Raw genomic sequence first — 254665 nt, 5'->3', positions numbered from 1 at the left:
ACAATTGTACAAATGCTAATATGTGTCGTTTCCAAGCAAAAAGTCCGATTTTGTCGCTTGCCATAAGGAATTATGGACGCTTGGACAGGTACATCAGGCGGAACGTATGCTTGTTTGCAACCGATGTGGTATAAAAAAAAGGTTATTCGTATAAAGATACCAAGCAAATCTCGTTTTTATGGTAAGCGACAAAGTGGGACCAACACAAATTTTGATGAAAAACAATAGTGATTTAAAATGTTTTTTGATGCTAATGTGTCAGTTTCGTTTCATAGGTTCCGACCACGCTAAGTCGCCTTCCAAGTGTATCCTGAGAAAACGGCGCGGCCACACATTGTCACTGCCAAGAGTTAACAGTGCCCAGTCGGTACAAATTTAGCGTGGTCGGCCGAACTCTACAACAATCGCCTCGCGACGTTCTAAACAGCATGACAACAGACTCACGTTAAAATTTTGTTATGAATAGGTATGTAACAAGAAATAATCCAAATAAATAATTCGTAAAAATATCGATGTTACTGCCATTGTCAGAAGATCACAAGTTTAAACATTAACTTTTTTGTAGATCATGTTACACCATACATACAGCCTTCGAGAAAGACATGTTACTTTACTGTTCAGCTCAAAACTTAATATTAATAATATTGGAAGTCCTATTATACATACTTAGCAACATAACGCATTAATAAATTCAATAATTGATTATATTATAATATATTTTAATAACTAAAACCAACTAAGTCCTGTAATGTTGTATATGTTTAAAGCAACAACAGCTTTTCACATTTCACTCCTTAAAATAAATCTTAGGTATACATTTTGTGTTAATCCTCGCTAGTTTAATGTATGTACTATCTAATTCAAACACGACACATTATTGACTTCAACTAAGTAATTCGAGTAATTCTCTGGGATAACATATTTATTTATCCATAAAAGCGATCATATTCAAGATAGATATACACCCTACATTATACATTTTTGTCAACCAAATCATTATAAACAAAGCAGTCTGCAATAGCAGTATTTAGCGGTTACATATTTGGGGCATTTTCTATGAAAAGGGACCTTATTGTCGATGGCGCTTACGCCGCACAGCGTCGCGCGGCATTGTATTTATATCGGAGCATCGTTTATAATGGCGTAAGCGCCATCGACAATAAGGTCTGTTTTTATAGAAAATTGGTATATTCATTTAATTTATTTAATACATTACGTATATGTATTGCAAGTGAAGCCCTGCGAGTTTTTTTAAAAATAATAATGTTAAACACCAATAAATTGTTTATATATTTTAATTTGTAATAACAATAACAGCACAACTAACATCGACATGTCAGCTAGGCAATAAAAAGAGCTAAGGTCGAGCCAAATCTCAAGCAGAAAAGGGGTAATAATATCACATAATTTTCTTTTTAATACAGTTGCTCAAACAGTGCTACTTTTCGTGGCTGTTTAGCCCGCGGAAAGTTGGTTTTCGCGAACTAGTGCTTTTTACTTTTCCAATTTTTTTAAATTTTTACAATCATGACTACTTATTGATGAGTGTTAATATTAGTTTCCTTTAAACGTCGTAATCAACATAAAAACCTACTGTTAATGTAAGAATACGAAAAATATGCATATTTCACATTTTATTACTTACCTCTTCATCATTATAAGTATTATAACACGTTTATTTTTTAATGTTGAAAAACCGTTCTTAATAAGTTGTCTCAATGGAACGGAACGCCTGTCAAAGAAGAGGCGTATTTTCTTACTGCAAGAATGTTTTAAGTTTCCAAAGGCAACATTCGATATTGTTTTTATAAATATACGATACACAAATAATCATAAATAACGATATTTAGGTAATAATAGTACAATGTTTTAATATTTACAATTGTTTCTGTCTTATAGAACATGCATTTGAAAAAAAAAAACTTTCATTGAAGTGGGTTCAATAATAATAACAAAATCTATTCTAGTCGAATAAAAGCTAGAAAAACACTTCTTCATAATGTCAATGATGTCACAGAATTAATAATATAAAAGTTTCGAATTCCATTCCTTACTTGTTGCTTTTCTTATTTTTTCGCAACTGTATTAAAAAACGTCGTTCGATACACGTGCGGAAATGTCATTCTTCACTCGTCCCTAGTCTTGCCACGAGCCGTATGAAGTAATGACATACTTTCCGCACTAGCATCGAAATGTACTATTTCTGCAAGAAACAGTGGTATCGAAAAATCTGGGACGTAAATAACGGACGATCCTAGTTGCTAAAAGTGAGGGCGCAATATTTCAATCACCCACCGTTTATAATGGCCACATTCTATTTCAGAATACTATAAATGCATAAGCAATACGTGCCTTAATTTCTATAACATACGAGGGACGACTGAAAAGTTTTAAGCCTAAGGTACTTCGAGGTTGCATATGCACTGACCAATAAAAAGAAAATTATTAAAGAAAACAAATGACATATTTATTTTATTATGTCTCGAGATATTCAACGATATAGTTTATCATGTGTGTTTTAAACGCATATTACAAAAGTTGAGCACCGGGCTTTAATTAAGTTTTTTTGAGGAAATGGCTATTATTTACGGTGCATCTGGACCTTCTTATGCCTCTGTTAAAAAGTGGAGTTGACTTTTTAAACTTGGACGGGAGTCGCTCGAAGATTACCCTCGCTCAGGGCGACCAATATCGGCTGTGACTGAAGAAAACATTGAAAGAGTCAAGAAATTAGTATTAGAGGATCGGAGAATTAAGGTTTAGCAAACAGCTGAAACCTTAGGTATTAGGAAGGAAAGAGTTGGAGAAATTTTGGATCAACATTTGCACATGACGATAGTTAGTGCTCATTGGGTGCCGAAAATGCTGACAGCTTTCGATAAAGAACGTATGATCCGGACTCCAGAGTCTAATTCTGAATTTATGCAGTGGATCGAAAAGGGTGAAAGGCCATCGAAGAAATTTAAAGTGCGCAAAACGGCGTCTAAACTAATGGCCACGGTGTTTTGGGACTGCGATGGCTTTCTTTCTGTTAAAAGGCTCTACAATAAATGCAGTTTACGTTTAGTTTATAACTTTACTTTTTGAGAGGTCTATCAGGGAGGGGTGTGTACCATCATTGTGGAAACAGGCATTACTTACACCAGTACCAAAAGGTTAAGTTAGCTCGGACATAGAGAAGTATCGCCCTATATCGAAATTGTGTCAGTTTGGCAAAATTTTAGAGAAGATTGTTAGTGATCAGCTTTCTACTGCTATGCGGCGTCATATCATTTCTAACCAACATGGTTTTCTCAGCGGTCGTAGTGTCGAATCTAATCTTCTATCATATACAGAAGCCATATTAACTGCATTAGATAACAACTGTCAAGTGGACGCTGTGTATACCGATTTTGCCAAGGCTTTCGACAAGATCTGTCATGAGCGCTTACTTCTGAAGCTGTGGCATTTTGGTATACACGAGGATCTTTACCGTTGGATAAAATCTTATGTAGAAAATCGCTCGCAGGCTGTAGCTGTGAGAGGGCATATTTCTCATTACAGGTCTTTCAGTTCTGGTGTACCGCAGGGTTCCCATTTGGGGCCTTTACTATTTGTCCTGTACCTTAATGATATCACTGAATGTATTAAGACCTCAAACATGCTCTTATACGCCGACGACACGAAATTTTTTAGAATCATACGAAATCCAGACGATTGTAAGTTACTGCAAAATGATCTACATAATTTCCAGCCTTTTTGTAACGCAAATAATTTTTTCTTAAATCCAGCAAAATGTTTTGTTATTAGCTTTAGTAGAAAAAGGAAAACTATTAATTTCAAGTATGATCTTTGCGATAAAGAGTTAACCCGTGTGAACCAGATCCGTGACCTCGGCGTAATCATGGACTCAAAGCTTACCTTTGTGCCCCACATTGACAATATCTTAAAAAATCTTTTAAGCAGTTGGGATTCATATTGCGCGTAGGTAAGGGTTTCAGGAGACCTTCGACGTATAAGATATTATTTAATAGCTATGTCCGTAGTCGATTAGAATTTGCTAGCGCAGTGTGGAACCCGCTATATAAAATTCATAGCGATAGAATAGAGAAAGTGCAAAAAAAGTTTGTAAAAGCAATTGATTACCGCACTGGTAATAAATACATAGATTACACTACCGCTATGAAAAGACATGAGCTTGAGCTTGCGTCGCGAACGCACTGATGTTATAATTCTGTATAAGGTAATTAACAACATTATCGACGCCCCTGAGTTATTAAAATCTATTTCCTTTAGAGTACCCCGTCGTTGTGAGCGAGCATGTAGAAAGAAGAACCCTTTTATATTCCTCGTAGTCGAACTTCATACGCGAGAAACGGTTTCATTAGAAGAGCATGCAGGATGTATGATGATAAATTTCAAAATTTAGATATTTTCAATAACAAGTTTTGTACCTTCAAACGCCTGACCTTGAAGTGTATTAATATGCTTTAACAGGCTTTAATTAGAAAATTAACTTTAATTGCACTTTTGTTTGTTTACAATTTATGAATTTTTGTTTTTATTTTTGTTAAAATGAAAGAGTATTTTTGTAACATTGTTTTGACAACATTGTTTTGACAACTTGGAATTTCTATTTCTAGTTTAATTTAGTATTTATATTAGTCACATGGTTTTCATACTATTTTTTAGGAAACTGTAGGTCTATAAATCTATTACCCTATGGCCTATATTGTAACAACTTATTAATATAAGAGACTGTTTGTTTCTAAATAAATAAAAAATATAAAAAATACGCTATTAAAAAAGGTGCGCCAAGCCATAGTCGAGCCAAACTAAGCAGACATTTTGTTTTTGCAAGACAACGCACCCGTTCATCACCGCTCGTGTTGCCAAGCTTGCTCTGAAGGAAACCGGCTTCGAAGAAATTTACCACCCACCCTACAGTTCAGATCTGGCCCCTAGCGATTATTTTCTATCAAGTAATTTAAAGAAAAACTTAAGAGGAAAACGATTTGGAAGTGATCAAGAAATGAAGGCGCCTGTACAGGAACATTCTGACAGCCAAAATTAAAATTATTTTCTGAACGGTCTAAAAGCATTGTATAAAAACCGGCCAAGTGCGAGTCGGACTCGCGCACGAAGGGTTCCGTACCATTACGCAAAAAACGGCAAAAAAATCACGTTTGTTGTATGGGAACCCTACTTAAATAAATTTTATTCTGTTTTTAGTATTTGTTGATATAGCGGCAACAGAAATACATCATCTGTGAAAATTTCAACTGTCTAGCTATCACGGTTCATAAGATACAGCCTGGTGAGAGACGGTCAGACAGACAGCGGAGTCTTTGTAATAGGGTCCCGTTTTTAGCCTTTGGGTACGGAACCCTAAAAATGCAATACGTAAATGCATTGAATTAGAGGGAAATTATATTGAAAAATTAAAATAGTCAAATTTCTCTCAATCGTTTTTTTTTTGGCTTAGAAATTTTCAGTTGCCCCTCATATTTTTGGAGAATCAGGTAATATTTTTTTATAAGTAGTATGCGAATTATTAAATCTGTATATACTTAATTTATTAAAATTAACATATACCTCCTTAGCAGGTTGATGTTTATAGGTACGATTTTGTGCCTCACAATGTCATCGTTTCGTGCCTGGGAGACTGAAGCAATTTATTGCTCTACGAGCATCATCAGAGCGCGTTTCCACAGTTCGTTATTTTTGATGCCACCGATGGCAGATGGGACCCGGTTAGGACAAGCGACGGGTCAGCTGCGTTTTTTCCTACTACTCACTCGCTCGAAACGTAGACAAAGGACGAACGTCGGCGACCGAGCAGAGTGAACGGTTTGGGCTACGCGTCGAACTCACCCCTTTAGTATCACGCGTATCTGTAAGGACAGCGCCGTCGGTGCGGGGTGTTCGTCAGAGCAACGCGGCGCCGGCCTCGGCGCGCTGGTGCGGCAGCGGCGGCGCGGGGCGCCAGCGGTCGTCGCGCGGCTCGTACAGCTCCGCGCTGGCCAGCATGGTGCGCGCGCGGTAGAAGGCGCGCTGCCCCGCGCTCGGTGTCCGGCCACCCTAGACCGGAGTGTATCTGTAAGGACAGCGCCGTCGGTGCGGGGTGTTCGTCAGAGCAACGCGGCGCCGGCCTCGGCGCGCTGGTGCGGCAGCGGCGGCGCGGGGCGCCAGCGGTCGTCGCGCGGCTCGTACAGCTCCGCGCTGGCCAGCATGGTGCGCGCGCGGTAGAAGGCGCGCTGCCCCGCGCTCGGTGTCCGGCCACCCTAGACCGGAGTGTATCTGTAAGGACAGCGCCGTCGGTGCGGGGTGTTCGTCAGAGCAACGCGGCGCCGGCCTCGGCGCGCTGGTGCGGCAGCGGCGGCGCGGGGCGCCAGCGGTCGTCGCGCGGCTCGTACAGCTCCGCGCTGGCCAGCATGGTGCGCGCGCGGTAGAAGGCGCGCTGCCCCGCGCTCTCGCTGTCGCCGCCCGCCACCACCAGCACGCCCTCGGCCGCGCCCGCCGCGCACCCTGCGCGAGCTTCCTTCAGACTGCACACTTCCTCCCACGAGTCCTGAAATAATCAATCGTTTGCGTCGCTTTGTAGTTCCGGCTTATTGGAAGATAATTGTAATTTCAATGGCCGCGTTTTGTCCCTCACGTTATAGACTATGAACTATCTTAGATATCGCCAATCTTGACAGCGGACAGTTATGGGTTCATATTTCGAATGCACGTTTGGTTCTCTGGTTTTCAGACAACGACAAGGAAGGTTCGTGGATATTCCTAACGAACATCGGTTTTGCTAAACACGAAATACAAGGAAATTCCTTAAAATTACGATCACTTTTCTTCCAGAGATTTATCGTCTTCCGAGAGACCCTTATCTACTAAGTTCTTGTCATAAACGCCCTGTATCCGAAATACGCAGTCGCACTCACGTCATCGAAGCTGTATCGCTCCACCGAGGCGAGCACCTGGCGGCGGGGCGCGTTGCCGCCGATGACGTAGAGGTGGTGTCCGAGCACGACGGCGGCGGCCTGCGAGCGCTCGCGGCGCATGGGCGCCAGCGCGCGCCACGAGCGCGTCGCCGGGTGGTAGCATAGCAGGTCGCGCGTGTGCCGCCAGCTGTGCGTGCACCCGCCCACTACGTAGATCAGACCTGCGTAACACCGAACACTTATGTTACTATGGTCGAATCGTGTGGTGTGATTTGTAAAAAGTTGGTAATGGTAGAAAAGGTAACGTATAGTCTAAGAAAAAAAAACGTGCCTCATATTTGATAGCGGAAGTTAGATGTAGCTGTACGGCCGTATATTATGTATTTATGTGGCTGTCAAAGTCGGCGTTTGATAGTTCAGTTGCCATCTAAAATATGGCGCCGCATAGCGCCATCTACATCAGCTGCCAACATCGGGGACACGATTTTGTTTTAAATTTTATTCTTCTACATGGTTTGTACTTATACAATAAATATTTACCCTGTACCTACGCTACGTGGGCTTTGACCGTTAATCCCGCGGTAAACAGTTTTCAGAAAGACAACGCTGGCTGGCTCATTTCTCTAAGCTTATTTACGATTCACATCAAACGGCTGTCGTTAAGGCGCATATTACGATACTCAAAGTAACTTAAACCTTCTATACGAGAAATAGGGTTAGGGTTCTCGGCCATCATCACACTTCTCAATAATAGTACGCAATTTGACATGTAATTATTAAGTATTTGCGAAATGTTGTAATTTGTAATTTAGTATAATTTTGAGTAGTTTTACGATACTTTTTTTATAATTTTAGGATAGTTTTTGGTCCTTATATTTCTTTCTTGCTGTGCATGCTTGCTTTGGATGGCATTCTTATGCAATACCTACCACTCATGTACTCTTTGTAACTATGTTGAATGTTGTCTGTTTAGTGTGCCTTTTAAATAAAATAAAAAAATAAAAAATTCATTCCATATTTAAATGACAGATGGTTCTGAGGAACGTTAACGGCGGGCCATTTATGTATTTGCTTTATAACAGGTGTAATTTCCTTTACTTCTAGAACACCTTGAGTCTAAACGCTCGATGTGAATTCATTGAACATGAAACGATTGAATGAATTACGTTAATTATGTACATTAAAGTCCCGTCGAATACCTTCATGGTGCACAACGCCCATCCCTAACCTGGGCTCAGGCATGCGGCTGGTGCCGGTCCACTCTGCCCGTGCCCGCCGAACACACGTATAGATACTATAGATGTTTCGCTACTTTATAAAACGTTCAAGATACGCCTGTCACCTGACTTCAGGTGCTCGATGTGAATAGGGTAGTTGACACATGTTGAATTTTATAACTAGATTTAGTTAAATAGATAGAAAAAGAGCAATTTATCACAATAAACTGGAAACTTAAAAAATATATGGTAATAATAAAAAATACAGACCAACTTTTTTTTTACTTTCAGATAGGAAAAAAAATAACGGTACTATTCGATTCCTTACATTTTATTTAATAAAATATTGTATCAACAATATACATAAACGCAACATTTCACCGACAAAATCGCAATTTCCTTGTTTTCCAGACATTTGATCCTCAAAACAAACCTGATCGCCTAATACCATTAAAAAAACCGACCAAGTGCGAGACGGACTCGCGTTCCAAGGGTTCCGTACATTACACAATTTAAACAATGTATTTTTTATGTGAAATGTGAGGGTCTTTAAAAAAACCCGTAGGGGTCGGATCAAAAACTAAGTAATTAAGTCCGACTCACGCTTGACTGCAATTTCTAATAGGTTTTCCTGTAATCTATAGGTAAAGATCTATTTTGTAATTTTTTTTTAAATTTTTTTAGACCCAGTAGTTTCGGAGATAAAGGGGGGGGGGGGTCATTTTTAACCGACTTCAATTTCATTTATGTTTTACTTTTATGTATGTTCACTGATTACTCCGAGACCCGTGGTCCGATTTGAGTAATTCTTTTTTTGTTCGATAGGAGCTACTTCCAAGTTGGTCCCATATTAATCTGGTTCTGATCTGATGATGGGATCCCTGAGGAATTGAGGGAACTCCTCAATTTTTAAAGGCACATGTATGGTGATTTGGGTGTTTTCTTAAGCAACTCGAGAATTTTCTCTCGAAAACCACCAATTTGATGAAGTGGAGCTGATGATGATGATTGTTTTGATGATGATAATGATTTCAGCGATTACTCCGGCACCCATGATCCGATTTGAGTTATTCATTTTCTGTTTGAAAGAAGTTACCTCCAAGGTGTTCTCGTTATATTTTTGGTTTTGATCTGATGATGGAATCCGTGAGGAATTGAGGGAACTCTTCAATTTTTAAAGGCACGTGTATGGTGATTTCGGTGTTTTCTAAACTAACTCAAGTAACTCTAAAGTAACTGAATATTTGCAATATTTGTAAGCAAACTTAAGAAAATGCTAAACAATAGCTTGTTACACAATAAACGAATTTATATTCAGAACTGCTGATGTCCCAAACTGATGTAATTTCAAAAATAAATTAAAACAATGTAAAATAACTGAATAATTTAATATTGTGATAATCTACTCTATTATGTATTATTGTGATAATATAATGATGTGTATGCTGTGTGACGTGTAAAATTATTCATAATTTTATCAATAAATTTCTCATTCTCTCTCATTCTCAAGCATTTCCTTCCAAAAACCACCAATTTGATGTAGTGCAACTGTAGCCTAACTACGAGTTTGACACTAAATATTCGCTAGCGTCTTCGTAACTTTACACTAATATGCCAGTACGAGCGAGATGTATAAACATAGTTACACACACGATAGCGAATATATCAATGTCAAACTTGTGGTAAGGCTACTGATGATGAAGACCACGGATGAAATGTGGAACTTCCCTCGTATGTGTATTATGATTTTGGATGTAGGTAGTGTTGGAAACAACCAAAGAGACTAAGGTGAGAGGTAGGTGTGAGTGGTGAAGGTAGAGAGTATTAGTGTTTGGGGGGTTTGAGGTTGGGGGTTCAGGGGAGATGGGTTGATGGGTCGGGGACTGAGGGGTTGGGAGTTAAGGGATTGGGGGTTAGGGTTAGGAGTTAAGAGGTCTGGGGTTAGGGGTCGGGTAATGGCGGTTGAAGGGTTGGTGGTTTAGGGTCGAGAGGTTCAGTGATCAGGGGTTGATGTGCTGTGAGGTTGAGTGATCGGGGGGTTTGAGGGATTGGGTCAGTGGCGGGGCGGAGAATGGATTTAGTGACAGGAATGATTTCCCAGACGGACTCGAGGAAATTCTGATTATTTAATAAAGTTTACGAATTTAGAGTTAAACATAATTATGTTTTTCATTCATGCGTCACGCTCTTAACAATGTCTTAAAACTAAAAATGGAAAAATAAAAACTTTTATAAAAAAAAGATAAACCGATTTCAAAAAGGATGAAATAAAATATTATCCCTTTTAGGGTTCCGTGTTTAAGTATATGCGTTACCAACTGATATGTTTGAAGTCGGTGCCAAGCCAAGTAGAAACAATACCAGTCAAAAATATTCAGCTTTATGTCTATAAATAACATTACAACTGTACAAATAATATAAACGTGAAAGTAATTCTGCCTGCCTCTTTGTTACCTTTTCATGGCTTAACAACTGAACCGCTTTAGCTGAAATTTGGCATGAAGGTTCCTTGAATTGTTTTATATTTTGAAATGTAGTCCTCTGGATAAGCGACAGAAAATAACTCGGTCCCAATCCCACACTTGCGTGCTATGGACTGTTTAAGAATTAAATCACATTTACAAACGGGTCTATCGCGAATTTATTTTGTTACCTTTATTTACCGACGTTTCGACACAGGTTTGTAAATGTGATTTAATATGTGTTCAAAACGCGAAAGTTTTAAATGTTTAAGAATTAGTAAGAAATGCTCTTCCTAAAAGATAGAAAAAGGAAACAAGGACCACCAAAAATGAGGTGGGAGGACGAAATCGTAAAATTCGCAGGGAGACACTGGACCAGACTGGCGAGAGATAAGAGACAATTGGAAAGGGATGGAAGAGGCCTTTGCCAAACGGCACACAGACCAAACCGATGTTGTCTGAAACGATAAATTATATGTAAAACTATGTTTAGATAAGATATGTACAATATAAACTTTAAAATGTAAAATTTGTAAAAACAAAATATGTCTGAATAAAAGGCTTATATTATTATTATATTATTAAGAAATGCTCTTTAAAAAATACGACGACAAATAAACGCATTAGATTTACACTAATGTGCCGACAAGCATGGTACGAACTGCGCCAAGAAGGTTCAACCGTGTGTTCTGTTCTATGTGTTCTTAAATACCTACAGAGAGTTCGTTTATTGTCGTCGTGTAACGCTGCGTCTTACATAGGCGAACACTCGCGAACGCGAAGCGGAGCGACGCGGCGCGGCGCGGCCGGCCCAAGGCGTTCGCGTTCGCAACGAGATCGCCCACATAGGACACTTCTATAGGTACTAAAGGATTAATTAAGGCGTCGTGCCGCGCCGCTTCGTGTTGTTCGCCTACGTAGTACGCTGCGTTAGGCAATTCAACGTACATACTTATATAGCCGCATCCTTATCGAATTGCACCAAATCACTATGAATATATGGTTCAAAATTTGGCTTGGCACCGACTTCAAACATATCAGTTGGTAACGCATATACTTAAACACGGAACCCTAAAAAGGATAATATTTTGTTTCATCCTTTTTGAAGTCGGTTTATCATTTTTTTTATAAAAGTTTTTTTTTGCCTATTTTCTTGAATAACCTAAATTGTTTATCGTAAAATTATAAAAAAATATATATTTGAGATTCTCACAATGAGCTCTTTCGTTTGATATGTAACACCCCCCAAAAGTGGCCCCCATGTTTAAAATTCATTTCTTTACTTACATATCCGTCTTTGGGTCACAAACTTACATATGTATACCAAATTTCAACTTAATTGGTCCTGTAGTTTCGGAGAAAATAGGCTGTGACAGACGGACAGACAGACGCACGAGTGATCCTATAAGGGTTCCGTTTTTTCCTTTTGAGGTACGGAACCCTAAAAATTGTCAACTACCCAATTGTGCACATGAACACTTTGACCGCCAAAGACGTGAACTGAAGTGCGCGGCTACAGCCCGAATCGTGAATCCTTATCCTTCGCCCATTGCGACAGGGTTTACGATGACGCGCCGCACAACACAAGACAGGCGTGGCGTTGAAAGGGTTGAGGTACCTATAAAATATGAAATACCTTCATAATGCACGACGCCCATCCCGAACCTAGGCTCGGGCATGCGGCCGGCGCTGGTCCACTCGTCCGCAGCGGGGTCGTACACCTCCACGGACGCGCCCATGTCCGACCCCACCCAGCCGCCGAACGCGTACAGGTGCCCGTTCATGCCCGTCAGACCGAACTCGCTGCGGGCCTCTTTCATAGGGGCTATGTTGGACCATTTGTTTGTCTGAAAAATTAAATAACTATCGCTGTAGCAGAGATTATTAACGCGCGCAGCTACAGTACAGCCCAATGTCCTCCAAGTCCATGCAAATGAAAAACCCAAAATTTGCCACTTAAATTTGAACTTATAGTGTAGGAAATAAGAGTTGATTTTGCGTTGTTGGAAAATTGAACGAAAAAAAGCAAGAGCAATTCTGTTCCAATTGAATAGGGTTAAAATTTCATCGAACTGAAGAGCTATATGAAGGACCTATAGTAGCTACAGTATAGTAGGAGGATAAGGATATCAACCTCCGTGCATTCGTTTCGGACAAGGTTAACGATGAGGCGCCGCGCGCGATAGGCGTGGCGTTCAAAGGGTTAATTGTAAAATGCAGAAGAGATGTAAAATCTAAGAAAAAACACCGGCCAAGTGCGAGTCGGACTCGCGCACGAAGGGTTCTGTACCATTACGCAAAAAACGGCAAAAACATTACGTTAGTTGTATGGAAGCCCCACTTTAATATTTATTTTATTCTGTTTTTAGTATTAGTTTAGTAGTTGTTGTTGTGAAAGTTTCAATTGTCTATTAGCTATCACGGTTCATGTGATACAGCCTGGTGACAGACGGACGGACAGCGGAGTCTTAATAATAGGGTCCTGTCTTTACGCTTTGGGTACGGAACCCTAAAAATCACGCACGCCCTCGAGTTTGAAATCTGAACTAAATGGCACATAATGTTTTGTGGTAACGGAATTGTCATTAATCTTCATTAACTGTCGAATTCGAAGCACGAATGTGACTGACTACACACCTTATACAGTCAATGACTCTCACAGAGAGAGTATTCCATCTGTGATGAGGTTAAGCGTGCAGAGTTCAACGCACGTGGCACTGTGAAACAGTTCAAAGTGACAGGTGAAATTTCCTAATCTCTAGAAACATTTTTTTTATGGAGTTGACCTAAGCTCACAACAAAAACTGAATAAAAAATATATTCTTCATATTTTAACACTTTTTTTATACCACGTCGATGGCAAACAAGCCTACGGCCCGCCTGATGGTAAGTAGTCACCGTAGCCTATGGACGCCTGTAACACCAGAGATATTACATGCGAATTGCCGACCCTTTAAAAACCTGTTAACTCCTTTTTTGAAGAACCCCATACTGTAGCCCCTCGGGAAAACCTCGGCAGGGAGCTCATTCCACAGCCGAAGCGTCCGCGGGAGGATATTCCCCTTAAACCGCACAGTACGCGACCATTTAGGTGTTAGGGTGTGAGGACGAACACCCTGCCGACGGCGAGCGGTACGGTGATAGAAAGCGGCCGTTGGCATCATGTCAAACAATTCTTCAGAGCACAGCCCATTGTACAAGCGGTAGAACACATAAGTGGGCAAAGTCTGTCCTTAGACTCATGCTGTGTACAATTTGTATCGTGCAGCGTGGCAAACTCTGCTAAATGTATCTGGTCTGGTATCGGTACGGTCTTACCGTGGGGTCGTAGACCTCGCCGTTGGCCAGTATCTGGCTGCCCTGCTCGCCGCCGACCGCGTACACGCGGCCGCCCAGCGTGGCCACACCCGGCTGAATGCGGGCGATGCCCATTGGCGCTTGCTCTTCCCATTCTCTGTAACAGACACGTTCATTTAAGCGTTCCTCTACACGGTTAAAAGCTTACATGATCATTTTTACCACACCGGCTCGTAAAGGCTCTCTTGATTGTTCAAAAATTAATGAAAAAGTTGCATTTTATCTACATGTGGGACAAAGTAATCTGATGCAAATTTTGAGTTGTTTCCTTATGTTGGCTGGTGGAATTGACTTTTAAATGATGATTTTGAATGAAAAATCCTTCATAACGTTCACATAGATTTGATTTGGTTTGATGTTGTATGATATATTACAGTTAGGATTTTCCTCGCGTTTGTGTGGTGAAAAATGTTGTGCTCCACTCGGTGGCACAATTTGTTTAACCTTCGTGCCTTAAAACCCTTGCAACGCTCAAGATTCCACTTTTCGAACCACTCGCTATTATCGTGGTTCAATTATGGAATCTTTGGCTTGCTCGGGTGTCAATATTAGCACGAGCGGTTAAACAACAACTTTGCCCCCTTGTAAAACAAATAACTACTACATCATCGCTTGGAGTTCCCGTCCACATCATCTCAACCCAATAGCCCAGGGTCTTTGTTTCTTTTTCTTGCAATTTCCTACACTAACCGGGGCTTGTCCTTGGGTGCACTACTATAGTGCATTGTAGGGATATTCGTCGGTTGGTGTCACATCACACTTAAGTAAATTGTCTTGTTACAAGGGGCCTCTACGTGTTGGCTTCGGCCCCACGCACGCCTTCCAAATGTCCGGTACCCCATGGTCCCGAGAATTTGTAAGAGACAAACAAATTATAATAAAAAATACGTGGGTTAAACCGTAAAAATTTGCTTAATGATAACATATATAACGTAGACTTATATTGACCGGGATATAGACCGTGATTACCTTTTGTATTATTTGTGAGCTCCCGATATTTCGACGCAGTTACATGCATCATGTTCACGGGTGGGTGGTCAATATAAGTCTAGTGAAACTAACCGTGAATCATTCAAAACTCTAATATATAACGTACTGTACAAATCTTTTTTTGTCCAGAACTACAAGAAAGTTTATACAGGAAGAACGTTACTTTGTTAATGCCAATTCATCTCACAGATTTCTATTCTAATACCAGATCATAAAATTTATAGATCTTGAGATGGCGTTAAACTAGAAACTAAATTTTGCAACGCATTTTGGGAAGCCACGTCCGCAGTGGAACTTATCATTTATGCAGGTCGAACTTGAGCACGGACGACAGGATGTTGTCGGTGGAGAGCGACGGGTGCGCGCTGGAGTAGTGGCAGGAGCCGCCCGCCACCAGCAGGTAGCGCCGCGACCTGTATTCTGTACACAACATGCAGTTCACCTCTTGTGCAGGTCGAACTTGAGCACGGACGACAGGATGTCGTCGGTGGAGAGCGGCGGGTGCGCGCTGGAGTCGTGGCAGGAGCCGCCCGCCACCAGCAGGTAGCGCCGCGACCTGTATTCTGTACACAACATGCAGTTCACCTCTTGTGCAGGTCGAACTTGAGCACGGACGACAGGATGTTGTCGGTGGAGAGCGGCGGGTGCGCGCTGGAGTCGTGGCAGGAGCCGCCCGCCACCAGCAGGTAGCGCCGCGACCTGTATTCTGTACACAACATGCAGTTCACCTCTTGTGCAGGTCGAACTTGAGCACGGACGACAGGATGTTGTCGGTGGAGAGCGGCGGGTGCGCGCTGGAGTCGTGGCAGGAGCCGCCCGCCACCAGCAGGTAGCGCCGCGACCTGTATTCTGTACACAACATGCAGTTCACCTCTTGTGCAGGTCGAACTTGAGCACGGACGACAGGATGTTGTCGGTGGAGAGCGGCGGGTGCGCGCTGGAGTCGTGGCAGGAGCCGCCCGCCACCAGCAGGTAGCGCCGCGCGCGCGCCCGAGGCTCCGCCGCTAGCGCTACTAGCGCGCCGCGACCCGTTTTCTGTCAAAAATTTCGTGTGTTCAACATACAATCTCTACTGTTGTTACTATTCATTGAAGTTTAGAACCTGAGCTATAAGCGCCAACCTCTAACGTTCGTTCGGTCGTCTATTTGCCTCTCTATCGCTCGAATAAATGCAAGCATGGGGAGGCAAGCGGATGGACGAAAAATCAAAGAGGTTGGCGGTACGCCCTCTATTAACATTATTAACAAAGTAATTGTTCGATTTTGAATTCAGTTTAAAATCAAATAACATTATCCTTCCCTGTGTTTTGTAATTCTTCTGTATTTTATTATGCCATTCATATGCAAAAAAAAGTATGAATAATCATTTCCTTTTAAAAACGTTAACCTATATTTTCGTCAATACAATACACATGAGTCATTAACAAAATACGTCACAAACCATTGTATGCAAACTCACCATGTCCACTCTAACCGTCTTCAATGCCACAGCGATTGACGGGTCTTGTACATTTTTAATGGCTTCGTCGAGAGTTTGGGGAGCTATAAGCGGAAGGCGGATGCGGCTGAGGACTTCGAAACAATGGCGGCGGCGGCAGGCGGGGTCGTGTTCTAGCCACCTTAATGCTGGATATAGTACCTGTAAAGTTAAATTAGTTGACTAATACAGCATAGAGCATAGCTAATCCCTACTATAATATTATAAATGAAAAAGTAACCCTGTCTGTCTGTCTGTTACCTCTTCACGCTGAAACAGATGAACCAAGCTAGATGAAATATGGTATTGAGATAGTTAGAACCCCAAGGAAGAACATATGGTGAATGGTAGTTTTTGTCAATCATCATCATCATTCCACGCAGACAAGTGGCGGGCAGAAGCTAGTAGGTAATAAAACTAATAAAGCTATTCATTTAAGCCTTAGGCCTCAAAATAACACTTACGACAGATACACACATTTAAAGTTAAAGTTGTAACTAAAACCTGGGGCCGATTGCATAACATTTTGCATAACGATTCTCATTACAGACCTATAACTTCCGGTGTACCGCAGGGATCACATTTGGGACCTTTGTTATATTTTGTGCTCTATATCAATGATATCACAGATTGTATAAAAAACTCAAACATGCTATTATACGCCGATGATACAAAAATATTCAGAGTTATCAAATATGTGGACGATTGTAGTCTTGCAGAATGACCTAAATAATTTTCAGGCTTTATGTACCACAAAAAAATTAGTTTTAAATCCAGATTAATGCTTTATTATCAGTTTAGGAAGCGAACATCTATAAACTAAGTACACACTTTGCGATAAAGAGTTGACTCGTGTTAACCAGATCCGTGACCTCGGCGTAATTATGGACTCAAAACTTACCTTCGTACCACACATAGATAACATTAGTAGCTAAATCTTTTAAGCAATTGGGATTTATATTACGAGTAGGAAAGGCTTTTAGTAGATTGTCAACTTATAAAGTATTATTTAACAGTTATGTCCGTAGTATGTTAGAATTAGCTAGCGCCGTTTGGAATCCACTTTACAAAGTTCACCTTCACAGTGATACGAGGGTTGATCCGTATGCACCACCCCTGACCTCTTTGCTGTCACTTGGTTATTAAAACCTTTTTGCTGTAGGTTTATAGACATTTAGAGGTTATAAAAAAAAAATTAAATGTCGAACTATTATTGAGCTACAGCTTACTGTAATTGTTGAGTCGTGGTTTTTTTGTATGAAAATGGATTTTGTTGAGCAGAGGGCGGTAATAAAATATCTACAAAAAAAATATTTTACACCAACTCAAATCCATCAAGATATTGTGGCAACTGTAGGGGAGTGTGCAGTATCCTATTACATAGTGAAACGTTGGTGTCGAGAGTTTAAGAGGCCTTATTCCTACAAACGAGCGTATTTTGCAAAATGCTTCCTTTTCCATTCAACATTACGACGTAACTATTAGTATTTATTCAAAAACTGTTAACGTTCTCAAATGATCATTTCCTAAACTAGCGGCTGAAAGGGAAAGCATTTTCATTTTATCTTTTTAAACCTAAAATAAATGAGTTTTCTTGGGAGTATTTTCCAGAATTAGCTGTGAGAAGTGTCGTTTCGGTTGTCGATTTTGCAGTAAACAAGAATCATTTGGTACATGAATGATTACAATTCAATTCACCATATCTTGTACGAGGGGCTAAAATGTATGAAAATCAAAGATTCATTTAAAAAAATTGATAAAATACCTTCCGAGATTTCTTCATTTTTTCGGTAAAAACAGGGTCGCATTATATTTTTTTTATCGCGAATTGGACTTATATTTTGCCCTCAAAATATTATATTAGCAAACTCTAACTTTATGTAAACCCATAAAAAAAAAACATAACTATAGGACTTATGTTGCCGTAAATTTAAATATTTTTAAAAGACGTATAAATCACGCTGCACCGACGCTGCGCGATCAGTCGCCGCCGGGCGCGCTTAGAGGACGGACCTGTGCTCGATCGTCAGGCGTTCTTTGCGATCGTAACCAGCGAGCGAATTCCGAGAAGTGCTGTATACAGCGATAAAAAAAACTTGATCCAAGTAAGTACATTGTTTACACCATATTTAATTTTAACAACTGACTCACGCTTATGTGATATATTTTCAGTGTCACTTGAATTCTGGTTAGGGTTTGCATTATTATTATACCCAGACGACCTGGATGATGCCCAGGGTCACATGATGGCGTCAGGAGTTAGTTACCAGAACTCCTAATCTACTCATTATCACCCCATCGTGTTTGGGCTCATTCGATTTACGCTGACGAGCACCATCGATCTAGATGAGGTCCAGGGTCTCATGATGGAGTCAGGAGTTGGTCACCAGAACTGCTAATCTACTCATCATAACTCCATCGTGTTTGGGCTTAATAGATTTGCCTTGACGAGCACCATCGATCTAGATGAGGTCCAGGGTCTCATGATAGAGTCAGGAGTTGGTCACCAGAACTCCTAATCTACTCATCATAACTCCATCGTGTTTGGGCTCAATAGATTTGCCTTGACGATCACCATCGATCTAGATGAGGTCCAGGGTCTCATGATGGAGTCAGAAGTTGGTCACCAGAACTGCTAATCTACTCATCATAGCTCCATCGTGTTTGGGCTCAATAGATTTCCCTTGACGAGCACCATCGATCTAGATGAGGTCCAGGGTCTCATGATGGAGTCAGGAGTTGGTCACCAGAACTGCTAATCTACTCATCATAACTCCATCGTGTTTGTGCTCAATAGATTTGCCTTGACGAGCACCATCGATCTAGATGAGGTCCAGAGTCTCATGATGGAGTCAGGAGTTGGTCACCAGAACTCCTAATCTACTCATCATAACTCCATCGTGTTTTGGCTCAATAGAGTTGCCTTGACGAGCACCATCGATCTAGATAAGGTCCAGGGTCTCATGATGGAGTCAGGAGTTGGTCACCAGAACTCCTAATCTACTCATCATAACTTCATCAATTCCCTATGTCCTATCCCATAAATAAATAAGGCTACTGTCATTTCCCTAGATAAATATGTATATTCCCTAGATAAATGAGTATAATTTTATAATGCTGAACCTTTTGTTTTATTTCCTAAATACTGTCCTAAAAACCGTCTATACTGATACAAAATCTAGTGTAATGTAGTATTTTTTTATACCATGTCGATGGCAAACAAGCATACGGCCCGCCTGATGGTAAGCAGTCACTGTAGCCTATGGACGCCTGCAAAACCAGAGATATTACCTGCGCGTTGCCGAACCCTTAAAAAACCTGTACACTCCTTTTTTGAATGTGTAATGTAATGTAATATGGATGCAGTGTTATGTTCCTAGTGTAAGTAAGGTTCTTAGAGCTTTCATAGATGCACTGTAATGCATGTGAGAACGTTTTATTCCTTTAAATTGTTAGTAAATTCTTATTAGCTTAGACTATCAGCAAAGCGCTTGTGACACTAATAAAGTTACAAGCGTTCATAGGCTGCGGTGATCACTTACCATTAGGTAGGTCGTATGTTTGCCGTTTGTCATGGTTTATAAAAAATTACAACACTACTACAAACGGAGATACTTACTTCTGTTTCGAACAAATCGAAATTCAGAGGGTTCAGTGGTTAAGGTGTACGAAAGGGTAACCAATTTGGATTTCGTATACATATTTGTGAGCACCTTGTCTGTATACACGTTTTTGACCACTTTGCCCGTACCGCACTACCGCACCGTACCTACTACGTAAATTTTGTTTTTACTTAGGAATGGTGTCAATGTTGATACCATAAATGAATTCAGCACCCCCGATTTATACGAAAACGATCCCAAACCCGGCCTAGCAGCTTCACTGATGTAGATAATCAAGATAAAAATGAGAGCCCTAAATAAACCTTCAAGAGCGGATATCTCAAAAACTATACAAGATAACGAAAAATTTGACTGAATAAAACTTGTAACAAATTAAATCTCTTTTCATTTTGTGTAAGTGGTCAAGTCGCTCAGACGCACAGTTTCCGTGATATAATCGAAAAACCGAAAAATGGAACCTCCAAATACCCCTCTCCCCCCCAGCACCAGGGTTATGGCCGGGGGCTTTTGATATGTTCACCTCCTAACTAGTCCAAACAAAGCTACGAAGTCAAAAATTGTGTTCCAAGCAAATCCCTCTACACCTTTTTTTGGGCATTTATTTCCTGGCCTATAAATCATCTCGAAGTTATTTCCGAATCCTTTTTGATCCTTTTTGATAGCGAGTCGGGTGTGTTGTGGATGCAAGATACCTAAAACTGTGTCACCTTTGAGGTCGAATATCTCGGCCATTTTTGATTTTAGAGAAAAGTTTTTCCTACAAAACATGCTGATTTTAGCGTATTCTCTACGATAAAACAATAATAAATATGTGTTGACACCAACATCCTTCGAAATTTTTGTCCTAAAATTATGTCAACTGAAGTCGAATATCTCGGCTATTTTTGATTTCAGTGAAAAAAAAATCCAACAAAACATGCTTATTTTAGCGTATTCTCTACGATTAAATAATAATAAATAGGTGTCATAATGACACCAACATCCATCGAAATTTTTCCAAGTCCTGGTTACCCTTTCCAAAGAGGATATAATAGGATAGAGCGGTACTGTCATAGTAAATTTTGTAGCCACAGTAAATTCACTGCCATCTATCGACACACGATTTAAACTTAAAATAAAAACATCAAAAATGTATTTATGTATGGATAAATGATTTTTTTTATTTGCAATATTTGCATTGATTATTTTTATATTATTTTGACCCATTTCCTCTACTGATATGCGTTAAAATTGTTAAATAACAAACGAAACCGTCAACGCCATCTATACGAGAGTAGGCCAAAGGTAGTGGCGCCATCTGATCGAGAATCAAAATTTCTTGATTTTCGAGGCACGTTTTTTCCTTAGACTGTATCCATCTATTACGGAGTTATATCTATCTTTGCCCTTTCGTACACCACAACCGGTTCGGTTGTTGTTAGTACTCTCAAATTAACTTTTATTACACATATAGGTACTATTATTTAAAATAACCTGATCTTTAAAACATTTAATTATTCAACTTCCTTGATGAATTATCCTTAAAATGTATTCAGCAGCCATAATATCGTTTTTACATATTGTTCTACATATTGTTTTAACATAACTGCAAGTTTTTTGGTACTATTTATTAACACACCGTTAATGTTATTAACGATTCAAATTGATAATTCATATAAAAACTTTCAAATTTAATGTTTTAATGTTTAGGTTTACAGAAATTTAATTAAGGAAACTGTAAGTTTACAATATTAGTAACTACAATTGTACCGTTTGTACCTAATGTTACATATACAAGACTGTTTGACTCTTAATAAATAAAATAAAAAATAACATGTTATAATATTAGCGGAAGTCTCTTTCCAATGCCTTTGATTAGAAAGAGACTTTCGCTAATATTATTAGTTACAAGTTGTTATGCAATCAACCCCTGAAAGTAATAATTTAACACAACAACAAAAAAAAACAAAAAGCTAATGTTTAGCCCCTATCTATCTTCAAAAATTTTTAGTACTTCCTAAGATGATTTTTTAATTCCTACTTAGCAACAACCAATAAATACAGCATTTATACTTGGTTGAAAATTCAACAGTTTACCATTATTTGGTTATGTAAGTGCGAGTGAGAATTTCCTCTGAGAATAGACTGGTTGAATTGAAAACTAGACACTAAAGTTGACAGCTAATGTGGTTTTTAGTAGGTTATCATGAGTCATAACTATCAATGTTTTTCTGTGAATTCTGATACATTAAAATTATTACAATACCATTTAACTAGCGCCGCGGGAATAATGGACCTTTGATTCTGGGATGATGCAGGATGGGTTATTTTAGATTTATCTTTAATATTTTGTTAAATTGATCAATTATTTGACAGGTGTATTTTGTTTTATTTCAATTGCATTGTTTATACATATTATGATAGATTATAGTTGAGGCTTATTATGTGAACAAATGGATTATTTAATGTGGAGTAGTTTTAGGGTATTTATTAATTATTATATTTTTGATTTAGTATTTACCTGTGCCTCACCTTCAACCTTTAGCTGTTCCGAGGACAGTAAGGTGACTAACTGAGGTAACGGTAAGTCTAGTAATTCATCTCCGCTGGCCACAACATTCCAGTTCGCTTGTGCATGTTCCAGTGCTTCCTCAGCCAGTTCCATGCAGTTATGTGCTTCAGCAAATCTGAAATGTGATTATAGAGTTATAAATCATACTTAAAAGGGAAATATTCAAACAAATCAATTGATTTATTCTACCATACTCTTATGCCTAGGCCAGTATCTGACAAAATCCTTTGGATTTTAATTTAGAATTTGGATGTCACTGGATCAATAGCAAATTTTGACAATTAATGATTGATATTTAGTGGGAACGAAAATGAGTTAATACATGCATATCATCTTAACAATGTTTCATGTAAGTGAATACCTAAAAATCCCTAAAGCATTTGAAGGGTGCAGTTCTCTCCTTAAATATTCACCACAGCCTGTGACCAGTTCTCTCAGTTGCAGCATGTCTGCAGCTATCAATAAATGCTGCACTGTTGCTTTGTCTATTACTACTTCACCTGTGCAAAACCAATATATTATTATCCACAGCTTTTTCAGGACCTGCTAACCATAACCAATTTTTACAGATTGATTGATAAAGGCTGGCACAACATTTCTATACAAATATTGAAATCCCAAATCTTGTGCCAACTATTATGAATCCTGTAACTGTAAAATGACATTACTTGTTTACCTGTATAAATAAAGTCAATAATAATTGGAAGAATCTCTGGAGGCACACTAGGCAGAGCTACATGTCTTTTTTGACTCTCCTCCAAGCCAACATTAAACATAGCATCAAAGTATGCACAGCTGGCTGCAAGTACCACCCGGTGGGCCTACAAAGAAATAAAAACTAAATATTTGTTTAAATCATACCTACTTATAAAATTAAATGGTACATAGAATATACTATTTTATTAATTTAAGAAAGTTCGATAAGCATTCGATGCAGTTAATGGCAACCAGCTGTAATAATTAAACAGTTAATAAGCAATTAATTAATTCTAATTATTAAATGTATACTATGAAAATACTTCAGTGTACTGTATACCTTAACCCTGGTTTTTCCTGATATTAAATCTATGTCACAAAATCTGCCGTCTCTTTGGAAATTGCTCAAATTTAATGAAATTTTATTAGCGTAATCGCGACATTTGTACGGACGAGATCCTTCTTTGTTTGAACATTTCTCAAAAATGTTCGTCGACATTTTGTTGTATATATAATTACTACTACTTGTACTCACATTAAATGCATGAATATAAAAACTTTTACTAATTTTTCTATCTCAAGATTTCATTATAAATAAATTTAATAAACTTAAAAACTCGCTTCATTGACAGTTCTATTTATGGCCACATATCAAAGAGCATATAATCACTACCTCAGAATAATGACTAAAGCATAGAAGTAGGGCAAAAATGCTTCGCAAATATGTATACCCGTACTTTACTTCCTTACGAATTAGATAATGTGCCGAAAAGAGATGCATATATGCTTGTTATTTCTCATTTACGTACGGTGTCATAAGTTTGACAATTTGTTAGGGATGTAACTGTGTCGACTTTTTATATCGATAAATTATGCATAAGTTTATGTGCCGTGTAAAAGAATAATCACGAAATTGGCAAATTGATAATAGTCTGGCTAATGAAAGTTGAACCTGAAAAAACGCGGCAATTTCAAGAAATCTGTAGCAGGCGGCTCGTTGAAATGAAATGAAATGCGTGGAATACAAGGATTGCATAACTTTTATACTTTTTATAATTTTCATATTCTAAAAATCATTAAAAAGTATAAAAATTATGCAATCCTTGGAATCAAAGAGCCGCCTGATATGAGGATTAATGCATGTACCTAATATAGCTTTTATCTCATTTGCAGTCTACCACTCAGAACCGTCTAACTATACCTCTCGTTTTTTTATCATTAGAAAGAAGGCGAGCGATCTTAACGTGTCGTTTTATCGAAAAACACTTTGAAAATAAGTCACAACAAATATAATATACGATAATTTACATACTTTTGCTTTCATAAGTAAACTATTGCTATATTTATAAAAAAACTTGTCAATAAAAAGACACGTGGAAATGGTTTACCGTTTTTTCTAATGCTAAAAGACTAAGTATAGTTTCTAGTCATGTACAGTCAGCTGCAGAGAAAAGGCACCCCCCCTGCATACAAAGTTCTGTAAATTAGTATGGACGTGGGGTACCTTTTCTCTGCAGCTGACTGTACCAAATAGGTAATGAAAAAAAAAAACGTTCGTGTAATATATTTTTTTTATTTAATAATAGGGAATATTACGCGAAACTCGGCGTAGGTGGCGCCACTATCACAATCTGAGGGTCTATCGCGAAACAAGAAAATCGAACTTTCGTTATCTAACATCTCTGTCACTCTTGTGTATTCGAGCGATAAAGAGGCAGCTAGATAACGACATTTCGGATTCGAGTTTACCGGTAGGTCCCCTGAAAACTTGTCAAAAACCTGTTAAAGGTACAGTATAAATAAGTTACTCTACGGTGCACTAAAAAAGCTAGTGCTGCACTCTGGTGGCAGAACATTGCAGTAATATCCCCTATTCCTCGTCCTTTGGAAATCTTAAATAAAAAGTTGAGTTTTGTGACCAACAATATTAATAAAAGGAACATTCATCAATGATCATTAATGTCTTTTTTATTAGGTTTCCGTACCCAAAGGGTAAAAACGGAACCCTATTACTAATACTTCGCTGTCCGTCTGTCTGTCACCAGGCTGTATCTCGTGAACCGTGATAGCTAGACAGTTGAAATTTTCACAGATGATGTATTTCTGTTGCCGCTATAACAACAAATACTAAAAAGTACGGTCCCCTTGGTGCGCGCGTCCGACCCGCACTTGACCGGTTTTTAGTATTAAATTAAACTATAGTCTGGCAAACACAATCTGTCAGTAAGTAAGAACAAAGAAAACTATAGGTACAGTCGAAGGCAAAAATATCGATCCAGACAAATGGCTTAAAAATATGTGAACACGATTTTATTGTCTGAGCGTACACATATTTTTGAGACTTTGAGAATGTATATATATTTATGCCCTTGACTGTACTCATCAATTAAAATGAGACAGTCCGGGGCCAAACTATAAGAAAGCTGTAAATGTCGATAGGTTATTGATCTGAGGTCGATACATCACTATGCCAAAAATATAACCTTTCATACTTAGCAGAAAAGTTAGAAAATATATGCAAAAATCTATATAGACTTGAATGCAAGTAATAATTACATAAACAACATATCGATTTCTATGTTTAGGGTCAGGTCCTATAAATTAATTTCTTCAAAATTGAACAAAACTCACCGATTAAAGGTTATCGGTTCGTGCGTATTTTCTTTTCTTCCTGTATGCGATTTACAGCCCTCGATCACACAAGACATTATCACAAAGGGAACTTCAAACCATTACAAATAAAAACTCAGCACGTTTTCCAACAATCTTTCAGGAATAGCAACAATATAATTAAAATAAACCAAGATGACCGCTGAAAAATCCCGAAATATTTCAACTAAAATAATACGACTATGTCAAGTTGTTACAGTTGACACCTACCTGTGAAATAACGAACATATATTTTATTTGGCTGGATTATATTATAGAACCACATAGGACCATTTGACATTTCCCTCAGTTCATCTCAGGGACCGGCCCGCTATCCCTTATCGGGGTTTTATAAGGGTATTGCATAAGGCTTAACTCACCATACCCTTTGCCAGACGAAACCCTTTGTTTTGCTTTTAAAAACCCTTATATAAAGCTACCACATTTGAGTAATCGGTAGCCCAAATACCCTTACAAAACCCTTATCATCCGCTCACCAACACCTTGCATATTGCTTATAAGGGTTAGCCTTATAAAGGGCTTCCCTTTTAGCATATAAGCGTGCTAATTTAAGTCATCTACCTTGTTCATAAAGCACACATTACTTCGAATCCGAGCGATCGTCGGCGGCGACGGCGGCGTTCTTTGACTAGGCACGTATTTTCTTTCCTTTTCATACACTACCGTAGATATATACTAATCCTGTCTCTTTCACGCAAAGGGAAACCTTTATAAAAAGCGCTTAAAGATAAGGGTAACCCTTATTAAGAGCTAGCCTTATTTTTGGTTAGCTTTGCGGTAAGGATTAGTCAAAGGTAAGGGTATGAATGGGCTTGCAGTTCAAAAGGGAAAGTCTTTCAATGTGTTAGCCGTGTTTAAGTGTCGCCCATTGAAATGAAAGGGTTTTATCGCGGAAAGGGTTGTCCGGTCCCTGGTTCATCTTATGACAATACTGAAAAAAAAACGAAAGAACTTGCGGATTGTTGTCTCACTCACTCATAGACAAAAAGTAATAACGTGTTGTAAATATGATATCTTTTACCAAGCTTTTATTTTTGCCCGGCTTCTTTGCTTTAGTCATTATTCTGAGATCACTACGTTCTACCACATATGGGCCACATATAGTAGGTAGTACAGTACAGATTAAGAATCGTGCGACGATGGTGCAAGGTGCTAAAGGATCTGTAGGTTGGCGCACCTGTTAAATTATCCAGTTACATATGAAATATTACATAATCTGTGAAAACTCCTGAAAAAATAAACAATATGAAAAAAGGGCGGGAAACTTCGGGCGCGGCGGACGCGGTTTTTGTAATTAAACTTTTGAGATTGTATTTCAAAAGGGTTGGAGTCTGTATTTAGTGTATATATTTGTAGATTTAGTTTTAGTTTTTAATATTATTTAGTAGTTAGGTGTATATATTGATCGGTAAGTGCTAGTTATATGTAAATTTTTATGGGGGATGGTCAGCCCCCTGACCCTGGGGGAACGATTCCCTCAGGGTCAAAAACATCAATGGATATTCTCATTTCTGCGATAGAATCTTCGATGGATACTGATGCGTCAGTATCAAATTCTGCGGACGTAACTTTAAAAAGAAAAATTCTTTCACGAATGTGTACCAACTGTAATAAAAGAAAACGCAAATCTGGGTTAAGCAAGAATAAAAATACCGATTGTGTTTGCGTTGCTGAAGCAAAATTAAAAGAGAATTCCATTCAACCACAGCTAACAGAAAAACCAAATCCCATTGTAAACTCGAATTATGAAAATACAATTACTCATAATATCTCGACCCCACCTACTTATGTGCCCGTTGGTCGTGACCGCTACCAACAGTCTGACATTGCACCTTTTGTTGTACATGTTCAAAGAGAAGCCAGCAGTGATGGCACAACTCTCCATCCCATAACGTTTGGTCGTTTTATGCGACAAAATAACATCCAAGGTGTTGTGAACGGCAGTCTAAAGAGAATAGGCAGAAATAGAGTCAGCATTGCATTTGCTACATTCACTGATGCTAACAATTTTTTAAGTAATGACAGCTTAGGAAAAAACAAATACAATGCTTTCATCCCAACATTCAATGTCACACGCATGGGAGTGATTAAAGGTGTACCACTTGACTTGACTGATGATGAAGTACAGACTTCTATTAACTTGCCAATTGGCTGTGGGCCAATTATAAAAATAAGAAGAATTAAAAGGAAAATTGTTGTCAATAACACTAATCAATTTGTGAATACTGGTACTGTTATACTAACTTTTGATGGGCAAGTATTACCAACCCGGGTGTACATGTGCTACATGGCCTTGCCAGTAGAACTATATATATATCCAACGGTTCAGTGTTTCCTATGTTGCCGTTATGGACATGTAAAAAATCAGTGCCGCTCAACACCAAGGTGTTTCAAGTGTGGACAAGGTCACTCTGGTGAATCTTGTGATGTAGAGGAGGATGACTATCAGTGTTGCTTGTGTAAAGGTTCACATCAAGCCACTAGCAAAAAATGTTTAGAATTTAACCGACAAAGAGCTATTAAAGAAACTATGAGCAAAAGTTGCATCTCTTACATGGAAGCTTCCAAAATTCACCCGCCTGTGTCTAGGGTCTCATATGCGGAGGCCTTGCTTGCAACACCATTGTCATCTTCCTCACAAACACAGCATGATTCACAAAGTAATCAGGATATAATACCAGTGTTGAAAAACCAATCTTATAAAAAAACTGTTTTCCTTAAACCTAGGGCTCCTGTAAAGTTAGGCAAAGGGTATGATAGGAATGCTCATTCAGAAATAGTAAGACAACCAGTTATTCATAGGGAAAAACCTGTTTTTAATAGTAACCAAGAAGAAACACCTAGTATTGATGCTATAGTAAAAGCTCTTATGAATTTAATGTCCCAATCTAACGCAGTATCACCGTCCAACGTTGCAGCAGTTATTAATGCTTTATACCAACTAAATAACAACAATAATGGATCAGAGAGCCTTAGTGGTTCAGTGGAACGTTCGCAGTCTAATCAATAGAAAACAAGATTTAATACATATTATTAATAAACATGATCCCTTTTTAATCTGTCTTCAAGAGACATGGTTGAGAAGGGATTCAGTGTTTAAAATACCAGGATATGTCTGTCTGAGAGAAGACAGACCTGATGGGTATGGTGGAGTGGCCATACTTGTCAAAAACTCATTAACATATGATTTTATCACTCTACCTGTACATAGTGACGAATTATCTGTTATAGCAGTGGTTGTAAATAGTATTTGTTTTGTATCATTATATTATAATAAACCTAATAATAATATTTTTAAAGAAATTGAACGACTTTTTAAGGTCCTGCCTAAACCATTTGTATGCTTAGGGGATTTTAATGCTCACCATGAGTTCTGGGGCTCTGCTCAAACTTTATATTATGGAGAAAAGTTGTTGGAACTAATTAGCTCACGTAATTTATGCATATTAAATACTGGATCTCCAACTAGACTTGCTCGAAATCCAAGTGCAATAGACCTGTCCATTTGTACTCCAGATCTTGCTTCATCTCTATCTTGGTCAACTGCAGTTTCCACTTATGGTAGCGACCATTTTCCTATTCTCATTGCCTTTCCTTTGTTTAAGAAACCTCAAAGGAATGTCAGAATGCCCCGTATAAAACACAAGCTGATTGATGATAGATGGCATCAGTACAGAGAGGCTGTAGAACAAAAAATCAATAATTTGCCAGAAATAAGTCATTTGAATATATTAGACAGTTCACAAGCATTTGCCACAGCTTTGCTTGACGCTGCAAATGAAACCTTTCCTTTGAAAAGTAGTAGTCCAGAATTCATTCCATCTCCACCTTGGTGGGATTCAGATTGCACTCTTGCAGTTAAACAAAGAAAGGAGGCAGAGAAAAGGTATTGTCAAGAAATGACTGATAATAACTTTGATAACTACTTAGAAGTTGCTAAATCCACTAAAGAATTACTTAGAAAAAAAAAGTTTGAAGGGTGGCATAGGTTTTGTAAATCATTAAGTCCTAATGTTTCACCATCTATAGTTTGGCAAAACATTAGACGGTTTAGATCGGCATTTAAAGACACACAGAGTAAAATACCTCCACTTTTAGCAGAACAAGTCATGGATCGTTTGGGTCCACCTTACGTCCCAGAGCATCCTATGATTCTCAGACCACTCATGTTATCTAATAATAATGCTGAAGATGTTTTAAATTCCCCCTTTTCACTTTTTGAACTAAAAGGAGTACTTTCGTCAACTAAAGACTCTGCACCCGGTGAAGACGGGATTCCTTACTCTTTCTTGTCAAAACTTGACGATAACAGTCTTTGTTACTTCCTTTCATTGATTAACAATGTTATGATAACAGGCTCTGTTCCTAAAGAATGGAGGACTCAAACATTAATTTTAATACAGAAGCCGAATAAACCCAATTCAGATCCCACATCGTATAGACCGATAGCTTTATCAACTGTACTGTCTAAAATTGCCGAACACTTAGTAAAAATCCGATTGGAATGGTTTATAGAACATAATAAACTGTTATCTTGTAATCAATTTGGTTTTAGGAAAGGTAAATGTACTCTTGACAGTTTAAGCATTTTTACCACAGATATCCGAATAAGTTTCTCTAGAAATGACTTCTTAGTTGCTGCTTTTCTAGATATAAATGCTGCGTACGACAACGTCAACATTTCAATCTTAAAAAATAAATTAATTCAACTAGATGTTCCTAACTTTTTGATTAATTTTATAATAAATATGTTGCATGAAAGGTACATAAAGTATCCACTAGACCAGTCTGGAAATGAAGTCATTCAAAGAACAGTTTGGAAGGGCCTGCCACAAGGATCTGTCTTGAGTCCTTTACTATATAACATTTATACTTATGATTTGGAACTTTCTGTTAAAGGGCAGGTAAATGTTCTTCAATATGCCGATGATTTGCTCTTATATGTTTCTGGGCGATCTTTAGAAAACATTAGTAATGTATTATCATCATCTTTGAGTGCCTTAAATAATTGGTTGAATAATAATGGATTAGATCTTTCGCCGTCTAAAAGTTCGGTTGTAGTTTTTTCACGAAAGCAAAATATTCCACCTGTTAACATAAATTATAATGGTAGTCCATTAGTAATTAAAGATAATGTAAAATTTTTGGGAGTTATATTGGACCGTAAACTTACTGGACTTCCTCATTTTGAAAATATTGAATTAAGATGTGAACGGAATCTGAACATTTTAAGATGTCTGACAGGAGTCTGGTGGGGGGCTCACCCTTTTACTATGAGATTGCTATACAACGCTTTGATTAGAAGTGTTTTAGATTATGGTACTTTCCTCTTACACCCTGGAAATGTTAAAGCGATCAAAAAAATTGATTCTATTCAGTCCAAGGCTTTAAGATTGGTTACAGGTGCAATGAAATCGAGTCCAATAAGTTGCTTACAAGTAGAATGCTGTGATCCACCCCTTGCGTTTAGAAGACAGTTTCTCTGTGATAAATTCTTTTTCCGTACCCTGCAACTAGATTCTCATCCACTGATTTCAAAAGTAAAGCAATTGGCTGAACTGATCGGATCCTGTAATTATTGGGCTCATAAGGATTCCCCTTGTCTTGTTAAAAGTTATAAAAAATATCAAAGTTTAGAAGCACCCACTTACAGAAGTGCGATTCTTCCTTTATATCAACACGACTACAACAGTCTCATTACAGAGCCAGATATTAAATTTAACATAGGGTTATCTAAAAACGATATTAATCCAAAATTGGAATTTATTAACCTTCTTAATATTGAATGGGCTAATTGGCACTGTTTATACACAGATGCCTCCAAACATGGCGATAGGAGTTGCGTTGGTGTTGGTATTTTCCATTCACAATACAAAGGATTACAACTTATCAAACTGCCACCTGAAACATCCGTCTACACTGGTGAATGTTATGGTTTACTTAAAGCTATAGAATATATACTTATGTTGAAGATACCCAAAACCATAGTTTTTTCAGACTCTCGCAGTGCTTTAGAAGCCATAACGAGGTTCCCATTTAAGTCTCATAAACAGTCTCCAGTTATCTTTAATATTAGGAATCTTTTGTATAAATGTTCACAGAAGAGTTGTGCTGTCGTGCTGGCTTGGGTACCAAGCCACGTGGGCATTCCTGGGAATGAAAGAGCTGACCAATTGGCGAATGAGGCTATTCACGTGGGAGACATTGTGCCATACCAGAATTATTGTCTTGACTTAATAAATTTGTCAAAAGTTTATTTGTATGAGGATTGGAATGGGATTTGGAATAAGGAAACCTCAAAAGGTGAACATTATAGGCGTATTCAGCCGTCAATTCCAAGGAAACCATGGTTTAGCAAAATATCTTTTTCGAAAACTTTAACTTCTATTTTGTGTAGAATGCGCCTGGGGCATGTTTGTTCCCCGGAGCATTTACACGTAATAAATAAAAAGCCGGATCCTCATTGTTCTTGTGGAGACTATGGGGATCTGAACCATATTTTCTTTGCATGCCCTCTTTATGATCGGTCTGATTTCCTTTCCAGCCTTGAATCATTACGCATCCCATTTCCTACATCCATAATTTGCTTGTTATTTAGTAACTCCTATGATATTTATAAAATTATATCAGTATTTTTAGAAAAGAATGATATAAAAATATAGTATAGAATATAATTATATATATTACACTAAATCCAATCCTTTCCTTTCCAAATTTTCGTCTTATCCGTATTTCCTAATTCCTAGTTTCCCTAACTTTTAATTCCTCCACAACCTGACATTGGCTAACCTAACAAAAGCCATAACAAGAAGAAAAAAAAAAAAAAAATAAACAATGATTTGACAGAACCACACAATTAGTTCAAGAGAAAAATAGTTTTTGGCTTTCTGAAATACAAAATTGCGTAAAAAATTCATTCTATGTTGGCGAATATTAAAAAAGCTTTTAAATGGGGATCCCTCGTAAAAAAATCAGAAAATAAGAATTGGCAATCGTCACTGTTATTGGCAGCTTTTGTTGGGGTTCTTGAAGATGTTTTATTTTGGAAGAATATGTGGTTATCTCTTATATTTATTTTCATTTTCAACATTATCTATTTGTAAGTATACATGAAGATAATATAATAAAATTTAGTTTAGGTGTATAATTGCGACAACACGAAAGTAAGCAGACTTGTGTTTCATGCTTGTTTTAAAATAAAACAATTTGTTTTGTAATAAAATAAAATGCGCAGTTCAGTAATTATAACTTTATTGTGACGTCACACTGTTAGGGTTTGCTGTTTTGAAAAAAGGTAACGAACTTGAATGAAAAATTACTGTATTGGTATTTAAATGTTGTTAGTCGAAATAAGTTTAAGTGAGGAATACATATATGCATATGCAAGGAAAAACTGTTATTTTATTAATTATTTTTTGTTTCAGCATATGCCTTCATTTAGAAGTAAATTTCATGGAGTTCATATTCTATCTAACCACTGTAATAGTTGCCCTGGATGGTTTCGAATCTTGGTTGAAATACAAGCACAGAACAACTTGTTTAAAGAAGCTTGCTAGCCACAATGGAACTAAGCTTAGCTCTGCTGCATCTTATTTAAAGCAGTGGATGAAGATGCATTGGTGTGAATATGTCTATTTAAGAGAAACTAATCATACTAAGGTAAACTATTAGAAACATAACTTTGCCGAATATGATTCGTCATTTCTGAGGGCCTACCGCAAACAGCAAATACCAAAGTTCGCAAATTGCGGGCATATTTCTCTGAAGTGTAGATATAGAATATTAGGTAAGGATTCAAATAACATGTAATCTATATATATAAACATAAAAGTCCTGACTAACTGACTGACTGACTGACTGACTCACTTAAATCAACGCCCAGCCCAAACCGTTGGACCTAGAGAGCTGAATTTTTCACAATAGATAGCTTTTATGACGTTAGTATCCACTAAAAAGGGATTTTTCAAAATTCTTCCCCTAAGGGGATGAAATGAGGGTCCAAAATTTTTTAATTGCCGGACTTGAAACTTTGTATATGGACATATTATTAGAATACAGGAAAAGCCATTTCAGCGTTTTCAAAAATTCATCCCCTAACAGGGTTAAAAAGGGGTAGAAAATTTGAATCCATTACAAATGCTCTGAGACTTCTTAGAAAGCCATAATAGCCGATTACAAAAAAAAATCGACGTTTTTGAAAATTCAACTCCTAAGGGGGTTAAAAAGGGGTTAAAAGTTTGTTGGTTGTTGTGGGGTTAAAGGGGTCCTAATTTTATTTTAAGCTAGGTACTTTTTGAAACTTTGTGGAAAGATATTTAATTAAAAGAGATTAAAACTAATTTCTGCATTTTTGAAAATTCATCCTCCAAGGTGGTAAATAAGGGGTCGAAAATTTGTAGACTATATGGAGATCAGACTTCAATCTTTGTACAAAGGCATGGGTATTATTAGAATTTAAGAAATTAAAATTTAAGCGTTTTTAAATGTTCACCCCTAAAAGGGTTAAAAAGGTGTTGAAAGTATGAGCCCATTATAAATGCTTTGAAACTTCTTAGATAGGCATTATATAAGGTTACAAAAAAATTATTTTAACGTTCTTTAAAAATTCAACCCCTAAGGGGGTTAAAAAGGGGATGTAATTTTATATGTGGTACAAGTTTTCTTTTAAGCTAGGAAATTTAAACTTGGTAAAAGGGCATTATATTAAAATACCTAGACAAAAACTGATTACACCGTTTTTAAAATCTTCTAAGGGGGTTGAGGGGGATTATATCGAGAACACTTTTTTTTTCAGTTAGAGGCTTGCAACTTCGTAGTTTGTCAAAGTAAACTTCATGCTTTGTATAATTATTAACAACCTAGCGACCCGCCCCGGCTTCGCACCGGTGCAATGCTACAATAATATATAAACCTTCGCCTTGAATCACTATCTATTTAAAAAACCCGCATCAAAATCCGTTGCGTAGTTATAAAGATCTAAGCATACATAGAGACAGACAGACAGTAGGAAGCGACTTTGTTTTATACTATGTAGTGATGATGATTAACTGTCGCTACTGATATCTTTTGCTGCATAATATTCTATGCTCATGTAAAATATATAACCACCAACATACAAATCCACGCGTATGAAGTCGCGGGCAACAGCTAGTTAGATCATAAGGCTTAGCAGTACCATATACGGAAAGTCATATTGCAAGACTCTCCATATATGGTAGCGATGAAGTGTAGGTATAGACCTACTCCAATGAAGGCATAATTGACAGAAAAAGATGCCCGTAATTTGCAAACTTCGGTGTTCACAGTAGGCCCACTGATCAGGGTGTTATTTAATTTTACATTTGTTCTTTCAGGCTTTCTTGATGATGAACATAATCTTGGGTATGATTTTCCTTGTAGGGAAATACTTTAGTGGATACAAGTTAATGTATATTGTGCTTATGGTGACATGTCTTTTTTACAAGATAGCTAAACCAGTTGTTACACTTGCTCATAAAATACAACAAAATGCAGGTAAATTAATATTTACTTAAGTTACTTATTTGTGTTAACCATGTGTTAACCCATTAGCGTTTTGCAAGAAAAAATAATGACCTAAAAAAAGACCTTAAGAACAACATACTTACCTGCTTTATTCCAGTTCCGAGACAAAAAAAACTGGTGCTAATGGGTAGGTATAAAATAAAAATATAAAAGCTAAGCTAAATGTATTTAGGTCTACAAATACGGATGTAATCTGAAGTGAATATAACATGGTTCACAACTACATACCTGTTTATGAGTAAAGTAATCATTAATAGTTTATTTTTTACTTCATGTTCCTAAATATTTCTTGTTGCAGAATCAGATGGTGAATTAGAAGGTCTTATTCCTGAAATCACCGAGGGAGACATCAAGATACTGTCTCTAGAGCCTGAGACCAAACATGTTGTTGATGAAAGGCAAAGCCTAGGTTGTTATCCTGCCCTAATATTAATAAGATAGCTAAAATAACATGTTTAAGTTTTGTCATAAAATTAAATTTCAGACTATTGGAAGCCAGTAGATGTCCCTATGGAAGACAGTGACAGTTCTGACCATAGCAGTTCTCTTGTTACCAATATGTCAGTAGAAAAAATGCAAGCATTTGAAAAAGAAGTGGATATAACAGATTCCAGTGAAGATGAGTATATACCACTAGGTAAGGAACAATACAATCCATAATGATACCTATGATAAATTAAATTAAAAAGGCTGATCTCATATTAGCTGTTTCTATTTTACAGTACCACAAATAAATATTGCCTATTATTGGCTTGAAAGAACTTTCCTCTTTAATGATATGTTTACTTACAGTTCAGCAGAAGCAACTTCCTTCTACATTAGAGGAAGTTCAACCATCCGGGACCTGGGGTGGTACAGCTTACAATGCTTTCTTCAACTTCGCAGGAGCTGTCTCCAATATGGTGTATGCATCTCAGGAAGAAAATAAGAGGAAGCGCATGTCTAGTATAGACTCTTCAGATGGCTTTGAAATTATTGATAAGAGTGACTTAAATTAAGGACATATCAAGTTAAACAATACCAGTGACTTAAATTAAACTATTACTAATCATATTAGTAGTATTTATTTATGTCTTTAGTAATTATACATTGCATGACATGTTCTCCAATCTGGACATAAGTTCTTGATGCTGTTTTTTCAGAGCTTTTAATCTCACACCATTAAGAGCATTCCGGGAAACCAGGGCCTCTAGCATTGGCCGAGACATCTGAAACAAGATGTGAAATATTTACCTCAGACCACCAATTCAGTGCCATGGCCATGGCCTAGCCATTTGCATCCATAAAGAAAACACCATAAGATCGATATTTATAATGAAGTATATCCAATATAAAATTAATATAATAAGCTCAAGGAACATTCAGATGCATAGAGATGTAGGCAACTCATTGTGTTGTGCTAGAGATTTTAAACATATAATCATAACAATCACCTTTTCTACAATATGTCCTATAGCTATTGTCCTCACAGCTGCATTATGTTGTTTGATAATAATATCATCTGTTTCACTAGCGCCAACTTCATTCTGGTAGGCCTCATCCTCTTCTTCTTTAAGAATTGCTGGTAGTTGGGTTAATATCTGAAATGGATTACATATAAAAGTTATGAGATTACATATACAATTTTTACAAATACTGAAAAAACTTAGAAGAATATTTTAGCCAGGAAATGAATGCTCAAGAAAAGTTATAGAGGAAATGCTTGGAACCCAATTTTTGACTTAGTAGCTTTGTTTGGACTAGTCAGGAGGTGAACATAACAAAAGTCCCCGCCCGTAACCCTGGTGCCGGGAGGGGGGGGGGGGGGGGGGGGGTTGAGGGTTCCATTTTTCGATTATATCTCGGAAACTATGCGTCTGAGCGACATGGCCACTTTTTTTATTATTATTATCATGTGTATCTTATCTTATCTCCGTTTTGAAACTCTCGGGTCTTTCGAGCCTGGTTATTTATGGCGTGCGTGGGGATATAGATCCAACACGTAGAGGCCGTTTGGAGAGATTTGATGTCATGTAGAAAGCCTGCTGGAACCCATTCACGGGTACATCAATAGATACCCGTGAACCGGTTTTAGCAGGCATTGGAAGCTATTGTAGAGAATATGGACAGAGTACTGGTCTATGGTTTAAGTTTGGGTGGAAAAAAAGACTGGGCTATTGCAAAGAAGTCCGGACACCTGTCATAACATTGCTTGCACAAGTTATCGAGGCAGGTGGTGACTCGCCACTCGTTAGATGGGCACCTGATGCGCCATCGTAAAGACGGCCAGGCGCAACACCGGCGTGAGCGGCTCAGGGGTGTCGAGAGGTGTGCTGCGCTTTCTCCGAAGTTACTCGCGGCGTTATGCCCTTTAACACTTCCACCCCTGGAGCATATAGCTCTTACGACTCCCCTCTGGACGGCCAATGAAGGCAAGGGTCCACTCCGACCGACGAAGACACGCCGGATACGGAGACCCTGACCGACTCTCTGGAGCACTCGGGTCCGTGGGGTCGTCACTCCCCAACAGCTCGCCACAAGCTGCCCTGCGGGCTTATTATTATTATTAAGCCGTTTCATTTCCCATCTCAGGTTATTTGCTTTACTATTTATTTGTTTCATCATCATTTTTTTGGATAGGAACCCCTGTCTGGGTATAGGCCTCCTCCAGTTTTCTCTGTCTTTTGCTTGGTTTATCCACTCTTTTCCAGCTGTAGCTATGATGTCATCGCTCCATCGCTTAGTAGGTCGTGCTTGTCATCTTTTTCCACTGGGACCTTTCCATCTAGTTATTTCTGCTGTCCATCGCTTATCGTTGTAGCGTGCTACATGGCCAGTCCATCGCCATTTTAAACGTAGACAGTAGTTTTAATAACAAAACTTCCGTGAGACACAGTAGTGTAGGGCGTCAATTAATTTTGTCTTTTTCCGTATGGATTCGCTACTTATTTTGTGAATTTTCCTTATTTTTAATAGATTTAACAGACATGGCCACTTATACAAAATTAAAAGTGATTTAATTTGTTACAAGTTTTATTCAGTCAAGTTTTTCGATATCTTATAGTCTTTGGGATATCGGCTCTTGAAGGTTTATTTAGGGCTCTCGTTTTTATCTTGATTATCTACATCAGTGAAGCTGCTAGACCGGGTTTGGTATCGTTTTCGTATAAATCGGGGGTGCTGAATTCATTTATGGTATCAACATTGACACCATTCCTAAGTAAAAACAAAACTAAAAAAAAATGCTTTATTTAACTCCTCTTCACGCTTAAAACGCTGAACGGATTTCGTTGAAATTTGGTATAGAGATAGTTTGAGTCCCGGGACAGTACATATGATAGTTTTTATAACCAAAATCAACTTTTGAGGGTGTGGAAAGTGGGGTGGAAGTTTGTATGGGGAATTAATAACCGCTGAACCGATTTAAATAATATTTGGGATGGTCTACATGTTTGATTTAGTTGAAAATGATACCAAATATGACTTCAAACCTAAACTTAAACAGTATTAACCTCAGGAATTCAACTTCAGCGAAGAAGCTGAATTCCCCTCACACCTTCAAAGTATGATTTTTGAGATAAAAACTATCTTATGTCCAGTCTCGGGACTTCAAACATCTCTGTACCAAATTTCAACTAAATCGGTTCAGCGGTTTAAGTGTAAAGAGGAGTTAAAAAAAAGGTATTTGTTTAAAGTTTATATGTTTTTACTTCGGAACGGTGTCAATGTGATACCATAAATTAATTTGGCACTCCCGATTTATGCGAAAACGATACCAAACATGGCATAGTAGCTTTATTGATGTAGATATCAAGATACAATTTAGAGCCTCAAATAAACTTTCAATAGAGAATATCTCGAAATTAGACTTAGACTGAATTAAACTTGTAGCAAATTTAATCAGCTTTCGTTTTGTTTAAGTAGTCATGTCGCTAAGACGCAAAGTTTCCAAGATATGTGAATAATCGAAAAATTAAACCTTCATACCCCCCTCCCCCCCGGCACCAGGGTTACGGCCGGGGACTTGATATGTTCATCCCCTAACTAGTCCAAACAAAGTTACGTAGTAAAAAATTGTGCTCCTAGCATTTCCCTCTATACCTTCTTATTGCTTGGCCTAATTGAAGTATCATCATCATTTACCTCAAAATTGTTTGTCATGAGAGAGTCATTGTTGTTCACAACTTCCATTTCAATTTCTCTTCTGCTTTGGGTTGAGCCATCAGTGACAGATTGAAAGCAAGTAATTTGTATCTGCAATAGAAAAAGAACAGTTAAATCAGATTAGTATATATTCAAATACAGTACAATCTCACTAATCCGGCACTAATGCTGACACGAGAGAGCCGGATTATTGGAAAATTCTGATTACTGGAAGTCAGAGCAAATCTGCATATTATTTTGATGTGTTTTTAGTATGTCTTAGACACGTTACTAAAATACTAATTTCAAAGAACTGCTTCTACTGTTATCTGGAACTTAGCAATTTATAAAGAGATTGAAGTGTGTTAATGTAAGCGCACATAGTAAATTCAAATACAGTACAATCATAGTGATCATTTGTACCCCAATTTTAGTGCCAGATTACTGGGTACACAGGACTATCGAAGTGCTGGATTAATGAGATTTCACTGTAAATTAAATAATCATGGTATACTAACAGATGGAGCTTTGGTGCTTTGATCTGTAAGGAATGCAGCAAATATTATCCCAACAAAACTGGCGTCCATCCTTTGGTACATGGATTGTGTTGCAAGATCTGTAAACATAGAAAGCTCTGACATAATTTCATTACTTAAAGTAAATAATTTGTAATATCAGATTATCACTTAAAATTTTTTTTTTGTCTAATTTTAGATATGTATGTATTTAAAAAAATTTAAACACACAAACCCATGTTACTTAATTGTACAGCAAATAACATTGCATGTAGCATACATTTTATGGTTACTAAGCTTGGTTGAATTAGTGGTTTGTAATTTGTATCTATAGTAAATCTACAATCAAATGGTTTTTTTACATTAGAATAAGAATTGTTTATTGCCACATTATCAAGTACAAAAGAAAATGAAATAAAAGTACAAAAGAAAATAAAATAAAATTACATAAAACAAGAATAAGAAAAAACAATTATTAATTTATAAGTAAGTACAATCAATTGGGCAGGGTTTCCAGTCTCAGTGTGTGCCGGGCCGAGATGCCCGGCGCTGGTTTTCAGACCGGTCCCAGACTAGGACAGCCGGAGGGTAGCATAATTATTAACTATATCAATTACAATGATAACATCTGTGCTCGTAATTAAGTACAATTGACGCTGTGGTCATTAAAATAGGAACAATTGAAGATAATAATAACAAGTTAAATTACAAAATGGAAACTTATAACATAAAGACATTGTAATAAAAATAATAACTAGACATGAGTGCCTGTGTGTACGTGTGTGTGTGTGTTTTTGAAATGCCAGAAGAAATAGAATATCAATTAGCAATTGTTTGCATGCAACAAGACCTCTGACTACAAAGGATTCAGATATTTTTAATGAATTTCATACCAACATGAGAAGGCCACACAGTAATATGGGGATGGGAGTGGTACCAGCCTACCACCCTTAGCGGCCGGCCTACTTCCGCTGCGAGCTCTTCCGCTCTTAATGTAGCCTGCACTAGCTGCTCCTCCGAGATCTCGACACGGTCAGGCTTCTTATCCAACCGCCGTAAAATAACCGATGATACTATTGAAACCAGCGAACCATTGTCGTGAACCTGAAATATGGATTTTGATTTATTAGTGGTTTAATATAAGAACCCCAAGACTTAGAAAATCTCCAATTAATCTGGTCCGTGTACCTCTCCAATTAATAGTCCCATTATTTCTTCTTTTTCTGTAGATAGTGCATGTTGAACGCAAACCAAGGTGACATCAGTAGATAGTAGTACTTTATTTAGCATTTTACAGCTTATTAAGTAGAAAAAAGTAAATAAATTCTGTGTACGTGTGACAGTGTTGTTTATCGACTGACAGTACCTCGACAGACTCATGGACTCCATAGACTCGACAGTACAGATTCAACCAGATGACAGATTCACTTTTTTATGCTTTTTTTGTAGAGATCAATACCATTTATACATTTCAGTTTAATCCAATAAGCATGTTCAAAATATCTTTCAGGATTTTTAAGCTTTACTGGTAAACCCAAGTAAACCTCAAAATAAATTAACAAAATCTGAAGACTATAGTCTAGCAAACACAACTTGTCAGTCAGTAAGAATCAGGAAAACTCATGGGAAAACTATACTCATCTCTTTCTTTTGGGTGCTAGTACTAGCGTAAGACAAAGACAGTATGATTATCTGTGTCTATGTTTGAAATGAGGCAGTCATAAGCCAAACTATACAAATACCAAGTTATGTTAGGTTAGCCAACATAATGAAATTCACAATGAATGTGTAATCTGTGGTTTAATATTGACAAATTTAAAATTTTATAATTTTATAATTTATTTGACATTTGGGCTTAAGCTTGTCTAACTTGTCTTGGGTTTGAACAATTGACTTGTTCCTGTAATTATAAGGTATTTTTATATTTCGATTCGTTAAAAATAGTTGAGACAAATTAGGTATAAAAGGAATAAACATGTTCCGTTTAGTAAAGGGTACCGAGATTTCGTTATTACCTGCTATAAAATGTAAGTATACTGACTGCCGTACTCTGTTATTATATTACCTCTAAAAATTTATTACCTCTAATTGGCTTGTAATTTATTAATTTAATGATTAACAAGTTTAGTTCAGTCCTTTCCGTTCGTCTATATGTCAGGAGGTTGTATTTTATTAACTGTAGGTAATCATTATATCGACAATTACAAAGTGTGTTTTTCTATTGGCCCTTTAAAAACTGTAACTGAGTATTTAATATACAGTGGAACTTCGATAAGGCGAAATCCTCGTTAACACGAAATAAAGTGCCATTCCCTTCTTTGTTCCCTTCCCTTCAAAGCCCAAAATCTCCATAATTCGAAATATTTAATCATTCTTGATTAAGGCGAAGTAACCATCAACGATTCCCTTCACGACTATCCAGTACAATTTTTACCTCTATCTCGAAAAATGAAAATCGACCTCTACAACTAGAAAAAATAGACGTATTGTGTTATCCCCTCTATTATCTTGAAGTTAAATATTGACTAATAAACCTACGTAACTTGAAGAAGATAATAAAACTGTACTTTACGCGTTTGTATATAATATAATTTACCTCTAATATGAATTATTCATGGGTTTTCTGTAACTCGAAACCCCTTTAAGACAAACAAAAAACCATTAGAACCTCCCGAAGTTGATGCCCTCTATGAGACGAAACCGCGTTAACCCTTAAATGCATAATGATGTATATATGCATCGTATATTTGATGGTCCGTGGCTCAATATGCAGCTATCCAAAATATTATTCCCTCAATCTATACAACATGACACATCTATTTCAATTTATTAAAAAGTTATACAAAAAATCATGCATTTAAGGGTTAACACAAAGTTTTTAGCGTTTTCCTTGAGATTCGTGTTATCGAGGTTTCACTGTATGTTTTTTCCTATTTGTTATTACTCTAGAAATGTTATACATATGAACATCACTAGGAATATGGTACTTTCAGGGCCTTCCTAGAAAGAAAAAATTGAGATTACGGTTTCATATTTGTTATGAATTAGTATGTCCAATTTGTAAAGATTTACATAAGTTTCATGTGTAATCCATACTTAATACTATAAATGCGAAAGTCTGTCTGTCTGTCTGTGTGTTACCTCTTCACGCTTAAACCTCTGAACCGATTTAGTTAAAATTTGGCATGGAGATAGTTTGAGTCCCAGGGAAGGACATAGGATAGTTTTCGAGTCGGAAATCATCCCTAAAGAGAGAGAAAAGGGGGGTGAAATTTAGAGATTTAGTGAATTGCCTGATAATTAATGTCAAGCAATTAAGCTTAAGCTCAAATTGAATGATTGCTATTACACTTTATCCAGATGCTAAACTATTAATAAATAACAAATATTATGATTATTTTTAGTATCCACAGGATTTAATGTAATATAACAACTGAAATATAATAAAAAATAGCATTCATATTCTTTGGATATCCTGCCACGGATATTTAGTATAGTCACAGAGCTGATTGTTGGTCCACATTATAGACACCAGGGGTATGTCTGTGACAACCCATAAAGAACCTAAGAAGCCATCAATCAAGACAGCGGTTCCTGGGCCCAAGACTCAGCAGTTGTTGGGTGAACTGAACAATCTACAGGTATGCCTTCTTTTATTACTAGTTTTTTTTTTTTTAACTACAAGTATGGATACTATAGGAAATAGTATTTTTTAAACTATCCAGTACTGCTCATAGGAAATAGTTTGGAACCCTAATTTGACTCTTGCTTAGGAAATGTTGCTGGTTTGATATAAAAAAAAAACAGAGTAAAATAGGGTTCATCCATTAATTACGTCACACGAATTTCGAGGTCCTTGTCACACTTGGTCACATTTGGCAAACCCCTCCCCCCTGGTGTGACGTCACATTTTTTCAATAAAATCGGCAAATCGAATTAAGTATTATTAATATTTTATCAAAATATTTTTGACAAGAAAATAAATATTAGTAATTTTATAACCCAAAACAGAGTAGGAAAGAAAATTCAACGATTAAAAACGATTATCGTTCCAAAAACTTGTTATTTAACTGTACAGCGAATATAATAATTTAAATAAGTTAAAGTGACGTCACCAAGTTTGTGACCCACCCCCCTCCCCCTTGTCACAACATGTCACATTTTATAGACAACTAAACGTGTGATGTAATTAATGTATGACCCCTTATGTTAGTAAAAAATAGACTATGATTACAACGGATTTGATTATGGTTGCATAAAGTTTAGCCAGTTAGTTTACTTGTTATGGAAATTTATTTCTGAATGTCTTTGATTTTAAAATATTGAGCATAAACTTTGTGCCAAGTATGGCCAAGCACTCAAACAGTCAGGTAATTTTTTATGTAAATTTCTAACTTACCTAATTAGGTACCCCAATTCATTGTTCTTAAGTGTATTTATTTACCTATAATAAAATAGTACCTATTCAAGATATTGTATGTTGACATAGTCTATTTGTGTAAAATTTGGGTAAACACCTAAAAGCTAGCTGTATGACAGACTTCATGTCTACTATACTGTAGGTGTAACTCTCGGATAATAGAAATCTTATTGCATAATACAGGGGTCGACAAACCAAGGCTTGCGGGTGGCATACAGTTCTTTGGACCTAGGATTGTGGCTTTTAAAAGGCAGAAAAATGTAGACCAAATTTCAAATAAAATTTATGGCTCTGAGATACCTAAAACGGATGATTTCTATTGTGCTTTGCTCTTCGTTTCAAAAGTTTGCCGAGCCCGGACCTTACCATCCTCGATCTAAACCTTGTTCCCTTGTCAATTACTCTTAATAAACAATACATATTGAATGTCAAGATAACTCTTCCGGTAAAAACAACGTAATAATTTGTTCTTGTATGTACGTAATATAGTACGCATTTACATATGTGAATAAGGGGCCGGTGCTTTATTCATTCCGCTCAATTTATTTTCAATTGAATAAACGGCTATAAATTGAAGGTGATCTTTATGTATTTTAATGGTACAGTCTCAGAATGTTTTATTTACTAGGTTGGTACAGTATTTTTAATAATATAAGTAAGTACTTAGTAGTAAGATAAACTGTTATTGTATTAAATATTCCGTTTAGTACTCGGCGGATTGTCGGTGTTCGGGATTATAAAATGAGACTAAAACTATTTTGCAGTGTTTGCATAGGTATGCTATTAAGGTAAAGTCAGTCAGGACAAGTGCGCTCATGGGCTAACTGCGTCTATAGGAAGGATGATTACAAGTATGACGTACAGCGAGCTGCAAAATTGCATGGACACGTTATGAATGGAATTTATTAAAGAGAAAATGAATTTTTTTTTTCTTCCCGGTTAAAGAGTAGCCCCAAGTGCGCACTTGTTCCGACCCCCGACTAACCCTTATCATTCATATTATTTTAACAAATGTTTATTGTAACAATTTGTCTTTGTCTATCTTCTTCTTCCTAGCGTTTGCTGCGTCCGCTTGTCAACGTCAACGTCGCTCTACGTCTAATATCAATGCATACATTTGGTTCGAACAAAGAGGATATAATAGGATAGAGCGGTACTGTCATAGTAAATTTTGTAGCCACTGTATAGTCACTGCCATCTATCGACACACGATTAAAACTAAAAACAAAAATATGAAAAAATGTATTTATATATGGATAAATGTTTTTTTTGGATTTGCAATATTTGCGTTAATTATTTTTATATTATTTTGACCCATGTTCTTTCACTGATATGCATTAAAATTGTTAAATAACAAACGAAACCGTAACGTCATCTATACGAGAGTAGGCCAAAGGTAGTGGCGCCATCTGATCGAGAATCAAATTTTCTTGATTTTCGAGGCACGTTTTTTCCTTAGACTGTATCCATCTATTACGGAGTTATATCTATCTTTGGTTCAAATGAGATGAGATAAATCATAATAACTGATCGTATTCATCAGATTTGCTGCCCGTGACACTAGGCAACAATATCACGATCTATCTCGAGTAGTTTGATGATAAAATCACCTTGGCGATAACAATGCCTGTTGTTATATGTATAATACACATAACTACATACACTAACTATATACTGTTGTTATATGATAAACATGATATTGATTACTATCACCTTTTAACAAGTAGTAATAGGTAGGCACTATAGTCAGTTACGTAATAAAACCAAATATAGTTCGACATGTATCGAGTCATTTCGAAATTTGAGTGTGGAAGCTTTCGCGATCGCTGATCGACGAAGTGTAAACTCGTTCAGTTTGAGTGGGTGGGTACTGGGTACTAGGCGCGAAAGCTGGAAACGGAAGGAGAAACTACCGTCTTCGGCATTAAAGTCAAATGTAGGATTGCACACAACACACACTTCTAGGGTTTCGTTCGTCTGCACTAACCCGACCATACCTACCCATGATAAAAAAATTGTTGTCCACTAATTTTAGCCGGTCAAAAAGTTGTTCAGTACGACTTACACCCTACACATTCACCTCGTAGAGTATGGCTAAGGGTTGAAAAGATACCGACCCAGTGGCGTAGCCCACGTCGCCCACGGCCTCGCACTTAGGGGGGCCTCGCAAAGCCAACCTTTTTATTAAGGAAAAACTCATTGAACAGGGCCTCGCAGATATGGTTTTTAGATTGGTTCACACTACGCCACTGTACCGACCTACACCTTGTTAAATTCAAGATACTACTGTAGTGTTGCTTTCTTTTTGTTTTTTCCACAATCAAAATGATTCCATCATCTTTGTTCCAGCAAGCTCAATCTGTGCAGCTGTTTGGCGACTACGACAAATGCGTCGGCAATTATTTCGTGGACGTGGACGGGAACGAGTTTCTAGATGCTTTTACCCAAATATCGTCGGTTCCGATAGGATACAACCACCCTGCGTTGCTGGGAGCTTTTGAAGATAAACATGCCCTTGTAAGTATTTCCAATGTTAATCTCGCTTGCATTAAAAATGTAAACCGACAAAATGTTTAACCTGCTTTTCTTAAAATGAAATATGAACCTGAAACCTTTGTTAACATTATAAAATGTAAAATAGTAAATGTTGGTGTTAACATTGCAAAAAATACAATGACTTATAAATCGCATAATTATTTAAAAGTTATTGACAAACTTCTTACTCGTAATTAGCTCTATGTTATTCAAGGACTTTTTGTGGTGCTGCCACACCACTGTTAACATGGTGTATAATTGTTGTATGATACGGTAACTAGAATAACATGTATTTATTTATTTAATCTTTATTTTACAAATAAAAAGTCAGTCTGCCAGTGCCAGTTAACCTTGGGCAAAGCAAATATTGCTATGATTATTATAGGTATAGAAAAACATTTGCTGTTATATAACATTTCATAACTACATTGTGGGATCGCCTTAGCCCAGGGTTGATACGATTTAAATCCCTTGATTAAAATCACGATTTAAATAGTCGTGATTTTAATCAAGGGATTTTTTCAAAAAACCATTGATTTAAATCATTAAATTTTTACTACAACCAAATCGGCCCAAAATTGTTTAGGGAATTCCCCGGACCACTACGGCACGCACACATGTGTAACCGTGTCATAGCGTAACAGTTTCGGGGAAACCCCGAAACTATAATACGAGACGCATGGTACCGAAACAGTTCCAGGATTCCCCGAAACTAAAACACGAGACGCATTTCGCTTCGTAATTGACTAGTGAAAGAGTGAATACAAAAAAAAGATGTCTGGAAGAAAAAAAGATGCTATGTGGGTTTATTTCGATGAAAAAAAGTCCGCTTCCGGCAATATATTTATTATATAACTGAACTGGCTATTTAATTAATAAAAAAAGACAAGAAAATGAAAAAATCAAAAAGATCTGATTTTATTAAATAAATCCGATTTAAATCAAATTAATCGGATGATTATGGTTTTTTTTATAAAAATCATGATTTTTATCAACCCTGCCTTAGCCAATATTCTCTTATTTCTCTTCTATAGAAATCCCTCATCAACCGGCCAGCGCTTGGAGTATTTCCATCCGCCGACTGGCCCTCGAAGCTCAAGAGCGTGTTGCTGCCTGTGGCCCCGCGCGGCCTGGACCACGTGTCCACGATGATGTGCGGCTCGTGCTCCAACGAGAACGCCTACAAGGCCGTGTTCTTCTGGTATCGCACCAAGCAGCGCGGGGGCAAGGTGGACTTTGCGCCGGAGGACGCGCACTCCTGCATGGTGAACCAACCGCCGGGATCCCCGGACTTGGCTATCATGTCATTTGAGGTAGAATTGCTTGTTTCATTATGTTGTATCTGATTATAGGCTTGCCGCATAACTCGGTCGTCTCCCTAGCAATGGGGCTCGGATGAAGAAGAGTCGTGTCATACGCCCCGCTTCCCCTGTCATACCAAGGGACACGTCTCAGTTAAACGGTAGGCCTGCCTATAGATAGGTTACTGAAAGTTGTAGATCATGTTTCTTAAACATTTCTAGGTAACCCATAGTACAGAGACAATTGTTAATCAATAGACCTTATCTCAGTTCAGTTCAGTTTCTTAAGGACAGTACAGATATTATAGTTAGTATGCAGGATTCAATCCACCTGTGACCAGTTGCTTTGCATGTTACTTAATTAATTACCCTCATTAGTTCGCATCCTTTTATCATGCATACTGTTAATAATTTGAAGTAATTGACAACAGTAAATTTTCAGCTGATGCTAATTGAATTTTTTTAATATATATTGTTCAGTCTTTAATTACTTTTATTAGGTACTATAGTATTTTTTTGTTTTGTACAAGCTCTCTGAATCGGTAACTAAAAGTAATAGTAAAAATTCTTCAAGACTATTACGGGTGCTTAAAACGTGTTCAATCAACTTTCAGGGAAGTTTCCATGGTCGTACCTTCGGAGCTTTGACCACCACAAGGTCGAAGCCGATACATAAAATAGATTGCCCGGCCTTCGATTGGCCCGTGGCCCCGTTCCCGAGATACAAGTACCCACTCCACGAGAATGAAGCCTACAACAATCAGGAAGATAAAAGGTAATGCTTTCCCACATACTTACCCGTACATACGTATATGCTGCATGCCACTCATAGATAAGATAGCATATTTATGATTTGGTATCCATGCAAATAGATTATGTAGATAGGTATATTTCAATGTTAGCAAGATTTACTTTGACATTATAACCAAGGTTATTCCTACCTAGTTAATTGCTTATTTCAGTGTGTTTCACGACGCGATCTCTTTGAAAAGAGATATTTTTTCGCGAACCCATGTAAAATTGCCTATTTTTTTAATAATTAAAAAAAAAAGAAAAAAAAATTACATCACACATTGCATCATTGGTACATTCAAACATAAAATCTTAAAAAACTACTTAACAATTAACATGGTAAACTATAGTCAAAAAATAATTCCAGAGCGGTTTTTTTTCTTTTATTCCTATCGCAATTTATCACAGTCCTAGTGAGTATGTTTCTCATTTCTTTCTTTTGTCATTCTTTTCAGGCTTCTCTTAGATGATTTTCCGTATAATTTTACTCGCCGCTTCGGAAACCGTCGTTGTCTTGTTTTACCTACAATTGAAGCATGATGCCAACATTTCGGTGCAGTAACATTTTAATAGCTTTACTTTTTAATAATTAAGTAGCTAGTTCCTTATTAAGCTTTTTTTTTATGCAGCGTCATACAATGCTAATAAAATAAGTATGTAACTTGATTTAGAACAAGTCATGCATGTCATTGGATTAATAACAAACGCATTGTTTTCACATGTTGACGCATATCAAAATTGACCAAGTCTTAAAAAAATCGTTTTTAAATTCAGGTACCACAAAACAAATGACGTATAGCGCAATCTACTTCAGTTGCCAAACTAGGGTGCACGATTTTTTCTTAGACATTCCAACTTCTACAATCAATAATCATAATCATAATAATCATAATCATTTATTTATTTCTTGAATGCGGTACAATAAAGGTGTATTAAAACAATTTTTGATCAGCACATCCTGCCTGAATAGGCATAGAAATAATAAGTATTACCTATAACTATGACTAGATTCTTAAGAACTATCATGCAGCATGCAAAAATTATAAAGTTCCGACCTTATACTACATTATACTAAATTTAATAAATATGCGGCATATAATCTAAAAATTATTTCAAAGAGTAAAAAGCATTTTGTACCAAAAAGTCCAACAAATATTTCCTAAATAGAGGCATATCGGATTCTCTTATTAAATTGGGTAGCTTGTTATACAATTTGGGTGCCATGCCATAAACACTTTTTGCACGCAAGGCTAACTAAGGCTAAGGTTAAAAACTCTTTAAATACAACACAGATAGTTCTTTTACTAATAAAAACGTGAATACGTCGATACTTATACGCAAAAATTAGTTGCAGTAATTTTGTCCCGATGAACCACCAAGATGCTTAACCAACAACGAGCTACGATATCTGAAAAGAATCTGATATATTAAAAGAATAAAGGTATCTAATAGTCTTACGGTTTTGACACCCCCTGGTACTGACTACTGACTAAAATAACCGACTTGGTTTTACATTACATCTCAAAACTTTTTTGTAGTAGAAGAACTGCGTTGAGAGACTTGCATCTTTTTACATGTAATGTTTTTGATGGGATTGTAATGTCAAGAATCAAGATCCATGTCGTCAAAGAAGTCATACGTTTTAATACTCTTAAATACTTTTTTGGTCTTGTTACATGCCCTTTCTACACAGTTTGGCTAAAAAATAAGTGCATTCCCGTTGCCAGGGAAGTTTTGGGATTATACTGAGCAACTTTTACGATGGGACCAACCACGAAATAGCGAAAAAAAAATTTACCCTCCCATAGAAAATGGACCAGCCAAAATGTATGAAAAGGCCAAATTTTTTTTCGTGATTTCGGGAATGCACTTATATTTTAGCCACCGTGTATAAGTTTGATATGCGTTAACGTACTTGTCTCGATTGAAAGCATGTGTGATGAAGTTGTCCCACCTTTTTATAATTTTATAATCGTAGCAATATGTAATTTAAAATTATGTTTCCCCGAAACCCGCGATTGAAAGGTCTTAAAATTTATAGGTGTTGCCTGTTCATAGGTGTTTTTATTGCCTGCATTTATTTGGTTGGCTTTTATCGCCAAATAATTTCAAAACAAACGCCTGAGCTTGTGCATGATTAATTGATTAGATTTGCGACGAGGTGATTTTGCTAGAGAAAAAAATCTGGGTATCATTCAGGAAATCAACGTTATCCATTATTGTTATATTGTCTATACTACATAGATGCCTGGAACAAATAGCGCGCATCATAGAAGAGCGTGAAAAATCCAGCAAGCCGGTGGCGGGCATAGTTGTGGAGCCGATACAGTCTGAGGGAGGAGACCACGAGGCGTCCCCGGCGTTCTTCCAGAGCCTTCAGCAGATCTGCCAGCGTGTAAGTTAAATTCTTCAAACAACTATATTTTTTGAACACCTTATGTAATACTGATATTTCCGATAAACCTACTGTGGCTATTGACAGGTTGTGACTAGCAGCTTAAAAAAAACTTAGTGTAAAATGACTTAGGTACCTACTATATTTTAACTTCGTGCTCCTTACCATACAAACATACAGCTATAGGGATTATGAACCTAGTTATATTCTTGGGTACGGTTGAATATCATTTGTTCGAATGTTTTAAGAGTCAAAAGAAATGCCATTTTGTTTTTATGAAGGTTGAAATTTCATTGAAACTGAGTCAAAAGCAACGGATTTGACTTCTCGTCAAAAGTGTCTACCGTTCTCTAATATCTTAATAAAAAGAGATAATAAAATTAATAAATGAAATGAAATGAAATATTTTTCTGTATGTAAAAAAAAATTACTGAATTTTGAAGGAACTTTTGAAGGTGAACTGTAGAGATATATCTCTATTTGGAAAAGTTTTCCGGGGTGTCTACTCCTCACGATTTCTGTATATCTGTAAATTAGGCAGCAGAAAGTTTTAAATGATGTACAAATCATTTAAAATAAGTTTTGGTTGTCAGACGGGAGTAGCTCTCATCGTAGACGAGGTTCAGACGGGGTGCGGGCCGACGGGCAAGATGTGGGCGCACGAGCACTTCGACCTGCCCTCGCCGCCGGACCTAGTCACGTTCAGTAAGAAAATGCTCACGGGCGGCTATTACACCTCGGCTGCGTTCAGGTAAGTGCTCCTATTTTAAATATATTTTAGAATTTGGGACCCTTGGTTGTTCTTCGACCCAGTGGAATATTTACCCCGCTCCTTGCTTGATGGCTTGTAACGAGATGTTTAGCTGCCGAATGAATTTGAATTTTTTGGATAAATCACAGCTAAAGTTATTCAGTCTTTGCCAGTCTTATAGTAGAAAATATAAGGCTAAAAGGTGTTATGCTGAAAGGAGGTCCTGTCCATGAAATATCTCAAGCAGTTTTGTGTAGGATCGTAACCACAGATTAGTATATGTTTGATCGTAACCAAACCATGTGTCGATTGAAGAGTTCGCTAAATTCTATAAACTATTTTATGGGGAGTTTCATAGATCACTGCTGAATCAAGTTGATCAGTCCACTAATTCTGATTGTTATTCACGCGTGAAGCAAATACTTCAATAGTAAAATAAGACGGCGCTTGTGTTCAATATATGAGAGTTTTTTAAATTCAAAATTACCTGACAACCCTGGCATTCAACATTAATTACTGTCGATTGGAATCGTTTCACTGCAGCGCCATCTGCGTTTAGTTAAGTGCGTTATACCTCATTGTATTGGTTGGTACGAAAATATTGTATACTTATAATATACACAATTACACAAAAGTACTTATTGCGTTATTCATATGCGCGTTACTGGCCTGAATTAGCTATGAATGGTTTGTCTTTATCTGTCATTTTGAAGTCAAAATGTATTTGTAAGAAACTGATAAAACATAATTTGTGTCGTTCTCAAGTAAAAGGTACCACATTGTCGCTTACCATAAGGGTGAAATTGCTTGCATCTCTATACGACTAACCTGTCAGAGCGTATGTGTGTGTGGTAAGCGACAATGTGGTACCTTTTACTTGAGAACGACACATTTAACTAAATCATACCCGTAAAGTTTTATGAAAAAAGGGGTTAGAGTTTCAATTAGAATATATTTCATTGAAATTTGGTATGCGAACCTATAAATAGGAAAGCATATTTTTGGATTATTTCAGGCCTGCACAGGCGTACAGGATTTTCAACACCTGGATGGGAGACCCAGGCAAGCTCATCCTCCTGGAGCAAGTACTTCGCGTCATTCAGCAAGAGAATCTATTAAGCAACGTTCAGAAAACTGGAAAAGTTTTGAAAGATGGTTTACATGAACTCGAGAAAGAATTCTCCAACACGTTAAACAGTGTGCGCGGTCGGGGCACGTTCTTGGCGTTCAACGCGCCTAATGCTAGCTTGAGGGACAAGATCAATAATGACTTGAAGAAAAATGGTAAGTTTTGGCGTTATTTGTTTTATAAGGCGTTTCCTGTTTTCCATACAGTTTGAAAGATTTGCTGTTCAAGTCAAATTCAATGTGTTTTATAAAAAAAAATGTTATCCGCTTTAATGCATGGGCTTCAGGGTAACTATGTTTTGCTACCTGTTTGAAAACGTATTAATATGTTAAGAATTTCTGACGTTTCCGTGCAAAAGGTGCATGGTTAGTTGTAGATAAGGGGCTAGTATCTTTTTTTTTTTTTTTAGGGTTCCGTACCTCAAAGGAAAAAACGGAACCCTTATAGGATCACTTTGTTGTCCGTCCGTTCGTCTGTCTCTCTGTCAAGACCCTTTATCTCGGGAACGCGTGGAGGTATCAAGTTGAAATTTAAACCATATAGTCTTATTAGTCTCAGTCCCTTGAAGCTGTGAAAAAATCAAACTTCTAAGTTAACGTAAACGAAGAAGGGCCGTTTATTTGTACGGAACCCTCGGTGGGCGAGTCCGACTCGCACTTGTCCGGTTTTTTTTTTCTGGTATGTTTTTAGCTATAATTCGAGTCTATAAAACCTGGTATTTTCTTTGGTGCAGGCGTGCTAGGCGGCACCTGTGGCGAGACGGCCATCCGCCTGCGGCCCGCGCTCACGTTCCAGGAGAAACACGCGCACATCTACCTCGACACCCTCAGGAAAACACTCAAGCAACTCTAAACGTACCTCGTCTCGACCTAACCCCATATAATACGGTTTTCATTTTATGCTGATGTATTTTGTGATATTAATTTTATACAACTACACATTTATATACGAGTATTAATACATATATTTGATTGACGACGTTTCATATTTTTATCGCAATGGAGCTTTATGTATGAAATGTCTAGGTATCAGAGAACGTCACAGGCTATGTTGCATTAAGTATGCAAAGCAAAAAGGCCGCTAACATCAATCATTTGTATTTTTTGTTTAATTTTGAATTTGCATTTTTTTCTTGAAATAGTTCTAAATTTATGGCTGTCTTAAAATATTACATTGTAATAAATTCTACGTAGGTATAGTTGAGGTAAGGATATGGTCAGTATTTTAAATGTCAAGACATTAGTGTGAATAGATTTTAATACAACCAGTATTATTTTTAAGAGCCAACGGGAGTGGTCATTTCTCCATACAAACGTACTCGACTGTTTCCTCCGTGGTTTTTGAAGCTAGAGGAATGATTTTTTCAACACAGATTAATATTGTCAATATCTGTGTCGGTGTGTTTTGCTTTTTTTGATATTTTTGTTTTTTAAGGCGATAGAGCCCTTCAAACATGGCCAAAAATGGCCTCACTGACTATGCCGCAATGAGAGGCGTGGTATTCAAAACTGATATCAATTAGCCAAAAAATCAAAACAGTCCGACACAGACAATTTCATAATCATTTAGATTTCCAAATTTGGTTACGATTGGTTAAGTTTTGGAGGAAGAAACAGTCGAGTACAAAACCTCGATTTTTGAGATTTTTACGCAGGATTTTTCGCCTAAGCTGCAGTTGTCCTTATCGTACTAATTTTAGGGGCGGGGTCAAGTTTCTAAATACGTACACAGACAGAAAAGTGATGGGCAATAGTCGACATTGAATGTCGATAATCTAGTGATGTGATAAGATCGATAAACCATAACAAAGTCGCGATTTGCCTCTTAGTAGGCGAAGTAAGTAAAGTGAGTATGCACTTTGGCCTCAGGGGATATACTATTTATTATTCCTTGGTTCATACAAAGCTGAGCTGACGCACTAGCTACGAGATTAAGTCCTGGCTACCCCCCAAAAAGGAAGGGGAAAAGTCGGCTTCTGCGGTCCAGTTTGCCTCTATTTCTACCTATCTGTTGATCATGATCTATGAGATCAAATTTGGTATAAATTTTGTGTAAATTAGGGACGGATAATTTATTTTAGAAATAATAGTTTCACATTTTCATACCCAAATCTGAATATATGAACGAAACATTAAAATAAAATAAATATTTAAATGTCGCTCCCAAACAACAAACGTGATTTTTTTGCCGTTTTTTGCGTAATGGTACGAAACCCTTCGTGCGCGAGTCCGACTCGCACTTGGCCGTTTTTTGTTAATAGCTTTTGAACTTTTTTTATGTGGGAATAAATTAACGCTTCGAATACATTTTTCTAAACATCATTCCGAATCCAATAAGATATCATACGTATTTTTAGGAATTAGTATCTCTATTAGTGGCAGCCGTACAAGCCCAATTTCAATGAAAAACCGCAAATCGATGTACAGGTTAGCCGTTTGGCACACGCATACTAAGAGGTCAAAACAAAAATTTTGACCCGCAGTTCCTAAAAAAATCCCTTTTTTTTGTAAATTAAAACAAAAAGAATTAAACAAGTTAAAGGGTTAAAGAGGTATTTCCCGTTGGATATATGGATATTACGTATCATTGTATGATTAATATGTACCGTATCTGCAGTACAGTTCCATAAGTCTCGTAAAATCGGCATTGAAGTAGATTGTGTCACTTTGTATTGAAAAAAAAACTAAATAAAATTATTTTTAAAATTGCTTTTTTGGGGATCGATATGAGGATATCACGTATCATTTGTGGTATATCGTACCAAAAAAATCAGCCATATCGTAACTGGAGGAGCCCAAACTTGGTATGATTTGAAAATTCTTTTTGTTTCAATTTAAGAAAAACCGGCCAAGTGCGAGTCGGACTCGCGTTCCAAGGGTTCTGTACATTACAAAATTTAAACAATGTATTTTTTATATGAAACGTGAGTGAAATGTCTTTAAAAAACCCGTAGGGGTCGGATCAAAAACTAAGTAATTAAGTCCGACTCACGCTTGACTGCAATTTCCAATAGGTTTTCCTGTAATCTTTTGGTAAAGATCTATTTTGCGTATTTTTTTTTTAAATTTTAGACCCAGTAGTTTCGGAGATAAAGGGGGGGAATGGTCATTTTTTGCCTATTTTCTTGAATAACTTCTAAATTGCTTATCCTAAATTATAAAAAAAATGTATTACAGATTCTCACAATGAGCTCTTTCATTTGATATATAACACGATATAGTTTGAAATACTTTATTTTTAATTTTCTCATTTACCCCCCAAAAGTGGCCTCCATGTTTAAAATTCATTTGTTTACGTTACATGTCCGTCTTTGGGTCACAAACTTACATATGTATACCAAATTTCACCTTAATTGGTCCAGTAGTTTCGGAGAAAATAGGCTGTGACAGACGGACACACAGACAGACAGACGCACGATCCTAGGGTTCCGTTTTTCCTTTTGAGGTACGGAACCCTAAAACTGGCTGAAATGTAATGTGGTATATTTTCAGAATCGCTTCAAAAAGCCCTTTCGTATGATAGATAAGAGGAGAATACGATAGGTTTGAAAAAATAAAATTATATAAAAAAAAGGTTTCAGCACTCCCTCCTAAGGGAATTTTTTTAGGAACTGCGGGTCAAAAATTTTGTTTTGACCTCTAGTATACGTGTACCAAACGGGTAACCTGTACATCGATTTGCGGTTTTTTTATGCGAACAGCTTACACTATATTTTTCACCACCTTGAACGTTTTGTAGACTATTGTCCCAAATTGGGGTTTCATATTTATTCTGACCAGAATTAGCTCTTCAAACATTTTTATCAAAATCGGACTCATAAATAAAAAACGGACAATTAATAAAACTGTATAATTACATCAAAGTAAGAAATATCACATGTCACATGTTTCTTTGTTATGATATTTTATCTAACCTGAGGCTATTTTTATCTATTCCACGTAGCCGGAGAGCGGCAAATTTGTTTTTAATCACACTTGCTCGAAAAGATCTTATTCTATGCAGGTGCACTGAAGGGAAAAGGCCTTATTGTTCCCGCGGGAGTTATAGCGCTCTTTTTAAATTAGGTATGTCACTAATTCATACGAACCAAGTAAGTTATAAGTAAAATACTTTGTTGAAAGTCAAGGTATAAGGGAGTTTTACTTTTAAAATACTCACGACTATAATTTAATATTATTGTTTATATTTAAAAACATTTAATTGGATTAATTTAACAGCCGTTATCTTGTATGTTTTTATACAACAATGTTTTCTTGTATGTCCATGTTATGTTATGTTTTTTTACTCTTCTGTACCTCGAAATGTTAATTAGATTGTAGGTTGCAGAAGGATATTGAATTCAGTTACTTAAAATCAAGGAGTTAACCACAATAACAGGGAATAAGCAAACGCTTAGTGGTGGTAGCGAGCGAACGAGTTATAAACGAAGAATAAAGTAAGAAAAGAACTGGGTGGTGTGTGGCGTGGTATGTTGTATGCATAGCTATAGCGTAGCGGGCCGGCCAGCAGAGGCCGGCGAGGAGCGCAAAATGCGTGCGCGTCTATGTGCGTGCACCACACACACTGGGATAGTCCCTCGCTACGCGGTACCGCCCCCGTCAGAGCGACGGCGATATTCAACTTGAAATCTCAAAATTGAACCCGGGCTCACCTCCTGTTGGCTCTTAAGTGATTGTTTTAAATAAACAATTTTTTTCTATTATTATATGCCATAATTTTTAAAGGTTACAATGCTAATTAATTATAGGGTAGGTCCGTTTATGTAACTGTTTTGTGAATTCACTGATACTCATTATTTGACAAATTTATAACTATGCAATGTAACTATATATGTACTCAAAAAAGTCTTCCAAAATAAAAATAATTGATGTTGAGTTGTTATTTTTTTCAATAAAGTATTCGTCATTACGTGAAGTCTACAAAAGCGACGTCTAAAAAATTTCCGAATTGAATTGATGTTTGCATCGTTGACCAATCGTTGACACTAGAAAAAAGTTAGACCAAGACAAGTCTGCAACGATTTTGATAGCACACGCAGTGCAAATATAGTGCAAGTGTTATATTAAACGTCAAACTTCTATGAAATTATGACGTGTAAATAACACTTGCACTGCGTATGCTATCAAAATCGTTGCAGACTTTTCTTGGTCTAACCTAATTGGTTTTTTTTTCATCATGTTTATCAGTATTTTAATCTGTGTATTATATTGACAATGTATTAACATGATATTGACAATTGTGACATTTGGGCTTCTGCCATGTGCCATGTATTTGAATTTAATGCTAATGAACTTGTAAAGATCTTTGGTTTCTAATTAGTATTTTTACTTAGGTAGATACTTTAGGTTAAGGGAACATGTTCCGTATAATTAAGGTTCCCGAGAATGCGTTAAAATGTAAGTATAAGTATAAGTTAGCCAAATTGGAGCAGGAGTTCAAGTTAGTCTGAGAAAAAAATACATTATAGATACACATATCGTGTTTTGCTTATGTATATCTTGCACTGCGTCCGGCCAATGTTGTCGGAGCTTGTAGTCAACTCTTGCAATATTCGAATGGCAAGCAGATTTCGTTTTCGTGGTAGCCCCCTGGTTTGAACAGTTGCAGCAACACCGTTTAGGTTTTTTTTTATATCTGTCGCGATAAAGCAGGAAGTAAACGTACGAGATTGTATGCTCACAGATTCCAGGGGCTTGTCTGTGACACTCCAAGAACCAGAGAAGCCGTCAGTCAAAACATCGGTGCCGGGGCCCAAATCTCAGTTGTTGTTTACTGAACTGAACAGTATACAGGTATTGCCCTCATCTATTACCCATTCAAATATTTGTCAGCTAATGAAAATGAAATGAAAATGAAATGAAAAAATTTAATTAGTGTATTTTTTTAATACCACGTCGGTTGCAAACAAGCATACGGTCCGCCTTATGGTAAGCAGTCACCGTAGCCTATGAACGCCAGCAACTCCAGAGATGTTACATGCGCGTTGCCGACCCTTTAAGAACCTGTACACTCCTTTTCTATACTGTAGCCTCTCGGGAAAACCTCAGCAGGGAGCTCATGCCACAGCCGGAGCGTTCGCAGTATAGCGGGGTATGTCGCGATTTAATACAAGTTTCCTTCTAATAAATATTTTCTAATATTAAATAAATACCTATTTTTGCTGTAAGGAATAAATCCCATCAGGATTCGATCCCAAACTCATCTCTACCGACTAGGTTAGGGGTCACCAAATGGCGGATCGCGGTCCGGATCCGGACCGGCAACCTATACATTACATTTGCTTACCTATTTAATAAACTCTAGAAACGGACCGCGATGGTCATTTTATTTTCAAAAATTGGACCGCTGTAGAAACTAATTGGTGATCCCTATTCCCTGGACTAGGGCGTTAAGTGAAATTGTACTTTTCAACTACCTATGCAATATACATTTGTAAATTACTAAAAAGTTGAAATTTTTAAATTATTCCATATTTCAGCAAGCTCAATCTGTGCAGCTGTTTGGCGACTACGATAAATGCGCTGGCAATTACTTCGTGGACGTGGACGGGAACGAGTTTCTAGACGTCTTTACCCAAATATCGTCGGTTCCGATAGGATACAACCACCCTGCGTTGCTGGGAGCTTTTGAAGATAAACATGCCCTTGTAAGTACTCGTATTTCGAATGAGTGTCAATTTTATTGGTTGATGCGGAGCGAGACATCGATAGGTGCATAGTGCTGCCTCACTCACACACCACACCGGAGCGACGTACGGATCCGTATCAGTATGACAACCATGTTAACCCTCGTGTGTATTGGAAACATATAGGTAAAATTTTCTAATATTTACTTATACAATTTCGGTCAGGGACTAGCACTCTAAAAGTGACTTTTTATTTGCAAATCGCGAGAACATTGTTCGGGATGAACTAGTAACTTGATACCTACTTAGTCTGGCAAACACAACTTGCCAGTCAGTAAGAACCAGGAAAATTATACTCATTCCTTTCTTTTAGGTGGTATTACTAGCGTAAGACAAATAGACAGTATGATTCTCTCTGTCTATGTTTGAAATGAGATAGTCTGGGCCAAACTATAGCTTACGTTTATTAATCTTTACAGAAATCCCTTATCAATCGGCCAGCGCTCTTAGTGTTTCCACCCGCCGACTGGCCATCGAAGCTCAAGCGTGTGTTGCTAGCTTTTGCGCCGCGCTGCATGAACCACGTGTACACGATGATGTGCGGTGCCTGCTCCCTCGAGAACGCGTACAAGTGCGCCTTCTTCTCGTACCGCACCAAGCAACGCGGGGGGCAGGTGGACTTCTCGCCTGTGGAAACGGTGTCCTGCATGTTAAACCAACCCCCGGGGTCGCCGGACTTGGCCATCATGTCTTTTTGGGTAGATTTAATTATTCAATAGTGGGTGTCCAGAGTAGTTCAGACGGGATTTTTTTTTGCCAATCTGCTTAAGTTGATAATTTAATCAGGTGGTGTGAACGCAAAATGAAATTGTCTCACTTGATTCATTGACCGATAAATCAGGAGGCTCAGACGCAAAAATGCCAATTTTCGACGCAGGTATTTATGCGCGTTTGGAGGCACCATAAATCTAAAATTGATGCAAAAAAAAAATCTGATCAAATTGTCAACTTGATAATCCTGCATTGACGGCCCTCTACCTCCCATTACATTTAGGTAGCATCATATATCATTCGTCATTGCGCCTCATTGCATACATGTAGGTACCTAATAGTCGAGTTTAATCAAATATATCTAGCTGTAACATTTCTACATTTCCCGGCTAGTTTTAAACTTTCAGGGATGTTTCCATGGTCGCGCCTTCGGAGCCTTGTCCACCACGAGATCGAAACCTATACATAAAGTAGATTGCCCGGCCTTCGATTGGCCCGTGGCCCCGTTCCCGAGATACAAATACCCACTTCATGAGAATGAATCCTACAACTGTCAGGAAGACCAAAGGTAATGCTTTCATAGCATTCATAATTAAGATAATAGTTATTTGTGTAACGAGAACAAAGTTAGTTTTTGCTTTGAGTGCTGATTCTAATTCAAAATTTTGAGCATATATAGCGAGTGACTATAACACGAGGTGCAAAAAAACTTTGGCCTCGTGTGGCACATACAACTTTTCACTTTAGCAGTGAGATTAGACTACATTAGAGAGTAAAATAAAATATGAAAGGAAGTTCCCCTAAATACCTACATATAATTTCACAAAAAAACAGTTACAGTCCCGCTTTTCCTGGATAAGTATGTACACAAATAAGATAAGGAACAAATTTCTATGATAAGTACAAAAATAAAATGCCCGTACCAGGATCCGAACGTGCGACCTCCTGCTTCGTAGGCAGGGTCACTACCGACTAGGCTAGGAGACCGTTAAATTAGCTCTGTCAAAGATCCTTGGTAAAATCACGTAAAAATTTATTACTTAGGTATTTTAAATATTAGGGGCACCTAATTCGTATTCATTTTAGTAGGTAAGTATAATTTAAAAAACATGCCAGTTACAAATGTTCAATCCATTTAAATGTTAATTTTAGTTGTTTATGTTACATAGATGCCTTGCCCAAGTAGCGTGCATCATAGAAGAGCGCCTAAAATGCTGTAGGCCGGTGGCGGGCGTAGTTGTGGAGCCGATACAGTCTGAAGGAGGAGACAACGAAGCGTCCCCGGAGTTCTTCCAGAGGCTTCAGCAGATCTGCAAGCAAGTAAGTTATAGTCACAGTTAATGATTCAGTGAGCCAGGTGAGCCACTTCTTTTTTCAATTTTATCTTATTGCGCCTGTAATGCGACTCGTGAGAATATACTCAGTGAATGTGCAAATAATATTCTGTGTATACATATACACAGAATATGTTTTGCACATTGTCTCAATCTACTCATAGTATAATCAGTTCCTCTTTGTTTTAATTACTTTACAAAACGATTAAAAATGCTTGTGGTTGTCAGACGGAAGTAGCTCTCATCGTAGACGAGGTTCAAACCGGGTGCGGGCCGACGGGCAAGATGTGGGGGCACGAGCACTTCGACCTGCCCTCACCCCCGGACTTAGTCACGTTCAGTAAGAAAATGCTCACAGGCGGGTTTTTTACGTCTTCGGAGTTCAAGTAAGTGGTCTTACTTTATAATTAACACCCGACAGCCCAGATAATGTTTTATGTAATTTTTCTGCTTTTTGCACCAGCCGTGCATATAGTTAGTGTGCGAAGTTCATTCTTTGTCTGATAAATATATAGGATACCTACCAGGATATAAATTATATAATTATGCGCTGAGCGAGGGTATGTATCTGCAGTGATTCTATTGGTTCTTAACAAACCCATTCCTCACTACGCATCCTCTAGTCTCGCACATTTCGCATCTCTGTTGGAAACACAAACTAAATTGGTGTGAAGTGTGAATATCGAGAACTTATTCTCGATTTAGGCGATAAGTTGACAGATTCTCTAATCCTATAGTAAAATAATTCAATGCCAATACTTGAGTGACGCCCTTATAGATATTAGAATGAGAACAATGTCAACTGATAACATAGTAAACCTACTAGAATGTAATTAGCATAGTTTCGGTGAGAGAACAATATGGCCAAAGTCAAAGATCGAAAATGTTAACAAAAAAACAATGAATTTGGCATTTTAAAAGTATAAATATAATGTTCTAATGCTAGTTCCATGCGTTTTTGTCCTTATTAGGTACAAGTTTATTGTTTAAAAAAAAATCATACAAAATTTAACCCCCCCATTTCACGCTCTTAAGGGTTGATTTTCTAAAATTTTATTTAATTATAAACTTAAAGCTAGGAATTATTATCGAATTATATTGAATTTAATTCAATAATAATTGAATTTAATCGATGTTGAAAATTTCAGCGCTATATCTTCAGTGGTGTGGTGGTGTATGATAATATGTCGGAAAGTAAGTTGAATAATATAGTTTTATTAGGTGAATGTGCGAGATATTATGAAATAATTGTCTTTAATTCAAACTCATGTAAATTCCTTAACTACTGAAAAATTGAAAATATAAATCTGTTTTTTTTAAACATCTATTAAATACAATAGGTTTAAGTTTATAACAAAATAAAATGTTATAAAAATCAACCGTTAAGGGGGTAAAATGGAAGGGTTAGATTTTGTATGAAAAAAAACGAAAACAACAAATTGGTCGCAAAAAAGGGCAAAAACGCATAGAGCAAGAAATAGCACACTATGTCCATGCTTTAAAATGGCAAATTCAGTGTATTTTTTAAACATTTTTAATCTTTGTCTTTGGCCATTAATTCAATTTCTATGGAAATCGTCACCGCCACGCGCTACAAATATATTTTTTTGACAAAAAAAAATGTATGAGTGCCTATTTTATTGTGATACTTTCCAGAATAAATAATAAATGGGCTAAATTGTCAAATTTTTTATAAAATGAAAATCACCACACTGTCTGTAAAGGCCAAAATTGTCACATAAAAATAAATGTTATATTAATTTTTTGTCCAAAAATATATTTTTTTTGTATGAAAAGGTAAAACGATTAATTCAAAAATGAATTCCTCGTCCCTAAATTATACGAAAATGATGTATAACTTGCCCTAGTTGCTAAGAGCAGATAGAAATTTAGCACAGATTGGACCTGGGGAGTCGACCCTTTCCCCCCTTTTGTGGGGGGCTTGCACGGTACGATCTCGTGGCTACTGGGCCAAATCAGCTTTTAATGACCTAAGGAACAATCGTGCCAAGCGGCATCGCCTGAGCAAAAAAGTGCATAGATACCTCTTCATACATTTTTGCAGTTACTTACCCCAGTAAGTTAAGTACTGTATTAATAGTAGATTGTTAACCAAGGGATGAAAGGCACTCATTTCTGCCGAGGTAGTTTGTCGCTCGAACGCAGTGAGAGCGCCAATAGTCCGAGGCTGAAATGATGCCTTTCACCCGAGTTAAAACACTCTACTTTTAATTTCGAATACGAGAAAAGTAAACGGCATGTGGTTTTTTAAAAAACGTAACTAAGTATAAATGTTTTTAGTATGTATTGAGTTCAATTAACAATTTAGGCAAAAGTATCGTTATTTATGGAATGGGGAGTTAAATATCAGAAAGGAAATTGTATAACAAATTTTAATTGCTTATCTTAAATAATCAAAAAAAACGTACTTGGAACGTTGGAATGCTCCCGTGCTGAAACGTATCATTTTCTGCACACCTTTTAGAACAACAATGACCCTCTTTCAGAGCATGAGAAATAAAAATATTATAATGCTTTAATTAAAGTTGTGGTCTATTTTAGGCCTGCGCAGGGTTACAGAATTTTCAATACCTGGAGCGGAGACCCTGGAAAGTTGATCCTTCTGGACCAAGTACTTCGCGTCATTGAGCAAGAGCAGCTATTAAACAACGTTCAGAAAACTGGAAAAATTTTGAAAGATGGTTTACATGAACTCGAGAAAGAATTTTCCAACACGATAGGGAGAGTACGCGGCCGAGGCACGTTCTTAGCATTCTGTTCCCCTAGTGCTACAGTGAGGGACAAAATTAATAACAATTTAAAGAGAAATGGTAAGCTTTTTCGCTATATATATTTCACTTCGGGCGCGCTCGGCTGATGACTGGCTGACTGCTCCGAGCATAGGTACGAGGGTTGATCCGTATGCACCACCCCTAACCCTCTTACAATGAAACTACATTCAAGATTTATATTTTATATTTCTACATAGTCTCCCTCAACACTAATACACTTATTCCATCGGTTCTCCAGCATTTCAATAGCCTCCTGAAAAAAAATTGTCCGAGCTCTGAAAACCACTCCTCCACAACAGATATCACCTCTTGATTGTCCAAAAAAAATTTTCTACTTAAAAATTCCTTTAATTTTGGGAATAGCCTGTAGTCGCTGGGGGCCAAGTCAGGCGAATACGGTGGGTGCTCCACCAATTCGAAGCCTGCTTGGTGTATGGCAGCCTTAGCAACACAGGACGTATGGACGGGAGCATTGTCTTGGTGGAAGAGTACGCCACTTGTCAACTTGCCCCGGCGTTTCTCTTTAATAGCCTCTCGCAATTTTAGAATTAAGTTTGCATAATAGGCCCCTGTAATAGTCTCTCCCTTTTTCAAATAGTCAGTCAGGATTATTCCTTGAGCATCCCAAAATACAGACAGCATAACCTTTCCTGCAGACGATGCCACTTTAAATTTACGTGGTGGCGGAGAACCACTGTGTTTCCACTGTTTACTTTGAACTTTAGTTTCGGGATCATAGTGATGTACCCAAGACTCGTTCATGGTTACGTATCTATGGAGAAAATTATCTTTATTCTCTAAAACGCATTGTCTCCATATGAAATTCGTGGGTTAGGTCATTCAATAACGCCTATTTTCCTTAGTACTCATTTAGATAAAACTTACAAAATTGTTTGACGAACTCTTTATCTGAAGGCTCGAGTTATTTTAAGTTGCGATTAAAAGACTCAATAAAGAAGTCGACACTGGACTCTTGGGACTCGGCTTAAAACTGTTTTTAAAAAACAAGCGCAGTCGCGTAAAAAGAGGTCGATTCTTTTAAATGTAGACTCAAAAGACTACCAACACAACCCTCTACTCTCTAAGTCTAGTCTATAGTAGGTACATAGTTGGCAGGTTTTAACCCCATTGAACATTCAGTGCAGCTGTTGTTTTGTTTCATACTATTCCTTGCTGCAGGTGTTCTGAGCGGCATATGCGGAGAAAAGTCGATCCGCCTGCGCCCCGCGCTCATCTTTCAGGAGAAACACGCTCACATCTACTTGGATATCCTAAGAAAAACATTGAAGGAACTTTAAACGTGCCTATATAGATCTTTTCTAGCGATCTTAATGTAATAAGTACTGTTTTTTTATGCTGACGTATTTTATGATATTATTTTTATTAAGTACTAGCTTTTGCCCGCGACTTCGTCTGCGTGTAGTTAGTAATTTGGGTAGCTTATTTTTATACAATCTCCTTTTTATGGATTCCCCATACAAACTTCCACCCTCCCATTTCACCTCTTAAAGGATGACTTCTGGGATAAAAACTATTACCCTATGTCCTTCCCCGGGACTCAAAACTATCTCTATACCACATACCAAATTTCAACTAAATCGGTTCAGCGCTTTAAGCGTGAAGAGGTAACAGACAGACAAAGACACACTTTCGCATGTATAATATTAGTATGGATTTATTGATTTAAAGATCAATTAACTTGACAACTATTCATATTTTTCACCGTTAGTTTTTAATATACGAGTAAGAAAAGCATTGGTAACAATCTTCTAGGTTTCAAGATTGTGTCGCCAATCTTAAAATACCGGCCAGTCAACAAAGTTTTCAGAGGTAGGACTACAACTTCCGGTTTTGTTATAATTTTCGCAAACATAAAGAAGTCCAAAATTCTGTAGGTATATTTGAAATACACTATACATATAGGTAATCTATCTATCTATATAAGCATATGGTCAGTTTTAAACATGTCAGTAGATTAGTGTATAAAGATGTAATTCATTAAATATTATTTTAAATAAAGCTTGATTAATTTTACAATAGTTGTATGTATTATATTATAATATAGGTAAGCATAGTACTAAAACAGCAATCTTCTCTAATAAAGGGCCTCTGTGTGTTGAATCTATATCTCCACGCACGCTTATGAAATGACCGGGATGAATATACCCGTGAGTTTTTAAACGGAGAGACAACTAATAATAATAAGGTTAAAACAGTAATTGTAGGGTATTAGTTTCGTTTATTTTCATGGTTTATGTCTATCATAGTACCTAAATTAAGCGTATCTGTCCAAAGTAATCCTAATCCATAACATAAATAACACTTTCATAACTTAATTTAATTGACATAACAGTGAAATACAAGCATGATGTGAACATCAAACACCGGCCAAGTGCAAGTCAGACTCGCGCACGAAGGGTTCCATACCATTACGGAAAAAAACAGCAAAAAAATCACGTTTGTTGTATGGGAGCCCCATTTAAATATTTATATTATTCTCGGCAACAGAAATACATCATCTGTGAAAATTTCAACTGTCTAGCTATCACGGTTCATGAGATACAGCCTGGTGACAGACAGACAGACGGACGGACAGACGGACAGCGGAGTCTTAGTAATAGGGTCCCGTTTTTACCCTTTGGGTACGGAACCCTAAAAATACATAATAATTATAAATAAACTCCACCGCTACAAATATAACGACTGACTGCCAAAGTATACTGAGACTGAGTAGCATACAATATTATGACACCTGTATAATACAGCAATACCTCGCAATACCGGCGGTATTGCTCATTCCGGTCGTGGCTATTCCCACAGAACGGACCGGTTACGTTATCACTATACTTAATGCTAATGAAAAAAAATACTAATACATAAAAAGCTATAAAACGTGTTCATTACGAGGCAGTTATTATAAGTCAATGACAAATCCAAATGAGGAACCTAAAAGACAATCACGCGGCGGTGACTCAGACAACACGTCAATGCTCCGGCGCAAGGGCCGGCGCGGGCGCATGCGTGGTCGGACATGCAACCTGCTCACATGGCGCATTTGGTAGTTTTCAAAGGCTCGTAAAAATGATTTCTTAATTATTACGATCCAGATATAAATTTATACGTCGAGTACCTATTATTTTCGGGCATTTCTTTGTAAAGCATTTATAAACGATAAGGTGATTAGTTGTTTTTTTTTCGCGTTAGGACCTCTCTTGGTGCGAAATAGTTAAGTATTTGCAAGAAAGACGCAAACTTTGTTTTTACTGCGGTTGCTGTTTTTGTGACCCGAGCTACGAACTAGCTAAAGAGTCCATACTAAATAGAACCACGATAGTAGCGAGTGGTTAACGCGAAAGGATTTTTTCTTAGTTAGTTTTTTGTTAGAACTGCTTATGCGTTTCTAATCTGCTAATAGTTTTTTTATCTTGTTGAATCGATAAACGGTTATAAGTCATGGTTCATGGTACGTATTAGTACGAAACAAAGAGGATTATAGAGCGATCTGCGGTACTGTCATAGTAAATTTTGTAGCCACAGTAAATTCACTGCCATCTATCGACAGTATCGACACACGATTAAAACTAAAAATAAAAATACATACTTATCAAAAAATGTATTTATATATTGATAAATGATTTTTTTTGTCAGTAATTTTCATTCTTTTTCATGTTCTTCTAGTCGATCATCTCACTATAGTCAATATTCGGGATATTATCTTAGTTAGTGACTACGGAAACCTACACGGCTACACTGAACGAACGTGGCCTGACTTACGCTGCGTCTTACGGAAGCGAACAACTCGCGAACGCGAAGGATGCGGCGCGGCGCGGCTCGGTGGGCCCACGGCGTTCGCGTTTCCAATGAGATCGCCCATCGCCCACGTAGGACACTTCTATAGGTATCATGAATCTAGTATAAAACTGGATTAGGCATGAGTGGCGGGGGGGGGGGACCTATCAGAACGGGATAGTCTTGTGTATCTTTCTGTAGGAGTAGCAGAGAAAGATTGTTACAGTGTCACATTTTTTTAAATTCCCCACCGTAAATTTGTATGGTTTATGGTGGGCTACAAATCGACTCCACCAATCATATTGTCGCATTGCGTATGTTCTGTCCCTCACGGGCGCAAGCGGTAGGCCACTTCTATAGGATCCTACCTTCTATGATAGAGGTTCTTTTACTCTATGGATTGAGTCACCCCGCGCCGCATCGCTACGCTTCGCGTTCGCGTGTTGTTCGCCTATGTAGTACGCTGCGTTATTCCTTGCCCATTTTTAGGGTTCCGTAGTCATAGATAGTCTCGTCATGTTCGTCTGTCTGTCTGCCCGCCCAAGGCTTTGCTTCGTGATCGTTCGTTGGTACTAGACATCTTTATTTTAGCATGGATGTGTCTAATATAAATCAACCATGCCGACCATGACTTTGACTTGACTTTGACTTTGAAAGTGGTAAGGTCAACCCTCCGGTTCGGTAATGGGGTCACCGTTTTTTTATTTTTTATTTTATACTCTCCTTTAACCATAAGTAATGAAATATTTAATTAGTGTAGGTATAGAAATATTCTTTTACTGTGTGCTTTCTATAACTCTTTGCCAAGATAATTAGTGAAGTAACTTGAATGGTGAAGTAAATATGTTTAAAAAAACGGAAAGCTTGACGGCCTAGTTGGGCAAATTGCGTCTTTTTAAAATAACTTATAAACAATTATGATAAGACTTTTCAAACCTCATGAAACGTGTTCATAATACAATCGTTTAGAAGGTATAATAACGATTAATAGGATGGGCCAAAACAGCAATTAACAACATCAAGTAGAAAATAATATAATTTGGGTAAATGCGTCACTTATTTGTGACGCATTTATCCAAACCTAATTTCCAGATGTTGTAAACCTAGAACTTAGTGGCCGAGTGGTCTAGTGGTCAGGACGTTAGCCGCGTAAGCTGAAGACGCGGGTTATATTCCCGCCTTGGCCACCGGTGGGCTTGGTCACTTTTTTCTTTAGTGTATGTTATCTATTTCAGCTTACAAGAAAAAGGTCGTTACCCACTGACATTGGGGCAAATGCTTTACATAGATGCAATTACCTCAACATTATTGACGCATTTTGCCAACTTAAGAACATATCCTCCAGGAATTTGACATGGATTTTTTTCCAAAACAGAAGTACCTATTATTAATACAAATTGTGATTGGCATGTCTCAGTTAATTAATATTGAGCACATTTATTACTAAATATTACCAAATATCTAAAGAAAAACAAGGATGTAAACGGATTTTGTTGACTTAACTCGTACATCATACACCGTGTAGGTCTGGGGTGAAACTTAGTCTCATAACTTTTAAGAAAAAAAACCCGACTTCAATGGGGGATGTCGCTGAAAGTTTACTTATTGTTGATGGTGCACTCTTAGATTCCAGACAATGAAATGAAATAGACAGCATATTTTGCGTAATTATCCTAATCCATCTTTTGACTAATTTTGCCTAATTGCCTAATTATTATAATATTGCCTAATAATGTAGAAAAGGAGGTAAAACCACCCACTTTTCTAGTAGCATTTCGTTTTTGTAAGGGTCGCAGTTCTAACCTAACCTACTTTTCTGATAGCATTTCTTTTCTGTAAGGGTCACAGTTCTAACCTAACCTAACCCACTTTTCTAGTAGCATTTCCGGGTCCGGGTCTGGGTCCGGATCCGAGTCCGGGTCCGTGTCCGGCTGTCCGGGTCCAAGTTTGGGTCAGAGTTCGGTCCGGGTCCGAGTTGGGGTCCATGTTCAGAACCGGGTCCGGGTCAGAGTCCGGGTCCAAGTTTAGGTCTGGGTCCATAAGGAAGAAAACAAATCGCCAAACGTGAACTATGTGTCATTGAAGAGTTCCATTCTGATCATCATCAGCAGTTCGACTTCATCAAATGTCACTTTTTAAAATGGAAGTGCTGGATTTGTTTATAAAAATACAAAAATCACTATATGTATGCCTTTCACATTTGAGGAGTTCCGTCGATTCCTCATGGATCCCATCATCAGAACTCGAGCTTGACAAAAATGTTTCTTGAAAACCTAACTTGCTTAACAAACATAACGAAGAGGCCAAATCGCCAAACGTGAACTATGCGTCATTGAAGAGTTCCGTTCTGATCATCATCAGCAGTTCCACTTCATCAAATGTCACTTTTTAAAATGGAAATGCTGGATTTGTTGATAAAAATACAAAAATCACTATATGTATGCCTTTCACATTTGAGGAGTTCCCTCGATTCCTCATGGATCCCATCATCAGAACTCGAGCTTGACAAAAATGTTTCTTGAAAACCTAACTTGCTTAACAAACATAACGAAGAGGACAAATCGCCAAACGTGAACTATGCGTCATTGAAGAGTTCCGTTCTGATCATCATCAGCAGTTCCACTTCATCAAATGTCACTTTTTTAAATGTAAGTGCTTGATTTGTTGATGAAAATACTAAAATCACTATATGTAAGCCTTTAACATTTGAGGAGTTCCCTCGATTCCTCATGGATCCCATCATCAGAACTACGTTTTGACAAAAACGGGACCAATCTGTATGTATATACTTACAATCAAAAAACGAATTTTCAAAATCGGTCCAGAAATGACGGAGTTATGGAGTAACAAACATAAAAAAAAAAAAAAAAAAAAAAAAAAAACAACCGAATTGATAACCTCCTCCTTTTGAAATCTTGAAGTCGGTTAATAATAGCCAACTATTTGAATACGATTTGGTAAAACGCCCTCTATGTTACATGTTGCCCTCCAAGTAGTTTACTTACCTTTATATCACCAAAGATAGATATAACTCCGTAATAGATGGATACAGTCTAAGCAAAAAACGTGCCTCGAAAAAAAAAAAATTGATTCTCGTTCAGAGGGCGCTACTAGCTTTGGCCTACTGTCGTATAGATGGCGTTGACGGTTTCGTTTGTTATTTAACAATTTTAACGCATATCAGTGAAAGGACATGGGTCAAAATCATAAAAATAATTAATGCAAATAAAAAAATCATTTATCCATATTTAAATAAATTTTATCGTATTTTTATAAATATTTATTTTTAGTTTTAAAGTGTGTCGACAGATGGCAGTGAATTTACTGGGGTTACAAAATTTACTATGACAGTACCGCTCTATGATATCACATATTTAAATACATTTTATCGTATTTTTATAAATATTTATTTTTAGTTTTAAAGTGTGTCGACAGATGGCAGTGAATTTACTGGGGTTACAAAATTTACTATGACAGTACCGCTCTATGATATCACTAAATGGCAGGAGCTGTAGTAACTAACGTTGTTTAAAAATTAACTTAAAAGGACGCAATAACCCCAAAGTGGCAATAAACCCGGTTGATCTTAAAATAAAAATAAGAAAAATCATTTTTTTATAGTACCTCCCGTAAACGTTTTTTTTTTTGCTTCAACCCTAATAGCAATGAGGATATAATCTAATAGGTAGATTAATAATATAGCGAATAATGATCAGTTAAACCGTTTTTAAGTTATCGCAAAAAGTCTTCTCTTTTGTGATGTACGGGTATAACTAACAGAACCCTACACTGACCATGGCCCGACATGTTCTATAATAAAATGACTTTAGTCAAATAAATAAACCATATCCAATTTCTACAACTCGTTTAAACTGATTTTATTTCATTCAAACGTTGGCAATAAAAAGTGTCTAACGTAATTGAAAGTAGTAGCTATTTTTGAATTGAATGTAAAATGTTAGAGAGGCAGTGGCGATTCTTGTATAATTTTTATAACCTTAAGCGAGGTTTGGACTAGCAAGAACTTGCATGCAATTTACGTTACATTCAGATACTGCAATATAATGAAAATTGCATGCAAATTCTTGCTAGTCTAAACCTCGCTTTAGTGTAGGTATCTAATGTTAAACAAATTAACTTAATGGCTTCAGAAAGTAGTATGATGAGAGCGAGTACGATTTCGTGCAAACAACAAGTTCCACTGCGGAAGTCTACTTAGTGACTCATAGAACATAGAATAATTTGCGGCTGCGCCATTGCAGGTATGATTTGTGGGTATGAGACACCTGGATTGATATTTACAATACTTATTACGTCTTTCCTAAACAACCAGTATAAATTTTATCTCCAGTTATATGTACCATACAAAGGCACATAACAATACGTAGAAACGAAACGTTTTGGTTGTATATGGCAACCCCGCAGCTGCTAACCCGGCTCGGGCCTCTTTCTTGTTTAACATGTAACCTATAAGTACATTGTATTTGAAAGTGCATAGAAATAAAGTATATTCATGTTATTGAACCCATAGTTTCAATCAAACATATATTAGTGGCTACTATACTGGGGCCTGGGGGTCAAGTACTTAATGGGCACGCGCTCTTCAGTCGAATCCAAATGGTTCGTGAATGCATATGTTGGTCAAGTTTCCGCGAGTCCATCGCTTGGGAGGTACACTTTCTCTAATATACTCGTTAGAGGGATCAAAGAGCAACGCAATTTTCGACTTTATCTGTATAAATAAACGGTAGTGACGCCGCGCGTGTATGGGATGTGCACAGCGTGCAATCGCTTATTTCATCTGTCGGAATCGTTTATAGTTTCACTGGCCTTGATCATGCGCCGGATGTGTTGATGCCAATTTGGACAAATTCAATTACCAATTTCTCTTTCACAGTCTACATTTCCTTTTTTGTTAGAAAATTTCATGTTAAGTGTTTTGCGCATGCGAAACGAACTGAGTAAATGTACTACATTATCATTATGATGAAAAGAAAATGAAAGTTTCTCGGAGACACATTCAAAAAGACGTTAACTAATAGAGTGATGGTTGCTAATGCTGCCTGTGGACTTTGAGATATAAGTACGAGTAGGTAAATAAGACAACAGGGAAACTACTTTTCACTAGACAAGCGACTACAATAGGAACATACTTACATAAAGTCTCCTTTTTAATTAATCGATTGTTTATGTGTCTAATAAGTAGGTTTGGAATGGAAAGGTTTATAGATAATAATTACTTATATAACGTCTGCAATATATTCAAATGGATTAGGTCACGAAAGTTCAATTCTAGATTGCATTTCTATATATCATATGGCAGTAGTTCAGATATTAGGTAGGTAGGTATAATTTTACTTACATTCTAAGTGAAGTATTCTCTTGTTTAAGGGTCCCATAATCTTACTCCAGCTTGTCCATGGCATAGTTTGACTTCAATGAGATGCTATTCTTATTCTAGAGTTCTAAACTGTATATAAACCGCGAACCTAGTTTGTCCCTACCCTACACCGACTGTGACAGAGCAAAGTGTGGAAGTAATATAATAAACGTAATTATTTTCATAGGAACTCAACGTTTATGGTGGCACTCCGCACTTTGTCATTTCAAAGTCTGTGCAGAGTTAATTCTAGGTACTAACACAACTCCATCAGGCTTAGAAAAAAAACATAGTACCTAATGCGTTAGTTCATTAAACACTTAATTGAAATCATACAAAACATGAGACACCACCACCACGTCACATACTGCTATTTTAAGACACAGCGTAGGTAGGTATCTACCTAAAAGCACGTCTACTATTCCAATTATAACTTCTAACAGAGCGCAAAAATAGATCCAATAACTCGCCATGCGATCCAGCAGAAAACTGAAATCCTGTAATGTCTACCAAAGAACGATACATTTAGGTAGCCTTTCGTGGCGCTAATAAAATTTAAACACATTATTAATTACTTATAATTCCGTGCATGCGGCGCTTTACTATCGTGTGCCTAAGTGTGGCCTAAGTGGATAGAACTACATAATTACGAGGGCGGTTTGACAAGTACCCGCTTTCAGGTTTTTTTTTTCAAGGTAGAAAAATAAATACACTATGTGCTTTCTACTCCATAATTTTTTAGCGCTATATATTTTTGCAAACGGTATTCTGGTTTCAGCAAGCCGCCCAAAAAATGCGATTTCTGAAAATCCTGAAAATGGACCTCTGTGGCAGCAATGACCTCTATAAAATAAATATACTCTACGTTAAATGCATACTTTTTCCGCCATGCCACTTTTTCAGATTTGGAAGTTTAAAATAATCGTTTAGAGCTAGATTTGTAGAATAGAGTCCGTGCGGCATCAATTCGTAACGTAATATTTTAATTTTTAACCGACTTCAAGATTTCAGAAGGAGGTTATTAATTCGGCAGATTGGTCCCGTTTTTGCCAAAACGCAGTTCTGATGATGGGATCCATGAGGAATCGAGGGAACTCCTCAAATGTTAAAGGCATACATATAGTGATTTTAGTGTTTTCATCAACAAATCAAGCACTTACATTGAAAAAAGTGACATTTGATGAAGTGGAACTGCTGATGATGATCAGAACGGAACTCTTCAATGACGCATAGTTCACGTTTGGCGATTTGTCCTCTTCGTTATGTTTGTTAAGCAAGTTAGGTTTTCAAGAAACATTTTTGTCAAGCTCGAGTTTTGATGATGGGATCCATGAGGAATCGAGGGAACTCCTCAAATGTGAAAGTCATACATATAGTGATTTTTGTATTTTTATCAACAAATCCAGCATTTCCATTTTAAAATGTGACATTTGATGAAGTGGAACTGCTGATGATGATCAGAATGAAACTCTTTAATGACGCATAGTTTACGTTTGGCGATTTGTCCTCTTATTTATGTTTCTTAAGCAACTTAAGTTTTTAAGACATATTTTTGTCAAGCTCGAGTTCTGATGATGGGATCCATGAGGAATCGACGGAACTCCTCAAATGTGAAAGGCATACATATAGTGATTTTTGTATTTTTATAAACAAATCCAGCACTTCCATTTTAAAAAGTGACATTTGATGAAGTCGAACTGCTGATGATGATCAGAATGGAACTCTTCAATGACACATAGTTCACGTTTGGCGATTTGTTCTCTTCCTTATGGACCCAGACCCAAACATGGACCCGGACTCGGACTCGGACCCGGGTCTGGACATGGACCCCAACTCGGATCAGGACCCGGACCGAACTCTGACCCAAACTTGGACCCGGACAGCCGGACCCGGACTCGGATCCGGACCCAGACCCGGAAATGCTACTAGAAAAGTGGGTTAGGTTAGGTTAGAACTGTGACCCTTACAGAAACGAAATGCTATAAGAAAAGTAGGTTAGGTTAGGTTAGAACTGCGACCCTTACAAAAACGAAATGCTACTTGAAAAGTGGGTGGTTTTACCTCCTTTTCTACATTATTAGGCAATATTATAATAATTAGGCAAAATTAGGCAAAAGATGGATTAGGATAATTAGGCAAAATATGCTGTCTTTTTTATTTCATTGTCTGGAATCTAAGATTGCACCATCAACAATAAGTAAACTTTCAGCGGCATCCCCCATTAAAGTCGGTTTTTTTTTCTTAAAAATTATGCTGTTACAAGTCGAGAGCAATGAGCTAGTTTGGCTGTTCCTGGGGAGTAAACGCGGCAGCCGTCTTGCTGATACTTTTTTCATACCTTATTTTTGTTCTAAAATGTTTTGTACCTCCTTGATAACAACCTTGACAATTTCAACGATTCGATTTCCCGAAATTTTATTTGGCAGTCGGTTAGTACAATATTTTGAATTTTTTAACCATTTCCTCTGAAGTCACCCCAATAAGCCGACAAGGTTGGTCCTCATCTAAAACAGATGTACTGCCACGCTTTAATTTTTTAATTTGTTATGGAAGAAGAACATTCGGTATGAACAATCCGCAAACTTACCTCTATACTCTTATATCGTCATACGTTTTTCTTTCTAAAAACAAGAACCGAACTACGGACTGATACTGTTCTTTCTTCATACTTGCAAATATAGTCGACCCCTTACCTTTGATAGCGTTCGAAGTAAGAAAAAACAAAAGAGCGCCAATTTTTAGGGTTCCCTACCGAAAGGGTAAAAACGGGACCCTATTATGAAGGGCGTTCAAATATTACGTAACGCAATTGGGGGGGGGGGGGGTCTTGTAAAACGTTACGATGCGTTACAGGGGTGGGAGGGGCGTTACGTAACATGTTTTTTTAAATAAATAATCACGCCTATTTCCCGGAGAGTCTGGCTATTTTGGCTGAGAGTCTGAGACCACGGATTTCCACTTGCTACGATCCTGACATACCTCGTTCGCTTCCTTTACTTTCATGCTATAACATTCCTCATCTGTTTGGTCGCTCATTTCTTCAATTTTATGATTATACTTCCCTAAACATAATTGTGACTTTTAGGTAAAAATGGTCACTTTGGTGTTACGTAACTTTTAGGTAGGGGGAGGGGGGGTCAAAAATCTTCGAAAATTGCGTTACGTAATATTTGAACGATATTACTAAGACTTCGCTCTGTCTGTCTGTCCGTCTGTCACCAAGCTGTATCTCATAAATCGTGATAGCTAATAGAATAGAGAGTTGAAGTTTTGACAGACATACAACAAACGTGATTTTTTTTGCCGTTTTTTGCGTAATGGTACGGAACCCTTCGTGACTCGAACTTGCCCGGTTTTTTTTATGACGGTGTCTTCTCTTCTTCTTCCTAGCCTTATCCCTTCATTTGGGGTCGGCTCTCCTCGTCCTTAGGTGCCAGGATCGCCTGTCCTGGGTTGTTTGCGTTTCAAGCTGAGCCCGTTCCAGGTCTTTGGATACGGTTGTCCACCACGTAGCTAGGGGGCGCCCTCCACCTTTTCTCTTTTCCGGGATTGCTAAAGCCTTTTTAACTGGGTACTCTTCATCCCTTCTCATCACGTGCCCGAACCAGCGCATTCGCCTCTCTACCATCTTATCACCTATGGGTGCGACTTTGAAGGAGCCCTGATGTATTCGTTGCGAATCCGATCCAGCCTCGTTACACCCGCCGACCATCGCACCATCTTCATTTCGTTCACGTGCAGTTTGTTCTCGTGGGTCTTCTTTGCCGCCCAACACTCAGTGCCGTACAGCATAGCGGGTCTGATAGCCGTTTTGTAGACTTTACCCTTAACTTTAACTTTACCCGTTCGGACCAATGACTGGTTTATTACTGAAGCATGCAGGTACAGCGTCAACAGTCAATACATATCACTCTTATTGGCACACTGTTGTCGCAGAGCACTCCTGAACGGGTGCTCCATCTTAACCATGCTGCCTTTACTCTGTGAGCTACATCTAAGTCAATGTTGCCGTTATCGGACAGTATAGATCCTAGATACTTGAACTGTTTCACTTTGGGCAAGGGCTGACCATCAATGAAGATATTATTGGTGTCGGGTCGGGTGTAATCTGATTACTGAAGCTGCACCTCATGTATTCGGTTTTGCTGCGACTAATACGGAGACCGTGGTTTTCGAGCGCGTCTTTCCATTGTTGGAGAGTGGTCTGTAGCTGGTTTGCACACTTATCCACCAGAACAACATCATCAGCGTACAGCAAGCACCAAGGTAGTGGGGATTGGATGTCCCTTGTAAGATATTCCATTGTCAGGTTAAACAAGAACGGGCTAAGTGCCGATCCCTGGTGCACACCAACTCTAACCTCAAATGGTTTGCTTAGTCCCGCTAGTCCTCTCACCTGTGTGCTAATATCTCTGTACATATCCTGCACTAGTCCGATATAGTGTTCTAGGATTCCTTGCGGTCTCATGGCCTGCCAGACGAATTTCCGCGGTACTCTGTCAAACGCTTTTTCTAGATCGATAAACACAAGGTGAAGGTCCTCTTTATTGGTCCGGTGTTTTTCCATTAATATCGTCAAGGTTTGGATTGCGTCGGTTGTGGATTTTCCCGGCACGAAGCCACACTGATTACTTGATATGGTTGTAAGTTCACCTAGCCGGTTACTAAGTACACGCTCCCAGATCTTCAGAGTATGGGAGGTAAGCTTGACACCCCTGTAATTACCGCAGCTATTTCATCTCCCTTATGTTTGTAAAAAGGTACTAAATAGCTATGGCGCCATGCTTTAGGTATTTCGTTGGATTTGAGTATAGCATTAAAGATCTTCGTTAGCCATTCCACCGCTATCGGTCCCAGACGCTTCCACAGATCAGCGGGTATGTTATCAGGTCTCACAGCTTTTTGGTTTTTTATTTTCTTAAGTGCATCTGCAACCTCCTTACTTCCGATGCTATCCAGCGGTCCAGCTACTCCTGGGATAGCAGATAAAGATTGACTCGGGAATTCTTTATTAAGAAGATGTCGATAGTACTGGTGCCACCTATGATTGATTTGCTTGTCATCGGTTAACAGGTGTCCTTTGTCGTCTTTGATATATTTGTTTATCTTAATATCCAAGCTGGTCATGTGGCGTTGTTTTGCCAATTTAAATATTTCCCGATCGTTTGTAGCGCTTTCCAGTCTTTGATAGAAGTTTTCCCTTGAATCTTGTCTCTGCTTAGCTACTGTACACTTGGTAAACTTCTTAGCGGTTTTAAACAGCATACGATCTTCCTCTGTTCCTAAGCTCTGCCATTGTCTAAAGCACTCCTTTTTTTTCACGGTGTGTATAAGTCATACCACGGGGGTGTCACTACGCAGTTTCTGTACATTTGGCCGGCGCGCCTCCCGGGCAGGCGTATGGCAGTGGGCTGCCGCTCGGCTCGCACGTTAGTCGTGTGACGTTGGCGCTCGCGCAAAATTGTATCGGAACAAACCCGAAATCACGAAAAAATCATTGGCTGTTGCATACATTTTGACAGGTCTGATCTGATGTTGATTTGAGAGTCAATTTTTTCTCGCGATTTCGGGGTTGGTCTCATAGTAAAATTGTATATCTTAATAGCGGTGCTCAAATAAATATATCTTAAATCTAACGCCTTAAATGTCATATCATAGACCTATGTAGTATACGTTATTCAAAATAAAAAAATGTCGCGGAAAAACTTTTTTCTAAGGTTTCAGTGCCCGCCAATTACCACAGTGCCTACTCGTAATTCAATAATTGTCCCGTAGTAGTAGTACCTATATAGGTATAATGGAGCAGTACCTATCAATACGCTGGGTCCGAGCCGAGCGTGACCTCCCGCGTCGCCCACGGCGGTACCACGCGGGGCACGCGGCACCGACTCCCGCGCTATTTACGCATTCAACTGATATTAATAGATTTTCACGAAATCATATTTTTAAAACCGAACTTCTGAAGTGCCAAACGAATTTGTATGACTTCGCGAAAAATATTTCGCAGGTAAGCAAGACAAAATATCTTTCATCTAAGAAAAATTCAAGCTTTACAGTTGACAGCTGATATAGATGGCGTTGTACTGATCTGTACCTTACATGGAGACTATATAACCTAAATATTACGGTAAAGGCGGTAAAGTCCATCACAGACGGAGCGATAATATATCGGCAGCGGCAGATACCGACAGATACGGCATCTGCCGATATCTTTTACGTACTATTTGGAGTATTTGGCAGAGCCCAAACCCGAAGCTGTAATATGTATATATTTTGGTATCTGCGGATATCTTATCGCAAGGCATCTGCAGATGCCTTAAGATGCCTTGCGATGTATCGGTCGGTATATTTCGTCTCTCTCACAACGTAGGTGCTAGACAGAGAGCGATATATATTTTGGTATCGTTCCGTGTGTGGTGCTTAGCGATACGCGCAGATATCTGTCGGTATCTGCCGATATATTATCGCTCTGCCTATGACGAGCTGACGAGCTTAACTCTCATTGTCAAAAGTTGACGTTTGACAATCCGGTGATCACACATGTTATAACTGCGCCATCTACATATTTCAGTTGTTACCTAATTTAACCCTAATTTAAACTACCTATATTAAATGTATTTTTATTAAATTAAAATCGTGCAGATACGAAGTATATAGTCGCCATCAGATATATCGGAGCGGCCAGGGTGCTCAAAAATATCTGAACACGCACTCCAATGCCTTGACAATAGAGGCGTGTTCAGATACCTACTTACATATTTGTGAGCACCCTGGCCGCTCCGATATATCTGATGGCGACTGTACCAAACCAAATAGCACAATAATATGTCCTACATGTCCTAAATAATAGTGAATATCAATAAGGTAAATAGGTACATTATAAATATGGCCTACACGCAAAATCACAAATAAAGCGGAAATAACAAATAATAATTTTTTATGTAAAACCATGCAAAAAGCAACAGAAAACACATGGTAGACAGGTACTTAATAAGTATACATTTAACTGACTTAACTAAAACATAAAACTAAATTAAACACTACCTACCTTAACCTAGCCAACAGACAAGCTATCATCGTAACGTAAGATGACTTTGTGGGCTTTATTACGGACCATAACCTGCTCATTATCAAAAAACGATTACCTTTGTACTTGATGGACACTAAAATTCTGCAGAACATTGTAAGTAAATAACTAGATGACTGTAATACATACCCGAACACTAAACAGATACAGTGGTAGTTAAAGCTGATTTAAGGTTGAACTACTTTGCTAACCACCGGCTCCTACTGACCCATTTGTATTCATAACAAGTTTGTTGACCTCGTTGACCAGCGACCCTGCTCGCGGTTAAGTACGCCGAACAAAGCCGCTAATGTTACTGCCGAGTTTCTGACTTTCGGAACGATCTGGCACAGCGAAGTAACTATGTAAAAAGGCAGGTATAAAGTATGATAACGTATAAAATGAACTGTCGCCTGCGGTATTTCCGGACCGATACGACCTTTAAATCTTCAAGAAAAGAGCGTACTCCCATCTTAAAGGCAGGCAACGCACTTACAACCCCTCTGATGTTGCGGGTGTCCATGGGCGGCGGTAATCGCTTACCATCAGGCGATCCGTCTGCTCGTTTGCCTCCTATGTCAATAAAAAAAAGATACCTATAGTGCAATCAACGTCCGAGATAAACAAGCGCTTTATTTATTGGCACTATTTCGTTATCAATTGGGTTAGGGGACTGCGAAGGGACGCAGAGAGATAATTAGATAGTCTGACTAACGAAAGGCTAGAGTTAGACCAAGCTAAGTTGGCAGCGATTTTGATAGCACAGACTGTGCAAGTGTTATTTTAAACGTCATTATTTTTTTAGAAGTTTGACGTTTCAAATAACACATAGTCTGTGCTATCAAACACGCTCTGCAGACAGCTTGGCCTGACTATGCAATTTTTACATTACACGGCGGCACAAATTGATAGAAATGTATCTACTTATGTACGTGGCGTCGTATGTGGTAATAAATAATAATAGTGTACCTAACGAGTTATTACATTTATAAGATTCAGCTGTCCAGCCTGACTATGATTATGATAGCGAGCTCATATGAGAAAGTAGGCTATTGTTATTCTATTTTCTATCAAGCGGGTATAAGCGCTTAAATCTGGATTCAGCTATTATTTTCTATAACAAGATGTATTTTTTCCGCAAAGATATCTAGGACTTTTTTGTGTAGAATTTAATAAGCTTTAATGTTGCCTTACACCATATTTTCATAGAGAACGTATATTTAGAGTAAAACGCAAATTTCTCTAGAATGGTACACATTTTCCAAAATGGCTGCGATTCCTCGAGGTCCCAAATGTCAAATAGTGTGGACATGAAAAAGAGACCTTTAATTAACATACATACCAAATTTCATAACTTTGGAAGGATTTCGAGGTTAGACCTAATCCGATTGTACTACAATGCGAATAATAGTAATTAGATTAAGTTTGTTTGTTAGTTATTTATTAGCCAACAAAATAATTGTAGTTATTAATAGTTATACACTATTGTACCTACCTCGACATGTAACAATTGTTATTAATAAATATATTTCATTTCGGAGATAAAGGGGCCCCGGGGACTGTTTATCCCAAAATTATACAGAAAAAATATTTGAAATTCTAAAGAGACTCCAGACTATGTGCGCGAATCGCGACGTTGACGTATGACTCCGCACTCGCAAACTTCACGGCTATTTCGCAGTTTAGTTGGCGTCAAGTGGAGGAACAGCATCAGCTGATCAAGTTTAACTGCTAGTTATCTAGGGCATCATACGTGATTTAGCTATTTTTCCATTTTGTTTTTTTGTAAAACCGTAAAATATAGCCGCTTTATATAATATAATTATTATTTGTCTTGCCACATACGAGTCAAAATAGTGTGTAATGTGGAGTCTTGCCAGTTCGCGCTTCGCGCCTCCTTTGACGCGTGCTAATGTACCGACAAAAAACGGGGAACTAGGCGCGAAGGCGTGAACAATCTGCGAAATCGACGCCACACTTACGTTCGCGGCTTCACGCCGTGATTCGCGCATGAGTGTGGAGGGTCCTTAACAATGAGCTCTTTCATTTTATATGTAACACGCATGTAACACGATATAGTTTGAAAAACTTTATCTTTTAATTTTCTCATTTACGCCCCAAAAGTAGCCCCCGTGTTTGAAATTCATTTGTTTACGTTACATGTCCGTCTTTGTGTCACAAACTTAACTATGTATATCAAATTTCAACTTAATTGGTCCCATAGTTTCGGAGAAAATAGGCTGTGACAGACGGACAGACAGACGCACGAGTGATCCTATAAGGCTTCCGTTTTTTTTTTCCTTTTGAGGTACGGAACCCTAAAAAGGATTATAATAAAGAAACTGTAGAAACCAAGAATGTCATACGATAGCCAACTAAATTGTTTAAATATCTTCATACGTAACATCACATTCATAACTTTAAAAACACGTGAAAAACACCAGATAGGAAGGTTTGAACTTTTGGTGTCATTGATCAACAACTTATATATATACCTCTTAAATGATTGTTGGAATTACATTTTAAATATTAGGTAAAGAAAAAAGTTAAAAACTTTGTTATCGTAAATCTATCATTTTGAACCACTCACTATGGGTCGAATAGGTACCTACTTTACTTACAAAGATAGATATGACTCCGTCTATTATATCCTCTTTGCTACTTAACAACAACACAACAATAACATTAGTGGAAAATGCGGAATGGATTTACCCGGAACTCGAAAGAGTCTAGTCACTGTTGTTGGGAAGACTTCAAGGATACCTATAAACAGTCCTAATCCGGACTCGGCGCGGTGAGAGCGTAATGGTGGAAATAGTTCCCCAGTAGCATTTATACGTCATTTTGCTACCTAGGTTATAGGTATAGAAGATTCCTGAATAGGTAGATTAGAAATACCTAAACCTTTTTGTATTTTCATAGAGTAACTTATACTAGAGCGGTACTGTCATAGTAAATTTTGTAACCCCAGTAAATTCACTGCCATCTGTCGACACACTTTAAAACTAAAAATGAAGATTTATAAAAACGCGATAAAATGTATTTGAATATGGATAAATGATTTTTTTTATTTGCATTAATTATTTTTATGATTTTGACCCATGTTCTTTCACTGATAGTGATATGCGTTAAAATTGTTAAATAACAAACGAAACCGTCAACGCCATCTATACGACAGTATGCCAAAGCTAGTAGCGCCCTCTAAACGAGAATCAAATTTTCTTGATTTTCGAGGCACGTTTTTTCCTTAGACTGTATCCATCTATTACGGAGTTATATCTATCTTTGGTATTTCTTACATAGGTAAGCCTCTACCTACAACGCTGATTTAATACGGGGTATTTCGTTGAGATCGGACTATCCCGAATTCCCGACTATCTGAACATCTGTAACTGGTGGGTATAAGTAGGAATAATAGTTCTATAGTGAATCAACAGGATATATTCTGCTAATTTTTTAGCGAAAGCGACTAACTGGCCAATTCGAACGTACACTACTACGTACACGTGTATCATTATTAGTTTAGTACCTATCTACTATACCTACCACACATGTTATAAGTACCTCAATCCGATGACAATGCCACTTATACACTCTTGATTTATAAATCTTAGTGGGAATTGTCTCAGGATGTAGGTTGCACCTATTAATGTAAAAACCATTCTCTTCGTTTTATATTATCTTCCTATATCTGTTTTTTTCCCCAATAAAGAAAAATAAAATAAAATACACGTATATAGTGGCTGCAGTATAATATAAAATGCCAATTAGATCCACACTTGCTATCGGGCCCGATGTCGGGCCCCGAGCAAGACTTATTTTTCCGTTTCACCAAATATCATTGAAATGTAAAGAAATGGTCCATATGCATACGTATCAAACATTCAACATTTTTGGCAATTAGAGACAGTATCTCTCTCTCACTCTCTTTTCCAAGCTATATATCCCACATGGTGATGGGGTCAGCTTTCTGAATCTTTCGCTTCCACTTCGCCCTATCCTCGACGTCGTCCTCGAACACTGCACCCAATCATATCTTAGCAGTCTTATGGCCGTACCACACCATCTCACCGCACCAAGGTCATAGTGCGACGCACCCATAAGTAAGAGCGTGAAAGAGATATCGCTTTATAAACTGAAAAAATGTCATATACGGAGGAAAAAACGGTAAACGGGTGACGCTGGTTCGATTCCAGCTCTGGACACTGGAGGCTTTGGTCATTTTTTCCTTCGCATATGACATTTATTTCAGTTTATAGTTTAAATAGTAGTGTGTCTACTGGAAAAAACACAAATTAAAATATTTTCATAGAATAAATTTAATTTGTTCTTAGAGTACCTATATATATTTTTTTATCTTGCTAATTATTTTTAAATGGTAAATATAAAAACAATAACATAAATGTGTAAGCCGAGCACTTTCATTTGATACCAAACTCGACCACACTTTCTTGCAAATAAGATGACCAGAATAGCAAGACCCCTCACAACTAGCATTTTAGCCTTCTAAACTCTTCTAGCTCAGTAACCCCTTGATCGAACCTGCTAATAATTTAATGACTAAAATATAATGCCCTCAACTACACGTTTACCCAATTTCATTTAAATTAGAACAAATTTACTTAAGTTATTAGCCATCAAACTATCCTCTGATAGTTCAACTTAAAAACATCGAAATGCCGATACGTGCCCCTAGCCAGCCGCGTGTTCCAAGTTGAATGTAAGAACTTCGCTTTCGCTTCGCTCGCTCGTTCGATAACATGATTCAAATATCATTCTGATGTCAGTGTAGGTAGGTACATTCGAATTGGCCTTTTAGTGTTACAACCTAAAAAACCTACAACATATTTTTTTTTAGGTATTTATCAATAAAAGGCTAGCTTTATATACATAATACCTAAACGGAGGAACTATATGTATTTTCGCTACCTTCAGACAGCATCAAGAAGACTTGGATTAGAGATTTAATGTCTGCCTGACTCTAGCACAACAATAGGCACTAACAAAAAATCTGTTGAGCACGCACATCTCTTCCGTATATGGGTTGCAATAGAAACAAGCCACGAGCGCGGCGCTTCCGCACTAACAAATTAATACATCAGTTTCAAGTGGATCAATATAGAGCCACTTATGCAAATTCTATTAGAAAGTCAGCACATGGGTAGACAGGCAATAAATAATATCTATCGTGTGAATATTCCAAAGGTAAGTGTGAATTTATGAGTTATTGAGATAAGTTTAGCTCCTGGCGAAGATTAGACAAAACCGGCCAAGTGCGAGTCGGACTCGCGCACAGAGGGTTCCGTACTTTTTAGTATTTGTTGTTATAGCAGCAACAGAAATACATCATTTGTGAAAATTTCAACTGTCTAGCTATCACGGTGCATGAGATTACAGCCTGGTGACAGACAGACGGACAGCGGAGTCTTAGTAATAGGTGATAGGGTCCCATTTTTACCCTTTGGGTACGGAACCCTAAAAACAATACCGCCAGTTAATTTAATTGGTATGGTATGGAATGATGATAATTAAAAGTCCTGAGCTCTAAGGGAAGGGAATTTTTTATACTAGCGGGCCAGATATTCCACGTTTGAGGGCCTAACACTACGTACCAAATAATATTAACCTGCCTTAAAAACTGAAAGAGATATCATACCAAAGAATATAATACTCACATCATACACTAAAGAGAAGTGACCATGTCCACCGGTGGCCGAGGCGGGAATTGAACCTGCGTATTCAGCTTACGCGGCTAACGTCCTGACCACTAAACCACCCGGCCTGGCGGCAGGGACCGGCCCGCTATCCCTTATCGGGGTTTTATAAGGGTATTGCATAAGGCTTAACTCACCATACCCTTTGCTAGACGAAACCCTTTGTTTTGCTTTTAAAAACCCTTATATAAAGCTACCACATTTGAGTAATCAGTAGCCCAAATACCCTTACAAAACCCTTATCATCCGCTCACCAACACCTTGCATATTGCTTATAAGGGTTAGCCTTATAAAGGGCTTCCGTTTTAGCATATAAGCGTGCTAATTTAAGTCGTCTACGTTGTTCATAAAGCACACATTACTTCGAATCCGAGCGATCGTCGGCGGCGACGGCGGCGTTCTTTGACTAGCCACGTATTTTCTTTCCTTTTCATACACTACCGTAGATATATACTAATCCTGTCTCTTTCACGCAAAGGGAAACCTTTATAAAAAGCGCTTAAAGATAATGGTAACCCTTATTAAGGGCTAGCCTTATTTTTGGTTAGCTTTTCGGTAAGGGTTAGTCAAAGGTAGGGGTATGAATGGGCTTGCAGTTCAAAAGGGAAAGTCTTTCAATGTGTGAGCCGTGTTTAAGTGTCGCCCATTGAAAGGGTTTTATCGCGGAAAGGGTTGTCCGGTCCCTGCCTGGCGGCCACCCCCGCCGGCCGGTGGCGTGGCCAGGTAGTGTCACAGAATAAGTAATAGTACTACCCAAAAAGTATATAACCACAACGTTTTAGTACTACCGTACAGAAAGCACACTTCCTACAAACCCGAAGTTTGACAGCAATTCAGAGTCGAATCATGCTGTCCCTTTCTAATGTATGGCACTATCCCTTTCGGCTATCAAAGATAAATATAACTCCGTAATAGATGTTTACAGTCTAAGGAAAAAACGTGCCTCGAAAATCACCAAAATTTGATTCTCGATCAGATGGCGCCACTACCTTTGGCCTACTCTCGTATAGAGGGCGTTGACTGTTTCGTTTGTTATTTAACAATTTTTAAGCATATCAGTGAAAGAAGAAGGGTTAAAATTATTAAAGTCAGAGACGCGTTATTATATTTTGGAAGCAATTGAGACTACCAGTATGGAAATTAATACGTATTATAAATTAAACGAATGCTCTAAAGAAAATGTACAACATATATATTGAAACGAAATAGTTAGGTAATCTGACACAACTGTTAGAAAAACATTGTTGCTTAGCAACCATCATTCTGTGTGAAGAATGAGGTTTTAATACTTTCCCTCAACAATGTGTGTAAGGCCGATCCTTTTTCTCAGCAGAACAAGCCTTGGTCTTGGCATTGGTTTTGTAAACATTTCTGCCAGTTGGTCCGTTGTGGATATCCTTTCCACAGTTAATTGTCCATCGAGAACCTTTTCTCTTACGAAGAGGTGTCTAATCCGTATGTGTTTGGTTCTTTTGTGGAACTCGGGATTATAGGCAAGGCGAACAGCAGCCTCGTTATCAACGAAGAGAGTCGGAATCTCCTTGACCTGTGTTAGTTGGCTGAATATTCTCTGGAGCCAAATTAATTCTTTTGTAGCTTCACTGGCTGCAAAAATCTCAGCTTCAGTTGTAGAGATTGAGACTGATGGTTGTCTTTGACTCAACCACGAAACAGCGCCTCTCGCGTATAAACAAGTCACACCAGTAGTCGATCGTCCTGTTGTCTGATCTCCTCCATGGTCAGCATCACTGTACCCAACAATAAAGTCTTCGGGATGGTTTCATTTGTACTTTATACCGAAACCGCTTGTTCCCTTTAAGTATCTAAAAATCTTTTTGACCATGAGCCAATCCGACTCGTCAGGGTTCTCAAGTTTTCTAGATGCGATCCCAACCGCATATGCTATATCTGGACGAGTTCCTACCATCAGGTACGTCAGAGCACCTACTGCTTCTCGATATGGAAAGTCCTTTTTCCGTTCTACTACTTTCCCTGTTTCAGTAGTCAGTGTCACTGATTCCTTTTGAATGGGAGTTGATAGGGGATTACAGTCAGCCATATGAAACCTCTCTAGAATTTTCTTAGTGTAAAATTCCTGTTTTATGCTGATAGATCCATCGTCATCTTGTATAATTTATAAACCTAAGTAGTAGGATGCAGGTTTTGTAGTAATCTTCAACCTTTTTTGCAAGTCTTTTAGAAATTCGTTAGTAACTTCTGCATCTGTAGCAGCAACTAGCCCATCATCCACATACAAAGTTATAAGAAGCTTCTTTCCATTAATCTTCTTAACAAATAGGCAACTGTCTGAATCACTCTGTGTGAAGCCTAAATCTAAAAGAATTTCAGCGAAGCATGAGTTCCAACAGCGTGGTGCTTGTTTCAGACCATATAAACTTCGTTTTAGCTTCCAGACTTTCTTTGAGCTATCATTGAAGCCATCTGGCTGATCCATGTATATGTCTTCTTGAAGTTTTCCATACAGGAATGCTGTTGAGACGTCGAATTGCGTGAGTACCAGTCTTTCCTTAGCCGCAACGCTTATGAGCGCTCTTATTGTTGCCATCCTTGCGACAGGACTGAAAGTTTGGTCATAATCAACACCTTTTCGCTGCTTAAAACCTTTTACCACAAGGCGCGCTTTAAATTTATCTACAGAGCCATCAGGGTTTCTCTTGATTCTATACACCCATTTTGAAGAGAGCGCCTTTCTATTTGATGGTAGTTCACTGAGCGTCCACACATCGTTTTCTTTTAAAGATGCTAACTCCTTTTTCATGGCATCCTCCCATTTTTCTCTCAGAGGGCTCTTTATAGCCTCTCTGTAGGACTGAGGATCTGTAAAAGTGTCAATATTACATACATAGTCGTCAAATTTCTCTGGAGGTCGAAGGGTCGATCTTCGTCTTAAGTCGTATCTGGGCTGTACCGTATCAGAGTTTACGGAGTCAAAGAATGCTTCTCCCTCTGGTTCTTCTTCAACAGGAACAGACGCAGACGCGATTGGATTCATCTCCTCAGCTGATGCTTCGTCGTCAGCTGTCATGGATCCTTTTGGTCTTTCCTCATAAAGCTCTCGATGTTCACCAGCGCTTAGCGAATCTTCGACTTCTTGTCTTTCATCGTTTAGACATGGAATTTCACCGACTTTTATCGAATCTTCGACTTCATTCTCCTCCCTAAATTCGAACGGCGATATATTTTCTTGGTGATATATTGGTAAGTCGTTTGGTACTGGTACACCAAAGTTTAATGTTGGACGGTGTTCTGGTGATACTATCTTTATCTCCAGTTCATTGGATTTCAAATCTCTAGATTTCTGTTGAACTTTAATCTCAGAGTTTTCTCTGTTGAGCGGTTTTTCCTCAAATATGACATCGCGAGATCGTATAAGCCTATATTTGTTGTTTTCTATTGCTGCCCATATACGATAACCGTCATCATTATCGTATCCGACGAGTCTTCCTTTAAGTGCTTTCTTCGAAAGTTTCTGTCTCTTTTGTTTTGGAATGTGAGCATAACACATGCTGCCAATTATCTTTAAGTGGGATATTTTTGGCTTCTTACCATTCCATATTTCAAACGACGACTTATTTTCGACTTTGGAGGGGCCTGTTCTATTAATGACGTATGTCACCGTGTTCACGATCTCTGCCCAAAGCGCTTGAGGGAAACCTTCGCCGCTGTACATGATCGTTCTTGCTGCTTCGACTAAAGTACGATTGTCGCGTTCACAGCAAGCGTTTTGCTCCGGCGTGTATGGCATTGTCAGCCTCTGTTTGATTCCATTCTTAGCAAGAATCTCTCTGACATCTTTATTGTCATATTCACCGCCATTGTCACTTAAAAGCATCTTTATTGCGTGACCAGCATTGCGTGCTTCTAAAATCATTTGTTCAAGTTTCTGTTTTACTTCAGACTTGGCTTTCATAAAGTATATCAGACGATATCCAGAGTAATCGTCACGAAACAGAACGAAATAACGTAAATTTGTGATAGAGTTGGGAAATGGTCCGCACACGTCGCTATGAATTAGCTCACCTGGCTGTGATGCTCTAGTTCTCGTACCAAATTTCTGTCTGTGCGATTTACCAAATATGCAGCTTTCACATAAAGTATCATCTATGGGAAGCTCTATCCCTAATTCTCGTTTCACAAACGTTCTAATATGCCGCTTATTCTGGTGGGCAAATCTCTCATGGTAAAGTTGAGTCTCTGTTGTTAGATAGGCCACCATCTTCTTTGGTATGATATTTTTGACATCTAAATTATAGAGACCACCACATTTTTGTCGTCTTCCGATAGCCTTGACATTTCCATTGATAGATATACTGCAATTTTGAGTTGTAGATGTAAACTTGCTATCGGGATTCTTATCGTGAGCCGCTAGGACCGAGAATAGATTTTTCTGGATACCTGGAACATACCATACATCTTGTAATGTGACAGTAGAGACTTTATCATTGACATTTGCTTCTAAGACTACCGATCCTTTTCCTTTGGCTTGTAAAACATGACCATTGGCTGTTGTAACGGTATGCGTGTCATCAAAGTTATGAAAAGTTATGAAATAAAACTATGAAAACGGATTATATCGCGTATATTGAATTTATAATACATCCCGACGTTTCGAACTCTTTACAGCGTTCGTGGTCAACGGGTGACTGAGGAAAAATTACAAAATGCAAAAATACCCACATACTAAAATAATGAACAATCATAGACTACAAACTTTAAGGCTGGTTGTACATGCAAAATCGGTTCATAAGGCTAGTTATACACTATAATTATTTTTCAAGTAAAGATATATATATATACGCGATAAAAATAAACTATGCCGGCTCCAACCCTACACCACGGACCCGAGAAGATTTAATTCCCTCCTAAATTGTAAGAGGGTATCCCAATATGGGACCGGCAACAAACTCGGCGGGACACATCTTTTCAAAACATCAGAATGTCCAGCATCATCCAACACTACGGTCTCACAGTCTATGTCTCGCTTGCTCCTTTATCAGGTGGACTACAGGATCCCAAGCTGGTGGTAGAGAAAAGCCATCTTCCCTATTAAAGTTTGGATATTTCTTAATCTCAATGGCCTCGCGCAGCATTCTGGTTATGTAACGCTTCTCCTTGGCAAGAACCAGAGGCTTATCAAACTTGATTGAGTGATTGGCTTTATCCATGACATGCTCACAGACAGCAGACCTAGGTCGACGGTGCTTGACATCAGCTATGTGTTCCTTCACCCGAGTGGAAATGCTCCGTTTCGTCTGCCCGACATATGATAGGCCACACTCACAGTCCAGCCTGTACACTCCTGCAGTCTGTAGAGGGGTATTGCATTTTACAGGCCTCAGGAATTGTGACATCTTCTTCATTGGCTTGAAATATGTTTTTATAGAAGCACGCTTCAAGATGTGGCTGATCCTGTCCGTGACCCCCCTGACAAAAGGCAGAACTGGCAGAAGACTGCATTGAAATTGTCAAGAAGAGGTTATGTGAGCAGAACATGTCAGAGGAATATGCTAAGCTGTTGGAACATTGCCTTATATCTGGCTACTTGCTATGGAATGGTGAATTCTATCTTCAAGTCGACGGCGTGGCCATGGGGTCTCCGGTGTCTCCAGTAGTCGCTGACATCTTTATGGAGGACTTCGAGGAGAGGGCACTCTCATTGGCTCCTGTGCGACCGAAGATATTTAAAAGATACGTAGATGACACTTTTACTATACTTCCAAAAAGTAGTGTTTCAACTTTCTTGGATCACCTAAATTCCATCCATAGCAAAATAAAATTTACTATGGAGTTGGAAAAAGACTGTTCTCTCCCCTTCTTAGATGTATTGGTAAAAAGAAATCCTGATAACACCCTAGGTCGCACTGTGTATAGGAAACCTACTCATACTGATAGGTACTTAAATGGCAAATCGCATCACCATCCCAGTCAACTTGTTACAGTAGGCAAATCTTTGTTTCAGAGAGCCCAGAGGATATGTGATGACCAGCATCTGGCCGCGGAGCTCCAGCATGCCAGGCGCGCGCTCCAGGCAAACGAGCTCAGGATACCGCGGATCAACCAGAGGTCCCACATTAAGATCCCCACAGTCGAGCGCAGGCCTGCCATTCTGCCTTTTGTCAGGGGGGTCACGGACAGGATCAGCCACATCTTGAAGCGTGCTTCTATAAAAACATATTTCAAGCCAATGAAGAAGATGTCACAATTCCTGAGGCCTGTAAAATGCAATACCCCTCTACAGACTGCAGGAGTGTACAGGCTGGACTGTGAGTGTGGCCTATCATATGTCGGGCAGACGAAACGGAGCATTTCCACTCGGGTGAAGGAACACATAGCTGATGTCAAGCACCGTCGACCTAGGTCTGCTGTCTGTGAGCATGTCATGGATAAAGCCAATCACTCAATCAAGTTTGATAAGCCTCTGGTTCTTGCCAAGGAGAAGCGTTACATACCCAGAATGCTGCGCGAGGCCATTGAGATTAAGAAATATCCAAACTTTAATAGGGAAGATGGCTTTTCTCTACCACCAGCTTGGGATCCTGTAGTCCACCTGATAAAGGAGCAAGCGAGACATAGACTGTGAGACCGTAGTGTTGGATGATGCTGGACATTCTGATGTTTTGAAAAGATGTGTCCCGCCGAGTTTGTTGCCGGTCCCATATTGGGATACCCTCTTACAATTTAGGAGGGAATTAAATCTTCTCGGGTCCGTGGTGTAGGGTTGGAGCCGGCATAGTTTATTTTTATCGCGTATATATATATATCTTTACTTGAAAAATAATTATAGTGTATAACTAGCCTTATGAACCGATTTTGCATGTACAACCAGCCTTAAAGTTTGTAGTCTATGATTGTTCATTATTTTAGTATGTGGGTATTTTTGCATTTTGTAATTTTTCCTCAGTCACCCGTTGACCACGAACGCTGTAAAGAGTTCGAAACGTCGGGATGTATTATAAATTCAATATACGCGATATAATCCGTTTTCATAGTTTTATTTCATGAGTAACTATCGCGGTAACCGAAGACAATATTATGAAAAGTTGTGAACAAGTCACCTCTATTAGTAATATGGCTGGTGGCACCATTATCTACGCACCAATTGTCCTTGTCGTGCTCAACGGCTGATACTACTTCCTGCACCAGCATAACTGTCATATCTACTACTGACGCTTGGGAAGTAGATGGCGTACTTTCGCCCTTCTGTGCATTGCTGTTCTTCGGAGGTTTGCCATCTCGTATCCATTTTTGACAGTTCTTGACGCGATGACCGATTTTTGAACAGTAATTGCACTTAATCTTCTTATCTTTGTTCTTCTTATCAATTACTCGTACATTATTTGAGTGAGCAACTAATGCTTCTTGTTCAGGTACGGAATTACCTTTGATTGATCTTTCGTAAGCACAAAGATGATTTGTTAAACTCTCTATTGTTCTATCTGCTTTCGGAACCAAGAGCCAGCTACTTTTAAATGATGAATATTCCTCGCTTAGTGTGTCAAGAATTTTACAGATCAAGAGGAGTTCGGGTAACTCATTTTCATCTTTTTTCAAATCTTGATTAAGTTCGGACCAAATATTCTTTAATTTACTCATATGCGTCGCTATGTCATCTTCTGAGTTCCGTTTGAATCCGAAGAAGCTCATGCATAAATTATAGCTTTTATCTTCACTAGTCCCTTCAAACAATCTGTGGAGTTCTAACCAGACTTCTCGAGCAGTGTTGTACCGCATGACTTTTTGAAGAGTATCATCAGTCATGTTGCTTGTTAAGAGGAGCAAAGCACTACAGTCAGCCTTCGTATAGGTAGCAAGCTGGTCTCCTGCCCCCGCTGCCGCTGCTGCTTCCTCTACATGAGCGGGCTTCGTTAATTTACCTTCGACAACATCCAACGCATTTGGAATGCTCCTTAAGGCGATACATATTTTATATTTCCAAGTTGACCAATTACTTTTGCCTTCGAGATTTCCGATCAACAATTTTGTAGTCGTTAAATTATGATCCATTATGCTTGGCACATCACCTTTTAAAGTCAGAGACGCGTTATTATATTTTGGAAGCAATGGAGACTACCAGTATGGAAATTAATACGTATTATAAATTAAACGAATGCTCTAAAGAAAATGTACAACATATATATTGAAACGAAATAGTTAGGTAATCTGACACAACTTTTAGAAAAACATTGTTGCTTAGCAACCATCATTCTGTGTGAAGAATGAGGTTTTAATAAAAATCATATAAAAATAATTAATGCAAATAAAGAAAATAATTTATCCATATTTAAAAACATTTTATCGTAATTTTATAAATCTTCATTTTTAGTTTTAAAGTGTGTCGATAGATGGCAGTGAATTTACTGTGGTTACAAAATTTACTATGACAGTACCACTCTATCCTATTATATCCTCTTTGCGGCTATTTAGGGTTGTCAAAATTCAAGTCATAGATTCATGATTAAAGTAATTTTCTTATCTGTGGTCGTACACGCAAAATACGATAAGGGCCCTCCACACTCATGCGGGAATCACGGCGCGAAGCCGCGAACGCGAGTGTGGAGGGCCCTATAGGTACTTACCTCTTTATCTATCGGATGAAATATTTGAGTGTTCTATACAATTTCTTTTACAATATTTGGGGCCCGTAAATAAAATATGAAAATTCGTTGATATTCAGTTTTATTATTCTAAGACAAGATTGACAAGGCGCGCAGACTTTTTTAAAAACCGCGCAGACAATCCTGCGCGGAGATGTGCGCAGCAGCTACAGGGCTCCCCCTCAAGCGAAGCGTACTGGTAACCTGATGGATCGACCTGATCGAGTACATTTTGCCGGAGGTTCATTGACAGGTTCATGAAGATCTAATGTGTAGGCGGGCTTTAAGCGGTCAATGGATACTGCGACAGCCCGCCCTGGCAATTGAATTGTGAAAACTTTATCACTACGCTTCAATACTGGATAGGGCCCTTTATATGGAGCTTGTAGCGGTTTGCGCACTGCATCTTCTCGCAGGAAAACATTTTCGCAATTTTTCAAATCAGGATGCACAAATATCGTTCTACTGCTGGAGTGCACCTTTTGCGTAGGCTTGAAATCGTTTATGATTTGCCGAAGTTGTTCGACGTAATTAAAATTTATGACAGGATTTACAGAAATGGATAATGAAATAAAATCTCCTGGCAAGCGGAGTGAACAGCCATATGTAAGTTGGGCCGCACTGACACCAGAGTCACTGCGCAGTGCTGAGCGTAGTCCAAGCAGGACAGTGGGGAGTTCTTCGACCCATTTATCTCGATCGCTCAGCCGCGCCATAAGAGCTGCCTTTAGGCATCTATGCCATCGTTCGATTTTGCCATTGCTTTCTGGATGATATGCTGTAGTGCGCACTCTTTCAATTAATTTAGTCAAAGATGAAAAAAGCTCACTTTCAAATTGACGGCCTTGATCAGTTGTTATAGTTAACGGGCACCCAAAACGTGCAATCCATGCTTCGTATATAGTTTTAGCCACGGTTTCAGCAGTTATGTCTCGAATGGGTATTGCTTCCGGCCAATGCGTTGTCCTGTCTATAATTGTGAGTAAATACCGGTGTCCAGCCGATGAAGTACTGAGAGGACCAACGAGGTCAGTATGTACCTATATGTTGGAAACGAGCGCTCGGTGTGAAACATCCGACGTTGCTGTAGGTATGACGCTGAACCTTCGATTGTTGACATTTAATACAGGTTTTTGCCCAAATGCCGACATCCTTGTTCATAGAAGGCCAAAAATACCTCTCTTCATCTTCCTACTAGTCCTGATACCTGGGTGACTTATATTGTGCACGAGTTCAAAAGCTATTCGGCGTAAATCTTCAGGTATGTAAGGTCTAATTGCTGATGTAGAAACTTCACAATAAATTGGTTCTGCTGAGTTTGGCAGGATGATTTTCTTTAATTCAATATTCTTTTTTAATAATAAATGCTTAATAGCCTTGTCATTTTGCTGTAATTCTACAAGTTTGTCATAATCCAACAAAGATGGCGTGGCGATAGACTCGATGCGTGATAATGCATCCGCAACCACGTTATCTTGGCCACTTACATGCCTGATATCGCTGGTAAATTCGCTAATGAATGACAGCTGTCTGGAACGGCGATGAGTTACTGACTCAGATGATGTTTTCATAAGCGCGTATGTCAGCGGCTTATGATCTGTAAAAATGATTAACTCACGGCCTTCGAACATTTTTCGAAAATGTTTTACAGACATATATATTGACAATAATTCTCTGTCGAATGTACTATATTTTTGCTGGGCGCTTGAAAATCTTTTTGAAAAACATCCCAAAGGCTGCCATTTATTGTTTACGTGTTGTTGGAGTACACTTCCCGCGCTCTGGTCACTAGCGTCGCAAAAAAGAGCTATAGGCGCGCTATGAGAAGGGTGGGCGAGCATCACTGCATTGTTTATAGCTTTCTTACATGCCTCAAATGCCTCATCCGCTTCAGGGTTCAACTGTATGACAGTTTTATCGCGTTTCTTGCAGTTGTGTAAAAATACGTTTAATGGCGTTTGAATTTGTGCTGCGTTGGGAAGGCTGTCATGATAAAAATTGACCATTCCAAGAAATCTTCGTAATTGTTCAATATTTTCAGGTTTTGGGTAACTGTTAATAATTTGAATTTTGTCATCTGGTGGTTTAATTCCTTGAGGTGTTACTGTATAGCCGAGGAACTTGACAGATTCTTGACCCAGCACGCATTTAGAGGGATTGATTGTGACACCGTATTCGTTCAGCCGTTGTAAGACTGTCCGGAGGTGATTTTCGTGCGTTTTTGCGTCCTTTGATGCAATAATAATATCGTCGATGAATGGGAAAACATAATCTAGACCGGCAAGAACTTGGTGAATAAATCTTTGAAATGTCTGCCCAGCGTTTTTTAAACCTTCTCTCATCATGGGAAACTCAAAAAGACCGAATGGCGTAATTATAGCGGTTTTGTCGATATGATTGTTGTGCATAGGTATCTGTTGATACGCCCGGTTCAAGTCGATTGTAGTGAAAATATTCATACCATGAAGTTGATAGGTAAAATCTCTTAGTCGAGGAACGGGGTAACGATCGGGTTTTGTGACAGAGTTTAAGCGCCTGTAATCTCCACAGACTCGTATGTCGCCATTTTTCTTAGGAACAACGTGGAGTGGACTTGCCCAGGGACTCTTGCTAGGTCGACACAATTGTTGCTCTATCATATGATCAAATTCCTTTTTTACCGCGAGGTATCGGTGTGGCGGTAGCGGTCGTGGGCGTGCATGTACCGGAGCTCCAGTGGTCTCGATGTAGTGCTCGACGTTGTGTTTGGGAGCGCTTTTGATTGAGGATGGCCTTATAATATCGGGAAATTCACTGAGAATGTGATGATATTTTTGTTCAAGATCAATGCTGCAGATCGTCGGCTGCGCGGTCTTACAAATTGGAGTTCTGACAGCAAGGTTGGTTTTCTTGTCAATCAGACATCGTCCGTGAAGATCGACAAGCAATTGGTGGTACTTTAAGAAATCAGCACCGATGATTGGTTTACTGACTGCTGCGATAATGAACTTCCACTTGAATGAACGTTTTAAATTAAAATCTAGATCCAATATCTTCTCACCGAAAGTGGGTATTACGCTTCTGTTCGCTGCATAAAGATTGAAGGAGGTTGCTTGGCCACGGAATCCTCTAGGCTTTGGAATGACAGATATATTTGCGCCAGTGTCAATAAGGAATTTAATTTTCGTGTCTTGATCCGTAACGAACAGGCGGTGTGAATTATCCCATGCGCTAGTTTCCGCCTCAGCTAACGCAGGTACTAGTTTTCCTTGTTATTGTTTTTCTTGAAATTGCAAGGGATGGTGCACTTATACGCCGAGTCACCAAAACGTCGGTGGTAAAAACAAATGTCGCTCGAGGAAAGTTGGAGGTTTTGAAAATTGGTGCGCGTGCGAAAATACGGACGATTAAATCGCGAAGCGTTGAATTGCGGAGATGAATATGTATTTCGGCGGTACTGTTTCTGTTGAATCTTGATCTCGGCTACTTCACGAACGAGATGGTCCAGCTTGTCTTCTAGCGTTTTCTGCGGCGGAGGAGCATCGCTGGTAGACGTAGAAGTAGACGGCTGTGACGAAATTGCTGATATTTCTTTACGTGTTTGTTCTAAAATTTTATCTGCCATCAGTGCTATGTCGTTTAAATTTATATCTTTCATAATAGTATCGCTCGAGGCGATGATGGATCGAACGGACAGAGGCAGATGATTGGACCACAGGATACGGAGAGCTGTTTCGGAGATGTTACTACCGGCGAGTGTTTTCATCCGACGCAGTAACTGGGATGGCTTTAAATCACCGAGCTCCATTTCGGATAAAAGACGTTGCAGACTACGTTCTTTCGACTCCTCGTAGACGGTAATCAATCGGGTTTTCAAAGTTTCGTACTTTTTAGTTTCAGGTGGTTTTAGTAAAATATCGCTTACTTCGTCCAAATCCTGACGTTCTAGTTTTGCTATTGCGAGTTCGTACATTGCCTGGTCGCCTTTCTTGAGGGTTGCGATGATTGATTCAAATTGCAAAACCAAAGTCTTATTTGGTCGCGCCATATGGGTGGAATACGAATGTTGGTCGCGATACCTGAGAGCTCTAAAATTGGGCTCGAAACTGCAGGTTCGAACTTATCGGTCGTTTCGCTTTCATTAGTCATGTTTTTAGAAGGCTGGGTGCTGCTCTGAATGCGGGGTCACCACTTTGGGGCCCGTAAATAAAGTATGAAAATTCGTTGATATTCAGTTTTATTATTCTAAGACAAGATTGACAAGGCGCGCAGACTTATTTAAAAACCGCGCAGACAATCCTGCGCGGAGATGTGCGCAGCAGCTACAAATACATATTATGGTGCTACTTTACCGCACTAGTGCCATAATTAGCACATTACGTCACTACGTCGAAGATTTAAAGGGTCAGTCATATGTACCTACTGTAAACGTCTCTCCAGACTATGTGCGTGAATCGCGGCGCGACTTCGCGGAGAGAACATGTCGCGACGTTGACGTATGGCTCCACACTCGCATACTTCACAGCGATTTCGCAGTGTGGTTCTCGCCAAGATGGCGGAAAAGCATCAGCTGATCGAGCTTAACTGCTAGTTATCTATGTCATCATACGTCATTTAGCTATTTTTCCATTTTGTTTTGTTGTAAAACCGTAAAATATAGCCGCTTTATATAATATAATTGTTATTTATCTTGCCACATACGAGTCCAAATAGTGTGTAATGTGGAGTCTTGCCAGTTCGTGCTTCGCGCCTCCTTTGACGACGCGGGCTAATAAACCGACAAAAAACGGGGAACTAGGCGCGACGGCGTGAACAATCTGCGAAATCGACGCCACACTTACGTTCGCGGCTTCGCGCCGTGATTCGCGCATGAGTGTGGAGGGCCCTTAAAACGTATGATACACGCGCGATTAGGTAATTCGCAAGTCGTGTCGATTTATTAACACTCCCTTCGGTCGTGTTTTAATTTATCGTCACTCATTGTCAATTTCCTACTTTTCGCACTTGTATCGTAATGTACTATAGGGTATTTGACAACATTAAAAATATATAACGAATTGCTGTCATCCTGAAAGATAATAAACTAATAAAGTATAATTCACTATATTTGAATGTAAATAATGTTTATTTTTGGAAAAATAAACGAAAGAAAATTTAATATTTTTTGAAATTTCATCAGGGACGTGAACATTCTTGATTGTCTTGAGTGTTTTAACTGTTTTATTTGTATTTAGTTAATTTTAGTTATTGTTCCACTGTTTTTTGATATATTCCGATTTATCCATATATCTAGTGGCACAATATTCATAAGAATCTTAAAATAGAGCCGAAATATGTGAAAGCTGATGGCGGCAACCTACCAGACATAGACGCATTAATGGTTGCACTTTTCTTTAAAGATAATCCGGATTACTATGCTGCAGAACTTAGAAATGTAAAAACAGCTGTGTCAGTATACGTAGAAATTGTTTATTTACGAACATTTCGCTTTCGATGATACGAATACGACGACGATATATATGTATATATAATACGATGACGAGAATAGTATCTCCATACTGCACTTTAGTTTGAAAGAAAAAGTATGTTACTAATTTAATTACCATATTTATTTACAGTTAAATATTACTTACATCGAAGTGGTCTTCACACATAAAAACATTTGTATGGGCTAAAATGCTCTTTGGGTCTCTTCGCGCTAGTTTTAACCACATTTTTCCCTTTTTTTGGGATTCGTTGGAATGGAAACAAACGATTTGTCTGGTTTTTTTATAGTCGTACTTGAACATTGCGGCACTATACACCATTTATATACTATTTTACAGTGAAACAATGAATTCAATGCACATAAACCATAAGATCAACTAAGGTCATTGACTGAGTTTACTTGCGCGTGACGTCACACGTGTCACGTGATTAGCCCCTTTGCAAAAACAGCGTTTAAGGCGCGTTCAAAATAAATAAACTTTAACATTGTTTTTTTAATATTTAATACAGGAAATTTCACGGAAATATCAATGTAGTGTAATTATTAAGTCATAAACAATACGTTAAAACCATTTTCAAAAATTAGTCAAATCAACCAATCGCATGCGATTCTCGATACATTGCCGACTAAGTAGGCGGAATGAATTTAAGCGATCGACCAAATGTCGCAATGTATCAGTCAAGAAGCGCATGTGATTTGTTGCAACTGTTGCAAGGTTTTATATTGACGCTGACAAGGGCGCGAAATGTAAAATTATATTGTTTTTTTTATTATTAGTTATACATAGGATACATACAATATATGAGATCTTGATATAAATTAATCTGATGTAATGTATCTAATTCATTCCGGCTTTAGTCTATTAAAGTCAGCTGATTTGGTAGTACAGAATGATACGCTGAGCGACAATGATTTGAATTGTTCGTTTTTATTATCCGCGCCGTGCGGGGCAGTCGCCCATCGCGTGCCATCGCCCAGTCGCTAGTCGGTAACGAGCCGAGCGACGAGTGAGCGTTGTTGTTCGTGTTCGCTCCGGTCGGGTCCCCCTTCCAGAAAGGCGGCTAGGCGGTAGGCGCAGACGAGACGAACCGCCACCGTCGTTGTTTGTGTCCCGTCAGTCGAAGTCATTTGAGTGAAAGATAACGCGCGTTTGGATTGTGTTATGTCTTTTAAACATTAGCTAGGCGCGGCGCGGCTACAAAAACGACTTCAATTACTAATGCTTTGTCTTATCGTTTGATTACTTGTTCCGAAACACGTCTATTTTGTATCGAGTTTGTGAGCGATCAATTTCGTACCGTCGATATTGTAATAGATCCAATGCAGCAAAGTTATTGAAATGTAGTGTTATTGTTATTTGATCGAGCACAAGGTGTCATTGGAAATAATCGGTCATCCGTTTCATTCTGTTGTGTGTAGGGCGCAACGAGAGTGTCATCCCGTGTGCGTAGCTCCAAAGGACTGTTAACCTCTATGTAACGTGTTAAGTGATAATAAGGGTGAAAATTCTAGACCGTTCAGTGAGGTGGAAAACATCGTGCAGTATCCGTGGTTGGCACCCATTTACTCACCGGAACAGCCAATGTTATTTTAAGGTTTGTACCTATTTCTATTACACCTAAGAAACTGGGATAATTCAACGTTCACCCAGGTATATTTTTTTTATCTCATTACGAAACAGGTGTGTGTGGGAAAAGTCATTTCAATGTGTCATATTAGCGTTACAACGTAATATTAGCACCATGTGTAGGTAAGGCGAAGTTGCATTGCACTCATGAGGTAAGCGAAATGTAATCACACGATTCGACAAGATCGAATAATAAGCTATATTTTTTCTTCGCTTATTTATTAAAATAATGAAATATTTGCCTAAATTTATTGCGTTAATAAATAATAACAAATCTAGGGTTGGTAATTTCTCATTATGCATTTGTTTTTTCATTTTACTACTTGCCAAGGTCATGCAAACAAAGCTACAGCTGTCTGTCTTGGTTAACACTTGCAATTGCAGTGTTACCATTAACATCTTCCATTAAATTTTAAAATATTCCTTAATTTTGTTGTTTTAATGAGTAGTGCTGTACTTAAATTATTCCATATCTGAATTATGCATTGATAATTATTAAGTGTGTAATAGAAAGACTGAAATGTAGATAAGTGCAAATAGACTATCAACATAACAAGTTGCAATGAACACTACACTTGAAGCATTCCACCAGACTGTTGCCTACCAAATATTCTTCTATAATTATTTTGAAAATATTAAGAAGCTGATTTCTGATCTGATGATATTGAAATTGAATTCCATTGTGTGGCTTAAACATAACAAACATAAACATAATTTATTCAACAAACATGTGGCATGCTTACATTCATACAAAACAAAGACTGACAAAATAGTGATGTTTTACACATGTAAAACATGTAGTTCAGGCACATGCCTGAACTGCCTGACTGAGTGTTGCAGGCGAGATTTACGAGGCGAGAGGCAAGTTAAATACAGAGTCAAACCAAAAATTGTATCTTCTCTAATCAACAAAATACAAAAAGTAAAGTAGATTTCAGGAGGAATACTTAATCTTGTAGCAATGTTTCCTTCTATTCCATATTATTGACTTTCTGGAATCACAAACACTAGACTCTGACCATGCTAACATTGCTAACTGCATAAACTTGGCAGTAAAAATGAATGACCTTTTATTAATAATAGACATGTGACGTTCATAGTTGACAAAACTAAAATGCAGGCAATATTTAGTATATGGATGGTATAGAAAGGATGCCAATCTCTTATGGCAGAATTGTTACAAAAGTGACCGCTTTCAGCTTTAAATAATAGTTCCTAATCTCTCCGGTGGCGCTACTTAGGCTCTGGGACTATGAGTATAATATGAACCATATAAGGCAACAAATAACCCGACCAAATTACGTAGGTTGTTTTTGGTAGTATTTCGGTGTATGGTGGCGCCGCCTAATTACTGTTTTTTGATGGACACTTTTCATACATAGAGATTTGGCTCCTTTATACAGTCTCCATGATTAAGTAGATGATTTTGTCAATCTTGACACATTGGCGTCAGTAGTACAACTTAATATAGGTTCCGGAACCTGTATTTGATGGCTCACGATCGAGGGCCTGGTGCCATATCTACCTCCCTTTACTAACATCCATGGTAAAAATACTAGTATACTCAATTTATGACTTGTCATTTGTATACATTTTCTGTCAAAAAATTATGTTTAAATTATAGTTATCACAGAATCAGAATGTAATGTCAGGGCTCACAATGGGATAACTATGGATGGTATAGAATGGATAACAATGGGGTTGGCAACTGTCAAAGGTTTGCAGAGATGGTGCCATCGTAGCTTGCCCCTTTTTCTATGAGATTTGGCTTGAAGGGCTGGCATCCAGGGCTGAGGGCATTAAAAAAACAAAAATTTGACACAATTCTAAGGATTGACAGGGCAAGCCATATACTTCATGGAGACTATATAAAGGAGCCAAATCTCAATGTATGAAAAGTGTCCATCAAAAAACAGTAATTAGGCGGCGCCACCATACACCGAAATACTACCAAAAACAACCTACGTAATTTGGTCGGGTTATTTGTTGCCTTATATGGTTCATGTTATACTCATGTCCCAGAGCCTAACTAGCGCCACCGGAGAGATTAGGAACTATTATTTAAATTGATTGGCATCCTTTCTATACCATCCATAATATACTTACTTTATTCTTTGGGGCAAGCTATGCTGGCGCCCTCTGCTAATTATTTCGACCGGACAACCCCATTAATTTGCAAGCGGACTGCAATAAAAATATCACTACAAGATGTGGTTTTAAAGTTATAGATACATTAAAAATATGTACCTATTGCTGGACTGCTTCTCGGAACAAAAATCAATTTGTATTGAAGCACATAAGTATGGATGGTATAGAAAGGATGCCAATCTCTTATAGCAGAATTGTTGCAAAAGTGACCGCTTTCAGCATGGAGACTGTATAAAGGAGCCAAATCTCTATGTATGAAAAGTGTCCATCAAAAAACAGTAATTAGGCGGCGCCACCATACACCGAAATACTACCAAAAACAACCTACGTAATTTGGTCGGGTTATTTGTTACCTTATATGGTTCATGTTATACTCATGTCCCAGAGCCTAACTAGCGCCACCGGAGAGATTAGGAACTATTATTTAAAGCTTAACGCGGTCACTTTTACAACAATTCTGCCATAAGAGATTGCGATCCTTTCTATACCATCCATAGCTTTCAGCTTTAAATAATAGTTCCTAATCTCTCCGGTGGCGCTAGTTAGGCTCTGGGACATGAGTATAACGAACCATATAAGGCAACAAATAACCCGACCAAATTACGTAGGTTGTTTTTGGTAGTATTTCGGTGTATGGTGGCGCCGCCTAATTACTGTTTTTTGATGGACATTGGACACTTTTCGTACATAGAGATTTGGCTCCTTTATATAGTCTCCATGCACATAAGATTTCAAACAAAAAAACAAAATATGTCATTGTTGTAAACTCGACTTATACTCTTGTAGGTTTTAAGCAACAGGCACAGTTGTGCAACCATAAACAATAGAAAATTAAATGTTTGTCATTTTAGCTCTCCATCAAAGTGACAGTATTGTTTGATAGCTGCTTTTGAAGACATCAAAAACTAAACAAAAAATTTATGCCATTTTTTAAATCTTCATACTATTTTTATTGAAAGGTACCAACATATTGTAAATTAATTATTTTTGAGTGACTCTTCTGTTTAACATTTTTGCTACAATGTTTTAAAGCTAATTGGGAAAGAAGAGTATAGCGGTATAGAACACAATAATCATAATCATGATTATGATGTTACATGAATACTATGTTGCATTTGTAAATAAACCCACCTAAGTGTCTGCAGGAGAGGTGAGGTGGATGTTTACACACACATTTATATAGATTACTAATTGCAGCAAAGATAGTTGTAATTTTTTTGCAACTGTCTTGTAAAAGCAGATGCCTGTGTGTTTGGGGCATTCAGTACCGGTCCCGGACTGTATGTTCACTGCAGTTTAATGCCTCTTTCATAATGCCTTTATTTTACTAAGATTAGCTAAAAATACAACTTTGTCTAAATTACCATTTTATTTTTATTATCATGTTCATTTTTCTCAGGTTAGGGTTATTAGTCTTTGTTTTGTATGAATGTAAGCATGCCACGTGTTTTTTGAATTAATTATGTTTATGTACCTAATAATTAATATGCATATAAAAGTAAAATATAAAAACACGTACAAAATAACACAAAAAATATATAAACATACTATAAATCCAGAACTAAAGTTGTAGATGTAGGTGTCCAGACCGCTAAGCTTAAGTGGGACTGGGCTGGGCATGTCTGCCGCATGCACCCTGAAAGGTGGGCCAAAATGGTTACCGAGTGGGACCCACGGAACACCATAGATGGTGCTGGCCGGGGTGCAGGCAGGCCGAAAAGGAGATGGCGGGACGACTTAGACGCATTTTATCCGGATTGGCGGTACACTACAAACGACAGGGTCGAGTGGAGGAAACGAGGGGAGGCCTTTGCCCAGCAGTGGGACACTAAATTAGGCTAGTAAAAAAAAAAAAAAACCTAACCTAGGGTGCCGCCAGCAGCGGGGCAGGGTCAGGGCCACAGAGAGAGGAAATCCTGCTTCTGACTCTTGATCCAACCACCTAGCGAAAGTCTCTTAAGATGTTGGTTGAGACTCTTCGCTATCAGACTGTCAGCTGAAACGACTATCAGGACAATGATCGTCGAATCAACATCCCACATGGCGGTTCTCATGAGCCAAGTCTAGGTACTTACTGGCACGGCCCGACGTTGCGGTCGATCTATTATCACGATGTCAGGCTTGTTGGCTACAATAGTCCTGTCAGTGATGATAGATGGATCCCAATAGAGCGTGGCACGACCATTTTCGAGAACTAGCGCAGGTGAGTACTCAGTAGTAAGTACGGTACTTCGCGGTCCACAATGCTGTATAGTAGAGCAAGTTGCTGGTGAATAATTCTGGCTACGAGATTATGTCTGTGCTCGCCACAACAACAACAAGTACTCGCCATTAGCTAGATGAGAACAACCGGAGATGTATTGTATTGTAGTTCGGGCGATTCTCCGCAACTCAACGACGGGCGCCTATTTTGCGTGAAAAACCGGAGATGATATGCCTGAGTGACTGAGGGATGGCCGACAAATGTCGCCCGTACTGTCCTTCAGGATATATTTCCGATAGTTATTTGTCATCATAACTTCTTCAGCAATTGCACAGACAAAACCCTCGGTTTCTCCAAAGAGGCCCCCGAATCGGGTCCCGTGAGGGCCTTGTAGAACCGCCTGTGTAGCTTCTTGCTCTTCCATATCGTCTTGCGTTTCGCAGTGTTCTTTACCACAGGTTTGCGCCAGTTCTCGTTTGCCAAGGAGAGTGGCCTGAGGTTCCTGTCCACTGCCACCACATAATATTATTATTTTCAACTAAGATAATAACCTAGGTAACTTGGCAAAAAATGCTTGACTTATATTTTCTTTTTTTTTTCAAAATTAAATTAATCATAGAATCTTTAACTACTATGATCATGGTTTGTGTTTGTATATTAGTGTAAATAAAAACATAACAAAAACACCAAAACATGAAAATCAGCTGGAACACTTGGTTAAAGATTGTCTGTTATTTGGCCCCCCCAATTTTTTATTAAATGGGAATGAAACTCATAATGATAACTGGGCAAAACGGAATGGAATCTTCAGTACTGGTTCTTTTGTTACTAATTTAAAATTCCTGGGAGTTTCAGAACTAGGATTTCCCAGGAGCATCCCCTACCTGTGTGTAGGTCATGAACTTAGAGCTGGCAAATATACAATGTAGCCCCTACCTACATACTACATTACTATGACAAAACATAATGTAGCTAAGTTTTACTTCTAATCAAATTTGTCCTAGTTTTCTTATTACCCAAGTTAAGATCTGTACATTTAAAGTTAATTAACTAAACAAATAAATACAAAATATTTAGGCATTCTAATCCAATGATGTATTATTTAAGATTGTTTTCATTAACTGAAACATCGAGTACTGTATTGTATTAAGTCCATGTTTGGTTCTGTTCGTTGGTTCATATTTATCCAGGTAACACTGGTGGGAAATATTTTACAGAGGAGGTATTTAATTAATAAATTACTTTTCTAAAGGCATTTTGCAATTATCCTAAGACACTGCATTGAGCACTTAGATTAAGCAATATATGTGGTATTTTCTATAAAAAGGGACCTTATTGTCGATGGCGCTTACGCCATTACTAACGATGCTCCGATATACGGACATAAATACAATGCCGCGCGACGCTGTGCGGCGTAAACGCCATCGACAATAAGGTCCCTTTTCATAGAAAATGCCCCATATTTTTTTGCCTTCCCTGGGTATATTAAAAATTCGTGTTATTCTAGGTGCTCCCGTGGCCCTTTAAGGGAATCCAGCAATGGTGGACTACTACAGGGTTTTGGGCGTTACTAAGGTTGCCACAGAGACTGAAATTAAGAAAGCGTAAGTATTCCACAAATTTGTTTATTACTGCTTTAACCACCTTTAATGAAAATCAAGGCATTAATCGAAAATTTCGAAGCAATTAAAAAAAAACGTAAAAAAACGCATCGGAATCGGTCCATCCGTTGGACAGCTACGATGCCAGTTGCCACAGACAGACATTAGCGTCAAACACCAATTGTGTGCAGTATAAGTAATAGCAGTCAATAGGAAAATGAAAATTAGGGTACTATAACCAGACATAGAAGTTTTTGTGGCGAAATAAAGTGATTGACAAAATGAAATATCGACATGTCTGTTATCGATGTTACCTTAACGTTATAGATATTTGTGCCATTTTCAACCAAAAGGGTACTTATTGTCGCTTGTCAGTAAGGCGCTATTTCCATATAGCTTCAATTATAAATCAACCTTATCAACAAGCGACAATGTGGTACCTTTTGGTTGAAAACGTCACATTTATTACATGTTATGAGAAACTAGTTATCGCGATACACAACACGTTCGATATCTTCTTCTCTTTTGATATATTGGTAGTTTTTTTATTCTTTATTCGCTATAACAACAAATACTAAAAACATTACACTCTTTTTTTTGGGCAGTCGTGTAAAAAGTACGAACCCTCGGTGCGCGAGTCCGACTCGCACTTGGCCGTTTTTTATAATTCTGCATTACTTGACATTGTTTCAAAATTAACTGTAACCTTTACTTAAATAATATTGGAAGTAAAAAAAAAAATACTACCTAGTTATTACTACCTAGCGGAAATTCTTACAAAAACGTAACTACCTACGAAAAAATTCAATTGTGTACTATAGTTGTAATTTAGTATCTTGCCTTACTTGCCTATTACATAATTCCAATTTCCAATCAAAGCTTTACCACAGAATAACTAATAGTACTACCGTACAGAAAATTCACTCCTTCACAAAAGTCTGATTTAGGTATAAAATTATACCTATACTCGCCGCCTGCAAGCAAAATTGAAACTTATAACCGCGCACGAACTGTGAATCTTCTTTGCGCGCCGCAGTTTTATGACCGAGCTGCGAGTGTTGGCACGGGGTTATCACTTGACAAGTTTTTGTACCTATACCTACTGATTTATTATTTTTAAGATAAATATGTAGGAATTACAAACGTTGATTCTGTAAGCATAATTTTTTTATCCGGAGATAGTATGTCTGATTCTCACGGAAGTAGGTGCCACAGAAGTACTTATTCCTTTGAAAATATGTCGGTCAATATAGTCCGGAATTAAAAAAAAAAAATTATTTCTGCTTCCTTGTTTTTCCGTTTATTCAGACATCCGTAAACAGAACAATATCTATAGATTTAGGTTTCGAAGGCATTATGTATTATCAATTTTGCGCGAGTCGAGCGGCAGCGCATTGCCATACGCCTGCCCGGGAGGCGCGCTGGCCAAATGTACCTAAACTGCGAAGTGACACCCCCCTGGCTCTACCACAAGTTTTACAGGGTGACTTTAAATTGGTGATACAAAATCAATGTTTTACATACATCTTCCCTAAACTAAGCCCCTCAATTAAGTCTGATGCTTTAAAAATAATCAAAAGTAATTTGTTTAATTTGTATAATAGTTCTTACGAACAGATACTTAACTCTCAAAGAAAACGCAAATATATCCCTACCGTTTTGATACCTACGCAATAATACAATGGAGTGACCTTCAGCGCGCCGCTCCCCTCACCGCGTGCACCGGCACAACGCTAGGGTTGCCGACGCTTCTTTCAGATACTTAGGTATCATAGGTAGTATAAATGTGTCATAAAAAAACAATACCTACATCTTTAAATAGTAGTTTATGTGACTGCTACATAATGAAAGGCATTAAAGTACGAGTGCGGGTTTATAAAACAAATGAAAAGAGTTTCATTAAAGGATCACACGAGTATTTCAATGCCTAATTATGTACAGTTACATACACTGCTTTATCTACATCAATATCATAAGCTTCAACAAAACAAAGTAATTTTATACTTACAAACTAATTAAACCTCAAATGGCGGTAATGAAAACTTTTTCGCGCATTTCACGCATCCGTTGTTTTTTTAATTGAGAGACAAACTAGAGTCGGGGGCCGACTGCCATATCTAATATCGTTCGACATCAAGTAACATGCGAAATTTGACAAAATTGTTTGCAACTGACACTTCATTTCGAATAAAACGTCATCTCGACTGATATTAGAATAGAGGCCAAATCACTTTGTTACTCAGAGATGTTCTAAACTTGAATGTAATTAAGATGTCGGTTATCGATAACGTAAAGTCTTATCTTATCTGCCCACGGCACAATACAACTGCATTTCGTGGTAGTTTTAGATATTCTGCCACGAAATGCTGAAACAACATACCGCCGCACAATAAGAAACACACATTCCATTTTGCCTTTAAAGTAGAATACAAAAAGTATATTCTGAATTTGCAGAAATCTGCTCAAAGAGTGGATCACTTGTAAGTGCCAACCTTTACTTTAAGTTTTGTCTAAGTAATTTTCAGTCAACTCTAATAAGTCTTACAAATATGTTATTAAATAAGCCATATATTAATATATACTTAATAAGTCAAATTGAAATAGGTACCTAATATTTATTTGTAATATCTGTTCTAATCTCAATTTAGTTTAACCAATGTTAGTTAGTTAGTTAGTAGTAACCAAAGTCCGATAAGTTTACGTGCTGACGCGATCGCTTGGACAGGTCTCCGCGGAAGACCAGCGTCAAGATACCTGAAAGGTAACTTGACATCAAGCTGAGGGGAGACCTTTCCAGTGACGTTTATGTTTTATATTAATAAAAGTGTATTACATTTAAGCAATACTGTAAGCGTCCTGAAAAAAATTATTTTCTTTCTTCTTTCTTTCTTTCTAAAGTAAAAATTACGATGCAGCCACAGATACAGGTTTATTAATATAGGCCGTTAGCTTATCGTTTCTGAATATATTATAGGGAGGTTATGATATTGATGTAAATAATACTTCATTGTGCACCATGGGGCGTAAGTTAAACATTGCAAACGAGAGTATAGTTAAATCGCGATGGATTGCCGGAGTGATTTATATACTCGAGTTTGCAATATTATTACGCCCCGAGTTACACACGTTTTTCATCACACTTGCGATACAAAAATGAAGTATAAAGACAAATTATAATACTAGAAACTTCATAACTCCCTATATTCTGTTTTTTTATTCCGTAGACTAAAATGACATTTCATGTCGTACTAAGAAATGTCATGTCTTACACATGAAACGTCATTTTAGTCTACGGAATAAAAAAACAGACATTAGGGAAGACTCTTTTTCTATAGTTCCCGCTAAGCCTGCGTGCATTTTCACATTTACTGAGCGAGTGTGATGACAACAATTTATTATTACTTACCTACGCAGCTTATAACTATCATAAAAAAAATAAAAAAGGTGTAATATGTCTACTTACTTTTCCTCATTTGTCGGAATAGTAAAAAAACATAATTTATTATTTGTTTTGGAATTCCTGCATCCACTCACACTACAAGCTGACCTATTTTTTAATTGCGAAGACATTTCTTTTGTATGATCTCTGGCGTAATCGAGCGCGCGGTAAAGTGCGTGGGTTAGCGCGTGTGGCAGGCAACCAACTGGCTTGATACCGTGAAGGGGACGCGATTCGCAGGTATAAATCCGAGCTCGAGCGGAGAGTTCCAAAGGCCTGGCTTTACATCTAAAACAGAATAATCGAAAACACAATAACGTTTATATAAGACGATCTTCGTCTCAGAGTGTACTAGTAGTCCATCATTCGGACTTTGTTGTTGATTTTTGACCGACTACTTGATTTGTCATGGGCGGCTGCCTATCATTTAGAGCCTCAAGCAAACAAACAAAACGAAGTATTTGGTCAAAAATCAACAAAAAAGTCCGAATTATGGATTACTAGTATACCTACACTCTGACACGAAAATCGTGTTATAGAAAAGTTTATTTTTTCTGGATGACATGGGTTTAGATGTAAAGCTTTAATTGGAAATAATAGGCAAGATACTAAATTACTTATTATAGTACACTATTGTATTTTTTCGTAGGTTGTTACGTTATACGTTTTTATAAGAATTTCCGCCGAAAGCCGCGAAAAGCCGATTTTCATATTTTTTTTTACTTCCAATATTATTTAAGTAACGATTACAGTTAAGGCGGTTCCCTGAGCCAGAAGGCGAAAAATCTCCTTATATGATCATGTTTTTCTAAGAGGCGTTGATATTCGTAGACGTGGAAAAAATTTATGTAGTTTTTAACTATTATTCAAATTCAAAATGTTTATTCTGTAAATAGGCTTAAGCTAGCTCTTTTACATGTCAACTTATAACTATATATACATAATTATTCTATTTTAACATAAATGCATTCTTATCTTCTACGAATTCCTTAACCGTATAATAAGCTTTTTGTAAAAGCTGTCGTTTTACAATTGACTTGAATTTATTCATTGACAATTTCGTTAAATTAGATGGTAACTTATTATAAAAGTGCACACTGTTCCCCATAAATGACATATTATTTACTCTATTTAAACGGAATTTGAGAATCGCCAATTTATTTTTATTTTGTAGTGTTAAAATTGTGTATGTCACTATTCAATTTATATATGTCGATATTTTTTCTTACATACATTATATTTTCGTAAATATATTGACAAGCAACAGTGAGAATATTGATTTCTTTAAATTTATCTTTAAGAGACATTCGCGTTCCTAAATTATATATGTTACGAACAGCACGCTTCTGTAAAACAAAAATTGAATTGTCATGTCAGCGGCTTTGCCCCACAATAAAATGCCGTAAGACATGACGCTGTGGAAATATCCAAAATACACCAGCCGTGCTGTCTCAACATCTGCAAGTTGACGGATTCTTTTAACTGCGTATGCTGCTGAACTTAGTCTACCGGCCAGTGTAGAAATGTGCGTACCCCACTGTAATTTTGGATCTAAGGTTAGGCCTAGAAAAACATCTAAAATTTCGTCTTTTAAAACAACCTGAGCGTCACTCGCATGCTGTACATTAGGCAAAGAGAATCTTACACATTTAGTTTTCTTGGCATTGAGGAGTAAATTATTAGTAGTAAACCAATGAACTACAGAGGACAATATCTTTAATAACATAGCTTCCGATACACGAATTATGGCACTTCGCTCGATACAATTAATTCCCAAAGTAACCTCTAACTCAGACTTTTAAACAAACTTTACTCGGTTATTTATTATGTGATACTATAAACAAAAAAATAAGAAAAAACAATCTTATTTAACTTTAATAGTAATTTCATAGCTTTCGAATTTCGATATTGTAAGGTAACGTTTTTAAAATAAATAAAAATCGACAAAATTTGATCAAAATTGACACTTTGCGCGAATGATCTTTCCAGTTCTTTCTTGCGAAATGTCAGTGACAGCGGCAAACCAATGGAACGCCCTTAATTTTAAAACAAATGTCAAGTAATGCAGAAGTATTATAAAAGAAGATCCAATATAATTGATCTGAAGTTATAACTTTTCTCCTAATTTTAATTTTCCTATTGACTGCTATTATATTGCACACAGCTAGATTTAGACCAAGACAAGTCTGCAACGATTTTGATAGCACACGCAGTGCAAGTGTTATTTTAAACGTCAAACTTCTATGAAATTATGACGTTATAAATAACACATGCACTGCGTATGCTATCAAAATCGTTGCGGACTTCTTGGTCTAACTCTATATAACACCCCTCTTTTTGCTTCGGGGGTTAAAAATGAATAAGAAAAGGGGTTCACTTAAGCTAAATAAAATATGTTCTTATCCTGACTGGGTATCTATTTGCACTTTAATGTTATGCCGAGTACGGGTGTTGGGCCAAAGTTCTACTTAAATGGGCGGGCTTATTAAAAGGGATCGTCTTTATTTAGATGATGCCAATGTTGGATGTAAATAATAAACTCTTTGTATTTTAATAACTCAATTTTTCATACAGGTACAGGAAACTAGCCTTGAAATGGCATCCCGACAAAAACCCAGACAATGCGGACGAGGCAAATCGAAAATTCAAAGAGATTTCCGAAGCCTATGAAGTTTTATCAGATGGTAAGGATAGTTGATATTCCTTACTTTGGATATTGTTGTACACAATATTTTTTTCAGGCTAGAAGCACCTTTGGGTATCAAGTTGATGGTATAACTAGATTGTAACTTTTAAGTATTTTTTTCTTTCACAATGCACTCTCTAATGTATAAAGCTGACTTGGTAAGTAAGGCAAGTTTTGATTATTATATTTATTATGTAGAAAAATAATGTCCTGTGCATGAAGAACCGGCCAAGTGCGAGTCGGACTCGCGCACGAAGGGTTCCGTACCATTACGGAAAAAAAAACAGCAAAAAAATCACGTTTGTTGTATGGGAGCCCCATTTAAATATTTATATTATTCTGTTTTTAGTATTTGTTGTTATAGCGGCATCCGAAATACATCATCTGTGAAAATTTCAACTGTCTAGCTATCACGGTTCATGAGATACAGCCTGGTGACAGGCAGACAGACGGACGGACAGACGGACAGCGGAGTCTTAGTACCTAATAGGGTCCCGCTTTTACCCTTTGGGTACGGAACCCTAAAAAGCAATACATAATAACTACCTACTAAGCGCTTGGCAATCTTACTTTCCTTTTATTTTACGGTGAGATTATTTCTATTCTTAGAGAGACATAAGGCTGGAACCCACTGCGGCGCGCAACAGCACTAAGTACATATAGTCAGACCAAGAAAAGTCTGCAACGATTTTGATAGCACACGCAGTGCAAGTGTTATTTTAAACGTCAAACTTCTATGAAATTATGACGTGTAAATAACACTTGCACTGCGTATGCTATCAAAATAGTTGCAGACTTTTCTTGGTCTAACTCTATTTGTGGTCAAACCACAGCAAGTGCTAATGCGAATGCACTCTACAATCCGCATGCCGTATGTAATGTCTAGTTTTACATGTGAGGCGGCACATTGCTCGCGTTGCGTGCGTGCATGCTTGATGTGCGTCACAGTGGGTTGCCATATTTACTGTTCCATCTTTATGACATGTTAAATAAATGATAGCACATGACACAAGGTCCCTCATGCACCATGTATGAAAATGATATGATTCGCAAATTGGTAATATTAAGTTCACTTTACACCTAGTTTTCGAAAATAACGGATAGTGTAGAGTTATTTAATAAGCAACAAAAACATACTCGACACATAAAATGAAGATAATATAAGTAATGGGTACTTATATCTCAACTGCTCATACCAAAGTACAAGGAAAGCGCATGGTTATGATATTGTAAAAAAAAATGTTTTGTTGTTGGGTAGAAAACAAGCGGAAATTGTATGACGCCCGCGGATCCAGTCACCACAGTCACAGATATACGAGCAAGAACGGAGTCAATGGCCATCGGCACTATAGCTTCAAAGGGTTTTTCGGAGATACGCCTTTTCATCGATTTTTTGGTAGTTTCTCCTGTATTATAGGATTGGTTTTGTGATAATTGTAGACCATAAAGTTGGGTTATGAATATTATCATAGGGACTTACACTGTAGATACTGCTTATTCTAAGTAAATACCTGTTTAAAACACGCCTCTAACAAATTATTGAAACGACTCTGATAAAGATAACTTGTCCAAATATTTACAAAGGCTTTTTTTCATTGGTAGTTGGTACCCATGTAACGCCACTCATGCTGTATTCTTTTTAAATAATCTAGAAAAGAGGACAGCATGAACTGATCTGGTGGGCATTATCAGCTCATGGAAATAAGCTTTAAGAGGAAAGGGGACGGCCGTTTCTCTATACAAACGTAGTCCCCATTTTCCTCTCTAAATATTGACATTATAGAAAATAGTATTACATAATTGGATGTATATTAACCATAGCTATGCCCCTACCGACTGACTTTTTTAGATTTTTAGAAGCGAGAAACAGATTTCATACAAATTTTTAAATGCTTCTAACTTATAATAATTAAAAATTCGAAAAAAATCAAACGTAGGGGCATAGCTTTGGTTGATAATGATATACAACAAATTGTGTCAAAATATTTTCAATAATGTTAGTACCCAGAGAGGAAAATGAGGACTACGTTTGTATGAAAAGGCGATTTCACACGGGTCCTCCACTTTCGTGTTAATATGTGATAATATTCATAACATAATGTACATTGACCTAATTTTGTAACAAATAACGTTCTACCGTTTGTACTAAACAAAAACTTTTTTTTTACAAACAATAACAATTAAGATTTTGAGTGATCGTTATTTTTAAATGCTAAACTAATATTAACCCGATGTGTGGTGTGATTGTGTGAGTTTTATGATGATTTATTTGTTTACATTATGACGTTATTTTACTAGCGATTGTGGATTGGCTCACTATGGATCATGCGCTTGTTCCGTATCACTTTCCTGGACACATTTTGTAGCTACCTAATTATCGGGTTTCGATCATGATCCTTATGCCGCTTCTGGATTTTACGCGTCAAGGTAAAAACCAGAATCGGCACAGCAGCAGATTTAGATAATGGGATAGGATTTTTTCGTAATATTCATAACACATAAAAGTCTACTGAACAGTCAGTTTATAGTTTATGCAGACAACAGACATTTTTATTGAATGCAGTAGCATTTTGTGTACATATTTACATAGTTTTCTATTAAACTACACGAAGCATCCCATTTCTCTATAGGTATTCACCGTAAAAAAGAAAATTCTTTTCAGTCATCGGCGTCATCGCCTCCCGTTTGATACTTTGTCAGATGATAGTTTAGATGCTATTGTTAATAAAACAAACCGTCAGCCGGTTGTATCGCGGTGGAAAGACCGTGTTACGCGTTTCGTTGGCTGCCATTCCTCAACCCACCAACGGAGCGGCAGCTGACGTTCACGAGGGTTCATCATACATAGCCGTTATCCGCTATACGAGTTTTCGCCCGGGAGGCGATGACTGATGAAATTTGCGCCTGGCTCGCGGTCTATTAGGTTACTTAGCGCCACATGCACCATTCACTAACCCGGGGTTAACCGAATAAACCTGGAGTTACCATGGTTACCAATACAATTTGACACTGGGTTAACGGTTTAACCGGTTCACCCCGAGTTAGTGGGATGGTGCAATTGGCGCTTAGGTTACTTAATAAGAGACTAGCATCGCCAGCCACAGTAGCGTAGTAACTTTATAGTTTCATTACTCATTACCCACAATAATTATAGTAGACCTAACATCAATTGATAACATAACATAGATAATATGGATAATAATGCTTTTAAGTCTTAAAATGTAACATTATTAATTAAAATTGATGTCAATTTTATAAATGGGAAACTAAAATGCTTAATGCTCTTTTTACTTTATCAAGCTTCGTTTAATGATAAAAACTGGCGTGTACAAACAAGTTCTAAGATCGCATAAAAAAAAAGTTAGGCAGCTAACTGGACTAAGATTAACTAGTTAGTCCAAAGCGAGAATACTTTTCTACAGTTAAAATATAGTTTTCTAAACTGGTTTAACTTGTATTTGCAGAAAGGAAGAGGCGAGTGTATGACCAGTACGGCAAAGAGGGTTTGAACAACTCCCGCGGGCGGCGCTCGGCTGCGGACGATGACTACGACTTCGGCTATTCGTCTTTCCCCTTCACATTCCGAGACCCAGAGGATGTCTTCAGAGAGTTCTTTGGTGGTTCACCGTTCGGCGACCTGTTTGCTGGTATGTACTTTTGCCTTTTGTCCTAAATGTCATAACATTATGAATAAAAACCGGCCAAGTGCGAGTCGGAATCGCGCACGTAGGGTTCCGTACCATTACACAAAAAACAGCAAAAAAATCACGTTTGTTGTATAAGAGCCCCACTTAAATATTTATTTTATTCTGTTTTTAGTATTCGTTGTTATATAGCGGCAACAGAAATACATTCTGTGAAAATTTCAACTGTCTAGCTATCACGGTTCATGAGATACAGTCTGGTGACAGACGGACAGACAAACGGCCGGACAGCGGTCTTAGTAATAGGGTCCCGTTTTTACCTTTTGGGTACGGAACCTTAAAAATGATATAAACGACCTATACTTTTTATGCAGTCTTTTTTATTACTTAAAACTCCTTGTGTGGGCCAGGAAATAAATGCCCAAAAAAAGGTATAGAGGGAAATGCTTGGAACACAATTTTTGAATTCGTAGCTTTGTTTGGACTAGTTAGGAGGTGAACATATCAAAAGTATAGGCCATAACCCTGGTGCTAGGGGGGGAGAGGGGGGTTTGAAGGTTCCATTTTTCGGTTTTTCGATTATATTTCGGAAACTATGCGTCTGAGCGACTTGGCTACTTATACAAAATGAAAAGAGATTTAATTTGTTACAAGTTTCATTCAGTCAAGTTTTTCGATATCTTGTATAGTTTTTGAGATATCCGCTCTTGAAGGTTTATTTAGGGCTCCCATTTTTATCTTGATTATCTACATCAGTGAAGCTGCTAGGCCGGGTTTGGGATCGTTTTCGTAAAAATGGGGGGTGCTGAATTCATTTATGGTATCAACATTGACACCATTCCTAAGTAAAAACAAATATAAAAATAAAATATTTTTTATAAAACTCCTCTTTACGCTTAAACCGCCGAACCGATTTCGTTGAAATTTGGTATAGAGATGGTTTGAGTCCCGGGACAGTACATAGGATAGTTTTTGTAACCAAAATCATCTTTTAAGGGTGTGAAAAGTGGGGTGGAAATTTGTATGGGGAATCAATAACCGCTGAACCTATTAAAATAATATTTGGGATGGTCTACATGTTTGATTTAGTTGATAATGATACCAAACATGACTTCAAACCGAAATTTAATCAGTGTTAACCTCAGGAATTTAACTTCGGCGAAGAAGCTGAATTCCCCTCACACCAAATTTCACACCTTCAAAGTATGATTTTTGAGATAAAAACTATATTATATCCTGTCTCGGTACTTAAAACACCTATTTACCAAATTTCAACTAAATCGGTTCAGCGGTTTAAGAGTGAAGAGGAGTTAAAAAAAAGTTATTTGTTTAAAGTTTATATGTTTTTACTTCGGAAAGGTGTCAATGTTGATACCATAAATTAATTCAGCACCCCCGATTTATACGAAAACGTTACCAAACCCGGCCTAGCAGCTTTACTAATGTAGATAATCAAGATAAAAATGAGAGCCCTAAATAAACCTGGAGCGGATATCTCAAAAACTATACAAGATATCGAAAAACTTGACTGAATAAAACTTGTAACAAATTAAATCTCTTTTCATTTCGTATAAATGGCCAAGTCGCTCAGACGCATAGTTTCCGAGATATAATCGAAAAACCAAAAATGGAACCTTCAAACCCCCCTCTCCCCCCAGCACCAAGGTTACGGCCGGGGACTTTTGATATGTTCATCTCCTAACTAGTCCAAACAAAGCTACGAAGTTAAAAATTGTGTTACTTGCATTTCCCTCTATACCTTCTTATTGCTTGGCCTAGTGGTCGGGAAATAAGTTTGAGTAACGAAAACAAGTTATACACGGTGGCCATAAAATAAGTGCATTCCCGTTGCCAGGGAGGTTTTGGGATTATACTGAGCAACTTTTACCCATTATGAGACCAATCCCTAAATCACGAAAAAATATTTGGCTCTCAAATAAATTTTTTTTATAGTAAAAGTTGTAAGATTTTATATTTTATGTTGGCTATTCTAAACTGTGTTCGTATACTCCAAAACATTTTACAGTACGTTAGCTACTCGGGCAGATTTATTTTGTGGCTGACTGTACGTCTGTAATGAACAGCTGCCAAAGTGGTCCATTCACTGCATAAGTAGGTGCTCACGTAATAATCTGTCATTTCCTGGCACATCCCCAATTTGTATGGGAAATATTCCCGGTAACTACGTCATGATGTATTTGTAAACAAAAATGTAGAATTTGCTATTTATTAATAATGCGTCCCTTTAGCTTAGCTTTTCAAGTTTTCGTGTAAACTTGTAAAGGAATATGTACCTACTGTTGTTACATTTCGGTTTTAGACTTCCAAATTGAAAGAGTTAAATCATTGAATTATTGATGAATCTTATTTGATAATACATAAGTTCAAAATAGGTTCTCATAAGTCCTAAAACAGATTTGTTATTTGAAAATTATTATTTTTTGTTATTACCTACTACTATAGTTATTATAAATTATTTATTTTTCTCTGCATTTCTCACTTGACTTTTCTCAAGTGGCTAAGAGGGTCTTTATCTGTCGCTCGAAAATGAGTGTGATAGAGAGGCAGATAACGATTTTCGATTTTTCGATGTTGACGGTAGGCCCTCAGGACTTGGGACAACTTTGTTTTATAAACTTTTCGCCGCTATTGTCTTCAAATAAAGTCAGTAGATTTTGTGCTCCACACCCCACGATTGATATGTTATACGGGTTGTTTACGTGCAATTTATGGCTTGGCGTTGATGACACTTATTACTTCATTACCGTGGCGGTGAAATAGTATTTTATACAATCGTGATATAATGGAGAGCTTTTCAGTCGAGTACCATGTTAAGGCTACGAAGCTTGCTGAGTGGCCTATTATATATTGACGACCGGTCTGGCCTAGTGGGTAGTGACCCTGCCTGTGAAGCCGATGGTCGTAGGTTCGAATCCCGGTAAGGGCATTTATTTGTGTGATGAGCACAGATATTTGTTCCTGAGTCATGGGTGTTTTCTATGTATTTAAGTATTTATATATTATATATAGGTATATCGTTGTCTGAGTTATACCCATAACACAAGCCTTCTTGGGCTTACCGTGGGACTTTAGTCAATCTGTGTAAGAATGTCCTATAATATAATATCTCTATTGTATACAATACTTTTTCTACGAGACAAAAAAATAATACTTTCAACTAGTAGAACCATATACTTAAGTAAACAAGCCAAAAGTATACAGCTAAGATACGCGAGCTGCCGCGGCCCGCGATACCTTCATACTCGTAGGTGCAATGCCCCGGCGGGTTGGTCAACGACACCTTCTAACTCATGAGGCCCTGGTACCTGCTCCTTGCTAAATTCAATTTTTAGACTGTTTTTTTTTTTTATTTTGGCCACCGTAGCCTATGGAGACTAACAAGCAACGCTAAGCGGTTTTCGTAGTCTATGTATGTTGCTATATTAAGGGTGTCACATGCGTGTTTCTGACTTATGAAGCAATTGTTTCTACTATACAACCTAAAATAAGTTATTAATTTGAGCTATCGTTTTGTTTCATCCTCTTGAGCGCGGCGAGCCGTGATTGGTCAATTTCATTATAGTCGACTAAACCGTTTTTAAATGAGTATTATAGTTGAGTTGGGAATCCATACACTAAAACTACCTAATTAAGGTTTGGTATACGAAATCTTAATTCAACAATTACAGTCGACGAATAGAAAAAGGTTTATTTAAATAAAAATAAAAAAATAAAATTCATTTATTTCAAGCTGCAAGGCTCATAATCAGTTTATTTACTTCGTTAATTTCCTTAGGTGTCGTATCCATCAGAGCGTACATCGCACTTTCTATATATAAACGAAAATTGGTCAATAAGATGTATTTGATTACAGAAATAAACGGGCACGGACACCGACACGGGCACGTGCGTCGCGGGCACGGGGTGCACGGGGGGCAGCACGCGAGCACGTCGCTGACGTCGTCGCTGTTCAGCCCGTTCGGGTTCGGCGTGGGGCTGGACGACCTGTTCGCGCGCGCCTCCAACGGCAACTCCTTTACCTCCTTCTCCACGTTCAACAGCTCGCTGGCGGGCCAGGGCGGCGGCAACATGCGCAGCACCACCACCACCACGAGGGTCGTCAATGGCAAGAAGATTACTACTAAAAAGTGAGTCTAACTTACCCAACTCCCTAAACAATTACAAAACATAAGTTGAAAGTCTGAAATTTCATTTAATTTCCATTTATACCGTTACTATATCTGTATACTATATCAATATAATTGTAGTCTTAAATACTGGCAGTTAGTGATATAGCCGAGAAATTTGACAAGCAAATTTTTAAACATAAGTATACTTTCAGACTTATTGAGGCAAAACGTTAAAACCCGCGCGATCGTTAAATCTTTCGTCGCAAGTTTCGCGCGGGTAATGTTAGGATACATTTTAATCTGTTTTCTATTGTCCCTACAGGGTAACAGAGAACGGTCGGGAGACGGTGATGTCCTACGAAAACGGGATTTTGAAATCAAAGACTGTCAATGGTGTACCTCAATCTCTAACCTACAGTTAAACGTTAATTATAGTTCATTGTAACCAAACTTGATCCAAATGACAACTCTTTACTCAAGATGATAAGCTAATGTTCCATCTTATAATTCTGCTTTAATTTTTTTGGTCAAATTGTAAATTTGCTGTGGTAAAACCTAAAATTTACTTATACTAGTTGTGATAGTTAATATTTGGGCATAATGCATAACAAATTATAATTTACAGTACAATTAAAGGACTCGCTTCAACTCCTTTTTCTAAAAAGAAACTTGTACTTGTATGACAAGGTACAGGTAGGCGAATAATGATAATATATGACAATCATTACATTATGACTTTCAATAATTATGTCAAACAAAGGGACCCCATTTTTATAGTATTTCTTGAGGTTACTTTCAATTAATAATTCAGGCAAAAGTATCGTTATTTATGGAATAGAGAGTCAAATATCAGAATGGAAATTGTATAACAAATCCATTTAAACTCAAATTTGAATTGTTTATCGTAAAAAAATTAAAAAAATCTTACTTCGAACGTAAAATGCTCTAGTGCAGACACGTATCATTTTCTGCACACCTTTTAGAACAACAATGACTCTCTTTCAGAGCATGAGAAATGAAAACTTTGTTATGCAATAGGACCCAATATAACATTTATGAATATTGGTTATCAATTATTATACTATGTGAACTTCCTTAATATTCTTTCGCTCAGGCCTGCCTGACCTGCTAAATACATTTTTTAAAGGGGCGGTATCAGTTATGTTCACAATTAATTGAGTTTAAACTTAGCTTTTAAATGTCACGAGTACTGAGGTATCATGTTCGCTCATGTCACGTTTGTGTTCTGTGAAACGACGCACGCGCGCTTTTGCTGATCTCGACGTGATTTTTAATCTAAATGTACTGATTAGGTGTCTCTGCTCTCGGGACACCATAACTGCTGCCAATTCTTTACTTATTTTAATAGTTATGTAGTTAGTATTTAATCATTTATTTTTGCGACTTTATATCATGATGGTAAAGAAGCATAATTGTAACTACATATGTAACTTCTTTAATGTTTTTAAAATAATCTAAATGTACGCAATCATCTAGAATGTGAGTCGCCTATGACTGCCGTCGACCATACTCGTAAACACTCGAAGCTTTAAGAGGACTGTCTCGGGTATCAGGCCAGCGTCGAACGACGCACCCGACCGTACTAACTATTAGGTAGCTATAATTCTTAGAAAAGTCCCGTAATCGTAGTAATACAAACGAACTATTAATCGATATCGACATTTCTGCATTTAACGGGCAATCATAAAAAGATTGAAGGCACTTTACGAAATTACCGAAACGCGGCCTCATTTTGAAATTATCATTCCTGGTGTTTCTTTATTTCACTTGTTACTATTAATATGTTGAAGCCAAAAAAATCGCTTTTAAGTACGTATTGTTAAAGTTTTAACGGCACCCTTATGCCTCTCTGACCTAAAGGCTCCAGAAGGGCTTGTAATTGTATCACCCCTATTTAAAATCTTAACTAGTCAGACCATTCAGAAATTGCCTTAATTATTAGTTTTATTTTAATTATTTTACCACACAATTTTAAGAATTAGGATTTAACATCAAATGAGACGATCAGCAAAAGCCCTTCGTAGTATGTGAACCACAATAAATCATAAAATTTTAGAATAGCTCTGTACTTAAAATAACTGCTTTTAATTTCTGGATTAGAAATATTAGTCGAGTCCCCTGCAAGATCGGTTCTCCATACAAACGTACTTACGCTCTAATTTGAAAACGACTAGCTAGATTGCTCTGAAACTTTGTACTAACAATAGGATAAGGTATATCTATAGGTCTGCAATTAGTTCATGTTAGAGATGGTTCATGTAGCTTCAGATATTATAGTAAAAAAAATACAGCGAATTTAAGTTTTTCATACTAGAGCACAATAGTTATTAATATTCATGTTAACGGCTCTTACTTGGTCCAGCAAATACCGCTGGCCGTGCAACGCGGCAATGCCGCTAACATTTTTGGCACGTTTGGACCAGGTGACAGTCGGAACGGGACATAGGCCTTTTGTTTACCTACCTATACATTACTAGAGATATATAAACTAATTACAGGCCTAGATATACCTCATGTCACTGTGTGCAAAGTTTCATTACAATCCAACACGTAGTTTTAAAATGAGAACGAAACTCCGTTTGTATGGGAAGGTTTTTCGGCCGAGCTTACCGGGGACTTGAATACCTTACAAAGTCGTAAGGGTAGTCCGTATAAATATATCAGCGCTTTGCATCGGAAGTCGGCCTTCTCTAGTAGTGCCATTGTAATCCTTTCCAAATCGAGATTCAACAACTAGGATAATGTATATATGTTTAAAGTCTCACTAGTATAACGAAGACTTTGAAATGATCTCGTTTTTCATAAATTTGTCAACAACTGTTTGAGCACTGCGAGGGATATGGATAAATAAAAATACTTTAATACTAGTTGTGTTTTATTGATTATTTCGCTGTAGTGACAACAATTTAATAAAAGGTCTATGTGAAGTGATGCGCTATAAATTCCTATACATAAAGAAATGAAACTGGGACAATTCTAGTATCTTCTATAACAGTAACAACAAATATGCCAAGTTAAGCCCATCACAGACAGAGCGATATGATATCCGCAGATACCGTAAGATACGGCATCCGCCGATATCTTTTACGTACTATTTGACAGAGCCCACACACGAAGCTGTAATATAATTATATTTTGGTATCTTACGATATCTTGTGGCACATGCCTTGCGATTTATCGCTCGGTATATTTCGTCTCTCTCACAATGTAGGACTGTATAGTTTGTCAAAGGACTGTCTCATTTCAAACATAGACAGAGAGAATCATACTATCTTTGTCTTACACAGTACTAACACCCAAAAGAAAAGGATGAGTATAGTTTTTTTTGTTCTTATTTACTGACAATTTGGTTTGACCAACTATAGGTGCTAGACAGAGGGCGTGAATATTTTGGTATCGATGGCGTGTGTGGTGCTTAGCGATACTCTTAAGATATGTCGGTATCTGCCGGTATATTATCGCTCCGTCTCTGACGAGCTTTAAACAGCGTAATGACAACCTATAGAACGTGGAAACATATACTATGTCTATGGTGGAAACAGCTAGTGCATACTGAAAATAGTCTTGATGACATATTAAATATATTAATAACGGGTCACTCACGTGTTTTAAGTCGAAAACGCTCGACATGTTTCACTCCGTACCGAGGAGCGTCATCAGGAGCTTGCGTCGACGGTGACGGACCGGCGCACTGCGCAGACTGCGGGCCGCAGCCCTCCGCGCCCGATGACTCGTGAGTGACCCGTTATTAATATATTTAATATGTCTGTCTCACTGAAGTTTTGTTATTAGTCTTGATGACAATTTTTTATTAATGGTATCAATCGATCAGGTTTGTTTTTGGGATCAAATGTCTATGTCGAGGAATCGGCGGTCAAACCCGATGTCGTGCAAATGGGTTTTTGAAATTAGAACTATATGTGACGTGCGTAGAGTTCTTATTTAAGTGACAAAATATCTCGACTTATCGGGTTTGACCGCCCATCCCTCGATACCCCAGTAGCATTTATACGTCATTATGACGTCAGCGACGTCATTATAACGTAATAATGCCGTCATTAAGACGTCGCTGACGTAATTTTGCTACCTGGGTATGGGACCCATTGCATTAAAGCAATACAAAAGTCAGAAATGATAGTCAAAGTCCGACAGTCGTACTCGCGAAACGTTCCTAACAAAACGATAAGTGAACGTGACGTCAAGGTCACTGAGAGCCCATCTTGAATGTATGGAAAATAAGTAAAATTGCGATTTTGTCGGTAAAATATTGCATTTATGCATATAGTTGCTATACAATCCTTTTTTGGATATAATGCAAGGAATCGAATGGTATCTACGTTATTCCTTTTAAGAAGTTAAAATAAAAACTTTAAATTTTGAAACTTTTAGATCCTGTATTTTTTTGTCATTTCCATATATTATTTTAATATCCATAATTCCACATTACGAGTATTGTGATAAATTGCTTATATTGATATCATCACTATCATATATACATATACAGGTAAGCTCTTGAGTAAGGCTTCAGTTGTGGGTTAGTCATTATTCTGAGGTTGTGGGTGGGTATGGGTACTACACAAGACGACAATATAACATTTGAAATGTTCAAATACACAGAAAACATCCTTAACTCAGGAACAATTACGTAATAAACACAAATTATTCTCTTACCGGGATTGAAGCCCAGAGGGCCTACCGCGAACCACGTTCGACGTGTTGCCACCCTTTCACACTTACGTAGAAATAATCTGTGCTTACGTATGAATTTACAAGTGCGATAGAGAGGCAACACGTCGAACGTGGTTCGCGGTACGCCCTCACGACCTCCAGCTACGTAGTACTTGGTAGCACGATCCCGACTAGCCAAGGTCGATAGTTTTGTGTATATCCTTGTTGACCTTAGAGGATATAACCAAATGGACGCCTTGTCTGTAAATTTCTGTACAAAACAGTCTGCCTATCTTTGCGGGGGAGGGGCACGTCAAATGTATACGTAACGTAAAAATAGCCATGTCAGATAAACGTCAGTCCATACAATGTGTATGACCATTGGTCATAGTTTCGACAGAGGGGAACGTCTGTTAATGGCTACTCCGTTTGGTTATATCCTCCAAGTTGTTGACGGTTGTTGATAGGGAAAGGTAAATATTGTTTTGTTTATACCAGTGGTTGCTAACCTTTACAGTACTGTTACCCCTTTGACTAACTAGGGAACTCGATTTTACCCCTCCTTCATACTCATTAATATTCTTTCTATAAATAGGTCTTTGTTATCTTTGATTTTGAACCCCGTAAAATGCCAGTTTTATCCCCACGGGGGTAATTACACTAATTACCCCCAGGTTAGGAACCGCTGGTGGAAACCTTTTTAGGTTTCCGTACCCAAGGGGTAAAAACGGGACCCTATTACTAAGACTCCGCTGTCCGTCTGTCTGTCTGTCACCAGGCTGTATCTCATGAACCGTGATAGCTAGACAGTTGAAATTTTCACAGATGATGTATTTCTGTTGCCGCTATAACAACAAATACTAAAAAGTACGGAACCCTCGGTGCGCGAGTCCGACTCGCACTTGGCCGGTTTTATTTCTGTTGACTGTCGATATTAATGACCGGTTCCACTCACATTTACCTCCACCTTTTATAATAGAAAACCTAAACCACCACTTAAGTATCTAATAATTACCTATATGTACAGAATTTCTCAACATGTGCAAGGGCTAGGGATCTCTCGCGGTACTGAATTTGTACGGCGAGTATCGGGAAATCTGATTCTGTATTGGTATAAATAAAGTACGGGGAACACACCCTAACAAGTAAACGGCATATTAGAGTTTTGAATGATTCACGGTTAGTGTCACTAGACTTATACCCATGCATCATGTTCACCCGTGAACATGATGCATGTAACTGCGTCGAAATATCGGGAGCTCACAAATAATACAAAAGGTAATCACGGTCTATATCCCGGTCAATATAAGTCTAGTGAAACGGCATATTAATATATACCATGCCGTAATTAAATAAATTCCATACCATGATGATTTCAACCATTCCCAATCGATTAAACCTTCATGACTGTTTGGTCTTATTGATTTACAATAGCTCTCAATAGGAGCCTTGACACATGCACATAACACATGTATACCTTTTCAACGTTATTTATTGATACCTATCAAAAAGAATTGATTGTAAGGAAATGTCTAAGAAAAAAACGTGCCCCTTAGTTTGACATACAAAACACATGGCGCTGTACTGCGCCATGTGTATTTTGTACTTTCCTTTCCTTTCCTACTAGTCAAATCAGCTTCTTTTTTAGAACCTGTCAAAACGATTTGCTAATATGGAATTTATATGAAAACGAGTAAAGTGACGTCACGGTCAACTCATCTACAGGGTTCCGTACCCAAAGGGTAAAAACGGGACCCGATTACTAAGGCTCCGCTCCGCTGTCCGTCTATCTGTCACCACTGTCACCAGGCTGTATCTCTTGAACCGTGATAGCTAGACAGTTGACATTTTCACAGATGATGTATTTCTGTTGCCGCTACAACAACAAATACTAAAAAGTACGGAACCCTCGGCGGGCGAGTCCGACTCGCACTTGTCCGGTTTTTATTTCATTTTAAACTCTCGCGTTTCGAACTTTAACGGGTTGCAATTTCCGTGTCTACTGTCTACCCAAACATTTTTATAAACTAATTTCAGGTAGTTTAGTGTTGTTTACTTAGATCTCCGTTGACATTTTGCTGCGACGTCAGTCTTTCCGTCACCACAGCTGAAGCAACTTGGCTGAAACGTCGGAATTTAAGGTAAAAACAATGAAATTAAATCGCGGTAGACCCGTTCGTATAATTAAAAATGTTTTTTTTTTTCAATTCAATTTATTAAATAGAAATCGTGTTTAAAAATAACTGCTATCTATTTTTTTCTAGTAATTATCTGGTGTTTTATTTCGTGCACGGTATGAAACGTCAACTTTTGAGAATCAGAGTTACCGCGAAATGGATGAAGTTCATGAATCTAGTATTAGTATGGATTGGGCATGAGTGGGGGGGGGGGGGAACTGACAGAACGGGATAGTCCTGTATTTTTCAGCAGGAGTAGCAGAGAAAGCGCTATTATATTGTTTGTCCTTGTAACCGTAAATTTCGTATGATTTATGGTGGGCAACAAATAACCCGACCAATCATTTTGTCGCATATCTTCATAGACATAGTAGTTATAGACATGTAACCGAGCGACCAGGGGTAAGAGAAAGACATATTCATGTATTGACAGGTTAATGTATGGCAGCATAATCCTTTTTCTCTTTCACTCTTATAAATTTCGGTATTTCGCCATCGCCTCCTACCTATGCTGCCATAACCCGACCATGAAAAAAAAACCCGGTCGGTGATAAGGACAAAACATGGCACTATTTTCTCTTTCCTATTATAGGAATCGCAATAAGACTATCTTTCTCTATCAAAGAGTGTCATGCCCTTGCATATCTTTATCATCTCGTTTAGTTGTCAAATTTGAAGCACGAAATTGTTTTAGATTTTACACATCTTAGCGCCACTTGCACCATCCCACTAACCCCAGTGTCAAATTGTACTGGTCACCATGGTAACTCTAGGTTTAACCGGTTAACCCCGGGTTAGTGCAAGTGGCCCTTAATCAATGTATCTTTGTACCTACTAATAAAAATACAGCGTAACGCGTAACGTTATGTTTATTAAACTATATACATCATTCGTATAAACTTCAGTTGCATCACATTCGCTTTCACGCATTTTTATTAAATCACAGTCGACATTGAGCACAATTCCTTCATGTTCTCAATAAAGTTCATCATATTTTATTCTAATATACACGCGGAACAATAAAAATACAATTCAAAAATAAAAGATACTTAAAAATAAAAGATACATAAAAATATAGACATAACATAACGAGTCGGGTGCCCCTCTCACATGCCCTCTTACATAAGTCTGTCTGGAACTATTCTCTTACTTGCGACAGTGGGGTGACACTCATCCTTTCAGGCAACCTCGGCGACGTTCGGCTCAGCATTGCTCCGAGCAATTAAGGGTTGGCACAAAATGACTTGAATTTTGACAACCATAAATAGCCGAAAGGGATAGTGCCATACATTAGAAAGGGACAACATGATTCGACCTTGAATTGCTGTCAAACTTCGGGTTGGTAGGAAGTGTCCTTTCTGCACGGTAGTACTATTACTTATTCTGTGCTTGCGAGAATAGCTGTTCCATGTTGCTTGAATAGCTTGCGGTTTGGAAACCAAAACCAGCCCCGTTTAGTGATCTAATTCAGCCATTAAATCAATAGTAAAGTAAGCAGGATTCTTTTGTGTGAGCGGTCGGTCATTGTGTCTGAGCGCGTGGCATGCGTTCAGACACAATGACCGACCGCTCGCAAAAAAGAAACAATGGCTTTTGTTTAACTGATTAGGGTCTTAGGCGTAAAAATCATACTTTACTTTTTGTGGGACACGTATAGACTGCTTCTATGTAGGCATGTTTTCAATAATTATAGTTAAAACTTTTTAAGCTGACCGTTTAGCACGAGATATTATCTTGTAAACAATTATTGGTATCTAATGTTTAAGGCTACCGCTTATTAAAAATAATAGCAACTAACAAAAAATGCATACAAATAGCGACCATCTTCTCTAAGTCGGGAGAGGAGGTTTAAATTGCAATAGCGTTGCACATTCTATAATGACACTTGGACATTGAAAGGTAAGCCGTCGGCGTTGTAGGTACCTAAGGTACCGCTTTCAATGGCAACATGGCGCCCTTAATGAGTTATACCATTATAATTATTAGTGAACAATGTCACAAGATAATCGCTCAAGTGCTACCCGCTCTTATGTGTTCTAGACCATTTGTGCTAACGTCAAAAACAGCTAACCAGATTTTTTTAGCTATACTTAAATGCTTCATTAAATGATTTTAAAGCTTCTTTCTAAAATATTTCTTTTATATTTTGAATTTTATATAAAGTATTATAAACCATAAAGGTTATATGTATAACGTAACAATCAATTTTTTTTTATTTAAATTAGCAAACACTAGGCGAAACACTACGATTAGCATAGACAGACACTAAAGATAATAGACAACATTTACTATAACGTATCATACAATACTCACGTGAATCGCGACTCGCGAGGGTCGGAAATGATACAGCCCTGTTAGTACAATCGGATTAGGTCTAACCTCGAAATCCTTCCAAAGTTATGAAATTTGGTATGTATGTTAATTAAAGGTCTCTTTTTCATGTCCATACTATTTGACATTTGGGGACCTCGAGGAATCGCAGCTATCTTGGAAAATGTGTACCATCCTGAAGAAATTTGCGTTTTACTCTAAATATACGTTCTCTATGAAAATATGGTGTAAGGCATCATTAAAGCTTATTAAATTCTACACAAAACAGTCCTAGATATCTTTGCGGAAAAAATACATCTTGTTACAGAAAATAATAGCTGAATCCAGATTTAGCGCTTATACCCTTTCAGGGGATATTCTCTTAATATGAAACTTGGAGGAATATGAATTCCACTTTTGTCTATATATTTGTACACGTTCTACCCCAATATCAACATTTTACTCGACTGCGACTTAAACAGAAAGTAGGGTTATGGATTTAAATACTGAAAATCAGTACACCCTGTAGCTCAGGATAGATTTTTTTAAATGACATATCGGTAGATTACTCTTGGCCTTCACAACCTGTTTACACTTGTTTTAACGCCATCTTGAAAAGTATAAGTCTTTATTGGTTTTTCTTGGAATATCTGGGTTTAATGTGAATACTGTGTATGGCGAAACGAAAGCTTATTAAATTCCACACTAAGTTATACAACACCATGTCCCAAAAACGAAACCTTTTTCTAGAAATAGGGCTTACAAGTTAAAAGGGAAGCTTACAAGTTTCCACACATTTTTTTTTCGTGGTTGGGTAGATAATGTTTTACATTATACAAGTATTTTTTTCTGACCCGTCTTCAAATAAAATTTTAGTAGGAGATGATTAAGTATAACCTTTTGACTTCTGAGCCATATTTCTAGAAGAAAGATTCGTTTTAGGGACATGGTGTTCTATACCTTTTTTGTGTAGAACTTACGAGTAATAAGCTTTTGTTTCGCCATACACAGTATTCACATTAAACCCAGATATTCCGAGAAAAACAGAAAAACCAAAAAAGACTTATACTTTTCAAGATGGCGTTTGATCTCCGTGGTCCCAGAAGCTCCAATTTTATGACACGCAAACAGGGATCCCTGAAATTGTAGGTGTCAAATTTCATTACTGTCACTATTGTTTAAACCCCATTTAAGACCTAAAATCTGTTTTTGCAGTCACATTTTTAAGTCCTAAACATTTTTCCTCCATTTATTTTAGTAAATTTGTATTGCATTGCACTCGTGTACCAATTATGGATCTACTGATGTCTATTTTATTGAAATCCACTCAATAGTTTAGGCACTAGAAGTAAAAATATGATTTACTATTCGGCGTCCTCTCAAGGCGGCTGTATTGATTTTTCTATGATAAAACAAGTGTAAACAGGTTGTGAAGGTCAAGAGGAATCTACCGATATGTCATTTAAAAAAATCCTTCCAGTATCCTGAGCTACAGGGTGTACTGATTTTTAGTATTTAAACCCATAACCCTACTTTCTGTTTAAGTCACAGTCGAGTAACTGTTGATATTGGGGTAGAACGTGTACAAACGTATAGACAAAAGTGGAATTCATATTCCTCCAAGTTCCATATTAAAAGAATATCCCCTGAAAGGGTATAAGCGCTAAATCTGGATTCAGCTATTATCTTTTAGAACAAGATGTATTTTTTTCCGCAAAGATATCTAGGACTTTTTCGTGTAGAATTTAATAAGCTTTAATGTTGCCTTACACCATATTTTCATAGAGAACGTATATTTAGAGTAAAACGCAAATTTCTCTAGGATGGTACACATTTTCCAAGATGGCTGCGATTCCTCGAGGTCCCCAAATGTCAAACTGTGTGGACATGAAAAAGAGACCTTTAATTAACATACATGAGGCATTTCACGTCAAGCGAGCAGCAAAAAAATTGTCAGGTTCTGGATTTTGTTCTTAGTTGGATTTATTGGACCTATATGTAAACAAAAAAATTTGGCATCATTACTTTTTTAATATCTTGCTTCGTTAAAAATTTATACGCATTTAAAAAAACTACAAAGATGAAGAAGAAAAAAAGATGAAAAAAAACTTTTTTTATAATTTTTCAAGGAAATCAACTAATATACTCAAATAATCACTATTTAGTTATTATTAAATCCATTGAAAGAATTGCAATAATAATTTTTAAAAAATCCGTTCCTCAAATTTTGTAGTTTTTTTAAATGCGTATAAATTTTTAACGAAGCATTATATTAAAAAAGTAATGATGCCAATTTTTTTAGTTCACATATAGGTCCAATTAATCCAACTATGAGCAAAATCCAGAACCTGACAATTTTTTTGCTGCCCGCTTGACGTGAAATGCCCCACATACCAAATTTCATAAGTTTGGAAGGATTTCGAGGTGAGACCTAATCCGATTGTGCTGTCCGATTCCTGGCAATTTGCTATTTATATGCTAAATCTACCTTTTGTCGGCACGCCTCCATTAAGTCTAGTTTAAAAACTTCCAATGGCTCACTATAAAGGGCGCTCTCAAAAAGGTCTACAGGTGCGTACTGCTTGGTTTTTCTTTGCCGCTATCATACCGTGCGCCATTGTGATAACAGGGTACGCTTCATTTGAAACCACCCAGAAATATCTTAGGGGCATTCGATCAAAAGTTAGCTGATATCTAATCTGCCAAAAGACCTCCACCCCAGTAGCGCCATCTGCGTTTTTAACCTCGTAAGACCCACCATATAAAGTTGTTCAATTTTTAATTTGAACCTTGTTCTATAAGTAAATTGGAACGAATTTAGTTTGTTTTACAACGCAGTGAAACAAAAGAAATGCTACTTTATTTGTTTCATGAAAGGTTCAAATTAGATTGCAATGAATATGTACATGTTAATGTACATTTAGACTCACGAGGTTAACTTGATTATTAGCACGGTCAACCTGATTTTAAGGCAACAGTCACGAGAATCCCGTACCAATCAATGGGCGTTGTAATCGTTGTATCATGCTACCACCATGTTGCGGTCACGGCACGGTTTAGTTGAGGAGCTCGGCTCGCTCGCGGTACACGTTCACGACGGGTTCGTCGTCCGGGAACTCAGCCCGTTTCTCGTCGTTCGGGACGTACGCGAAACCGTCGAAATGGGTGAACTCCGTCGCTATCACTTCCTCGAGGTGGTAGAGACGGTTGGGCCGATCTAATTCCTTAAGAAACTCTGAAATACAAGTAAAAAAAAAATTACGTACCTTTTATATGCTTTGCGAACTTAGCCTTCAAGATCAACGAAGTAAGAAGGAGGTAACACCCGCCACAAAAGATCACTGCTTGGTCGACTTGGCACATATACAGTGTGTAAATTCAATACGGGCGAATATTTAAACGGTCGTTAGCATAGGACCTAAGAAGTATATTGAGATAAATTTTGCTTAGAAATACAATGAAAATCTTAACCATACAAAATAATTCGGCCCGCAATGTAAAGCAACACACAAGTTACGAGATTATGAGCTTTTGTTGGCAGTTACTACAAAAAGCTCGTATCTTGTCGTTATGTCTCGTAATGTTTGTTCCTATAGCCATAAGTTTACTGCATGTTTACCATTGTTCACAAGTACAAGACACTTATATAAGTCGTGTTTACCTATAATTAGATAAGCATCAGTCATGATTGTTATATAGATTTAAGAGCATGTAAGATGTATTATCTGTTGGTAATCCTAAATAAAGAAAATAGATAATAAATAAACATAATAGTAGATGGTACACCAAGGGGATAAAGCACTGTTTTATGTCACGGGCGCGACATTGAATCCTGAACGTAACGAAGGACTCCCAGTTTTACTCCCGAGCGCAGCGAGGGAGTTATGAGGTAATTCCTGAGCGAAGCGAGGGAATTAAGAATGAGTCCTGAGTGCAGTGAGGGATTCAAGCGCCCAAGACAAAAACAGTTTTATTTCCGAGGTATATACTCTACTTTTCTCACCATATGCGAGACAATAAAAATGGATACAGCAACTTGTTTCTGCCGGCGTGGCCTACTTGATTTAACAAATGAAGATCGTGCGAATCTAGTAGGCCGCGGCTTCGGTTTTCGAAAATCGAGTTGGCCACGACCGCTAATAGGGTATATGACAACATTAAAAATATATAACGAATTGTCGTCATCCTGAAAGATAATAAACTAATAAAGTATATTTCACTGTATTTGGATGTAAATTATGTTTATTTTTTGGAAAATAAACGAAAGAAAATATAATATTTTTTGAAATTTCATCAGGGACGTGAACGCTCTGTGATTGGTCAACGCTCAGATGACGTCACACGCGGGTAAACATTCTTCATTGTCTTGAGTGTTTTAACTGTTTTATTTGTATTTAGTTATTGTTCCACAGTTTTCTGATATATTCCGATTTATCCGTATATCTAGTGGCACAATATTCATAAGAATCTCAAAATGGAGCCGATTATCTACAACAACATGAAATCCTACAGAATAGTATCTCGATACTGCACTTTAGTTTGAAAGAAAAAGTATGCTACTAACTACTAATGCTGAAACTGCTGAAAGAGCTATGTTATGAGGTTATGTAGTAATACATTAAATACCTAGATCCTGTTTCGTGAAATACAACAAAATCCGCTGCTTTAACTACCATATTTATTTACAGTTAAATATTACTTACATCGAAGTGGTCTTCACACATAAAAAATTGTATGCGCTAAAATGCTCTTTGGGTCTCTTCGCGCTAGTTTTAACTACATTTTTCTTTTTTTGGGATTCGTTGGAATGGAAACAAACGATTTGTCTGGATTTTTTATAGTCGTACTTGAGCATTGCGGCACTATACACCATTTATATACCATTTTACAGTGAAATAATCAATTCAATGCACATAAACCATAAGATTAGCTAAGGTCATTGACTGAGTTTACTTGTGCGTGACGTCACACGTGTCACGTGATTAGCCCCTCTGCAAAAACAGCGTTTAAGGCGCGTTCAAAATAAATTAACTTTAACATTGTTTTTTTATATTTAATACAGTAAATTTCACGGAAATATCAATGTAGTGTAATTATTAAGTCATAAACCATAAATCAAAACCATTTTCAAAAATTAGTCAAATAGCCTATTTCCTGGCCGCAGGCGGGTGCAACACATTTTGCCTAACGAAATTAGACTTTATCGTCATAGCAATAAGGATTATGAAAAGTGAAAATTACGTTATTGACCGGCGGGTTTTAATGAAATTCCGTACAACATTATAACCCGGTTAAAGCCAAGGGATATAACTACACGGGGTACAGGTTCTGGTAATGAAAATCCCGGTTCTTCGGTACTTTTCGGTACTGAAAATTTAGTAAAGTAAACCGCATTAATCACTTTAAAATTTGGCGCGTAATCTCCGTAGCACCCGTGTAGCAGTCTCGGCTGCCCAAGGTTTGTCCCGCTCGGTATTTCTCGGCTACGATTTGGGCTTTGGCGCGATAACTACATTAACTACCCAAAGTCCCCAACCTTGACAGTCCGGCTCGAGTAGTCAGATAAATACTTATAAGTATTGTAGCTGTTGAAGTTTGATGGTCTATACATGTGAATTAAAAAGAAGAAGTAAAGATTAGGGGGCCAATGCGAACGTACGTTTTGATATTTAAATTATTTTATTTTCCTTATTATTCGCGCGTACATTATGTGAAATAGAAAAAGACAAACTACACACATCAGTAAAGGAAAGTTTTAAAAACGTTAGGTGGATCAACGAGTCTTGGATTACGCAAGCATTTAAATAAAGGTTCATTTAAAATTGTCCTTGACGTGAAGCCAGACCCACAATCAGGACCCTACTACTTAAGAACGTGAAGCTTTAGTCTACTTAATGAATTTGATTGTAAACCCAAAAATAACAAAAACGACAGAATTTGTCGCATGGTTCCATGGTTGCACTCGACAGAGTTCCTTTTAAACAGTTTACCATATCTCTCGATTTGACACCGCTGTTTGAAGGTGCTGGTTAACCGCTGCCTAATAAATCTCCCAGCACAATCAGGGAAATTTCACTCAAGGAATATGACAAAAAGAGAACTCCTTCGTGAAGGTCTACGAAAGGTAATGAGTGAAGAAAGAAAATATACTATTTCTCTTGATTAGTGAAAGGTTATGAAACTGTTGTTTGTTCTTATTAGTCATTAATTTGCTTTTCCATTTATTGATTATTAAAATATTTTGTATTTGTTTGACATATTTTTTTATAGATCTTGTGCGTAAAATGTCGCATTTTACGAAAATTATTGAATAAAGTAAGAAAGCTTAGGTACATAATTGTGATTTTTTGCTAGTGTCGATTTTCATCATTTTGTTCTTTTCTAGGTTGTGTTTGTACTGAATTACATAAAATTGAATCTTAATTTTCAGTTTCATATAAGTAATTCATCATTTAACAAAAAATACAACAGTAAATACTCAGTACCGAAAAGTGCCGAAGAACCGGGAAATCCCGGTTCTTTCCCAGTACCGGAAATGTCAGTCCCGGTTCTGGGAACAGTACCAGTTCCGCATTCCCTAGATATAATGACTTGCTTTCGGTGAGGTTTCTATGATATATAATCCGGCTTTGTCGAGCATGTGGTGTGAAAAATACATTGCTGCTCGGTAAATTTTCTATAATTAATTACGGGGTCATAATTAAGGTATAACTTAAAAAACTTCTTAATCAAATTTCACACGGATAAATTCTGTATCTGGTTTTATTTATTGCCCGTATTGGATTTAAACACTGTATTAGGCCCAAAAGTTAAGTATGTCAAGCACTATTAACTTGACGAAAAGGCGCCATGCGCCATGGACATATGTGTCCATATCTAAAGTTGCTCTTAGTATTTGACTCGCCTGGCTACAAGAGTAAACCATTAACATTTTATATTACATATTCTATGTCAATATGACCTATAGCTTTTAGATGACTGTTACTTAAGCATACTCTTAGGAGTTGTCTTTATCCATGATTTACCTTGGGGCACATAACGCTCCGACTGGTCCGCCGCGACGACGTTGTAGAACGGCTGCATCACTCCAAAGTACAGGCTCTCGGCCGTCATCTGGCTCTGCCACTTGAGCGCACAGTGCAGGTCCCAGCTGCGAATTATGCACACGTAGTCGTATCTGGTGTGGTAGCACGTCATACCCACGGCGTACTTCACGTTACTCGTACGATGTCTTATACAGAACTGGAAAATAAAACTTAGTGATAAGATCAAGCGCTGTTAGGGAGTACGTTGCCTTGTAAAAAAATCCACTCGACACGTGCCGTCTTTCTACTTTCATAATCGAGGGTTTTAACCACCTCATTTTTGTCGAAACAAAAAAAGTTGGCAGTATAGTTTGACGGCAATTCTGGTTATTTGAACCTTACTAACTAGAAGCGGCATAAAAATACTGCCTGTTCTACAAAAATGCGCGACGAGTGATTTGGAACAAAAAAAAAAACAAATTATGTCGGGACATAATTTGGTTACAGACTTACTAAAAAAACTTGTTACTTACTCGCTTCTTGTAGCAATCGACGGGCACTTCATTCCTGGAGAGCGCTCTAATTATTTCGATATGAGGAGTGCTCAACTGCAAAACACAATAAGAGATAGAATAAGAAGGTACTTTAGACAAAGTGCCACTTTGTAAAATCAGACGATCAATCCGAATTTATGAAATATTAATTTTCTCTAAAACTATTAAACTTTATAATACCATCTTTTTTTTATTTTGGTTAATTAAATAGTATATATTTCCTGAAAGAAAATTGAGTCCTCTCATTCCTGAAAGAGTGACCACCCTAAATGTCAGTTCTAAAAAAGCCTTATTAAACGTTCTGTCAGTCATATTAGTTTGATGGTTAAAATCGAAAAGCAACATTGTCAAAATTATGTTTTATGTAAATATGCGGCATAAGCGTATCAATATGGAATATGCTTTCCTGAAGCTCGGACTTCATACACATTTATTCAATAGCGATCACTCGACCATTCCCGTTAGGGCTCTTTCCCACTGAAGATCCCGTTTTTTGCGGATACGGTTTTCTGCAGGATCCCGTTTAAGTAGTATGCGTGCAGTATACCACAAACAGAATGCTCGTGTGAACGTTACTATATTAGTAATAACGGGATGTAGACCACAAATACTGGTCTAGTGGGTCGGCTTATCGGCTCACACCTAAACGAACGAAATAGGTAATATTTTTTTTCAGTTAATCTTATAAAAACTTACGTGCTTCATGTTGAGAGAAGAGGTCATCGCTGACATATGGGTTGGGTCAAGTAAATATGGCAGGAAATTCTTGTATGAACTGTGTGTACTCCGATTCGATCCCAAGAAATCCAATAGGTGCAAAGCATTGAGTGTATTCCTAAAAATCAAGAATATGTTAGTTAGTGTGTATGTTGTTATACAAACGTGATACATTTCGTACTTCAGGCGCAAAATTTATAAGCAATATTTTGTATATACATTATGAGATATAGCAAATTGTCGGTAGGAGAGTTGAGCACACTTATTGCAAAAAACCGGCCAAGTGCGAGTTGGACTCACGCACCGAGGGTGTCGTACTTTTTAGTATTTGTTGTTATAGCGGCAACAGAAATACACCATCTGTGAAAATTTCAACTGTCTAGCTATCACGGTTCATGAGATACAGCCTGCGGACAGACAGACAGACGGATGGACAGACGGACAGCGGAGTCTTAGTAATAAGGTCCCGTTTTTACCGTTTGGGTACGGAATCCTAAAAAGGTAGTGCATGAACAAATGAGTGAATGTGATTGTGATCTAAGTGCACGATGTTAATGATGAATACTAAATACATTAATCTTGCAGTTGCCTGCTGAAATTGCAATGGGTACGAAAAAAAAACACTTATTGCAAAATCTGACCGTCTAGCACTGCGAGTGTGGAGTAACCCAAACAACAATACACATGAGACAGTGTTCTCTGTGCTCAACGATGTGCACTGAGGAAGATCTCCTGAGGGCCACACCCCGAGGGCTAGCAGTGGCGAAACATTGGCAGACAAAAATTTAGTTTTAAGAAGTTTGATCCCTCTACACGAGCAAGAAGAAGACCGTCTAGCATGAGTTGCGTTCTCGCGCGCGAGTCCATACTTGAAGTCGCGCAAGACGTATGGAGTCGCGCGCGAGAACGCAACTCATACTATAGCGGGTCAGCTGTCATTACATCACAATGTGGTTGTGTGCGTGACTCACACTCGCCACTACTCTCTAGTGTTGCTAACTATACCTAAATAAATAAATAATTTAAATAGCGTTTTCAGAATAATTACCAATTACGAATAGCTCCCATGCTCATGTGAAACGACGAGCAAATGTACTGAAGGAGGGAATCCGGGCAATATCTATAGTTTGTCGTCGGCCCGTTTTGCGAGAACGGGCAGCGGCGGCGGCGATTCAGCTCCCCGCTGGAAGGCTCCACTGTGAACACCTGCAAGCGTGGATACCACATACTATTTTAAATAGTCATGGTAAATAGCTTGTATTCGTTGAGTAGGTATTCGATATTATAGTATTCAGTACGATTTCTAGAATTTAGCTACATACATCCATACAATAAAAGAGAAGTTTATATGGCCCAGCTGTTAAATATAAACGAGTGCCTACGCTTAATCTTGGGATTTGGAGTTTAGCGTATGTATCTCGAACTTACAGGCTTTTTTAGTATTCAATGATAAGGCATGACGAAGAATTGAAGTTGTTACATAGTAAGAATCCTGATATATGATAATAATCATAATCATATACCTGCGGGTTTTTGGGATCGGAGTTATCGCGCCACTCCAAAAACAGGTGGTTGGGGAACGCGATGAGCTCGCAGTTCACGCCACATTTCTTGGCGACCGCCTGGTAGATTGCAGTAACCACTAGCACATTACCACATTTATTGTCCAGGACCTTAAAGGTAAACAAAATATTATGTTACTTTAATAGTTAAAACTAAACATTTCTCCCTGATTATTTATTTATTTACAAGAACGGTTTACACCAATTACACTTGCAATTATTTACGTAATATTAACACACTTATACAAAAGTAACAGTGCAGAAATTATTCATCAGCTCTTTCACTCGTTCATATTCTCACAGTAAGCGAGGCACCTGGACGCTAGCTTAGACCAGTGCCCTGTTTATCAAAACTTACAAGTCTACAAGTTCACAAGTTACACTTTACAAGAATTTTTTTACAAGTTCGTGTAAATTATGTTTATCAAAAAAAACCTACAAGGTTTGTACAATTGGACCCTTGTAAATTCCACTTGTAAGTTCTAAAATCAAAATAATGTGCCGTCACCAAGGGCCTGACACTCTTTGATAGAGAAAGATAGTCTTATTGCGATTCCTATAAGAGGAAAGAGAAAATAGTGCAATGCTTTGTCCTTATCACCGACCGGGCTTTTTTTCATGGTCGGGTTATGGCAGCATAGGTAGGAGGCGATGGCGTAATACCGAAATTTATAAGGGTGAAAGAGAAAAAGGATTATGCTGGCATACATTAACCTGTCAATACATGAATATGTCTTTCTCTTACCCCTGGTCGCTCGGTTTCATGTCTATAACTACTATACTATGTCTATGGCGGTCACGTTCTTTTCCCGCCATATCACAGTTTTTTTTTAAATCGATTATGCTCTACTTAAACGCATGGCTGAATGGTATATTGTCTGTGCCTGATATGAAAAGTTCAATAAAAATAGTAGCGACAAAATTGTTTTTCCGCTCATTTCCCGTCTATTGAAACTATAATTGGACAAGTATTCATTAGCGGCAGAATTTTGAAATTGAGAGAGAGAGAGAGAGAGAGAGAGAGAGAAATTTATATTTAAAATACTGAGCCCGACACTCGTTAACTTGTAATACGGAATGGAGGGTCGCCGGGCACTCTAAGGTTTTTGCATGATTTTTTACAAGTTGTAACTTACGCAGAATTTTTTGATAAACAAAATCACGAATATACGTGTAAAAATATACTTGTGAAATTAAAAACGACACTTGTACTTGTGTAGCCGCGACCACGACCAGTGAAACCTGTGTCGAAACGGCGGTAAATAAAGGTAACAAAATAAATTCGCGATAGACCCGTTTCTAAATGTGATTTGACACTTGTAACTTGTAATTTACAAGTGCAGTTTTGATGAACAGATACTTGTAATAATAAAAAAAATTACAGGCAAAATGCTTGTAATACAAGGCTTGTAAGTTTTGATAAACAGGGTACAGAAATCAGTAAATAAATCTACTTGTAGATCGTTACTCAGAAACCCGTTCAACGAGCTGATCATATCGCACAAGGGTGAGTGGCGGCGAGCCGCGGTAGCACGCGGGCCTGCGCTGTTTGAAAGCTGCAGGTAGGGGCGCCGGCGAGATCTGTTCGACGGAACAATGATGCGGTTGAGGATGTTGTGCAGTTCCATGCTGTTAATTAAGTTTCGGAGCACCTTGCAGGACGTAATCAACCGCGTGTTGCTCCTACGCACCTCGAGCGAATTGAAGCCCAACACGCCGAGCAAAAACTGTGTTGGGTACATGTAGGGGTAATAGCCATATACTTTTTTATATAGAAAACGTAGAAACGCTTTCTGTACTTTTTCCAGCATCAGTTTGTACTTAGCCTCACTCGGGCTCCAAACGCAAGCACTAGTTTCCAATTTGCTCCTAACCAGAGCCGTATATACTAGCTTTATGACGGCCGGATTGTGAAAGTCCTTCATGTTTCTCGTCACAAAACCGAGTCTACGATAGGACTCCTTAGCGAGGCTGTAAATATGGTCGCGAAAAGTCAGCTCGCGATCAAAATTCACTCCAAGGTCTTTGACCGTAACCACCCGATTTAGGGGGTGACCCTCGATCGTGTAGTTGTAGCTGATGGGACATTGGCGACGCGTGAACGTCATCACTTGGCACTAATCCTTATTGAAATGAAGTTTGTTCGCTATGCTCCAACTGTTTATCCGGTCTAGGTCATCTTGCAGTGTTTCACAGTCACATTCCCCCTCAATACCCATGGCAAGTTTTAGGTCATCTGCGTAGAGTAGACACTTTGCATGTTGGAGGTTCTTCATGAGGTCGTTAACCATAATAAGAAAAAGCAGCGGTCCTAAACTAGACCCCTGACTCACTCCCGAGCGGGTGTGATAACGGGAGGAGATGAACGGGCCAAACTTAACAAATTGTGTTCTGTCTCTAAGATAATCTGCGAAGAACGTGAGTATAGTTCGTAGTTTTCAAACAGTCCCCTTTCGGCTTATCCTTTGTCTATTGTTAAATGAAACCGCACGTGCTACTTACTAGCATAAAAAAATGGTATGGCCGTTTTAACCGGTTATTCAATTACCACTCTATGGAGATTGCAATAAGGTTTAAAATGAACTAATGGGAAAACATATTCCTTAGCTGTGTGGTCTTTGCGGTTACTGAGTGCCGGCAAGTCGAACGCTAAAGAACCAGTCTAAAATGTGTCATCGATATGCGTAACAAAGGCGCGTTATCGGAGAGCGCACTTACACTGGTTTTTTTAGCGTTGGACTAGCCCGCGCTCGCCACGATGCACGAACCAGGTAAGAGACAGGGTCGGATTGCGATTAAAACATTTTGATGGATTCATGACAAGTATGTATTTACATATTTAAAACAAACAATAATAACATTTTTTTACTAATCAGTTAAATAATAACATTAGATAATAATCCGTTTTACAAATAATCAACTATTAAAATATTCCTCTCTAATGTTACAGACTAAAAACTAAAACTATATTTAACAAAATGAATACATTATTATTTATTTATATTTTGAAGAAACATAATTTCGAAAAAGTTTATTATGTAGACGAAATGGCGAAAGAAAATAATTGTAAAGTTCAAATTTAGCGAGGCGGTGCTAAAACACATCAGAGACATCGTCAACAGCACTAGTGGCCAATGGAAAAATTGCTGCAGGCATGTTGTAGAGATTGAAAAGAAAATGAAACGAGATTATGGGCACCCCTCTGTCATAATGAATGTGACAGAAGATTCCGAAGATGAAGAAACTAGTTAAAAAAAGTAGTCGTGATTTTTGTTATTTATTAATTGAATATATCTACATCTTTATTTATATTGTACCAATGCATGTTTATTTATATTTTTAGTTAGTAATTTATATTGTATGTATGTATAACTCATTACTGTTTGGCTGGTTGTTTATTATTTTCATTGTATAAAAAAACGTTATTTTAGTTTATTAAAAATTTGTCTGTAATACCTATATATTGTAAAAAAGCCGATATTGTTTAAAAAGGGCATATATGTATTCATTTTGTTAAATATAGTTTTAGTTTTTAGTCTGTAACATTAGAGAGGAATATTTTAATAGTTGATTATTTGTAAAACGGATTATTATCTAATGTTATTATTTAACTGATTAGTAAAAAAATGTTATTATTGTTTGTTTTAAATATGTAAATACATACTTGTCATGAATCCATCAAAATGTTTTAATCGCAATCCGACCCTGTCTCTTACCTGGTTCGTGCATCGTGGCGAGCGCGGGCTAGTCCAACGCTAAAAAAAACCAGTGTAAGTGCGCTCTCCGATAACGCGCCTTTGTTACGCATATCGATGACACATATTAGACTGGTTCTGTAGCGTTCGACTTGCCGGCACTCAGTAACCGCAAAGACCACACAGCTAAGGAATATGTTTTCCCATTAGTTCATTTTAAACCTTATTGCAATCTCCATAGAGTGGTAATTGAATAACCGGTTAAAACGGCCATACCATTTTTTTATGCTAGTAAGTAGCACGTGCGGTTTCATTTAACAATAGACAAAGGATAAGCCGAAAGGGGACTGTTTGAAAACTACGAACCATAATTCAAAGTTAAAACCTGTATCCCTCAGCTTTATCAGGAGTACGTCGTTGTCGACTGTGTCGAACGCTTTGCGGAAGTCCAGGTACATAACGTCAGCTTGAATACCACTATCAAGGCATTGACTAATATAATCTACGTGTATAAGCAGATTAGTGTTGGCTGACCTTCTCGACCTGACCTGGGCTTCGGTGATGTATGGTTCGATTTGGCGATATATTTCTTTATGTAGAATTGTCTCGAATGCCTTAGCCACAGAATTAAGCACAGCAATAGGGCGGTAACCGTCCACTTTCTCTTTGTCCGGGGTTTTAGGTATCGGTTGTAACGCGGGACAGTTTCCACAGAGAAGGATAGGTACTCTTTTCAAGAGAGAGATTGTAGATGTGGCAGAGAGGTTTCCCATATAACCATTCCGGTCGCAGAATCATCAAAGTAGTAACTAAATGTCAGATGTGTCGAAACGGTGTCGTAACCGTTACTACACTTTGCGACTGTGTTCAGTTTTGGTAACTTAGTGTGGTCGCCGTGTGCACACAATGTGGCCAGAATTGTTTCAGTAACTAAGTGTCGTCGCCGTGTGTACACTTTTCGGTAACAAGGTGTCGACACATTGTGTACACTTTGCGTTCAGTTTGTGACCAAATCTCTACACAATGTGTCGTAACGGTTACTGAAATGTTTCGAAACATTGTGACCGCAAATGACAATATAAAGTACCTATTGAAAACGAAGGTTTGTCAAACTGTCCATTAATAGCAGTGTTGCCAGATCGTCCCAAATAGGACGATTTTCCGTCCTTTTTAATGCCACACCGTCCCTTTGTCGTCCCTTCCGAACTACCGTCCCTTTTGGGCATCGAGCGTCCAGTATAAAAGATTTAATGCCATGTTGTCAATGATTGACGTTATGAAGTTCGGGTCTCTACCTTCTCTTAGCGCCTATCCTTTTGAAGGTATGCTTTACAGTATTAAAAACCTGTTACGAAAAGGGGACCAACCATTGGCCCAAGTAGCGAATCGCATACAAGAACTGTCGAAATTGAATATAGAGACTACTTGCAACAAATCAGATCCCGCCCTCAAAAACGAAATTTTACTGGAAACTGGTGAAAAAGTTTTTAAGACAGTCAGAATTAGTAAAAAATACTCGATATCTAAAAACAATAAGTAAATTTTTAACAAGCAGAAACGTCTGCGATCGATGCTATTAAGCTTAGAATAAATTTAAAAGTGGAAAAATTACTGCCTTGGGTGAGACTTGAACTCACGGCCTCTGGATAGATACTCCAGCGCTCTGCCGAGGCATCCAGAGGCCGTGAGTTCAAGTCTCACCCAAGGCAGTAATTTTTCCACTTTTAAATTTATTCTAAGCTTAAAAACAATAAGGACAAGTGGTTTCTAACTACTGACAAAAATTTAACAGAAATGCAATACGCTACTTGTGTAGAAGGAAAAATAAAAGTCTTCGGCGGGAATATAAAAAACAAATATATTTTTTTGAGTTGCCATTTAAATCATCAAACATAAACATATATGCCACAGCGCTCATTTATGAAAATAAAGAATTGAGAGAATATAATTTAGACGACATTAAATGCAAAGTTTTTGCTATGGATTGCAATACCGAAATGGTATTCTTTCCAATATTATCAACGCTTCGATAAATAAACATTAATTATTAACATTCTCTAAGCATACTTTTTTTAACCCTTATCTTGGCAAGGCTCAAAATATTTTAAAGTTTAATATTTGTTCAGTGGTTGACCATACTAAACTATTATAAAATAACAAGAAAAAAACCAGGGTTTTCCACTTTACGAGTTTTCGCCCGGGAGGCTATTGGTCATTAAAATCGGTTCGTGGCTCGCAGTCTATATATTATATCACAACCATACGTTTGTACTTATTTAATACTTATTTAAAACTTAAACTACTTAAACGAATTGCTGAGATCATTATACAGGATATTTAAAAATAAACGACTTAATTATATTAGGTATTCTAGTGAGATCCTCATAGATAAAGAAAACATATTTAAAAAAATGCAAGAAATGTCACGGAACGCTCACTTTTTGTATGTACTTTATATGTAACAATGTGTGAAAAATAAAAACTTTTATAAAAAAAAACTTCCGGACACAATTTAAGAATCACCAATATAGTACCATGTTTTGTATGAAAAAAAAAAGCTTTAAATGATCTAAAATGATTTCAAGAACAATATACTAGAAATTGATTTCGTCTAACTTACACTAGGTATTATATCACAACCATTCGTCTGTACTTATTTAATACTTATTTAAAACTTAAACTACTAAAACGAATTGCTGAGATCATTATACAGGATAATTAAAAATTAACGACTTAATTATATTAGGTATTCTAGTGAGATCCTCATAGATAAAGAATACATATTTAGAAAATGCAAGAAATGTCACGGAACGCTCACTTTTTGTATGTACTTTATATGTAACAATATGTGAAAAATAAACTTTTATGCCAAAAAAACTTCTGGACACAATTCAAGAATCACCAATATAGTACCATGTTTTATGTGAAAAAAAAGACCGTAATTACCTTTTGTATTGTTTTTGAGCTCCCGATATCCCCGATATGATATAATGAGGGTAGACAGAGCGCAGTCTACACAACTTTGACACCCACCCGCTATCTTCAGTCACCCGTGAATAAGATGCATGTAACTGCGTCGAAATATCGGGAGCTCAAAAACAATACAAAAGGTAATCACGGTCTATATAGGTAGTGAAACTAGCCGTGAATCATTCAAAACTCCTATAAAAACTTTTATGACAAAAACAAAAAATCTGGACACAATTTAAGAATCACCCGATTGCGTCGAGGAATCATTTGTATTTTAGTTTGTTTTATTTCCTTCTTGCTTCTTTTCTTTGTCATTTGTATTCTGTAGCAATTGGTTAGATCTGAAAATAAAGATAACTTGCGGTCACGTTGGGCAAAAAACTATGTTTAGTTTGTTTTTCTCAGGGCAAAAGGAACAGTATTAATATGCAAAATAGTAAGGCACAGAAATACCAAAACAAACAGTCACAAATTTTTACGCAAATAAATCGTACTTTTTTGGTCTGTCACTATTATTTCTACGCCATTATAGCATATTTCTGAACCGCTCATACGAAAAGTACGTAAAATCGTACTAAAATGTGCGGTTTAGCCAAAAAGTACGATTTTAGTACGGTTTTGGGCGGGGTACGTTTTAAGTACATATGCTATTCAAAAAGTACGTAAATAAAAGGTACGATCTGGCAACACTGATTTGAAAACAAATGAGTACAAGGAGCCATTTTGCAAATCCAGTAACTTTGTTACTACTTTTGACATATGTCTACACAGTGTCTACACAGAGTCGTAACATTGCGACTACTTTGTGACTGGAATTTTTCTCAGCCTTAAACCATATTTTTACATCATAATTACCAAGTTTAGTAGTATGTAAAGCGTTATTTTTATTATTTAGGTATAGTATATGCATCGGAGCACTAAAATTGCATCAAATAATGTAGTTATGAACACATGCACTGAGAAGTAAATAATTTCATTTCTGGCTAAACTAAAATAATGAGGTGGCGCGTTGATAAAATTACACCTAGTTAATCAAATCACTCGAGCGGTTTAATTTCCCATAGTATTTAAAGCCATAATGTAATATAAATGCAAACAATAAATACTTACGTCTTGTAAATCCTTCTTAGCGATGGCGTTTGTCACTTGTTTATTTTTAATTAAGTATATTTCCATCTGACAGTTCCCATTTGAAACGAACAAAATGAACGAATGATTTTGGGATAACTAGTCGCAAACTGGTAACAATGTGTGCACACGGCGACGACACTTTGTGACTGAAATGTGTCTGTGTCGAGCCTTCCCCATTTTGGTAACGACGACGTAACGGCGACCACACTGCGACCGTTTTGTGACCGGAAAAGACGGTGTCGACGCAAGATGTGTCTACACCGTGTCGTAACGGCGACCGAAAATGGTTGTTAGGGTTAGCAAAGGTACCATCACATGCGCGTAGAATATATGGTGGTATTCCATCTTTCGCAAGTCACTAAACAATTGACCGATAATCTCATCTTTAGTGCGTTTCCACTTTCGGTGCAGCCCCGTTTGTCGACGTAGGTCCGTGATGATATTGCCCGTAAACCATACTGGGTATACTTTACTGGGGCTTTTTGGGCGGCGTTTTTTCGGTATATATACGGTATATCTCGTTAAAGTGGCGATACAGAGTCTCATAGAAATTCTCTGTAGCTTTGTTAGCACTTTCATACTCACTAAGTACCTTCTGCCAGTTTTCACTTTGTAGCGACTCATATAGACGGCTGAAATCACCTTTATATGTTCTTAGTTTTTTTTTAATGTGATAGCAAACTAGCAGACGAGCCGCCTGGTGAGAAGCGGTCATTGTCGCCCATGGACATAAGCAACATCATATTATGCTTTAAATCCTTTTTAAGGTTGCGTAATCAACTAAGAACCCTTATTTTGAGCCTATGACTAAAACTGCCTGCCTGTAAAAGTTAAGTTACAAATAGCGGTATGTGACAGTTTTCATACGCAAAAAATCTAAAATGCAAGAATGATAGAATAGCTACACCTACATACCTACAACAATGATGAGGCACGCGGGAACACGGTGTTGTAAAAAAGTTTTCGGTCTTGAATATTTACTAGTTTCTGGTAAACACATAAATAAAAAATAAAAATAGCCTTTATTTCTACTATTACTACCTTACAATAACTTAACTTACAATTTATTTATGTAGTTTATTTATACTTAAACAATTCTAATTACTTATATTATATGATTTTTGTTTAACAATTACATATTGGTAATAGTAGTCGCCTCTGTGGCGTAGGCCTCCCCCATGCGTTTTCACATTTCTCTGTCGCGGGCCTTTTGCATCCAGTTGTCGCCAACTATTTCTTGAAATATATCCTGATGTCCACAATTTCTATTTCCATCATACGGAAACCATTCTGTCAGCCGTTTGGTCCGCCTATTATAGGTGGACCAAACGGCTGGTAAACACATACCTTGACAATATCCAGGGTGTCCAAATTAGCTGCAGTGGTAATAGCCATATGCCTGTCATGATAAACCACTTGCGTAACTGCCGATAATATATCTCTTTCGGTAATTCGTTGCTTCTCCACGTCGTCTTCTACGGCTGCCTTTTTAATTTCATCTTCACGCAAAATTATTTTTACTTTCTCAACCAAGTCATTTATCTGAAACGTCATAATTATCAAATATTGATAAAATACCATTTGACTGTATGTCACTAACTACTTGTGGTCTAATCGCCAACCATGTCAGTCAAGACAAATAGGCAATTAAAACATGTGATAATATGGTTTTCATTTAGTTTTTTTGTGTTCATTTTAACCCTTATGCATGATTTTTTGTATAACTTTTTAATAAATTGAAATAGATGTGTCATGCTGTATAAAAGTAATAAATGTGATTTTGGATAGCTGCATATTGAGCCACGGACCATCAAATATACGATGCATATATACATCATTATGCATTTAAGGGTTAAATGAAAGTAAAGTATGAGGCCATAAAAAACTTGAACTTGTTGCAATTATAAACCAATTCTTTATAGACAATCTTTACATAAAGTACAAAATCGTGTTACTGATGTCTCATTACTAACTAATTTACTGGGACGTCTGGGACAAAATACCAAGAACAAAGGCCTTGTTAACATAATTAATTACATTCAAAATTCAGAATTGAAGAAATCTATCAATATGTTCTTACACATAGGTAGTTGGTACAATGTAATTAATAGGGTAACCACATTAACCAAAAACCGGACAAGTGCGATTAAGCTTAGAATAAATTTAAAAGTGGAAAAATTACTGCCTTGGGTGAGACTTGAACTCACGGCCTCTGGATAAGTGCGAGTCGGATTCGCCCACCGAGGGTTCCGTACTTTTTAGTATTCGATGTATAATGTGTAATAACCGGCCACATGCTCAGAGACAAAGGAGAAAAACCGGCCAAGTGCGAGTCGGACTCGCGCACGAAGGGTTCCGTACCATTACGGAAAAAAACAGCAAAAAAATCACGTTTGTTGTATGGGAGCCCCATTTAAATATTTATATTATTCTGTTTTTTGTATTTGTTGCTATAGCGGCAACAGAAATACATCATCTGTGAAAATTTCAACTGTCTAGCTATCACGGTTCATGAGATACAGCCTGGTGACAGACAGACAGACGGACGGACAGACGGACAGCGGAGTCTCAGAAATAGGGTCCCGTTTTTACCCTTTGGGTCCGGAACCCTAAAAATGGTCAAAGGACATCACAACATGGTACCCAACAGACGGAAAAAGGGATGATGGAAGACAAAAAATGAGATGGAAAGACGAGTTCAGGCAGGTGGCTGGAGCCTTCTGGAGAAGACAGGCTCTGGACAGGGACTCGTGGAGGAATATGGGAGAGGCCTATGCCAAGAGCAACCAGACAAAACGTCTGCGGAGAAAGGCTAGCAGTAAGCATTAAGTATAGTAACAAATGATCATCTGTGAAAATTTCAACTGTCTAGCTATCACAGTTTATGAGATACAGCCTGGTGACAGACAGACGAACAGACGGAGAGTAGAGTCTTAATAATAGGGTCACGTTTTTACCCTTTTGGTACGGAACCCTTAAAATAAGTGATTTCAGCCCTTCTAAAAAATAGCAACTGTATTGTAGTTTCCAAGTGTTCTTCATCTGAATTGCTTTGCATACCCACTGACATGATTAGCTGGCAGACACATATTACTTAAATGAAAAAATTAATAATATTATTTATTACCCTTATTTGGATATTTTCATCAGGGTGTATGTGCAGAGTGTCAACCCACTGAATGAAGAAGTTACAGACAGCCTCGGTTGACAGTTCATTGTTCACATGAGCCCTCACCCACTTTAGAGATAGAAATGTGTGAATTAAATGCCTCAGAACAATCTTCGCATAGTGCATTTCCGTCAAGGTGAAGGGCCTGAGATTAAATTTTTGTATATAAATCACTAAAACTAAGCAAATGTAAACACTGTAGAAGGATTATTAATTACATACTATGTATATTGTATTACTGTATCTAATAAGTGTTCAATCAATCAATCAATCTTTATGTAGAATGGCTCCATCGATACTGTCGATGATTTCGTCAACGTCAAAGTGGGATCCACGTGGGATCGAGTTATATTTCTTCAATCTTGATGTAAATCAGCCAGTGTACGGTAAAAGTATAAATAATACAATTATGGCCTCTAGGGCTCTACCAGATACGGTTAGAGGTAGAAATACCAAATGCTCTTAGAGCACGACATTGTTCGGCAGTTGTGATATTATGAGCTCTTGTATAGCGATAGCGACTATACAAGGGCCACGTGGAGCTACTTGGCGTTGACGTCAAAACGGTGGATAAACTCGTATCTAGATTAATTCTTCATTATCCGCACACGTCTTCATTAGTTTACTGCATAATAAGCTATCAGTATTACACTTCAAACAACATTAATGAGCAAAAACAAAAAATTTATCCCGACTCGATGTCGCCAAGATTGCGATCGTCAAGCAACTCTAGTAAGTGTTCATCCAAATATCTTAATAGGGGTAAACAAATTAGACATAAGTAGTTCGCGAATGAAAGATTCAAATAAAGTACTTCACTTGATGTCACTCATTCATTCACTAGTTCAGTTTGGACTCATTTAGTTCTTTACTTCAGCAGGTCAGTTAAAAAAAACCTTTTCATTTACTTGCTCATTTGCTTTGATAGTGACAAGGACGCCATGTTAAACCTTAGATTCATAATTAATGTATTTGAGTGATTCATATTGAATGAAATGATCTATGAAATTCTTCATTCAACTATGACAACAATATATATCCGCGAATGAGAGAAATGAAAACAGTACTGTTGATATAGATGGATCTGTTGAGCTGAACTAAACTGAACTAGTAAACTAAAAGAGTGAATTAATTTACAGTGTACAAAAGATGCACATATCAATGTTTCATTTTCAGTGACACATTTTGTGCATGACTACAACAAATTCTATACTTACTTCTTGACTGTCTTGCAAATATTATTGATCATAATATTGCCTTTTCTGATTACATCTTGGAGAATGTATATTGAAAAATTTAAGCTGAATCTGTTTACCAGGGCTGCTTTAAAGAAGGGTCTCACATCCTGAATGTTAATATCATTATCCCGCCTAAAAACAAGTGATTATCAAATAACTCATACACAACTAAAGTTTAACTGTAAATAAATATGAATATGGACTGGGTTTACTGGGCTTGATTTGATCTAGCCTTAACCCGAACAAATATGAATTGAAAGTACTATTAAAGTTTATTTGGGACTTCCATGGTTAAGACTGTAACATGTATAGACAATATTGAAGTAATAAATATTCAGATTTGTTTTGTTTTAAAATTACTCAACAAATATTAAATACCCATAAAACTGTGGTGACATTGCAATAAGCTCCAAATACACCTGCTTCTTCACTGTGTGATACCCTTGCAGTTCAACCAACCAATCTCCTTCAGTATATTCTTCAAGTATCTTAAATAGGGGCTCTGGCAACCTGTAATAATCCATTGCATTTCATTATGTTTTTTTTTGGTATCTAAACTATTGAAGATATATTTAATTTAAACTAAATAAGAATGGGCCTTACGTTCGTTTAGTCATATCTTTCCATAAGTATTGATTACTCCTGACGAAGTCGTGGAATCGCTTGCAAGTTGCACCGAACCGTAGAATATCGCGGATATCATTTCTATCTAATACCAATGTTATTATTTCGTTCGGCAGACTTTTTATTGCACAGGTTTCTTCCTCCATTTTGCTATTTGATTATAAACACAATAAATAATTGGTAATTTTTGAAAGCTCACTATATATTATTTTCATCAACAAAATGAACGACAAGCCCCTATGTATATTAAAACCTATAAATTGCGTAAATGCCTATGAAAACCTAATCAGTTCAGTTCAGTCCTGGTTCTTATGGATGAAATGAAACTGAGATGAGTGAGATGAGATAAAACCCCAATGAAAATTGACATGACATTGACAATATTGACATCACATAACTTCATGATTGACATTAATTTAATGACACTCGGTAGATTTAAGGTACGTTCGGAATATATTTTAATGTCTATGTTCGGAACCAAAGAGTATAGTAAAGGCTGGCGTCCATTAGTCGAATCGCGTCGAATCGAGCCACGTTGAATCGAGTCGCATTTTTTCCGTGTGCGTTCATCACAGACGAATCGAAGCGAGTCGAAGTCACGGGCGCCTGTGCTGAGGTCGTGCTTGTACAGTTTGTCGATGATGGATAGTTCGGACGAAGAAATGCTATTGTTTCAAATTCTTTTTGTAGAAGAAGAGTGCGAGAGAACAAGAAAGCGACGAGTGCACAAACATTCCTCCCATACATTGATTCTACGCTGCTCATCATGATACCCACTATCTTCATGGTCGTACAGTTCACGATATTTTTGGACAAGAGAAATTAATAATTCTTCGTTCATTTTGAACCTAGATCCGAAAGTACCTAAACTCAAAAACGAAACCACCCGTCATCACTTATCCGCTACCCCGCGTCCACTGAGGCGCGAGGCACGCCGAGTCGAGTCGAAACGCGTAGCCGCAGAAATTCGCCTGACGAGCAATGCGCGCGGTAGATTCGAATCGGCGCGCAGCGGCTCTTCGTCAATGGACGCACTTGCATAGAAAATATAGGAGGCGAATTATTGCGATTCGATTCGATTCGCCTTGGCGAGTCTAGTGGACGCCAGGCTTAAGTATATCGGACCACGCTAAGTTTTCATTTTTCATGCCAAGCCCGGTCAAACCAAATTGGCAGTAAATAAGAACCAAAAAAACTATACTCATCCTTTTTTTTGGGTGCTAGTACTAGTGTAAGACGAAGATAGTATGTTTATCTCTGTCTATGTTTGAAATGAAACAGTCCTTTGACACTATATGTATGCATTCTTACTACCAAGTTTGTGCAAAGTTACCTAGTTAGTTAGTAGAGGGACCAGTTGAAGAGATTACACAACAAGAGGTCAAAGCAGCTATCTCTAAAATGAAAAATAGGAAAGCAGCAGGACCCGATGAAATCCCATCAGAGCTTTGGAAACACCTAGGGGAGGCCGGTTTAGAATGGTTGACAAATCTATTTAACATAATCCTAGTGAGTGGTAAAATACCAGATATGTGGAGATCGAGCAATCTGATACTTATTTATAAAAACAAAGGAGATGTTGCTGACTGTGGAAATTACAGAGGTATTAAGTTGACTTCACACACCCTAAAAATTTGGGAGAGCGTCCTTGTCACACGAATAACCCAAATCACCCCAAATCAGTGCGGATTCACTAGCGGAGTGGGTACAACAGACGCCATACACGCCGTAAAAATACTCCTGGAAAAGTACAAAATTTGCAAAAAGGACCTCCATATTGTATTTATAGACATAGAGAAGGCCTTCGATCGCGTACCACGAAAACTTATCTGGCAGGCGCTTCGAGCTCAATGTGTCCCAGAACTCTACACGGAACTGCTAAAAGATCTGTACCACAACATTACAACCAGTGTCGTCAGCCCAGCAGGAAGAAGTGAACGCTTTGAGGTCAAAGTGGGTGTCCATCAAGGTTCTCACATTATTCAACCTAGTGATGAACTACATCACGAAAGACATCCAGAAACCAGCACCGAGGTCAATTCTGTACGCGGACGATATAGCCTTGATAGCAGAAACCCTAGAAGAAGTGCAACAGGATCTCACTACCTGGCAGGATTCCTTAGAGCAACGAGGGCTAAAAGTCAGCACACAAAAAACCGAATATTTGTACTACAATTTCTCTGGTACCAGCACAAAAGATACTCCATGTCCTTCCATCTCAGATGCGCCACTCAAGAGAGTCGAAGAGTTTAAATATCTAGGCTCCATAATTGCACCAACAGCCAGCACGGAGAAAGATATTCTAAACAGGATCAAGACAGGCTGGCTCAAATGGAGATCACTTACTGGCGTTTTATGTGACCCACGTGTGCCTGTAAAAATAAAAGGAAATGTGAATAAAAGAGCAGTGAGACCCGCTCTGTACTAGCGGTTACGGCGATATTTGCATCGAAAGCTGCACTTGATGCAGATAGCAAGCCGCTTTGTCCAGTTATACTAGGGACCAATACGAATGATTTCATCCGAGGAAACACAAATTTCATCCACTAGAATTCAAGATGGCCGACCTTTTCCAAAATGGCGGCTGCAAAATTAAAAAAATTGTAGACTCAAAACGGCTTCACCGATTTTATTGATTGATACATCAATCAATTCGTTTTGACACCTGTAATCGGAAAAAATATACCATTTAAGAAATTAAAAATGGCGGCCGAATATTAAGAAAATTGTGATATTTTAATTTTTTTTCATTCTAATGAAAATAACAACTAAATATTCTATGATATGGTCACATATTCATTAATTTAAATGAAACCTGATAATATTAGATACAAAATAAAATAAATCGCTTGACAATCCGTTAAGTAGTTTTTGAACTATACGCATTTCAAAAAGCGCGCGACTGCCGGCCGCGGCGGAAGTAGCGATACGCGGACGGAAACGGAGCGAAAGAATGAATGCTAGACAGTTTGTACGATGAACTTCTTCACTCATTTTAGCATTCGCTTTTAGAGAAGTTTTATTTTGTATCTAATATTATCAGGTTTCATTTAAAGTAATGAATATGTGACCATATCATAGAATATTTAGTTGTTATTTTCAGTAGAAGGAAAAAAAAACATAATTTTCTTAATAATCGGCCGCCATCTGTAATTTCTTAAATGGTATATTTTTTTCCCGATTACAGGTGTCAATACGAATTGATTGATATATCTATCACTAAAATAGGTGAAGCCGTTTTGTTTCTACAATTTTTTAAATTTTTGCAGCCGCCATTTTGGAAAAGGTCCGCCATCTTGAATTCTAGTGGATGAAATTTGTGTTTCCTCGGATGAAATCATTCAGATTGGTCCCTAGTATCACTGGGCAAAGCGGCTTGCTTTCTGCATAAAGTGCAGTTTCATTTTGCTAACCGTATAGCTATGCTGGCCGACACGAAAAGTGGACGAACAGAAAATGCACGTTACAGAAATGAAAATGCTTCGCTGGTCTGGGGGAGTCACGTGTTTAGATAAAATAAGGAACGAATAAATAAATAAATAAATATTATAGGACATTCTTACACAGATTGACTAAGTCCCACGGTAAGCCCAAGGAGGCTTGTGTTATGGGTACTCAGACAACGATATATATAATATATAAATACTTAAATACATAGAAAACACCCATGACTCAGGAGCAAATATCTGTGTTCATCACACAAATAAATGCCCTTACCGGGATTCGAACCCAGGACCATCGGCTTCACATGCAGGGTCACTACCCACTAGGCCAGACCGGTCGTCAAAAAAAACCAGAACGTGTGAACTGTTTCACATACATAGGCGGAACTTTCGAGGTTGCTAGTATTCCAGACAAAATGAGAGAAGGCCGTCTGCGTTGGTATGGCCATGTTATGAGACGCGAAGATGACCACATCACCAAAAGAGAACTTGCCATAGAAGAGGGTAAACGAGGCCCGGGACGACGACCAGCAACCTGGACACAAACCATTCAAAACGACCTGAAAGCTAAATGCAGTACCGGAGACAACCCACAACCGTGTGATGTGGCGCAAAAATTCTAGGAGGGCTGACCCCAAGTAAAATGGGATAAAGGCCAGGACCAAGAAGAAGTTTGTGCAAAGTTAGCGTGTTCAGTCTTAATAGATTGAACGAATTCGATTGATCGATCAAGAGGCGCAATCAAGAGTATGCCTTTAGAACGTGGTTAGAAACACTCGAAACCTAAATGCACTTTTTTCATACAAAATGTTCGATCAGGCGCACACGTTCTGTATTTTTCTGAACGGGAAAAATACCTGACGTTCGTTCCGATCCCGAACGGAAAAAAACCTAATGACGTCATCCCGAATACCTGGCTAGCCGCCATGCAGACGTTCGGTTTTCAGGAATCAGGGGGCCTACCGCGAACCACGTTCGACGTGTTACCTCGCCGTCACACTTACGTACGAATTTACAAGTGAGACAGAGAGGCAACACGTCAGGAATACAGGGCTATAATCGCGAAAATCGAAGTTCGCCAATTGCGGGCATCTTTCTTTGTCACTCTTATTACATTGGAGTAAAAGAGAAAGATTTTCGCGGTAGCCCCGCAGATTCGAATTCCGTAAGCATAGCGCACACATTCGATTATCTGCGTTAAGATTTTAACCTTTAGCGCAAACATACGGAATTTTCGTTCGGTTTCCGTACGGGATGACAGGTGCAAGCGAGACAGCACTATGTATGTGTATAGCGACGTCCCGTTCACACCTGTCATTCCGTACGGAAACCGAATGAAAAAATCCGTCCGTGTGCGGAGAGTCAAACAAAATATACGTAGGCACTGTATTCGGGATGACGTCATTCGGTTTTTTCCGTTCTAACCACCTTAACGTGCGGCTGCGATTCGGAACGAACGTCAGGTATTTTTCCCGTTCAGGAAAATACAGAACGTGTGTGCATGGACGAATATTTTGTATGAAAAAAGTGCATTCAGGTTTCCGAATCTGTATTCCCAAATTTCCCAATGAGGGCTAACGCGTATGAATTCGCCGCTAGGAGCGCTAGTGTAGATGGTGGTCTTTTCCATAGTTCGAAATGTCAAATGTCACTTGTCACTTTAATGACTGATAGCTTTTCTATAGTCTTTTGGACCACCATCAACAGAGGCGCCAACTGTGAGCAAAAAATCGATAGCCCTCATTCGGATGCCTGATCAGAAAACCAAACGTCTGCGGCCAGCCTTAATATCCGTAACACACTACCGCACCGCACCAAGGTCGCGGTGCGGTGCAGTAGTGTGTTACGGATACTACACTGAACGATCTCTAGACACTTAAGTATTTTTGAATTTACTATTAGATTTTACACTACATACGGTGCGTCATTACGACACCCTGTGCTATAATTAGCATATTACGTAACTACGTCAAAAAATTTAAGGGCCATGTGTAGATACTGTTGCGATTTTCGCACTTATATCGTAATAGTACATTTGTGACACAAGTGTGCTACGTTGGTACACGATGCGATATCGTGCGCGCGAGCTGTAAGCGAGCGCGCAATAAGAAAGCCGATGTGTGTAATGACCAATACACACGCGTTTCATACGACGTTTTTCAACACACTTGCGAGGAAAAAAATAAACTTTTACATTTATTAAAATTTTAATTGTTAAAAGTATAAAATCTGTTATACTACCTGCCGCTGGCGGGCCGGCAGGGCTCCGGCAGGCGGTCGGCGGGGCGCCGGCGCCCGCCAGTCCGTGTTGTAAAATCTACTCGACAAATTTAAGAAGGCTCCGTTTCCATACATATTATTAGCAATCAGTTACCTTCTTAAGTCAGTCGGCTGTCGGATTATCATTCATTACCTAACAAGTTCTATAATATAATGAAAAAGCACACGTTTTTAATATCTAGGATTAGGAATGAGCCTAAAAGCCGTTTAATAACTTGCATGTTACGACTTACGAGCAAGTGTGTTGAAAATAACTATTAGGTTTGTGCATATGAGAACTGTCACGACACTGCTATTTACATCTTCCAAATGTAAAATTGGACTTGACTGGCCATGCTGCATGATCTTAGTCAACGATCGTTATGGTATGATCATATCCGGCACGAAGGACCACGCTAATCGCTATGGTCCTTCGAAGTTCGAACCGGATATGGTCATACTGGGAATATTTTTGATTTTTCCTGGTGCTCACCTTAAAGTGAAATGCACGTTTTTAGTTCTTCTTGACTTCGAGTTGCATGAAGAACTAAAAATTTACTTTTTACCTATTATGTAGTAGTGTGTAGTAGTTTAGATTTCTGGTTCATTATACTTACGTAGGTATCTATTTACTTTCCTAAAATGTTGGATTAAGCTGATCTTTATGTCGTTTTATGTCCATCACACTGTACCCGGCCATAATTCCTGCAAGCAAAACCCATGAACTAATTGATTTCGATTGTCTAGCTATTAAAACTATTCATCGCATGACAGTACAATCCATGACCGATATAATGAAGCAAGTCAAGCAAGAACAAAACTACATCCCTATAGGTTCCGTATTATAAAAATAAATAAAATACCTACCTAGTCACTATATACTTGGAAAATTCTGAATAAAGGGGTCCGTATAATATAAATGTAAAAGAGTAAGAGGGTCTACCGCGAACACCGAAGTTGGCAAATAGGGTATTTGACTGTATTCAAAATAAATTATTTCACACCATGCATGAAATAAAGCACCAGATAATTATTAGAAAAAATAGGTAGCCGTTATTTATAAATACAAGTTCTATTTAATAAATCGGATAGCAATATAAAAAGTAGGTGAGTTGACCGTGACGTCATTGTGTAATGTTTCATATATATTCCATATTAACAAATCGTTTTGACAGGTATAAAAAGAAACTGATTTGACTAGTAACAGAATACCCTATTGCGGGCATCTTTCTCTTTTACTCAAATTAACTAATTAGTGACAGAGAAGGATGCCCGCAATTTGCGAACTTCGGTGTCCGCGGTAGGCCCCTTGCCCCTTGCCTCTTTATCACTCTTGCATATTCGAGCGATAATTCGCGGTAATTAAATAACACGGAGCTTGGTCGATTTCCGACTGAAACTACAATTACTGTTCATATGACAGTTTTATCCCCAGGAGAAGATTTTCTGCACTTTTGAATGGCGAAAAATCAGTAATATCCCAGTTTATAACCGAAGTTGAATGAATCACACGCGTGTTCAGCGAACAGACCCCTAAAAGCTTCGGTAATCAGGTTCATATATCAAGATCCATATCTATTAAATTATCGTATTTGTTCCAAAACAACATGTAACAGGCAAGTTAGTATTGATGGTTCAGTTATTTGTGATGGATGTTAGTCTTAAATCTCAAGTTATACATTTAGTGGTTCCAGGAAACAATTTACGAAAAAAAAATCATGTAAAATGCAAGAGTATTTAAAAATGGCATTTGTTTATAGTTGTTGCTTTTGGTTTTCTTTACGGTTGGGAGGCATTTTGATCGGTGTAATTTCTTTAGTAAGTAATTCAATTTTTTTTACGCCTCTCAATCAAATTTATGACATAATAAGCATAGTTAGACAGCGCAATATGGGCCTACGAGCCTACAAGTCGTTTTAGCACCTGTAGGCCAAGCACATGATTGGCGCGACAGTATCTCGCCGCGAGATAGACTATCCGTCTTTTTCTAACTGTATTAATTAAAGAGGGAGGGGTAGTCTATCTCGCGGCGAGATACTGTCGCGCCAATCATGTGCTAGCCCGGCTGAGAAGTCACATTGTTGCCGACCTTTTAGTACAAGGATGGTAATGATTTCAGACTGGTAATAGGTAGAGGTGCGAGAGATTAGCGACCCTAGTTTACTATTTCACTTATTGTGTCGTAAAAAAACAGGAGTTTTTAAAGGGTCGTCAACACTGACGTGATAGTCCTCTAATCCTCTTGATGTTGTAAACGTCGATGGCCTACGTTAAGCCCGGAACCGCTTACAATTAGGCGGGCTGTATGCTTATTTGCTACCGGCGTGGTATTAAGATTATTAAGATATAATAACCGAACTTTGAACTTTAACTCTTAGTTTGCAACTGTATCTACTGTAAACGGGAACTACAAGTTTCAACCCAGGTAGCAAAATGACGTCAGCGACGTCATAATGACGGCATTATTACGTCATAATGACGTCGCTGACGTCATAATGACGTATAAATGCTACTGGGGAAGATTCGTTTACGTAGGTATTATACATACAATAACAATGTAACTATTGATTGTGTTGTTAATTGTATGTACAGTCACGCTCCGTGATTGTTGCGCCATTTAGGGTTCTAAAGGGTTCTAAATCAAGTATTGAACAACTAATTTAGCTAGGACCCTAAATGGCTCAACAATCACGGAGCGTAACTGTACGTTAACGAATCTGGCATAGAACAAGAAAACTATCGATCATAAGAGGTCAAAGATAGATATAACTCCGTAATAGATGGATACAGTCTAAGGAAAAAACGTGCCTCGAAAATCAAGAAAATTTGATTCTCATTCAGAGGGCGCTACTAGTTTTGGCCTACAGTCGTATAGATGGCGTTGACGGTTTCGTTTGTTATTTAACAATTTTAACGCATATCAGTGAAAGAACATGGGTCAAAAACATAAAATAATTAATGCAAATAAAAAAAATCATTTATCTATATTTAAATACATTCTATCGTATTTTTATAAATCTTCATTTTTAGTTTTAAAGTGTGTCGACAGATGGCAGTGAATTTACAGGGGTTACAAAATTTACTACGACAGTACCGCTCTAGTATAAGTTACTCTATGTAAGAGGTAAATAAATAATAGTATAATTTGGCTATACAGGTGCAGGCCTTGATAGTATTGATCGGGTGCGGCCTGGCCTACACGCACCCCGACCAAGCGAAGGATGACATCGCGATGTGGACTCACAACATCATATTAATTTATACAAACGATTATATAGATGATATTTTGACACGTGAAGTATATTTTATTATTTTTATGCATAATAACGTCTTAACTACCTACACCTTAAATACCGTCGATGTACCTACTCATGACGCCTTACATTACATACAATGAATTTATATTTATGTCCCACAATAGTTACATAATATAAGCCTTAGTAGTATTTAATATATGTGAAAACTAAAAAAAGGCGCCGTTTGCAGGTACCTGTGTACAATTTACAAAACCCCATACCTATAATAAATTATTGGACATTAACATCATCTTTTTATGTTTAATTTTTATGAACATAAAACATTTTAAAGTGGTTTTAATCACACTTTTTCTAAGTACATAATGAGCCTACAAAGTTACAAACTCTATATTTCTGACATGGTTCCGATACGCTTATCAGAATACTAATTTATTACTTACTTACCTACATAGTAGAGGGGCTTTGCTAAGTTTCTTATTACCTATCACTTCTCGTTTCCAGATTTCAACCGGTATGTCACTTTCGGGATAACAGTCACGTGCTTGTATATTGTGACATGTATCTTATTCATTTACGGGGCATATACGGTAAGGATATTAAAATGAGCACGCTAGAATAACAAAGTAAAAATATCAAGAATTTTAAAGATTGCATGGTAAAAAACGTCTGGGCTATAACCGCGAAAATCGAAGTTCGTAAATTTCGAGCAACTATCTCTGTCACTCTAATTCCGCCTTAATTGGATTAAAAGAGAAAGATGCCCGATATTTGCGAACTTCGGTGTTCGCACTTCGCAGCAGGCCTTCTGATATTAATGTGAATAGACGTAACGTTTTTAATTTTACGTTGACAGTTCCAAAACATACTCCTTATTGGATTCATCCTGGCGGAGCTAATCCGGCTGCTATTTTTGTCAGTCCTGGTGGCCACGGGGTTACTGGTTCTCAAGCAGAACACTATGGACATAGGACTTCTCATCGGCGCTAGTGTCGCCGGCGGTTTTCTTCTTTGTAAGTATTTGTTTCTCTTGTAAAAGGACTTTCAAATAGAGGAGACCGGGGATGAAAGTAACAATTTTAAGTACCTATCCCTATTTTTTTTAGATACTTTCGAGTGGCTAGTGAAGATTTCTACATAAAATATTATGCTAAGATACAGACGCCTTATTCTTCACAATGTAATTACCAATCAGTTTTATACAAAAACGGCCAGAGGGAATTATAAAATGTATTACCAGGTGAAAAGTTCATATTTCAAAAACGCGTATCATCCAGTTTCATTTTCTGTCTTTTAGTGGGAATGTTTTACCTGTGGGTGTGCGCACTTAATTTGCCGGTGCTGATAAATGAGATGGAACGTGACGAGCAGGCAGCGACCATCGCGAAACTACGGCAGGTTCTTGAGATGACCAACTCCAACCAAGTGAGGGCTGCTCAGGGGCTGGACGACCACATCCCGCTACCGCTGGCCAACGACAAGAACCGCGGACCGATATACACAGTGCCGCGGAAAAAAGGAAATGAATTCGTCTCGAGGATTCCTGTATCGTTTTATTCGAATGTGAATTGAAATGTCTGACAAAAAACTTTTTTAATTGCAAGCTTTATACTAGATAGCCTCTAGCAAATTCATAAAAACTACCTACCTACCTGTATATTACTAAACTAGTCGTGATTCTTTATTAGTACCTAAAATCTGTTAGCATTTTTCTTAACACTGATTTAAACTTTCACGATTTTTACTCATATTTATCTTTAGCTGTAACAACAATATTTTAAGTATTTCTAGCAGCTAGTAAATACTACGACTGACAAACTCCATACAACGCTGCGTTCCTCATCATAATTGCAGGTATTGGCTGTCTGTGGGTCTGCAATCCCTGATTCCCTCGCCATGCGGGAAAAATGACCACTTTAATGGGACGACACTTTCATAGGCACTATTTGGTCTATTTGTGAACTATCAACTATCAGATACCTAATTAATCCCATTCCCGCCTGGGTGGCGCCACAGTCGTGCACAGATTGAATAGGTACGGCTAAAATGCCATCTCCATCCAGAGGGTGCAGAAAAGTTTAAAGTAGATGGCGCTATTTAGTCAAATAAGTTTTAAATTATTAAGCTTTTATTGTAACCCGCTAGCGTGGGGACTATAACCCAATCCCTCTCGTGCATGAGAGGAGGCCTGTGCCCAGCAGTGGGACGTATATAAAGCTGACATATTATTATTATTATTATGTTATTTGTAATTTATGGTGCCTGCGACAACAACCAAGCAAGTCCAAATTATGAATCATATCGAAATCAAATTATGAATTATCAGTAAAGTAAAAGTTTTCATACGCAATTAGGCATAAGGCTAAAATAGTGTTACCTAATACGATGACGAAGAACGAGTCGTCGTATGAGAATCAACTTTGATTACTTAATTTATTAATCTCGGGTCCAATTGCGAAGTAAAACTTTTAAGTCTTGTAACATTTGATTAGATTGTCAAGTGAAACTAAAAAAAAACATTGTAAAAATAACTGTTTACTTCCTTGAACAGGCACAAAATAAATGATATCCAAAATACTTCAAACATAAATTTCGACCTGATAATTGAGCCCTCTTCCTCGGGCGCTTTTCAGACGGACATTGACGTAGGGGAGGCCTGTCCCACCGGCGGTGATGCTTTCCATCGCGCCGGTCGTTCGGTCCAAGTCTCTCGCTATTATCCCCTGCAACAAATATAACAATAGCTAGTAAACTATAGTTAACAGTTGAACAGGATTTTTAAATATAAATAAGTATTAACACCATTAACAGTCAAACTCTTAACTTGTTAATAAAGTTACTATGTCATAAAAAAATATTTGTTTAAATTTGAACTTTAATAGCTGTCAATTGAGTTATTGCTGCGTATGCGGTAAAGGGTTAACTGTTAACTACCGGTAGACCTTATGTCTTGGCAGTAAGATTTACGAATTATCAGTTAGCAGTTTGGACGATTCTAGGTATTCAAAAGGAAACCCAAAAATGATAGGTTATACCTGGGTCTGGTCGCCAAAAGTTGTAGGTCCGTCCATACATATATACAGGGCGTCCCAAGACTAAGCGACATGAAGGGAAAGTACGTTAAATATCGTAGATAGGATATTTTGCTAAAAGAAGAAAATGTCATTTTTAAAAGTTAGTAATACTGCATTCAAAGATTTTCTAATAAAAATGACTTGCTTTGTCTGGGAATCGAACCGACTTAGATGTAAAAAAGTAACCCGTATTTTTATGATGCCAATCGAAAGAATGGACAAAAAATAATAATTCTTCTTAAGTGACATAATAGTATCTTAAAAGAAAGGAATTGACTTGGAACGAAATGGGCGTGGCCTGGACCAAAAGGAGCGTGACAAACATGGGCGTGGCACAAAGGGGCGTGGCTTGGCGGTGTGGCCCCTGTGCGCTGGAACTCTATTTACCCTACTACGGTCAAAAATAAATTTAAAGAAGCTGAAAAAGCACTAGTTTGCGAAAACCAACTTTCCGCACGCTAAACAGCTATGTAAAGTAGCACTTTATGAGCAACTGTATTAAAAAAAATATTTTGTGCTTTTCAGTGGGTTGATTTTTTGAAGGCCGTTCCCTGTTTTAAAAAAAGAAATGAAATTAAGTTATTTTCGTCTTTTTTCTCTCAATTTCTCTTTTTCTTTTTAGTGATAGTGTTTTTAGGGTTACGTACCCAAAGGGTAAACACGGGACCCTAGTACTAAACCACTGTCCTTCTGTCTGTCTGTCACCAGCCTGTATCCGTGATAGCTAACTTGTTTCACAGATGATGTATTTCTGTTGCCGCTATAACAACAAATAATAAAAAATTAATTTGTACGGAACCCTCGATGACTCGGTGAGCGAGTCCAACTCGCACTTGTCCGGTTTTACATTTAATTTTTTTATTCTTTTTTTATTTATTTTATTTTTTACTTTTTAGTGATAGGTACAAAAAGCAACAATCCTAACTGTACTGTACTGTACATCGGTGGGCCTTATTACAAAAGGTATAAGGTCCACCGATGTACAGTTAACAGTGTGGCTGTGGGCGATGTGAGGTACTTCATTTATTTCAGATTTTGGGCTTAAATATTAATTTTGGGCTAGTACTTACTAGTGTTGGCGATGGCCAACCTCGATGATAATCGCGACGAAACTGACGTTTCGGTGCTAAGCGGTTTGTAAATATGTAGTTAGGTATAGGTATTATGTTTCGTCGTATTAAAATTAAACATTAGGTCGTGGGTTAAAATTATGTATATATTAGATATCTGGCCAGATAGATTCAGATTTGTAAAGAAACAGTTAACTTTCAAAAGACTCGACAAGATACGAGTAAAGGCATGTAAATGATAGACCTTACTTTCACTTCACTCCCACTCTAAACACAAAATTTCATCTAAATTGGTTTCAGCAAATCAAATTTGACGATATACCGATAGCAGCGCCACCTACCGGGTCCAATTGGTTTTTCAAACGATCCACGTGTCCTAAAAACCTTCTCCAGAATGTAACATACACTTTACTGAAAACCGTATCAAAATCGGTTCAGCCAAAGCCAAACGCGAGATAATCGCGAACAAACATACATACAAATATACAACAACACAACACGAACAAGTCTAACCCTCGACCGGGTGTCCCAGTAAGCGTGGGAGGCACGAGTGAAAAGAAAACAATAGCGAACAACTTTAGGCGCATTTTTAATGTCAATCCTCGTCTACAAATAAATACAGCCGAGGTGGGCAATGTGGAGACCGTCATGGGCGATAGTACCATAAAGTTTACAGCTAAGGACGTGGAGTTAGTTATGAAACAGATGGTCAGGGGTAAATCGCCAGGCCATGACGGTCTCAGCATTGAACATCTCAAATATGCCGCGCATTCTTGCTATGTTCTTTACACTTTGCTTAAGACACGCTTACCTGCCCGAGCAACTTACAAGAACAATAGTAGTTCCACTGGTGAAAAATAAAACGGGTGACTTGTCAGATCCAGGGAACTATAGACCAATCTCACTTGCAACAGTAGTGGCGAAAGTACTTGATAGTTTGCTTAATGCACAACTTTGTAAGCAAATAGAGTTGCATGATGCTCAATTCGGGTTTAGGCCAGGTCTGTCAACGGAAAGCGCTATATTGTGCCTTAAGCAAGCTGTCAGGTACTATGGGGACAGAAACACGCCAATATATGCGTGTTTTTTGGACCTATCCAAGGCGTTTGATCTGGTTGCGTACGACATGCTTTGGGGTAAATTAGAAAAAACAGGTTTGCCGAAAGAATATATTAATCTTTTAAAGTACTGGTACAGCAACCAGATCAATCGGGTGAGATGGGCAGGAGTAGACTCTGATGAGTATAGGCTTCAGTGTGATGTGAGACAGGGGGGGCTTTCCTCACCTGTCCTCTTTAACTTATATGTGAACGAGTTAATCGGGGAGCTCAGCAGCATGCGTATAGGTTGTCATATTGGTCAGGCTTGCTTCAACAATATAAGTTACGCCGATGATATGGTGCTGCTGGGCCCCTCGGTTGACTCGATCAGGAAACTACTTGCGAGGTGCGAGGCATACGCTGACCGGCATGGTCTTAGGTACAATGCAGGAAAAAGTGAGGTCATGGTATTCAAGACACGAAAGTATAACCCGACCACTGTGCCTAGAATTGTGCTGGGAGGCGTACCCCTTAATGTGGTAAACAAATTTAAATATCTGGGTCATGTAATTAATAATGAACTAAGAGATGATTTAGACATAGAGAGAGAAAGGAGGGCAATGTTTATAAGAGGCAACATGCTTGCCCGCAGATTCGCACGGTGTAATAAGCAAGTAAAGCTGACGCTATTTAGAGCGTATTGTCAGACGTTTTACACGTGCGGTCTGTGGGCAAGTTTTACACAAAGGGCCTACAACACGTTGCGAGTCCAGTACAATAATGTCCTTAGGATGCTGTTAAGGCTGCCGAGGCACTGTAGTGCGTCAGGCATGTTCGCCGAGGCGCGAACGGACGACTTCTATGCCATTAGACGGAAGAGAGTGGCCTCATTACTCCGACGTGTGCGCGGCAGCACTAACAGCATGCTAAGGGCGCTAGCCGAGCGCCTTGACTGCCCGCTCATTAGGTACTGGACAGAAGTAGTCATTGGTAGGTCTAAGTAGATATAGGTTACTAACATAGTATTAAGGCTAAAATGTTACTAACAAAATATGGATCGCTTTTGATCTGAAATAAATAATTTTTATTTTATTTTATTTATACGGGTAAAACTGAGAACCTGCTTTAAAAAAAATGCGCTTACGAGAATACCTATTATAGGCTTACCTATAAAAATATGAATGTTGAAGTATTTTACTTACCCGAATAGGTATTTGTTCAGGGTTCCAATAAAACACTTCTCTCACTCTTTTATTAAACGGAAACGCCATGGCGTTGACTTTGGTGCGCCAGGCTAGGTGCGCTCCATAGTTGCTGCCGATGACCAGATCTCTCGCCACGCACGACGACACAAACGCCAGGAGCGAGATGATTGTAATTAGTTTCATAATAATATTGCAATACAAAAACACTGGATATGGATATCTGCACAAACGTCTGTGCCCGTGATTCAGCGCGTATGACACGCTTTGTATTTTATGGTAGGTAATCACTCATATCATGTCGCTTCTCGCGTTATCTGCGCTCAAACGAGACGAGGAATTTTTATTTGTAACTGTTTGTTTACAATTTTAGATAAAAGTTCCCGGGAAAAACGTGGTTCATGTTTTTTTTTCAGATAATTCGGGTAATTATCATTATTTGAGTCCATATCATATTTATAAAGGTTGTAAATACTCTCTTGAAGTAAACGATGAAAGTGAGGCATAAAGTGATGTGATAAGAATGACAAGGTATAAATAACATTAGGTTCAAGAAACAAAGATGACACTTCGTTTGGGAAGTCTTTTTAATAGTCATAGGGGACAAAATAACAGAGCTTGTTACATGTCATATGAAGATTGTTGTATGTTTTGATAACATTTCTATATAATTTGCAGTAGGCAATAACATTAGATATAACGTTTGAAGAGGTATGTTGAGATACAATCGAAATATTTGTAAAGAAATTGGGAGTTACGATGAAACATATATTTAGTCTGGGAACTTTGAAAATGCCTTATGGGTTTAGAAGGGTGTGTGTTCACATATATTTATCCCTGTTTACCCTAGCCCAAAGAACTCAGACTGCATACCCATTTTAACGTTTTATATGAATAAATACTATAGTACCATAACCCTAAACGTTTCTAGAACTTCGAATTTGTTTCAATAGCTACACAATGTCTAATCCGATAACCATAATATATTATTGAAGAACGTACACATATACACCATTAATAATCTACTAAGTATTTAAGTAACTGGAGACCCCGAGACATTTTAGAGATCTACAAACATCTACACACGCACAACAAGTTTAAGGCTCGTATTCATTTATTCTCAGAAACAGTTTAATTCATTTTACGAGTAAGTAAGTATACAAATAACCACAGTTACCATATATTGTATCCCGATGTAGTCAAATTACACAGAACTAACTTGCATGGCGGCGAAACGAGGAGTAGTCTCCATGTCCAGAGAGTCGGTGGTGACTTGCGACCGACTGTCGGAATTTTCAGTACTATTATGGGCGGAGTTTAAGGAGGCTTTGTCATCTTTTATACTACCATTCGCATCTGTTATATCGACAGAGCTCGTTTTCGTTTGTGTTTCAACCATGTCCCCGCCTCCACTGATAGAATTCCAGATACCTTTGGAAGTCTCTTTGAGGGTTACTTTCTTTTCGGTAGCAGGTTTGTCTTTAGTGTCTTTGGTCTTTTTGCCGAGCACGGTGAACCCGCCCAGCTTCTGTTTGGAGCTGCGGATGCCGGCGCCGCGCTGGATGGGCGCGGAGTCCGCCTCGCCCTCCTCAGTGATCGATGTCAGCATGTCGGTCGACTCAGTGACCACTACTTGACCGGCTTGTATGGGAATGTCATCTGGAAATAAAAAAATAACCGTATATATTTGCGATATTTATAAAATTATACCGACGCGACGTTGATTTTGGTCCAATATTTGAGTACATTACATATCTAGGGCGGCAAAGTAAAGAACCTCTCAGATCGCAGTCATTCATCGTCAGAAGTTCAGAACTAACAAAACTGATATCAATAGGTAAAGTTTGAACGTGTATAACGAAGTAATTTGAGGTATTTTTACTATAATTGCCACCCGTGATGTTCAGAAAGAAAGAAGCCATTCCTGTGGGTCTTTTATTGGAACTTTTTATCGTTTATCGATGTGGATAAGATGGCACTCACAACTCGGCCAGGATGGCTGCGGGAGCAGTTAGAGACCACGAGTGGAAGTGAGAAGCTGCGATCAGACCTCTTGTTTCCACTTATGGCGACTCGCTGCGCCGCCTTGCATACGTAGATACCATGCATTTATTATCCACAACGACAATATAGGACTAGAGTTATTAGGTATACATATAGTTTAAAAAATAATATTGGCAACTGATATGGACACGAGTACGTCGGAATAAGCTGAAGACAGATATTTTAGTGGAAAGCACAAATTGATTAGTATGATTAGGAACGACGAATAACACTTACTTACCAAAGTGATAATACATACTTTCGGTTTATGCAGGGAATATTTTTTTCTACAATACGAATATATGCAGGTATGCTTGCGTAATCTTGCAATGCTGAATTGCTAATTATTGCAATAATACGTAAAGAGAAGACAACGACAATTATGGAATTGATGCAGCTCGCTCATATAGTTAATGTCATATTAACCTGGCTTTCCTTAAGAATATCAAAACCGGTACTATGACGCAGCATTTTATCGTTTTGTTAAGAATAATTAAATTAAAACTATTTGAAAGCTAAATAAGTCTCAAAAGGGTTAATTTGCCGTGCCCTGAGCCTCTCAACTTTATAAGGTTGTTGGTAACTTTTAACTACCGCTTATTGAACACATATTTAGTGATTATAACGGGTCAGCGGGTCACCATCGATGGTGCAGGCAGGGGTTCGGGCAGACCGAAAAGAAGATGGCGGGACGACTTAGACGCATTATATCTGGATTGGCGGGAAAGTACAAACAACAGGGTTGAATGGAGGAAGGGAGGGGAGGGCTTTGCCCAGCAGTGGGACACTAAACCAGGCTAACAAAAATATAAAATTACATTATTTTTATCTTATCCGACGTTTTAGCTGGAAATAATGAAATTATATCACGTTATAATCACTAAATAGGATTTTGGTTTTAACAAAGAGTACGTCATCTGGCATACAGCGTAAGTGCTACTTAGGTACTGTCGTATTAATAACTATAGTAACAGTAACTAATAACGAAAAGTTAATCGATAGGCAATCAATACCTATATCACTTCGACCTGAAAGTGTGATACTGATACCCAATTTTAGTTATTGACTAATAGATACTTATTCAGTTCTAAGTTGTTATCATGTGAAGTGAGCTTACTACGGCCTAAGGTACATAGGTAATATAGGGATTTACGGGGCATACCTGGGGCAAAAATAAAGTTTTTATAAGAATTAGGCAAGTTGCAGAAACAAAATATTTCCCTTATTTCATTTCTTTTATATCTGCAATTAAAATACATACATAATTTGAACTTTAAACTGTTTTAGTCTACCCGGTGTGAACTGATGAAGGTGTTACCTATTTTGTATAATGTGACTAATTAATGTGAGATAATCTGTACTTAAGTACGAGTATATCTGTGTAATGTATATTGGGGTTATTCCGTAAACGGGAGAGAGGGAGACCTAAATTAAGTGATACTGGACGGACGGATGCTGCAGTTAATCGGGAAGATTGGAACTTGGAAGTCTAGGGGGAGGCCTTTGCCCAGCAGTGGGACACTTTATAGGCTCGTAAAAAAAGTGATACTAATACACTGGCAACAAAATTCTAAACGCCATGTTTGTCTGACCTTGCCGTTCGCTCCAGTCGGTAGCATTAGGTGTATGTGAACTGTGGTCAAAATTTCGAGCCAACTGCTGTTTGTTATTGTTTAGTTAACATCCTAACTTTATGACTTACGAGTCCAAACACGAACATTACTCTCAAGTCTCTCAACTCACCCAAAAGCATTAGGAATAACTCCAGTACACTTTAGTACAACCAGTACAAAGAGAAAGAGCTAAGTCACAGATGGCTAAGTGGTAAGTGGACAGTGTCCCCGACGATGTTCACACGCTCTAGCTCTTTGAACAATAAAGTTATGCATAGACTTGTTTGTACTGGTATAGATGGAATCATATCAATTGAGCTAATGCACTTACCTGTTTACTCAAAGAGTCTCAAGAATACAATGCCATTGAGTGATAAACCACAAATTAGGATAACTACCTCGGATAACAGATTATAACCGTTTTATCTTATCTTATCTTATCTTTATTTGCATTTTACAACCGTCGACACCCAAAACGAATGCACTCTGTAGAAAACCATTTGTTACAACATGTTTTTAGACCATTTTAACCCCATTCAACAAGGAATAAGGTTAAAAGTTAAATATACATGCAATGCACTTCTAACTTATTTTGTAAGTAACTAGTTGGCGGCTACGAGAACAAAAGCAGATAATAGTATTGTAATAATACAATGCCATTGTTAATACAGGTAAGTGCATTAGCGCAGTTGATATGATTCGATCTATACTAAGTGACCAGACGACCTACCTATAGTTAACCATATGTAGGTAATGTACGCTTAATTAATATGTAATGCAATTAGGTATAGTCGATTGAGCGATGTGAAACTGTCAACAATGTGGGATAAATTTTGTGTTTAATGATGAGATTTGACAAATGGACGACGTTGAAACTAGTCACACACAAATGCTTAACTTTTAACTGTTCTGTGCATTGCAAATGATGTGTTTACATAGACATTTATTGAAATAATACCCACTTTATTAAAAGAGTAATCAAAGTAATTGAGTTACTATAATGTGTCTATACGTCACTCAGAGATTCAGTAGAGCTGTATACACATTGCGAAGATTTTATACTTTGTGACTTATTCAGAGTCAATTTAAAATAATCCCCATCAAATATCTTAAACACTCCGTCCGAGACTCGCGAAAGTGAACGCATTGTATCCTCGTTGGGAAATATGTACTTATTCCAAAACGCGTCTTCAATACTATGAGGCCATGAGCATTCGTCTGGCAGCATGCAAAAAGTGTGACGCTCCTCTGTCAGTAAATCATGAAAAAAACCAAATAATGAGATCAAACAATTTTACTGATTAGAGATTAAAATTGTTTAGCAGTTTGAACGTCACCCTGTCACAGTTAGTTAATAAGGAATAAATTAGTTCAATCTATGTTATTGAACCCTTAAAAATGTCAAGTACCTATTTGACGACATAATGACGGTAAAAGGTTTAATATAATGTTTAGTTGGGGAAAGCGAAACTTTAATGCTCTTCTTTTTTATTTCATTAGGTATTTTAATGGTTAAAATGTAAAAAAAACTGCTTTCCGCGACCAAACACTTGTTTAACTCTATTTTATAATGTATGAATGAGCTCTGTATTTACCTGGTAGTTTCTTTGTCCGGAAGGATGCATTAGTAATCATAGACTTGGACATAGTAACCGTTGTGGTGGCCGGCGAGAGAGCCACACTGATGCCCATCGGGCCATCACATGGTTGTCCTGTAAACCATTACATTTTTTTTAATAACTTTTTCTTATGTAACTAAAGTACAAAAAATATAACAACTGTCACTTAGTGATCTAGAGCTTTATTAAACCATAGTAAAATTTAATTTACCTGATGGATTATTCTTTAAGGAGTTCATGACAGCACTTGTAACCAACATGACATCAGGAAACAGCTCATATTGAGCCCTTTGATCAATGTCCTTAACAGCTTGAAAAGCTAATGTATAGAACTCGTTGAACATTGCAAAGTATGCTCCTTGTACCATCTCCAACAAAAGGTTGTTTGAAACTGGAATTCTTGGTGTATTTTTAGTTGAAGTTGATGCAGTGCCCAATCTTTTATGGAAACCCTGAGTAACTATTCTGTAAGTTGAGTTAAAATAATTATTAAATTAGTCAGTGCAAATAATACAATGTTCCTATATCTGCCGGTTAAATTGTACCTGGAGGCTGCAATACAGAAATGTCTCAATGCTAATTTGGGCAATAAACTCAAGTGCCGGTTATAGATGAAGTAAAGCGCAGCCATCACTTTGGGTCGATTCTGTGCATTGATGACATCTACTTGTGGAAGAGGACCCCAGGTCACAAGTTTCGTGTTGCATTCTTCCCATCTCCTTAAAGCACTTTCTGTCAGAAATTGGGCGCCTAGTGTGAGGGGCTATAAATTATAAAAGAATATATTAAAGGCTATGTTTTGCGGCTCATTAAGACATTGCGAGAGTTGGCATGCGAGTTTTGTTACATTGCGGTAATAGGGGGTATTACTGCAATGTTCTGCCACCAGAGTGCAGCAGTAGCCCGTTTAGTAAACCATAGAGTAACTTATACATACTCTGCCTTTAACAGTTTTTTGACAAGTTTTCAGAGACAATAAAATATGACATTGATGCACCAAGGCGGTTTGTTTGCAGAGAACCTACCGGGAAACGCGAAAACGAAATTTCGCTATCTTCTTCTTTATCGCTCGAATATGCAAGAGTGACAGAGATGTTAGATAACGAATTTCGATTTAGTTGTTTTGTTTCGCGTAATATTCCCTATTCCGAATTTAAACTGTTGGGAGTTATATTGACATTAAGCTAATTTTACCGTTTAACTATGTATTTCAACGCAATAATGCAATGTGAATACGTTGAAAATGGAGACCTGGGCTCTAAGAAACATGTCGCGTGAGTGACTAAAACACGCAAGTGAAACCGTAAAATCAGCTAATCGCGGTACCTATTTGATTTATAAATTGTCAGCAATGTAGCATTATTTGTATGCAAGTTCTCACACTGCACTGCAGCCTCTTTCTGTTTGTTCACATATAATATACACAAATTGATATTTAAATAAATACCTCATGATAAATTGATGCTTGGGCTAAGGATGGCAGTCTAAATGATACTACTCTAGGTTTTCCTGCTTCATCTACCACTTCAAAATTGTATAAACCTAAAAGCATAAAACATATGTTGTTAAGAGTTTCTGGAAATATAGTATTCTAACATTGCTTAGTATAAAAAAAAATACTTATTTACCAATCAGCAGAGTTTCAATACATCTCAAAGACTTCTTATTACCCTGAGCCACTGAGCTGAGATATGTATAGATAAGAGTTGGTACAAACTGAAGAGTAAATCTTTGTAACTCAACTTCTTTAGACCTATAAAAACTAAATAGCTGTATGCAGACATTTTCTAGCATCTGAAAAAAAAAAATATCTGTTTGAAAATCAATGCAATATCAATTTAGATGTGTAGTGTGTACAGTGCAACACAAGTACACTTTAACATAAAATAATAATTAATAAATATTACACAAAGGTCATAATTACACAAATTGACTAAGTCCCATAGTAAGCTCAATAAGGCTTGTGTAATGTATAAATACTTAAATACATAGCAAACACCCATGACTCAGAACATGTATGTGACTTCAATGGTTTGATGAATGACCTGTGTAAATTTAATTTAAATAGTGTTTTATTTTTAAGCACATTAAATTTATATAATATCATTCAAAATATTTAACACCATTCTAGATTAACCAATTTATTGTTTATTTTAAACTTTATTGGACATAAAAAAGTACAACAGGCGTACTTAATGCCTCTAGGCCTTCTCTACCACTCAACCATAGGGCAAAACAATAATTTAATTTATCAATAAAATTATTTAGTTACATTTCCCTGTTTCAAATTAGGTTTTAAGGTGACAGAATATATAAAATACAAAACACCCGGAATACTTTCTTGTATATGTTTCATTAAAATAAAATAAACTAAACAAATTCATTAATAGGTAATTAATATCTTCTGTTTAGAAATATGTTTCTATGTAGTGTATAGTTATACCTAAAAATACCAGGTTATAAATGTGAACAGCCTGCAGTGATATTAGTCAGGTTACTATAATAGATACATCCTGTGACAATGCAATGCTATAGTGCAACTAATAACAACTCTGTTTATCTTTATTACTCAACTGATATTTTCAACAAGTGTAAAGTAAGAAACAAACCATTAATTAGCATACCGACTAAAAATTTCAAGGTTTCTTATTGAACACAAGGTTAAACCACATATGTTTATTACAAAATACCTGTTCATATTGTGCCTCATTTTCCTTTTCCTTGGCATTAGTGGTATCGGTGTCGACTTCACGGTAGAAGAGGTTAAAAATGGCAGTTGCTATTTCATGGTTATGCTCGTGCTCTGCTGCAAAGCTTTTTATTTCATTATCTTGTAATGACGCGTATTCGCTCAACCATTCATTTATGAGGTGCTTCCAGTCGGACATTATTGTTTTGGTTAAAGCTCTGGAAACATATGACCTACATTTTATATAAATAAATTGCAATTAATTGTGTGTGTGTGCGTGTTAGTGTGTGTGTGTGTGTGAGGTGATACGTATTTATACTACTAATAGCATTAGAATATTCTAAAACCTGTGATACTTTCGACACTAATACTAATTTAAGTGCATCCGTAAAGAAGCGAGCAAGAATGTAAGTGCATCCGTAGGTACTGTAGAGGTAAAGCTGTGAGTAATGATTGCTTCATCACAATACATCATCCATGTCCCTGAGTTTTATGAACACACTCTCTTCAATTGGTAAGGAAATGCGAACAAAAATTAAGATATTTCTACAAACAGCATCACACATCTTCTTACATTGCGGAATGGGATGTTAATTAAATTTAGAATGCCTAATACCTGTTATTTGCTAACTACAGTACACAAGTAGACATGACTGATCCTTACCAAATAACAAGCGCATTAACATAGGTATTTATTTCTAGTCCAGGTAATATCAATTATTAACTGAATAAATATTCTCCTGCTCTGCAATTTATCATTTTTAATTATTTTACTTTACTAATTATTGGAATTTGACTATAATTTGTAAATTGACTACTCGTCCATCTGTCAAACTTGACGGTTGCTTGACATTTTTTTTTTACCATAGAGTGAAATATTTCTCTTTTTAATATAATAGGTTTATAGACGGTCGCACCGGGCCGCGAACTTGCTGCGGTACGGCGTACGTTCGATCGTGTGTAAGATAGTCCGCCGTAAGTCCGTCAAGGACACAGCTACAAGTAAGAGCTAGTAAGAGTTATTTTGACCGCACCAAGGTCGCAGTCCGGTGCGGCCGTCTGTAAGCAATGACGCATTGTGCCAGTCTACCAGTGCGGCACATCATGTGTTAGATCAAATCCGGTTGTGTGGACGCAACGCCAATTTGGCTTGCCGATTTCGATCGCCGATTACAACAGATATTACCGATAAAATGGAGGTGCGGACACAAGAATAGCAACTTGTGACGCTAGTATCGCGTTTGGGGGCATTTTTTTAAAATTTAGTGCTCAAATATTAAAACCTGACCAGAAATATATGATCATACGCCATGTTGCGGAATTTCATTGGAACTAATTTCTTACACTGGCAATAATTTTAATGATAGGTTGTCACTGTCTCAGAATAATGACTAAAGCATAGAAGTCGGGCAAAAATGCTTCGCAAATATGTATACCCGTACTTTACTTCCTTACGAATTAGATAATGTGCCGAAAAGAGATGCATATATGCTTGTTATTTCTCATTTACGTACGGTGTCATAAGTTTGATAATTTGCTAGGGATGTAACTGTGTCGACTTTTTATATCGATAAATTATGCATAAGTTTATGTGCCGTGTAAAAGAATAATCACGAAATTGGCAAATTGATAATAGTCTGGCTAATGAAAGTTGAACCTGAAAAAACGCGGCTATTTCAAGAAATCTGTAGCAGGCGGCTCGTTGAAATGAAATGAAATGAAATGCGTGAAATACAAGGATTGCATAACTTTTATACTTTTTATAATTTTCATATTCTAAAAATCATTAAAAAGTATAAAAATTATGCAATCCTTGGAATCAAAGAGCCGCCTGATATGAGGATTAATGCATGTACCGAATATAGCTTTTATCTCATTTGCAGTCTACCACTCAGAACCGTCTAACTATACCTCTCGTTTTTTTATCATTAGAAAGAAGGCGAGCGATCTTAACGTGTCGTTTTATCGAAAAACACTTTGAAAATAAGTCACAACAAATATAATATACGATAATTTACATACTTTTGCTTTCATAAGTAAAATATTGCTATATTTATAAAAAAAACTTGTCAACAAAAAGACACGTGGAAATGGTTTACCGTTTTTTCTAATGCTAAAAGACTAAGTATAGTTTCTAGTCATGTACAGTCAGCTGCAGAGAAAAGGCACCCCCCCCCTGCATACAAAGTTCTGTAAATTAGTATGGACGTGGGGTACCTTTTCTCTGCAGCTGACTGTAGCAAATAGGAAATGAAAAAAAAAAAAACGTTCGTGTAATATATTTTTTTATTTAATAATAGGGAATATTACGCGAAACTCGGCGTAGGTGGCGCCACTATCACAATCTGAGGGTCTATCGCGAAACAAGAAAATCGAACTTTCGTTATCTAACATCTGTTACTCTTGCGTATTCGAGCGATAAAGAGGCAGCTAGATAACGAAATTTCGGATTCGAGTTTTCCGGTAGGTCCCCTGAAAACTTGTCAAAAACCTGTTAAAGGTACAGTATGAATAAGTTACTCTACGGTGCACTAAAAAAGCTAGTGCTGCACTCTGGTGGCAGAACATTGCAGTAATATCCCCTCGTCCTTTGGAAATCTGAAATAAAAAGTTGAGTTTTGTGACCAACAATATTAATAAAAGGAACATTCATCAATGATCATTAATGTCTTTTTTATTAGGGTTCCGTACCCAAAGGGTAAAAACGGGACCCTATTACTAATACTTTGCTGTCCGTCTGTCTGTCACCAGGCTGTATCTCATGAACCGTGATAGCTAGACAGTTGAAATTTTCACAGATGATGTATTTCTGTTGCCGCTATAACAACTAATACTAAAAAGTACGGTCCCCTTGGTGCGCGCGTCCGACCCGCACTTGATCGGTTTTTAGTATTAAACAATAGTCTGGCAAACACAATCTGTCAGTAAGTAAGAACAAATAAAACGATAGGTACAGTCGAAGGCAAAAATATCGATCCAGACAAATGGCTTAAAAATATGTGAACACGATTTTATTGTCTGAGCGTACACATATTTTTAAGACTGGGAATGTATATATATTTATGCCCTTGACTGTACTCATCAATTAAAATGAGACAGTCCTGGGCCAAACTATAAGAAAGCTGTAAATGTCGATAGGTTATTGATCTGAGGTCGATACATCACTATGCCAAAAATATAACCTTTCATACTTAGCAGAAAAGTTCGAAAATATATGCAAAAATCTATATAGACTTGAATGCAAGTAATCATTACATAAACAACATATCGATTTCTATGTTTAGGGTCAGGTCCTATAAATTAATTTCTTCAAAATTGAACAAAACTCACCGATTAAAGGTTATCGGTTCGTGCGTATTTTCTTTTCTTCCTGTATGCGATTTACAGCCCTCGATCACACAAGACATTATCACAAAGGGAACTTCAAACCATTACAAATAAAAACTCAGCACGTTTTCCAACAATCTTTCAAGAATAGCAACAATATAATTAAAATAAACCAAGATGACCGCTGAAACATCCCGAAATATTTCAACTAAAATAATACGACTATGTCAAGTTGTTACAGTTGACACCTACCTGTGAAATAACGAACATATATTTTATTTGGCTGGATTATATTATAGAACCACATAGGACTATTTGACATTTCCCTCAGTTCATCTTATGACAATACTGAAAAAAACGAAAGAACTTGCGGATTGTTGTCTCACTCACTCATAGACAAAAAGTAATAACGTGTTGTGAATACGATATCTTTTACCAAGCTTTTATTTTTGCCCGGCTTCTTTGCTTTAGTCATTATTCTGAGGTCACTGTTGTGAGTGTCATTGTGGCGGTTTACTGGAATAATGCTTAACTGTTGAATATCAAATAATAAATGACAAAAATGCCCAAAACTATACAGTCCGGAGCGGAACATTGTTAATAATGTAAATAATACTGCTGGAAAAGAACAGTTCGGGAAATTAATCTATTTCACTACGAAACATTTCTAAATTACCATCAGAGCTGACAGGTAAACAAATCAAAATGTCATTATAGTCTGGTTATTACGACTTAGTTATTGTAGTGTTATGTTATACATGCGAGGAAACACAGTAACAAAAATGAATTTGAATATGAAAAATATTTACTATGGACTTTGGAGACGATCAATCTTGTTAATTGACAATGTAGCAGAACCTATGTAAGGTTACGGAATATATACCACACACACATATATGTAACATGACCATCATCATCATCATCATCATGTGGCCTTTTGGTGATCCAATCTTGGATGTAGGCCTTGAATAGAGTAACATGATAGACAAAATATTTTTTCAGCTATAGAGCTGAGCTGAGCTGATGGTGTGGCTAATAGTCACACCATCTGGTATGTAACGGCTAAATTAAATATATGTAAATTTATATAAATTTCTAGGTAAATCGGAGGCATCGATAACGCGGATTACGAGAGAAGGTTGTACCTCCTGAGGTTTTATGCAAACCAAAAAAAAAAGAAGATGCAATTAGATGATTTTGACCTATGTGGTGATACGTAAGAAAATACATGAATTATATACGGAAAAAAAATACCGTCTATAAAAAAAAGTGTAGACCAAATAAGTATATGGGTTCTGATTTTGATTACGGTGAATAAAAGTAGATGTAAGTCAAACGAGTTGCCAATCCACATTGTTCAGACTATACTGAACTGTTGCCATATAAATGAGAATAATAGCGCCCTCTTGACAATGATCATATATTCCTGGTCAGGCTTTACCATAAATCTAACATTGGAGATTGACGCCAATTTCTTTTCACATCAAACCGGTCGATATGATCATCCCATCTGGACTCTTCTTCAACCACACAACCATGGAGACTATATAAAGGAGCCAAATCTCTATGCATGAAAAGTGCCCATCAAAAAACAGTAATTAGGCGGCGCCACCATACACCGAAATATGGTTCATGTTATACTCATGTCCCAGAGCCTAACTAGCGCCACCGGAGAGATTGGGAACTATTATTTAAAGCTGAAAGCGGCCACTTTTGCAACAATTCTGCCATAAGAGATTGGCGTCCTTTCTATACCATCCATACACACAACTTTGCAAACGTTCCAATTTACGGTTGTGCCAACTGCCACGTAATATAGTCAACTGTCAATTGGTTGTCAAAGTCAAGTCATATTCTCAATTTCTCATAGTTGTACTTGTATTTCCTGTCATTCGTTTGTAATAAATTATAGTATTAAGTTTTTATCTTGTCTTTAATAAACTAATGTTATGGGTTCTTCCCAAAGCACTGAAGTTCCAGGAGGCGGCTCGGAAGGGTATCATGTTTTACGGGTTGGTACCGATTATTGCCTTGGTATTGCTTACATTTCGATGCGTTCATCAAATTTTAACACGTCAATGTTTTGATTATGTAGGTTCAGGATGGCTCTCCAGGTCAAATCGCCGGACTTGAAGCGTTTTTCGATTTTATAGTTGCAATAGAAAATGTTCGATTAGATCAGGACAATGACACTTTAAAGGAATTACTTAAGAAAAATGTTGGATGCACAATAAAAATGATGGTATACAGCAGTAAAAGCCAATCCGTGAGAGAGATAATGATACAGCCTAGAGCAGACTGGGGTGGCCAGGGGCTACTTGGTGTCAGTATAAGGTTCTGTTCTTTTGAAGGAGCCAATGAGAATGTGTGGCATGTTTTGGTAAGTACCTAATTAATGTTTGATAGGTAGTAACCATAATTTGGCTATAATGTTAGTATACTTTTTATATTGGTTTGTGTTTTGTAGGAAGTACATCCATCATCACCAGCAGAGTTAGCAGGATTAAGGCCATTCTCTGATTATATAATTGGAGCTGATTCAATCATGCATGAAAGCGAAGACCTATTCACCCTTATAGAAGCTCACGAGGGAAGGGCCCTGAAGTTGTATGTGTACAATATTAATGATGACACATGCCGTGAGGTGCTCATCACCCCCAACTTGAGCTGGGGGGGTGAAGGTAGTCTTGGTTGTGGTATAGGTTATGGCTATTTGCACAGAATCCCAATTAGAAGTGCCCCTGTGGCACCAAGTCAAACACCATACACCAATACCCCTAAGGTGAGAGCTCCTGTTCCAGCTACTCCTATTGTAACTTCTGTTTAGATTTACTACACATTCAGCAGTAGTTATTTGTTCTTGACTGTACTATAAGGCCTATAAGTGTGTGGATAAACTTTTTGTTTTTACTTCTTTACATGGTTATTTGGTTGTCCTCTGTTACACTTCTGCTACCAACCATGTATTGTTGTTGGCTAAAAGGACAAAATAACAATGAGAAAAGTATTTGATTCACTCAAGTCCTACTCTTAATAGGTAATACTTATAGCACCAAAAAAGATTTACATGCCACAAAAAATTACAATGAAATGTAGGTAACATCGGGCTATTCTTTTATTATTTTGGTATTAAAATATGATTTTTATTACGTTATAGGTTCCATTACAATCTCCCGAAATCCAAAGTAACTTGGTTTCTGACATACAAAATTTGAACCTAAATGAAGACAAGACTCCTTTGATGAGAGCACCTCAAGCTTCTGCAGGTGTGCCAAGTGTGTCACCACCACCGTTCTTGTCTGGAGTTCCAATGGTTAACCCTGGGAGCTTTCCTGCCAGCAATGCACCACCAAGCAATCAGCATGAGCAGCTGAGTCAACAGCCATTACTACAGCACTACCCAACTTCTCAAGCTCACTCAATGGTTTCTAATATGGCTGCCTATTCTAGTAGTGAGTATAAATTATACATACTATTTTAGATCTAGTTTAGGTGATTCAATTGTCCAGAAATTGGTATTACATTTAGTATCTTCTTGCATAGGCTATAAGGTTGATACTTGAAGGGATTCCTGTGTTAACACTCATTGATCTGAGTTCTGTGTTTGTAAAAATAAAATAAAAAATAGAATATTGAAGTATTATAGAAATAGAAGGTTTCAAATTAAATATCCAAGAATAATTATGTATAAATAAATTATGATACATACCAAAAATGTAAATTTACAGACTTGGCTGACACAACTTTAACGAATTTGGGGAGCATACCGTCAGTGTCAAACATGCAACCCCCCGCGCCATTGCCGAGCTTGCCCGGGATTCCCATGAACCAGCCCCAGCCTTACATACCGATGATGCCTAACTACACTCAGTCACAAGTGCCCCCACCAGTTCCCATCCCTCAAACGGCTCCAAACTTAGTCCCAACGTTTGATATGAGTACCTTTGCGCCCGTTCAACCGCCGCCGATGTCGAGTGGGCTGCCAGTAGTTACGCCCGTGTCGTTACCAGGGATGCCTTCAATCACGGTCAGTGCAACACTGCCTGTCTCCACGATGCAAGAAATACACCACCAACAGACATTACAACAACCAGACTTACTGTCGTGAAAATACACAAATTTATTTTACATTAAGTACGCTGTAAATCAAATAGAAATATCGACAATTTTACGCATACTTTTATGTTACGTTATTATTTTAATATAAATATTATTATTTATAAATTAATTCTGGCAACTGTTGACTTATCAATGTTACCAATGTATTTCCGACTATAATTAGTGTGATAAAGACAGTATTGGCGTGTGAAAGATGAAATTCTGTCTGCCAAGAGTATAGATGAAATCATTGTGGCAATGACTTAACATCAGATTAGATTTTTTACAGCTGTAAATATTTTATTTGCATTTTTCTGACTAAAAATGGAAGGCAGTTTAGTACTTCATAACGCCAGCATTTTACAAAACAAGCCTCTCAAAGTAAGTGATGTGATGATAAGTCGAATCTACATTGTATACCTACCTACGGTATCCAGACATAATTATTTAGAATTTTTTAAATATTCCCATGTTTATGTTATCAATTATGTCGTGATTAAAATTAAAATGAAACGAAATATAAAATACGTTTTTCTTTACTATTTTTACATTTAAACTAACTAAACGTTTGTAATATGTGCCGTGCGCCGCTGTGAGTCAGTCGATCTTCATTTTAAGATAAATCGAATTCTCATACTGTCTTTAGCGACTGTGATCCACGAACACTCAGCCACTCAGCACGTCTATCTCATACAAACGCATATGATTTTCGCCTATTCGTTTTGCTGGTTTGCTAGCTTGTGTTAAAGTCGGCGTGAAGTTGTTGGATATGAGAAGTGGCGCTCAAAAGGTAAATTCTTATTAATACTAATGTGCCATAGGCTTAGGGCATAGGCTATGGTAACTCCTTACCATATTTCGTGCTATACGCTTATTTACCACTGATGTGGTTAAAAAAAGGTGCGTTATTGTTGGTAGGTATTGGTGATATTAAACCACAAATATGCCTCTAAATACTACATAAATTATTATGGCCGGGTGTCTGAGATTAGAGTACTACAGACGGTAAAATTAATTTCACGCATACTTTATCGACTGCACGTAGGTACTTTTAATAGAATCATGATTAGCCGGAGACGTAAATAAATAAAGACAGACAAATTTTATTAAAAATCGTATTCGTCCTGAGAACACCTGACTTTTGTTTGAGGTATTTCTAATTGGTTGTAAGACTTGTAAGATATATAAAATAAATAAATACTTAATTTAAATATTCAGTGTCAGTATAATCTTCCTAATTCTGGATATCAGAAGAAAACATAAGTTACTAGTATTCAAATATAGGGCTTAATTTAATTAGCTATCTACACAACAAATAAGAATCAGGGTGCAGTTATATCCTATTTTAAAGGTCGATATAAATATAGATGCGCAATTTATATAATTAATAATATTAGCTTACAAAATTGAAGGTCTCGACAGGCGACATTCACACTGACGTTCCTATAGAAAATGGAAGCAAATTCAATCAATGGGTTTATCTGTGATTTTAAGGGGAATAGTTCGGGTTGTAATCCTCCGGCTCTTTAGCGGCGTGCGCGTGCGCGAGCGCGAGATTGTCGTGTCCGTAGACGAGCCCGGCGTCGCTGTAGAACACGCCGCCCGCGAGCTCGGACAGCCTGCGCCGGCGCCGCGTGTCCTTGTCGTCGGCCATGCTCGGCGGCCGCACGCTCGAGCTGCGCCGCCGCTCCGACCCTAGTCGCGCCGGGAGACGCAGTATTGACTGAAAAAACAATAAGAAGGTGCGTTTATTGGTTAGTCAGTCAAAAGTTGTCGCACCTACTATATTGTCCGTCTAATGAACCTAAACTACACAGATTTTGCATCGAAAAAGTGTGTCAGTGCCATTATACAACCTCATATTTTAATAGTAAATGGACATAAATAGTGACACATTCACACCTTCCGCTGCTAAATATATACTGGTCTGCCAACTGCTAATAAACCACTATACCTAGCTATACCTAAATAGGTAAATACTTAAGTATTATATCAGAAAGTTGATTGCTTAGCGGCAGGTTCGTTTGGTCAGCATTAGGAGGTAAGTATCTCAACCAATCCGTTGATAATGCTATATTAGGTAGGTATATACCTCTTAGCAACACCCTCAAGTAGGTAATTAGGTATCTGAATTCCTTTACAGCGTTGTATGTAATGTAAATACAAGCGGAATCTCACAACAAGGTATACAGAGTATAGAGATCGAAGTGCCATTTTAAGCACCTGATGGTACATCGCTTTAACTACACATGGAGCTATTGAATTTTTTTAATACCACGTCTGTGACGAACATGCATACGGCCCGCCTGGTGGAAAGAAGTCACCGTAGCCTATGGACGCTTGCAATTCCAGAGGTGTTACATGCGTGTTGCCGACCCATTGAAAAACTGTAGGTACGCTCCTTTTTAGCGTTCCGTACCCAAAGGGTAAAACGGGACCCTATTACTAAGACTCCGCTGTATGTCTGTCTGTCCGTCTATCACCAGGCTGTATCTCACGAACCGTCATAGCTAGACAGTTGAAATTTTTACAGATGATGTATTTGTGTTGCCGCTATAACAACAAATACTAAAAACATAATAAAATAAATATTTAAGTGGGGCTCCCATACAACAAACGTGATTTTTTTGCAGTTTTTTTTGCGTAATGGTACTGAACCTTTCGTGCGCGAGCCCGACTCGCACTTGGCCGGTTTTTGAATTGATGTATAGGGTACTGGGCTTACCTTTGCTTTTTTCGGTAATTTGTTGAGCAGTGTGATGACAGGAGGGGAGATGAGGTCTATGGGCACCTGCGTGGGGTCAGTGGCGCCCGTGATAGCGGACACCAGCAGCCCCATGAGCAATGTGGCCATCGACCCCAGCCCGGAGTACCAAAGGTACGATACTCTGAACAACCAGAATAGTGATTCTTCGTGTTGGTTTCTGGGAAATAGAACACTTATTTATGTTATGTTAGGTCGTCAATCTTGCCTGCATGCATCCTATCCTAGAGATGACTGCTCAATTACCTATCTTAGAAATGATTACATGATTACAAAATAAATTAAAGTTTATATGGAAGCGACTGTTGGAAAGTCAATGGCACACTTTAGTTGTGACATGCTCATACATGGGCGTCTTAAGTTAATTTTGACTCTGGCAACTTATCGCTTGTCATTCTCCCCTTCTTCGATATCAGACCGTTCGATGTACAACGTAACTAGAGTTACTCTCTTAATATTATAACATTATAAGTTATTGTATCTGTTGACGACCTTTAACATTTTGTGGATTATGATAGAATACATCAGTGTTTAAAGGACGACGTGGTTTTTGTTCACCATCGCACCATTTCCTTCTGCTGTGTGCACCCCGAGACCGGGCTCTGCATAACAGGTTATAGGAAGCCCAGCATACCACGAAAGAAGAAAAATCGTGATCCATCAAGTAAGTGGCTGTCGATCAAGTGGCAAAATCAACAAAATATAACCTTTTACGTCGTCCTACAACGTCAAGTATAGATATTTCTATCATAAATTGCCACGATGGCTGTGAATGCAACCACTAATGTCGTCATGGGTACTCCCGCTATCGAAAAGCTCGACGGGAATAACTACGTCACTTGGAAGTTCGCTTTAAAGATGATCCTGATCACAGAAGGATTGTGGGATACTATAGACAGGACTTCGGACGAGGCTTTGACGGGCGCAGATGCCGTGCGCGACCAGCGTGCCTTGGCACGTGTCTGTCTTAATATAAAGCCGGCATTATATCAATACGTTCGAACAGCAACAACAGCAAAAGAAGCATGGAAAAACTTGTCAGACATATTTGAAGATAAAGGGCTGTATCGGCGTGTGCTACTCTTAAGGCAGCTACACAGGGTAGACTTCACCGAGCATGCAGACATGGCTGCATACATTGAACATGTTATGTCTCTGGTTCATCAACTCGCCGACATCGACAGGGTGGTCGATGATAAGGAGGTGGCTGAAATTTTATTGAGTGGCCTTCCAGCGGACTATGACACTTTGGTATCAAACTTAGAAACATACTGTATATCTTCAGAAGAGCTCAAAAGTGACCTGGTGCGTACTCGTCTCCTTCAAGAGGCGCAAAGGAAGACTTCAAATAATGGGAGCGCTACAACAGCGTATGTTACAAGCAAGATAAAGTGTACATACTGTCAACGTGTTGGACACATCAAGCCAAAGTGCTTTAAGTACAAGAAGGACAAGAAGCAGAAGGAGTCTACCACCACAGCTTTCTTTGCCCAGAACCGGACGGATGTATTCCTGGATTCGGGCGCGTCTTCTCACCTTTCTAATGATGCAAACTTGCTCAGTAATATAAAGGATATGAAGAAGCAAGGTATTAGTTTGGCAAATAGTGAGACCATGTCAAGTTCCAAAATTGGAGACTTAAATGTTGTTATGAATGGACAGGTGAGAACCTTTAAAAATGTCTTGTTAGTTCCCAACTTATCAGCAAATTTACTTTCTGTGTCTAAATTATGTAAAGATGGTCATTCTATTTTATTTAATAATGATGGGTGTTTTGTTTATGATAGGGGTCATAGTCTCAATAAAGCACCTAGCGACTATATAGCTGTAGCTAATTGTGTTAACGGAATTTATAAACTCTCTGGGGATGTGTCTGCGGCTGAGAGGTATAATCCTAACAGGATGCACTCTTTGGACCTGCAACCTAGGCAGGTCGCACCGAGCGCTGCAGTTGCTGTCTCTACACCGTCTGTGATGGACTTATGGCATTTTAGACTTGGTCACCTGCACTCAGCTGGAATGTGTAAGTTAGGGGATGCATGTGGTGTGTTGTTTCAGGATTCAAAAGAACTGAAGAACTGTGAAGCGTGCATTAAGGGGAAGCTTTCGGCCGAGCCTTTCCCTAAGGCTAGCAGCAGTAAAACAACAAGACCACTGGAGCTAGTGCACAGTGATGTCTGTGGACCAATGCCAGAGACAAGCCATGGAGGAGGAAAATACCTACTCACCTTCACGGACGACTTCAGCCGGAAGAGTTTTGCCTATATAATGAAGAACAAATCACAGGTATTTGATTGTTTTAAACATTTTAAAGCTATGGTAGAAAAAGAAAAGAGTTTGCCTATCCTTTGCCTACGTAGTGATAATGGTGGAGAGTTTACTAGTTCTAAATTTACTCAATATTTAATAGAACATGGTATTATCCACCAGACCACTATTCCCTACTGTTCTGCCCAAAATGGAGTAGCAGAGAGGACTTTTCGCACTTTATTTGATAAGGTACGCTGCATGTTACAGCATTCAGGTCTCGGCAAACGATTTTGGGGAGAAGCAGCAATGACTGCTGTATATTTAAAGAATAGGTCTCCCACATCGGCTTTGGCCGGACGTATACCTGAGGAGGTCTGGTCTGGCAAAAAGGTCAACCTTGGACACCTTAGGGTTTTTGGCTGTACTGCTTTTTCATTGATACCTGAACATAAGCGAAATAAATTGGATGCTAAGGCAAAGGAATACATTTTTGTGGGATATTGTGATACATCTAAAGGCTATCGCTTAGCTGATCCTTTAGATCCCACAAAGGTTATTAAATCTCGAAATGTCGCTTTTATTGAGAATAGATTTTACAACCCCTGTACAAATCCCTTGCAAGAACTTACAAGTGATAACATTATAACTTATAATGGTATGTCGAATGAGATCTGTGATATTGGTAATATTTCTAGTCAGAATAGTCAAGTAAATTCAAATAATTATAATGAAATGGAAAATAATGAAATTATTAATAATGAAATTTTAAATAATGATATTTTAAACAATGATAATAATAATGATAATAATTTGGATTCATCTGACAGAAATTCATCGTCATTTTCAGGTGGAGAGTCCGATGAGTATTGCACTGGAAGCAGCGACTCAAGCACAGCTGATTCGCCAGGTGCCGGCGGCTCACATCCAGTGAGCCTTCCCCCTGTAGCAGCTGCAAGTGATGAAGCGACTCGCCCTGTGGCCGTCGCTACACCACAACGTTCGTCTCGCTCTACGCGTAATGTACTCCCTGCGAGGTATTTAGACTATGATTTATCCTTACTCGCTCATGGTCCTCCATCGACTGATGAACCCATTACCTACGAAGAAGCTGTAAGTGGCTCTAATAGCCAACAATGGCTAGATGCCATGAAATGTGAGTATGATGCTCTAGTTACTAACAATGTCTGGGAATTGGTAGATAGACCCGTTGGTAAAAATGTAATAAAATGTAAATGGGTGTTTAAAACTAAATACGATGCTTCTGGTAATTTTGATCGTTTTAAAGCAAGATTAGTCGCCAGGGGCTTTACCCAACGGCAAGGCATTGATTATAACGAAACGTTCGCTCCTGTTGTCCGTCACTCGACAATGCGAATTTTATTTTGTATAGCTAATCAGTTAGACTTAAACATTGACCATCTAGATGTGGCAACAGCTTTTCTCAATGCTGACCTCAATGAGACTGTATATATGGAACAGCCTATTGGTTTCAGTGATAATAATAAAAATAAAGTTTGTTTGTTAAAGAAAAGCATTTATGGCCTCAAACAGGCAAGTAGAATGTGGAACTGTAAAATACATAGTCTACTTAGTGAGCATAACTTCACTCAATCTAAATGTGAACCTTGTGTATATGTAAAAAGTAACAAAGATGATGTAGTGATTTTAGCTTTATATGTTGATGACTTTTATGTATTTTACAGCGAAAACAGTTCAATTAAGCAAAATTTGTTAAACATTTTAGAAAGTAAATTTAATGTTAAAAATTTAGGTCCGCTTAAGAGCTGTTTAGGTATAAATGTTTCTAGAGATAAAGTTAAGGGAACTTTGACTCTGGATCAGAGTGAATATATCAGAAAACTACTTGTACGTTTTGGCATGGAAAATTGTAAGGCCGTAGCCACACCTATGGAAATTAACTGTAAACTTGTAAAATCTGAAAATAATGACTGTTTACAGGATGATGTTTTTAACTATCGACAACTTCTAGGTTGCTTGATGTATCTGTCTGTATGTACACGGCCAGATATATCATATGCATGTAGCCAACTTAGCCAATTTAACAACTGTTTCGATAGGTCACATTGGTTAGCAGCTAAGCGTATTTTGCGTTATTTAGCAGGTACAATTCATCATTCTTTATGTTTTCATAAGAATGAGAATTGGTCTATGTATGCTTATACTGACGCAGACTGGGCCAATGATATTACTGACAGAAAATCCTATACTGGCTATGTCATTAAATTGGGAAATTGTACAGTTAATTGGGAGTCTCGCAAACAAAGGTGTGTCTCTTTGTCATCATGTGAATCAGAATACTTAGCAATATCTGATGTATGTAAAGATGTATCATTCATTAAGAGTCTTTTGTCTGAGATTTTGCCTAAGCAAATTAATTGTACTGTATATAATGACAATCAAAGTGCTCAAAAACTTTTACAAGCTAAGGAATACTGTCATAAGCGAACGAAACACATCGACATAAGGTATCATTATGTTAAAGATTTAATATCTAAAAATGTAATTAAAGTAGAGTTTAGAGTTTGCCTACAGACAAAATGATTGCCGATGTGTTGACTAAACCATTAGGTAGAGTTAAGCATAATGAGTTTATCAAAGCTATGAACGTTTGTTAAGACTTAATTCGAAAACTAGAGCACATAAACCAAATTATGATTGTACTTTAAATTTATATTATTACTAGTATATGGTAGAGTCAATATAAATTTGTTTGAAATGTACATTCAATGTTTATTTGTGACATTTAATATGGTAGAGCCAAATTTTAAATTGTTTTATATTAATTTTCTTTTTGAAAATTTTGACTCTACTATTATTAAGATAACAGTGTGCCCTTGAGGGGAAGTGTTGGAAAGTCAATGGCACACTTTAGTTGTGACATGCTCATACATGGGCGTCTTAAGTTAATTTTGACTCTGGCAACTTATCGCTTGTCATTCTCCCCTTCTTCGATATCAGACCGTTCGATGTACAACGTAACTAGAGTTACTCTCTTAATATTATAACATTATAAGTTATTGTATCTGTTGACGACCTTTAACATTTTGTGGATTATGATAGAATACATCAGTGTTTAAAGGACGACGTGGTTTTTGTTCACCATCGCACCATTTCCTTCTGCTGTGTGCACCCCGAGACCGGGCTCTGCATAACAGCGACTACCATCCTCTCAACGCATATTATTATTTTGGATATTGGTAATGGTGGATAGGTATCTAACTAATATCTACAGGGTGGCCAAAAATATGTGCATTGCCGTTGCCAGGGAGATTTTGGGATTATACTAAGCAACTTTTACTATGGGACCAACCCCGAAATCGCGAAAAAAAAAATTTGGCTGTTATATACATTTTGGCTGGTCCAATTTCTATGGGAGGGTAAATATTATTTTCGCGATTTCTTTTGTTCACATTATTGGTTTGTATGATTACCTATCTTATTTTTTGTTTTGTTCCTTAAATATTATTATTTTTGGTATACCTACATTTGACGGTTTTTTTGTGAATTTGTGATATTTTTAAATGAAAATAACATGTAATTTCCAATTAGAAATAAATATATCTATATATCTAAAGCTAATTTAGAGCTAAAAGTGCATTCAGTAGCATTAAAATTGGGTCGACTGTCGACATTATGATAATAGAGTATACTGAACACTGAGGACGTCACCAAAATATCAACGACCACGATAAGTACCTTATACCCCAACATAAGATTTTTTTATTAGATAGGTATGTGAATTAGAATGCAACGATACTACTACTAGCTGTTGTAGCACGAATGCAACTAGTTCATCATGTTCCTAGCTTTAAATAAAATTTGAACCTCATACAAACTTTTCATCCCCTTTTAGGGGATGAATTTTTATAAACGCTGAAATTACTTTGCTTGTATTCTAATAATATGCCTTTATAGATCGATTCAAGTCACGAACTCAAAAAAAAGTTTGAGCATACAAACTTTCAACCCCTTTTTCACCGCCTTGGGGGATGGATTTTCAAAAATGCTGAAAGAAGTTTTCTTTTCCTAATGAAATATCTTTTTACGAAGTTTCAAGTTCCTAGCTCAAAATAAGACTTGAACCCCATACATAATTTCATCCCCTTTTTACCCCCCCTTAGGGTTGAATTACCAAAAATGTTGAAATTACTTTTTTTGTAATTGACTATTATGTCTTTTTATGAAGTTTCAAAGCATTTGTAATGCATTCAAACTTTCAACCCCTTTTTAACCCTAGGGGATGAATTTTTATAAACGCTGAAATAACTTTTCTTGTATTCTAATAATATGCATATATATATACAAACTGTGTATACAAAGTTTCAAGTCCCGCACTAAAAAAATGTTTGATCCTCAAGTCCATACAATACAAACTTTCAACCCCTTTTTCACCACCTTGATGAATTTTCAAAAACGCTGGTATAATTTTGCTCCTATTTTAATAAAATACCGCAGTGGAACCCCATACAAACTTTCATCTCCGTTTTAAAAGGGGTTGAATTTCTTAAAATTGCTTCTTATTTCTTGTACAAATTACAAATTTAATCTGGTGTGTAAATTTAAACTTTCTATACTCGGTGCCAATTAGATTGTCATGCATAGCAAATGCATCTTGGAATCCTTGGTACGGGGTAGTGTGAGTAGGTGTCGTACAAGTGTTACAACATAAAAATAAATAAAAATATGCAAATTGTATTTCTGAATTTTCATGATATAACTTGCGTATACTTACTTTACTTAATTGTAACTTAATAATACATAGTTAATTATACATCTACTTTTAAAACAAACATTACACTTATTCCCTTACATTAATAAGGGAATAAGTGTAATGTTTGTTTTAAAAGTAGATGTATAATTAACTATGTATTATTAAATACAAAAGTGCCATTATGTCTACCAAGAACTAAATAAAATTCTCATTTTATACTTAATGGTACATTTAAAATATTATTATACATATTTATTTTCTTTTTTTTGCGTAACGAGAATTACTTGACCCAAAAAGTGTTAAATCTTGAGTTGTACCTTTTTCGCGCTACCTGATTACAGCGGCAGGGATGCGTCACCCTTGGTTTGAATGCCATTTTATTGTTTAATTTATGGAGAAAAACAAACATTCCGAAGTTCGCTTGCGTTCGGTCGAATCTTGGTGATTTTAGTTTATTGCTTTGTTAACTGTATTGTATGTCTTTCCCATCACGGAACAATGGTGTTACGGACCTTTGGGAGGCGTGCGCGGAGCCGAAGGCAACACGTAGAAGCCCTTTTGACACTTTCGTGAAATGTAAGGGGTACACCGAGCGGATGCTGCCCTTGCCCGAGTCATGGGATGCACGCAGAGGTAGCACGCGCCAGGGTGTAACCAGGACTATTGAGAGTTGATGGGATCTAGAATGAACTAGGTTATTGGGCGAAAGCGATGGACTAAGTACTATGGGATAAAAAACCGGACGCCTGCCTACTAAAACGGTATGCAATTTTATTTCCGGCAGACGCTGACTCGCCCTCACAAGATGGGCCCCCACACAAAGCGACATCTAGGATGGCTCAAGGGCAACATCGGTGTTAGCGGCTCAGAGGTGTCGAGAGGTGTGCGCCGCTTTCTACCCAGTGGCTGTTAACAGCCACTGTGCCAACTCGCTTCTTATGCATATTTCACTTCCACCCCTGGAGCTTATAGCTCTAACGATAACGACTACACTCTGGCCGGCCGGTTAAGGCAAGCCAGAGGCAGAGACAGAGGCGTATTTACATATTTGGCGCCCCGGGCCATTGGGCCTCTGCCGCCCCCCATGACCCATGAAACAAACACAAAAGCATAATTTTTCCGCAGTGCCTTTCTGCAGAGCCTATATCGAACCTATAGCCAATTGTAAGCGATGCCGACGGCCGAGCTCTGCATAAGATCCGGAGCGTCCGATAGCGGTGTGCTGCCCTGTGAGGCTGAAGGCCGAACTGCAGAAGAACAGAGCTTAAAGCACTGGTGGAGCTGAGCTGGGACAAAAACCTATGGCCAAGATGAGCTCTGCAGAGTGCTGAAGTCCCGGATCGTCCAATTGCGGCGCTCTTCCGCGCAAAGCCAAAGGTCGAGGTGGGAAAAATCAATGTTTGGGATTGGAACAATGACCACGTGGTAGTGACACCAAAGGCCGAGCTCCGCATAAAGAGCGTCCATGCAAGGTCGAAGACCAAGCTGGAGGAGAGGAGAGCTATTGGAATTGGCTTGGAAATTGGAACCAATGTGATCTCGGCTCTCCTGCTACTCGCCCTTTGGCGTTCGCTCAAATTAAAACGAGGCGCGACTTGCTGGAAATTCAGGAATGCTTTGGGTCTTCTGGAAAGCGCGACTTTTAAGCTTTTCAGGGCTCGCAACCTGACCTTTTAGTCCGCCATAATTTTTATGAAGGTCTTCGTTTTAAGGCCAGGTCGCAATTCTTAACTTATTCTCGTAAATTTTTGTGACCAGATTCAGATTCAGATGTTTTATTGGTAAAAGGCAGTCATTTTACAAGTCAATAAATTACATAATATCTATGCTTAAATAAATTTACATTTTAGGTAGGTACTAATTGTTTTTACATATTTATAAATTCTATGATTAAATAGATTTTTTGTCGATCCAGTTTAAGGATTTTTTTCAAAATGCGGAAATTGGCATAAAGGACTTAAAAGCGCCAAAAGTGTCTATCTATATGGCGCTTAAGACGATTGTGAGTTGACCGTGATAACGACTCAACGAACGAAGTATTTTTCACTTTTACATTTTCTAAGCTTAACGCGAGGTCTACAGCTCACAGAGCCACTAGTAATAACATTGTAAATTGGGTCGTACCTATAATAGCGGCTCTGCAGCATCTCGGCCTTACGTGGTGCGCTCCCTTCGGCATCTTAGGGTCTTTAGTTCAATACCCTGCTTGCGGTCCGTCTGTTTGTTTTTTAACTATACACCTTATGTTTCCCTTCGGGCTCTGCTGTCCAGTATCTCGGTCTCCTGCCTTGCGGTTCACCTTTGAAACAACTAACCATGTCGTGTCGTGTCTGAACTCTAATTTTATTTAATACCACTAGGTATTATAAGTTCTCTTTCAATATGAATTTTGCGTATATTGATCAGTGTTTTGCTGAGTAATTAACCACTAAATGAATGATGCGAAATTTAGTACCCACTAAAAGAACGCGCTTTGTTTTTTGTGCTAAGCTCCGACTGACCCGTTCGCCAACTTCCAGGTCGCCTCTGAACTCTATACTCAATAATTATAGTGTTAATAGTGTACGGTTTTCGGTTGACGTCGGCGTCAGCATCTGGACGCCGTGCGCCACAGAGGTACGGACGACGTACACGATGCCTTTATTTACCGTAGGAAGTATAGCGATTGCTGACGCAATGGCCGGCGTCTAGACGTCGCTCACGGCGTTAATGCCGACGTCAAGCATGCAGCGTTAAGCCCTGGTCTGCAACAAACGCCATACGCCGCCGCGGCGTCTGGCGTGTGAGATCGAGAGACCACTATAATGCATTTTAATAGTAAGCATTCGTACGTCGCGTACAGCGTCACGCCGGACGCGACCTACGGCGTTTGTTGCAGACCAGGGCCAAAAGCATTAACGGAAGCCCGCGGCCTTAGGGCGATGTGAATAGCGACGTCACAGGGCGACATCATGTGAACTCGTCGACAATCCGCGTGGGTAAAGAATTAAGGTAGAAGGAAAAGGGGCGCAAACGCGCTGTAAAAATTTTGATGTGACTACTGGCAATAGACAACGAATAGTTACTTACTTTAAATTAAATTATGTCTAGTACCAGTAACACGACAATTTTTTTTATTATTGGGGCGCCACTGAGGCACCCGAAACTGAAAGCCAACGGCGGCGGCCTGCGCCGCCCCCCGCAGCCAGCCGCCCCGGGCCATGGCCCCCTTGGCCCTAGGGTAAATACGCCCCTGGGCAGAGAATAACTGTAATATTATTATCTTGTTATTGTTGTGTTGCTATTGTTATATCGCATCTTAGGTGAATATAAAGATACTCACAAAATAAACAAAATTAAAATTAAAATATATGAAGCGAGGTCGCAAAAGTATATTGATTGACAGAGGTGATATTATTTTATGGCGTATAAAATATTTAAATAACTTGGGTGAACGCAGGTAATTTAACAAATATTTATGGTCATATATAAAAAATGTTTCAAAATTATACGATAAAAATATCACGTGTAAATATCTCTTATTTACACGTGTCGTTTTTCAACACCGTATTAAGCGTTTGATTTGTATTTGTACATTGTTATCAGTAATTTCCTAATTTCGTTTTCTGTCATGCATTTCACTCAAGTGAAAAAGGTTTGCGATCTCTTTGTGCCGAAACGCCTTCTACGACGATAAGACAACAGAAGTAAATAAAAATGCTCATTACGGGGAACAAAAAAACGTGTCGTTATTCGAAATAAAGTTTCGCGGTAGCAGGCGTTAATGACCGCTATTGACAAGCTGCCGAGTATAGCATTTGTAGTCACTAGTCAGTCATCAGTTTTTTTTTCAATATTTTAGACCCAGTAGTTTCGGAGATAAAGGAGGAGGGGGGGGGGGGAATGGAAATATGATCTTTCTTCAATATTTTTTTTCTAGCCCGCCGATTTTGACGTGCGTCACGTATATTGTTCATGTAGTAAGGACAATTACATGATATTAATTTTGTGACATATTGCCATACAAAAACTTAAAAAAATAAATAAATATTTTTTATTTATATTTTTAGTATTATCACGCCAGCGACACCTTCAGATTTTTCAACAAAGTAGGCCTCTTTAATAAGCTATCAAATAAATATAATTATTTTATTTGATCTGTGGTATAACAAGGTGTTTTTTTAGGGTTCCGTAGCCAAATGGCAAAAAACGGAACCCTTATAGATTCGTCATGTCTGTCTGTCTGTCCGTCCGTCCGTATGTCACAGCCACTTTTCTCTGAAACTATAAGAATTATACTGTTGAAACTTGGTAAGTAAATGTATTCTGTGAACCGCATTAAGATTTTCACACACAAAAAAAAAGCCAATAAATTTTTGGGGTTCCCCATACTTGGAACTGAAACTAAAAAAAAAAAAATTTTCATCAAACCCATACGTATCTATGGATAGGTCTTCAAAATGATATTGAGGTTTCTAATATCATTTTTTTCTAAACTAAATAGTTTGGGCGAGAGACACTTCCAAAGTGGTAAAATGTGTGTCCCCCCCCCCCCTGTAACTTCTAAAATAAGAAAATGATAAAACTGAAAAAATATATGGTGTACATTACCATGCAAACTTCCACCGAAAATTGGTTTGAACGAGATCTAGTAAGCAGTTTTTTTAATACGTCATAAATCGTAAACCGCAATTTACCTTTCACTCACGTTTCACATAAAAAATACATTGTTAAAATTATGTAATGTACGGAACCCTCGGTGCGCGAGTGCGACTCGCACTTGGCTGGTTTTTAATTGAATACATCACTATACATTTACTCGCATACCCGCTAGTTAAAACTAATCGCTTACAAACTCTTTAGAGAATCGTTCACGTTCGTCATGAACACTGGCCACTGATAAAAATTAAAAAAAATAATTAAACATGTGAATCATGGAGACTGTATAAATGTGAATATGTTTTTTCTGTGCTGGTTTTTCAAATAAACTTTCGATTTTCGCAAAACCTACTAGTTTTTTTTTATAAAGACCGAACCATAACTTTTCGCCGGATTTTGAAATCCACCCAGGTACAGTCGACTTCATAAATATGTATACATATTTTCACTTTATTGCAAGGGATTAAGGTGAAGAAATGTATACTTATCTATGAACTCGACTGTACAGTTGCGTACAATGACTTCCGAGTTCAAATGTACAATAGTGAGAATGTCTGTTCTTAATATTTTAATAATTGTTAAATAATTGTAAAATTTTATTTATTAATAGCTTAAGTCTAAATGTCCTACTGTACCTATATTTTATGTCCTAAGATACTGTTATAAGCTGATAATTGGACAAACATCTAACCTCAATGTTATGTAAGCTACAGATTATTTTCTGTTGTCTGTGATGTATTGTCTGTTGGTGATCCCAAATAAATAAATGTCATAAACATAAAACAAGAAAGTTATGAATATATGTGTATATTGAAGCATTCGTAAACGAGTGTAGGTAGGTGATATATAGTTACTTCCTCGATCCCATGAGATTAGGATCGATTCCGTTTATGTAATTAACGAAAACAACAACAGAATAAGTAATACTCTTAGTCACAATTACGGTTCAAAGATTAAATAGTTTGTCCTTAACAATTAACGTTTATATAGTCTACAATGTCCACATAAATAGTATAAGTACTCGAATAGTGTCATAGCATTTCCGTCTTCGAGAGGATGTTAAAAATAACGGTACTTGATACCAGATTATTTTGCGCTTAAGAATTAATACTTCTATCTAATTTTAATTAACTGCATTCGTTCGTTCAAATTCGTTAAATATATGTATATCTTCGCTTAGCATCTCGATGTTATATCACAATATTATAGCTCTATCTAGATCTCTAGCAACAATTACATTGAATAGTTGGGCAAATTCAGAAAATGGACCGTCATTGCATCGACGAAGATTTTAACCCAGATTCGTTGTTTTTTAGACGGTAACGGCAATGTCGAAAGTAACTTTGTGGCTAAGTAAGTATAATAGGTATAATGTCAAGATTGCATGCATTTACCTACAATGATCATTAAAATACACCACCTTAGACAGTGGCCAAGAATTTAAAATACTTATACAAATGAGTTTTTATATATGTATGGAGTTAGCACTCTAATAAATAGAATAGAATATATTTATTTGCTTGAATACGTAACAATAAGTCAATAAGCTTACTTCTTTCTCTATGGACTCTATTGTGGTGGCAATACTTACGCAGGGTTGACAGCAAAAGCCTCGGTTAGGTTGTAAGAAGCGGGGCAGCCTTCGACGGAGGTCGGCAGATGGTGCGGCGTCACCTGCGAGAGCTGTGCGCCGCCGCACGCCGCCAGCACCACCAGCAGTCCGAACACCCCGCCGGCGACAGCGCCCTACACGACACATTCATCAGTTACACTCCATGATTTTTTAAATTTATATTCAAGGCGGTTCCCTGAGCCAGAAGGCGAAAAATTTGTATTTGTATTTATTTATTTATTGCGTATGGTAAATCTCCTTTATATGATCATATTTTTCTAAGAGACGTTGATATTGGTCGACGTGGAAAAAATATATGTATGTAGTTCTTGACTTGATTATATTATCTTTCATGTATAAGCTTCCGATACACGAATTATGACACTTCGCTCGATACAATTAATTCCCAAAATAACCTCTAACTAGGACTTTTAAACCAATTAGAGGTTACTTTGGGAATTAATTGAATCGAGCGAAGTGTATCGTGTATCGGAAGCTTGTAAATTAAAGATAATATAATCAAGAACTACACATATTTTTTCCACGCCTACCAATATCAACGTCTCTTAGAAAAATATGATCATATAAGGAGATTTTTCGCCTTCTTGCTATTGAAGCAGCCCCAGCAGCACCGCCAGCCGCACCTCGACACGTTACCTTAGCGTTGGCCCAGGGGAACAGCATGCCGAGCGTGAACAGCCCTAGCGTGACGCCGCCCGCCATGCCGTTGAAGGATAGCGCCAGCTGCAACACCGGCCCGAGCCGCTCCACCGCGAACGTCAGCGCGAACGACACCGCGCCGCACCCGAGGCATACCCATCGGGCAATCTGGCAACACAAGGATGACTTACATATGTACAAATGGTACGAATATGTATCATTCATCACATAGGTAATGATCGGAAGTAAAAGTGAACTAAGAAAGTACGTAGGCCTTTTTTTAAACGAGACTGTGACATGTATTATAAAGTGATTCTCGGGGAAAATGACTTTTAAAGATACGTACAAGTAGAGAATCTAAAGTACGTAGAGTTCTTATATTATGTGACTTTTTTTAAGTTATTTACCTCGAAAGTAACTACGCAAAATTTAAGTAAGTTAGTAAGTAGGTAATTATCCTACCTCAAAAGTAAGCTATGGGGTGCCTATCTCGTCGCATAATAATTGATTGTCCTAATGTAATGTTGCGCATAAAACTCATTTCGCATAATTGTTATTGTGCTGAACTGAAACTATTCACATTTTTATTTTTTTTATTTTTTTTTTTTTAACCCAGGGGAAATCCGTTAGGGATCCCACCCGGCCCGGGAGAGGCCGAGTGGGTATGTCCGACTCGCACGGACTAAAACCCCTGGGGTGTTCCGACGCTCGCTTTTGGGCGGGGTTACGGGAACAACTTTGCAGACCTCCGAGACCCCGCCGGCGTTGCCCTTGCGGGCCCATCAATTTGGGGCTGCTCCAGCAGCCTACTCCGCTGAAGGCACCTCGGAACACTTGAGGGCCTTCCAGCTCGGAAACCTCTTCAGGCGAGTGATGGGGCTCCCGACCCATCACTCGCAGGTTCTGTCACTCGCAGATTCTGTCACGCAGTTTCTGTTAGGGTGGCAGCATTCGGGCTGCGAAGGCTCTTCGCCGCCTGCCTGGCCTCCTTCGGCGCTGAGGGAGCGAGTTGGCGTCGTCCTCGCGCATTCGTTCAGCGGCCTCCTTTTGCGTCAGGACGGTGACGCTAAAGGTGGCCACTGCCGCCCATGCCTCTTCACTGCCGATCATACGGCGTATCAGCGCCGGCAGTGAGAGGTCTCTTCCTACAGCCATGGACAGGACAGCGCGAGGCTCCGCCCACGCAGGGCACTCCTCGCGCGTGTGTTGGGCCGTGTCCACGGCTCCTCCGTCACAATGGTGGCACGCTGTCGTCGGCTCTCTTCCAACCCTCTCACACAGGTACCAGCCGAAGCAGCCGTGCCCCGTCAGGAGCTGTGTGAGATGGAAGGAGGGTGTGCCGTGCTTTCGTTCCACCCATTCTTTTAGAACGGGCCGAACAGCGGCCACCAGGTCCCGGCTAGCTCCCGGGATCTCCAGACGTTCCGACCATTTTTCGAAGAGCACATCTCGTGCTTCTTCCCGCCAGTGTTGAACTTCTTGGGGGGCGGGCCAGTTTTCATTCCTCCTAGCTGCCAGCACCCGCCAATAGACCGTGGCCTGAACGCCGGCTTCAAGGTCCCAGGGCGGGCTCCCAGCCAGCAGGCAGGCTGCTACATGCGAGTTATCGCGGTATGCTCTAGCCACCCTGAGAGCTATGGCCCGCTGCGGCCGGCGCAATAGGGCCGCACTTCGAGTTCTCCGGGTGTCCGCCCATATTGGCGCCCCGTATAGCGCCATTGAGCGCACCACGCTCATATAAAGCCGCCTGCAGGCTCCTCCTGGACCGCCCAGATTTGGCAGAATCCGCCCAAGCGCTCCGGCTGCAGCTAGCAGTTTTGGAGAAAGGCTCTTGAAGTGCTCCTCGAACTTCCATCTGCCGTCGAGAACGAGTCCCAGGTACTTCATCGTTGACCCGACGGCGATGGAAGTTCCTGCCACAGTGATATGTGCCCCTTCTGGTGGTTTATTTCGAGGCCCATGGAACACGATGACCTCGGATTTGTGTAGAGCCACTTCTAGGCCCAGCGCACGGATCCTATGTACCACATATGCCACTCCTGCTGTGGCTATGTAGGCGGCCTCTCTGTGGGTCCTGCCACGGGCCGACACGAGGGTGTCGTCAGCATAGCACGTAACGCTGATTCCCCGCAATGTGGGCCCGCGTAGTACCCAGTCATAACCGATGTTCCACAGGAGCGGCCCTAGCACCGAGCCCTGTGGAACACCGCATGTCATTTCCCGCCTCCCCCAGCCGTCTTTTGTTGGAAATACCACAACGCGTCCGGAAAAGTAGTCCGCTACAATTCTTTGTAAATATTCGGGCACGTTGTGGTATTTGAGTGCCGCCTTTATTGTCTCCCAGGGCAGAGTGTTAAATGCGTTGGAGATGTCCAGTGATACGGACATCACAACCCCACCCTGAGAGACTTCCTCCTCTGCTAATTCCCTTACGCGGGCAATCGCGTCCAGTGTCGAGCGCTGCGGGCGAAAGCCATATTGGCATTCGCTCAAGCCCGGCTGCATGCTTCTGACTAGACGAGACGCGATTATCCGCTCAAAGAGCTTGCTCGTCTCGTCGAGCAGCACTATGGGGCGGTAGGCCGAAGGCTGATCAGGTGGGCGTCCCTCCTTCCGGAGGAGCACCAGCTTGCCTGTTTTCCACCTATCAGGGAACCGCCCCTGAGTCAAGCACGAGGTGAATAACTCTCGGACGCTTTCCTCCAGCTCACTGAGTGCGACTGCCAAGGCACGCCCAGGTATGCCGTCGGGCCCGGGGGCTGTCTTTTTAGAGCGGAGCTTGACGACTGCCACACTCATTTCGACCTCTGTCACCGGCGGTACTTCCGTCACCATTTGGCGTGGTCTCATGGTCGGCGCCATAACTGGTGGCACGAATTCACCTCTTTCAGGGAAGAGAGCGCCCACGACTCGGTTTAAGAGCTCTGGTTGGAGGCTGCTTGTTAATGGGGGTGCCCAAGATCGGAGCTTTTGCCTTACAGCTCGATACGGCCTGCCCCACGGATCCCTATTGAGCATATCTAGCCACTCCTGCCAAGCTGCCTCCTTGGCCTGTGCGATTGCCGTCTTTAGGTTTGTACGAGTGGCCCTGTAGGTGTCGTACAGAGCATCTTCCTCGGCTGGGTTTCGGATCCGCCTTCTTCTGTACCTGGTGTACTGGCGACGCGCGGCCACGCAAGTGTTCCGCAGTTGGCGGAGTTCTGGTCGCCACCAGTACACACGACGCTTTGGACTGAAGGGTTTGGCCCTGGGCATTGCTGCGTCACATACGCGAGTCAATGCGGCGCTAAGATGTTCGGCCTCTCGTTCTACCTGCGCTGCCTCCGCCAGGCCAGTGCTGGCATTCCAGGACTCGACAATGGCCGCCTCTTTTGCAAGCTCTCTATCCATTTTTGACACTAACCATCTTGGGCTGTCCCCTGCAGCGGGTCGGTTTCCCCTCCCAGCGGCAGGATGTGTCGAGACGTCGAACCGGATATATCGGTGGTCCGATGCCGTCTCTGCATCCACCACCACCTTCCAGTTTTGAGCACGGCGTGCCATGGCGTTTGACGCAAAAGTTATGTCCACTATGGACTCGCCTTGTGGCCGCACGCACGTGCTTTCCGACCCGGTGTTGAGGACAGCCAGTCCTAGTGATATAGCCCACTCTTCGAGAACTTCCCCTTTGACGTCTGTTGCTCGACATCCCCATGCCGTGGATTTCGCGTTAAAATCTCCGGCGACCAGCACAGGTATAGGGGATATCTGTCCGACCAGAGCGCCGACATGTGAGATCACCTGCTCGAACTCAGCGAGCGTGAGACTGGGTGGGAAGTACACGCTGATGAAAGCAATGCCACCTATGACGGCAAGCACGAACCCTCTCCCCCTCACGATGTTCTCAAAGGATCCAGATGTAGCGGATGTTATGATGGCCACTGATTTGTCGTGGTCTGAGACCCAGTCGTCCCGATTGGGAATAAAATAAGGCTCCGAGACCATAGCTACTCCTATATCCCACTCTGCCATGGTTTGCATCAAGAGGTCTTGGGCCATGACACAATGGTTGATGTTCACCTGCAGACACTTGAGAGCCATATTATTATTGTCCGGTGTCCATCTGTTCCGCCTCGTCCGCTTGGGATTGGTTGTTGGACCGATCAGGAGGTTGTGATCGAGAAGATCCATTTTCTGTCGTTCCTCTACCTACTTTTTTGCCCTTTTGGGGCTTCCCGCCACAGCAACCTTTGCTGCCTAGCGAGTGTGTCGCCGGTTTTCCAGCAGCCTCACAGACAGCGCAGTGCGCTTCAGCAGCAGAGCATTCTCGAATCTTGTGTCCGGGTTTTCCGCAGCGGAAACAAATGCTACTGCGGTCTATGCCCCTGTCACATTTTGCGCCTACGTGTCCTTCCTCCAGGCAACGGTAGCACCTTAGAGGCCTGGCTTCCAGTAGCACCACCCGTGCTGAAACCCATCCCACTTTGAGACGGCCTACGTCTACCACTTTCTTGGCTGCTGCTACCGGACAGCTTAGCCAGAGTGATCCATTTCCATTTTGGCTACGTGACATAACGCCTGCCTTAATTGTATCAACGGCGCAGTCCCCCTCTGCAGCCAACGCTGCGATTACCTCTTCGGTGGTTGCGGAGTCGTCCAGTCCGGTAACTCGAATTTCCGCGCATTTGACGGGCCGCTGAACCTGCACGTCTGTGCCAAGAACTTCTCTGAGTTTGGCGGCCAGATCATTTGCCGCCTTTACGGCGTTTTCGGTTTTAGGGGGAATCTCTAGCATTCGAGCGCCTTAGATGATGATTAATGATTATTATTAATGATTAATGATTAATGATTATTGCCTATATTATTAATCAACTTTTATATTCAATATTTTTTGTAAATAACTGACATGTAATATTAATATTATACAATAAATGATTATGATTATGATTATGATTATGTTGCCGTGATTTTGAAGTGCAGTTGGGAGATGCCGAAATCCTCCAGCTTGATATTAGCCTTGGCCTTGACCAGGACTGCATCATATTTTGCACCTTTCTCCATTGCCTCCGGTTTCAGCGTCAGGGTAATGGCGGCAGTGCGGGGAGGCTTAAGTTTAATTTTCCGCGGGGCCGTCTTACTGGGTACCCTGGACCGATTTGCCGCCTGTGCTGTCGGCTTTTTACTTTTCTTGCCCCCTATGGTACTCCAATTTTGTTTAGCGGGCACCGGATCCGGTTGAACGGTGGGTGCCGCAGGTGTCTGTGTAGCCGCGGCTGCTTCCTGCGCTGCCATACTGGGACGCTTGCCCTTCTTACCTTTCTTGCCGTTTTTGTTTGTTTTTGCCTTCCCGTCGGTAGGGGCAGGACCAGTGACCGCCGTTAGTGTTGCTGATACCTGGGATTGCGTGTTCGAGGTACTAGGACCTACCTCATCCGGTGCGGCACGAACAGCTTCCGCTGCTTTTTTGTCGGCTGCTAACGCAGGGCGCAGCCTAGGTTCTGGCAGAAGCCGACTCTCAAGGCCCTCAAGACGGGCGTCTAGCAAATTGTTAAATTGATCGCGGGTGGAGCGCGATACTTCCTCCATAATTCGCCGAATGTCGGCCTCAGCCACCGCTGCAGGCTGGTTTCGCATCTCGTCCACTTGTTTGCGCAATTCTGCCAGCTGCCATGAAAGCTGGGCATTTGCTACCTCTAGGCGGGCAACCTCTTCCGTGGCAGTGCGAGATCTTACCTCAGCGAAAGCCCCGCCAATAGCCTCCACCGAGGCTTTGAGTTTTTGTTGGTGAGTGCCTTTCAAGTGGCCCGAAGTATTAGTCACGTATATGATGGCACTAAGGGCATCCTGCACTTTTTTATCTATTGCAGCCAATGTCTGCTCCCCAAACTGGCTGCCAGCGGGAAGATCTCGACTCATTAGACGCTCGGCTCTTTTCCGAGCCGCTGCTTCCGCCGATGCGTTAAGGGCAACCAGGTTTTTCTCTGTCTGTATCTGCCTTTCGTGCGCTTTTTCTTCGCTTATCGCAGCCTGGAACTTTCCAAAGCCCACGTAATTGCCTGATGTGGGCGGCCGGCCTCTGCCCCGTTTTGGGGTTGGTTTCAAAATTTTGCGGTAGTTTGAGATCGCGCCTTCGCTTAGCGCTCCGATGTCACTTTCTGAGCTGGATGCGAGCTCTTCTGCAGGCCTTTTCTCCGGCTTCTTCCAAAATTTGTCTCTAAGGTTTTCCGTCGAGGGCACAGTACGTATGCTAGAAACCGAAGACTCGGAATCAGATAGCCGAGTGACTGGCGCTGTAGCATTTAATATGTCGAGGCGCTCCAACGACACCCGACACTCTCGAACTGGTGACGCAACAAACTGCATCTTCGGGGCGCTTGTCTCCGCAGCGCCCTCGGAATCATCGACTTCGGCGTCCGACTCTCGGGGGGAGAGGAATTCTCCTCCACTGGGCAAGTCACTGCTGTCCACCCTTGTGGGGGAGAAAAACTCCTCCCTCCCAGGTGATGAGAGGATGGCCTCCGCGGCACGGGCCCTCCTCCCACAGAACACCCTCGTGGGGATTGGTGTGGGGGTCCGCACGTATTCTTGCGGCGCCACTGGTGCCTGCTCCTCTCCGGCCTCGCCATCGGGGACGACATGGCTTATAAAGCGCCCTCGGTTGTCCCGGACAGGGCGGAACTCCACCGGTGGGGGGTTTGGAGATGGTGGCGTGCCAGCCTTCTTCGCACCTTCTTCGTCCCCTCCTCCGCGCAACCTTAACAGTAATCCGCATGCATCGGTGTCCATTAAACATTTGCCATGGTCGTTGGTTGTCGTCCTAGAGTGGTGTGCCCCCCCAGAATACGGTGGGCGGCATGTCACCACAGCGCGGGCACTTGCCCGTTCTGTGGTGACACAGAGGATTGGAACCTCCTGGGGTAGTTTTTCCCATTTCTGGCCACTCATGATTTGCTATTTTTAGGGGGTATCCCCCCCCTTCTGACGTTCGTGACTGGGCTCCCCCAGCCACGCATCCCATCGGCACGCCAGTCACACCTTGGGATTGGGGATTTTTTATAGTGGTTAACTCCACGTGACCTTCCTCTCAGTGAGGCAGGTCCCCGGTCCGCTCAGTGCGGGTTACGGGTTGCCCGACGGTGGCCGAAGCCACAACGCCGCACCGGGCGGTCTGCGCCAACCCACGGCAGCTCGTTTCCGAGCACCGACTCCGTCCCAGTGGGACCTGGCGTCTCACACTGTGCCCTCTGCTGGTTTCAGAGGGACACGCGGAGCCGCACATCGGGACCCCTCTCCTCAGGCCTGTCCGGTTTGGGAGGCCCTGTCCGGCATAGCCCTGAGGATCATTGGAGCACACAAACACGGCATTAAAGCCAGCGCAGGAGAAAACTCGACTGCCATTGCCACGACTGTGACTGGTAGTTTGCAGAGGGAGAATAGCAAACGCGCAACTGAGCGGCTATCCTCCCCCTCCCAGGGTGCACCACAAGGAGGTCTACCAGCCCTGCACCCCTCTATAAAACAAACCTAACCTAACCTACCCTATTCTACACAACCTATGCAAAACATTTTCGAAAATACTTTCTGTTTTAGCTGGAGAAAAATTATGCGAAAAGAGTTTTATGCGTAACATTCCTCAACCTAGACATGACCACGACCACTCTGCCAAGAGTGCACGACTAAGAAGAGACCCAAGAAAGAAAAAAAATTAAAATTAGTATATAATTAATAAATAAATAGGGCCTATTTTAGATTTAAGCTAGTTATAAATTTCGTTTACGTAGTACCACTGTTCATATCTTGTATGTAAATATGTAAATAAACAATCTTTATTCTAAAAAAAACATACATGTATACATAATTAATAAATTTATTACTTTCTACATAAAATTTGTACCTATGTAAATAAAATGTAACTCTGATAAAATGTTTTTCCCCTCACTAGCTCGGAAAGTTGTCTTTTATCCTTCAATACAAGCGGGGAAAAACGCGTTTTATCCACTAGTGGGGAAAGTAATTTGACCTTGGATGGAGCGTGTTTAAGTAGCTTGACAGATAACAAAACGTAAATCGTTTATGATAATGATTCGTTCGATATTAATTATCTTTAAATAAATGGTTTGAGAATCTAATTAAAAAAACCAAATTTAGCTTTATTTAATGATTTTAAGTCATAAACCTTAAAATTCCATAAGAAACGTTTGTTTTTATAAGATGATAAATATAATTCTGAACGCACAAGTTGAGTCGATGCAATTTCAAAACGCATCGTTGACATTTCATACGTCAGAAATGTCAACATTGTCAACACATTTTTTACTAAAAAACTTTTCTCACCGACTCGCGTAAAAATACACAACTTCCAGAGTTTTCTGTTGTAATATCGTAAAGAAATGAGTGATTCCAGTGATGAAGATGATCTAACGCCTGTGGATGTTGCATTTTCCTCGCTATAGTGAGGTGAAAAGTTTTGTGTTATACACGGGCGCAAATGTATTTTACTTCTCGTGTGTTGAAACACTCGCTACGCTCAGGATTCTATTTTAGAACCACTCGCTTCGCTCGTGGTTCACCTATAGAATCCTTTCGCTAGCTTGTGTTTCAATTCTACACTCGCGGGTAAAATACAACTTTGCACCCTTGTATAACAAATAACTATTTCCCTTCACTAGCTCGGAAAGCCGCCTTTTATCCTTTAAAACAAGCGGGGAAAAACGCATTTTATCCACTAGTGGGGAAAGTAATTTGACCTTGGATGGAGCGTGTTTAAGTAGCTTGACAGATAAAAAAACGTAAAACGCTCATAATGATGATTCGTTCGATATTAATTATCATTAAATAAATGGTTTGAGAATCTAATAAAAAAGACCAAATTTAGCTTTATTTAATAATTTTAAGTCATAAACCTTAAATTTCCATAAGAAACGTTAGATTTTTTATTTATATAAATATAGTTCTAAACGCACAAGTTGAGTCGATGCAATTTCAAAACGCATCGTTGACATTTAATACGTCAGAACAGAAATGTCAACAAATATTGTCAAAAATTTTTTTACTTAAAAACACTTCTTACCGACTCACGTAAAAATAAGAATTTCCAGTGTTTTCTGTTATAATATCGTAAAAAAATAAGTGATTCCAGTGATGAAGATGATCTAACGCCTGCATGTGGATGTTGCACTTTCCTCGATATATTGAGGGGAAAAATTTTGTGTTACACACGGGTGCAAATGTATTTTACTTCTCGTGTGTTGAAACACTCGCAACGCTCAGGATTCTATTTTAGAACCACTCGCTTCGCTCGTGGTTCAACTATAGACTCCTTTCGCTAGCTCGTGTTTCAGTTCCACACTCGCGGGTAAAATACAACTTTGCACCCTTGTATAACAAATAACTATAATATTGAATATTGAAAAACCGTTCTTAATAAGTTGTCTGAATAGAACGGAATAGCTATGGAAGGTAGAGGTAGGAATAGCTGCCGAAACGGCTGTCAAAGAAGAGGCGTTTTTTTCTTACTTTTACTACCTACTGAAGAGGCGTTTTAAGTTTTCAAAGTTTTTATTCCTTACTTGTTGTTTATTTTTATTTTTTCGCAACTGTAATAAAAAATGTCGTTCGCGAATACCAACTTTCCGCACGCTAAACAGCTACATAAAGTAGTACTTTTTGAGCAACTGTATAAAAAAAATTAAAACAATTTTTTTAATACAGTTGCTCAAAAAGTGTTATTGTATTTTACTTTCCTCATAGCAGTTATATTATTTCCTCAAAGTATACTTACTTACTCCGTTGGCTCAGTATGTCCTCAAAGTATGGAAATAAGTATGTGTCGAATGGCGGCAAAATCATATTCACCTTAGTTGAACCCACCTACTACGACCTTCTTCTTCTTCTTCTTCTTTACGTGCCATCTCCGTCCAGGAGGTCGGCGACCATATGTCTATATGTCTCTATGTTCAGTCATGCGAATTAGTCTATCTATGCTCTTCACTTTTAACCAGTCTCTTATATTTCCAGTCCATGATGTGCGCCCTTTACCGCTACCACGCTTCCCTTCAATTTTTCCTTCAATTATTAATTTCAGTAAATTGTATTTATTGTTTCTATATATATGTCCAAAATATGCTGTTTTCCTTTTCTTAATTGTTGATACTACTTCTAAACCTTTTTTCATGATTTCCAAAACTCTAACATTTGTTATTCTATCTGTCCATTTAATTTTGAGCATCCTTCGATAAATCCACATTTCAAAAGCCCTTAGTTTGTTGACCAACTTCTTTTTCAGGGTCCAGCTTTCGGAACCATACATAAGAATTGGGATGATGTAACATTTAACCATTCTCCACCTCAGTTTTAAGTTTATTTTTCTGTTAGTTAAAAGTTTCCTCATTTTCTGAAAGGTGTTTCTGGCTATTTCAATTCTCGTCCGTATTTCCTTCTCTGATCCCCAGTCTTCATTTAACCAACAACCCAGATACTTATAACTTTTTACTCTGTGTCTATTATTTTGTTATTTAAGGATAGTGGCCCTAGTGTTTCTGAAATTGGCTTTTTAGTAACAATCATGTGTTTTGTTTTATTTGTGTTTATCTTAAGTCCATATTCCAAAAGTGTGTTATTCAGACTTTGCAGCATTATTTGAAGGTCTTCAGGGTTAGTAGCTAATAAGACGGTGTCATCAGCGTAGCGAATGTTCTGTATCAGTTTGCGATTGACACGGATCCCAAGATCTAGTTCGTCAAAAGCATTTCTAAAAATCACCTCCGAGTACAAATTGAATAAGCAGGGTGACAGGATACAGCCCTGCCTTACGCCTTTCTCTATTTGGACTTCTTCAGTCAAAGTGTTATTAATTTTGATTTTAGCTTTTTGTTTCCAGTATAAGTTCTCTATAAATTTGATGTCGTTGCCATCTATTCCAATTGATTTTAATATATTGATTGATTTAGCATGATTAACTTTGTCAAATGCTTTTTCGAAGTCGATAAAGCACATGTGAACATCTACATTGACGTCTAGACATCTTTGTACCAAAACTTGGACTGCTACTAAGGCATCTCTAGTACCTAGTCCGGCTCTAAACCCAAATTGTGTGTCACTTATGTTTTCTTCTATTTTCTTGTAGATTCTTCTTTGTATGATTTTTAGAAATACCTTCAGGAAGTGGCTCATTACGCTGATCATCCGATGATCGTTGCAGCTTTTGGCATTGGCCTTTTTTGGTAATGGTGTGAATATTGACAAGAGCCAATCTTCAGGGAGCATATTGTCTAATTGATAAAATTTGTTAAATAATGAAACTAAATCATCTATATTATATTCATGTATCAATTTCAATACTTCCACCGCAATTCCATCGGGACCCAACGCCTTTCTACCCTTCATATGTTCCAAGGCTGATATGAATTCTGATTTTAGTATTGCTGGACTCTCTAAGTTGAAATCGCTTAGAGGCTCAGTCGGTGTCCTGTCATCTTTAAAAAGATTTAGAACATAATCTTGCCAGACTTCGCAGGCTTCTTCTTTATCAACAACAATGTTTCCATTTTGATCACGGAGTAGGATGGAGATGGCAAGTAGGCGTTCCCGTCTATCCGACAGTTAGTAGCGACCGACTCACTTTATGCACAGACTATGCTCAGTTGTTGTGTAAACTTCATGCTCGAATGACATTCACGTCGTACGTACGCTCGTCTAACAAAAATTGATAATTAAATTTAAAATGCCGTATTGTGCAGTATTAAGCTGCAAAAATCACAGCGGTTTAAAAAATCTTTCACGTGGAGGTATTTCCTATCACCGGTGGTTATTTATTTAAATATAATCCGATAAATACGAAAAATCTGTTTCTTTTGCATTATTTACGAATGTTCGTTAAGTAAATCTATATTTTATCAGTTAGAACTTAGAGTTCACAATCCTTTGTCACTATTCTTTACGTTTATCTGGAATATTCGCTATCCTAAATGTCAAATAACTTCGCTACTCAGATGCTGCGCAATGTCGATATTTATATCGATAAAGTTAAAGTTACGATATTTCAAGTTTGATGTTTGGTAGTTCGGTAATAAATTATTATTTTAGACACGTTTCTAATTATTATTTGGGATAATCAATGTCTTAGTAAATATGGCAGCACTGGTCATCAAGCACTAAGTTAAGTCGGGGTCATTTCATCCTTTACATACGTTTTTGTTTTTTACACCCATCATATTTTCATCGTTAATATAATTAGACTAGGTACTTAATGCACTTATGCGTACAATGCATGCAATGTGCCATGAATAAACGTTTTATATTTTCTATTTCTTTATTATTAATTATTGTAGGTTACCACAAGATGCCGATATTAAAAATAAATGGATCAATGCTACTGGGCAAGAAAATTAGTTTCCGCAAAAATATAGCACCATTTGCTAGGAGCATTTCTTAGAGAAAGATTTCTGGGGATACAATTGCCATACATCTCATCTAGCGTCCACACGCCTAAAACTTAGTTACTAATTTAGTAATTATTAGTGACATTCGGGCTCACTTAATTAATAAAAAGTGTTCCGTACCACGCAAACTAGCGTCAAATATTGGAATTTTGCCGCCCCCCTTCCTGATTTGATAGGTCACAATCTTACAATCAAATCAAGTGGGATCGATGAGCCAGTTTCATGTATGCTTTCACACCATACAATTAATTTGACAATTTAATCAGGTTGTCCCGTCTATATTGGCCCTAAATGCTGCTACAAGTAAATATATTGTTAAAGACGAATACTTACCTTTGTAAGTAATTGCAGATTTGTGATCACAAAATAACAGCAATACCGAGTTAATAGACCTTTAAAGAACTATGATTTTATCTGTTTGACTTTAAGATATATTTAATGTTCACATTAACAACCTAGTTGGTCAACTAATAAGAAACAAATTTATAGTTAGATATTTGTTGTACTGTACTACATATTATTTTTCATACAATCACGATTATCACTACCTATATTATAATCATAAATAAAGTATCATCTAAATGTGTTAAAACATACGGTAATGAAATATCAATACCTAACTGAACACACAAATATCGATAAAACACTCCGATTACACTGTCCCCTCCCTATATCGTCGAATGGAAAGAAGTTCCAACGGTTAGCTACTCGCAGGCGTGTAGAGGTCTCGAAAACACCAGTGTAACGTGACCGTGAGATCCGTAACAAACCATGCGTAATTAGACCTTACTTATACTGGTTTTTTAGCCCTTTTCTCGCCTGTAATAAGTAGTGATTTTAAAATTATATAAAATGACGCCATCTGGTGTTGAGTAGTTGTATTAGGTGAACGTTGAGCGAGCTTTTGTGAGATGAATGAGATAATAAAAGAGTCGTATGTCATATAGCTTTGACATTATATTTTAAACCGTCACTCATGTAGCCTACAGTTGATATTCGTTCGAGAAATGTCCACCGGTAATAACTTTTTGGTATGGAAAGTTGCTACGAATCAGAGCAATTTTGTAAGTGTGTGACGTATTTTAACGTGGCTATGAATGTGTGAGTTTAGCGACACTGGTTTTCATACTAAATAGGAGTCATTTCACATCCACTAGTTTATTAATTCGTGATTTTGATTTACAAGTGTACTCTGAATTCTCTTATTGTTTGTGTTTGTGAACTCTTTTACCTGTTTATGCAGATTAAAACTATCATGTATTTGTTGCAATTTTTCTATTTCTTTACATTTATTTGTCAACCACTGTTCTCTTGCAACTACGATTTGCTTGTTAATTCTTTTATCTGTTTCATTATATTTGTCCTCATTAATGTTTTTATAAGACCGCCTTTCATTAATTAGTATTAATATATCATCGGTCATCCATTCTTGCCGCTTTCCCGCCTTTTTACTTGTTAGTTCTTCCGATGTTATGCTTCTTATTTCTGTCACGAGATCTTTATATGTAGTTAAGGGATTGTTCCCCTTCTCGCATATAGGTTTAATACAATTGTTAAGTTTAACACTCACTGAAGTTTTAACTGTCTCATCTTTAAGGCGGTTTAGGTCAACTTTCATTATGTTGGATGGCGGTTTCAATTTCTTTAATTTTAAAAACATCTTGGCACAAACAGGGTTATGGTCAGATTTTACATCAGCCCCGGGATATGTTTTGACTTCAATGATGGAGTTTCTACTACGACCTAGAGATCCGTAACAAACTGTGCGTAGGTATGGTTACTGTTAATAGAGGTCACTTTTAACTGATCTGCCTGAGGCCATGTGCTCGGCTAACATAAGCGATGTGAAAGAAACCAAGTACATACAGAACATATAGTCAGTAACAAGATTATGATATAGCTGTAATTTTCAGACTAGCGCTGGTTGCAGTGGTAGCCAGGCGGTAAGAATGTACGACTTTCAATCTGGAGGTCACAGGTTCAAACCCCGGCTCATATTTTCCAATGAGATTTTCAAGTTCCGATAAACTTGCACGATAGTAATAAATGTACGATATTAGATCGTGAGGAAACCGGGCTAATCCCAGTAAGACCTAATAGTTTCTCCTTTAACTTGAAAGGTCAAATGGAAGTCGTTTTCGTAAAAAGTAATGCCTACGCCAATTCTTGGGATTAGTTTTCAAGGCCCAGGCTCCTAGGGCCGTGGCAAAAATCCGGGACAACGCGAGGAAGATGGTGATGATTAGCGTATTGTATTATATTTGAGCTTACCGTGGGGCTTAGTCAATTTGTTTAGAAATAATTTATTATTATTTATTTATTATTGTTTCTCCATTTTGGATTTCACGGGCCTATAAATCCGGGTCTTTTGATAGGCTTGCGTGGGGATATACTCGTATATCCAACACGTATAGTCCCTTTGTAGAGCGTTTCTTTCTCCGCGTTGTCACAATCTTCGCGATGTGAAACCTCTGCTATAGCGGAAGCCGCTCGACCCCAATTACAAAGAAAAACCGCAAATCGATGTACTGGTTAGCCGTTTGGCACACGCATACTAGAGGTCAAAACAAATTTTTTGACCCGCAGTTCCTTAAAAAAATTCCCGGGGGTGTACCTTACTGTTTTTTTTTGTACAATATACCATAAATAATACGTAATATCTTGATATCTAACCCCAAGACAGCAATTTTGAAAAAAAAATTATTAAGATTTTTTTTTAAATATTTTTCATGTGTATAATTTTTCAATATTACAATATTGAAAAATTAAAAAAAAATCTAAATTAAATTATTTTCAAAATTGCTTTCTTGGGGTTAGATAAAAAGATATTACGTATCATTTGTGGTATATTGTACAAAGAAAAATCGATAAGGTATATCGTACCTGAAGGATACAACCTTGATATTTTGTGTCAAAAACTAAACAAACTATACCAACTGATGAAAAAGCGCAGTTAAAGGGTTAAAGAGGTATTTCCCGTTGGATATATGGATATTACGTATCATTTTATGATTAATATGTACCGTATCTGCAGTACAGGTCCATAAGTCTCGTTAAATAGGTATTGAAGTAGAACTGTGTCACATTGTAAAATTGAAAAATTAAAAAAAAAAATCGTATTCGATATTATTTTCAAAATTGCTTTCTTGGGGTTGGATATGAGGATATCACGTATCATTTGTGGTATATTGTACAAAATAAAAATCAGCCATATCGTATATGGAGGAGCCCACACTTGGTATGATTCGAAAATTCTTATTGTTTTAATTTAAAAAAAATGGCTGAAATGTAATGATGTGATAGATTTTTAGAATCGCCTCAAAAAGTCCTTTCGTATGATACATACAAAAAATCATTTTTCCATACAAAAAAACGGCTAACCTGTACATCGATTTGCGGTTTTTTAATTCGAACGGCTTACACTACTAGTTTATTATCACTTGACATTTAGTTATCTCTCCGCGCTCATGATTATAAGTTTAATACTTAATGCAATAATTTTGGTATTTGCTGTTTACTTCGAAAATTGTTATAGTCTCCATACTTACCGCCGCTCCCTTGTTTTCAGGTAGACGTATTCCTAAAAGTCCGGTGGCTAGATCTTGGCACGCAATAGCTGCTAATGAATTCAAAGTTGAGGCTACGGTCCTGTGAAAAGATAATTAAAATTTAGGAAAAATCTAAGTGTGAAATTCAATGTAAGAAAAACTTTATATATAGGTGACTAAGCGATGAACTGACAAGATGTCTTTTATCTACAGCATACAATACAATATTAATTGCTTTTAAATTTTCTTTAAAGTACCCGGCGGCGAGCGCAGCGCGTCCCTTATTATGACCAAACCAATATACAGTGTGGAAAGAATGAATGGGCCCTGGAGGGAAAGTAGCTTAAAACCTTAAGTTAGCTCATTTTGCACAAAGGAAACATTCTTTATTTTTAAAAAGAAACAAAACTGCATTCTTTTTTTTTTAAATTAGCTTTGTTACACCCGGGAATCGGACCGACTAAATAAATAAAAAAAACACTTGTTATTTTGTTCTACTATTAGATACAGTTAATGTTAATGATAACATTTCTCCAAGAAACATTAGGCCTTACACTCGCCTGTCGTACAAAATATCCATAAACCGAATATTTAGTATTCAAGAATATTTTTAGACAAGCAAAATTGAAAAAAAAAAAAAAAACCGGCCAAGTGCGAGTCGGGCTCGCGCACGAAGGGTTCCGTAACTGCGCAAAAAAATCACGTTTGTTGTATGGGAGCCCCACTTAAATATTTATTTTATTCTGTTTTTAGTATTTGTTGTTATAGCGGCAACAGAAATACATCATCTGTGAAAATTTCAACTGTCTAGCTATCACGGTTCATGAGATACAGCCTGGTGACAGACAGACAGACGGACGGACAGACGGACAGCGGAGTCTTAGTAATAGGGTCCCGTTTTTACCCTTTGGGTACGGAACCCTAAAAATGAATACATTTTTGTTTATTTTCAAAAATAAAAGAATGTTTCCTTTACGCAAAATCAGCTAACTTAAGGTTTTGAGGTACTTTCCCTCCAGGGCCCATTCATTCTTTCCACACTGTATATATTGTACTTAACCAATAGGCACGACTGTGTAACGATCTTGATACCTACCTAAATCGAGTTCATTCAGAATAATATTGAAACCGGTATCCTAACTGGACTTGTCTGGTTACTTCTTAATTCTGGAATGAAGTGCGTAAGAACCACAGTCAATGGGACGCGTGCATGAGTTTCGCGCTGGTTTTGGCAATGTTAATTGTAAATGTGTTTATTTAAAAAAAAACAATGTCGTCAGGCTTTTAAAAGTCTGATCTAAAGGACATTTCGAGCTTTAGCAATTTACGAAGTGCAACCACTTTTTCGATCCTCGATTAATTGCTTGTTTTGTGAAGTGTGGAATTATGAACCTAGTCAGTGCCGGCCCGAGTCCTTGACCAGGGTAGAGCGAAATCGGGTTTTGGCGCCCTTCGTTGAAGCTTTTTACCCAAAAGCAAAACGAACCGTATTTTGGGCCCGCGCGCGCGGCCATTTTGGCGCCCCCCTTGCCATCCGGCGCCTAGAGCGGCCGCTCCACTCGCTCTACCCTAGATCCGGCCCTAAACCTAGTTATTGAAGTTACCAGTGTTGTGATAATAAAACTGGCATATGCATTGCTTAGATTTGTTAGTACGGTATGCAGTGAGAGCTGGTAGAGCTCACCCAAGGCTGGCGGCGAAGATGCCGGCCACAAAGAAGCCGGGAACGCCGCGTGCGTCGCCGAGCTGCTGGACGACGTACAGCGGCAGGAGCCGGTCTGAGCCATTGATCTGCCGCGCCTAAGGTATATAAATAAGTACTTACAATACTTTTATATGATATACATAAATAAATTCAATAAGTACAAACGAATGCGAGTGTGAATGGGTGTTTATACAACTTACTTGTATTGGTTAACTGGAAGAGGGAGGGAACTCTTAGGGATAAGTTCGCCTTTGTACTACACATTTATGTTTTAACTGATGTAACCAATATTCCTTTCTTTTCGTACAATAAAGTGCTTACTTACATACTTTCAAGCCTATAGTTAACATGAATCGAGTGTGAGTGTGTACTGTACTATTATGTTATGAACTAGTGTACGTAACTATGAGCCTATAATGTTAAAGTACATAATTATAAAACGTTGAGTCCAGTTTGTGCGCCTGTTCGATTACTTTGTTGTTGTAAAAATACAATTGGGCACTGAAGAAGGTATATAATATAGGTACATATTATTATAACATCTGAGGCTCCAGTACCAAATAATTAAAAGTTTAACCCTAATGTTATTATAGTTATTTGTTTTACAAAGTTGTTGTTTAAAAACTCTCGTGCTAATATTGATAACCGAGCAAGCGAAAGATTCCAAAATTGAACCACGAGCGTAGCGATTGGTTAGAAAAATGTAATCCTGAGCGTTGCGAGGGTTTCAAAGCACGAGGGTTAAACAAATTTTGCCACCGAGTGAAACACAAAAATTTTCACCACAACAACACAAGAAAAATACTAACTAAAATATCAAACAAAATCAAAGCAAAATATATGTTATTAAATATTTGTCATTCAACATCATCATTTAAAAGTCAATTCTACCAGCAAACATAAGGAAACATCTCGAAATTTGCATTTGATTACTTTGCCTCACCTGTGAATAAATGCAACTTTCTTATCAGTTTTTGAACAATCAAGAGAGCCTTTACAAGCTGGTGTGTTAAAAGTTTTTTAAACACTTAGCTATTTCATTCACTAGGTACCAATGATTTATCCTTAATCCTTAATGTCAAAAATTGTGGGAATATTGATGATGATGATGCTCTCTTGACCGATTTCGGCCACAGCGACTGTGTGCTCTGGAGTAGGCAATTTTTAATTCGCGTTATTAGCGCCCAGGTAGCAAAATGACGTAAAATGACGTCAGCGACGTCATAATGACGGCATTATTACGTCATTTCGACGTCGCTGACGTCATTTGACGTCATTTTGCTACCTGGGCGTGTAGCTGATCCGCTCTCTGGTGCGCCCTTAGGTGGCTCACGTACCTTATCTTCTTGCTAAATACTCGAGCACATTTAATGTGGGAATATTATCTAAATACCAACGCATTAACAAGTGAACGTAAACCATTATGATTTAAAATTAATAACACCAATTTGGATATGATTTGCATCATCACGTGTATGAAATAAGTAGTTATCATTTTCAAATATCGTAACTTCGGTCTTTCATCTCCACATAACCACACATTATAACTATACCTATTTAGGTACGACAATTATTGCATAAAGTTCCGACGAATTATATCCATTCATTCGACGAATTATTTAATTCGGTTTCAACTGTTTCCTTGTATTGGTAAAATGTAGGTAATAATTGATTTAAACAAGATGCATAAAAACTAATGAATGTGGGTAGGTACCTACTTAATAATTAAAATAATAAGTAAATTCAAGTGATTACATAATTAGTTTATAGAATAAAATAGAATATAATAAAATTTTATTCGTAACCACAAACAAACAAGATATTACATAATATATATGAAAACATAAAATAAGAAGATTAAAGTGCCACGAAATGGCCTCATCTCAGCATGTTGCTGGTGGCTTCCAGCGCTGATCTTCCTTCTTAATAATGTACCCGTGCCGTGTATATGTTAATAACCTTTGTTAGTTTCATCCAACATCTGAAATGAGTCTAGGAACCCCTAACAATCCTCACATGTTTCAGTCCGTTAAGAGATTGCAGAGTACGAGGCCAAATAAATAGACAACATACAAACATGCAACATGCACTTGAAAAACATTAGGTACCTCATTATCCTTGTCAGTTGGGTAAAAAGTTTATTTCTCTGTTTGACTACGGCACACACCACCACACCACATTATGAAATTTAATTGGCTGCTTAAAGTAGGCCCTTAGTATAAGTAAGAAGCGCTTAATTAGTGCTTATCCAAGAGTGTGACTAGCATCCAATTAGCTACGAAATGCTTGAAATCCTAAAATGTATACAACTCGCAGTGTTTAAACTACCGTTTCATATCTGCAATAAGATTCTTATGTATGTCAAAATCTTATGCCGTTTACAAAAAGCGTCATTCACTTGAAATTTAAATGTGATTGCAGTAGATAAATTTGAACCTTTTGAACAACCAACATTCTCTAAAAAGTATATACCTATTTACAAACTTACAATAAAATTACGACTTAAGTTAGTGAAGTCAAAATACACGTTCTAAATTATCTAAACTTCAAGCAGAATTGGCAAAAGAAGACGGATACCAACCGATACTAATTGTTAACCTGTGCGGGTGACCAACCAATTTATTTGATTATATCAAAAAAAGGATAACAAACGTGCCGTACGGTTAACTTACTGTCAATTATCCCGATGATATCAACCAGTGGCTCAATCGACAATATCGAGTACCTAATGAAGATTACGTGCTGTTTAATCGTTTCAATTGCCTGTACGTATTAAACTAATTGTTAATTCATGATGCGTTTACCTGAATTGGATCGCAGTTAGCATAATGTGTTGCCAGAACAGCGCCGGTGACGAAATTGATGGAGTAGACTGCGAAGAGGCCGAGGGCCGATACCCAGAGAGCTACCCGCGCCTGCGAGATGCGCTCTACTGACAGGTATTTCTGTACCGAGGCTTGGTTCGCGCAGAACATGCTCGTCCAATACATGGTGCCTCCCACGACCACTGACCAGAAAGAGTGCCTGACTGTTGGGTCTGGATTCATGCTACAAACGAAATAATTAATGGATTAATGTTTTTACTTATAGTTGGTCAAGCAAATCTTGTCAGTAGAAAAAGGCGGCAAATTCAAAAAATGTAGGCGCGAAGGGATATCGTCCCATAGAACAATTGAATTTCGCGCCTTTTTCTACTGACAAGATTTGCTTGACCATACCTTAGATATAAGCGCAGACGCGATAGAGTTAAAAAAAAACCGGCCAAGTGCGAGTCGGACTCGCTTACCGAGGGTTCCGAACATTACACAATTTAAATAATGTATTTTTTATGTGAAACGTTAGTGAAAGGTAAATTGCGGTTTAAAGAAAACTGCTTACTAGATCTCGTTCAAACCAATTTTCGGTGGAAGTTTGCATGGTAATGTACATCATATATTTTTTTTACTATTCTATCTCGCGCAAACTATTCAGTTTAGAAAAAAAATATATTAGAAACCTCAATATCATTTTTGAAGACCTATCCATAGATACCCCACACGTATGGGTTTGATGTGAAAAAAAATTTTTGAGTTTCAGTTCTAAGTATGGGGACCCCCAAAATTTATTGTTTTTTTTTTTTCAATTTTTGTGTGAAATTCTTAATGCGGTTCACAGAATACATCTACTTACCAAGTTTCAATAGTATAGTTCTTATAGTTTCGGAAAAAAGTGGCTGTGACATACGGACGGACAGACAGACAGACAGACAGACAGACATGACGAATCCTTAAGGGTTCCGTTTTTTGCCATTTGGCTACGGAACCCTAAAAATGATGATCGTGATAGCATTTTATGCCGCTCAGTTTTTTTTATTAAGTATAATAGTAGATTGTTAACCATTGTTAACCAAGGGATGAAATGATGCCTTTCACCCGAGTTAAACACTACTTTTCATTTCGAATACGAGGAAAGTAAAATACATGTGTTAAAAACATGACGAAGTTAAATTTCTTTTGCATTTCTTGACAATTAACCATTTAGGTAAAATACTATCGTTATTCATGGAATGGGGAGTTAAATATCGGAATGAAAATTGTATAACAAATCCATTTATAACCAAATTTCAATTGCTTATCGTAAAAAATTAACCAAATCGTACTTGGAAAGTAAAATGCTCTAGTGCAGAAATGTATCATTTTCTACACACTTTTTAGAACAACAATTACCCTCTTTCAGAGCATGAGAAATGAAATAGTTATTTGTGCAACAAGAGAGGAAAGTTGGTTTTTCTTGCGAGTGTTTATTTTGAGTCCCGAGAAAGCGAAAGATTCTATAATTGAATCACGAGCGAAGCGATTCTAAAGTAGAATCTTGAGCGCAGCGAGGGACTCAAAAACACGAGATGTAAAATAACTTTGCTCTCGTGTTGCACACATAATTTTTCACCTCAGTAGTGAGAACATATTAAAGGTTAAAATGTATTTCGAATTACACAGAATAAACAGAAAAAAAAAGTATTATAATATGTACGATACGATAAGATACGATACGAGACCGGACCGGACCGGACCGGACCAGTCTCGTATCGTATCGTATCTTATCGTATCGTACATATACCAGACCGGACCGGACCGGACCGGACCGGACCGTACCGTACCGTACCATACCATAAAAAAAATGTTATAAAAGTATGAAGTTCATGGCCTTCACTAAATTAAAAAGCTACATTGTTTCACTCCCTGGAGTGAGGAAAGTCGCACTTTCCTCACTCCAGGGAGTGACGAAAGTAGGCTTGTTCGAGCTGCTGAGGTGAAAAAGTAATTGACTCTCAAACCTGAAGTGTTACAATGTGGAACTAAAGGGAACTAAGCGGGGGATACCTAAGGGATCAAAGCCAGGAAAGATACAACGTCAACGGTTTACATTTTTTCGTACTTTTCGTTTATTGGCAGTCAGTCGAGTCGCTCTCCTAGGAATTGAGTTGATAGGGTATCCGCTTGGGTGTCTCAAACTCGTTTCTTAACAAAGTAGTGCGCGCATTTTCTCACTCATGTCAGTTTCATGTTTCATGCCTTTTGTGGAGTTGCTACTGGTTGGTTAGCAAAATTAATGAATATTCATACATATGAATGAAAGTTAAGTCAGAGTCAGTGCGTCCTTAGGACAACTTAAACTTCATTCATTTTGCTGACCTATGATTAAACTAGACGTGTAGGTACCTACGCCTCTGATGCGGCGCAGCCAATGTGCGTGCAATCTAAAGCGAGTATAGAGCGGCTTTTTTGCGGTTTCTCTCGCAGACGACCCGTTCAACCCGTGACCCCTCACTGGGTAATTGCTATGCATTCCGTTACTAAACTCACTCTTTTACACAATCGTACCCGTAAAACGTAACATTCACGATTGAAGAAACGTGTTTAATTGTCGGTCGATACCTACATGTTGATGTAAGTAATATAATTTTCATCACACTTGCTCGAAAAACATCTTTTTACATGCAGGTGTGTTAAGGATAAAGGCCTGTATTGTTCCCGCGGGAGTTATGGATTTTGAAAATAAAAAAGGTTTAACTCCCTAGGGAGTAAAGATTTTTTTTTAAATTATGTCACATATTCACACGAACCAAGTAGTTATAAATGAGTTTTACTTTTAAAATACTACTGTTTATAATTTAATATTTTTGATTATTTTATAACCTTTTACCTAACCTGTCAAATAATTACAATATGGCGGACGAATGGTTGAAATGTCACAGTATTTAAGAATAATTTCGCTTAAAATTTAGTTTTTGCTTTGAGTCTAACTCCGTGGGTAAGAATATTGCAAACTTTAATTCACTCCAGCCTGCGGCTGTCGTAAACCCCTACTAATAGTGTTGTGTTCCTGCCGGTGATAGGGATTGCAATCCAGCAGCGTTTTCAATCCAGCTGGATTTTTGCTGGAGCGGCATCAATCCAGCTGGATACAGCGCGGATCCAGCAGTTTACCGATTTTGAAAAAAAAACACATGGTGCAATTCTACAGGTTTTTTTATTTATTAAAATGAAATAAACCAAACAAAGGGATCATAATAAGGCGTAAATAGCTGAATTCCGTGGGCAAAACAGAGTTGTTGGTAACAGCCTGCCAATTTTTATCATAACTTTTGCCCCATCGGTCGTGATACCAACAATATAGGTTTCAATTTTTAAGCCGAATTTATTCAACCGTTCAGCCGCCAACTCGAGACAATGCTCGGCAGTGCAAGACTCGTAGATACGTATCAGACCTAGATTGAAATGCTTCTCCTTATGATGAACATTGAGATTAATATATCTCTGATTTTTTTGAGATGTCCATTGATCAAACGTCAAAGAAAATCTCTGACCTATCTTTTTAAAATCTGCGAATTATTTTATTAATTAGTTTTTAAATATTATTTGCGTAATTAGTTATCATCGAACGTATTGTGTTATTCGAAGTCGGCAGTTGATATCCACTTTTTGCGAATAAACGTCTCAAATCGGCAGATGTACAAAATGAATTTAATGTAAAGTCATCTTTGCACACCATTCTGGTAACTATAGCTTCCATGCACTCGTCTTTTTTAAAGTAATCATTTATTTGGTATGGTATGATAACTACTTCGTGAACATCTTCATCAACGTCTTCGTCTATTGTATTGTATCCATGTTTAATTGTAATTTATTTGTACTGTTGCTGGTGCTGCCGGACATAAAATTGAGACAGTGAATCTTCTGTAATTGACCTTTTAAGCCTGTGGTTTAACGGTTACTTATCATTCGAATCTTTGAGCATAGCAGACAGCTCTCCGGCCATCATTTTTTTTAAAGTACTCGAATGGGGTTTTTATATCACCATCCTGTTCCATTTTAACGTTCATTTGAAATGTTTTTGTACATACAAAACTTAAATCTTAAATGAAAGTTCACACGCGGTTAAATAATTTCGGAACACTAACGATAGGCCCAGCTAGAAAGTCGTGGAGTGGAGTAACTGACTGCAAAATAAATCTGGGAGCGAAAGCTTGCACTCCGTGTTCCATAATGTTTCACTGCTTTTATGAGCCATGTTGCTTGAAATAAAGTATTAATAAGAATAATAATAATTTAATAATCCCTTAATAATTCTCCTTGGCAAACGAGAACTGGCACAAACCTGTGGTACAAAGTACTGCGGACCGCAGGGCGGTATGGAAGGATAAGCAGCTACACGGGCGGTTCTACAAGGCCCTCACGGGACCCGATGTAGACCTGCTCGCGTCGGTGAACTGGTTACGATTCGGGGACCTCTTCGGAGAAACCGAGGGTTTTGCCTTTGCAATTGCGGACGAAGTTATGATGACGAACAACTATCGAATATATATCCTGAAGGACGGTACGGTCGACATTTGTCGGGCATGCCGCCGTCCCGGAGAGGCATATCATTTCCGGTTGTTCTCATCTTGCTAACGGCGAGTACTTGCACAGACATAATCTCGTAGCCAGGATTATTCACCAGCAGCTTGCTCTTCTATATGGCCTTGTGGACCGCGAAGTACCGTATTACAAGTATTTACCTGTGCCAGTTCTCGAGAATGGTCGTGCCACGCTCTATTGGGATCGATCTATCATCACTGACAGGACTATTGTAGCCAATAAGCCTGACATCGTGCTGATAGATCGAACGCAGCGCCGGGCTGTGCTTGTCGACGTCACCATCCCCCATGATGAGAATCTCGTGAAGGCCGAGAAGGACAAGTCCAGCAAGTACCTAGACTTGGCTCACGAGATAACCGCTATGTGGAATGTTGACTCGACGGTCATTGTTCCTATAGTCGTGTCAGCGAACGGTCTCATTGCGAAGAGTCTCGACCAACACCTAGAGAGACTCTCGCTGGGTGGTTGGATCAAGGGTCAGATGCAGAAGGCGGTGATCTTGGACACGGCGCGGATAGTCCGCCGGTTCCTCTCTCTGCGGCCCTGACCACCGGCAGCTTGGACCCTGCCCCGCTGCCGGCGGCACCCTAGGTTAGGTTTTTTATAATGTGTTTATATATTTTATTGTAATGTTTTGTAAGTGTTTTTATATTTTACTTTTATACTCATATTGTAAAAATCCTAACTTAAGAAGAAAGATAAATAAAGAGATAATAATAATAAAGGGTCAAGCAGATGTCATCGCATTCTCACGCTGATAAGGACCCAACAAAAGATATTAGACAATACAATAGTAATAAACACATTAAACAATGTAAGCTAACAATACGACGGCTATGTCAATAGCACAAACGTGCATCCATATGCACGTAACAGTAAACTTTAAGAAAACATCAATATTACGGCGAGTATAGCTACAAGTACCTATAAGCAAATTTACCTACACTAGTAGAACGTTTAAACACAATGGTTTTTATACGTTTTTGTAAAGTTAATAAGTTTGTAGTTTTTTCAATATATTTTTTGCGGATCTGCGGCGCTGGATCCAGCGCCGCCTGCTGGATCCAGCAGACCGATAAATGCGCTGGATCCAGCTGGATTGCTGGATGCTGGATCCAGCAGTTGCAATCCCTAGCCGATGAGTAAGGTTGCCAGAGCTCGAGGGAGAGAAGTGTTAGGGTCGGCAACGCGCATGTGCAGGCGTACATAGGCTATGGAGACTGCTTAACATCAGGCGGGCCGTATGCTTGTTTGCCACCGACGTAGTATAAAAAAAAACCCTCCCTCCCCTAACGCCCTCGTTTCCAATATTACACTTTACATCTAACTAATGTTGTATTATTTGAAATATCCGTCTGGTTTATCTAGTAGGTAAGCTTGATAGTTTCGAGACTGTTATTTTTGTCTCCGCTTGACCGTAATTTAGGTTGACAGTCAGTTAGAATGTGTTTACAAGTAAATTTCAAGTACATACGTAATATTATTCGCGTTACAATCACATCAACAGGTTACTTACATCACCGAATGCATCGAAAGTTTTCACTTTATAGAAAGCTAATTTTTAAATAATTTGTGACCATTATAGAGTTCAGTTAAACAACTAGTTAATACCACGTTAACACTCATTAAAATTGTTAAAGCATTTTTTAAACAATGTCCTAATTAGGAGGACTACGTTAAAAAAAATTTGGTACTTATACTTGACAGTTTTAGATAAAAACTCTCCTTAAGCGTCTTCGGAGAGATAAAAATATCCGCCTTAGGAACTAAGTACCTGTTGAAAATGATGCGCGTTATTTTCATGTATTAGACGGAGAGCTGGTAGACATTTTGGAGTAGGTCCTTGAGGCAAGCTTCATACCCTAACTCAGCACTGCAAGTCTGGCTGCAGGGTAGCGGGTCTAACTAAATCAACCCTTAAATTTTTAAAGATTTTTTTTTGGGGCCCAAGAAATGTTCTTGAAGCAATCTGCAATTTCTATAAATGTATGCTAATACAAGTGAAAATTGAATATCTAAATAGTCATAAAAATATGCCAGACGATTTGGTCGGGTCTTTAACCTTGCCAGACGCGTGCAAAATAATTTTTCAAAAAATTCAAAAAAGGTTCTTGCGGCAATCTGTAATTTTTACAAGTAATAATTAAATATTTAAATAGTCATATAAAAAATAAGCCAGACGATTTGGTCGGGGCTTTCTACCTGCCAGACGATCTAGAAAGTTACGTATGGCACTTACTCGTACGCAAAATTAATTTTGTTTTCCAGTATAAATGTATGCTAATACAAAGTTATTTTTGTAGTGCAGTAAATAAAAGGTAAAAAGGTACAAATTAGGATGTACGATGTGAGTATGAAGATGTGTATATTTATGATAATTATGTACAGTGTGAGTATTAGTAGGGATATAGTTAACTTAATACGACCGAATTTATAATAATGTATTGTAATTTAATAAATAAATGTATATGTAAAATAATGTCATTTATATATAGAATAGTAATGTATTGTAATTATTATGATATGTAAAATTGTTATTTTATTATTAAATGATTGAATAATACAAATAATAATACAAATATGTTGATGATGATGATTGTTTCATGTCCTCATGTTATAGGTTATTCAGTGCGTGTGGTAGTAAAGGGAACGAAAATTTTATTATTTTTGCGCTACGACGCACGGTTTAGGAGAAACAGCCCTATAACGATTTTTTTTCTTTTTTTTCATTGTGTTTTTAATATATTACTTGTTGGCTTCTTAGAGGGGAACGAAAATTTGATTATTTTTGTGCTACGATGCACGGTTTAGGAGATACAGCCCTAAAAGCAGCTATAAAGATGAAAAATAAATAAAAAAATATAATTCAGCTGTTTAGCCTGTTAATGAACACAGACGCCATGTTTACATTAAGATTAAAAACACTTCGCGTCCTAGGCCTTCCTTATAACTACCCATGGATCTATAATAGTAGAGATACAACCGGACATGTTGTCGTTAATTTCATATGTACCCCTACACCCTATTCATACCCATAATTCTATACACATAATTATCATAAATATGTACATCTTCATATCATATCGTATATCCTAATTTGTACCTTTTTTTTCCTTTTTTTGTATCTTTTTTTCTTTTTTAATTTGTATCTTTTTAATTTCTACCTTTAATTTTCTGCACTACAAAAATAACTTTGTAACGCATACATTTATAACAGGATAACAAACTTAATTTTGCGTGTGAGTAAGTGCCATACGTAACTTTCTAGATCGATGCCAGAGTTGCCAGACGGCGTAGAAAGTTCCGACCAAATCGTCTGGCTTATTTTTTTATGGCTATTTAGATATTTAACTTTAACTTATAAATTTATGATACATCCCGACGTTTCGAACCCTTTACCCCGAACCGATTTTGCATGTACAACCAGCTTTTAAGTTTATGGTTCATTATTTTTTGTATGTGGGTGAAGCGCTGGTGGCCTAGCGGTAAGAGCGTGCGACTTTCAATCCGGAGGTCGCGGGTTCAAGTTCAAACCCCCGGCTCGTACCAATGAGTTTTTCGGAACTTATGTACGAAATATCATTTGATATTTATACCAGTCGCTTTTCGGTGAAGGAAAACATCGTGAGGAAACCGGACTAATCCTAACAAGGCCTAGTTTCCCCCTCTGGGTTGGAAGGTCAGATGGCAATCGCTTTCGTAAAAACTAGTGCCTACGCCAATTCTTAGGATTAGTTGTCAAGCAGACCCCTGGCTCCTATGAGCCGTGGCAAAATGCCAGGATAACGCGAGGAAGATGATGATTTTTTGTATGTGGGTATTTTTGCACTTTGTAGTTTTTCCTCAGTCACCCGTTGACCACGAACGCTGTAAAGGGTTTAACTTATAAAAATTACAGATTGCCTCAAAAACCTTTTTTGGGCCAAAAAAATTCTAAAAATATAAGGGTTGATTAATTTAGACCCGCTACCCTGCAGCCAGATCTGCAGTGCTGAGGTAGGGTATGATAGGAGAAGTATCAGGCAAACTTTCAGCTTGGACTCCAAAATGTCTACCAGCTCTCGGACCATAATAAATAACCACACATAATGACCACAGCTCTTGAATTTACGCCTTCTTGAGATATTAAGAGTCCCCGGCAAGCTCGGCCGAATTTCACCTTCCCATACAAACGGAGTTTCGTTCTCATGTTTATTAAAACTACGTGTTGGATTGTAATGAAACGTTGCACATACAATGACATGAGGTCTGTAATTAGTTTATATAGCTCCAGTTTATAAAACAAACGAAATAGAACAAAAACAAGTTTTGTATGAAAAATTTAAATTGGCTGTATTTTTTTCCTATGGTATCTGAAGCTACATAAACTAATTACAGACATAGCCATACCATTATCCTATTGTAAGTACAAAGTTTCAGAGCTAACTAGTCCTTAATGTACCAATTTTTTTTAAAGTAATTAGGTATATGTACTCGGTCGTTAGCTCGTTTGTGACACTTCAATGTCCACGGTTCAGGTTGATAGCTTACCAGGCTGGCGTAACCATTAGACTGCGAGCCAGGCGCAAATTTCGTCAGTCATCGCCTCCCGGGCGAAAACTCGTATAGCGGTCATTCCTCAATCCACCAACGGAGCGGCAGCTGACGTTCACGAGGGTTCATCATACATAGCCGTTAACCACTATAAGTGTTTTCGCCCGGGAGGCGATTGGTCATGGAAATCTGTTCCTGGCCCGCGGTCTACATTTACTACCATTAGTGTACAAAATAAATTGTAACAATCGGGATATTTACTCGAAGAAATGCATTCTGTTGGACTCCCTTGCATGAGCCCAGACGGTGTCCATACCGCCGACGCGAGCGGCGCCCATCCCCAGCACCACAGCCAGCGAGCCGATTAGCACCGCTGACTGGAACGTGTCCGTCATTATCACTGCTTTCATGCCACCCTACGAATTAAGACACATTTCGTTAACGTTTAAATTTTCGAATCACAAAAATATGTACTTACATGCTAAATAAGGGCAAGCGGGGATAGCGCCTAAACGTTACCCCTTGATACAGTGCATGGTAATCTCAAAAATTGCGCTCACGCAAGTGCCACTAACACTAACGTGTTTCTACCTTAATGCATTATTTGGGTTTCCTCAGGTAGGGAATATTTAGGTTAGTTTAAATTATCTAATTGTCTTAAATTACCTACTTATTACTATATATTTTTTTTATTTACGGTAATGATATTCGAATGCGAAATAATGTCTTACTTGTGAGGCATAAAATATGCACACGACGTACACTATCGTAACTGCAAGGTAGGTGTTCAATCCTGTCACTGTGAACAAATTTTGCATATTTACTCAAATATAGAAAACAGGATTCATTAAGGTAATACAGTATAAGTAGTCTTGATCAGTTATGATGACAGATGATTTTGGGCTATTTAAGGTACTTACCTATGTATTCGGAATGGCAAATAAAGAACCATAATAGGTAATACTCGTATCAACTAAACCTAAATACCGCATAAAGAGAAAAAAATACCATTAATATTCTTTAATTATTAGTGTTTGGAACGATTTTGCAATAGTTTTGACGCCAAAAGAGCTAACCGCATAAAGCCGCCCATTAAGAGAACGTGCGAGCATAAATCATGAGAAGTAGTATTATGTCAGCTGTAAATGGAGAGTGCAGTCATAGTCACTGCAACGCTTCACCATCTTCAAATGCGCTTTGTGCGTCAAGGCACGTCCCTGCATGGAAATGCATCGATGTGCCTCGAGTGTTGGCCCTGTATACTGAGATTATCGAGCGAAGGCAAAACATCGTTAATCGTTAAGTAAGCCAGTATTCGCGGATCTCCGCATAAGCAATACCGCCAACAAAAGTGATCACTCCTGTGGACAATCTTGTATGGAGTTATCAGCTTGTGTGTAAGAAAATTAGGTTTTAACCCTCAACTTTCACTATATCTACGGGAGAGAAGTGAACATAATTGCTGTGTATGACCCATTTTAGAATAGACTAGGTACTTTTATCAAATGTAAAATCGCATAAAAATATAGTTTTGACGGGTATCAGGGACAAAAAGCAAACCCCTCTAAAGTAATTCTGCCGGCGATTCTACGCGACCTCATAATCATATAGACAAATGTTAATAACTGTGGTTCTAAAATCCATATCAATATCGAACCGGCTCATAAAGTTTCACGAGAATCTAAAGAAAAAGAGAACGAGAATCTAGAGAACAGCCGGGTATACAAAAGCATTCTTGCCCAAGCTGAAATGGAGACGCATCGCGATCGTTCGGTCAAGAACGTCTGTCTACCTCTACCAGCAGTGTTAGGTTATAAAATATCACCTTTGCACCGTATCGCTTCCGGGCTACTACCGGTTTGTGCATTGGGCTAACCTTACTTGGATGGCTTGAGGCGACAGCTCGCGCCGGCGCAGCGCTTGGTTTCATGATGGCTATTACAGCCCTGCATGGGATCTGTGTGGCCACACACCACACATGCACTTTACTCGCTACTGACAGTACTGACCAATACCATTATAGCATTAAGTCGGAAAATAGTGAATGCAAGCTGGCTTAACGGCAAGCTCAGTTGGATACCTCCTAATAATTTAGTCTTGCTGAATTGATGAGCTCCCAGCACACTAACTAAGTGGTAGGTATTTAGAGCAGAAAAAGATAATTATGGGTAACATGAATTATAAATCTTATTAAAAAAACTGTTAATGGATGACGCCATATTTGGATGTTTGAATTATTCAACAAAGTTTTTGCAAGCACATCAAAGAGTAATTAAGTGTAGGTAAGTAGGTATTAGAGCAATAATCTGCGCGGATTACTACACTAATATTCTGATTTAGACAGAGTATAAAGTAACGTGATGTTGTGCTCGTGTCGTGTAATTGAGATTATTTGCCGCGTTGCAGAATATACATAAATCTAATGAATACTTTTTATGAGTTACTTTTATTTTCATTGTTATAAATATTTTTTTCTACTCGTCGACTTTAATGGTTATATATAGGTATATTTGGTTATATTAAGACTTCGTATATCAAAATGTAATCGCATACTTTTTACTATGGGCTCCCGACAGTACCGACTCAACTATAATGAATGACTTCTTACAAAATGCTTTAGTCAACTAATACGTGACACGTGTCGCCGCTGGCCGCGGTCAAGAGGAATAAAACAAAGGATAAAACAAAAGACATCAATGCGCTACTATTTAAGTGCGTTGATGTCTTTTGTAGTATGTTTTTGTCTACAGAGACAGTTACCTAGGTTTTATAGTAAATAAAGTATTGTATACTATATAGCGATACAATCAAGCTTTTCAATCTCGTACTTACCTTACCTAGGCCTAAACGCTTAAATCGAATCGACGAAATGCTCTCTATTATAAGTATCACGATTGTGACCTACCAAATATGCCTAAAAAATCGTAAAATATAGGTACTTCAAACCGCTGTGCTTTCGTTTATTTCAAATTTTAGTTTTACTTAGGAATTGCGTACTTTTTTCTGAGCTTAACAATTTTCTTATACCTACATCTTGATATCTTCATATACCTATAATGGCTATGGCTATACCTGCTGAATTACGTGCACCTTTTATTGCACTTTTGTCAACCAATTGTGTAAGATGGACATGCGTGCGTCCATATATGCACGACATTATGTACATAGATAATGCATGCTCGTTTTATGATAGCTCCTATTCTGTTACGTGCTTTCACTCTCCCTGCAATCCCTGGATAAGCTATTAAGTACTTACGAATATGTAACTCTCAACCTGTTAAACTCAAGATGTAACCTAGACAAAACAAAAAATAAATATTCAATAATGAATGAATTTCTTGCTGCTGTGTTAAAGTAGGTAAGTACTTATTGTTGTAGGTAGAGTTTTGTTGCTTTAAAGTACGAAGTTAGTGCTAATTACTAACTTAGTGACAATATTACTGAATAGGCAACCTAACAAGCTGTAGTAATTAAAAATCTATGTGTACGTGACAATACGGACTTGGTAAAAGTGAATAGCTGTACATGTCAGCTTTTGCCACTGTAAAACTACAGAACCGTCCACTGGCCTACGTGGCGTGGGGCTGGAAACGCTTGTTGCGAAACTTGCCTGTACACGCGGTGGGAAATTTTATTCTTACGTCCCTACAAGGCACTAACGGCACACACTTTTCTATTATACTTAGAAATCAGAATGTTATTCCGTAATAATAGCGTGGTACAATTATGGACCATTTCTATCGACGGTTTTAACGCCGCCGCAGTGCGTTCATTTGAAGTTTGAACGAATACGTCTATCCTATTTTATTTTATGCCTATTGAGTAACACATCTATTAATCCGTCTGACCCATACGTAGCGAACGCTTTTTGGCTGATTGATTTGCAATAAATAATTATTAGGTGCGTATCTGCTCTCGCTCGCGGTTCTTTATGTCGCTGGTGCGAATGCACGTTCACGAATGTGAACCCATTGAAATATGTAACTTGTCTTGTCCATGACCGAGTTGCCTGATGGACACAAACTTACTTATTTTATACAGGTATAGGCATAGGTATAGGTACCTTGCGTTAAGTTAATATTATAGTATGTATGTATCACTTAGTTCGTTTCGTCTACCTACCATAACATATTCCTAGAACGCTTTTAATTGTGATAGTTGATAAACATTAATATTTTTTTTATATTATTGATTGAGTACCTAGTTACGACTTTAATTCGTTGCTTAATCTCAAATTGCGATAGCTAAATATATATATATATATATATAACTTGTATGGTGCATGTAAACTGTCAATTATTTCAAGCTTAACACATTTGAATACGTACGTACACTAACACCCTAAAATCATGTCACGTAAATGTGTCGGCATGGGGTATTACGTAAGTAACTATTACTGTCACTATCCTACGCCATTGAATATGTATGGCATACCAAAATTGATCCCTTGTTTGGCCAACGCGTCTGTTGCAAAATTCCTATCGAATGTAAGGAGTGAGTTTCTCTTGTTTGTTTCTGTTTAAATCACTCAAAATACTTTTATTACCTATGTTATTGCTGTAATGATTGTACCAGGTTGTTATAAGTTGTTACATGGTTATCTCATATTATAAATTATGTAAGAATGTTAAATATTTAGTAGACCTTACTCGGCAAGGTAGTACTTTACCATCATTATCGTAAAAAACGATCTGATGAGCGCGGGTTAATGCAAACCTCTATAGCTGAACAAAAGCGTCTTCACCTATATTTCTCGTAATCGTTACTATTTTGTAATACTTATGAGTTAGTAGGAGATTACAGCTCTATATGTATAAACAAGGCACGACAAAGCGCAAAAGGCAAAAGGGCAAAGTGCTAAAGGCGAGGCGCGCACTGCTTGCCCTTCTTCTTCTTCTTCTTTTTCTAGGGGCTATGTAAGGCTCCAGAGCCTATGTATCACTGCGACCATCTCTGATCTATTGTGATCGCTACCTTTTTTTTTTTTTTATACAGGGGAAATGCGTTGCGCATACCACCCGGGTGCGGGGATGTACCCGGGATGGTTATGTGGGACTCACCACGTAAGTCCGGTATACCCACTAAAAACACCTGTCTGTCGCCTCGGTGCTGTAAGGCGAGGCCAAGGGAACGCCAGTGCACTCTACCATGACCCCGCAGCGAACGGCTGTTAAGCCCCTTCTCTGGAGGAAAACTCCAACCATCCATTCGGGGGGGCGTCCTAGAATGCCCCTCACCACGAGGACCTAGATTCTGTCAGGTGACAGTCGTCCCCGTGACTGCCACCCAGAGGTCCCCGTTATGGCGGCAGGCGGCGGTCATGGGCGACCCGCCTCCACCTAGCTCGTTTGCGCCGCAACGGGTGAGCTTCCGCATCCTCCTCCCGCGCGCGCTCTGCCGTTTCTTTTCCAGCCATGACTGCCTCGCAAAAAGTGGCCATAGCTTGCCAGCATCTTTTATTTTGGGTCATTGCCTTTATAATGGCCGGCAACGACAAATCTCCTATCACTGTGGCCAAATCTATTCGCGGCTCATCCCAACTTGGGCAATCCACCAGCGTGTGCTGCGCCGTATCTTCTACACCGTCGCAGTGGTGACACGCTGGCGTTGGCTCCCTTATAGCCCTCTCGCACAGGTATTTGCCAAAACACCCATGGCCCGAGAGCACCTGTGTCAGATGGAATGACGTGTTGTCTCCCAATCCATTCCTTTATTGCAGGCTGAATCGCGTTCACCGTCCAGTGGCCAGCACTTGGAGTTTCCAGCCTTTCGCCCCATTTACGAAGAACAGTATCGCGACCATCCATTCTCCAACACTTTACTTCCTCCAGCATAGGCTCTTGATTCCTAGCTCGCGACTCCGCGATCCGCCAGTATGTGTCCGCCAGAGCTCTTGCTTCTAAGTCCCACAAGGCGGGGTCCCAGCCAGAGCGCATGCCGCCTCATAAGAGATAGTGCGATACCCTCTGATTACCCTTATTGCTATGGCCCTTTGGGGTCTCCGCAGAAGGGTCTGATTTTCGGCATTTAGAGCATATCCCCATATGGGCGCTCCATATAGGGCCATTGATCGCACCACCATCGTGTATAGGCGGCGACAGCCCACGTTTGGCCCTCCCACATTTGGTAGCAGTCGGCTTAGAGCTCCAGTTTAAAGTGCTCCTTGAAGTTCCACCGGCTATCGAGAACGAGTCCCAGATATTTCATCGTTGACTCGACACCGATGGAAACTCCGCCCACCACCAGTTGAGCGCCAGCTGGAGGCGCTCTTCGAGGACCGTGAAAACAAATGGCTTCTGACTTATGAAGAGCAACCTCCAGGCTGGCCTACGAATCCTTGTCACTACATGAGCCACTCCCGCCGTAGCTAATAATGACGCCTCGCTGAACGTACTAGCGTTCGCGGTAACGAGAGTGTCATCGGCGTAGCACGTCAGTTCAACCCCTGAAAGATTTCTAACACGTAGCACCCAATCATATCCAATGTTCCACAGGAGTGGTCCCAGGACTGACCCCTGTGGAACTCCGCATGTCATAGGTTTCAAACCCCATTCATTTTGCATCGGGTATTTGACCGCCCTTTCTGATAAGTAAGCCCTGATAATATTGCTCAAATACGGCGGAACATTGTGATCGCTACCTACTACAACTCTCGATCCAAACCTGCAACTTCAAACAGCTGCAGGATCTTTTTGGTTTCGAGAGACTTTAACTCCTCCGGGCGCAATATATGTCCACCCAGGATCAAGTCACGAGTGCGCATTAGGCAGGGGCACTCTGTGAGGATGTGTAGGGGCGTCTCCTCTGCCTCCATACAGAGTCTGCACCGCCCCATGTCACGTTTCCCCATAGTGTGCATGTGCTTATTTAGGCCGCAGTGCCCGGTAAGCACCCTAACCAAGTTGCGCAGTTGGTTCCTAGGCAGCGCCAAGGCGCTCGAAGACGCCTTTTTGCTGAAGGCCTTGATAAGCGCTTTGGAATGGTTCAAACCTGGTTTTTCCCTCCAGAGTTGAATGGTTTTGTAGTGACAGTAGGTCTTTAGGGTGAGCCGCGTTAGGCTTCTGGGAATCCCACAAAACGGCTCAGGACTGTAGTTCTTCCCCTTAGCCCCTGCTCGCGCGAGTTCGTCGGCCTTTTCGTTTCCAACGATACCCGCATGCCCCGGGACCCAACGTAGAACAACCTTGTTCCTGGCTCCAAGGTTGTTCAATAATTGCCTGCAGTTCTCAACCAGCCTCGATGTGGTGACATCAGAGGTTAGGGCTAAGAGTGCCGCCTGGCTATCCGAATGGATATAGATAGTATGGTTGCCGTAGTTGCTTTGCAGATTGATTGACGCACATTCAATAATGGCGTATACCTCTGCCTGGAATATAGAGCAAAAACGCCCTAGGTTTAAGCTGATGCTTTTCCTGGGCGCTTCACCATATACTCCGCAGCCTACTTCAGATCCGGATTTGGAGCCATCAGTGTACCACCTCAGGCTTCCTTCTTTCCACTTAATTTTACTGTTTGACCAGTCCTCCCTTTTGGGGAGTTCCACTGAGTAGAGTTTGAGTGGATAAAATTTGGGTGCCATAGTGTCGGACGGCATCCCAAGAACAGGAATATCGTACACTGATTCCTTAAACAGTCTCAGAGTTTGCGATAACCAATTACCTCTCCTCGCGCCCGCTATTCTAAGCATACTAGATCTCGCCTCCAATTCCAGATGCAGCTGCTTGCCCTTAGAGCTGGTCAAAGAAGCCTAGTCTTACTAAGATGGCATATAGTCGAGAAATTCGGACGGGCACCGCCGTGGCGGGGTGGCCTAGGGGTTCATGGCGTTAGCCGCGATAGCTAAAGACGCCGGTTCGAATCCGGCCTTCACCACTGGAGGGCTTCGTCACTTTTTCTTTAATATATGACATCTATTACAGTTTTTAATTTATATATAGTAGTGTGACTACTTAAAAACACACAAATCAAAATATTTAATAAAATAATTTGATTTGTTCCCAAACTTGTTCAAGGCACGATAGTGTTAAAGAGTATTGAAAGAAATATGTGATTGCCTATTTAAATATCTAATTAATACGAAAATATAACATATACAAATCTATGAGCTTAACATTATTAATTATAAAGTAAGTAGTATTTTTGGAAAGGTACGAATGATTTATGATCTCAAAGTGTAGGTATCGTATTTTGATATATGTACCTGATAGCCGAAAAGTTATGATTATCAGTAATTCTACTTCGCTCATAGGTTCATGTCTCGTCGATATTTTTCTTTCTGTTTAAAATAAACACATGTAACATATTATATTACATTAGTCATAACAGAACGGTTACCATCAGAAAGCGCAAGTGCCGGAGCGTATACAGCCACTGCCGTGTAGAGTATCATCTGTAACATATACAGGGTGCTCGCGAACACGCGGATCGACTTGCAGAACCGCACTTCCTGAAAATAATATTATACATATATTTTCAAAGAAAGCAAAGCGAACTGTGACAGATAATAACTATATTATTATGCTTAATCGGAATCGAAATACACACTTTTTCTTCTGATTTTAAATGCATTCAACAGGCAACAAGAAAATCACAATACTGTTCGGTTACCGAAGTACCTACTACAATGAATCCCGTAAATATAAGTACCGTTTTTAGCATATTGGTACTCAGGTGATCAATAATCAAAGTCGTAGTCCATAACCATAGTCCATAATAGTCGTAGTCGTATTTAAAAGGTATGAAATTAGTAAAAAAACTGTAAAACTTGTAACATTTAAATAAGTACTATTAAAAAAATCATTGAAGTGTTTACCAAGTACTCGTAACACGAAGTCAAACGCAGTCTCATGAACACCGGCAGGTAAAGTTGGCTTGTAATGGGCGCCACTAACATGAAGCAAACGCAAATCATCCAAAATTGAGCACCTCCGATATACATCTCTGCTGGGTTTCCTAATAACTCTATAGCTGTTATGAAACTGAAATTAATTAATGTTTGTTTTACTTGTTGAATATTGAAAGGCAGATAAAATATAAATTACCATTAAGATTAAGCTATTGTTTGGTTCACCTTGCAGCAAGACTTAAGGCCATTGGAAATGTGCCCATAGAGGAACCTCCGAGTAGAAAGTCGTCACTGGTCGTTTGCTTTTCTCCAAAATATCCGTAAAAGACGCCAATCGCGCAGGACACGATCAGCATAGTAGCAAGCACGCTGTAGTCCTCCCAATGGAACAGTTGGCTGATCTCAGTCTCATTTTGAACACTTGTTCTGTTTGCATTGATTGTATTCGGCGTCGCTGACGTATAAGTACCATAGCAGCATACTATTAACAATGTAGAGACCTGAAAACAAATATTTCGCCTCATAAGGAAATACATAACTAGTGTCGAAATACCTATATAATTGCTGAAGGCGTATTTATTAACCCTTAAATGCATAATGATGTATATATGCATCGTATATTTGATGGTCCGTGGCTCAATATGCAGCTATCCAAAATCACATTTATTACTTTTATACAGCATGACACATCTATTTCAATTTATTAAAAAGTTATACAAAAAATCATGCATTTAAGGGTTAAGAATCTTAATACCTAGTATTGAAACATTTATTTTAGGAGCGTCTTCAAATTAGCCTCCATACCTGGCATCTTTTAACTAAAGCGCATTCGTATCAATCACCAATGAAGTCGTAAAACGTTAAGCGTAATTGCATAATCGGCGAGTGGGCGCTGGCGCTGGCCGATACAGCCGTTCAATGAAATCATTTTCGCCGGATCGATTTACACCGCCACAAGTTATTTTTCAATTGCGGAAAATAAATAAATAAACTGGACTCGCGCACCGAGGGTTCCATACTTTTTAGTATTTGTTGTTATAGCGGCAACAGAAATACATCATCTGTAAAAATTTCAACTGTCTAGCTATCACGGTTCATGAGATACAGCCTGGTGACAGACAGACGGACAGCGGAGTCTTAGTAATAGGGTCCCGTTTTTACCCTTTCGGTACGGAACCCTAAAAACGTGAGTAACGTGAGAGTAGAGTATACAGAGTACATTTATACTGAAGTAGGTACAGTCGCCATCAGATATATCGGAGCGGCCGAGGTGCTCAAAAATATCTGAACACGCGCTTAACGCCTTGACAATAGAAGCGTGTTACGATATTTGTGACCACCTTGGTCGCTCCGATATATCTGATGGCGACTGTACCTACTTAACTTATAATAACATAAATGAAAATTACTAGTTTTTAATTAAGTACCCTTATGGATGAATGAATTAACTAACAAGTGAGTTGCACGCAGTAATTTTCTTAGTCATACGAAGCGATAACAATAACGTAGAGCGTAGCGAAATAATCCAGTTGAGATCTGGCCGAAGCTCCCACGAACCGGATGGTTCCGGAAAGCTTAACTACGTTGTGTCCTACACTACACTCACGCATGGACATTCCTCAAGGGTGGTGACGTAGCGTGCCTACAACATTCCCAACCAATTAGGATTATTTTCTTTCGTCATCCAAGCTCATATTAAACATAATTTAACAAACTGCTTCTTTTACAGTTACATAATTTATAATATAGTCATTACAAACCTGTTACAAACCTATCAAAATAATCAGTTAGTACGTTGATCTTATAGAAACTATAGCTACATACAATATATTTAGATACGGAGCCAAAAAAGTGGTCGTGGGGTAGGTGGGTGAGAAGAATGTTTACTTATATCAGTTATATCCATAGAAATAGTATATACAAGTAGTTATAGACGCGCCACCGAGCGACCAGGAGTAAAAGAAAGAATGTTCATATAAAATTTAAAATTTGGGCAGCATAGGATTTTTTCTCTTGCACTCTTATAAATTTACAGGCTTCGCATCCGCAATCCGCACACAAAACACAAAAACACAAAACACAAAAACTAACACAATAATTTTTAAGAAAAAAAAACCGACTTCAATGGGGGATACCGCTGAAAGTTTACTTATTGTTGATGGTGCACTCTGAGATCCCAGACCATGAAATGAAAAAAAACAGCATCTTTTGCCTAATTATCCTAATCCATCTTTTGCCTAATTGCCTAATTATTATAATATTAAGCTCAGAATAAATTTAAAAGTGGAAAAGTTACTGCCTTGGGTGAGACTTGAACTCACGGCCTCCGGTGGCCGTTTAAGAAGTGTAACACTCTTACGGTAGATGTCGCTAGGGTCCCCTAGACCCATATAGTGGGAAGATTTGCTGACTATGGATGAGGTCTTGGTGGCTCAGTTGGCAGAGCGCTGGAGTATCTATTCAGAGGCCGTGAGTTCAAGTCTCACCCAAGGCAGTAATTTTTCCACTTTTAAATTTATTCTGAGCTTAATAGCATCGATCGCGGACGTTTCTGCTTGTTAAAAATTAATTTAGAATGGGTAGCACATCGTAACTGGTGAATTTCCAATATGACTTGGAACTCCGGTGGCCATTTAAGAAGTGTAACACTCTTACGGTAGATGTCGCTAGGGTCCCCTAGACCCATATAGTGGGAAGATTTGCTGACTATGGATAACCTAACCTACTTTTCTGATAGCATTTCGTTTCTGTAAGGGTCACAGTTCTAACCTAACCTAACCCACTTTTCTAGTAGCCTTTCCGGGTCCGGGTCTGGGTCCGGATCAGAGTCCGGGTCCGGGTCCGTGTCCGGCTGTCCGGGTCCAAGTTTGGGTCAGAGTTCGGTCCGGGTCCGGATCCGAGTTGGGGTCCATGTCCAGACCCGGGTCCGGGTCCGAGTCCGGGTCCAAGTTTGGGTCTGGGTCCATAAGGAAGAGAACAAATCGCCAAACGTGAACTATATGTGTGATTGAAGAGTTCCATTCTGATCATCATCAGCAGTTCCACTTCATCAAATGTCACTTTTTTAAATGTAAATGCTGGATTTGTTGATGAAAATACAAGAATCACAATATGTATGCCTTTCACATTTGAGGAGTTCCCTCGGTTCCTCATGGGTCTCATCATCAGAACTCGAGCTTGACAAAAATATGTCTTAAAAACTTAAGTTGCTTAACAAACATAAAGAAGAGGACAAATCGCCAAACGTAAACTATGCGTCATTAAAGAGTTCCATTCTGATCATCATCAGCAGTTCCACTTCATCAAATGTCACTTTTTAAAATGGAAATGCTGGATTTGTTGATAAAAATACAAAAATCACTATATGTATGCCTTTCACATTTGAGGAGTTCCCTCGATTCCTCATGGATCCCATCATCAGAACTCGAGCTTGATAAAAATGTTTCTTGAAAACCTAACTTGCTTAACAAACATAACGAAGAGGACAAATCGCCAAACGTGAACTATGCGTCATTAAAGAGTTCCGTTCTGATCATCATCAGCAGTTCCACTTCATCAAATGTCACTTTTTTAAATGTAAGTGCTTGATTTGTTGATGAAAATACTAAAATCACTATATGTATGCCTTTAACATTTGAGGAGTTCCCTCGATTCCTCATGGATCCCATCATCAGAACTGCGTTTTGACAAAAACGGCACCAATCTGTATGTATATACTTACAATCAAAAAAGAATTTTCAAAATCGGTCCAGAAATGACGGAGTTATGGAGTAACAAACATTAAAAAAAAAAAAAAAAAACATACAACCGAATTGATAACCTTTTGAAATCTTGAAGTCGGTTAAAAAGAGGAGCGCGCGCTGCTAGTAGCCAAGCGGAACATCTACTGCAAGATATTGGGACCCACACGTCGAGAGGATGGAACCTGGAGACTCCGCAAGAACCAGGAGATTGAAGATCTGGTGTCCGAGCCGAACATCATCGGAGAAACGAAAGCCGCCAGGCTCCGATGGCTCGGGCACGTAGTCCGGATGGGGGAAGATCGCGCAGTCTGGAGGGCGTACTCTGGAGTACCAAGTGGCCGAAGACCGTCTGGACGCCCTAGGTACCGCTGGAGAGACGAAGTGCAGAAAGACCTCAGCGAACTCGGCGCCGTCGACTGGACAGAAATGGCTTTGGACAGAGTAGCATGGCGGTCTTTGGTGTCAGAGGCCAAGATCCACTTCGGGTCGTCGCGCCACAGCAGTAAGTAAGTAAGTACTCTTATAAATTTCGGTATTTCGCCATCGTCTCCTACCTATGATGCCACCCGGTCGGTGATAAGGACAAAGCATGGCAGTATTTTCTCTTTCCTCTCATAGGAATCGCAATAAGACTATCTTTCTCTATCAAAGAGTGTCAGGCCCTTGGTTATATCTGAAGTTATCTTTTTTTATATATATAGATTTTTATTTTTATTTTAGTATAAATTTTAATTCGTTTGTAGTTTTAGTTTATTTAATAAGTTAGTTTATAAATATATTATATGTTATTTAAGTTGATTTACTAGGTATAATAAACTGTATAAGTAGGTAGCTAGTTATATCTGAAAAGTTTGATCTGAAAGATTGACATACCTATTTATAAGAAAACGTTGCGAGAAGGTTTTTGTTATTGTTTGTGTAGTCGCATATAATATCTTGTAAGTAATGATCAGCGGATACCGGATACCGGCGTCTAAAGTTGGATACAAAATTTGAGGTCACACAAGATAATGGACTTTCGGCAAGAAGTGTAACAAAACGCAAACCACAATAATATATGATGACAGACGTAGAACATTTTATTTAGTATTAACCACCGACCTCCTTTGAGGAACAGAAACTCTAAAAGCGTTCCATTGAAAAAAGAAAGAAAAAAAAGAAAGAAAAACAATCCATTTAATCTCCATTTAATCTTGCTTTCCTTGTCTGTTCATGTCACATTTACATTTGATTGTTGACTGTTTTTAGTGTTAATTTACTCCTATGGACCAGCAATCACGCCAACAGCTGACTTGTTTGGTTTCAAATACGGAATGGTTTTTTTACAAAAATATTTTTAAGAAAAAAAACCGACTTCAATGGGATGCCGCTGAAAGTTCACTTATTGTTGATGGTGCACTCTTAGATTCCAGACAATGAAATAAAAAAGACAGCATCTTTTGCCTAATTATGTAGAAAAGGAGGTAAAACGACCCACTTTTCTAGTAGCATTTCGTTTTTGTAAGGGTCGCAGTTCTAATCTAACCTAACCTACTTTTCTGATAGCATTTCGTTTCTGTAAGGGTCACAGCTCTAACCTAACCTAACCTACTTTTCTGATAGCAGTTCTGTTCTGTGAGAATCGCAGTTCAAAAGCCACCCACCCACCTACCCCACTTTTCTAGTAGCATTTCCGGGTCCCGGTCTGGGTCCGGATCCGAGTCCGGGTCCGTGTCCGGCTGTCCGGGTCCAAGTTTGGGTCAGAGTTCGGTCCGGGTCCGGGTCCGAGTTAAGGTCCATGTTCAGAACCGGGTCCGGGTGGAGTCCGGGTCCAAGTTTAGGTCTGAGTCCATAAGGAAGAAAACAAATCGCCAAACGTGAACTATGCGTCATTAAATAGTTCCATTCTGATCAGCAGTTCCACTTCATCAAATGTCACTTTTTAAAATGGAAATGCTGGATTTGTTGATAAAAATACACATCACATTTGAGGAGTTCCCTCGATTCCTCATGGATCCCATCATCAGAACTACTTTTTGACAAAAACGGGACCAATCTGTATGTATATACTTATAATCAAAAAAAAGAATTTTTAAAATCGGTCCAGAAATGACGGAGTTATGGAGTAACAAACATAAAAAAAAAACATACAACCGAATTGAGAACCTCCTCCTTTGAAATCTTGAAGTCGGTTAAAAAAACCAATTTCATTAGGCACATGGGGGCAAGACAGGGTACATCTTGCCCGCCGTAGTTTTAAAGTGATGAAGAATTGCGGATTTGAATGTATTTATTTCTTCTCTTGTAGAATGGCGGTAAAATATAAAAGAAAGTCAAATAGAGGAGAGTGGTCAGAGGAGGCCATGAAAAAAGCGGTGGATGCTGTTATAGAAGGGAAGATGGGTACATATGTTAGCTGCAAAATCATTTTCAGTCCCTCAGATGACCTAAGAAATAAAAGTAAAAACAGTTCGTGAGAAGTTATCAGACGACGGTACTAATAGCCAAAAATTGAAGTCCCTAAAGATACTGTTTCTATGAATCATTCCTATCACGCCATGTTGTCCCATAGGGGTACTCCATCTTACCCTACCTATTAGGGGGCAAGATGGAGAGAAGGCACCTTTTGCCATTTTTTTATTTATCTGGGGGCACGGCCGTGCCCCCGCCAAGACGAGACAAAGGGCAAAAGGCAGTGCTATCTTTTCTCGGCACGTTTCGCCGTATTTTCGAACCCTCGTAGTTTCGGCTTGGACAATGCTAGAGAACTGAAATTTTTTGTATAACATGTACTCAGTAGACTTATCAAAAACACCAAGTTTTATTAAGCTACCTATTATTTATTATTATTATTATTATTATTATGTGTATCTCCGTTTTAAAACTCTCGGGTCTTTCGAGCCCGGTCATTTATAAGGCGTGCGTGGGGATATAGATCCAACACGTAGAGGCCGTTTGGAGAGATTTGATGTCATGTAGAACGCCTGCTGGAACCCATTCATGGGTACATCAATAGATACCCGTGAACCGGTTTCAGCAGGCATTGGAAGCTATTGTAGAGAATATGGACAGAGTACTGGTCTATGGTTTAAGTTTGGGTGGAAAAAAGTCTGGGCTATTGCAAAGAAGTTCGGACACCTGCCATAACATTGCTTGCACAAGTTATCGAGGCAGGCGGTGACTCGCCACTCGTTAGATGGGCACCTGATGCGCCATCGTAAAGACGGCCAGGCGCAACACCGGCGTGAGCGGCTCAGGGGTGTCGAGAGGTGTGCTGCGCTTTCTCCGAAGTTACTCGCGGCGTTATGCCCTTTAACACTTCCACCCCTGGAGCATATAGCTCTTACGACTCCCCTCTGGACATCCAATGAAGGCAAGCCAGAGCTGAGAGTCCTGCGGGTCCCCTTGGGGTCCACTCCGACCGACGAAGACACGCCGGAGACGGAGACCCTGACCGACTCTCTGGAGCACTCGGGTCCGTGGGGTCGTCACTCCCCAACAGCTCGCCACAAGCTGCCCTGCGGGCTTATTATTATTATTATTATTTTTTTTTTTTTATCGCGTATATATATATATCTTTGAGAAATAATTATAGTGTATAACTAGCCTTATGAACCGATTTTGCATGTACAACCAGCCTTAAAGTTTGTAGTCTATGATTGTTCATTATTTTAGTATGTGGGTATTTTTGCATTTTGTAATTTTTCCTCAGTCACCCGTTGACCACGAACGCTGTAAAGAGTTCGAAACGTCGGGATGTATTATAAATTCAATATACGCGATATAATCCGTTTTCATAGTTTTATTTCATGAGTAACTATCGCGGTAACCGAAGACAATACTACCTATTATACTTAAAATTTTATAGTACCTTAATTTTCACTGTCCGAAACACATGAAATTCGCGTCATAGAAAATACAGACTACTTCCTGAAGTCTTAGAATGCTGAAATTTGGCATGTAGAGATGGTTCGGTATGCAATCACATATGGTGACCAAAAATCTGTAACTTTCGCCCTGCAACCCCTTAAAATGGGGGTACCTAAAAATACCCATAAACCTGGAAACATTGGTTCCTGAAGTCCTAGAATCGTGAAATTTTGTGTGGTAGCAGTGATCGGAATGCTAATAAAAAAACAACGATAAAAAAAGGCAAAAAGTTTTCAAAGTACAGATTTGAACCAGGTTCACACAAACCAGCCAGGTAGCGCCCTCTATATTGGCACTGTTTCTTGCACGAATTAATAAACTAGTGAATATGAATAAATGACAGCTTTTTAGCGGCATACAATAATAACAACTTTCCATTCCAATAGGGTTTTACCGGTTGACATTTTTAGAATGAATATCAACTGTACTAGGTAACATATACCACGGTCTAAAATATAATGTCAAAGTTATGAAACATAATCTGTTCTTTAATTATTTCAAAATAGCTTGCCTAACACTAATCTAATACAGCTACTCAACACTAGATGGCGCCGTAATAAACTTGAAAAAATATATTTATATCGCTTACTTATCACACGCGAGTGAAGGGCTAAACAAACCGGTATAAGTAAGCTCTCCGATTACGCTTATTTTGTTACGGAGCTTACGGTCAGGTTACACTGGTGGGTCCGAGATATCTACACGCCTACGAGTAGCCAGCTGTTGAGTACTCTGTCTGACACACCAGTGACGGCAGTGACGTCCGAAAATAAAAGGTCATATGTGAATGTAAGCTTCCTATCATGATATGACTATTTACCGTTCGCAGTAGCATTTGAGAAGCGTAAGTTATTTCATTATTTGACATTTAGGATATCGAATATTTTAGACAAATATAAAGAATAACGACCTGGTGGCCTAGCGGTAAGAGCGTGCGACTTTAAATCCAGAGGTCGCGGGTTCAAACCCCGGCTCGTACCAATGAGTTTTTCGAAACTTATGTACGAAATTATATTTATCAGTCGCGTTTCCGTGAAAGAAAACATCGTGAGGAAACGGGACTAATCCTAATAATGGCAATCGCTTTCGTAAAAATTTGTGCCTACGTTTATTACCTATTCTTGGAATTAGTTGCCAAGCGGACCCCAGGCTCCCATTAGCCGTGTCGTGGCTAAAAATGCCGGGATAACGCGGTGACGCGAGATGGTGAACTTTAAACACAAGGGAGTTTCTGTGAGCTGTAGAACCTCGCGAACATAGCCTAAATAAGTGTAGCCTATTAGAAAAAAACATAAAACTGTACTTTTTGTTTTCGGATGTCACAGTACCATCAAACAGTTCCCAACGATTGTTAACTCGCGCCGTGTAGAGATCTCGAAACACCAGAGTAACGTGGCCGTAAGATCCGTAACAGTGTATGCATATTCGGAGAGCTCATTTATATACCAGATTTTTTACCTCTTGACTTGCGTGTGATAAGTGAGTGATTTTAATATTTTTTCAATAAATTCTGCTTACAAGATTTCGCGAAAATAAGTTGAGTAATGGAACGGCGCGCACTTCGCACTCGCTAAAATCAAATTTTAATTTAAAAAATACATGTCAAACTCTAATCCTCGCACTACAAAGCCGCGGTTTTTCAACAGCACCACGATAACACGTAGGTATGTACCTACACACCAAGGTATCTAGATCTCTAGGTGAAATTTGGCTACTTATTCTCCATTAAGAATTAAATATCTAAATGGATAAAATTTCTGCATTAGATGTTTGCATGTAGATAGAACACGTCTCAAAAAGAAAAAAAATGCTTAATGATATCGAAACCGCTACTTCTTTTGGCGCTAATCTACAATGACTCCGTGATTTTGTATATTTTCCAAAAATGGAATATGTACTTAGTCGTAAACATGAACACAAAATTCACAAAAATCGATTGAGTGAGCTGAATCGGAGACCTTCACTAACGCTTACTTCATTAAAAACAATTCCGATTATGGTAATAAAAAATTTCTAGAAACATACAATTTATAATACATAAAATTCCTGACTTATAATTTATATAGGCCCTACATATATAGCGCTAGCAATACGTAAGTTTTATAAAAATCTAATGTTAAAATATTTTAAATTATGCCTGTTTACATGATCCTGTATTATCGTAGATTCTATAAACGAATAATTGTCATTTCTAGCTGGTATATCAACTCTTACAAAAATGAATGAAATCCCACCAAAAACATTTCATGTAAAGTGTTGCCAAGACTAGGCGCATAAAGCTTTTACACTCAAAAGCTATCAGATCCCGTAGTAGGTACCAAGACTTACTCTGCAAGTCCTAACTTTATAAGCTCTAACTGTATAAAGCCAACATCTTGGTCAAACGTACAGTACGGCTTGGCCGTTTCGTTGCAGTCACATAAACACTCCGTCCCTCGGTGGACTTGTTGTACAAAGTAGTAACACAAGTCTTTCAAATTCTGAGTGTTAGTAAGGGATTGTCCAAATTGTCCATTTGACAGCAACGAAACGGCCAAGCCGTACTGTACGTTTGACCAAGATGTTGCCTTTATACAGTTAGAGCTTATAAAGTTAGGACTTGCAGAGTAAGTCTTGGTACCTACTACGGGATCTGATAGCTTTTGAGTGTAAAAGCTTTATGCGCCTAGTCTTGGCAACACTTTACATGAAATGTTTTTGGTGGGATTTAATTATCTACCGAGAGTTCCTAGTAAGTGTTGATTATGAAAGACCGATTACCATATATAAAAAAAATACAAATAAATACAAATAACAAAAACTTAAAAAGAATAGCATTTTCAGTTTTATTGGACTTGAAACGTTAAGTACCCTGTCATGCCACACTCTCCTCTACTACAGGAATTCTTCATTAACTCTCTCTCCTTGTTTTTTTTTCATATATGTAATGTTAATTTATGACCTTTTCTATTTTGTACATGTACAGTCGCCATCAGATATATCGGAGCGGCCAAGGTGCTCAAAAATATCTGAACACGCACTCTAACGCCTTGACAATAGAGGCGTGTTCAGATATTTGTGAGAGCCCCGGCCGCTCCGATATATCTGATGGCGACTGTACATGTAAAGCGTATTTCTATGTTGTCAATAAATAAAAATTTGAACACTTACCACAATTTTGCATGGAAGAATTGCATTATTCAAAAATGTTACTCGTTTTTTCATTTCTGCGGCGCTATAGTTTTAAGAGTTGTTTTAATCACAACGACTCGCTAACAAAGCGAGAACGTTTTGTTTACATGCGTTGATGATGATGATCTCGTAATTGATGTGCCACTGTCGGGTCCCGGACGCACTGTGAGCCAGGACTAGCCGGTAGCCGTGATAGTTGCCGACCATGCACACCAATCAATGGTAATTAACTCGCCATGAAGATGGTTCAGTTCGGTAACCGAAGTGTATCACACATCGACACGCTGCTTTCCTTCCAATTTCCTTTTGTAGTGTTCCTCAGGTATAAATAAGGTTTAGCTAATTTTACAGCGATGTAGGTATGCCGCTTTATTAAACACCGATAAGAACCGAAGCGGTAAAACGAATACGACTACGCAATGCGGTCGTTTATTTAAATCTTAATAGAGTTGTCCAGAACACATTAGAAATCAAGAAATGCCTTAACTTGCTGTCATAAATTCCTTCTTCAATATCCATTTTTGAAAGTAAAAGGACTCAGTTCTGTGGTGTTTACGTTTACTGCATCCTTGTTAATATTTAGATATGGTGCATTTTTACGTTAAGCGAATTATGTTTTTTTTTATTATCCCATTCCATCTTTAAGTAGTTATAGGAGTACAGTCAAGGGCATAAATATATATACATTCCCAAAGTTTCAAAAATATGCATGTGTATGCTCTTACACCTTAGACAATAAAGTCGTGTTCACATATTTTTGAGCCATTTGTCTGGATCGATATTTTTGCCTTCGACTGTACATACATAGGGTAGTGGACCCGGTAATGGGCGTGGAACCGGTAATGGGTCATAAAACTACAAATCTTGTAAAATAAGTATCTTAAACTAGTTTATAAACACTGGTAATATTTGACCATAAACAAGAGTCATAGAGCTGCTTAAGTTTGACTTTTTATGAAATTCGGTTATTATTTAAGGAATTGGCGCCAACCCAAAAGTTGTCGTGTCACTGAAAAAAGTAACGAGTGAGAATTCTTAACAACTTTGCTAAGAGAGGTGAGTTCATATATTTAATTTTAATTAATTATTAGTTGGTGTAAACTAGAATGTGTTTTGTTAATTGCATTCACCATGAGATAAGGTATACACACACTATTTTCTGACTCCAGTGATGTAAAAAAATAGTAGTATTTTGCCCAATCCCATCATAGGAGCTGTAAAACTACATGCCTCCTATGATGGGACAATTTACATAATGATGCTTCCCATGCCGTCATTTCATGTTTAAACAATAAAATGTAGTATTGAAATTTGTCAGGAGGTATGCTCGGACTTCAGATAAAATTAATATAGTTTTTACAAACTATTATTAACTTGCCCTATTAGTTATAGACCGCGAGCCAGACGCAAATTTCGTCAGTCATCGCCTCCCGGGCGAAAACTCGTATTGTAGAAGTGCTAGTTTCGAAAATGATGACCATTTTGGAATCCAAGATGGCGGACATGCACTATGTCATAAAAGTCGTCATGGATGTCGTTTTATAGGTTTAAGGGAGTGTAGATTTCAAAAATCATGTCCATATTGGAATCCAAGATGGCGGACATGCACTATGTCATAAAAGTCGTCATGGATGTCGTTTTATAGGTTTAAGGGAGTGCAGATTTCAAAAATTATGACCATTTTGGAATCCAAGATGGCGGACATGCACTATGTCATGAAAGTCGTCATGGATGTCGTTTTATGGGTTTTAGGGAGTGCTAGTTTCGAAAATGATGGCCATTTTGGAATCCAAGATGGCGGACATGCACTATGTCATAAAAGTCGTCATGGATGTCGTTTTATAGGTTTAAGGGAGTGTAGATTTCAAAAATTATGTCCATTTTGGAATCCAAGATGGCGGACATGCACTATGTCATAAAAGTCGTCATGGATGTCGTTTTATAGGTTTAAGGGAGTGCAGATTTCAAAAATTATGACCATTTTGGAATCCAAGATGGCGGACATGCACTATGTCATAAAAGTCGTCATGGATGTCGTTTTATAGGTTTAAGGGAGTGCAGATTTCAAAAATTATGACCATTTTGGAATCCAAGATGGCGGACATGCACTATGTCATAAAAGTCGTCATGGATGTCGTTTTATGGGTTTAAGGGAGTGCAGATTTCAAAAATTATGACCATTTTGGAATCCAAGATGGCGGACATGCACTATGTCATAAAAGTCGTCATGGATGTCGTTTTATAGGTTTAAGGGAGTGCAGATTTCAAAAATTATGACCATTTTGGAATCCAAGATGGCGGACATGCACTATGTCATAAATGTCGTCATGGATGTCGTTTTATGGGTTTTAGGGAGTGCTAGTTTCGAAAATGATGACAAATTAGGAATCCAAGATGGCGGACATGCACTATGTCATAAAAGTCGTCATGGATGTCGTTTTATAGGTTTAAGGGAGTGCAGATTTCAAAAATGATGACCATTTTGGAATCCAAGATGGCAGACATGCACTATGTCATAAGTCGTCATGGATGTCGTTTTGTAGGTTTAAGGGAGTGCAGATTTCAAAAATGATGACCATTTTGGAATCCAAGATGGCGGACATGTACTATGTCATAAAAGTCGTCATGGATGGCGTTTTATGGGTTTTAGGGAGTGCTAGTTTCGAAAATGATGGCCATTTTGGAATCCAAGATGGCGGACATGCACTATGTCGTTTTATAGGTATAAAACGACATCCATGACGACTTTTATGACATAGTGCATGTCCGCCATCTTGGATTCCAAATTTGTCATCATTTTCGAAACTAGCACTCCCTAAAACCCATAAAACGACATCCATGACGACATTTATGACATAGTGCATGTCCGCCATCTTGGATTCCAAAATGGTCATAATTTTTGAAATCTGCACTCCCTTAAACCTATAAAACGACATCCATGACGACTTTTATGACATAGTGCATGTCCGCCATCTTGGATTCCAAAATAGACATCATTTTCGAAACTAGCACTCCCTAAAACCCATAAAACGACATCCATGACGACTTTTATGACATAGTGCATGTCCGCCATCTTGGATTCCAAAATGGTCATAATTTTTGAAATCTGCACTCCCTTAAACCTATAAAACGACATCCATGACGACTTTTATGACATAGTGCATGTCCGCCATCTTGGATTCCAAAATGGTCATCATTTTCGAAACTAGCACTCCCTAAAACCCATTAAACGCCATCCATGACGACTTTTATGACATAGTACATGTCCGCCATCTTGGATTCCAAAATGGTCATCATTTTTGAAATCTGCACTCCCTTAAACCTACAAAACGACATCCATGACGACTTATGACATAGTGCATGTCTGCCATCTTGGATTCCAAAATGGTCATCATTTTTGAAATCTGCACTCCCTTAAACCTACAAAACGCCATCCATGACGACTTTTATGACATAGTGCATGTCCGCCATCTTGGATTCCAAAATGGTCATCATTTTCGAAACTAGCACTCCCTAAAACCCATAAAACGACATCCATGACGACTTTTATGACATAGTGCATGTCCGCCATCTTGGATTCCAAAATGGTCATAATTTTTGAAATCTGCACTCGCTTAAACCTATAAAACGACATCCATGACGACTTTTATGAC

The 254665-nt window shown here is 38.5% G+C and overlaps 11 protein-coding genes across 15 annotated transcripts; 6 read left to right on the top strand and 5 right to left on the bottom strand.

Annotated features, from left to right (window-relative positions):
- Positions 1–6281: 6281 nt before the first annotated feature.
- Positions 6282–23905, bottom strand: LOC134742128 (actin-binding protein IPP-like). Its single transcript, XM_063675090.1, has 10 exons — positions 23631–23905; positions 23271–23415; positions 22956–23094; positions 22544–22709; positions 16403–16582; positions 15815–15978; positions 13915–14050; positions 12233–12443; positions 6918–7138; positions 6282–6550 (listed from the first exon to the last, which is right to left on the bottom strand). The coding sequence occupies exons 1-10, from the start codon at positions 23787–23789 to the stop codon at positions 6314–6316; spliced, it is 1758 nt and encodes a 585-aa protein (XP_063531160.1). The 5' UTR covers positions 23790–23905; the 3' UTR covers positions 6282–6313.
- Positions 23906–32793: 8888 nt separating this feature from the next.
- LOC134742113 (uncharacterized) lies at positions 32794–139216 on the top strand. 2 transcript variants are annotated; one of them, XM_063675066.1, is made up of 7 exons: positions 32794–33059; positions 33385–33619; positions 35314–35473; positions 35802–35912; positions 35988–36140; positions 36296–36547; positions 139205–139216. In XM_063675066.1, exons 1-6 carry the CDS (start codon positions 32881–32883, stop codon positions 36499–36501), a joined length of 1044 nt encoding a protein of 347 aa, XP_063531136.1. In that variant the 5' UTR covers positions 32794–32880; the 3' UTR covers positions 36502–36547; positions 139205–139216. The 2 variants fall into 2 exon arrangements, with proteins under 2 accessions (XP_063531136.1, XP_063531135.1); XM_063675065.1 differs by lacking the exon at positions 139205–139216 and having other exon boundaries at positions 36296–36550.
- On the bottom strand, positions 36549–41505 carry LOC134742117 (lys-63-specific deubiquitinase BRCC36-like). Its single transcript, XM_063675078.1, has 6 exons — positions 41329–41505; positions 41034–41244; positions 40144–40241; positions 39626–39736; positions 36937–37083; positions 36549–36711 (listed from the first exon to the last, which is right to left on the bottom strand). The coding sequence occupies exons 1-6, from the start codon at positions 41428–41430 to the stop codon at positions 36586–36588; spliced, it is 795 nt and encodes a 264-aa protein (XP_063531148.1). The 5' UTR covers positions 41431–41505; the 3' UTR covers positions 36549–36585.
- On the top strand, positions 42012–54414 carry LOC134742112 (4-aminobutyrate aminotransferase, mitochondrial-like). The gene is made up of 9 exons (XM_063675064.1): positions 42012–42167; positions 43669–43781; positions 46910–47077; positions 48130–48408; positions 49011–49171; positions 51433–51583; positions 52177–52334; positions 53350–53618; positions 54197–54414. The coding sequence occupies exons 1-9, from the start codon at positions 42116–42118 to the stop codon at positions 54313–54315; spliced, it is 1470 nt and encodes a 489-aa protein (XP_063531134.1). The 5' UTR covers positions 42012–42115; the 3' UTR covers positions 54316–54414.
- Positions 58820–66360, top strand: LOC134742331 (4-aminobutyrate aminotransferase, mitochondrial-like). Its single transcript, XM_063675379.1, has 9 exons — positions 58820–58859; positions 59146–59255; positions 59942–60109; positions 60568–60846; positions 61267–61427; positions 62029–62179; positions 62422–62579; positions 64756–65024; positions 66165–66360. The coding sequence occupies exons 1-9, from the start codon at positions 58820–58822 to the stop codon at positions 66281–66283; spliced, it is 1455 nt and encodes a 484-aa protein (XP_063531449.1). The 3' UTR covers positions 66284–66360.
- Positions 102038–141140, top strand: LOC134742116 (dnaJ homolog subfamily B member 6). Of its 4 annotated transcripts, none has more exons than XM_063675076.1 (7): positions 102038–102611; positions 108502–108598; positions 114609–114718; positions 115979–116116; positions 118185–118367; positions 122239–122512; positions 141006–141140. In XM_063675076.1, exons 2-7 carry the CDS (start codon positions 108534–108536, stop codon positions 141025–141027), a joined length of 792 nt encoding a protein of 263 aa, XP_063531146.1. In that variant the 5' UTR covers positions 102038–102611; positions 108502–108533; the 3' UTR covers positions 141028–141140. The 4 variants fall into 4 exon arrangements, with proteins under 4 accessions (XP_063531146.1, XP_063531144.1, XP_063531147.1 ...); XM_063675074.1 differs by lacking the exon at positions 141006–141140 and adding an exon at positions 122817–125382 and having other exon boundaries at positions 102045–102611; XM_063675075.1 differs by lacking the exons at positions 102038–102611; positions 141006–141140 and adding exons at positions 102688–102795; positions 122817–125382.
- On the bottom strand, positions 133864–154625 carry LOC134742109 (F-box only protein 21-like). Its single transcript, XM_063675060.1, has 11 exons — positions 154335–154625; positions 154110–154241; positions 153711–153863; positions 152452–152638; positions 150672–150866; positions 141490–141639; positions 141015–141172; positions 139946–140084; positions 139229–139303; positions 138696–138912; positions 133864–134905 (listed from the first exon to the last, which is right to left on the bottom strand). Exons 1-11 carry the CDS (start codon positions 154499–154501, stop codon positions 134727–134729), a joined length of 1752 nt encoding a protein of 583 aa, XP_063531130.1. The 5' UTR covers positions 154502–154625; the 3' UTR covers positions 133864–134726.
- A 7167-nt stretch (positions 154626–161792) lies between these two features.
- Positions 161793–164978, top strand: LOC134742550 (uncharacterized). Its single transcript, XM_063675766.1, has 5 exons — positions 161793–161875; positions 163215–163350; positions 163816–163901; positions 164168–164324; positions 164609–164978. The coding sequence occupies exons 1-5, from the start codon at positions 161801–161803 to the stop codon at positions 164881–164883; spliced, it is 729 nt and encodes a 242-aa protein (XP_063531836.1). The 5' UTR covers positions 161793–161800; the 3' UTR covers positions 164884–164978.
- A 5288-nt stretch (positions 164979–170266) lies between these two features.
- On the bottom strand, positions 170267–178490 carry LOC134742095 (hyccin). Its single transcript, XM_063675028.1, has 8 exons — positions 178326–178490; positions 177663–177879; positions 176601–176766; positions 176420–176514; positions 175518–175735; positions 175184–175437; positions 174949–175065; positions 170267–171356 (listed from the first exon to the last, which is right to left on the bottom strand). Exons 2-8 carry the CDS (start codon positions 177858–177860, stop codon positions 170902–170904), a joined length of 1503 nt encoding a protein of 500 aa, XP_063531098.1. The 5' UTR covers positions 177861–177879; positions 178326–178490; the 3' UTR covers positions 170267–170901.
- Positions 178491–182840: 4350 nt separating this feature from the next.
- On the top strand, positions 182841–185225 carry LOC134742094 (Golgi reassembly-stacking protein 2). Its single transcript, XM_063675027.1, has 5 exons — positions 182841–183000; positions 183084–183368; positions 183456–183770; positions 184146–184440; positions 184717–185225. The coding sequence occupies exons 1-5, from the start codon at positions 182938–182940 to the stop codon at positions 185094–185096; spliced, it is 1338 nt and encodes a 445-aa protein (XP_063531097.1). The 5' UTR covers positions 182841–182937; the 3' UTR covers positions 185097–185225.
- A 1294-nt stretch (positions 185226–186519) lies between these two features.
- On the bottom strand, positions 186520–251422 carry LOC134742108 (sodium-coupled monocarboxylate transporter 1-like). Its single transcript, XM_063675059.1, has 13 exons — positions 250992–251422; positions 240415–240689; positions 240157–240322; positions 239679–239790; positions 232076–232143; positions 231606–231760; positions 222219–222462; positions 219394–219509; positions 217710–217809; positions 201740–201910; positions 201062–201216; positions 187812–188010; positions 186520–186809 (listed from the first exon to the last, which is right to left on the bottom strand). The coding sequence occupies exons 1-13, from the start codon at positions 251043–251045 to the stop codon at positions 186576–186578; spliced, it is 2049 nt and encodes a 682-aa protein (XP_063531129.1). The 5' UTR covers positions 251046–251422; the 3' UTR covers positions 186520–186575.
- Positions 251423–254665: the final 3243 nt, after the last annotated feature.

The sequence above is a fragment of the Cydia strobilella genome, chromosome 6 (assembly GCF_947568885.1).
Source record: "Cydia strobilella chromosome 6, ilCydStro3.1, whole genome shotgun sequence".
Taxonomy (NCBI): Eukaryota; Metazoa; Arthropoda; class Insecta; order Lepidoptera; family Tortricidae; genus Cydia; species Cydia strobilella.
The sequence above is the reverse complement of the archived record's forward strand: the minus strand, read 5'-3'. Positions and strand labels throughout refer to the sequence as shown.

What these genes read in the sequence shown, in the direction of transcription:
- LOC134742128 (XM_063675090.1), bottom strand. Translation starts at nt 23,789, where the DNA reads ATGTCGACGAACATTTTTGAGAAATGTTCAAACAAAGAAGGATCTCGT. An exon ending in AATGCTTTAGGGATTTTTAG is followed by an intron (nt 22,710 to 22,955) that starts GTATTCACTTAC and finishes ATCACATTTCAG; the next exon opens with ATTTGCTGAAGCACATAACT. An exon ending in AAGTTCGACCTGCACAAGAG is followed by an intron (nt 14,051 to 15,814) that starts GTGAACTGCATG and finishes TGTCTGTTACAG; the next exon opens with AGAATGGGAAGAGCAAGCGC.
- LOC134742113 (XM_063675066.1), top strand. Translation starts at nt 32,881, where the DNA reads ATGTTGGCGAATATTAAAAAAGCTTTTAAATGGGGATCCCTCGTAAAA. An exon ending in TAAAATACAACAAAATGCAG is followed by an intron (nt 35,474 to 35,801) that starts GTAAATTAATAT and finishes TTCTTGTTGCAG; the next exon opens with AATCAGATGGTGAATTAGAA. An exon ending in AGATGAGTATATACCACTAG is followed by an intron (nt 36,141 to 36,295) that starts GTAAGGAACAAT and finishes GTTTACTTACAG; the next exon opens with TTCAGCAGAAGCAACTTCCT.
- LOC134742117 (XM_063675078.1), bottom strand. Translation starts at nt 41,430, where the DNA reads ATGCTAAATAAAGTACTACTATCTACTGATGTCACCTTGGTTTGCGTT. An exon ending in TGTGTGGCCTTCTCATGTTG is followed by an intron (nt 40,242 to 41,033) that starts GTATGAAATTCA and finishes CTATGTTTACAG; the next exon opens with ATCTTGCAACACAATCCATG. An exon ending in TCATGACAAACAATTTTGAG is followed by an intron (nt 37,084 to 39,625) that starts GTAAATGATGAT and finishes AATCCATTTCAG; the next exon opens with ATATTAACCCAACTACCAGC.
- LOC134742112 (XM_063675064.1), top strand. Translation starts at nt 42,116, where the DNA reads ATGTTCCGTTTAGTAAAGGGTACCGAGATTTCGTTATTACCTGCTATA. An exon ending in TGGCTATCATGTCATTTGAG is followed by an intron (nt 48,409 to 49,010) that starts GTAGAATTGCTT and finishes ATCAACTTTCAG; the next exon opens with GGAAGTTTCCATGGTCGTAC. An exon ending in TAATGACTTGAAGAAAAATG is followed by an intron (nt 53,619 to 54,196) that starts GTAAGTTTTGGC and finishes TCTTTGGTGCAG; the next exon opens with GCGTGCTAGGCGGCACCTGT.
- LOC134742331 (XM_063675379.1), top strand. Translation starts at nt 58,820, where the DNA reads ATGTTCCGTATAATTAAGGTTCCCGAGAATGCGTTAAAAT. An exon ending in TTTACGTCTTCGGAGTTCAA is followed by an intron (nt 62,580 to 64,755) that starts GTAAGTGGTCTT and finishes GGTCTATTTTAG; the next exon opens with GCCTGCGCAGGGTTACAGAA. An exon ending in TAACAATTTAAAGAGAAATG is followed by an intron (nt 65,025 to 66,164) that starts GTAAGCTTTTTC and finishes TCCTTGCTGCAG; the next exon opens with GTGTTCTGAGCGGCATATGC.
- LOC134742116 (XM_063675074.1), top strand. Translation starts at nt 108,534, where the DNA reads ATGGTGGACTACTACAGGGTTTTGGGCGTTACTAAGGTTGCCACAGAG. An exon ending in GAGACTGAAATTAAGAAAGC is followed by an intron (nt 108,599 to 114,608) that starts GTAAGTATTCCA and finishes TTTTTCATACAG; the next exon opens with GTACAGGAAACTAGCCTTGA. An exon ending in CTATGAAGTTTTATCAGATG is followed by an intron (nt 114,719 to 115,978) that starts GTAAGGATAGTT and finishes GTTGTTGGGTAG; the next exon opens with AAAACAAGCGGAAATTGTAT.
- LOC134742109 (XM_063675060.1), bottom strand. Translation starts at nt 154,501, where the DNA reads ATGGAGGAAGAAACCTGTGCAATAAAAAGTCTGCCGAACGAAATAATA. An exon ending in ATGTCACCACAGTTTTATGG is followed by an intron (nt 153,864 to 154,109) that starts GTATTTAATATT and finishes ACTTGTTTTTAG; the next exon opens with GCGGGATAATGATATTAACA. An exon ending in ATGGGAGCTATTCGTAATTG is followed by an intron (nt 140,085 to 141,014) that starts GTAATTATTCTG and finishes CTTGATTTTTAG; the next exon opens with GAATACACTCAATGCTTTGC.
- LOC134742550 (XM_063675766.1), top strand. Translation starts at nt 161,801, where the DNA reads ATGGCATTTGTTTATAGTTGTTGCTTTTGGTTTTCTTTACGGTTGGGA. An exon ending in TATAGATGATATTTTGACAC is followed by an intron (nt 163,351 to 163,815) that starts GTGAAGTATATT and finishes TCTCGTTTCCAG; the next exon opens with ATTTCAACCGGTATGTCACT. An exon ending in CGCCGGCGGTTTTCTTCTTT is followed by an intron (nt 164,325 to 164,608) that starts GTAAGTATTTGT and finishes TCTGTCTTTTAG; the next exon opens with TGGGAATGTTTTACCTGTGG.
- LOC134742095 (XM_063675028.1), bottom strand. Translation starts at nt 177,860, where the DNA reads ATGTCCGACTGGAAGCACCTCATAAATGAATGGTTGAGCGAATACGCG. An exon ending in ATGAGGCACAATATGAACAG is followed by an intron (nt 176,767 to 177,662) that starts GTATTTTGTAAT and finishes TTTTTTTTTCAG; the next exon opens with ATGCTAGAAAATGTCTGCAT. An exon ending in CTTAAAGAATAATCCATCAG is followed by an intron (nt 175,066 to 175,183) that starts GTAAATTAAATT and finishes AATGGTTTACAG; the next exon opens with GACAACCATGTGATGGCCCG.
- LOC134742094 (XM_063675027.1), top strand. Translation starts at nt 182,938, where the DNA reads ATGGGTTCTTCCCAAAGCACTGAAGTTCCAGGAGGCGGCTCGGAAGGG. An exon ending in AAGGGTATCATGTTTTACGG is followed by an intron (nt 183,001 to 183,083) that starts GTTGGTACCGAT and finishes TTGATTATGTAG; the next exon opens with GTTCAGGATGGCTCTCCAGG. An exon ending in AGAATGTGTGGCATGTTTTG is followed by an intron (nt 183,369 to 183,455) that starts GTAAGTACCTAA and finishes TGTGTTTTGTAG; the next exon opens with GAAGTACATCCATCATCACC.
- LOC134742108 (XM_063675059.1), bottom strand. Translation starts at nt 251,045, where the DNA reads ATGAAAAAACGAGTAACATTTTTGAATAATGCAATTCTTCCATGCAAA. An exon ending in GCCTTAAGTCTTGCTGCAAG is followed by an intron (nt 240,323 to 240,414) that starts GTGAACCAAACA and finishes AATTAATTTCAG; the next exon opens with TTTCATAACAGCTATAGAGT. An exon ending in CTTCGTGTTACGAGTACTTG is followed by an intron (nt 239,791 to 240,156) that starts GTAAACACTTCA and finishes TATTATTTTCAG; the next exon opens with GAAGTGCGGTTCTGCAAGTC.